General features: G+C 43.3%; 4 protein-coding genes across 6 annotated transcripts; 2 read left to right on the top strand and 2 right to left on the bottom strand.

The window, feature by feature from the left end:
• Positions 1-29,552: 29,552 nt before the first annotated feature.
• LOC130356828 (uncharacterized) lies at positions 29,553-31,553 on the bottom strand. Its single transcript, XM_056558858.1, has 3 exons — positions 31,446-31,553; positions 31,196-31,328; positions 29,553-29,978 (listed from the first exon to the last, which is right to left on the bottom strand). The coding sequence occupies exons 1-3, from the start codon at positions 31,490-31,492 to the stop codon at positions 29,553-29,555; spliced, it is 606 nt and encodes a 201-aa protein (XP_056414833.1). The 5' UTR covers positions 31,493-31,553.
• Positions 31,554-102,436: 70,883 nt separating this feature from the next.
• On the top strand, positions 102,437-194,628 carry LOC130365564 (inactive tyrosine-protein kinase PRAG1-like). Of its 3 annotated transcripts, XM_056568876.1 has the most exons (7): positions 149,569-149,700; positions 150,050-150,103; positions 169,622-170,030; positions 172,265-173,730; positions 181,629-181,804; positions 187,079-187,812; positions 192,032-194,628. In XM_056568876.1, exons 3-7 carry the CDS (start codon positions 169,695-169,697, stop codon positions 193,052-193,054), a joined length of 3,735 nt encoding a protein of 1,244 aa, XP_056424851.1. In that variant the 5' UTR covers positions 149,569-149,700; positions 150,050-150,103; positions 169,622-169,694; the 3' UTR covers positions 193,055-194,628. The 3 variants fall into 3 exon arrangements, with proteins under 3 accessions (XP_056424852.1, XP_056424851.1, XP_056424850.1); XM_056568877.1 differs by lacking the exons at positions 149,569-149,700; positions 150,050-150,103 and adding an exon at positions 102,437-102,474; XM_056568875.1 differs by lacking the exon at positions 150,050-150,103.
• A 28,793-nt stretch (positions 194,629-223,421) lies between these two features.
• MBOAT4 (membrane bound O-acyltransferase domain containing 4) lies at positions 223,422-250,259 on the bottom strand. Its single transcript, XM_056568873.1, has 3 exons — positions 249,748-250,259; positions 227,572-227,796; positions 223,422-224,611 (listed from the first exon to the last, which is right to left on the bottom strand). The coding sequence occupies exons 2-3, from the start codon at positions 227,748-227,750 to the stop codon at positions 223,660-223,662; spliced, it is 1,131 nt and encodes a 376-aa protein (XP_056424848.1). The 5' UTR covers positions 227,751-227,796; positions 249,748-250,259; the 3' UTR covers positions 223,422-223,659.
• Positions 246,677-260,056, top strand: DCTN6 (dynactin subunit 6). Its single transcript, XM_056568874.1, has 7 exons — positions 246,677-246,912; positions 251,392-251,456; positions 252,667-252,772; positions 256,685-256,773; positions 257,176-257,223; positions 258,632-258,774; positions 259,772-260,056. Exons 1-7 carry the CDS (start codon positions 246,692-246,694, stop codon positions 259,868-259,870), a joined length of 771 nt encoding a protein of 256 aa, XP_056424849.1. The 5' UTR covers positions 246,677-246,691; the 3' UTR covers positions 259,871-260,056.
• Positions 260,057-288,358: the final 28,302 nt, after the last annotated feature.

Here is a 288,358-nt window from a genome sequence, read left to right as displayed (position 1 = left end):
TTCTGCCGTAGCTCAAACTGCCAGCGAGAAACTACTGTGAACCCCCGCCCGTGCGACTGTACCCTAAAAACACTACACTACACTAACACAAAATAAAATAAAAAGTAAAAAACACTACATATACACATACCCCTATACAACCCCCCTCCCCAATAAAAATGAAAAACTTCTGGTACGCCACTGTTTCCAAAACGGAGCCTCCAGCTGTTGCAAAACAACTACTCCCAGTATTGCCAGATAGCCGTTGACTGTCCAGGCATGCTGGGAGTTTTACAACAGCTGGAGGCCCCCTGTTTGGGAATCACTGGCGTAGAATACCCCTATGTCCACCCCTATGCAAGTCCCTAATTTAGGCCTCAAATGCGCATGGCGCTCTCACTTTGGAGCCCTGTCGTATTTCAAGGCAACAGTTTAGGGCCACATATGGGGTATCGCCGTACTCGGGAGAAATTGGGCTTCAAATTTTGGGGGGTATTTTCTGCTATTACCCTTTTAAAAAATGTAAAATTTTTGGGAAAACAAGCATTTTAGGTAAAAAAAATATATATTTTTTTACATATGCAAAAGTCGTGAAACACCTGTAGGGTATTAAGGTTCAAATTACCCCTTGTTACGTTCCCCGAGGGGTCTAGTTTCCAAAATGGTATGCCATGTGTTTTTTTTTTGCTGTCCTGGCACCATAGGGGCTTCCTAAATGCGGCATGCCCCCAGAGCAAAATTCGCTTTCAAAAAGCCAAATGTGACTCCTTCTCTTCTGAGACCTGTAGTGCGCCAGCAGAGCACTTTTCACACCCATATGGGGTGTTTTCTGAATCGGGAGAAATTGGGCTTCAAATTTTGGGGGGTATTTTCTGCTATTACCCTTTTTAAAATTGTAAAAATTTTGGGAAACCAAGCATTTTAGGTAAAAAAAATATATATTTTTTTACATATGCAAAAGTCGTGAAACACCTGTAGGGTATTAAGGTTCACATTACCCCTTGTTACGTTCCCCGAGGGGTCTAGTTTCCAAAATGGTATGCCATGTGTTTTTTTTTTGCTGTTCTGGCACCATAGGGGCTTCCTAAATGCGGCATGCCCCCAGAGCAAAATTTGCTTTCAAAAAGCCAAATGTTACTCCTTCTCTTCTGAGACCTGTAGTACGCCAGCAGAGCACTTTTCACCCCCATATGGGGTGTTTTCTGAATCGGGAGAAATTGGGCTTCAAATTTTGGGGGGTATTTTCCGCTATTACCCTTTTTAAAAATGTAAACATTTTGGGAAAACAAGCATTTTAGGTAAAAAATAATTTTTTTTTTTTACATATGCAAAAGTCGTGAAACACCTGTAGGGCATTAAGGTTCACGTTACCCCTTGTTACGTTCCCTGAGGGGTCTAGTTTCCAAAATGGTATGCCATGTGTTTTTTTTTTGCTGTCCTGGCACCATAGGGGCTTCCTAAATGCGGCATGCCCCCCAAAAACCATTTGTCGCTCCTTCCCTTCTGAGCCCTCTACTGCGCCCGCCGAACAATTAACATAGACATATGAGGTATGTGCTTACTCGAGAGAAATTGGGTTTCAAATACAAGTAAAAATTTTTTCCTTTTTATCCCTTGCAAAAATTCAAAAATTGGGTCTACAAGAACATGCGAGTGTAAAAAATGAAGATTTTGAATTTTCTCCTTCACTTTGCTGCTATTCCTGTGAAACACCTAAAGGGTTAATACACTTACTGAATGTTTTTTTGAATACTTTAGGGGGTGTAGTTTTCATAATGGGGTGTTTTATGGGGTATTTCTAATATGAAGACCCTTCAAATCCACTTCAAAACTGAACTGGTCCCTGAAAAATAGTGAGTTTGAAAATTTTGTGAAAAATTTCAAAATTGCTACTGAACTTTGAAGCCCTATGGTGTCTTCCAAAAGTAAAAACTCATAAATTTTATGATGCAAACATAAAGTAGACTTATTGTATATGTGAACCCAAAAAAAATATATTTTGAATATCCATTTTCCTTACAAGCAGAGAGCTTCAAAGTTAGAAAAATGCAAAATTTTCATTTTTTTCATCAAATTTTGGGATTTTTCACCAAGAAAGGATGCAAGTTACCATAAAATTTTACCACTAAGTTAAAGTAGAATATGTCACGAAAAAACAATCTCGGAATCAGAATGATAACTAAAAGCATTCCAGAGTTATTAATGTTTAAAGTGACAGTGGTCAGAATTGCAAAAAATGCTCCGGTCCTTAAGGTATAAAATGGCCTGGTCCTTAAGGGGTTAAAGTTAAGCTTTTAATTTTCTTTTCCAAATGTTTTAGTATTATTTTTCTCTAAGTAACATTACATAATCTAATAAGGACATTGCTTCATCAAGGATAAACCCACAAGGAGATGTTAATCATGCTACACATGAAATGTCAAATTAAATTCTTGTAAGTAATTTTTTTCTACAGTCCAGATATGTAAAAATGTCAGATGAACTTAACCCCTTCCTGACCCATGACATACATGTACGTCATGACCGGGAAGGTTTTCCCGACCTATGACATACATGTATGTCATGCAGATACCAGCCACTACTTGCGGCATCCAATGATAGCCATCCATCTTGCCTCGGGACCTAGGGGGGTCTCGTCCCCCCCCCCCCACACACACACACACACAGCGATTGCACCTATCAGCTAGTCAAATCTGACTAGCTGATTGCAGCGTTTCGCACAGAAAAATCCTGAGCAGCGCAGTGTGTGTCCCGATCACAGGGATCGGGACACACACACTGCTCTGCTAGGAGACCCCAGTGTCCCTTACCTGTCCCCCTTCCCCCTGGTGTCCCTTATCCGTCCCGAGCTGCCGACGCTGTCTGGTCTCCATTTAAAGGAATAAGAGCAATGCAGAAGCACATTAGAGAAGTTATTGGACTTAAACCCTGCTATAGGTACTCAGTTTTTACATTTTTCCTTTAATAACGTTTTCAAATTTACAACACAAAATACATTTTTTCTTAATAATTTCTTTCGAAACGATATTCATGAAATCATGAGGGAACTTGACAATGACGGACTGAGGCGATGTAAACTAGGACAATGTAAAATTCCAAGAAAAGTATATTCCACCAAGGGACCAAATGATATTTGGCACATATATGGTAAGCATTACTGCTTTTGTAATTACTATTGATCCTCATTATTAATCACTTAATGCTAATTTTTTTAGAACATTTTCAATTAATCTAGGGTTTGTTTCTTTACGTTTTCCATATATTTATTCCTGTATTTATTTTAGTGGGGCCCTTGCATAGTTGTGTACTATTGGTTGTGGTTATTTTTCACCTGAATAATTTTTTATTAATAGAAATATTTAAACCTAAGTTATAAACGTGTCACAGCACAACTTAAACATAACCTATAAAATAATTAATGTTGGCTAAAGTTTTGACACATCACTAATCCATGTTAATTTAATTTGATAGGTAATGACAAACTACAGTTTTATGGTGTATGGATACATGCTTGTGTAGATGAGTAAGTTTATCATTTATGTCATCTTCAGTCTAGTGGTTAGGCCGCATCATGGAACTATTAGTGACAGTTGGATGTTTCCATAGGATTAAGATACTTAAATTTTTAGTATTTTTGTTTGTACATAGTGACCTACATTTAACAACTATGCTAATCTTTTTAGAATTTGTGTCAGTGCTATTGAAACTATAGGAGTTGGCTGTGTGTTTTTTTATTTATTTATGCAGATAATTAATATTTTCCGTTCACAAAGCCTGTTCTGTTCCATTTAAAAGTTCGTGAAGTGTGAATTTTAGATCATAACAACCATTCACTAGCTTGTACATGTTAGCATGCTTAATTTCTGCCAGCTGTTCCAAATTCGAGTTGCAAGCAGAAATTCTGTCATGTGAACCTAGTCTAAGGTATATTAAAGGAATTTTCCTCTGATTTAAAAAAAAAAAAAAACATCTGCTTACTTCTAAATTATAAAACATGATTTATTTTTTTTCATAACAGATTTTCAAGACTGGTTATGTGGCTTCATATGGCAACATCAAATCACAAACCAGACTTCATTGCCTATTATTTTATTGATGCAGTGTTCAGGGAAGATGGTAATGTAAAATCTCCGCCATCATACCATACTTTTCTAATTGACTAAATAGTATAGTGAAATTTTTAAGTTTCCTTATTCTCTTTTTTATTTTTATACTCATATTAGGTTGTCCACGAGTAGACAGAGCAGACAGAGGAAAAGAAAACAGGTCTGTTGCTGTAATACAAACTTCTTTCCGTCATCGTCAAAATGACTCTTTATCTGGACCTAACAGTTTTCATTATGACAAGTCTGTGTTACGTTATGTGCTCCGGCCACACACTGGCAGTGAGCGCATGGTCCCCTTACCTTCTGCTGCCAACGGGGCTGGGACTCGCATCGTGGGACGCGCCCGCATGCCAGCCCCAGTCTGTTATTTTCAGGCTGTTTCTCATGCCTCTGCCTCTCTGCTCCGGCGCACGTGTCCCCGTCCCTCAGGGCGCGCGTGCGCCGGAGCTTTAAGATTTAAAGGGCCAGTATGCTCATTAGTGTAATCCACCTGTAGCTCATTTATCAATTTCTCCACCCTCCTCAGTTTTCTGCCGTATCTTTGTTGCCTTGTGCCTTTGAGAAAGCGTTCCACTGTATTGCCTTGCCGTGTATCAGATCTCTTGTTACTTGACCTTACTCCTCTGCCGCCTGCCTATTGACCTCCTGCTATGTCCTGACTACACTACTATGCCACCTGCCCTGACCTTCTGCTATCCAGACTATGAGTTGCCTTATCCCTCCTCTGCCTCGCATCTCCTCAGCCGCCTGTGTGGTCGAGCCGTGACAGGGGTAGCGACCTGGGTGCCGCCTGCAGCAGCAAGTCCATCCCGCTCTGCGGCGGGCTCTGGTGAAAACCAATGGCACCTTAGACTCCGCTCCCTGGTACGGTCCGAGTCATCTGCCACACAGGTCCAGCGGATCCACATAGACCGGTGTTCCTGTCTTCAGAAACGTGAGTGTTACAGTAAGATCCGGCCCTGGATCCCGCTGAGGTACCCCTGCCTGAAGTCGCGGATCTTTCCTCCTTTGTGGTACGTCAGTCGCAGCAGTTGGCATGACAGGCGCAGCAATTTTCTCAACTTTCAGCCATGATGCAACAGCTTTTGGCCTTGCAATAGCAGCAGGTACCACAATCTGGCCCACTCCCACCTCCAGCTCCTGGTGTGTCCTGGCTCCCAGCTGCACCTGTCTTTGCCTTCCAAGTATGATGGGGATTCCAAGTCATGCAGAGGCTTTGTTACACAGTGCTCCATGCACTTGGAGCTCATGTCTGAACTGTTACCGGCAGAACGTAGTAAGGTGGCCTTTGTCATTAGTCTACTGTCCGGAAAAGCCCTGTCTTGGGCTACACCTCTTTGGGACCATGGTGATCCAGTATCCTCCAATTTGTCGGCATTCTTGGCAGAATTTCGCAGTGTCTTTGAGGAACCCACACGTGCCTCTTCAGCTGAGACGGCGTTGCTCAACCTCTGTCAAGGGAATTCTACCGTTGGTGACTACGCTGTTCAATTCCGCATTCTAGCCTCTGAACTTGCCTGGAATGATGAGGCCGTGTGTGCCACATTCAAAAAAGGACTGTCAAGCAGGATTAAAGATGCCCTTGCAGCATGTGATCCTCCATCTTCTTTGACAGAACTTATCCACTTGGCCACACACATTGATGTGCGTTTTGCAAAAAGACAGGAGGAATTGCACTTAAAGAGGGAACCTGCCCCCCTGACACCCGTGTTTCAACGCCCACCTCTTCTTTCTCTTGCGCCTCTTGCCAAAGAGGTTATACAAGGAGATTGTTCTTGTCTTACGCAACAGGAGAGGTCACGACGCAATGAGAATTTGTGTTTGTACTGTGCTAACCCGGAGCACTTTCTCAAGGACTGTACAGTTCGCCCGCACCTAGGGTACGTGGGAGAGGCATCCCTGGGTGTGAATACTACTTCTCCACGCTTAACTATTCCTGTACAAGTCTATGCTTCAGCCAAGTCTTCCTTCGGCGCTACAGCATTTTTGGATTCTGAATCAGCAGGTGACTTTATTGATGCGGCTTTAGTCCACAAGTATCATCTTCCCCTTACTCAGCTTGCCAAGCTCCTCTGTTAATGGACAAAATCTGGACTCTAAGGTTCACTTCCGTACTGAATCTCTCTTCATGCAAGGGGGAGTATCGCATAAAGAAAGGATTGAATTCTATGTTCTGCCACACTGTACTGAGATTCTTCTTGTCCTTCCTTGGCTGCATCGCCATTCCCCGCAACTGGACGGAGAACTGGAGAAATAATTCACTGGGGACAATCCTGTCAAAATTTTTGCCTTCATAAAACTGCCCCTGTGCTGGGCCTTCCTTCCACAATCTACAGTGCTATGGATAATATGTGTGTTTTTATTTCAGAGTCATCTTAAAGAATGCATTATCCATCGGGTCAGTTGTATTCTGATCTTCATTCTTCAGATGGGTAACGTACTAAATGAACAGCATGTGACATACAACTGATATTATCTACTAAATGGTATTGAAAATCATTTCTTTAAATGTGAAGGGGTTAAACTCACCATATAAAAGATCATTGTTGATGAAAGAGTTAATACTGAACAAACCTGATATCTGCTGCATACAAGAGGCGCACCTGAATGGGGAAGACTTACATAGACTAAAACCTAAAGCTTATTCACTAATTATTTCCTCGCAGGCGGTAGGGAAGAAAAGAGGGGTTTCTATTTTGTTCAATGACAAAGTGTCTGTCAAAATCCAAAGATACATTACGGATAAAGATGGCAGATATGTGATAGCTATTTGTGAGGTAAATAATATACAATATACATTAATGGCGGTATATAGCCCAAATAATAGACAACATAACTTTGTAAAAAGACTTTTAAAGCTAGTTACCCCTATACAAAAAGGGATCTTATTGATTTTGGGAGACTTTAACAAGGTCCAATGGCCCTCCATGGACTCTACTAGCGAACGTATAGAAATAGAACCCACTCCATATGTGAACACACTAAATGCATACTGTTTAATAGACCCATGGAGAGTGCAATACCCAAGGGAGCGGGATTTTACATACTATTCCCCCAGGCATATCGCGTGGAGCGACCATAGTCCCATAACAATTTGGTTGAAAGAGCAAATACCGAGGCCCCAAGAATCAATTTGGCGCCTTAATGAATTCATTTTACAGCACGAAGGATACTTGCCTGCAACAACAGAAGCATTAAACAATTTTTTCTCGATAAACGATAATGGTGAAGTTGCAGACTCCACCCTTTTGTGTGCACATAAAGCCACCATACGTGGACATTTTATTATGCAGTCATCACATTTTGAGAAAACTAATACCTAAGCGATGGCAGATGTGCAAGCTAAACTATCTAGTCTGCATAACTTAAATAAATCCACGATAGATGAACAAAGGTCCAAGGACATTGCAGAATTATCTAGACAACTTCATACTTTACAGAATTATAAATTTGAAGCAGCCCTACGTAAATCAAAGCTAACACACTACTGGGAGGGAGGCCGACCAGGAGCATTACTGGCAAAACAATTAAAAACCCAACAGGCAAAAACACATATCCCTTATATGTATAATACAAATAAAGACAAGATAACAGATCCTAAAGGAATAATTAACATTCTGGCAGAATACTACAAGAAACTGTACAATCTGAAGGAAGATATAGGAACTACCCAACCAAACACTATAAAAATAAGGGAATTTTAAAAAAAAGTAGATCTCCCCCTGATATAAAAAAGAACAACTGGATGGGCTTTCAAAACCTATCTCTATTCCGGAAGTTAAATTAATTATTAAATCACTTAAAAACAATAAGTCACCAGGCTCGGATGGTTTATCTAATGCCTATTACAAACAACATCAAGAAATCCTGGCTCCATACTTAGTTAGATGTTACCTTGAGGCTATGGAAAAAGCTTTCCTCCCATTAGAAATGCTCAAAGCAACAATAATAACTATTCCCAAAGCAGGTAAACCAATTAATGAACCATCAAACTTAAGACCAATAACCCTTTTGAATACAGATTTAAAAATATATGCAGCTATTTTGGCCCATAGATTAGAAAATATCCTACCTGATCTGGTGGCTAATGACCAGGTGGGCTTTGTAAAAGGAAGACAGACCTTGGATGGGACCAGAAGGTTCCTAGATATAATTCACGTTCTGGAAACTCGTCGAACGCCTGCTCTGCTTCTAACCCTCGACGCGGAGAAGGCGTTTGACCGAATACACTGGGGCTATCTGTCCCAGGTATTAACAAAGTTTGGGCTGATGGGAGATATTCAGAGAGCTATAATGGCACTATACTCGGCCCCGACAGCAAGGATATTTACTTCTGGTGCTCTATCAGAAGAATTTAGTATTTCTAATGGTACACGCCAAGGGTGCCCCTTGTCACCCCTGATTTTTACCCTATGCATGGAACCATTAGCACAATATATAAGGGACTCTGAGGATATTACTGGAGTGACAATAGGGGCAAAGGAACATCGAATCGGGCTATATGCCGACGATGTAATTCTTAGAATTACAAACCCAGAGAAATCTCTGGCAGGGATCACACTAATCTTGAGTGAATTTAGTAACATAAGCCTGTATAAAATAAACCCCTCCAAATCATTGATCTTAGACATAGGAATCCCTTCAGAACTTAAAAAAACTCTAAAAGATTTATACCCATATAAATGGAGTGAAGGTCAGGTGCCCTATTTAGGGATAACTCTAACAACGCCCCTGTGTAAACTTATGGAAGTTAATTTCTCGACATTATCCATATCTATTACGAAAGACATCTCTACCTACTCCGGATTTCCCACTTCCTGGGTGGGTAGAATATCGGCCACTAAAATGTTTATATTGCCCAAAATCTTATATATTTTTAGAAACCTACCAATTCTGATTCCGACCCACAAAATTAACAATTTACAATGCATAATAATGAATTTTATTTGGAAAAATCAAAAGGCCAGAGTAGCGCGTAGATATTTATACCGTCCGCTGGGAGAACTGGGTCTGGGGTGCCCTGACTTAAAGAGGTATTACTATGCCACACTTCTGTACCAGCTAAAGCTGTGGTGGACAGGAGACTCCTCTAAGAGCTGGGTTGAATTAGAAAACTCAATTATACCTTCGGGCTCCCTGTCTTTGGAAATGTGGGCTTCCCGTATATCAGGCAAAATACCATTAAATATTACTCCAACTATGAAGGCAGCCTTTGTTATTTGGCTGCTGCCATTAGTAAAAAAAACACATTCTACCTCTCGCCCTTAGAGATTTGCCTCTTGAGGCCGTGCAACTCCAGATTCCAGATATTAATTTTAATACATGGAAGAGACAAGGTATTAATCTATATGCTGACATTTCAGATGAAGCCGGTATACTCCCCTTTCACACAATAACTCAGAAATTCTCTATCTCTAATTTAGAATTCTACAAGTACTTACAATTGAGACATTTTATAAACTCAGTTCAAACCCCATACCTACAAATCAACACCCCTTACATCAATTTTTTTAAGAATACAAACATCAAAAATGGAGGCATAACCAAGGCCTATAAAGCACTCTTTACAGAACAGGATCTACCCCTATGCTGTAGGAAGTGGGAACAGGAAATAGGAAGAGTATTTGAGGAGTCGGAGTGGTTACATGCCTCTGGCATCCCCTCTAAGCTCTCCCATAATATCTTACATTTGGAGACAGCTAGAAAAATCATGTACAGATGGTATATAACCCCCTCTAAATTGCCCCAAATGGATCCTACTTTTGGAGATAACTGCTGGAGATGTAATGATGGTAAAGGAACTATGATGCATATGTGGTGGGACTGCCCACCTATTAAAATACTTTAGAACAAAATACACTCAGTTCTTAGGCAGATAACAGGCTGTCATCTCCCATGGGGCCCAGAGGTGGCACTCCTCCATGTGGGTCTTATTGAAATCCCTAGCACAGATATCACCATAGTTATACATTTATTGACAGCAGTTAAAACATCTATCGCAGCTAAGTGGAAATCCACAGAAGTGCCTGAAATCGGTAACATATTAAACATAGTAGACTCCAACTGTAATATGGAGCGCTATATAGCTTTCTCATTAAACAAGAAAGCAAGATTTTTAGACGCCTGGAATAAATGGTTTAGGTATAAACAGATATATACAACTTAAGCTCGGCGGTCCCTTATGGTCCGCTTTTTTTTTCTTCTCTTTTTCTCTATGGCTGCTTTTCTTTCCTTTCTCTTTCTGTTAACTCCCTCTCCTTTGATTGAGTGAATAAATGTTTATGTATCTTTAAAGGAGGAATGGTTAATTTCTTTTAAATGTGACTACAGACCAATGTATAAATGTATTGTAAGAAAAAAAAAAAAATTTTGCCTCCAACCTGTTCGGCGTAAAGTTGTTTCTCATCTTCCTCCTTTACCTGGCCTGCTGCCACCTTAACAAGATTTCTCTGACGTTTTCTGCAAGAAACAGGCTGAGTCTCTGACTCCACATCGTCCTTACGACTGCCCTATTAATTTCTGCCCAGTACCACTCCTCCTCGTGGGAGGATATACCCTCTATCAGTTCCTGAGACCAAAGCCATGGCTGAGTATATCCAGGAGAATCTCCAAAGGGGATTTATCCGTAAGTCCTCTTCTCATGCTGGAGCAGGTTTCTTCTTTGTAGGGAAGAAGGATGGCTCACTCCGTCCATGCATTGACTACAGGGGACTTAACAAAATCACGGTCAAGAACCTCCTTTTCTCTTATCTGAGAACTTTTTGACTTTTTGCCAAGGTCTGCGTGTAACCTAATTCGTATCCGCAAGGAAGATGAATGGAAAACGTCCTTCAATACTCGTGACTGACATTTTGAGTATCTTGTAATGCCTTTTGGTCTCTGCAATGCTCCAAACATTTTCTAAGAGTTCGTCAATGATATCTTCCGTGATCTTCTCTACACCTGTGTTGTCATATACCTAGATGACATACTGATCTTCTCTTCCAACCTAGAGGAGCATCGTACTCATGTTCGTCTGGTTCTTCAGCGACTTTGGAAGAATCATCTCTACGCCAAACTGGAGAAATGCCTGGTCGAGAAATCTAGTCTTCCATTTCTTGGCTACATTGTCTCTCATCACGGCCTGCAGATGGATCCAGATAATTTGTCTGCAGTATTGGATTGGCCTCGTCCCTCGGGCCTACATGCTATTCAACGCTTTCTGGAATTTGCTATTATCGTCAGTTTATCCCACATTTTTCATCCTTGGTTGCTCCTATTGTTGCTCTCACAAAAAAAGGCATCTAATCCTAAATCTTGGCCTCAAGAGGCTGAAGAGGCCTTCACCCATTTAAAATATGCATTTGCCTCTGCTCCCGTGCTTACAAGACCTGATCCGGAAAGGCCCTTTGCTTTGGAGGTTAATGCCTCATCTATTGGAGTGGGTGCCAAGGGCAAGAGTGTAACTTGTGGGTTCTTCTCCAAGATATTCTCTCCTGCTAAGAGGAATTACTCCATTGGAGATCGTGAACTCCTCGCTATCAAGCTAGCTTTGGAGGAATGGCGACATTTATTGGAAGGTTCTTCTCATTCGGTCAGCATGTTACGCCGAGCGCTCCGGGTCCCCGCTCCTCCCCGGAGCGCTCGCAGCGTTCTCTCATTCGCAGCGCCCCAGTCAGACCTGCTGACCGGGTGCGCTGCGATATTACTCCCAGCCGGGATGCGATTCGCGATGCGGGACGCGCCCGCTCGCGATGCGCATCTCGGCTCCCGTACCTGACCCGATCCCCGTCTGTGTTGTCCCGGCGCGCGCGGCCCCGCTCCTTAGGGCGCGCGCGCGCCGAGTCTCTGCCATTTAAAGGGCCGCTGCGCCACTGATTGGCGCAGCAGGCCTAATCAGTATTCTCACCTGTGCACTCCCTACTTATACCTCACTTCCCCTGCACTCCCTCGCCGGATCTTGTTGCCATTGTGCCAGTGAAAGCGTTCCCTTGTGTGTTCCTAGCCTGTGTTCCAGACCTCCTGCCGTTGCCCCTGACTACGATCCTTGCTGCCTGCCCTGACCTTCTGCTACGTCCGACCTTGCTCTTGTCTACTCCCTTGTACCGCGCCTATCTTCAGCAGTCAGAGAGGTTGAGCCGTTGCTGGTGGATACGACCTGGTTGCTACCGCCGCTGCAAGACCATCCCGCTTTGCGGCGGGCTCTGGTGAATACCAGTAGCAACTTAGAACCGGTCCACCAGCACGGTCCACGCCAATCCCTCTCTGGCACAGAGGATCCACCTCCAGCCAGCCGAATCGTGACAGTAGATCCGGCCATGGATCCCGCTGAAGTCCCACTGCCAGTTGTCGCCGACCTCACCACGGTGGTCGCCCAGCAGTCGCAACAGATAGCGCAACAAGGTCACCAGCTGTCTCAACTGACCGTGATGCCACAGCAGCTATTACCACAGCTCCAGCAACAATCTCCTCCGCCAGCTCCTGCACCTCCTCCGCAGCGAATGGCCGCTTCCGGCTTACGATTATCCTTGCCGGATAAATTTGATGGGGACTCTAAGTTTTGCCGTGGCTTTCTTTCGCAATGTTCCCTGCACTTGGAGATGATGTCGGACCAGTTTCCAACTGAAAGGTCTAAGGTGGCTTTCGTAGTCAGCCTTCTGTCTGGGAAAGCTCTGTCTTGGGCCACACCGCTCTGGGACCGCAATGACCCCGTCACTGCCTCTGTACACTCCTTCTTCACGGAGATCCGAAGTGTCTTTGAGGAACCTGCCCGAGCCTCTTCTGCTGAGACTGCCCTGCTGAACCTGGTCCAGGGTAATTCTTCTGTTGGCGAGTACGCCATCCAATTCCGTACTCTTGCCTCCGAATTATCCTGGAATAATGAGGCCCTCTGCGCGACCTTTAAAAAAGGCCTATCCAGCAACATTAAAGATGTGCTGGCCGCACAAGAAATTCCTGCTAACCTGCATGAACTTATTCATCTTGCCACCCGCATTGACATGCGTTTTTCCGAAAGGCGTCAGGAGCTCCGCCAGGATATGGACTTTGTTCGCACGAGGCGGTTTCTCTCCCCGGCTCCTCTCTCCTCTGGTCCTCTGCAATCCGTTCCTGTGCCTCCCGCCGTGGAGGCTATGCAAGTTGACCGGTCTCGCTTGACACCTCAAGAGAGGACACGACGCCGCATGGAGAACCTATGCCTGTACTGTGCCGGTACCGAACACTTCTCGAAAGATTGTCCTATCCGTTCTCCCCGCCTGGGAAGACGTATGCTGACTCCGCACAAAGATGAGACAGTTCTTGATGTCTACTCTGCTTCTCCACGCCTTACTGTGCCTGTGCGGATATCTTCCTCTACCTTCTCCTTCTCTGCTACGGCCTTCTTGGATTCCGGATCTGCAGGAAATTTTATTTTGGCCTCTCTCATCAACAGGTTCAACATCCCGGTGACCAGTCTCGCCAGACCCCTCTACATCAATTCTGTTAACAATGAAAGATTGGACTGTACCGTGCGTTACCGCACGGAACCTATCCTAATGTGCATCGGACCTCATCACGAAAAAATTGAATTTTTGGTCCTCTCCAACTGCACTTCTGAAATTCTTCTTGGATTACCGTGGCTTCAACGCCATTCCCCAACCCTTGATTGGTCCACAGGAGAAATCAAGAACTGGGGTACTTCCTGTCACAAGGACTGTCTTAAATCGGTGCCCAGTACTCCTTGCCGTGACCCTGTGGTTCCCCCTGTATCCGGTCTTCCTAAGGCTTATATGGACTATTCTGACGTTTTTTGCAAAAAGCAAGCTGAGACTTTGCCTCCTCACAGGCCTTATGACTGTCCTATTGACCTCCTCCCGGGTACTACCCCACCCCGGGGCAGAATCTATCCTCTGTCTGCTCCAGAGACTCTTGCCATGTCGGAGTACATCCAGAAGAATTTAAAAAAGGGGTTTATCCGCAAGTCCTCCTCTCCTGCCGGAGCTGGATTTTTTTTTGTGTCCAAAAAAGATGGCTCCCTACGTCCTTGTATTGATTACCGCAGACTTAATAAAATCACGGTAAAAAACCGCTACCCCTTACCTCTTATCTCGGAACTCTTTGATCGCTTACAAGGTGCCCACATCTTTACCAAACTGGACTTAAGAGGTGCTTATAATCTCATCCGCATCAGGGAGGGGGACGAATGGAAGACCGCATTTAACACCAGAGATGGACACTTTGAGTATCTGGTCATGCCCTTTGGCCTATGCAACGCCCCTGCCGTCTTCCAAGACTTTGTTAATGAAATTTTTCGTGATCTCCTATATTCCTGTGTTGTGGTTTATCTGGACGATATTCTGATTTTTTCTGCCAACTTAGAAGAACACCGCCAGCATGTCCACATGGTTCTTCAGAGACTTCGTGACAATCAACTTTATGCCAAAATGGAGAAATGTCTCTTTGAATGTCAATCTCTTCCTTTCCTAGGATACTTGGTCTCTGGCCAGGGACTACAAATGGACCCAGATAAACTCTCTGCCGTCTTAGATTGGCCACGCCCCTCCGGACTCCGTGCTATCCAACGTTTTTGGGGTTCGCCAATTATTACAGACAGTTTATTCCACACTTTTCCACTATTGTGGCTCCTATCGTGGCTTTAACCAAGAAAAATGCCAATCCCAAGTCCTGGTCTCCCCAAGCGGAAGACGCATTTAAACATCTCAAGTCTGCCTTTTCTTCCGCTCCCGTGCTCTCCAGACCTGACCCATCTAAACCCTTCCTATTGGAGGTAGATGCCTCCTCAGTGGGAGCTGGAGCTGTCCTTCTACAAAAAATTCTTCCGGGCATGCTGTGACTTGTGGTTTTTTTTCTAGGATCTTCTCCCCGGCGGAGAGAAACTATTCCATCGGGGATCGAGAACTACTGGCCATTAAATTGGCGCTTGAGGAATGGAGGCACCTGCTGGAGGGATCAAAATTTCCAGTTATCATATACACTGATCACAAGAATCTCTCCTACCTCCAGTCTGCCCAACGACTGAACCCTCGCCAGGCTAGGTGGTCGTTGTTCTTTGCCCGTTTTAACTTTGAAATCCATTTTCGCCCTGCTGACAAGAACATTAGGGCCGATGCCCTCTCTCGTTCTTCTGATGCCTCTGAAGTAGAGGTCTCTCCGCAACACATCATTCCTCCGGACTGTCTGATCTCCACTTCTCCAGCTTCCATCAGGCAAACTCCTCCAGGGAAGACCTTCATTTCTCCACGCCAGCGTCTCGGGATCCTCAAATGGGGACACTCCTCCCACCTCGCAGGCCATGTGGGCATCAAAAAATCCTTGCAACTCATCTCTCGATTTTATTGGTGGCCGACTCTGGAGACTGATGTTATTGATTTCGTGCGGGCCTGTACTGTCTGTGCCCGAGATAAGACTCCTCGCCAGAAGCCTGCTGGTCTCCTTCATCCTCTGCCTGTTCCTGAACAGCCTTGGTCACAGATTGGTATGGACTTTATTACGGACTTGCCCTCATCCCGTGGCAACACAGTTGTTTGGGTGGTCGTTGATCGATTTTCCAAGATGGCACATTTTATTCCTCTTCCTGGTCTTCCTTCAGCGCCTCAGTTGGCAAAGCAATTTTTTATACACATTTTTCGCCTTCACGGTTTGCCCACGCATATCGTCTCAGATAGAGGCGTCCAATTCGTGTCTAAATTCTGGAGGGCCCTCTGTAAACAGCTCAAGATCAAATGTAACTTCTCTTCTTCTTATCATCCCCAATCCAATGGGCAAGTAGAAAGAGTTAATCAGGTCCTGGGTGACTATTTACGGCATTTTGTTTCCTCCCGCCAGGATGACTGGGCAGATCTTCTACCATGGGCCGAATTCTCATACAACTTCAGAGTCTCCGAATCTTCTGCTAAATCCCCATTTTTCGTGGTGTACGGCCGTCACCCTCTTCCCCCCCTCCTTACCCCCTTGCCCTCTGGTTTGCCCGCTGTGGATGAAGTGACTCGTGATCTTTCCACCATATGGAAAGAGACCCAAAATTCTCTTTTACAGGCTTCATCCCGGATGAAAAGATTTGCTGATAAAAAAGAAGAACTCCCCCCATTTTTGCTCCCGGAGACAAGGTATGGCTCTCCGCTAAATATGTCCGCTTTCGTGTCCCCAGTTACAAACTGGGACCACGCTATCTTGGTCCTTTCAAAGTCATGTGCCAGATCAACCCTGTCTCTTACAAACTCCTTCTTCCTCCTTCTCTCCGTATTCCCAATGCCTTCCATGTCTCTCTCCTTAAACCACTCATCCTTAACCGCTTCTCTCCCAAAGTTGTTTCTCCCACTCCAGTTTCCGGATCTTCTGACGTCTTTTCTGTGAAGGAGATTCTAGCATCCAAAACGGTCAGAGGTAAAAGATTCTTCTTGGTCGACTGGAAGAATTGCGGCCCTGAGGAGAGATCCTGGGAACCTGAGGACAACATCCTGGACAAAAGTCTTATCCTAAGGTTCTCAGGCTCCAAAAAGAGGGGGAGACCCAAGGGGGGGGTACTGTTACGCCGAGCGCTCCGGGTCCCCGCTCCTCCCCGGAGCGCTCGCAGCGTTCTCTCATTCGCAGCGCCCCGGTCAGACCTGCTGACCGGGTGCGCTGCGATATTACTCCCAGCCGGGATGCGATTCGCGATGCGGGACGCGCCCGCTCGCGATGCGCATCTCGGCTCCCGTACCTGACCCATTCCCCGTCTGTGTTGTCCCGGCGCGCGCGGCCCCGCTCCTTAGGGCACGCGCGCGCCGGGTCTCTGCCATTTAAAGGGCTGCTGCGCCACTGATTGGCGCAGCAGGCCTAATCAGTATTCTCACCTGTGCACTCCCTACTTATACCTCACTTCCCCTGCACTCCCTCGCCGGATCTTGTTGCCATTGTGCCAGTGAAAGCGTTCCCTTGTGTGTTCCTAGCCTGTGTTCCAGACCTCCTGCCGTTGCCCCTGACTACGATCCTTGCTGCCTGCCCTGACCTTCTGCTACGTCCGACCTTGCTCTTGTCTACTCCCTTGTACCGCGCCTATCTTCAGCAGTCAGTGAGGTTGAGCCGTTGCTGGTGGATACGACCTGGTTGCTACCGCCGCTGCAAGACCATCCCGCTTTGCGGCGGGCTCTGGTGAATACCAGTAGCAACTTAGAACCGGTCCACCAGCACGGTCCACGCCAATCCCTCTCTGGCACAGAGGATCCACCTCCAGCCAGCCGAATCGTGACACAGCATCTACTCTGATCATAAGAATCTTTTATACCGTCAGTCTGCTCAGTGTTTGAACCCCCGACAGGCAAGATGGTCACTGTTCTTTTCTAGGTTGAACTTCTTCTTTCACTTCCATCCAGCAGACAAGAACATCAGGGCTGATGCTCTCTCCAGGTCCTCTGACGTCATTGGCTTGGACTCCATGCCTAGGCATATTATTCCTCATGATCGTTTGATTCCTGCCGCTTCTGCCGAGATCCAGCAAGTTCCTCCGTGAAAATCCTTTGTGCCCGCCAGATTGAGACGCAAGGTCCTGAAACGGGGTCATTCTTCCTTGACAGCAGGACATCCTAGAATATGCAGGACTCTACTTCTTACTTCCTGGCACTACTGGTGCCCCCATCTTGAACGTGATGTTTCTGATTTTGTTCGGTCCTGTGTAACATGTGCCTGTGACAAAACTTCTCAACAAAGACCTGCAGGACTCTTACAGCCTTTACCCATTCCAGAGACTCCCTGGTCCCATATCGCCATGGATTTCATCACCGATTTGCCACCTTCTCATAATAACACTGTCATCTGGGTCGTTGTAGATCGGTTTTCCAAGATGGCTCATTTCATTCCTCTACCAGGTCTTTCTTCTGCCCCGCAGCTGGCGAAGTACTTCTTGTTTTTCGTTTACATGGTCTTCCTCAGCATATCGTTTCGGAACAAGGTGTGCAGTTTGTCTCTTCTGGCGAGCCCTTTGTAACCGTCTGGACATCAATCTGAACTTCTCCTCGGCCTACCACCCTCAGTCTAACGGTCAGGTGGAGAGGGTTAATCAGATCCTTGAGACTTATCTTCGGCATTTTGTTTCAGCTCGCCAAGATGATTGGGTCAACCTTCTCCCCTGGGCTGAATTCTCATATAATCTTAAGGATTCCGAGTCCACGAGGTCGTCTCCCTTTTTTGTTGTCTACGGACTCCATCTCCGTTCTCCTCTTCCTCTCCAAGTCTCCTCAGATGTCCCTGCTGTTGATGAGCTGGTCTGTGATTTCTCCACCATCCGGCAACAGACCCGACAGTCGTTGTCCCAGGCTTCTTCATGCATGAAGGCGCAAGCGGATAAAGGTAGAAGACCTCTTCCGTCCTTCTCTCCTGGTGACATGGTGTGGCATTCATCCAAGTACATCCGCTTCAAGATCCCCTGTTACAAGCTCAGTCCCCGCTACCTTGGTCCCTTCCAGATTCTACAAAAGATCAATCCTGTCTCCTACAAACTCCGTCTACCTGCTACATTACGTATTCCCAATTCCTTCCACGTCTCTCTCCTCAAGCCTCTTGTCGTAAACCGATTCTCTCAGAAGAATCTTGTCCCCACACCTGTCTCCGGCTCATCTGACATCTACAAAGTTAAAAAGATTCTTGCGGCAAAAACTGTGAGAGGTAAAAAATGTTTTGGTCGACTTGGAGGGTTACGGTACTGAGAAGAGATATTTGGAGCCTGAGTAGAATATCCTGGCCCGTGACCTTCTCAGGAGTTTTCTCTCTCCTAAAAGGAGGGGGAAACCAAAGGTGGGTACTGTTACGTTATGCGCTCCAGCCACACACGCTGGGCGTGAGAGCATGGTCCCCTTACCTTCTGCTGCCAACAGGGCTGGGACTCGCATCGTGGAACGCGCCCGCATGCAAGCCCCAGTCCATCATTCTCTGGGTGTTTTTCCTTCCTCTACCTCTCTGCTCCGGCACGTGTGTCCACCTGTGGCTCATTTATAAATTCCTCCACCCTCCTCAGTTCTCTGCCAGATATTTTTTGCCTTGTGCCTTTGAGAAAGTGTTCCACTGTATTGCCTTGCCGTGTATCAGATCTCTTGCTCTTGTGACTTGACCTTGCTCCTCTGCCACCTGCCTATTGACCTCCTGCTACGTCCTGACTACGCTACTGTGCCGCCTGCCCTGACCTTCTGCTATCCAGACTACAAGTTGCCTTATACCTCCTGTGCCTTGCATCTCTTCAGCCGCCTGTGTGGTCGAGCCATGCCAGGGGTAGCGACCTGGTTGCCGCCTGCAGCAGCAAGTCCATCCCGCTTTGCAGACGGCTCTGGTGAAAACCAGTGGCACCTTAGACTCCACTCCCTGGTACGGTCAAAGTCATCTGCCACACATGTCCAGCGGATCCACATAGACCGGAGTTCCTGTCTTCAGAAACATGAGTGTTACAGTCTGTACTAGTGTTGCTCGGGAATATTTGCAATGCGAAATTTATTCGAGAATATCGCATATTCGCGAATTCGCGAATATTCGTGAATATAGCACTATATATTCGTAATTACGAATATTGTTTTTTTTTTTTTCACAGTACACATCACAGTGATCATCCCTCTCTGCTTCCAGCTTGTGTGGTCTAAAGAAGGCTCTAATACTACTGTGTGAGACTGGCGTACGAATTTTCGCATATGCGAATTTTGGCACAAGCGAATTTTAGTTTATGCTAATTTTTGCATATCTGAATTTTCTCTTATGCAAATTTTCGCATATGCTAATTTTCTCACATGCGAATTTTCGTTTATGCTAATTTTAGCATATGCGAAAATATAACGCAAATATTACAAATATGCAAATTTAGCGAATATATGACGAATATTTGTCCATATATTCGCAAAATATCTCACCTACAAAAAATGTTATTAGCTAAATTTTTGAGTTTAGCAGAGAATGACTGAGGGTTCAGGGGTTTCTTCATCAAATCAGGCTTTTCAATTATGTTTACTACAGCCAGGCTGGCATTGGGGGGAGGGCAACCTGGGGCCCCCATCCAAAAGGGGGCTCCTGAAAATCTTAAGGACAGACTACTGAATTTTGCTGCAATTTGCGCAAAATCGCTTAGTTTTGGGCTGCAATTTTGAGCAAGTCGCGGCAAAATACAGTAGTGTGATTATAGCCCTAAAGCTGTCCGGGCTGCAGAGAGCCAATAGACAGCATATCAGACTTACTATTGACCTTCTAGGATGTGCAACGACTCCTTTACACTAGGACTCCTGATGATGGAAGATCTATAGTAAGTCTGCTCTGTACAATGAATGAAGAAAAGAAAAGGTAATAGGGGAAAGTATGGAGAGGGGGGAGGGGATAAATATTTAATTACAGCAGTGCCTACCCAGTGTGGAACCACTAACAGATATTGTGGGGAGTAATTTAAGATTTTAACCACTTGAGGACTCAGCTAATTTAGATTTTTGCCATAACTCATATTTTTTCCATCCACAGACCCATATGGAGCATGTTTTTTTTGCACATCAATTGTAATTTGTAATGACACCTTTCATTCTACCATAAAATGTATGGCACAACCATTGAAAAGAAAGCTGCAATTTTGCAAATTTTGGAGGATTTTAAATTTCATGCTGTGCACTTTATGGTAAAACTGACAGGTTATCTTTATTCTGTGGGTCCATACAATTTAAATGATCCCCAAATTATATGTGTTTCTATTATTGTACTAGTTTAACCTCTTCAGGATGCATGGCGTATGGATACGCCCTGCATTCCGAGTCCTTAAGGATGCAGGGCGTATCCATACGCCCATGGGAATTTTGGTCCTCCACCGCTAGCCGGTTGGGGACCGGAGCCGGATGCCTGCTGAAATCGATCAGCAGGCATCGCGGCATATCGCCCAGGGGGGTCATTATGCCCCCCCATGTCGGCGATGGCCGCAGATCGCTGGACAATTCAGTCCAGCGATCTGCGGTGATTCCGGGTCAATTGGGTCTCCAGTGACCCGGTGACCCGGAACTACTGGCTGATCGGGGCCGTCTCTGACAGCCCCAAACAGCCATAGCCAGCAGGGGTGAGGTGGTGTGAGGTCGTTTTTTGCGCCCCCGTAGATCCATGCATCCGCTCCTCCCCCAGCTCTCCGAACATTTCCGAAGCTAGAGCAGGGGCAAGGGGAGGAAGGAGGTACACGCCCCCTCCCTGAGCTCGGCTGGACACAGATCTCCACGGCACGCCCCCTCCCTCATCTCCCCGAGCATAGGACGTAAATCTCCACGGGAGGTCCCTCCCTCATGTCCCCGAGCTGAGGACGTAGAGCAGTGCTCCCAATGAGCTCTATGTGTAAAGGGGGACATACTGTATGGGCCAAAGGGGGAAATACTGTACAGGCAGAAGGAGGACATACTGCATGGGCTAAAGAGCCCATGCAGTATGTCCCCCTTTACACATAGAGCTCATTGGGAGCACTGCTCTATGTCCTCAGCTCGGGGAGATGAGGGAGGGACCTGCCGTGGCGATCTATGTCCTCAGGGAGGGGGCGTGGCCGTAGAGATTTGCGTCCAGCCGAGCTCGGGGAGGGGAGATGAGGGAGGGGGCGTGAACCTTTTCTCTCCCCTTGCTCTGCCCTCCCCCAGTTCTAGCTTCGGAAATGTTCGGAGAGCTGGGGGAGGAGCGGACGCATGGATCTACGGGGACGCAAAAAACCACCTCACAGTGGCACTGGTGCCACCTCACGATCGCCTTGATTCGTCGGCCGGTTTACCGGCCGACCAATCAGGGCACCTGCTGCGGGTGTCACTCCAACAACCCGCTCCGCCCCTCTTCCGGAGGACGTGAGCGGGTGCGGGACGTGGACCCCGACAGCTGGGGACCCCGATCCCCGGCGTCCCTGTTGGGATCAGGGCCCCAGGAGCAACGGCGGCGAGGGACTTACCTGTGTCTCGGAGCAGCAGTAGTAGGTGAGTAGGTGAGCAACAGCTCCCAGCATGCAAAAAGGGCATGCTGGGAGCTGTAGTTATGCAACAGCAGGAGGCAGACCACCAATAACTCCCAGCATTCCCTTATGGGCATGGTGGGACTTATAGTTTTGCAACAGCTGGAGGCACATTTTTTCTATGGAAAAGTGTACCTTCAGCTGTTGTATAAATATTTAATTACAGCAGTGCCTACCCAGTGTGGAACCACTAACAGATATTGTGGGGAGTAATTTAAGATTTTCACCACTTGAGGACACAGCTAATTTCGATTTTTGCCATAACTCATATTTTTTCCATCCACAGACCCATATGGAGCATGTTTTTTTTTTGCACATCAATTGTAATTTGTAATGACACCTTTCATTCTACCATAAAATGTATGGCACAACCATTGAAAAGAAAGCTGCAATTTTGCAAATTTTGAAGGATTTTAAATTTCATGCTGTGCACTTTATGATAAAACTGACAGGTTCTCTTTATTCTGTGGGTCCATACAATTTAAATGATCCCCAAATTATATGTGTTTCTATTATTGTACTAGTTTAACCTCTTCAGGATGCATGGCGTATGGATACGCCCTGCATTCCGAGTCCTTAAGGATGCAGGGCGTATCCATACGCCCGTGGGAATTTTGGTCCCCCACCGCTAGCCGGTTGGGGACCGGAGCCGGATGCCTGCTGAAATCAATCAGCAGGCATCGCGGCATATCGCCCAGGAGGGTCATTATGCCCTCCCATGTCGGCGATGGCCGCAGATCGCTGGACAATTCAGTCCAGCGATCTGCGGTGATTCCGGGTCAATTGGGTCTCCAGTGACCCGGTGACACGGAATTACTGGCTGATCGGGGCCGTCTCTGACGGCCCCAAACAGCCATAGCCAGCAGGGGTGAGGTGGCACTGGTGCCACCTCACGATCGCCCTGATTCGTCGGCCGGTTTACCGGCCGACCAATCAGGTCACCTGCTGCGGGTGTCATTCCCACAACCCGCTCCGCCCCTCTTCCAGAGGACGTGAGCGGGTGCGGGACCTGGACCCCGGCAGCTGGGGACCCCGATTCCTGGCATCCCTGTTGGGATCGGGGCCCCAGGAGCGACGGCGGCGAGGGACTTACCTGTGTCCCGGAGCAGCAGTAGGAGGTGAGTGACAGCCTCCTGCTGTTGCTTAGCTCCCAGCATGCAAAAAGGCATGCTGGTAGCTGTAGTTATGCAACAGCAGGAGGCAGACCACCAAAAACTCCCAGCATTCCCTTATGGGCATGGTGGGACTTATAGTTTTGCAACAGCTGGAGGCACATTTTTTCTATGGAAAAGTGTACCTTCAGCTGTTGTATAACTACAGCTCCCCCCCCCCCCCCCCCAATGTGAATGTACAGGGTACACTCACATGGGCGGAGGTTTACAGTAAGTTTCCGGCTGCAAGTTTGAGCTGCGGCAAATTTTCTGCCGCAGCTCAAACTGCCCGCGAGAAACTACTGTGAACCCCCGCCTGTGTGACTGTACCCTAAAAACACTACACTACACTAACACAAAATAAAGTAAAAAGTAAAAAACACTACATATACACATACCCCTACACAGCCCCCCTCCCCTCCTCAATAAAAATTAAAAACGTCTGGTACGCCACTGTTTCCAAAACGGAGCCTCCAGCTGTTGCTAAGAAACTACTCCCAGTATTGCCAGATAGCCCCTGACTATCCAGGCATGCTGGGAGTTTTACAACAGCTGGAGACACCCTGTTTGGGAATCACTGGCGTAGAATACCCCTATGTCCACCCCTATGCAAGTCCCTAATTTAGGCCTCAAATGCGCATGGCGCTCTCACTTTGGAGCCCTGTCGTATTTCAAGGCAACAGTTTAGGGCCACATATGGGGTATTGCCGTACTCAGGAGAAATTGTGTTACAAATTTTGGGGGGTATTTTCTGCTATTACCCTTTTTAAAAATGTAAAAGTTTTGGGAAAACAAGCATTTTAGGTTAAAAAAAAAAAATTTCACATATGCAAAAGTCGTGAAACACCTGTAGGGTATTAAGGTTCACATTACCCCTTGTTACGTTCCGCGAGGGGTCTAGTTTCCAAAATGGTATGCCATGTGTTTTTTTTTTGCTGTTCTGGCACCATAGGGGCTTCCTAAATGCGGCATGCCCCCAGAGCAAAATTTGCTTTCAAAAAGCCAAACGTGACTCCTTCTCTTCTGAGACCTGTAGTGCGCCAGCAGAGCACTTTTCACCTCATATGGGGTGTTTTCTGAATCGGGAGAAATTGGGCTTCAAATTTTGGGGGGTATTTTCTGCTATTACCCTTTTTAAAAATGTAAAAATTTGGGGAAACCAAGCATTTTAGGTAAAAAAAACTTTTTTTTTTTACATATGCAAAAGTCGTGAAACACCTGTAGGGTATTAAGGTTCACATTACCCCTTGTTACGTTTCCTGAGGGGTCTAGTTTCCAAAATGGTATGCCATGTGTTTTTGTTTTTTTTGCTGACCTGGCACCATAGGGGCCTTCCTAAGGGTGACATGCCCCCCAAAAACCATTTGTCGCTCCTTCCCTTCTGAGCCCTCTACTGCGCCCGCTGAACAATTAACATAGACATATGAGGTATGTCCTTACTTGAGAGAAATTGGGTTTCAAATACAAGGAAAAATTTTCTCCTTTTTACCCCTTGCAAAAATTCAAAAATTGGGTCTACAAGAACATGCGAGTGTAAAAAATTTAGATTTTGAATTTTCTTCTTCACTTTGCTGCTATTCCTGTGAAACACCTAAAGGGTTAATACACTTACTGAATGTCATTTTGAATACTTTGGGGGTGTAGTTTTTATAATGAGGTCTTTTATGGGGTATTTCTAATATGAAGACCCTTCAAATCCACTTCAAAACTGAACTGGTCCCTGAAAAATAGTGAGTTTGAAAATTTTGTGAAAAATTTCAAAATTGCTGCTGAACTTTGAAGCCCTCTGGTGTCTTCCAAAAGTAAAAACCCATAAATTTTATGATTCAAACTTAAAGTAGACATAGTGTATATGTGAACCCAAAAAAAAGTTATTTTGAATATCCATTTTCCTTACAAGCAGAGAGCTTCAAAGTTAGAAAAATGCAACATTTTCATTTTTTTCATCAAATTTGGGGATTTTTCACCAAGAAAGGATGCAAGTTACCATAAAATTTTACCACTAAGTTAAAGTAGAATATGTCACAAAAAACAATCTCAGAATCAGAATGATAACTAAAAGTATTCCAGAGTTATTAATGTTTAAAGTGACAGTGGTCAGATTTGCAAAAAACGCTCTGGTCCTTAAGGTGTAAAATGGCCTGGTCCTTAAGAGGTTAAAAGCTGACCCCTTCTCATTTTTCCGTACACAGGGCTGCATGAGGGCTTATTTTTTGCGCCATGATCTGTAGTACAATAAGGAGCATAAAGGTGGGCATTATTACACAGTAAGGGGCACAGAAGGGGCATTATTACATTGCGGGGCATTAAGAGGAAAACTATTACTGTATAAAGAATAATATGAGCACTTTTACTAACAGGCAGCACTAACATCACTGTTATAGTATATGCGGGCGCTATTACTGAAAGGCAGCAAAAAAAATCATGGAGATTTATCAACACCTATCCAGAGGAAAAGTGTCTGAGTTGCCCATAGCAACCAGATATTTTTTATTTTATTTTTCAGAGGCCTATTGAAAAATCAAAGACGCAATCTGTTTGCTAGGGGCAAGTCAGCAACTTTTCCTTTGGATAGGTTTTGATTAATCTCCCCCCATGAGTATAAGCTCTTTTTCATGGCCTTGTTGAAGATCGGATTGAATTACAGTCAGATGCAGTGGGGTTCCAGTGATAACGTTTTTTCTTGAAAGGTAATCTAGCATCAGGTTTTACCATATACCAATCTTTTCAAAGCATTATTTAGGGTAACATCTTCATCTGCACTATGCCTCAGGGACATTTCTTCTCCCAGTGATGGTAAAGATAAATTTAGAATCTTCTCCACGCTGAGCCAGTAACTTGTGCCCTGTGCTGGTAGCCCCATTCACATAGTTCCGGCATGTCCGTCAGCGACAACCCCTTGGCCTTATTGACTGGCTGCGTCATCGAGAACATATGGAGCAGAGCAATGACCCGGACCGTCATTCAGGCCGACGTTTAGTTGTTGACAGACATGACAATTCTAACGCACCACATTTACTTCCTTATTAATCCCTTTCAGGTTTTTCAATCACTTGACTGTTCAATAAATGATATTGCTGGCAAAACAGCCAATTAGATTTTAACATAAGTTGTTATTGTTAAACATCAAGTTAAGTGATGACACAGTGTGGTAGATTAATTGAAACCTGGACAGAGGCAAAATGGACATAACACACAATCACATTGGGGGAGATTTATCTAAACCAGTCCAGAGTTAAAATTGCTGAGTTGGCCATAGCAACCAGATAGCTTACATTTTTTTACAAGGCCTATAAAAAAATATGTGATCTGATTGGTTGCTGTGGGCAAATCATCAAGTATTCTTGGGGACAGGTTTATGTCCAACAATGTGTCCCTACTTTATTCAATAAATATTCTTTGTAGATGTGTAGATACATACACACCCAGTTTTGTAACAGATGTGTAGGTCGGTTAGTGTTTTCCTATACTTAATGCTGAACTGTTTGATTTCCAGAAGTTACATATTTTTTAGTTTTTAAACACTAAGGGTACGTTCACACGTGCGGATTTACAGCGTATTTTACGCTGCAGATCCGCCACTGAAGGACCTTTGTATGGTGCCCTTAAATGTGCCTTCTTGGAGCGGCAATACGCCGCTCCCAGCAGACACACTGCGATGTGCGAGTCGCCACGCATGCACGGTCTACTCACACACATCGCGGCCGCTTCCCCTGCTCAATGAGCTAGGCCGAGAGCTGCCGCGATGTGCGAGTATACTGCGCATGCACGCAGCGACTCACATATTGCAGTGTGTCTGATTGTAGCAGCATTTATCAATACAGCATTTACAGCTGTCAAATGGATTATTGATAAATGCTGTAAAATAATACATGTATAAAAATGCAGACATAACATGTAAAAGGAACAGTATTTACATTTTAAGACAATGTCAGGAACAAGCCATAAAACACTATAAATATTATAAATATCTTTCTCATGTACGTAAAGGGGTACTCCACTGCTCAGCATTTGAAACAAACTGTTCTGAATGCTGGAGCCGATGCCGGGAGCTTGTGATGTCATAGCCCCGCCCCCTCATGATGTCCCCTCAATGCATGTCTATGGGCGGTGGCATGATGTCTGCCACTCCCCCTCCCATAGACTTGCATTGAGGGGGTGGGATGTGACATCACAAGGGGGTGGGGCTATGACATCACGAGCTCCCCAGTGCCAGCTCCAGCGTCCGAAACAGTTTGTTCCAAATGCTGAGCAGCAGAGTACCCCTTTAAGTCTACTTTTCACTTGTCTACTTATTTATGGTGAATAAAGTCAAACTGGTTCAATAGAATGTGTCTCCTTCAGTGCAACATATAACCTATTTGTGAAGGCTTGTACTGTGTGGGATAATAGTCAAACATAACCAAGATCTTTGCCTTTTCTGGCAAACAATCATTTTTTGTGGACCAGCCAGACCTGTTATGCACCATAGTCGTGAAGACAATAAAGCTGTAGACTGTAGTATGCAAGATGTTATAAAATTAACACGAAAGCACTACTATATATTACATATTATTAGACTATTTAGATGTTACAACGTAGTCTAACCTTTCCAAAAACATACACCTGATGACCAAGTATTTAAAGGGGTACTCCGCCCCTAGACATCTTATCCCCTATCCAAAGGATAGGGGAGAAGATGTCAGATCGCCGGGGTCCCGCTGCTGGGGACCCCGGGGATCGCTGCTGAAGCACCCCGCTATCATTTCTGCGCAGAGCGAGATCGCTCTGCACGTAATGACGGGCAATAGAGGGGCCGGAGCATCGTTACGTCAATACAAGTCTATGGGAGGGGGTGTGGCGGTCGTCAAGCCCCCTGCCATAGACTTGCATTAAGGGGACAGGCCGTGATGTCATGAGGGGCGGAGCCGTGACGTCACGCTGCTCCGGCCCCTGTATCGCCCGTCATTACGCACAGAGCGAACTCGCTCTGTGCTGTAATGATGGCGGGGTGCCGCAGCGGCGATCCCCGGGGTCCCCAGCAGCGGGACTGCGGCGATCTAACATCTTATCCCCTATCCTTTGGATAGGGGATAAGATGCCAGGGGCGGAGTACACCTTTAACTGTGTTGGGGTATTGCTCTAGAATCTTTATAGTTCTATCTCTGAGAATAAACAGTGGTGCAAAGCTTTGACAAAGTTATGATTCTTCTAGTTTTGAAAAATGCTAAAGTCAAAGTGGGGAATTTTTGGAAAACCCTGATTTTCAAAACAAAGTAGCTGCTTGCTAAATAGCTGACCTAACTGTGACTTAAAGGGGTACTCCGGTGGAAAACTTTTTTTTTTTTTTTTTAAATGAACTGGTGCCAGAAAGTTAAACAGATTTGTAAATTACTTCTATTTAAAAAAAATTCAATCCTTTCAGTACATATTAGCAGCTGTATTCTACAGAGGAAATTCTATTCATTTTGAATTTAATTTTTGTCTTGTCCACAGTGCTCTCTGCTGAAACCTCTGTCCGTGTCAGGAACTGTCCAGAGCAGCATAGGTTTGCTATGGGGATTTTCTCCTGCTCTGGACAGTTCTTGAAACGGGCATCAGGTGTCAGCAGAGAGCACTGTGGACAAGACGAAAAAGAAATGAAAAAAAAGGCAATTTTCTGTGTAGCATACAGCTGCCAATAAGTACTGGAAGGGTAAAGATTTTTTAATAGAAGTAATTTACAAATCTGTTTAACTGTCTGGCACCAGTTGATTAAAAAATTGCATTAATGGCATATCAACCTCATTTATTTATCCCAACAGGGAAGCTTTACAGAAGGCTAAATCTAGCAGAAATTAGAATTTTTTAAACTTTTCACTTACATTGAACCAATCAATAGTTATCAGCCATCCTATTTCATGGAAAAGCGTTATGCTGTATGTCCCAGGGTGATGTTCCTGCTTATGTGGATTTTGAGGCTTTATAGATGGACCCTACAATTGTTTGAGGGATAGCGTTCCTAAAGCAAAGATAAAAGAAGATGAATGCACGCCGTTTTCCAAGTGTAGGGTCCGTGACTACAGTATTACCTGCTAAGTATAGTTCCTTTGACACGGGACCAATTAAGACCAGGTTAAAAAGAAATTAATAAATTCATAGCCTCAACAGCCACACAAGCAGGAACATCTCCCTGGAATATACAGCATAACGCATTAGCCTGAAATAGGATGGCTAATAACAATTGTCAGGATCAATATAATAGACTAAAAAGTGGTAAAACTTATTAGGCAATTTAGCCGTCTGTAAAGCCAGCAATGGTGGGATAAACAAATGAGGTTGAAATGTCATTAATGCTGGCTGCCATCTTTCATGTTTGTACATTTTTGTATTGAACTAACTTCACCACAAGAATCCATAGTGTTATTTCAAATCTATGAAATTTGCAGTCTTTAAAAAAGTAACAAGCTTTCCTGCTGTAAGCCTAGAACTAGTTGAGTACGTAAAGCAGCTACCAATTATGTCCATATATTTAGACTCTAAATGTTCCATGGCATGAGGAAAACATTCCTCGTACATCAGACTATGTAACTCTTGACAATGTTTCACTTGCCATGGGATTTTATTAGTAAACAATTCAAGTAATGTAATTCCAAGGGACCACATGTCTGACTTTAATGTACAATTTCCATATTTTATCAAACATTCAGGAGCCATATAAATAGTAGTTCCTCCTAGAGGTCCACTGAACACTTCGGATATTCTACTTCCTCTGTTCAGGAGCACAGAATCCCAAATGTTTGCCAGACCCCAGTCAGTCAGATAAGCTTTCTTACTTGTTTCTTCAATCTGTCAAAGGAGAAAAATAAATGAGTTATTACGTTTGCTAAAGATCCTTAAATTACAATATTTCAGTTATTTAAGATGTAGACCCAAACTCTTCATGATTGTATCCTAAAATCACACAATGTTAACTCACAATAACAATAGCTAGAGGTATATTGTTGGAAAAAAAAAATGGGAATTACTGATGATAAATTAATAGGTCAGTTACGTAAAATATTATGGCTCATCCTTACAAATGACGAGCATTTCTTTGCTTATGCAGAGTAGAGGCTGTTAACACAGAGTTCCGAAGATTCAGTAATTAAGTAAACACATTTCCATGTCAAGAAATGTTCTGCCTTTTCAATATTGTCATTATGTAAATCAGAGACTTTGAGTACATATTTTAGAAAGGTTGAACAGAGTTTATGTTAAACAGTAGCCCACAGAAACAAGATTTGTTATGTACTTTTTAAAATGGTGTAAGAAAATTAAACAAGGTAGGTTGCTATGATCAACTTTTACTCTACCCTGTTTTTCATTAAAGGAAACCTGTCCTCAGTATCACCTGCACTAGCCTTTCAGTACTGACAGGTAGTGCAGGTGACACTGATGACAACGGTACTCCCCTTGTACCGGTCCGTGGTGTGGCTCTCCTGTAATCTTCTCCGGTATCTTCGCTCTGGGCACCAGCTTGGGGCATGGGCGGAGCTTAGTGACCTCACCGCTGCTGCTCTCTGTTGGAACAGCAGCGGTTACGTCAGTAAGCTCCGCCCATTCCCCAAGCCGGTGCACAGAGCAAGACACCGTTGTCATCAGTGTCACCTGCACTACCTGTCGGTTAGTGCTGGTGACACTAGTGACAGGTTTCCTTTAATGTCTCCATAATTTTTTTTCATCTTACTAAAAATTATTAACCCCACAATTAAAAATTGAAAATATTATTAAAACAACTAGACTCAAAACCCTGGAAAAGCATGATAAAAATAAATAAATATACCCAAAAAATGTTTTTAAACTCACAAGAATGTTGGAGGTGTTCTTAGAGTAAATGTATTCCACGGCCAAGGACATTTCAAAAGCCACATATATTTTACTTCAGGGTCAAGCTACACAAAATTTTTTATAATGACTTACTATTCGAAAACAAAAAAATGGTAAGTTACCCATAAATGTAATTAAATTGGATAAGTAAACAGTAGGTAAATTATTAATATGAAAAAAGAAAGAAAAAAAAATACCTTCAGGGTGGTTTCAGAAGAATGCAGAACTTTGTCAAGACTTGCCCCATGTATATATTCTTTGGCAATTAGTAGAAAAGATTCACTTTTATCAGCTGCCATAAAACGAATTATGTTTGGATGAGATAGTCTTCTGGAAATACATGGAATGTTAAAGCGTGTTAACTGTGGCCCTTTTTAAAAAGTAGCATGCAACTACAGTGTTTCTAAATTTAAAAAAAAAAGCAATTAAAAATGAACATATACTTACAAACAAACCAGGATTTCGTGCATGATATCACAATTGTGTTCAGTCATCTAAATTCTTTTTATAGGAGCAGGTGTTCCTTGATAGGATCCAATGGATACGGAACCAAATGAACCACTGCCAATCACCTTATTAGGGTGGTATTTAATTTGATCTGCATCCACATAGGGCACACAAGGCATATATTCTGCAATTTAAATTTTTTTCATAAATTCATTAAAACTTTAGAAAAAAATTAAGAAATAAAGAAATTTAAATAAATACTTACCAGGGGGGATCAAAGTTGCAGGTGGAGTAGCAGCACAAGCCTCATTCACAGACTTTTTTTGTACTCCTGGAGTTTCTTGACTACTTAAATCAATATTCTGAAATGGATATAATGAATTATATATTTAATTAAAATTGGCATTTACACAATGAATACATACAGTAAATAATACACAATTCATGAAATACATCATATAAAACATTAGGGCAATCATGATTTTAGCTTTTATTCCACAGTAAAACCAACGATAAATTGATGCTTTACAATTGTACTACTAGCCCTGCATGGAAGCAGGAAAAAACACGAATATTTATTAGCATTTTTATAGATTTATTTAAATCTCTATCTATGTGTATAGTACGTTGTGGATTTCATAACATATACAGTCATGTGCCACTACTATGTCCCGTCAATCAAACCTAAGTCACAACTCACTCGTCACTCACAACCATCTACATATTGGTTGAGCCTAAACTCCTTACTCTCTCCACCTTCCGGAAAAAAAGGCTCGCTCACACCTCAGATTATTCAGCGCCGGACCTCTGGATAATCTACCTGTTGTATAGCAGAGCCAACACAGCACAGCTTGTATAACCTAACCGGTATGGATGTTTATTACGATCGTGAAGAAAGGTATTTTTAAAAACAAAATATATGGGATGATACACACTGATGACAGTGAAACATTGAATTGAAAACCCCTGTATAGTGTCGGCTATGCTATACAGGCTCAGCTAGACATGCTGTTCAATATTGGCTATGCTATATAGGCTCTGTAACACATGTTGTTCACTTTCTATTTCGCATATGCAGGCTGAGAGTCAGTTTGGTATGAGGAAGAATTGTCTGAGGGAGTTTAGGATTAGGTAGGAGAGAGGAAGGTTTTTAGGCTGAATGAGTGTAGAGATTGCTGAGAGGGATGAGTGAATTGCAAATTTGTTTTCAGTAACGGGTACAGAGTCGTGGCTGATAACTGAGGCAAAATGGTACCCAAACAGACGAGTCTTCATGACTATCTTGTTATTTTCAAGAAATTTGACAAGCTTAATTCTGTACCACAAACATAAAACAAGTAATCAACAACATATTATCTATTAATGTTAAAATATCAACTTATCTTAAGTAAACTTTCTGTTTGAAAAAAAAAATGTTAAACCAACATTATTAGAAATACAAATTTAATTTTTGATAATTGTAAGGTGGGTTCACAGTACATTTACAACATACAGTAAATAAATTCAGCTGTGAGGAGGGATGACCGAGCCCTCCCGTATCCCCTCAAGACCCGGGGCATATCTCATTGATTTCAATTAGTCAAGTGAGATAGTTGCCTTTTGTGTATCCCCACTCACTGAGGAAATGACTATTCATAAGTGTGTCAGTGCCAACGTGAAATGATAGATGGTGTGACAGTTGGATATACAGGGTGGGCCATTTATATGGATACACCTTAATAAAATGGGAATGGTTGGGGATATTAACTTCCTGTTTGTGGCACATTAGTATATGTGAGGGGGGAAACTTTTCAGGATGTGTGGTGACCATGACTACCATTTTGAAGTCGGCCATTTTGAATCTAACTTTTGTTTTTTCAATAGGAAGAGGGTCACGTGACACATCAAATTTATTGGGAATTTCACAAGAAAAACATTGATGTGCTTGGTTTTAATGTAACTTTATTCTTTCATGAGTTATTTACAAGTTTCTGACCACTTATAAAATGTGTTCAATGTGCTGCCCATTGTGTTGGATTGTCAATGCAACCCTCTTCTCCCACTCTTCACAAACTGATAGCAACACCGCAGGAGAAATGCTAGCACAGGCTTCCAGTATCCGTAGTTTCAGGTGCTGCAGAATGGGCAAAACAAAAATTGGAACAGGACCCTCAGTTTACGCTGAAGATTTTGTTCAGTGATGAGGGAAACTTTTATGTGAATGGTGAAGTTAACAAACAAAACCACCGCTATTCGTCTGACACTAACTCCCATTGGATAGATCCCTCCAAGACTGTTGGAACACAAAAATTGATGGTATGGTGTGGTATATGGGGTACAAAGATAGTGGGACCATTCTTTATCAATGGAAACCTCAAGTCCACTGGATAGGTGAAATTGCTACATGATTATGTGTTTCCCTCCTTATGCACTGAAGCTGGCACGTTCCCTGAGTTTTTCCAGCAAGATGGTGCACCACCACATTATGGGTGTCAGGTCCGAGCATTCCTAGATGAACAGTTTCCTGGAAAGTGGATTGGTCGTCGTGGGCCAGTTGAATGGCTCCCAAGGTCTCCCGATCTGACCCCCTTAGACTTTTATCTTTGGGGTCATATGAAGGCAATTGTCTATGCTGTGAAGATACGAGATGTGCAGCACCTGAAACTACAGATACTGGAAGCCTGTGCTAGCATTTCTCCTGCGGTGTTGCTATCAGTGTGTGAAGAGTGGGAGAAGAGGGTTGCATTGACAATCCAACACAATGGGCAGCACATTGAACACATTTTATAAGTGAAAAGATAATAATGTGTAGCTCACTTATGATATAGAGAGAGTATAGTGCTTGAGGTTAAAGGTGGTACCCCCACCCAAGGGGCCTAATCTAATATAGGAAAAAAAATATATATATAAAATATATAAAAACCAGTCCTCTAAAGCACTAGGGGTATGAAAAAAGAAAGAAAGAAAATGAGTGAATAGGGGTATTCACTCATTTTCTTTTTTCATACCCCTAGTGCTTTAGAGGACTGGTTTTTATATATTTTATATATATTTTTTTTTCCCACATTTTATAAGTGGTCAGAAACTTGTAAATAACTCATGAAAGGAAAAAGTTACGTTAAAACCAAGCACATCATTGTTTTTCTTGTGAAATTCCCAATAAGTTTGATGTGTCACATGACCCTCTTCTTATTGAAAAAACTAAAGTTGGATTCAAAATGGCTGACTTCAAAATGACCACCATGGTCACCACCCATCTGGAAAAGTTTCCCCCCCCCCTCACATATACCAATGTGCCACAAACAGGAAGTTAATATCATCAACCATTCCCATTTTATTAAGGTGTATCCATACATGTAGTATTCAGAGATAAAACAAGCACAGTTAAATGTACATTGCAATAATCTAGGTTTGCGGTACGTTTCTTCAACATCTACACGGATCTGGGTAATCAATTTATAGGTAGACTGGAAAACACTATCACACTATTTTACCCTATTTTTTGACAAGAGGTTATTCTTTGTAATTTGGATAGTATACATACTAGTCGACTGTAAGCCTTTTTCTCTGTAAAAATGTAATTTGTATATACATGTGTTTATATGGGAACATTGGAACATAAGCATCTTCTATTTCAACATTCTCTAACATTTTTATCTTTATTTAAAAAAAATCAGATAAAATGGATAATCGAAAAAATAAATTAATTAAAAATAAAGAAAATGTATAAAGATTAATTACCTTTGAGGTACGTGACATAAAACCCAACATGGAACCATAAAGGGGTATTCCAAGATTAATTTTTATTTCACAATTGTAAAGGGTTTCACTCTGGGTTCGTCCTTTGCCGTAGCCAAAGGACACGTTTTTCCACAATAAACCGGCAAACAGCAAGTCCTTTCTGCAATTCTGGCTCCTCACCAGGTTTATTAAACGGGGTGCAGGATAAATAAAATAAACAAAACATAAAAATAACTCCTAGGCCGCCTAGCCACTCACTACACATGTAGCATGCCCTGACTAATAACTGATGGGCTTTTCCCTGTCAGTTTAAACACAATAAGTCCTGCAGCCTTATAAGACACAGTTCACATTTGAACATAAAGTCCCATTCGTACAGCCACCTGCTATATGTTACAGGAGCCGCGTCTCTCACTCCGGGAGTCCACGCTTGTGTCCTCAGCAGCCCTTGCTGTGCCCGCCTGGCACTGGACACTGTGTCTCCCCCCTCTAACAGCCACTTCTGTCTAGGGGAGAGCCCAGATTATTCTGTTTCTCTTGCTTTTAAGGACCCTTCCCCTTTCTGCTGCCTCATTGATTAGTCCACAGGTGGAGATTTCTGCAGGATCAGTGTGGGAAATGCACCCTTTCCTTGCCACACTGTCACATATCCCCCCCCCCCTCCCCCCTCTGCTCAGACCACCGGGGATGAGCACTTGTCTTCAAAAGACAGTGCACACACGGCCATGCATCTGTCCTTCTCTTTGGTCGAGTTAGCTGAAGTTGGTCCACTTTCTTCAACCTTTTGAGGTGGAAGTCCAGTAGAATGGTTGCTTTAGTAACACTGTCCTTTGTGCCCAGGAATACAAAGGGGACCATTCCCTCGTCTTGGGAGCTCTTCTTATTACTCTCAACTCTCACTCTAACAACCGCTGACTGGTCGACAATCTTCTGAATGTGCCTTCCTTTCTTCCCAATGACTTTTCCCACCAAGTTTCGGGGAACCCACATTACCACCTCCGCCAACTCCAGGTAACTTCTTGCCTTCTTCACAGCATTTTGGTTCTCACCATACACATGACACGTACATGTATCTTTATCAAGAATAACAGCAGTCACCCCAGGGATTCTCCTTGCTTGTTGTATATTTGTGCCACGAGTGCCGATTACTGAGCGCATCAAGTCTTTTCGTACATCAAACTGCACATGGAATCTAGACACTGACAGACATAAGCTTTCCAGATTCTTTCTGGCTTCTTTGATTCTCGATATCACAGACAATTTTGTACGAAGATTTTGGAAATGGATGTTACCCAACATGTTCACCCTCTTAATGGTAACTTCATTGTCAGACAAGATGACCAGCTGAGCATTCTCTGAGTCATAAGACACCGAAAAGGCTTCCACTGCCTTTGAAAAGTCTTTATGAGCCGATTCCTTTACGCACATCTGCTGTAAGTCTTTAGGAACTTTCAGCTTCACTTTATAGAAACTGTTCTTCACAACTGGTGTCCCAAAGGCTTCCTTGGAGCCTCCTACCTTCTTCATGTTGCTCAAGGCAACGCCCTGGACACTGGCTGCAAACAAGGTAGTCCTTTCAGGCCTCTGCCTTCTCTCACCAAAGGCTGGACTGTAGTGTGAGCTTTGCTGGCCCCGACCATCCAAGTCTGTACCGCCTTTATTTTTCTGATCACAGACTCTGCATCCAGACTCCGGAGCTTCTTGTGAGACTTGCTTCAGCTGCTTTGTTTCTTGAGCCCTTCGCTCAGACTCTGACACTTTTTGAGGAGGCATTTCCATCTCCAGCAGCTTCTTCTGCAGACTCTCGGTTTTCATTCTGAGTTCTTCATACAACTGAGCAATTTGCGCTTCAAGTCTCCCAACGGCAAGTTTCTCTTTGTGCAGTTCTGCTGCAGCCTGGTCACTGCCTTCTTTTAGGACCTTCATGTCCCCTTCCAGCTTTAAGTTTTTCTGCTGCTCACTCTTGAGTTTAGAGGAGTTCATCTTCTCTCTTTCTAGCAATTCTGTCAAGTTATTGACAGTATCTTCCAGGGACAGCAGTTGTTGTCTCATCTGCTCATTGTCTTTACTCAGTAGCTCCATCTCGGACACTTTCTGTTCATAGACTTTTAGCTGAGCCTCTTGTTTGGAGATCTGCCTTCCCAGCAAATCCAAGGTAGCTGCATGAGACTTAATGTGCATTTCGTTCTGCGCCTCCCGGCTCTGCACCTTATGAGCCATTACCACTAGGACTGTTTTCCAGCAATGTGTCCAGCAACCAATCATCAGATTATTCCCTACATAATGATTCAAAAAGCATTATAAAGGGTCGAATTTTGGGGGGACATTTATCAATGTTGTTGTAAGGTAGTTGATATATTTTACTCCTGTTTGATTGGTGTATTGTTTGCACAGTTTCCAATAATTTACAAAAAAGTGGAAAGGACTGGATAAATTATGGGCACTTCTAGAAAACAGTGAGCAACATAGTTTGTTTTAATTTTTGTGCTCTAGCATCTGACACTTTAGTACCTGTCCTACTAAGTGGTCTAGGTGTGCATCAAAAAGTAGACATGTGCAATTCGGTTCGGCACGAATGTCTAATTGACCGAATTTTACCGTTTTCGGGCATTTGGACCGATCCGAATGCACGAAAACATATTTAGAACATTCCCGAATAGCCACGATAATACGAATAGTAAAATAATGAATGCATTCGTTATCTGTAAACGAACGTACAGAATTAATTCTAATAACAAAAAAATAATAAAAAAGATACAGTAGTGATGGAAAAAATTGTATCTAAGGAAATGTTTCTTTTTTATTATGAAATGTTTATAAATTTTTAAACAGGGATCAATTTATGTGAGCGGGTAAAGCACTAAAAATGTAGCCGACAATAATAAAAATGTAGTATGTACGTGTTTTTCACTTTTTCTTTACATTTTTTAGGTAGTATAACTACTCCCAGCATTGAACACACTGTCCCATGATGGAAGTAGTAGTTACCTGTACTAATTGACAGATCGCCGGGGTCCCTTGCGATCCTCTTGTATAATGTATAGATGCAGCGGCAGCTCTTCTATGGTCCCCTGCACTCACGTATATATACACATATTCATATTTCCCGCAGAGCTGTGATTGGCCAGATGGTTCCAGCCAATCACAGCTCTCTGTGAGAAATAGGAATATGTGTATACATATGGCCATGCAGGGGACCATAGGAGAGCGGCCGCCGCATCCATACATTATACAAGAGCATCGCAGCGGGCGTCATGAGTGATACCCGCAGTGATCTTTCCTTTACTACAAGTACTACTACTCCCAACATGGAGTACACTCTGCTCCATGCTGGGAGCTGTAGTACCTGCATTAATAGACAGATCGCAGCGGGTGTCAGAAGTTACACTCGCTATATGTCTATTAATGCAGGTACTACAGCTCCGAAAAATCCGAAAATATTGCCGAACCGAAAAAATGAAACGAAGCGAAACGAAAAATTTTCTAGGGCACAAGTCTATCAAAAAGTAGGCTTTGAGCAAAATAAAGAACAGTTCTAAATTTATATTGCGCAATTCATACATCAAAACAGCAAAGAATTTAGTACAGTACACCAAACAGTAGACAACTTTGACAAGCTTTTTTTCTTTAAAGCAACTAACTACTACTATATTCAAAGGGCTGAAATATATCAGTCCGTGTGTTTTGCCACAGCTGGAGGCACCCTGGTTGGGGACCACTGCATAAAAGGGGAACTCCGCTGGCAAGCTTTTTTTTCTTTAAAGCAACAAACTACTACAGTATTGAAAGGGCTGAAATATATCAGTCCGTGTGTTTTGCAACAGCTGGAGGCACCCTGGTTGGGGACCACTGCTTAAAAAGGGAACTCCGCTGGCAAGCTTTTTGCTCATTGTCACATTAGTGCAAATCACATTTGGTGTGACAGTTGTGCAAATAAAAAAAATAAAAAACTTTTTTGGCTGTTAAATAAAACCAGTCGTCACTGTCAGTTCACGTCAAAGTTACCAGTTTTTTTGCCTGCAGGGCAAATTGTGTCACCCTAGTGCACATCACATTTGGTGTGACAGTTGTGCAAATTTAACCAAAAAAATGACAGGCAGAGGAAGGCTACCCCGCAGGGGCCGTCATGGTGCTGGAATTCCCTTTGGCCCTAGAATGGCCAATGTTCAGAGGCCACGTACCCTGAACCCCCAAAGTTCTGAGGACTTAGTTGACTGGCTATCACAAGACACCCAATCTACTACAGCTTCCGCTCGGAACCTTGATGCACCGTTCTTCTCCTCCTCTAGCTTAGCTTCGGGCACCTCTCATGCTACCACTTGCCCACCTGCCACCACCACCAACAATAGCACCACAGCAGCAGCTTTACTTGATCTGTCAGAGGAGTTATTTACACATCAGTTTGAAGACATGAGTGATGCACAACCATTATTGCCAGAGGATGTAGTTAACAGGGATATGTCTCAGTCAGGCAGCATTACACACATGGACGTACCGTGTGATGATGATGTTGTACCCGCTGCTGCTTCCTTTCTTGAGGTGTCAGATAGCGGTGAAGGTGTTGATGATGACAATGTGTCCGTGGATGCCACGTGGGTGCCCGCTAGAAGAGAAGAAGAGGGGGAAAGGTCAGACGGGGAGACAGAGAGGAGGAGGAGATGAGTTGGAAGCAGGGGGAGGTCGTCGCAAGGAGCTAGTGGCACAGTCAGACAGCATGCATCGGCACCCGGGGTCAGCCAGACGGGACGCCAATCAACGCATGCTGTTGGCACCACCAGAATGCCGTCATCGCAGAGCTCAGCAGTGTGGCATTTTTTTTTGTGTGTCTGCCTCTGACAACAGCGAGGCCATTTGCAACCTGTGCCAGAAGAAACTGAGTCGTGGGAAGTCCAACACCCACCTAGGCACAACTGCTTTGCGAAGGCACATGATGTCACATCACAAACGCCTATGGGATCAACATGTCAGTACAAGCAGCACACAAAGCCAAAGCCGCCATCCTCCTCCTGGTCCAGCATCTTCAGCAAGGTCAACCACTGCTGCCCTCCTTGCCCCCTCTCAACCATCCGCCTCTCTGTCTCTCGCCTTGAGCAGTTCCTGCTCATCTGCCCACAGTCAGGTGTCTGTCAAGGAGATGTTTGAGTGCAAGAAGACAATGTCTCAAAGTCACCCCCTAGCCCGGCGTCTGACAGCTGGCTTGTTGGAACTGCTAGCCCGCCAGCTTTTACCATACAAGCTGGTGGAGTCTGAGGCCTTTAAAAAATTTGTAGCCATTGGGACACCGCATTGGAAGGTACCCGGCCAAATTTTTTTTGCACAAAAGGCAATCCCCAACCTTTACTCCATCGTGCAAAAGGAAATTATGGCATGTCTGGCACACAGTGTAGGGGCAAGGGTCCATCTGACCACTGATACCTGGTCTGCAAAGCATGGTCAGGGCAGGTATATCACCTACACTGCACATTGGGTAAACCTGGTGACGGCTGCCAAGCATGGAATGCGTGGCTCTGCAGAGGAGTTGGTGACACCGCCACAAGTTGCAGGCAGGCCTGCTGCCACCTCCTCTACTTCTCCTACTCCATCCTCTTCCATAACCTCCTCGGCCGAGTCCTCTTCCACTGCTGCGCCTTGCTCCACATCACCGGCACCCCCCCCCCCAGCTCCCCAGGTGCCATTCCACATCCCGGATACGGCAGTGTCACGCCATCTTGGGGTTGACTTGCCTTGAACGCACAGGTGGACCAGTAGCTGACTCGGCACCAACTGGAGATCGGCAAGGTGGTTTTTGACAACGGAACAAATTTGTTGGCGGCATTGAGGTTGGGCAAGTTGACACATGTGCCGTGCATGGCACATGTGTGTAATCTGATTTTACAACGCTTTGTGCTCAAGTACACAGGCTTACAGGATGTCCTGGAGCAGTCCAGGAAGGTGTGTGGCCATTTCAGGTGTTCCTACACGGCCATGGTGCACTTTTGAAAAGGATTTCTTTGTGTTTTTCACTGTCCTGCATTATAGAGTCTTCTGGACTTTAAGATAATTTAAACTTGAATTTTTAAGAGTACTAACCATTACACAAAGGAACGCTTGTTGCGTGTGATTTTTTTCACTTAAATTTTCAAAAGTAAAATACAGAGAGGGAAGAACTCTGTTTCTTTATTTGATGAAAATTTTTATTTATAAAAGAATTTCTTTGTGTGTTTCTCTGTCCTGCATTATAGAGTCTTCTGGACTCTTGGATATGCACTTGTTCTTATATTTCAGCCATGTTTACATGCCTAATTTTTCTTGCGTCTGGTGCTGCACTTTTCTGCTGCTGCAATTTTTCTGGCCGCTGCTTTCATCTTGATTTGATGAAAATTTTTATTTTGAAAAGGATTTCTATGTGATTTTCACCGTCCTGCATCATAGAGTCTTCTGGACTTTGGGATATGCGCTTGTTCTTATATTTCAGCCATGTGTACATGCCTAATTTTTCTGGCCTCTGGTGCTGCACTTTTTCTGCTGCTGCAATTTTTCTGGCCGCTGCTTTTATCTTGATTTGATGAAAAATTTTATTTGGAAAAGGATTTCTCTGTGATTTTCACCATCCTGCATCATAGAGTCTTCTGGAATTTCTGATAATTTAAACTTGAATTTTCCAGAGTACTAACCATTAAACCAAGGAACGCTTGTTGCGTGTGATTTTTAAACTTACATTTTCAAAAATAAAATACAGAGAGGGATTAACTCTGTTTCTTTATTTGATAAAAAATTTTATTTAGAAAATAATTTCTTTGTCTGTTTCTCTGTCCTGCATTATAAAGTCTTCTGGACTCTTGGATATGCGCTTGTTCTTACTTTTCAGCCATGTGTACATGCCTAATTTTTCTGGCCTCTGGTGCTGCATTTTTTATGCATATTTTTCTGGGCGCTGCTACAGCTGCGGCTGCAAAAATACCCAATTTTTTAGCCATGTATACATGCCTAATTTTTCTGGAACTCTCTGCTGACATCTCTGTACCCCCTCATGATTATCAACTTCTTATCGAATTAAGTAAAAGTTATGTTTTAATCAAGCCTTATTTGTTTAATTAAGTGGTGTTCCACTCTACATCCCAGAAACCTGTGTGGACGGTCATGCCAGGGGTAGTGACCTGGGAGCTGCCTGCCACAGGAAGACCATCCCGCTTTGCGGCGGGCTATGGTGAAAACCAGTGGCACCTTAGTCTCCGCTCCCTGGCACGGCTCACGTCATCATCCACACAGGCCCAGGGGGACCACCTGCCGTGACCCTTACAACCGCTGTATCGCCATTTCAATTACTTCATCATATGCATCTGTTGGTTTCATTAAATATTGTTGCGGCTCTTCCTCTAACACCATTTTATCATATTTTCCATGTCATTGGAACAATCTTTTTCTGTGACAATAAAAACAACAACATATACATTAAAATTTTGCAGAGAAATACAGGATTTGCATGGTTAAATATAGTAACAAATAATTTTTGGGGGGACATTGGTGATACACTGAGGAGTAATATGATTAATTGCTATAGCTAAATGTAAAAATTTTCATCATTTCAAATATTTGCCTTACAAATGTTTTTGTGGGAGGATTTCATTTAATATGTTAATATCATACTTTAAATAATAACACAAGTGTTAGTTAAAAATAAATTAACTTTCAAAATCAAAAACGTCTCTTTGCCTTGCATGAAAGGGAATCGTTTATTTTTCACCTGTGGTGTGTGTTGCTGTGCCTTCTTCATTTCAGCAAATATTTCTGCAGCATCTAAGGGAAACATTTTTTTTAAATACTGTCAGAGATTCGAATTCATAGTGTATATAAAAGACAATAGCCTCTACATGGCCCACAACATAATATACACAATCTACAAAAAGGGAGCAGCCCTGACAGGTCACAAATACTGCATAACATGTTGTACAATCCCGTACTGACTTTTGGGAAGGGCATAAACTTCACATAACAATTTGTATTTTTCTGGTGTTTGAAATAGAGATGAGCGAACTTACAGTAAATTCGATTCGTCAGGAACTTCTCGGCTCGGCAGTTGATGACTTTATCCTGCATAAATTAGTTCAGCTTTCAGGTGCTCCGGTGGGCTGGAAAAGGTGGATGCAGTCCTAGGAGACTCTTTCCTAGGACTGTATCCACCTTTTCCAGCCCACCGGAGCACCTGAAAGCTGAACTCATTTATGCAGGAAAAGACATCAACTGCCGAGCCGAGAAGTTCGTGACAAATCAAATTTACTGTAAGTTCGCTCATCTCTAGTTTGAAATGATCCTTGTAGATTAAAATCATTTACTTATCCAGAGCTGGACTATCACAAGCTTTGCATGTTCTTTGGGGTTTAAAATTACAATGGGCCATAATAAAACATTGTATATTGAAGACAGATGAAGCTAATTCCATATACAATTTATGGAAAAGTTAACAGGAAAAGATTACTAGAAAATAAGTGTCTTAATTACATAAGGTATCCATTACATTAATGCTAACTTAATGACAACATTTTGGATATGTCTGGATGATAATTGAAATACCTTTGCATTTTGACATCGCAGATGTACTAGGTAAGTCAGATAAAAGATCTCAAACTTTTCTGTTAAAATTCCTACAGAAAAAGTTTAAAATTAAAATCGACATCTTTGTTTGTTTTTGGAAACAAAAGTGGTAACAGTAAGATAGCACCTTACTAGTTCTCTCCTCTTATATTTGGAGACCCTTTGCCCTTTGGAAAATCTACAGTATATCTGCCACGTGTGTTATGCCAATTAATCTGTCAAATTTTTAAATATAGTCAATAAAGAAAAACATAGGTGCACTCACCGCTCGGCGGAGACAACTGCATGTCGGAGTCCGGTTCACTGGGTATCAGCATAGGCGCAGGAAGTGTGGCGCTCGGAGGCTACGCCGGCAGTTTTGCACGTAAGTGCGTGCTTATTCCGCCCGAGAGGCCAGAAGAAGCACGCACTTACGTGCGAAATTGCGACGTAGCCTCCGAGTGCCACACTTCCTGTGCCTATGCTGATACCCAGCTCCCCGTGAACCGGACCCCGACATGCAGTTGTCTCCGCCAAGTGGTGAGTGCACCTACGTTTTTCTTTATTGCATATTTCCGATACTTGATGCTTGTATGTGTGCACCCCGCAGGAGATACGAAGATAGGTACCCGGGGTTTGGCCGCACTCCAGTCCAGGTGATATATGCCCTTAGAGTGCTCTCCCCTCTCTTGTCTTTATATATATATATATATATATATATATATGTATATATATATATATATATAATTTATTTGGAATACAAATACCATCTTGCAGTTCTTTGCGTAACTTCTGATACTCTTCCACAGCCTTAATTTTTTCTGCCATCTTTTCTAAAATAAAAAAATAATAATAATTAATTACACTTTTTAAATTACATTCATTAAATGCTATATACATCTAAAATCAAATGTGGTAGTTATGACCCAAAAAAATGTATCTGATATCCCATTATTATCTTAAATGAGAATATTTTAGATGAAAATAAACTAACAAAATGTGCATGCTGACAGCATCATGTTGTTATGAGCCTTACATGTTATACCATTGGACCCACATGCTATGTATTGTGAGAAAGTTAAGTCATGATAACTTTTTTAATATGGCTGCCATGTTCTAGCCCAGTGATGGCGAACCTATGGCACGCCGAGCCCCGTCTGTGGGCACGCGGCCATAGTTCGCCATCTGAACAAATCTGGCAATTACTTGGTTAACCGGTCACCGGCTCATGCAGCAGCTCGGCCTGGCTTCCCACGGTGGCTCTGCCCGGCATCACGCAGCGGCTCGGCACAGCATTTCACTTTCACAGCCCTGCGGTGGATGCCGGCTCCCGTACAGTCCTGTGGCTTTCTCCCAGCAGTGCTTAGAGCTGGCAGGAAGTCACTTCCTCCCAGCGCTCTATAGTAAAGCAGGAGCCGCGTGAGAGGAAGTAACAGAGTGCAGGCCAGGTACCTGAAATGGGGAGGGAGAATTAAGATTATTCCTCCCCACTTGATATATTGAAATATTTAATAATGAGAAGGAGAGGATTAGTTGTATGAAGGTAGTGGGCTGTATGAGGGGGGACAGGGAGTGTATGAGGGGGAACATGGGACTGTATGAGGGGGAGGACAGGGACTGTATGAGGGGGAACATGGGCTCTATGAGGGGGCACAGGGGCTGTATGAGGGGGATGGAGTGTATGAGGGGGAACATGGGCTGTATGAGGGGGGGGGCAGGGAGTGTATTAGGGGGGGCAGGGAGTGTATGAGGGGGGACAGGGAGTGTATTCGGGGGAACATGGGACTGTATGAGGGGGGACAGGGAGTGTATGAGGGGGGGACAGGGACTGTATGAAGGGGAACATGGGCTATATGAGGGGGGACATGGAGTGTATGAGGGGGAACATGGGCTGTATGGGGGGACAGGGACTGTATGAGGGGGACAGGGACTGTATGAGGGGGGACAGTGGCTGTATGAGTGGGACAGTGGCTGTATGAGGGGGGACAGTGGCTGTATGAGGGGGGAATGTGGCTGTATGAGAGGGGGACAGTGGCTGTATGAGGGGGGACATGGGCTACATGAATTTCATATAGCAGTACCCCTCATATTGCTGGTGCCTCTGAGTCTATATTCCCCATCATATGACTGTGTCCTCCCCCTCCTTCTCCAAAGGTAAGAAGAAGAGAGGAGGGGGGGGGATAACTGTTAAAAAAAAAATAAATGAGCATTTCTAAATGTATTAAAAATAACCTGCAGCGCCCCTAACCCCCCCCCCCCCCACACACACACACAGAGAACCCCTACCCCCCCCCCCCCCCCCACACACACACAGCACCTACCCCACACAGCACCCCATCCCCCCACACACCTACATAAACACAGCAGACCCCCACACAGCACCTCTCAAACACATAGCACAGTTGTTGTGTTCTTTTTTAAAACAAAAGATGTTAATTAGTTATGACAACTGTAGGAGTTGTTTTTTCTAAACTCAAACCTCAGTATTCTGATTTATATTGCTGCGCTGGCACTTTGAGGGAAAAAAAGTTGGCGTGCATTACGGTTTGGACACTCAGGCTCAAAAAGGTTCGCCATCATTGTTCTAGCCCCTTTAAGAGGCCGGGACCAACACTCTGAAACACGCTTCACAAATACAATTTTATAGCACAGAACAATATTACTAGTGTTCATTCATGTGATTGCACTAGCTTGCCTCTCCAATTGGCAGTGAGTTATAAAAACCTGTGCAGATGAAGATATGATCAGTTGCCATTAGCAACCAAACAGTTCTTATGTTATTGTTTACATGCATCAATAAACAAACCCATTACTATAAATTAAACAGTAAGAATGCTGAAGCCCAATTTCTGTTGTGAACACTCTGGAGTCAATTCATCAAAAACCTGTGCAGGGTGAATTGTTACCAATTGCCCATAGCAAACAATCAGAGGGCTTCTTTAGTTTATTTTTCATACATGTAAACAATGAAATAAGATCTGTTAGATTGCTATTATCTGCAAAAAGTTTTCAGAACTCACAGGCAATATGAGGTAAGTTAGTGCAATCACATGATAGGAAACCAGTAATATTGTTCTGTGACATAAACTTGTCTCCAAATTATATTCAGCCAGGTATCACCCCCACAGACGGTCAACACACTGTTACGCCGAGCGCTCCGGGTCCCCGCTCCTCCCCGGAGCGCTCGCTTCACTCCCTCCGCTGCAGCGCTCCGGTCACGTCCTCTGACCCGGGGCGCTGCGATCCTGCTGCCAGCCGGGATGCGATTCGCGATGCGAGTAGCGCCCGCTCGCGATGCGCACCCCGGCTCCCCTACCTGACTCGCTCCCCGTCTGTTCTGTCCCGGCGCGCGCGGCCCCGCTCCCTAGGGCGCGCGCGCGCCGGGTCTCTGCGATTTAAAGGGCCACTGCGCCGCTGATTGGCGCAGTGGTTCCAATTAGGGTTTTCACCTGTGCACTTCCCTATATTACCTCACTTCCCTTGCACTCCCTTGCCGGATCTTGTTGCCTTAGTGCCAGTGAAAGCGTTCCTTGTGTGTTCCTTGCCTGTGCTTCCAGACCTTCTGCCGTTGCCCCTGACTACGATCCTTGCTGCCTGCCCCGACCTTCTGCTACGTCCGACCTTGCTTCTGCCTACTCCCTTGTACCGCGCCTATCTTCAGCAGCCAGAGAGGTGAGCCGTTGCTAGTGGATACGACCTGGTCACTACCGCCGCAGCAAGACCATCCCGCTTTGCGGCGGGCTCTGGTGAAAACCAGTAGTGGCTTAGAACCGGTCCACTAGCACGGTCCACGCCAATCCCTCTCTGGCACAGAGGGTCCACTACCTGCCAGCCGGCATCGTGACAGTAGATCCGGCCATGGATCCCGCTGAAGTTCCTCTGCCAGTTGTCGCTGACCTCACCACGGTGGTCGCCCAGCAGTCACAACAGATAGCGCAACAAGGCCAACAGCTGTCTCAACTGACCGTTATGCTACAACAGTTGCTACCACAGCTTCAGCAGTCATCTCCTCCGCCAGCTCCTGCACCTCCTCCGCAGCGAGTGGCCGCTCCTGGGATACGCTTATCCTTGCCGGATAAATTTGATGGGGACTCTAAGTTTTGCCGTGGCTTTCTTTCCCAATGTTCCCTGCATCTGGAGATGATGTCGGACCTGTTTCCCACTGAAAGGTCTAAGGTGGCTTTCGTAGTCAGTCTTCTGTCCGGAAAAGCCCTGTCATGGGCCACACCGCTCTGGGACCGCAATGACCCCGTCACTGCCTCTGTACACTCCTTCTTCTCGGAAATCCGAAGTGTCTTTGAGGAACCTGCCCGAGCCTCTTCTGCTGAGACTGCCCTGTTGAACCTGGTCCAGGGTAATTCTTCCGTTGGCGAGTATGCCGTACAATTCCGTACACTTGCTTCAGAATTGTCCTGGAATAATGAGGCCCTCTGCGCGACCTTCAAAAAAGGCCTATCCAGCAACATTAAAGATGTTCTGGCCGCACGAGAAATTCCTGCTAATCTACATGAACTTATTCACCTAGCCACTCGCATTGACATGCGTTTTTCTGAAAGGCGTCAGGAACTCCGCCAAGATATGGACTCTGTTCGCACGAGGCGTTTCGGCTCCTCGGCTCCTCTCTCCTCTGGTCCCCTGCAATCTGTTCCTGTGCCTCCCGCCGTGGAGGCTATGCAGGTCGACCGGTCTCGCCTGACACCTCAAGAGAGGACACGACGCCGTATGGAGAACCTCTGCCTGTACTGTGCTAGTACCGAACACTTCCTGAGGGATTGTCCTATCCGTCCTCCCCGCCTGGAAAGACGTACGCTGACTCCGCACAAAGGTGAGACAGTCCTTGATGTCTACTCTGCTTCTCCACGTCTTACTGTGCCTGTGCGGATGTCTGCCTCTGCCTTCTCCTTCTCTACAGTGGCCTTCTTGGACTCTGGATCTGCAGGAAATTTTATTTTGGCCTCTCTCGTCAACAGGTTCAACATCCCAGTGACCAGTCTCGCCAGACCCCTCTACATCAATTGTGTAAATAATGAAAGACTGGACTGTACCATACGTTTCCGCACGGAGCCCCTTCTTATGAGCATCGGATCTCATCATGAGAGGATTGAACTTTTGGTCCTCCCCAATTGCACCTCGGAGATTCTTCTTGGACTTCCCTGGCTTCAACTTCATTCCCCAACCCTGGATTGGTCCACTGGGGAGATCAAGACTTGGGGGTCCTCTTGTTCCAAGAACTGTCTAAAACCGGTTCCCAGTAACCCTTGCCGTAACTCTGTGGTTCCTCCAGTAACCGGTCTCCCTAAGGCCTATATGGACTTCGCGGATGTTTTCTGCAAAAAACAAGCTGAGACTCTACCTCCTCACAGGCCTTATGATTGCCCTATCGACCTCCTCCCGGGTACTACTCCACCCCGGGGCAGAATTTATCCTCTCTCTGCCCCAGAGACTCTTGCCATGTCCGAATACGTCCAGGAGAATCTAAAAAAGGGCTTTATCCGTAAATCCTCCTCTCCTGCCGGAGCCGGATTTTTCTTTGTGTCCAAAAAAGATGGCTCCCTACGTCCTTGCATTGACTACCGCGGTCTTAATAAAATCACGGTTAAGAACCGCTACCCCTTACCCCTCATCTCTGAACTCTTTGATCGCCTCCAAGGTGCCCACATCTTCACTAAATTGGACTTAAGAGGCGCCTATAACCTCATCCGCATCAGAGAGGGGGACGAGTGGAAAACGGCATTTAACACCAGAGATGGACACTTTGAGTATCTGGTCATGCCCTTTGGACTGTGCAATGCCCCTGCCGTCTTCCAAGACTTTGTCAATGAAATTTTTCGTGATCTGTTATACTCCTGTGTTGTGGTATATCTGGACGATATCCTAATTTTTTCTGCCAATCTAGAAGAACACCGCCAGCATGTCCGTATGGTTCTTCAGAGACTTCGTGACAACCAACTCTATGCCAAAATTGAGAAATGTCTGTTTGAATGCCAATCTCTTCCTTTTCTAGGATATTTGGTCTCTGGCCAGGGACTACAGATGGATCCAGACAAACTCTCTGCCGTCTTAAATTGGCCACGCCCCTCCGGACTCCGTGCTATCCAACGCTTTTTGGGGTTCGCCAATTATTACAGGCAATTTATTCCACATTTTTCTACCATTGTGGCTCCTATCGTGGCTTTAACCAAGAAAAATGCTGATCCCAAGTCCTGGCCTCCTCAAGCAGAAGACTCCTTTAAACGACTCAAGTCTGCCTTTTCTTCGGCTCCCGTGCTCTCCAGACCTGACCCTTCCAAACCCTTCCTATTGGAGGTTGATGCCTCCTCAGTAGGAGCTGGAGCTGTTCTTCTACAAAAAAATCCTTCCGGGCATGCTGTCACTTGTGGTTTTTTCTCTAGGACCTTCTCTCCAGCGGAGAGGAACTACTCCATCGGGGATCGAGAGCTTCTAGCCATTAAATTAGCACTTGAGGAATGGAGGCATCTGCTGGAGGGATCAAGATTTCCTGTTATTATCTACACCGACCACAAGAACCTCTCCTACCTCCAGTCGGCCCAACGGCTGAATCCTCGCCAGGCCCGGTGGTCTCTGTTCTTTGCCCGATTTAATTTTGAGATTCACTTTCGTCCTGCCGATAAGAACATTAGGGCCGATGCTCTCTCTCGTTCCTCGGATGCCTCAGAAGTTGATCTCCCTCCGCAACACATCATTCCACCTGACTGCCTGATCTCCACTTCTCCTGCCTCCATCAGGCAGACTCCTCCAGGAAAGACCTTTGTTTCTCCACGCCAACGCCTCGGAATCCTCAAATGGGGTCACTCCTCCCATCTCGCAGGTCATGCGGGCATCAAGAAATCTGTGCAACTCATCTCCCGCTTCTATTGGTGGCCGACTCTGGAGACGGATGTTGGGGACTTTGTGCGAGCCTGCACTATCTGTGCCCGGGATAAGACTCCTCGCCAGAAGCCCGCTGGTTTTCTTCATCCTCTGCCTGTCCCCGAACAGCCTTGGTCTCTGATTGGTATGGATTTTATTACTGATTTACCCCCTTCCCGTGGCAACACCGTTATTTGGGTGGTCGTTGATCGATTCTCCAAAATGGCACATTTCATCCCTCTTCCTGGTCTTCCTTCTGCGCCTCAGTTGGCTAAACAATTTTTTGTACACATTTTTCGTCTTCACGGGTTGCCTACGCAGATTGTCTCGGATAGAGGGGTCCAATTCGTGTCTAAATTCTGGAGGGCTCTCTGTAAACAACTCAAGATTAAATTAAATTTTTCCTCTGCATATCATCCCCAGTCCAATGGACAAGTAGAAAGAATTAACCAGATCCTGGGTGATTATTTGCGACATTTTGTTTCCTCCCGCCAGGATGACTGGGCAGATCTCCTTCCATGGGCCGAATTTTCGTATAACTTCAGGGTCTCTGAATCTTCCTCCAAATCCCCATTTTTCGTGGTGTACGGCCGTCACCCTCTTCCCCCCCTCCCTACCCCCTTGCCCTCTGGTCTGCCCGCTGTGGATGAAATTTCTCGTGACCTTTCCATTATATGGAGAGAGACCCAAAATTCTCTCTTACAGGCTTCTTCACGCTTGAAGAGGTTCGCGGATAAGAAAAGAAGAGCTCCCCCCGTTTTTTCCCCTGGAGACAAGGTATGGCTCTCCGCTAAATATGTCCGCTTCCGTGTCCCTAGCTACAAGTTGGGACCACGCTATCTTGGTCCTTTCAAAATTTTGCGTCAAATTAATCCTGTCTCTTATAAACTTCTTCTTCCTCCTTCTCTTCGTATCCCTAATGCCTTTCACGTCTCTCTTCTCAAACCACTCATCCTCAACCGTTTTTCTCCCAAATCTGTTCCTCCCACTCCTGTTTCCGGCTCCTCGGACGTCTTCTCGGTCAAGGAAATTTTGGCTGCCAAAAAGGTCAGAGGGAAAAATTTTTTTTTAGTAGACTGGGAGGGTTGTGGTCCTGAAGAGAGATCCTGGGAACCTGAGGACAACATCCTTGACAAAAGTCTGCTCCTCAGGTTCTCAGGCTCCAAGAAGAGGGGGGGACCCAAGGGGGGGGGTACTGTTACGCCGAGCGCTCCGGGTCCCCGCTCCTCCCCGGAGCGCTCGCTTCACTCCCTCCGCTGCAGCGCTCCGGTCACGTCCTCTGACCCGGGGCGCTGCGATCCTGCTGCCAGCCGGGATGCGATTCGCGATGTGAGTAGCGCCCGCTCGCGATGCGCACCCCGGCTCCCCTACCTGACTCGCTCCCCGTCTGTTCTGTCCCGGCGCGCGCGGCCCCGCTCCCTAGGGCGCGCGCGCGCCGGGTCTCTGCGATTTAAAGGGCCACTGCGCCGCTGATTGGCGCAGTGGTTCCAATTAGGGTTTTCACCTGTGCACTTCCCTATATTACCTCACTTCCCTTGCACTCCCTTGCCGGATCTTGTTGCCTTAGTGCCAGTGAAAGCGTTCCTTGTGTGTTCCTTGCCTGTGCTTCCAGACCTTCTGCCGTTGCCCCTGACTACGATCCTTGCTGCCTGCCCCGACCTTCTGCTACGTCCGACCTTGCTTCTGCCTACTCCCTTGTACCGCGCCTATCTTCAGCAGCCAGAGAGGTGAGCCGTTGCTAGTGGATACGACCTGGTCACTACCGCCGCAGCAAGACCATCCCGCTTTGCGGCGGGCTCTGGTGAAAACCAGTAGTGGCTTAGAACCGGTCCACTAGCACGGTCCACGCCAATCCCTCTCTGGCACAGAGGGTCCACTACCTGCCAGCCGGCATCGTGACACACACATAAGGGAGGAGAAGTGTAAGTCCTTCCTTTTTATGTCCTGTTCCTTTTGAATACACTTCTGGCTTTGGCTCAAAATCTGCAGTGGCAATATTCCAAAAACTGCCAGAAAAAAAACCAAGTGGAAACTTAGCCTTAGGGAGGGGGGAGTTTTGTGTTATGACGGAAGGAGTTTCGGCTGAGGTAGGATGAAGTTTTGTGTGATGGAGGAGGAAAGAGGCAGTTTGGTCTGAGGTATATGGAGGCAGACTTAAGACAGAGGTGCCGGCTTTCAATGGCGCAGGTCACATAAGAAGCATGGATAGGTAAAAGCAAGGGTAGTTTATTCTCCCAGCATGCAACACGTTTCACTGCAACAGCAGCTTCATCAGGCCTGATGAAGCTGCTGTTGCAGTGAAACGCGTTGCATGCTGAGAGAATAAACTACCCTTGCTCTTACCTATCCATGCTTCTTCTGTGACCTGCGCCATTGAAAGCCGGCACCTCTGTCTGAAGTCTGCCTCCATATACCTCCTGCTCAGCCGGCTGGCTGCGGACACTACATGCGCTCACCATTGTTGTGCATGTGGGTACACAACACTTCCAGGTGAGCCTCCTCTTTCAGCGCATAAGTTGCCTGACAAGTTACTCTTTTAATACACCATGGAGCGCTTTATTTTTTGTCATTTTTAGCTGGTCTGAGGTATGACGGAGTGAGGAACGATACCGGAGGATGTCCTAATATGGACACCGTATATGCAACATTTTGGCTCCTTCTGAAATATTTCTCCAGCATTGCTTATGAATTTAGCCTTTGTCCCATTTCAGAGGGACATAAAATACTTCTCTGTCCTCAGTAGGACAAGACATGGAAACTTTCCTTTAACCAAAAGGATGAGGTCTAATCCCATTCCTAACAATAAATGAATGGCTCCTTGGCATTTAAAACAACCTTAGTTGGTTGGATAAAGATGCATTATAAACAGTAGGGTCATCTGATATGTTCCTAGCTTTGAACTTGAGTGTAAATGATGAAAAAATATCTTCATTTAAAATCCATATTTTGTTTTTCTATTTACTTCTCTATTTTCTATTATTAAATTGTCTGACTCTGCAGTTACAAAAATAAAGCTGAGGGATGTTTTTGGCAGGATGTTGTGACCTGTAGACTATCTTTTGGCCTGCATGTAGCGTACACTAGGCAATTAACATCACTTAACCACTATTACATAGAAGAATAGCACTTTGTTCTCCTTCCCAAAAATCTGCTGAATTGATAATTGTTTTGAATCCCACATCACGTGTTACCCCAATGGCCGGCAAGTGTAATGGTATATAAGTCATACATATAAGCTGTCATTAACTACAAAACCACTTGCATTTTTTCTTATTGTTCTTCTTTTGCATAGAAAGTGTACTTGTGTATCGTACTTGGCATACCTCTGCTTTCATACTGTTTTCTTTCTAGTTCTAAGAAATGCAAGAAATCTATTTTCCAAGAAATCAAAAGCTGCCCCATGGGTAAAACTTTATATTAATGCTTTAAAGAGTAGCTGCCATATCCCACAAATGGTATATGTTACTTAGTACCTAATCCTGATCATGTACATTTATTTTTATGTGTCTAACAACTATGTGTCTAACAACTATACTTCTCTAAAAAATACTTTATTTCTTTTGCTCACTTTGTTTGTCATTCTGTCGTATGGAAGGGGTATCCCTCACTCATCTTCCTCCCTGAGGGCTGGGTCTCTTCATCCAATCACTGCAGGTTGCTCTGTAACTTTCTCCTCTCAGTTTTCATGCTGCAGTCTGATAGAACAGGAGTGAGCACACTAGTCCTACCCACTTTTACTGGACTTTGTCCCTGCCTGTGCTTTAGCTTGGGCAAAGATGATGCTGCAGCTGGACAGGAATATGTTCTAGATGATATGGGGACCTCTAGTGGCGTTTTTTATTTAAAGCAATCATTTCTATAAAAAGGAAAGGCTTGACGCGCGTTGGGGTGACGCTGCCTTGGACCCTGTGAGCTGTCTGCTGTCCATATTTTGCACTTGCACACTGCACTTCCTTTGGGTTGGTATTCTTTTTATGTTTACCCCAGCACTTCTTGCATCTATTTTGCACACCACTTCCAGTCCACCTTACAGTGCGACTTATGTATATCCTGCCATCTAATTACAGTGGTTAGTGCAACATTAACTATAGCCTATTAACTATAGTCACAATTTTGTCTTTACTTTAATTCATGTGACAGCGCAGGTTCCAGGGCAGTGTTTTGCTTTTCCCATGTGTTGTTATGTTCTTCCTTTGCACATTATGTGCCTGCTTTTATGAATTTTTGCAATAAAGATTATAATTAATTTGATATGACTCCAATTTTCTTTTTGGGTGTATAATGTCACTTTAAGATGTAAAAAGTAATGCATTGTTTATGATGTGATGTGTGAAAGTGTGTGTACAGATGTAGGTGCTTTGGATGTTACTGTTGCCCCTTTCTCTGCTTACCATTGGTTGTTTTGACAGTGTGAGGATTTATAACTGATACAGCCAATGGTATAGAGAGTCCAGCACAGGCACTTACACAGTGCAAATGAAAAGCTTTCCTTTATTCAGAGCCACCATAATACAACAGGATAAAAGTAACGCGTTTATACCGGTCATGCCAGCCTTACTCATACTTGATCCAGCCAATGGTATCTATTGGTGAATGCGCATATATATATATATATATATATATATATATATATATGTATATATATATATATATGGGATACTTGTCTAGTTGTGTAGGTAGAGAACAGGTTGCAGAACAAAGAAACTGGACAGCATAGTCAATGAGTGCTTGTGCATCACATTTAGTCACACTGTCGGGGTTTAATCATGTTTTCCTGAGTTGGTGCACCCTATTAGTGATGAGCGGCAGGGGCCATATTAGAATTTGTGATATTTCACGAATATGTGGACAAATATTCGTCCTATATTCGCGAAATTTGCATATTCGCTATGTTAGTTCTCTTTTTTTTTCATGCAAAAAATTTGTTGTGAAATTCGCATAGTGCGCATGCGCAATTATGTATTTCACCTAAATGAAGGGAGAGATCAGTGTCCAGTCTGGAAGTGCCGATATTCGCATAAATATTCGCATGAATATTCGCATAAATATTTGTAAAAAAAAATATTCATCATTACAAATACATATCACTATATTCTAAATATTCACGAAATCGTGAAGTGCCAATATTCATGTTAAAAATTTGCATTTCAAATATTCGTGCTCAACACTACACCATATGTGCTGAAATAGTCCAAATGCTGAGTGGACAAGAACCATACCTAGCCAGGGGATTGGGTGCTCAAGAAGAATTTCCAGAGAAAACATCCTTTCAGTTGTTTACAGTTCTAAAAGAGTTATAGAGAGCTACTCAATTTGTAAGAGAGTGTGGTCTAAAGATGTTTAGCTTAACCCCTTAAGGACCAAGCCCATTTTAGCCTTAAGGACCAGAGCGTTTTTTGCACATCTGACCACTGTCACTTTAAACATTAATAACTCTGGAATGCTTTTAGTTATCATTCTGATTCCGAGATTGTTTTTTCGTGACATATTCTACTTTAACATAGTAGTAAATTTTTGTGGAAACGTGCATCCTTTCTTGGTGAAAAATCCCAAAATTTGATGAAAAATGTGAAAATTTTGCATTTTTCTAACCTTGAAGCTTTCTGCTTGTAAGGAAAATGTATATTACAAATAAAAAAAAAATTATTCACATATACAATATGTCTACTTTATGTTTGCATCATAAAATTGCTGAGTTTTTACCTTTGGAAGACACCAGAGAACTTCAAAGTTCAGCAGCAATTTTCCAATTTTAAAAAAAAAATTCAAACTCGATATTTTTCAGGGACCAGTTCAGGTTTGAAGTGGATTTGAAAGGTCTTCATATTAGAAATACCCCATAAATGACACCATTATAAAAACTACACCCCCAAAGTATTAAAAATGACATTCAGTCAGTGTTTTAACCCTTTAGGTGTTTCACAGGAATAGCAGCAAAGTGAAGGAGAAAATTTAAAATCTTCATTTTTTTACACTCACATGTTCTTGTAAACCCAATTTTAGAATTTTTGCAAGTGATAAAAGGAGAAAATTTTTACCTGTGTTTGTAGCCCAATTTCTCTCGAGTAAGCACATACCTCATATGTCTATGTAAATTGTTCGGCTGGGCACAGTAGAGGGCTCAGAAGCGAAGGAGCGACAAGGGGATTTTGGAAATGGTTTTTGGGGGGCATGTGACCTTTAGGAAGCCCCTATGGTGCCAAAACAGCCCAAAAAAAAAAAACACATGGCATACCATTTTGGAAACTAGACCCCTCGGGGAATGTAACATGGGATAAAGTGAGCCTTAATACCCCACAGGTGTTTCATGACTTTTGCAAATGTAAAAAAAAAAAAAAAAAATTTGACCTAAAATGCTTGTTTTCCCCAAAATTTTTCCTTTTTAAAAAGGGTAATAGCAGAAAATACCCCCCAAAATTTGAAGCCCAATTTCTCCTGATTCAGAAAACACCCCATATGGGGGTGGAAAGTGCTCTGCTGGTGCACTACAGGTCTCAGAAGAGGAGTAGTCACATTTGGCTTTTTGGAAGCAAATTTTGCTCTGGGGACATGCCACATTTAGGAAGCCCCTATGGTGCCAGGACAGCAAAAAAAATTAAAACACATGGCATACTATTTTGGAAACTAGACCCCTCGGGGAACGTAACAAGGGGTTAAGTGAACCTTTATGCGCCACAGGTGTTTCACGACTTTTGCATATGTAAAAGAATTTTTTTTTTTTACCTAAAATGCTTGTTTTCCCAAAAATTTTACATTTTTAAAAAGGGTAAAAGCAGAAAATACCCCCCAAAATTTGAAGCCCAATATCTCCCGAGTACGGCGATACCCCATATGTGACCCTAAACTGTTGCCTTGAAATACGACAGGGCTCCAAAGTGAGAGCACCATGCCCATTTGAGGCCTAAATTAGGGACTTGCATAGGGGTGGACATAGGGGTATTCTACGCCAGTGATTCCCAAACAGGGTGCCTCCAGCTGTTGTGAAACTCCCAGCATGCCTGGACAGTCAGTGGCTGTCTGGTAATACTGGGAGTAGTTGTTTTGCAACAGCTGGAGGCTCTGTTTTGGAATCAGTGGCGTACCAGATGTTTTTCATTTTTATTGGGGAGGGGGGCTTTGTAGGGGTATGTGTATATGTAGTGTTTTTTACTTTTTATTTTATTTAGTGTTAGTGTAGTGTTTTTAGGGTACAGTCACACGGGCGGGGGTTCACAGTAGTTTCTCGCTGGCAGTTTGAGCTGCGGCAGAAAATTTGCTGCAGCTCAAACTTGCAGCCGGATACTTACTGTAAACCTCTGCCCATGTGAGTGTACCCTGTGCATTCACATTGGGGGGGAACATCCAGCTGTTGCAAAACTACAGCTCCCAGCATGCGCTGACAGACTGTACATGCTGAGAGTTTTAGTTTTGCAACAGCTGTAGGCACACTGGTTATGTATCACTGAGTTTGTGACCTAACTCAGTGTTTCACAACCAGTGTGCCTCCAGCTGTTGCAAAACTACAACTCCCAGCAGTCACCGACAGCCAACGGGCATGCTGGGAGTTGTAGTTATGCAACCAGCAGATGCACCACTACAACTCCCAGCATGCACTTTAGCTGTTTGTTCAAGCTGGGAGTTGTAGTTTTACAACAGCTGAAGGTACACTTTTCCATAGAAAAAATGTTCCTCCAGCTGTTGCAAAACTATAAGTCCCAGCATGCCCATAAGGAAATGCTGGGATTTGTGGTGGTATGCCTCCTGCTGTTGCATAACTACAGCTCCCAGCATGCCCTTTTTGCATGCTGGGAGCTGTTGCTAAGCAACAGCAGGAGGCTGTCACTCAGCTCCAACTGCTACTCCCCAGGTCAGTCCCTCGCCGCCGCCGCTCCTGGGGCCCCGATCCCAACAGGGACGCCGGGGATCGGCGTCCCCAGCTGCCGGGGTCCTCTTCCCGCACCCGATCACGTCCTCCAGAGGAGGGGCGGAGCGGGTTGCGGGAGTGACACCCGCAGCAGGCGCCCTGATTGGTCGGCCCCGAACAGCCCCGAACAGCCTGTAATTCCGGGTCACTGGAGACCCGATTGACCCGGAATCCGCCGCAGATCGCTGGGCTGAATTGTCCAGCGATCTGCGGCCATCGCCGACATGGGGGGGACATGTTGACTTCCCTGGGCGATATGCTGCGATGCCTGCTGAACTATTTCAGCAGGCATCCGGCTCCGGTCCCCAACCGGCTAGCGGTGGGGACCGGATTTCCCACGGGCATATGGATACGCCCTGTGTCCTTAAGGACTCGGAATGCAGGGCGTATCTATACACCCTGTGTCCTGAAGAGGTTAAATATGTGTTGCAATCTGTACCTTTTAGGCCCCATTTACAGAAATGTTAGGACACAGTAGTGTGACGAACGTCGAGGCTGCTGGGGAGAATAGCGGGAGAAAAAATACTGCTTGCACCGTCTTCTTCTTCCGCTACTCCCGCTGAAAAACAGCGGTGCCCAACTGACCCCCATAGACTGTTGCCCATTGTGTCTCATTAAAATGACGACCATCTATCTTAAAAAATAAAAATAAAAGAGAGATTGACGTTCGTTCTCGAAGGGGTGCAATAGCAGTGTGAAAGAAGCCTTAAGCAGTGATCTATGCCTTCTTGGAAGCATTGTTTCACCATTTTATGTCCATATATTGAAAAGTTTCTGAGTAAAGCATCCAACTGTTTAAGTGACTGTATATGTGTCCCTCTGCCAGTCCTCTCAGTGTTACCAGGTCTATGCCCTGCCTATTTTCTTTCCCCTCTACAAACACAAATGGGCTTTGTCAGATTTAAAAAAAAAAATAAAAATTCAGTTCCAGCTGAAGCACAGGCTCTGCTAAGATCAAGGAAGTGATCTGTGATCTGTTCTCTGTGCCCACTCCTGTTCTGCCTATCAGACTACAGAAAGCACACACTGGGAGCGAGCTCAGTGCAACTCTGCGCTTCATTGAAGAAAGACCCGTATCGCTGGCAGTTCCTCACATAATGTATATATACATAACAGATGAACATTATGAATATAACTAAACTTATAAATAGAGTGTGAAGACTATTTTATATACTGTCCTCTAAAGCCTGCCCACTCACAATAAAATAGCAGCATGCTCCGATAATCTTCCTCTCTGTCTTACAGTATATGCAGCATGAAAACAGAGAGGAGGGGGTTACAGAGCAACCTGCAGTAATTTGATGAACAGACACAGCACAACAGACTCAGGGAGGAAGTGAATGCATGGTGAGTGAGGGCAGGCTCAGTGCTGGCGTCAGACACACTTTCAGAATGAGTGAGCAAAATACAGAAGCCAGACACAAAAACGGACATGTAAAGCGCCTTTATGACCTTGTGAGTTACATATCTAAGCATTTTGTTTTTGTGATGTGACAGGTACACTTTAAAGGGCCTGCCATGTGCTCAGAATAGGGTACTCACACACCCACACCTGTGTATCCCCCACAGGCTGATTCAACCGCATATTTTCCATAATGTTTTATCAGGGGAAAAAAATTATATTCAGGGCGACCCTATCCCAAGGTCCTCAGAAAAGGTTTGTGTCTATGGCCAGCTTTAACATATATATATATATATATATATATATATATATATATACATACATATACATACATATATATATATATATATATATATTTTTTTTTTTTTTTTTTTTTTTTTTTAAAGCAAGTAAATCTCAAGTGTTTAATAGACTACAGGTGGAATTGTGGGTGATTTGGAAAAATGGACACAAACTAATTGATCAAATTTGCTGTTGTTTAATAGGAACAAAATAGTTAATCTTTGTATGACAAAAATATTGTAGTGGGTCCATGTTTCTTAAAAACTATGGAAACATGTAACTACTAACATATGTTACTGTTTACTATGAATAGTTCACTCCATGCACGGATGACCGGGGTGCCATGCTGGTGATTGCGGGGGTCCCCAGTAGCAGGATCCCCGAGATCTAACATCTTATCCCCAATCTATTTGATAGGGCATAAGATGTTTTGCACCTGAGTACCATTTTAAAGGCCCGCTGCCCTGAGGAATATGGTGTAGCCTATCATACAAGTCTGTGTGGACCGAGTGTGTGGACTGGTGGGGCTATGAGAGATACTGACAAGCCAAGTGTGTAACTGGAGAACAGTGCAAGCATTACAGTTATTTCTCTGCCTGTGTAACAAGACAAAGTTTCAGAATAAAGAGCCTCCTACTGTGCAACAAAATGAGTGAAAAAGTAGGATTGAGTTCATTCTGCAGCCATCAAGCTTCGTGTAACTCCTTTTACACTGATTCTATAGTTGTCAACATTAGATTTCAGGTTTATCTGCTCGTGCCCAAGTGAAGAGAAGTTAGAATTGACTGTCCCGTAATTTCATGAACTGCTAAAACAATGTTTTGAGTAAAATCTATATAAATATATATATATATATATATATATATATATATATATATATAAAACTCAATGGGGGGAGAATTATAATTAGGCGTCTATTGTAGACCCAGATCTACCCCTTTACACTGTGTGTCTACTTCACACTCTTGCTCAAGATTTATAAAAGTTGCGCACATCCTTTGATAAATTTTGTGCAAATATAGAAATGCCCCCCCCTTGCTCTACCGTGCACTCCTTCTCTACCTCACACTTCGCAGAGCTGTGGCATTTTCCCGTGGTACACTGCTCACATAGCTAGAAGTGCCGAAGCAGCAGTGTGCGCTGAACAAAAATCTGCACAATAGAAAAATCATAAATCTTTATAAAGTACACAGAGGGGGATATTGTCAAATAATTTTTCGCCCCCAAAAATCCATTTCGTGCCAAAATATGTGTTACAAAACATGTGTCACTTCAATCCTTTTCTGTGAGAAATACTTCATTTTCTTGAAAAATGTCAGGGGCCAACATTTATGGCCATGACTGTATATATAAAACTCAGTGTGTGTGTGTGTGTGTGTGTGTATTCCAGTATCACATCCAAACAGCTAAAGATATTAACATGAAACCTGGCACACCTGTTACTTATATGTCAACAACAAACATAGGATAGGTAATTTAACCCTTTCCCCCCCCTATTTGCCAGGGTCAGGGTTTTTGTTTAAAGTCCCATACAAGTCTATGGGAAATATATGTTACTGCTTAACTTCCAAACGGCTGGAGATATTTCGAAAATACTTGGTCACATGTTACTTATATGTCCACTTAAAATATAGGATAGTTCATTTAACCCTTAACTACCCCCCATGTGTGAGGGTCAGGGTTTTTGTTTAAAGACCCATGCAAATCTATGGGAAATGTATGTTCCCACATAACTTCCGTATGGATGGAGATATTTCAATAATACCTGGTACACATATTACTTATATGTCAACTAAAAATATATGATTATAAATTAACCCTTACCTACACCCTTATATAAAAGATGGGTTTTTGTTCCAAGTCCCATGCAAGTATATGGGATTTCCAGTACCTTACTCCACAAGCTCGGCTCTGCATCTCCTGGTGAATGCTTCAGTCTGGCTTGCAAGCCACACCCCATCTCACAAAGAAGTGCCCACTGTTTAAGCCCCAACTCTTTTATTCTCTACCCTTTTAGTGCATCGGTCTGGCTTGCAAATCACGCCCAGTCCCACAAAGTCACGTCCCCTTCTATTTTCAGCTTACAATATCTTCATCACAAATCACCTGAGGATGGGATATGAGGACGGGATATGAGGATGGGATATGAGGTTGGGATATGGGGTCGAGATATGAGGATGGGATATGAGGAGGGCATATGAGGTTGGGATATGAGGACAGGATATGAGGACAGCATATGAGGACAGGATATGAGGTCGGGATATAAGGACAGGATATAGGGACAGCATATGAGGGCATGATATGAAGATGGGATATGAGGTCGGGATATGAGGACAGGATATGAGGACAGCATATGAGGACAGGATATGAGGTTGAGATATGCGGACGGGATATGAGGTCGGGACATGAGGACGGGATATGAGGACAGCATATGAGGATGGGATATGAGGTCGGGATATGAGGACAGGATATGAGGACAGCATATGAGGACAGGATATGAGGTTGAGATATGTGGACAGGATATGAGGTCGGGACATGAGGACGGGATATGAGGTCAGAACATTAGGACGGGACATGAGAACAGGACATGAGGTTGGGACATGAGGACGGAATATGAGGTCGATATATGAGGACGGGATACGGGGTCGGGATATGGGGTCGGGATATGAGGTCGGGATTTGAGGACGGGATATGAGGAAGGGATATGAGGTCAAGATAGGAGGATGGGATATGAGGTCGGGATATGAGGTTAAGATATGAGGACGGTGTCACGATTCCGGCTGGCAGGTAGTGGATCCTCTGTGCCAGAGAGGGATTGGCGTGGACCGTGCTAGTGGACCGGTTCTAAGTCACTACTGGTTTTCACCAGAGCCCGCCGCAAAGCGGGATGGTCTTGCTGCGGCGGTAGTGACCAGGTCGTATCCACTAGCAACGGCTCACCTCTCTGACTGCTGATGATAGGCGAGGTACAAGGGAGTAGACAGAAGCAAGGTCGGACGTAGCAGAAGGTCGGGGGCAGGCGGCAAGGTTCGTAGTCAGGGTGGATAGCAGAAGTTCTGGTACACAGGCTTTAGACACACAAAACGCTTTCACTAGGCACAAGGGCAACAAGATCCGGCAAGGGAGTGCATGGGAGGAGGTCAGATATAGTCAGAGACCAGGTGGAAGCCAATTAAGCTAATTGGGCCAGGCACCAATCATTGGTGCACTGGCCCTTTAAGTCTCAGGGAGCTGGCGCGCGCGCGCCCTAGAGAGCGGAGCCGCGCGCGCCAGCACATGACAGCAGGGGACGGGAACGGGTAAGTGACCTGGGATGCGATTCGCGAGCGGGCGCGTCCCGCTGTGCGAATCGCATCCCCAACGGCCATGACAGTGCAGCGCTCCCGGTCAGCGGGACTGACCGGGGAGCTGCAGGGAGAAAGACGCCGTGAGCGCTCCGGGGAGGAGCGGGGACCCGGAGCGCTAGGCGTAACAGTACCCCCCCCCTTAGGTCTCCCCTTTTTTTTGTCCGGTGACTGCCTCCCCTGGGATGAGGACACCCGGAAGGAATGGATGATTTCCTCAATGGCAGGCAGTACAGCAGGAGTAGGAATGGGGAGGGAGGGCAGAGGGTGAAGCTTGGCACGGGGCAGGGAGACACAAGGACGGGAGCCATGAGGGGACACAGAGGCTTGCCTGAAGGGACTGGGAGGGGGGGAGAGGCATTTTCTGTGGCAGGCAGAGTCCCTAACGACCTTAGGGGGACCGGATACAGGAGGAACCACAGGGTCACGGCAGGGAGTACTGGGAACTGGTTTAAGGCAGTCCTTGGAACAAGAGGGACCCCAACTCTTGATCTCCCCAGTGGACCAGTCCAGGGTTGGGGAATGGTGTAGAAGCCAGGGTAGTCCAAGGAGAATTTCGGAAGTGCAATTGGGAAGGACCAAAAATTCAATTTTCTCGTGATGAGGTCCGATGCACATTAGGAGGGGCTCCGTGCGGTAACGCACGGTGCAATCCAACCTGGCTCCGTTGACCGCGGAAATGTGGAGTGGCTTGACAAGACGGGTCACCGGAATGCGGAATTTATTCACCAAGGACTCCCGAATAAAATTCCCAGAAGCACCAGAGTCCAGGCAGGCCACGGCTGAGAGGGAAGAGCTGGCTGAAGTAGAAATCCGTACAGGCACCGTGAGACGTGGAGAAGCCGACTTAGCATCAAGAGACGCCACACCCACGAGAGCTGGGTGCGAGCGTGCGTTTCCCAGACGTGGAGGACGGATAGGGCAATCCACCAAAAAATGTTCGGTACTGGCACAGTACAGACAAAGATTCTCTTCCTTACGGCGATTCCTCTCTTCCAGGGTCAGGCGAGACCGATCCACTTGCATGGCTTCCTCGGCGGGAGGCCTAGGCGCAGATTGCAGTGGAGACTGTGGGAGAGGTGTCCAGAGATCTAAGTCCTTTTCCTGGCGGAGCTCTTGATGCCTCTCAGAAAAACGCATGTCAATGCGAGTGGCTAGATGAATGAGTTCATGCAGGTTAGCAGGAGTTTCTCGTGCGGCCAGAACATCTTTAATGTTGCTGGATAGGCCTTTTTTAAAGGTCGCGCAGAGGGCCTCATTATTCCAGGATAGTTCAGAAGCAAGAGTACGGAATTGTATGGCGTACTCGCCAACGGAAGAATTACCCTGGACCAGGTTCAGCAGGGCAGTCTCAGCAGAAGAGGCTCGGGCAGGTTCCTCAAAGACACTTCGAATTTCCGAGAAGAAGGAGTGTACAGAGGCAGTGACGGGGTCATTGCGGTCCCAGAGCGGTGTGGCCCATGACAGGGCTTTTCCAGACAGAAGGCTGACTACGAAAGCCACCTTAGACCTTTCAGTAGGAAACTGGTCCGACATCATCTCCATGTGCAGGGAACATTGCGAAAGAAAGCCACGGCAAAACTTAGAGTCCCCATTAAATTTGTCCGGCAAGGACAGGCGGAGGCTAGGAGTGGCCACTCGCTGCGGAAGGGGTGCAGGAGCTGGCGGAGGAGATGATTGCTGCTGAAGTTGCGACTGAAGTTGCTGCACAATGGTGAATACTTCCGACAGCTGGTGGGTTAGATGGGCGATCTGTCGGGATTGCTGGGCGACCACCGTGGTGATATCAGAGATATAAGGCAGAGGGACGTCAGCGGGATCCATGGCCGGATCTACTGTCACGATTCCGGCTGGCAGGTAGTGGATCCTCTGTGCCAGAGAGGGATTGGCGTGGACCGTGCTAGTGGACCGGTTCTAAGTCACTACTGGTTTTCACCAGAGCCCGCCGCAAAGCGGGATGGTCTTGCTGCGGCGGTAGTGACCAGGTCGTATCCACTAGCAACGGCTCACCTCTCTGACTGCTGATGATAGGCGAGGTACAAGGGAGTAGACAGAAGCAAGGTCGGACGTAGCAGAAGGTCGGGGGCAGGCGGCAAGGTTCGTAGTCAGGGTGGATAGCAGAAGTTCTGGTACACAGGCTTTAGACACACAAAACGCTTTCACTAGGCACAAGGGCAACAAGATCCGGCAAGGGAGTGCATGGGAGGAGGTCAGATATAGTCAGAGACCAGGTGGAAGCCAATTAAGCTAATTGGGCCAGGCACCAATCATTGGTGCACTGGCCCTTTAAGTCTCAGGGAGCTGGCGCGCGCGCGCCCTAGAGAGCGGAGCCGCGCGCGCCAGCACATGACAGCAGGGGACGGGAACGGGTAAGTGACCTGGGATGCGATTCGCGAGCGGGCGCGTCCCGCTGTGCGAATCGCATCCCCAACGGCCATGACAGTGCAGCGCTCCCGGTCAGCGGGACTGACCGGGGAGCTACAGGGAGAAAGACGTCGTGAGCGCTCCGGGGAGGAGCGGGGACCCGGAGCGCTAGGCGTAACAGACGGGATATAAGGACAGGATATGCGGTTGGGATATGAGGACGGGATATGAGGTTGAGATATGAAGACAGGATATGGGGACGGGATATGGGGTTGGGATATGACAACAATATATGAGGATGGGATATGAAGTCAGAAGCTTCCTCCTTTGTTGATTTTCCTCCCCAACAAGAATTAGGAAGGAAAAACCGTCCAACACCGGGTACTCAGCTAGTAGATATTTAAAATAAGAGGTAAAGAAATAAGAGAGCACTGTTCTTATCTTGTTTATCTTATTTTTCAATTAGTTTAAACAGAAATTAAATTACATCGAATAAATTAGAAACATATGAAAATGTAGAAGTTTCTTTGTTGTCTGATCTTTCTCTCATCTAATTCACTTCCTTCTCAGTACAAAAAACATTGACTAATAACACCAGCTGACTTAATAATACCACAGCTGAAAGCTACAACTACCTCATTGTGCATTAAAAATAATAACATAGAAACACTAGCACAAACTAGCTTTAAGGAAATTAATATTATGTAATATATAGTGTTAATTGTGTTGATATTGTAGCAGTGTCAGACTGTCCTTCCTTGGGCCCATTAGAGGATTTTGATTCTAAGGGTTTACCCTCCGTCAATACAGACCCTGTCCACTTATCATAAACTTCTTTCTTATGATTGCACACAAAGGATATGTTTAAAGCCCGCAGGGCTGTGTTTGTGCGAGGGACAGAAGTAATTATCGCTCCCTGCACTTCCAGGTGGGGCTTATTGGGAACAGGTGGGGGCGTGTGTATATAACTCTCCCCTCTCCTACAGGGGCGGAGCACGTGTCATTTGTGGAATCCTCTGCTTCCTGTGTCTGGTGTTTGAATCTCCCACAAAAATCTTCAGAGCTGTTGCTCAAGGTTCCGAGGCCTTGCTGATCGGGAGTCTGGCTTGGGGGGTGCAGGTGCGGCATCCCTGGCAGCTCGGCTGCCTGTCTTGTCTGGGGATGCTGTGTCTCACTCTGATTATAAAGTAATATAGGGCAGGTGTGGTTCTGGCTGGCTCTGCCCGCAGCGGTAGTGGGGGCCAGGAGCGGCAAGCAGGTGAGTTAAATCGGTGCTGGGGGTGGCGCGGCCTCAGCATTTCGCCTACATCAGGCACATACGCTTTTAGCATTGATACCGCAAGTATACTCATAGCATTATACTGCTCATAGTATCATACCACTATTTGCTCATAGCATTTATACCACATATACGCTCGTTGTATTCATACCACAGACATGCTCACGTCAGGTATATTGCACATATAATTCTAGCAATACACTACACGGACATTCATAGCATTCAGTCTGTACATACGATGGTAGTATTTATTATGGTGACACGTTGTAGTACTTATTCTGCGTACATGAATCATTCATTCTGTTATGTTCTCTGCACTAACATCCATAGCGTTTACTGCACATGGGTAATGGTATTTATTCTGCATGTTCATCCATAGCGTCTACGGGTCAATGACTCGTTCAGAGCAATCGCATTGTTGTTTATTGTCATGACCTGACAAGTTCTCAGGTCAGATATAACCTCCTCGGTTGTATTTCACGACTACGTTATCAGTTAGTTATAGTACACATATTCAACTTTCCGGCACAGGTACTCGTTCAAAGGGTGGTCATTCATTTTAGTGGCACTAATCAGCTGTTCAATACCCGGTCAACTGACTTGTTCCTTCACGATTAGGGGTTGAATCGCGGTTGTTACAGACTCACATTCAGAGAAACCAATTTCAGGAATACTCACAATGTTACCTTGTTGCCTGACTCACCGCTGCCAGACTCGCCCCCAGCGGCGGCGCCCCCCCCCCCCCCCCGCCTTTTGTTTCTTCTTACCCTTCAGGCTCAAAAGGCATACAGATGGCCCACAGACTCAGTAGAGGGTCGGTGTAGCCACTGTCATTCAGTGGCCAGGTGCAATCATTATGTTTTCGTTTATGCAGTTTTCTTCGTGTCAACATCAAAGTTCCTAAGTGCTGCTAAGGTGTGTGTAGTTACTATCAGGGAATTGGTAAACAAAAAAAAAAAAAACAAAAAAAAAAAATGGTTTATTTTTTATGCATGTGTATTTGATTGTGTATTAAAAATAAATAAATAAATACAAATTTTTTAAAAACCCTGGTTTCCGGCATATGTAAACTGACCGTTCCTGACATGTCCGCAGTACACTCATAGGGTCGGGGTTTTTTGTTTTGGTGGCTGGGTACTGACACGTCCTCAGAGCAGGTTGCCTTAGGTCACATGTTCCCTCACGTTTTACTTAAGTATTTCAAAGCCAGCACGCTACCCACTTTTCTGACTCGTCTTCAGATCAGTCACTGTCCCCATAAACAGCAGCACATGTTTGTTACTGACCCATCTTCAGAGCAATGCCACACAGTCGACTGGTTCTGACTCTTCTTCAGAGAAGTCTCAGGGTCTGGGTGGTGCACAGTACTACGGGTCACGCCCACGTCCACAGAGCAGACCACGCAAACAACTAATTTGATTCCTTTCTCAAATAGTCTGGGTAGGGGTATCAGTGCACATGCTTGTTGCTGACACATATTCAGAGCAGGCCACGTAGTCTACTGTTCCTGACTCGTCTTCAGAACAGTCTCAGTTCTTTTAGTACTGTATCACATGCTTGTTGCTGACACGTATTAAGAGCAGGCCACGTAGTCTACTGTTCCTGACTTGTCTTCAGAACAGTCTCAGTTCTTTAGTACTGTATCACATGCTTGTTACTGACACATCTTCAGTGCAGGCCACGTAATTCCACTGTTCCTGACTCATCTTCAGAACAGTCTCGGTTGTTAGGTACATCATCCACATGCTTGTTGCTGACACGTCTTCAGAGCAGGCCACGTAGTCTACTGTTCCTGACTCGTCTTCAGAACAGTCTCAGTTCTTTTAGTACGGTATCACATGCTTGTTGCTGACATGTCTTCAGAGCAGGCCACGTAGTCTACTGTTCCTGACTCCTCTTCAGAACAGTCTCAGTTCATTTAGTATTGCATCACACGTTTGTTACTGACACGTCTTCAGAGCAGGCCACGTAATTCCACTGTTCCTGACTCATCTTCAGAACAGTCTCGGTTGTTAAGTACGTCATCAACATACTTGTTACTGACGCGTCTTTAGAGCATGCCACATAGTCTACTGTTCCTGACTTGTCTTCAGAACAGTCTCAGTTCTTTAGTACTGTATCACATGCTTGTTACTGACACGTCTTCAGAGCAGGCCACGAAATTCCACTGTTCCTGACTCGTCTTCAGAACAGTTGGTTGTTAAGTACGTCATCCACATGCTTGTTGCTGACACGTCTTCAGAGCAGGCCACGTAGTCTACTGTTCCTGACTCGTCTTCAGAACAGTCTCAGTTCTTTTAGCACTGTATCACATGCTTGTTGCGGACACGTCTTCAGAGCAGGCCACGTAGTCTACTGTTCCTGACTCGTCTTCAGAACAGTCTGTTCTTTTAGTACTGTATCACATGCTTGTTGCTGACACGTCTTCAGAACAGGCCACGTAGTCTACTGTTCCTGATTCCTCTTCAGAACAGTCTCAGTTCATTTACTATTGCATCACACGCTTGTTACTGACACGTCTTGAGAGCACGCCACGTAATTCCCCTGTTCCTGACTCATCTTCAGAACAGTCTCAGTTGTTAAGTACATCATCCAAATACTTGTTACTGACACGTATTCAGAGCATGCCACGTAGTCTACTGTTCCTGACTTGTCTTCAGAACAGTCTCAGTTTTTTAGTACTGTATCACATGCTTGTTACTGACACGTCTTCAGAGCAGGCCACGTAATTACGCTGTTCCTGACTCTTCAGAACAGTCTCAGTACTTAAACTACAGCGTCGCGTACTTGTTATTTCATACGTTCCCGGAGCAGCCCACGAAAACCACTGTTCCTGACTCATTTCTCAGAATAGTCTTTAGGTAGGGGTAGCAACATTACACGCCTGTTGCTGACGCGTCCTCAGAGCAGACCATATGGTTGATTGTCCCTCACTTGTCCACAGCAGTCTCAGGGGCCGGAGGGAAAAAAATCAGGTTAAAGGGGTAATGTCAGTTGTTACTGACTCGTTTTCAGAGCAATTTTGTTGTCTGTTATATTTGTTATGACCTGACACATTTTCAGGTCAGATACAACCTCGTCTGTTGTATTTCTTGATTACATTATCATTTCGTTGTAGTAAACAGATTCAACTATCCGGCATAGTTGCACGTTCTCTTAAGGAGGGTCGGCATTTAGTTGCAGATATATTGTGTTTTTAATACAGTTACATGACTCATTTCTTTAGGATCAGGGATTGAATCGTGGTTACTGCTGTCTCATTTCAGAACAATTGATTTCGACATGGTTGTGTAGGTAATCTGACACATTGCAGATCGCATACAGTCTCACTATGGCATTTCACAGTTACGTATTTCGGGAAAAAAAGTGGTTTACAAAGACCTGTTACGTTTACAGGCACGGTGATTTCACACACCTGTCATGTCTACAGGCTCGATGGGTTCGCGGGGACCTGTGACGAGTTCAGGCACGACTGTGTCACAAAGACCTGTCAGGTCTACAGGCATGATGGTTCACCTAAACACTGGTCACGTCTACAGGTACGTTGCTCACGCAGGGAGCTGTCATCTGCAACGGGTCATCACTCCCAAGTCCAGTTGGGTCAGTACATTGGCTAGTTAGGTATGTCTGTTATTACAGTCTCAATCAGGTAAGGTGCCTTCGTGAACCTTGTCAGGCAACATGATCCGGTGATAATCAGGTAGATAGATATTTCTTATCATTTACCTGTCAGTTTAGTTTTGCCTCATAAATAGAAGGGGATTGGTGCTTGTCAGACCGGCCATGAAGTTAGCCTTTCTGTGTCCATTTGAAGTAATGTCACAAGTAGGGATGGTAATAGGTATAGTTCACTTAGTATTTGGCAGGGAATGTTATCATTCTCAGGTCGTTTCTTTACAGATGGACGTTACTGCCACAGTTTCCAAGGTATGATTACCACTTCTAGTAGTCACTAGTTGGTCGGGGCTACTCTCTCAGCACACTAGGTATAGTCTACTTCGGGTATGTGAAGATTGATGCTGGGTGTAGGATGTGTTATTTCAGGAATTGTATTTATCCTAGCATGGTTGCTTTTTACCCTCTATAGGCGTGCCCTCATTGCGCGGTTATGGCACAACTCAGACCGCTATGCTAGGGTAAGATCTTGTATAGGTATGTAGGCAAGCTTTCCTGTCACTAGTACATGTATGGAGCCCCGAACACAAATAGTAAAGCTAGAAGATCATCCCTTATCCAAACCAGATGTCATGTCACAGATTTCTTAAGTCTACCATCCATTATGCATAGTGGCAATTTTCTTTAAAAAGCACACCCCTTTAAAAGACCACTTTCCAGATATTTTTGATGCTCGTCTCAAATAGGCTTCTTTGTATCACCAAGAAAGTTTATCAACAAATAGGTAAATCTGATAGATGAATCATTTCAAAAAAATGTCATAATAGCCGCAAGTCAGCTCCAAATTGGACCTTAAAGGGGGTACACCGGTGGAAAACTTTTTTTTATTTAATCAACTGGTGCCAGAAAGTTAAACAGATTTGTAAATTACTTGTATTAAAAAATCTTAATCCTTCCAGTACTTATTAGCTGCTGAATACTACAGAGGAAATTATTTTCTTTTTGGAACACAGAGCTCTCTGCTGATATCACGAGCACAGTGCTCTCTGCTGACATATCTGTCGATTTTAAGAACTGTCCAGAGAGTAATAGAAAATCCCCATAGCAAACATATGCTGCTCTGGTCAGTTCCTAAAATAAACAGAGATGTCAGCAGAGAGCCCTGTGTTCCAAAAGGAAAAGAATTTCCTATGTAGTATTCATCAGCTAATAAGTACTGGAAGGATTAAGATTTTTTAATGGAAGTAATTTACAAATCTGTTTAACTTTCTGACACCAGTTGATTTAAAAAAAAAAAAAAAAAGAGTTTTCCACCGGAGTACCCCTTTAAGGGCTTTAATAGTGTCAGAGCCTGGCCAGAATTGGCATATTGTGTTTCATGCTGAGTGACCAGGGCATTTTAGGGTCGAGAGCCCTATAGTAACTGGGGAAATTCCAGTAGGGCAGATTATCAGTCCAGGCCTGTAGCTTATTTTCACCAGGCAAATGATAATAAAATAATGTATTTCCACTTTGACGGTTGCTTTAAAGGGGTTATATGGTTACTACACATTATCTACTATTGTGTTGGGGCCCCATAAAAGTAATTTTAAAAAACAAATGTATTTTTACCTCATTTACTACCTTAGGGATTCCTCTATGAAGTCATCCAGTCTCCCTCTGAATGCTCCATCCACTTATTCTGAGGCCTATGCAGCCAATCACTGACTCTCTCGCTGTGACTGCTGATTGGCTGAGCAGGCAAAATATGTACCAACCCCAATCACAAGAAGCAATGGGATTGGCTTTGTAAGAGTGGTGTTAGTGGGAGCTAGGAAGGTAAATATAAGGGTTTTTACGGTTTTAAGCAGTACCAGCACATTTCTTTTTACAATTTGGAGTACCCCTTTAACAAGGCAGGATGTATATTTACGTCCTGCACCGGCTCCCGCGATATGAAGCGGGGTCGCGCTGCGACCCCGCATCACATGGCGTAGGTCCCGGCGCTCATCAACGGCCGGGACCCGCGGCTAATACCACACATCGCCGATCGCGGCGATGTGCGGTATTAACCTTTTAGAAGCGGCGGTCAAAGCTGACCGCCGCTTCTAAAGCGAAAGTATCCCGGCTAGTCAGTCGGGCTGTTCGGGACCACCGCAGTGAAATTGCGGCGTCCCAAACAGCTTGCAGGACACCGGGAGGGCCCTTACCTGCCTCCTCGGTGTCCGATCGACGAATGACTGCTCCGTGCCTGAGATCCAGGCAGAAGCAGTCAAGCGCCGATAACGCTGAAATAAAGTATAAAATTCTTGCAAGTATATTGGTTTTTGAGCAACTTTCTGACAATTTTGTTTTCAGCTGCATACCAATAGACAGTAACACAAGGAGGCAGATAGAACTTATCTAGATTTAGGGAGTTCTTTGATGCTGTTCCAGGAGACTGATCATAAGCTGGACTGCCTTGGAAAGATTATTATTATTTTTTTTTTTTTTGTACATGGACAGAATGAACAACAGTTTTATTCCTATGTCTTCTTCATTGCAACTTGTAACAATTTTTTCGGAGAATCTGTTGCTGCATTTTTTTTGCTAAGAGCTACACACAACATTGTATAGCTATTGGGGTATAACAGTAAACTTTATCTTACCTGTTAGTTGCCAGACCTAAAAATTCCCTTTTCTTTTCTCAGTGTCAAGGAGTGTCAAGCAGTGCCACAGCCTGGCATGCCTCCACACTTACCCTCACCTCCCTGCACCTCCTAATTAACATACATCTGGACATGAGTCAAAGAGATCCTCAGAGGTGAGGGCAAATTAGTTGGCATGCCAAGCTATGTCACTTGAGCATGTTAGCTTTGCTTCTTTCACACTTAGTTGAGAAATAGAAAATATATTTTATAAGTTTGGCAACCATGGTCAGCTCCAGGAAAGGTACAGTTTGATTTTACACTTTAACAATTATCCAATGATATCTGCATCTCCTATTAGCAAATTCAGCTAACTGATTCCCTTTAACATTACTTAATCACTTTAAGGCACCAGGGCATACCGGTACTCTCTTACCTGTTAAATAGTAGTCCAGTCCTGAGAAACGTATCCCCTATCCCAAGGATAGGGGATAAGTTTCAGATAACCGGGGGTCCGACTGCTGGGACCCCCCGTAATTTCTTGTACGGGGCCCTGGCAGAGCCGGATATTGCCGAAGGCAGCGCTCCGGCTCTGACATAGAATTGTATTGAGGGGGCGTGTCAGCTACCGCTTTGTGCAGTGGTCAACACGCCCCCTTCCCGCAGGGCTGCCGGGGCCCCGTATGGGAGATTGCAGGGGGTACCTGCAGTCACCCCCCCCTGCCCCCATCTGAAACTTATTCACTATCCTTAGGATAGGCGGCTGGAAAAAGGTTGGAATTGATTGACAGCTGGGGAGTGAGGTGTGTGCTGCCACGCTCTTCACCAGTATATAACTTACAATTACAGGTGGGTTTCAGGAGTAAGATTCAGTGTGATCTAAATTTTTCACATGTCAAAAGTTATTTTGAAATGACAGTAACACTTTAAAATCTGAGGCACTGTTTAAGGTGTCCTCTAACTTGTCCTATCATGAGAACGCTTCCTCACAATGCAGAATAGTTTATTATCTAAGCATTTGTCCAGAAGGAGTATAATGGCTTCTCTGTGATGGGTTCCTGTGGGACCATAGACACTATACAGGCACTATTATATGCACTATTTATCTGCATAATGTAGAGCACATTTTGAAAATTATTTAGCTATATACAGAGATAACGGTCTTTATTTATCAATCACCCTGAAACACTAATTGTCTGCTTTTCCCCATAGCAACCAATCACAGCTCAACTTTCACTTTACAATAGCTTGTTAAGATATGAAAGCTGAGCTGTGATTGGTTACTATGGGAAAAACCAGACAGTTAAAATGAACTCTGGTGAAAACAAGTGGATAACAAATGTTTTCAAATCAACTGGTGACAAAGTTAAAAAGATTTGTAAATTACTTCTATTTTAAAATCCTAATCCTTCTAGTACTTATCAGCTGCTGTATGCTACAGAGAAAATTGTGAAGTTCTTTTCAGTCTGACCACAGTGCTCTCTGCTGACACCTCTGTCCGCGTCAGGAACTGTCCAGAGTAGAAGCAGATCCCCATAGTAAACCTTTCCTGCTCTAGACAGTTCCTGACACAGACAGAGGTGCCAGCAGAGAGCACTGTGGTCAGACTGGAAAGAACTTCACAAATTTCTCTATAGTGTATATATATATATATATATATATATATATATATATATATATATACAGTAGCTGATAAGTACTGGAAGGGTATCAAAAAATCAAAAAAAAAGGTAGTGTCTAAAACATAACTTTCATTAAAGTGTCTATTAAAAAACCCCCAAACTGAGAGCTCATCACCATATAAAAAGAGTAATAATTCTCAATAATAGCGCAGGCTTAATAAAATGCACCTTAGTGTATATAACCCAGTGTATTTATTAATATCAGTGTTGCATTTATTTTATGCCCAATGATGGACAAATATTCTCCTATTATCCACGCCCTTTACGTGTTTCTGTTAGTCTGTAGTGACCAGCGTCATCAGGATTAGTGTTGAGCGGCATAGGCCATATTCGAATTCGCGAATATTCGCGAATATATGGGCGAATATTCGTCATATTCGCGAATATTCGCATATTCATAATATTCTCGTTTTATTTTCGCATATGCGAATATTCGCGTGTGCGAAAATGAGTATATGCGAAAATTTGCATATACAAAATTAACATAAGCGAAAATTCGCACACCGGTCTCACACAGTAGTATTAGAGCCTTCTTACACCACATAAGCTGGAAGCAGAGAGGGATGATCACTGTGATGTGTACTGTGAAAAAAATAAAATAAAAAAAATAACGAATATTCGTAATTACGAATATATAGCGCTATATTCGAGAATATTCGCGAATTCGCGAATATGCGATATTCGCGAATAAAATTCGAATTGCGAATATTCGCGAGCAACACTAATCAGGATGTCGAGAAGCAAAATTGGAGAGTTGCTAAAAATTGCAGCACAATATCAGTATATCAAAATACACACAGGATATTATCCTCCTATATATCAGTACAATGATCCCTCAATATACGATGGTAATTCGTTCCAAATGAACCATCGTTAGTTGAAACCATCGTATGTTGAGGGATCCGTGCAATATTAAGTATAGGAAGTTATACTCACCTGTCCCCGCCACTCCAGACCTTCACCGCTGCCCTGGATGTCACCCTCCATCGCTGTTGCCGCATCCCGGTGTGTCCCCGCCGCTCTGTACCGTCACTGCTGCCCGGGATCCTGAAGAGGATGGTCCGGAACGCTGGGGACAGGTGAGAGATCATCACCGCAGCACAAGGGGCACCTTAAATGGCTATCTGGCGGCAGCTGAAGCAGTCTGCGCTGCCGACATACAAAAGCATCGTATGTTGATGCTGCCTTCAACATGCGATGGCCTCTGAGAGGCCATCGTATGTTGAAATTTTCGCATGTCGGGGCCATAGGTCATAGGTTGGGGGGGTCACTGTACTGTCTTGGTTTTGCACAAGTACTATTGGATACACAACAGGAAATGTTCCTGTGGAGAGAAAGGAGAAATGTATATCCCAGCCTGTGTATCCACGGGAACTGTTCCTTCTGTTCTGTATCCAATAGTGCTTGTGCAAAACTAAGACAGTACTTTTTTTTTTTTTTTTACTTGTTATTTTCAATTCATTTTACATAAAACTTTATACATTGTTGCAATTGGCTAAGTACAGACATTGCGATAGAGTGGAAAGAATGGGAAAAGAGAAAAGAAGGAAAAAAAATAAAAAAGGGGGAAAAGAAGAATAGAGAAACTAGAGCAAAGCAATAAAATTCCCTCCAATGTTAGGGCATATATGTCTGAGTGTAAATAAACCATTTATTCCACGAGTTGAAAAATCTTGAGTTCTGATTGGTTGTGAAAGCTATATGGCGTTCCATATTACAATTAAATTCTATCTTGTTTACTACATTTTGGATTTCAGGTATCTCTTTAGAATTCCATCTTGCTGCTATAGAGGTTTTGGCTGCTGTTAATAGGTGTATGGCTATGGTAGTGTCTGCGGGTGCGGATTCAGTAAAACCTAAGTGAAGAAGTGCAACCTCTGGTCCCCAGGGAAGGTAGAAGCCCAGTATTTGATTTAATAATGAATGCACTTTGTTCCAGAAATCTTTTATAGGGTTGCACTCCCACCATATATGGAGCATAGTACCTATACTGCTATTGCATCTCCAGCCTCTGTTAGAGCGTGCAGGGTCAATATGATTCATTTTTGAAGGGGTCAGATACCATCTGTACAGAATTTTCCTGGATGTTTCTAAATGTAAAATGTTATGGGACACTTTAGAGGTAATCCCAAATGCATATATCCACTCCGATTCCTCAAATACCTTTCCCAGCTCCTGTTCCCATTTCTTACACCAGGTTGGGGTATCCTGTTCTGGAGAAAATGACTTATATGCCCTAGATATGCCCCCCCTAGTTAAGGTTGTATTCGCAAAGAAGCAGACATAGGGTTTTTATAACCGGGTGTATGGAATATGTGCAGAATTTAAGAGGTGCCTAAGCTGTAAATATTTGTGAAAATCAAGGTTGGGGATTGGGAATTTATGACTTATGGTTTGAAAAGGTAATATACCATCATCATCTGAAATATCCGAATATAAATAGATACTTCTATTCTTCCATGATTTAAAGTTAGTATCTTTAATTACTGTTTGTACAGCCTCTAAAGGTAAATCTTTCAGGGCAAGTGGCAGAATGAAGACAGTACTGATATATAGGAAGATAATATCCAGTGTGTATTATAATATACTGATCTTATGCTGCAATTTTTAGCAACTCTTCATTTTTTGTTCCTCGCCATCCTGATGACGTTGGTCACTACAGACTAACAGAAACACGTAGAGGGCGTGGATTATAGGAGCATATGTGTCCATCATTGGGCATAAAATAAATGCAACACTGAAATTAATAAATCTCGGGTTATATACACTAAGGTACATTTTATTAAGCCTGCGCTATTACTGAGAATTGTTACTCTTTTTATATGGTGATGAGCTCTTAGTTTGGGTGTTTTTTAATAGACACTTTAATAAAAGTTATGTTTTAGGCACTGTCTTTTTTTTTTTTTTTTTTATATATGTTTTTGCCGGATAGTATCCACCAAGTCGGGCTGATGAGGCCAGAACAAAACTCAAAAGTACTGGAAGATTTTTAAATAGAAGTCATTTACAAATCTGTTTAACTTTCTGGCACCAGTTGATCTGAAAAGGTTTTTTTCCACCAAAGTACCCCTTTAAGGGGTTCAGGCTGATTGATAAATCTCCCCCAATATATCTGTTTAATCTATGCAGACAAAGCATTGTACTCTCATATCACTGTGTAACACTATGAAAGCACTTTAGAGTTTTAGTGGAGGTCAACTGATCTGACTAACCCATGTAGATCTTGTGGTCATTATATGAATAAAACTGTTTTATAGGTTTTTACAAGAATTTGGGATAAAAAGGTCATTTGCTAGTTTGTAAGACATAATATTTTGATGTTAATAAGTATAAAGCCTGATGGGCTGTGTTTGTGCGAGGGGCGGAAGTAATTATCGCTCCCTGCACTTCCAGGTGGGGCTCATTGGGAACAGGTGGGGGTGTGTGTATATAACTTCCCCCTCTCCTACAGGGGCGGAGCACTTGTCGTTTGCTCTGCCCGCAGCGGTAGTGGGGGCCAGGAGCGGCAAGCAGGTGAGTTAAATCGGTGCTGGGGGTGGTGCGGCCTCAGCATTTCGCGCAGCCCGCTAGCTGCCTCATGGCGACATGTGGACCGCCCGCCACCCGCACAGCTACAATTGTCTATGCCCTTGGGACAGTTTGCGGCAGCTGCCCAGTCCTCGTTAGGCGGTCCTGTCAGCTTGTCTGCTATCGTTAATCTAAAGTATAGTGTAATGCTCTGCGGAGGGTTGTTTCAATATAAAGTTTGCTGTATACAGTGTGGTGCAATGCTCTGCAAAGAGTCGTTTCAATATAACTTTTGCTGTGTGGTGCGGTGCTCTGCGGGGTATACGGTGCCCTTGCAGTATACGGTACAGTGTAATGCTCTGCAAAGGGTCTCGTTACAATATAACATGTACTGTATAACGGTATAGTGCAGTGCTCTGCAGATGGTCTCGTTACAATATAGTATACATGATATACAGTTATGGTGCAATAATCTGCAGATGGTCTCGTTACAATATAGTATACATGATATACAGTTAAGGTGCAATGCTCTGCAGATGGTCTCATTACAATATAGTATTCATGATATACAGCTATGGTGCTATGCTCTGCAGATGGTCTTGTTACAATATAATATATACTATATACAGTATAGTGCTATACTCTGCAGATGGTCTCATTATAAACAAACTTTATACAGTTAGTGCAATGCTCTGCAGATGGGATGGTTTCAATACAACATATTATATAGGGCATAGTGCAATGCTCTGCAGAGGGTCGTTACAGTTAGCATGTCCAGTGTGGTGCAGTGCTCTGCGAAGGGTCTCGTTGCAACACAGGGTGGCATTTACTGTTTGGTGTGGTGCAATACTCTGCAGAGGATCACGTTGCAGGGTAGCATATGCTGTGTGTGGTGATACAGTGCTCTGTAGACTGTCTTGTTTCAATATAGTATATAGTAGGGTGCAATGCTCTGTAGAGATATAACATAGGCTACATTCAAATAAATCATAGTATACACAGTGTTATTTGCACGATCATGGTATTCATACGGTTCATACGCTTGGTTTATTATGGGCATACACGCATTACTGGTACAAGGTGCACACGAGTAGAGCATCTTCACGGTTTGATAACTCCATGAGTTTCTTATTGTCCGTACTCTCATGGTTAATTCATACGCTTATGGCACACTGCTCTGACGCGCATAGTATGTATACAGTTTCATGTGCTAATATCATTATATACGGTACATATACTCACTGACGATACATTCACAGCATTTATACTGGGCAAACTCGTTTATGCTGTTCACCTCATGGTTATTCTCTCACTCACTGGTGTTTTACACGGTCCACAAACTTGGCATTAATGCTGTTCACATATTCTTGGCATGTTCACGGTCTTACGTTCTTTCTACCATGTTACGTTCATGGCAATCAAACACCTCGTAATTATCACTGGTTCATACGCTCAAAGTATCATTCGGTTCATATGTTAATGGTATTTCATACTGGTTACGGCAGTATACTGCCTATAGCAATTATACGGTTCATACACTCATGGCAGTTATAGTGGTCACACTCTCACGGTTCTTAAGTTGTTCACATGTTCACTGCAGGGTTTATACGGTTCATACGCTCATGGCGGTTGTATTGGTTGCACGGTCATGGTTTTGTTGTTCACGCGTTCACCGCATTCATACACGCAGGTTTTATACGCTCATGGCAGTTACATTGGTCACACGGTTATGGTTTTGTTGTTCACACGTTCATCGCATTCATACACGCAGGGTTCATACCCTCATGGCAGTTATATGGGTTACACGCTCATGGTTTTGTTGTTCACGCGTTCACCGCATTCATACACGCAGGTTTCATACGCTCATGGCAGTTACATCGGTCACACGGTTATGGTTAGTTGTTCACACGTTCATCGCATTCATACACGCAGGGTTCATACGCTCATGGCAGTTATATTGGTTACACGGTCATTGTTTTGTTGTTCACACGTTCATCGCATTCATACATGCCTAGTTCATACGCTCATGGCAGTTATATGGGTTACACGGTCATTGTTTTGTTGTTCACACGTTCATCGCATTCATACATGCCTAGTTCATACGCTCATGGCAGTTATATTGGTTACACGGTCATTGTTTTGTTGTTCACACGTTCACCGCATTCATACACGCACGGTTCATACACTCATGGCAGTTATATTGGTTACACGGTCATTGTTTTGTTGTTCACACGTTCACCGCATTCATACATGCAGGGTTCATACACTCATGGCAGTTATATTGGTTACACGGTCATGGTTTTGTTGTTCACACGTTCACCGCATTCATACATGCAGGGTTCATACACTCATGGCAGTTATATTGGTTACACGGTCATGGTTTTGTTGTTCACATGTTCACCGCATTCATACACGCAGGTTTCCTATGGTTCTCACACATAGTGACATGCTGTTTCGTGCAGTTGTGGCCACGCGCTCATAGCATGTTCACAGCATTATACTGCTCATAGTACTCATACCTCATAGCGTCATACCACATATTAATTCGTAGCACATATGCTCGACGCTTATACTGCACATGTACTTGTAGCGTTTATACTGCACATACACATGGCCTACATCAGGCACATACGCTCTTAGCATTGATATCGCAAGTATACTCATAGCATTATACTGCTCATAGTATCATATCACTATACGCTCATAGCATTTATACCACATACACGCTCGTTGTATTCATACCACAGACATGTTCACGTCATGTATATTGCACATAGAATTGTAGCAATACACTACACGGACATTCGTAGCATTCATTCTGTACATACGATGGTAGTAATTATTATGCTGACACGTTGTAGTACTTATTCTGCGTACATGTAGCATTCATTCTGTTATGTTATCTGCACTAACATCCATAGCGTTTACTGTACATGGGTAATGGTATTTATTCTGCATGTTCATCCATAGCGTCTACACTACACACATGCTCCCGTAGCTTTTACTGTACGTATGTTTATAGCATTCATTCTGTGTATTCGTGCATAGTCTTTTATACGGAAAGTTCACTCAGGTTTGTCAGGATGTAGCCCTATTGCCTGACTCCTCTTCAGGTTAAGGGGTCAATGTCGGTTGCTACTGACTTGTTCAGAGCAATCGCATTGTTGTTTATTGTCATGTCCTGCAAGTTCTCAGGTCAGATACAACCTCCTCTGTTGTATTTCACGACTACGTTATCAGTTAGTTATAGAACACATATTCAACTATCCGGCACAGGTACTCGTTCAAAGGGTGGTCATCATTTTAGTGGCACTAATCGGCTGTTCAATACCCGGTCACCTGACTCGTTCCTTCAGGGGTTGAATCGCGGTTGTTACTGACTCACATTCAGAGCAACCAATTTCAGGAATAGTCACAATGTTAACCTGTTGCCTGACTCCTCTTCAGGTTAAGGGGTAATGTCGGTTGCTACTGACTCGTATTCAGAGCAATTTTGTCGTTGGTGTATTTGTTATGACCTGACACGTTTTCAGATGAGATACAACCTCGTCTGTTGTATTTCTCGATTACGTCATTTCGTTATAGTACACAGATTCAACTCTCTGGCATAGTTGCACGTTACGCTCATAGTCTGGTTACGTTCATAGCTTTATTTTGTTGTACTGCACATGGGTAATAGTTTTTCTGCATTTCCATCCTTAGAGTCTACACTACACATATGCCCCCGTAGCTTTACTGTACTCATGCTCATAGCTTTCATACTGCATATTCGTGCATAATGTTTATACGGAAAGGTTATACAGCTTTGATAGGATGTTGCCCTATTTGCCTGACTCCTTCAGCTTAAGGAGTTAATGTCGGTTGCTACCGACAAATTTTCAGAGCAATTACATTGTGGTTCATTGTCACGACCTGAGACGTTCTCAGGACAGATACAGCCTCCTCCGTGGTATTTCATGACCACGTTATCAGTTACTTATAGTAGACATATTCAACTATCCGGCATAGTTGCACGTTGTCTATCTTTTTAGATATATGTTTACGCTTTATTTTCTAGGCATGTATGAGGTACTCATAATGATGTTAGAGCATAAATTCATAACGTTCCTTACATTTTCACGGTACTTATGCTCCCAGCTTGTGTATGATACATGCACCAGTACACAGCATTTGTTGCATACTACCATAGTTGTATGCGGGTAGGTTATGTGCATTCGTTCCTAGTGTTGAATAGCAGTTGCACCTCTGGCTGTACATATATTTACAAGACACGATTACAGTATTCATATGGTGCTTACATTCATTGCAGATATATCGAGCACATATTCTTAAACCTCCTACGTCTGCAGGGGGGGATGCACCACATAGGTTATTGTTAGACATGTCTCAGAGCAATAACATATTGAGTAGCGACTTGTAGTTGGGTATACTGTTAGCAGGTTATGCCGCACATACGGTTAACATGTTTCATGTGGTGCACACAGGGGAGGTAGATCCTTTGCTTAGGGTATTGGACACAATTGGTCATTTTTGTTACTGACACGCCTTCAGAACAACATGCCAGCTTCATACAGGTATCTTGTCATGAATACTCATGATGTTACCCTGTTGCCTGACTCCTCTTCAGGTTAAAAGGGGTAATGCCAGTTGCTACTGACTCGTTTTCAGAGCAATTTTGTCGTGTGTTATATTTGTTATGACCTGACACGTTTTCAGGTCAGATACAACCTCGTCTGTTGTATTTCTCGATGACGTTATAATTTCGTTATAGTACACAGATTCAACTATCTGGCATAATTGCACGTTCTCTTTTAAGGAGGGCCAGCATTTAGTTGCAGATATATTCTGCATTTAATACACAGTTTCATGACTCATTTCTTTAGGATCGGGGATTGAATCATGGTTGCTGCTGTCTCATTTCAGAGCAATTGATTTGACATGGTTATGTAGGTAATCTGACACGTTTCAGATAGTATACAATCTCAATATGGCATTTCACACTTACGTATTTGAGAAAAAAAAAAAAAAAAGTGGTTTACAAAGACCTGTCATGTCTACAGGCTCGATGGTTCCGCGGGGACCTGTGACGGGTTCAGGCACGACTGTGTCACAAAGACCTGTCAGGTCTACAGACATGATGGTTCATCTAAACACTGGTCACGTCTACAGATACGTTGCTCTCGCAGGGAGCTGTCATCTGCAATGGGTCATCACTTCCAAGTCCAGTTGGGTCAGTACAGTGGCTAGTTAGGTATGTCTGTTACAGTCTCAATCAGGTAAGGTGCCTTCGTGAACCTTGTCATGCGACATGACCCACACAATCTATCAGGTAGATAGGTATTTCTTGTCATTTACCTGTCAGTTTAGTTTTTGCCTCTTAAATAGCAGGGGATTGGTGCTTGTCAGACCTGCCATGAAGTTAGCCTTTCCGTGTCCATTTGAAGTAATGTCACAAGTAGGGATTGTGATAGGTATAGTTCAGTTAGTATTTGGCAGGGAAGGTTATTCTCAGGTTGATTCTTTACAGATGGACGTTACTACCACGGTTTCAAAGGTATGGTTACCACCTCTAGTAGTCACTAGTTGGTCAGGGCTACTCTTTCAGCACATTAGGTATAGTCTACTTCGGGTATGTGAAGATTGATGCTGGATGTAGGATGTTTTATTTCAGGAATTGTATTCATCCTAGCATGGTTGCTTTTTGCCCTCTATAGGCGTGCCCTCATTGCGCGGTTATGGCACAACTCAGACCGCTATGCTAGGGTAAGATCTTGTGTAGGTATGTAGGCAATCTTTCCTGTCACTAGTACACGTATGGAGCCCCGATCACAAGTATAAAGCCTGATGGGCTGTGTTTGTGCGAGGGGCGGAAGTAATTATCGCTCCCTGCACTTCCAGGTGGGGCTCATTGGGAACAGGTGGGGGCGTGTGTATATAACTTCCCCCTCTCCTACAGGGGCGGAGCACGTGTCGTTTGTGGAACCCTCCCAACCCTCCCTTATCTTATTCCTTCACTATAGTGCATGCCCTCTATAGGCGTGCCCTCATTGCGCGGTTATGGCACAACTCAGACCGCTATGCTAGGGTAAGATCTTGTATAGGTATGTAGGCAATCTTTCCTGTCACTAGTACACGTATGGAGCCCCGATCACAAATACTTTTTACATTCAAAAATGTATTATGAATGAATTAGGGCTTTTAGGAAGCAAATCTAATTTGTGTCTATAAATGAAGTCAACAGTATGTTCCACATGAGCCAACTTTACAGTTTAGCATTTACATTATAATGTGATTTGTCCTCACATGTTGTACGCACCTTTTAACATATGACTAATGTTATGTCTGTAGGCCATGTTGATGTAATTATATATATATAAATATATATATATATATATATATATATATATATATATGCTGAATGCCTTGTATTAAATTATTTAAGAGTGAGAAAAGACACTTGAGCTTGAAGTATACTTGCCTCTTATGTGATCATACTGTAGAAAAGGCCTATGTGTAATTGCCACATCAAAGCCTGTGGGTATTAAAAGAGAAATAGTAACAACACGGCTGTGTTCACATCCGCATCGGAGGTTCTCAGATTCTGTCAAAAATACAGAGGGAAAATAACACACATGCAGAGGTATTTTGGCTCTTATAATGCCGGACAATAATGGGGTTTGTAGGGTGCTGTTGGTGTTTAGCAACATTTTTGTTCTCTTATGCAGAAGAAGAACAATGGAAATAAGGACACAGATTTGAACGCAGCCTCACACATATAAAAAAAACCATAAGTGAAATACATTGGAGGGAATTTATCAAGTGATTTAGATGTTTGTTTGTTTTTTGTGATGAAAATGCACAAAAAAGTTGCAAATGCCACATTTTGGCACGGACCATAATTAGAAAAATGACTAGGCACAAACAAATGGTTTAACACCTAGAGGACCCAGTGCCCTAACGTGTTTCTCTATTTGCTCCAAAACCACAACTCCCAGAATACTCTGACTGCAGGGCTGGTGCAAGGATTTTTGCCACCCTAGGGGAAAACTAATTTTGCCTCCCCTTGAACCCACCCATTGGATTCGACCTTTGATACGCCCCACCTTACTACTGGAGTGACACACAACAAACCTTCTCCTCACATAACAAACCTCCTCCTCATGGGGCGGATGTATGGTGGTGTGTGCAATGTCAGGATGCTGGATGGACCTGACCTGCCTGTCTGGCCTCGGAGGTGGTACTGCACTCCTCTGGCAGGCTGAATAATGCAGATTATTATGGAATTGGTGGATGCGACGGTGGTGCTAGCTGGGGGGGGGGTGCATTGAATGAGCAGCAGGTGCTTTGGATGCTGACTGGCTATTATCTTTCTTGCAGCGGGCTGAGTGGCGCCCCCATCAAGAGGGCGCTCTAGACGGCTGCCTATTTTGCCTATAGGCAGAACCAGCAACATGCAGCACTTATGGCCATTTTTGCTTTCAATGTGACTGCGCTAGGTAATTTCCGCTAGCTGTATATTGCTCTGACAAATTTATCATATGTTCTCTGCCATTTCATAAATTTGACGTACGTCAGCACTTTAACAGCTGAAAATTTTTGAATGTAAAACATGTCCACCACAGACAATAATGATAAATTTCCCCCCAATATCTTGGCAAAACATTAACCTTTCTAGTATACTTTATTTCCTTTTTCATAGAAACCATGGTTTATAAAATCATGGGCGTCCAAGCTGAAGCACAGGCATGGACAAAGTCCATTAAGTTAGGGTAGGCTAGTAAGGAAATACAATTTTCTTATGAAGTTGTCACGATGCCGGCTGGCAGGTAGTGGACCCTCTGTGCCAGAGAGGGATTGGCGTGGACCGTGCTAGTGGACCGGTTCTAAGCCACTACTGGTTTTCACCAGAGCCCGCCGCAAAGCGGGATGGTCTTGCTGCGGCGGTAGTGACCAGGTCGTATCCACTAGCAACGGCTCACCTCTCTGGCTGCTGAAGATAGGCGCGGTACAAGGGAGTAGGCAGAAGCAAGGTCGGACGTAGCAGAAGGTCGGGGCAGGCAGCAAGGATCGTAGTCAGGGGCAACGGCAGAAGGTCTGGAAACACAGGCAAGGAACACACAAGGAACGCTTTCACTGGCACTAAGGCAACAAGATCCGGCAAGGGAGTGCAAGGGAAGTGAGGTAATATAGGGAAGTGCACAGGTGAAAACCCTAATTGGAACCACTGCGCCAATCAGCGGCGCAGTGGCCCTTTAAATCGCAGAGACCCGGCGCGAGCGCGCCCTAGGGAGCGGGGCCGCGCGCGCCGGGACAGAACAGACGGGGAGCGAGTCAGGTAGGGGAGCCGGGGTGCGCATCGCGAGCGGGCGCTACCCGCATCGCGAATCGCATCCCGGCTGGCAGCGGGATCGCAGCGCCCCGGGTCAGAGGACGTGACCGGAGCGCTGCAGCGGAGGGAGTGAAGCGAGCGCTCCGGGGAGGAGCGGGGACCCGGAGCGCTCGGCGTAACAGTACCCCCCCCCGTGGGTCTCCCCCTCTTCTTGGAGCCTGAGAACCTGAGGAGCAGACTTTTGTCAAGGATGTTGTCCTCAGGTTCCCAGGATCTCTCTTCAGGACCACAACCCTCCCAGTCTACTAAAAAAAAATTTTTCCCTCTGACCTTTTTGGCAGCCAAAATTTCCTTGACCGAGAAGACGTCCGAGGAGCCGGAAACAGGAGTGGGAGGAACAGATTTGGGAGAAAAACGGTTGAGGATGAGTGGTTTGAGAAGAGAGACGTGAAAGGCATTAGGGATACGAAGAGAAGGAGGAAGAAGAAGTTTATAAGAGACAGGATTAATTTGACACAAAATTTTGAAAGGACCAAGATAGCGTGGTCCCAACTTGTAGCTAGGGACACGGAAGCGGACATATTTAGCGGAGAGCCATACCTTGTCTCCAGGGGAAAAAACGGGGGGAGCTCTTCTTTTCTTATCCGCGAACCTCTTCATGCGTGAAGAAGCCTGTAAGAGAGAATTTTGGGTCTCTCTCCATATAATGGAAAGGTCACGAGAAATTTCATCCACAGCGGGCAGACCAGAGGGCAAGGGGGTAGGGAGGGGGGGAAGAGGGTGACGGCCGTACACCACGAAAAATGGGGATTTGGAGGAAGATTCAGAGACCCTGAAGTTATACGAGAATTCGGCCCATGGAAGGAGATCTGCCCAGTCATCCTGGCGGGAGGAAACAAAATGTCGCAAATAATCACCCAGGATCTGGTTAATTCTTTCTACTTGTCCATTGGACTGGGGATGATATGCAGAGGAAAAATTTAATTTAATCTTGAGTTGTTTACAGAGAGCCCTCCAGAATTTAGACACGAATTGGACCCCTCTATCCGAGACAATCTGCGTAGGCAACCCGTGAAGACGAAAAATGTGTACAAAAAATTGTTTAGCCAACTGAGGCGCAGAAGGAAGACCAGGAAGAGGGATGAAATGTGCCATTTTGGAGAATCGATCAACGACCACCCAAATAACGGTGTTGCCACGGGAAGGGGGTAAATCAGTAATAAAATCCATACCAATCAGAGACCAAGGCTGTTCGGGGACAGGCAGAGGATGAAGAAAACCAGCGGGCTTCTGGCGAGAAGTCTTATCCCGGGCACAGATAGTGCAGGCTCGCACAAAGTCCCCAACATCCGTCTCCAGAGTCGGCCACCAATAGAAGCGGGAGATGAGTTGCACAGATTTCTTGATGCCCGCATGACCTGCGAGATGGGAGGAGTGACCCCATTTGAGGATTCCGAGGCGTTGGCGTGGAGAAACAAAGGTCTTTCCTGGAGGAGTCTGCCTGATGGAGGCAGGAGAAGTGGAGATCAGGCAGTCAGGTGGAATGATGTGTTGCGGAGGGAGATCAACTTCTGAGGCATCCGAGGAACGAGAGAGAGCATCGGCCCTAATGTTCTTATCGGCAGGACGAAAGTGAATCTCAAAATTAAATCGGGCAAAGAACAGAGACCACCGGGCCTGGCGAGGATTCAGCCGTTGGGCAGACTGGAGGTAGGAGAGGTTCTTGTGGTCGGTGTAGATAATAACAGGAAATCTTGATCCCTCCAGCAGATGCCTCCATTCCTCAAGTGCTAATTTAATGGCTAGAAGCTCTCGATCCCCGATGGAGTAGTTCCTCTCCGCTGGAGAGAAGGTCCTAGAGAAAAAACCACAAGTGACAGCATGCCCGGAAGAATTTTTTTGTAGAAGAACAGCTCCAGCTCCCACTGAGGAGGCATCAACCTCCAATAGGAAGGGTTTGGAAGGGTCAGGTCTGGAGAGCACGGGAGCCGAAGAAAAGGCAGACTTGAGTCGTTTAAAGGAGTCTTCTGCTTGAGGAGGCCAGGACTTGGGATCAGCATTTTTTTTGGTTAAAGCCACGATAGGAGCCACAATGGTAGAAAAATGTGGAATAAATTGCCTGTAATAATTGGCGAACCCCAAAAAGCGTTGGATAGCACGGAGTCCGGAGGGGCGTGGCCAATCTAAGACGGCAGAGAGTTTGTCTGGATCCATCTGTAGTCCCTGGCCAGAGACCAAATATCCTAGAAAAGGAAGAGATTGGCATTCAAACAGACATTTCTCAATTTTGGCATAGAGTTGGTTGTCACGAAGTCTCTGAAGAACCATACGGACATGCTGGCGGTGTTCTTCTAGATTGGCAGAAAAAATTAGGATATCGTCCAGATATACAACAACACAGGAGTATAACAGATCACGAAAAATTTCATTGACAAAGTCTTGGAAGACGGCAGGGGCATTGCACAGTCCAAAGGGCATGACCAGATACTCAAAGTGTCCATCTCTGGTGTTAAATGCCGTTTTCCACTCGTCCCCCTCTCTGATGCGGATGAGGTTATAGGCGCCTCTTAAGTCCAATTTAGTGAAGATGTGGGCACCTTGGAGGCGATCAAAGAGTTCAGAGATGAGGGGTAAGGGGTAGCGGTTCTTAACCGTGATTTTATTAAGACCGCGGTAGTCAATGCAAGGACGTAGGGAGCCATCTTTTTTGGACACAAAGAAAAATCCGGCTCCGGCAGGAGAGGAGGATTTACGGATAAAGCCCTTTTTTAGATTCTCCTGGACGTATTCGGACATGGCAAGAGTCTCTGGGGCAGAGAGAGGATAAATTCTGCCCCGGGGTGGAGTAGTACCCGGGAGGAGGTCGATAGGGCAATCATAAGGCCTGTGAGGAGGTAGAGTCTCAGCTTGTTTTTTGCAGAAAACATCCGCGAAGTCCATATAGGCCTTAGGGAGACCGGTTACTGGAGGAACCACAGAGTTACGGCAAGGGTTACTGGGAACCGGTTTTAGACAGTTCTTGGAACAAGAGGACCCCCAACTCTTGATCTCCCCAGTGGACCAATCCAGGGTTGGGGAATGAAGTTGAAGCCAGGGAAGTCCAAGGAGAATCTCCGAGGTGCAATTGGGGAGGACCAAAAGTTCAATCCTCTCATGATGAGATCCGATGCTCATAAGAAGGGGCTCCGTGCGGAAACGTATGGTACAGTCCAATCTTTCATTATTTACACAATTGATGTAGAGGGGTCTGGCGAGACTGGTCACCGGGATGTTGAACCTGTTGACGAGAGAGGCCAAAATAAAATTTCCTGCAGATCCAGAGTCCAAGAAGGCCACTGTAGAGAAGGAGAAGGCAGAGGCAGACATCCGCACAGGCACAGTAAGACGTGGAGAAGCAGAGTAGACATCAAGGACTGTCTCACCTTTGTGCGGAGTCAGCGTACGTCTTTCCAGGCGGGGAGGACGGATAGGACAATCCCTCAGGAAGTGTTCGGTACTAGCACAGTACAGGCAGAGGTTCTCCATACGGCGTCGTGTCCTCTCTTGAGGTGTCAGGCGAGACCGGTCGACCTGCATAGCCTCCACGGCGGGAGGCACAGGAACAGATTGCAGGGGACCAGAGGAGAGAGGAGCCGAGGAGACGAAACGCCTCGTGCGAACAGAGTCCATATCTTGGCGGAGTTCCTGACGCCTTTCAGAAAAACGCATGTCAATGCGAGTGGCTAGGTGAATAAGTTCATGTAGATTAGCAGGAATTTCTCGTGCGGCCAGAACATCTTTAATGTTGCTGGATAGGCCTTTTTTGAAGGTCGCGCAGAGGGCCTCATTATTCCAGGACAATTCTGAAGCAAGTGTACGGAATTGTACGGCATACTCGCCAACGGAAGAATTACCCTGGACCAGGTTCAACAGGGCAGTCTCAGCAGAAGAGGCTGGGGCAGGTTCCTCAAAGACACTTCGGATTTCCGAGAAGAAGGAGTGTACAGAGGCAGTGACGGGGTCATTGCGGTCCCAGAGCGGTGTGGCCCATGACAGGGCTTTTCCGGACAGAAGACTGACTACGAAAGCCACCTTAGACCTTTCAGTGGGAAACAGGTCCGACATCATCTCCAGATGCAGGGAACATTGGGAAAGAAAGCCACGGCAAAACTTAGAGTCCCCATCAAATTTATCCGGCAAGGATAAGCGTATCCCAGGAGCGGCCACTCGCTGCGGAGGAGGTGCAGGAGCAGGCGGAGGAGATGACTGCTGAAGCTGTGGTAGCAACTGTTGTAGCATAACGGTCAGTTGAGACAGCTGTTGGCCTTGTTGCGCTATCTGTTGTGACTGCTGGGCGACCACCGTGGTGAGGTCAGCGACAACTGGCAGAGGAACTTCAGCGGGATCCATGGCCGGATCTACTGTCACGATGCCGGCTGGCAGGTAGTGGACCCTCTGTGCCAGAGAGGGATTGGCGTGGACCGTGCTAGTGGACCGGTTCTAAGCCACTACTGGTTTTCACCAGAGCCCGCCGCAAAGCGGGATGGTCTTGCTGCGGCGGTAGTGACCAGGTCGTATCCACTAGCAACGGCTCACCTCTCTGGCTGCTGAAGATAGGCGCGGTACAAGGGAGTAGGCAGAAGCAAGGTCGGACGTAGCAGAAGGTCGGGGCAGGCAGCAAGGATCGTAGTCAGGGGCAACGGCAGAAGGTCTGGAAACACAGGCAAGGAACACACAAGGAACGCTTTCACTGGCACTAAGGCAACAAGATCCGGCAAGGGAGTGCAAGGGAAGTGAGGTAATATAGGGAAGTGCACAGGTGAAAACCCTAATTGGAACCACTGCGCCAATCAGCGGCGCAGTGGCCCTTTAAATCGCAGAGACCCGGCGCGCGCGCGCCCTAGGGAGCGGGGCCGCGCGCGCCGGGACAGAACAGACGGGGAGCGAGTCAGGTAGGGGAGCCGGGGTGCGCATCGCGAGCGGGCGCTACCCGCATCGCGAATCGCATCCCGGCTGGCAGCGGGATCGCAGCGCCCCGGGTCAGAGGACGTGACCGGAGCGCTGCAGCGGAGGGAGTGAAGCGAGCGCTCCGGGGAGGAGCGGGGACCCGGAGCGCTCGGCGTAACAGAAGTATATTAGAAAAACTGTTGTTTTGCCAAGATGTACAACATATAAAAAGTTTTTGTATCTAACAGTGTTCATTTAAAGGGGTACTCTGGTGGAAAACTGTTTATTTATTTATTTTTTAAATCAACTGGTTCCAGAAAGTAAAAAACTGATTTGTAAATTACTTTTATTAAAAATCTCAATCCTTCCATTACTTATAAGCTGTTGTATGCTCTACAGGAAGTTCTTTTCTTTTTGAATTTCTTTTCTATCTGACCACAGTGCTCTCTGCTGACACCTCTGTCCATGTCAGGGACTGTCCAGAGCAGAAGTAAATCCCCATAGAAAACTCACATCTTTCCTTTACGGTCAGGTTTTCATTAGTATTGCAGGTCCGGTGTCGGTCGTTGTTTCAGTTTAAATACTTGTGCACCCTAGGTGGGTATGAAAAAAAAGGGAGAGAGGTTCATGGAAAGAAAAAAAACAGATCTGCAACAATTAAAATCTAGCCACTTGTAATTATAACCAGTGCAGACTATTACATGTGTGTTTCAAGTGTTTCCGTGCTCCTCCCCATTCACTGTGTTCAATAAAAGGTGGTTCTTCCTATCTGGGTGTTATCCAGATGAATGTATTGAAAGGGTATCCGGAGCCCCATCCTGATGCGGAATGGGTACATTGGCTGTTGGATGGTTTCATTAGTGGTTCCATACGGGGTTGGTGGCTTTGCCACAGACCACATGTGAATGTAGGGACTTGTTGTCGGCAGCCAATGACCCCATGACGGTATCAGAATTACTAAATAGGGAAGTGGAGAAGGGTTACATGATCAGTCCCTTTCCAGTACCTCCTTTCAGGCTTGGCAGGTAAGCCCTATTGGTATTGTTATGGGCAAGTTCAATAACAAAAAGCGTTTAATTTTTGATTGATCAGCACCACATGGGTCAGTCATACCTAGTTTCAATTTGTTGATTCCATCATGTGAATTTGCTATGAAATATTCCTCTATAGATCAAGCAATTCAGATGTTGGTAGTGATGGGTTCAGGTGCGTGGTTGTCTAAAGTAGAAATAATGGATGCATTCAAGATTAGGCCAGTTAAAAAAGAACTTTGGCAATGGTATGTAGTCAAGTGGCAACAACTAGATTATTTTGCGGTTAAGCCGACGTTCGGTTCAAAATCTAGTCCTTGGCTTTTCGATCACTTTTAACTAGTTTTTTCACAAGTTTGATCCATCCTTTGCTGACTATGCTAGGTCTAGATGCACATAATTTTCCAGCCACTCTTTCAGAATAAGGGCTGCACCGGCTGCTTCCAAGCATAAGGTGCCCGCTCATATTATCAAGAGGTTGGGTAGATGGAAATCATCTTGTTATGCACGTTAGATTCCAAACCCAGAGAAAGAAATGTCTGATGTGTTTAAATTGTTTGGCTGTAATTAAATAAAACAGCATTCTTACCTATTTTGGCTTGTCTTTTGCCCTCTATAGGCGTGCCCTCATTACATGTGTTTGTGGCACACCTCAGACCACTTATAGTATAGAAGTCAGATAAGTATGTGTTCCAGTGGAAAGCCATGACCACTAGTATAAAGCCCAGAGGGCTATATTTGTGGGAGTGGCTGTACATATATAAACCCTGGACTTTCATTCCCTCAGGGCGGGTGTGGTGTTTTTCTTCCCCCCCCCCAGCCCCCCCCCCCCCCTTTTTTCTTTCCATTTTAACCATGGGGTATGCCCTCTATAGGCGTGCCCTCTATATAGCACACTTCAGACCGCTTATAGTATGGAGGTCAGGTAAGTACGTGTTCCAGTGGGAAGCCATGACCACAAATATATATATACAATGAAAAGTAGAAGCGGCACTCCAAAATATCAATAAATCGTGGGTTTATTCACACATCTGTGCAAAAAGTGACATTTCGGCCCGACAATAGAGCCTTTCTCAAGCATAGCAAACAGTGTAAATCAGTGTCTATATATAGGCCCTCTAATTACACAGGTAAATGAGGGGGGTGTGCCCAACACAGAAAACAATACAATATACAAAAGTACTCAAAAAGACCGCAATTGGTCACATATACAAGTGTTATACATATGGTCATACAATGCCATGTACAGTGCAATCATGTTATACACACAATCCAGTGCAATAATAGTGTACCGTGCATCAAAATCTATAAAGTTCATCTTAGGTCCGGTTTCAGAGGCGGCGCTCACCTGCTGACAGCAGCGCAGGCATCCAATCAGAATCGTCTCTTGCTGAAGCATGCTGTGTTTGTACACAAACCGAGTGCGCAGGTGCCAATTCATTACATCCAGTCAAAGCCGGAAGTCGTTGTTACGCCGAGTGCTCCGGGTCCCTGCTCCTCCCCGGAGCGCTCGCGGTGTTCCTCTCTCTGCAGGAGCGCTGCACTGACTCTGCCGGCGGGGATGCGATTCGCATAGCGGGACGCGCCCGCTCCCGAATCGCATCCCAAGTCACTTACCAGACTCGTTCCCCGTTTGTGCTGTCCCGGCGCGCGCGGCCCCGCTCCCTAGGGCGCGCGCGCCGGCTCTTTAAGATTTAAAGGGCCAGTGCACCAATGATTGGTGCCTGGCCTAATCAGTCTGATTAGCTTCCACCTGCCCCCTGTCCATATAACCTCACTTCCCCTGCACTTCCTGGCCGGATCTTGTTGCCATTGTGCCAATGAAAGCCTTTCCTTGTGTGTTCCTAGCCTGTATTCCAGACCTCCTGCCGTTGCCCCTGACTACGATCCTTGCTGCCTGCCCTGACCTTCTGCTACGTCCGACCCTGCTCTTGTCTACTCCCTTGTACCGCGCCTATCTCAGCAGTCAGAGAGGTTGAGCCGTTGCCGGTGTATACGACCTTGTTGCTACCGCCATCCTGCAAGACCATCCCGCTTTGCAGCGGGCTCTGGTGAATACCAGTAGCAACTTAGAACCGGTCCGCCGGCACGGTCCACGCCAATCCCTCTCTGACACAGAGGATCCACCTCCTGCCTGCCGAATCCTAACAGTCGTCACCAGTCACGGGGTTAGTTTACGTAGTGTCAATAGGAAGTGTCCATATTCTAATGGCGCATGCGTGGATTCATATGCGCATGCGTAGACGCGCAACAAGATCGTGGTTCATCAAGCGCCATATCAAGTACTGGCATAACTGTGGGCAACGCCAACTATCCAAATTATAGCACAGAGGATGACCATACTAATGTACCCAAAACTCGGCAAGATATATAGATATATATTAATTTTTTTGTTATTATATGTGTGTGTGGATGTAAATGCTTTTTCTCCATAGGGCAAATCATTATCTACAATAGATAAGGTGCATGCATTTTGCCAGTGAGCCTTAAAAAACTATTAGAGCATGCAAGAGCAAAGAACAAGTTTGCAAAAATGATTGCAGTTTCCCATGAAATTGTTTTACTTAACAATAAAAGTACAAATATGTCATGTCTACTGTGTCTGTCTGTATTGAAGCAAAAGTATGGTTACTAATAAGTACTGAGTGCTCATTATAATATACTATGTCAAGGTCATATTGTACCACAGTCGCAGTCAAAAGTTTTGAGACTGACACAAATTTAGTTCTTCACATAGTTTACTGCTTCACTGTTTTTAGATCTTTTAGTCAGATGTTTCTTTGGTATACTGAAGTAACAATTATAAGCATTTCATAGGTTTTTAAACTTTTATCGAGAAATATATCAAGTTTATATGAAGACTGTGCCCGCTCCTGTTCTATGAAGCACATTCATGAGCTGAACGTATTTCATACCCGGTTGAACCCAGCTGCTATATGCTGCCAGGGCCAGTGGCTGATAACAGACATCACTGCTCAAACTGATGTCCTGCAATAACTCTTCAAAATTGATGGCGTCTAAAAAAGCCAACATTCAGTTGCTGTTAGCTCAGTGGGCTGACTGGGACCACCGTGTGAAATCCCGTTCAGCTTAGATGATGGACAGAGGGTCCCTACTTGCCTTTGGGACAGCGCTCTAAAGGTGATGCTCTTGGCACTCCTAGAGAAAGCCTTCTTTTTGGCAAAACGCGTCGGAGGTCTGTAGCAGGGCAAGGGCTAGTCCTATCCACGTGTGTTTGTACTGATGCTGCTATTTGTTGTTTCACTCATTTGTCCCCTTATGTCTTCTGTGTTTTAGCACCTTTTCAATGTACATTGTTATCATTGCAACACTATATTTATTGTCACTTTTCGTTTTGTACACCATTGTGTGTTACTGGTCACTGCCTTTGTTACTTTTTTGCTTTGAGCACTTGCACCTTGTTATCCTTAGCAGCCATTTATTCATGTCAGTTATATTCCCTCATCCTTTGGTCATTTATTGAGGTTCACACTTGGAATACACCAGGAGCTCTGTTCCCCCTGCATCCTGCTACATATTAATTATTATATATGTATACATCTGTATCTAGAGATAAATGTTTTATAGATTGATATATATTTATTTTATTCCATCTATTATGTACATTTTTAGAGACCTGTTTTTTTAATTACAATAAAAAGTATATATTTTTATACACCGATTTGTATTTTATTTGGTGGTGGTGTTACAATATGTCACGCCTTTGGCATCTGTAGGTCTAGGTACAGGCAACTCAGTAGCTTATACAAGTGGAGCGCCAGTTGCATGTAATAGTCTTCCATGGGGGCTAAAAAATTGTGGAAATTTTCTTTTTTTTAAAGTCCCTTCCCTCATTTAAATCACCTCCCCCTGTTCCCATTTTTTTAAATAAAATAATGTAAATAAAAATAAACATAAACATATGTGGTATCGCTGTGTGTGTAAATGTACGAACTATTACAATTTACATCAACGAAACCACACTGCCAATGGCGTAAATGTAATAAAATACATAATAAAGTCCAGAATTGCTGATTTTTGGTCACCTCATATACCAGAAAAGAATAAATAAAAAGTGTTCAAAAAGTCCCATCAAAACAACAATGGTACCAATTTTTTTTTGAAAACTAATGAAATGCTTACCATTGTACTTCAGCATACCACAGAAACATCCCAACAAGTGGGAACGGATTCCTATAGAAGAAACTAAAGAAAAATCTTCATGAGATGTAGAACGCAACAGCATAGTGAAGTCACAGCTCTCTCAACCGCCATGTATTACTAGGAGGGGATACCCACATGAGAAAGGTCTGAACTAGGAGCAAGTTGCAAACTATGTATTAGAGGGTCTGAAAATGAATGAAAGAATGGAGACTGCTGCTTACCCTTTTGGTATGTCATTGCAATTTTTAAGTATGTATTTGCTGTGGACATCACATCATACAGTGAGGCATGCACTTAAAGAAATATACAATGTTCTAGAACAGTAGGTAAGGGATGAAACTCGATATTATAACATATCCTGGTATAGTCTGGGGTCCCTGAGGAAGTTCAACATCTGTCAACTTCTTGTTTTTCATGTCACTTAGACCAACCAATTCACAAAGTCACATGCCTATTAAGGATACTGACACATTTATTATGATAAGATGTTCTTCCTTTCCTCTGCAATTAAAGACAAAAACAGCTGCTGCCGAATATGTCACAAGACTTCAACTACATACTAGTCTACATGTTAACCATCCTGACACATAACCATCTACATTGTCAGGGTCTTTCGTGAGGTTTACAGACTAGCTTGATAGTTTCAAAGAGGCAACATAGTATAAAATACAAAAGATCTGTGCCATAATTTCCACTATACTTGTGTTTCTGTTTTAATGTCTACTTGCAGTTGGTGAAGGATCAAATACAGTCCAACGTGTGGAATAAATAACAAATCTCTAAACATACACACAGTAACAGATTATCAGCCTCTGATTGTAAGCAGAATACTGTATGCTTGCATTCACTGACAGGTAGCAGAAATGTTGAGAAAATGTGAAGAAGTATCATATGTTATGTCTTCAACTGAAAACACAACTTTATTTTACTTTACTGAATAAATATACACTACGGTAGAAGTAAGTCATATTCAGCGGCTGCCAGCAGGTCAGAGTCTTGATCAGGATTCAAGTTAACATCTAATGGAAAAACGCAGTACACCATTATAGTGAAAAAAATCTAAATAAACATACTGAAATGGTAAAAACATTTCTGCTCCCTTTTTGAGCTTGTGTGGTCAGTCACTGTAGTGAATGGCGGGACCACGGGTGTTGTAGTGTGAGTGGTGGGACCTGATGTTATTAACCCCGTTGGTCGGATGGTATTAACCCCTACGCCAGTGTGGTTTTCAGGTTCTGGAACACCACACGCCCAGATTCTCTGCTATCCCACGGGCTAGTAGTGAATAAAGAGTCCACAATCAGTTATGGTCAAACGGAGGCTTTACTGAATAGAAGACAGGTGTAATTATCTTCACAGCTATGGCCAGAATTAATAGAGAGGTGACCAGTACCCAGAGCACCTCGCAGCTTGACTTGTAATTAGACTGGACTTGACTATGTGCAGGACTTGACTAACTTCAGTGACAGCAGACATAGACTTGTAGACTTACTGGAGAGTTGTAGCTTTTGGGGTACTCCAGATGATGATCACTTGACTCTAAGGCCTCTGGTGCTTGCTGCCTCATCAAAGACTTTGATGTCACTCTCAGAAAAGTCTGAGGAAAAGAGAGCTAATTAAAGATGGACACCCCTTTATATAGTGAGGGACTGGACTATAGCCCATTGGTCAAGCTGAGGGTCATAGGTTAAAGGCGTTGCTCTCTGGGAGTACATGTTCCAACAATTCATATAACTGCATAACATAAGATGTGACAGACTTACTCACAGGTCCTTGAGACCTCCACAGGTCCTTTATACTATTTAGACATAGGGATCCTGTCTAAGCATTAAAGGAACATATACCAGGAGAACAAGTAGAGATCCTGTAGGGGAGCACCCAGGTCACTAAGGGATTCAACCTGACAGGGCCTAAAGATAGTACAGGACTGTGTACCTGTACTGGGACATCACACTTGTTTTTGGCATCTGATGGAATAAATAAGCAGTTTTTTTTCTATGATCTATACAGTATATATGTATATGAGTGATAATTTATAATGACAATTGACAAGGACCAACAGCACCAACAATGGGCAAGCGAGCTTCAGAACTAGATCATTCAGCAATAGAAAAAGATACCCTGGTCTGAAAAATCATATATAGGTGCTTGTGTGTGGAGCAGATGACACCAGGAAGGCAACACAATGGGATGCTGTGGGCAATAATCCGGTATAAAAGCTTGGGTCCTGGCTTTTAGGGGAATGTTACTTTGGCATGTACCACCTACTTAAATGTTGTTGCAGACTGAATTACACCCATCATGGCAACAGTATTTTCTAGTGGCCTCTTTTAGTCAGTTAAAGGAGTACTGCAGCCATAGACAACTTATCCCCTATACTGTCTGATCGCAGTGGGTCCGACCGCTGGGACCCCCACGCGATCTCCCGTACGGGGACCCGACTCTGCACAATGCTTGTGTCGTTGACCTCACTAAGAGGTTGACAGACACGCCCCCCTTCATTCAGCAATATGGGAGAGGCAGGGATACAGGAACACTGCATCTCCGCCTCTCCCATAGAGATACATGATTGGGGCGTGTTGGCCATGGTGTCATGCTGCGGCTGACACGCCTCATGCACAGGGAGAGCTGCAGCAGAACCAAGGCCCCATAGAGGAGATTGCGTTCCAACCCCCCTGCGATCAGACACCTATCCCTTTTCCTGCGGATAAGAGATAAGTTGTATTAGACTACAGTACTCCTTTAATTCCCCTGTCATACTGAAAAATTGTTCTAGAATGGACGAGGAACATGACAAAAAAAATCATGGTTTTGCGTGGCCTCTGAATTTCCAGATTTAAGTCTGACCTAGCATTTGTGGGATGCCACAACTCCAAGCGTATAGTACTTGAAAGATCTGTTGCTAATATTTTGATGCCAAGTAGCAAAGGGGACCTTCAGAGATCAAGTGCGCCGTGCAGCAGAATCCCATTGAAAACAATTGGACTCTGCTGCTATGCAATTTTTTTCTGCCCGATTCTGCACAGAAATTCTGTTGTATGAACATGGCCTCAGGAAATGTCCAGTTATCAATTCATGCAAACATTTCCAGGAGGAATAACAGAGGAATGGCAATCCACACTGTTATGGTTTTGTTTCTGATTTCTTTTGCACAATCATCCCATCTTCCCATTAACACATGTTTAACACTTATGTAGTAGTAGTTGCAAAACGTTCATAGGTCATAATAAACTGGTCACTTATACAGTATGTGCTCTGCATGTCAGATATGGTAGCTAATATTTTTTATATTGTTGAAGTATATTGGTTCATAGTCATGTCAACACAAGAATTAATGTCGAAAAAAGCTGACTTTACAAAGGATGCCTAACATAATGAGTATAACTAACCTTGGGGTTCAAAAGCTGATAAACAGGAACCAGCTGGGGAAGGAAGTAGCCCATCATTGTGACAAGGAGGATTTTTTATTACACATTGACAATGTGAACGCAGGAGCCACTCAAACAGCATTGTTCTATTTAGTGTTTGTAAAATGAAAAATACAGAATTTTATAGACTAGATAGACTGAGACAAGGGAACCTGTTGTCATTTCCATGTTGCTTGAAACATAAGTCATAGGGGGAGCCCAATGGCTTCTGCCTGCCTTACCGGTCTTAATTGATAGATTTTACCCTATACCAAAACAGGGAGAGTTCTATCAACTAGGTCTGGTGGGGCAGGAGGACTGCCAGAATAACTCTTGGTTCAGGCAGCATGAAAGTGTTCCCTTTAAAGCACAGGACCTGGGAGTATTAAAGGGGTTGTGCGCTGCCCTGACTTTCGGAGCTCCGCTTACAGCATCCGGAAGTTCATTACTCCGAACGCTGTGTGCGGGCTTCCGTGTTCGCGGCCGCCGGGCGTGACGTCACGCCCGGCCCCTCGTGACGTCTCGCCCGGCCCCTCATGACGTTTCGCCCACCCCCTCAATGAAAGTCTATGGGAAGGGTACCAAGTGTCTCCTCGTGACGCCTCGACACTTGGGAAGGATACCAAGTGTCTCCTCGTGAAAGTCTATGGGAAGGGTACCAAGTGTCTCCTCGTGACCCCTCGTGACGTCTCGCCCGCCCCCTCAATGAAAGTTTATGGGAAGGGGGCGCAACCGCTGTCACGCCCCCTTCCCATAGACTTTGGTAGAGGGGGCGGGCGTGACGTCACGAGGGGACGGGCGAGACGTCATGAGGAGACACTTGGTACCCTTCCCATAGACTTTCACGAGGAGACACTTGGCACCCTTCCCAAGTGTCGAGACGTCACGAGGAGACACTTGGTACCCTTCCCATAGACTTTCATTGAGGGGGTGGGCGAGACGTCATGAGGGGCCAGGCGAGACGTCACGTGGGGCCGGGCGTGACGTCACGCCCGGTGGCCGCGAACACGGAAGCCCGCACACAGCGTTCGGAGTAATGAACTTCCGGAAGCTGTGAGCGGAGCTCCGAAAGTCAGGGCAGCGCACAACCCCTTTAAGAAAATCCCAGAAATCATTAGAGGGTACCTCTCACTAGAGGCTGGCTACATTGCAATGCAAATGTAGACAGCTTATCTTGCTACCAGATTTGGCTTTTACTATACATTTGGTGGCTGTAGGGTAAATGTAATTCTACAAAGAATGGCCGTCCAGCATGTAACACAATGATGCCTCGATGTCACTGCAGTGAGATCTGCTGTTATGTCTCTGCTCTCCGGCTCATAGAGACGGGTCCCTCTCCCCTATGAAAGCCCAATTAGAAGTTAGCTTTATGAGACTAAAAGTAAAAACTGTCTAAAAAACCTAAATGTAAAGCAAAAATGAAAATCTATACATTCCCATTTCCTAAAATGGTACATCTGACCACTGTGGTAAAAAATAAAATAATTAAAATAGCGTAAATGGACCATGAACAAGCTTTTAAAGGAAATCTTTTAGCTACAATTCACATCTATCTACCTACTCTGTTAAATAACAGTTAGGGCTAAATAACTGGGGAGATTTATCAAAACCTGTGCCGAGGAAAAGTTGATCAGTTGCCCATAGCAACCAATCAGGTTGCTTCTTTATTTTTTAGAGGCCTTGTTAAAAAATGAAAGAAGCAATCTCATTGGTTGCTATGGGCAACTGGTCAATATTTCCTCTGCACAGGTTTTGATCTCCCGAATTGTAACTTTCTTATATCTGTCTTTGCTTCCATAACATAGAAAAATGCTTTTATTCTCTGGTGCACAGTGTGATAAAGGCATTCACAAGCCACTGAAGTACTTAGGGCTGGAATACCTCCTTGCTCCTCCTCCCACCCCTGTCTGTGTGTGATTGACAGTCAGCTGGAAGCTAGGTCCTGTTTCTGAAGCTTGTACCTGCGCATAATTTGTATGCACTGTGCAGGAAGGAGCACCAGAGAATAAAAGCATTACATTATGGAAACACAGACAGATATGTGAAAGGTACCAAGTGTCTCCTTACCATAACATCTTTTTTTTTTTTTTTTTTTAAGTGTCAGCAGTTTATAACATCATTAGCAGCTGACATTGTATTTAAAGAGGTAGAATTTTCATATCAACTGGCTCCAGAAACTTAAACAGATTTGTAAATTACTTCTATTTAAAAATCTTAATCATTCCAGTACTTATCAGCTGCTGTATGCTACAGAGGAAGTTCTTTTCTTTTTGAATTTCTTATATGACTGACCACAGTGCTCTCTGCTGACACCTCTGTCTGTGTCAGGAACTGTCCAGAGTAGGAGTAAATCCCCATAGCAAACCTCTCTTGCTCGGCACAGTTCCTGAAACAGACAGAGGTGTCAGCAGAGAGCACTGTTGTCAGACTGAAAAGAACTATGCAATTTCCTGTGGAGCATACACCAGCTGATAAGTCTTGAAAGGATTAATATTTTTATATAGAAGTAATTTACAAATCTGTTTAACTTTCTGGCACCAGTTGACTTAAAAAAAAAAAAATTTCCACTGTAGTACTCCTTTAAACAATTGTCTTCAATAAAAGTGCCTCTCATGAATGTATTTGAAACAATAAATATATTTGTTTTTTTCTTAAAAAGAGGAAGAACTAAGTATTGAAGTTTCTATTTGAAGCTTTTTTAATGTCAATATGTCTTCATGTTTATAGGACAAATCATATTTACAATGTTTGCTTCTTCTTTCCACTTAAAATGAATTATCGATTTTTACTGCTTACAGAGGATGTTTCTATATAATGCCCCTAGGGACTGAAACCAATGGGGACAGTAGTCTAGCCTAATCCAGGGTTGTACCATCCATGAGTAGAGGGGAGAACAGATCTAAAGTGGTTCACTTTGCCTGACTGTTAGGGGAAGATCTAGGCTAGATGTACCCCTGCCTGAGCTATAGAGCTCTCAGTAAAGCTGATCGAAGAAAAGATACCTTTGTTTGCTGTACATTAATACAAATAAATAACAAAAATGTAACCAATATGATGCCTCAAAACTACTGACAGACTTTCTTTAAAAGAGAATTAAATCTTTATTCTTTCCTGCCTTAATTGTGGGAACATTTCTTTAATAGAATTGTATATTACTGCTGCCCATTATATGCATCTCTGCTTAATAAAAAAAAAAAAGATCCCAATACATTATTTTCTGTAAACACTATATTATCATAACAAATGCTGCAGGGGACCTGTGGGGAACTGGGGGTAGGTGAGTATAGCTTTTTTTCTATTTTTATACGGCCCCAGAAATACATGATTTTTCTTTAACACAGAATACCTCTTTAAAGGGGTACTCCGCTGCTCAGCGTTTGGAACAAACTGTTCCGAACGCTGGAGCTAGCGCCGGGAGCTTGTGACAATTAGACCACCACTCCTCATGATGTCACGACCCACCCCCTCAATGCAAGTCTATGGGAGGGGGTGTGACAGCTATCATGCCCCCTCCCATAGACTTGCATTGAGGGACGGGGCATTATGTCATAAGGGGGCGGGGCTATGATGTCACGAGCTCCCGGTTTGTTCCAAATGCTGAGCACCCCTTTAAGAATACAGGTGTTAAGGGGCCATTAAAAGTCCCATCAGTGTAAAAGTATTAACTAGTGGCCATCATTGGTTAGTGAATGAGATTTGACAGAGATATAAAATGTCTCTTCAGAATTGCCCCTGGGAAGATTTTATTTACTAAGCTTAACAATACAGGTTTCTAAAGACAGGTTTAGGAAACCCAATACCAGTCTGACAGTTCATACATCATAAGGAGACTGCAGGCTATACTTTCTTGTGTCATTTCCATGCTCTGTGGTTATAAGCATATCATGATTTAGGCTTTGTTCAGATGGTGTAGATGTCTGCTAAATGAAATTCCACCAGATATATGTAATGTTAATTTGAAGGTATTTTTTCATGCCGATATACAGTACAGGCAGATGATTCAGGTGCGGACTTCTGCAGTGTGAGTATTAAATATGAATGTTGTTGGGATTTTCCACTGCAGGATCATTTTGGACACAGAGGTGTCTTTCTTTATGCATGTTGTGTGCTTTCCCAGGGTAAGGTTTGTTTACTCACTGCTTATCTTTGCAGAAAGTAGATTCTGGGGGCTTTGTCGGCCCTTTTGTGTTCGTTACTTCAGCACTGATCCTTCTGACGTGCCTGCGCCCTCCCCCCGTCTTCAGTGTTTTCCACTTCGACAGTATAAATGTTGAAATTTGCATGTAGTGATCCTCCTTTCTGTGGCGTGGCTAACTTCAATGCTTGTTTCCTATTGGCTTATCCTGCATCAATGAGCGTCTGTGGCGGTCGCAAACGTACATTCAAGCCATTGTGTAATCTTTGCGACAGCACTACACGTGTGGCTAGGCTAGGTTGCATTGAGTCTGTGCTGGTGGAATGGCCTCACACTGCGCTGGCGCAGTAGTCTGGTAACTGTGCAGCACTGGGGGGAAACAAAAAAAAAAAAGGCTGGGAATCCAAAATAGCTTAAGAAAGGGGCAGCATAAAAAATGGAGGGGAGCGCTGGGCGGACAGAACCAAAAGAATAGAATGGACAAACCGTAAAAGCAGGCGGAAGCAAACACATGCTGGGAACATAATGGGAGCTGTAGTTTGTCGAGCGTGTGCAAACGGAAATGAAAGAAAGGAGAAAACACAATGCATGTCCAAACTAAGGAGCAGAAAAGAAGCAAAGATGGTACAATCCACACACCACACGGATGGAAAGAAGAAAACACAGCAAACATAAAAAAAAAATTATTAAAAAAAAGCAGTGGCAGCGGAGTACCCCTTTAACTCTTTTGCCTTAACCAGTTCTCTATTAATTCCAATTGTAGTAAAGTAATAAATGTTATAAAGATGTCCCTACATGTTAAATGTTTAATCAAATGTATTTAAGGAGTCATTAATGTAAGGGATATTACAACTAAAGACATAAAATATAATTACAGCATGCTATCAGCATCTGGTACGTAGAGTGAAGTTAATGTGGTGTGAGTAAAAGAACAGTCTTCTATCAGTCATCTATCAGTCACTATGCCCTATCAGTGCTGACCTTCAATTCAGATTGTATCTAGCAAAAGGCTTCAAAACAGTAACGCCACATAGACAACTCGTGTGGTTTCCAACACCAAACTCCATGCACAGAGAGATAGAAGCTTTTGCTATCAAACCAAGAAAGGTGTACTCTAGCATTTCCAGATGGGATAAAAACAACAGGTTATTTATTTAATAGTATTCATAACCAGAAGACTAAAGCATTTCGGTAATCAAGCCTTCTTCATAGCTATGAATAAGTCTTGATTGCCAAAAACTGTTCTTCTGATATTTGTAGTTCTTCCAAGCCTGTTAGATACTATTTAATAGAGAAGCTGTTGGTTAGCTACCCATAGTTTTTAATGCTTTGAAAGCAAGAAAATGGACATGATAATCATCTAAGCAGCTTCACTAAAGCCAGATTGTGTCAAAGCTACACAAAATATGGTCTACACAAAATATGGTGTACACAAAATATGGTCTTATAGGGTATGGTTAACACCTAGTAGAAGGAGTCCAAGGAAAGACAACTGATGAACCCAAAACAGGTTTGTGAACCCCAAACAGACCCAATGCTCCTTTTTGTATGGGAAGCAAAGCCTGTTTGGTCCAGTACCAGTGAAGAATTACAAAATGCTGAAAAAAATGTAAGTTATGATAGAAAAGTGTCTGGACACATAGCGCATCCCAGCTTGCTGCATATGGGCTGGATAGCCAGAGTCTGAATGCCCAGGCACATGTTAGTGTCATAACTGGTTTACACAGCAATGTAAGAAGAAGGCCTAGTCTTATTAATTATATTTTCATGTTGACAGCCTGGTATGTGTGTCACTTACCTGGAGAATACAATAATACCAGGATATACTATAAGAAGAAGGCAAGCTGGCAAGGGCAGTCTGATTCTCTAACCAATGTTTTGCTGAGAAACTCATTTATGTGGAACTTACCTAATCATTGATGCAGATCGAGTAAAACTTTATGACAACGGTATCCCCTAATAACAGTGGCCCTCTTCAGCAGGATCGTGCAAAATTGTTCATGGATGCATTGAGGGACATGTCAAAGAGTTGACATTGTCTCAAGAGGCAGCTCTAGACTTTGTGAGGCCTCAGGCAAAACTCGCCCAAGAGGTCTTCTTCAGCCAGTAAATGTATGGGAGTGGAAATGCATACAGAGTATGCATTTGTTACGCCGAGCGCTCCGGGTCCCCGCTCCTCCCCGGAGCGCTCGCAACATCCTCGCTACTGCAGCGCCCCGGTCAGATCCACTGACCGGGTGCGCTGCGATACCGCCTCCAGCCGGGATGCGATTCGCGATGCGGGTGGCGCCCGCTCGCGATGCGCACCCCGGCTCCCGTACCTGACTCGCTCTCCGTCGGTCCTGTCCCGGCGCGCGCGGCCCCGCTCCCTAGGGCGCGCGCGCCGGGTCTCTGCGATTTAAAGGGCCACTGCGCCCCTTGATAATTAGTGTGTTCACCTGTGCACTCCCTATGTATACCTCACTTCCCCTGCACTCCCTCGCCGGATCTTGTTGCCATCGTGCCAGTGAAAGCGTTTCCTTGTGTGTTCCTAGCCTGTGTTCCAGACCTCCTGCCGTTGCCCCTGACTACGATCCTTGCTGCCTACCCCGACCTTCTGCTACGTCCGACCTTGCTCTTGTCTACTCCCTTGTACCGCGCCTATCTTCAGCAGTCAGAGAGGTTGAGCCGTTGCTAGTGGATACGACCTGGTTACTACCGCCGCTGCAAGACCATCCCGCTTTGCGGCGGGCTCTGGTGAATACCAGTAGTAACTTAGAACCGGTCCACTAGCACGGTCCACGCCAATCCCTCTCTGGCACAGAGGATCCACCTCCTGCCAGCCGGCATTGTGACAGTAGATCCGGCCATGGATCCCGCTGAAGTTCCACTGCCAGTTGTCGCCGACCTCACCACGGTGGTCGCCCAGCAGTCACAACAGATAGCGCAACAAGGCCATCAGCTGTCTCAACTGACCGTGATGCTACAGCAGCTTCTACCACAGCTTCAGCAATCATCTCCTCCGCCAGCTCCTGCACCTCCTCCGCAGCGAGTGGCCGCTTCCGGTCTACGACTATCCTTGCCGGATAAATTTGATGGGGACTCTAAGTTTTGCCGTGGCTTTCTTTCACAATGTTCCCTGCACTTGGAGATGATGTCGGACCAGTTTCCTACTGAAAGGTCTAAGGTGGCTTTCGTAGTCAGCCTTCTGTCTGGGAAAGCTCTGTCATGGGCCACACCGCTCTGGGACCGCAATGACCCCGTCACTGCCTCTGTACACTCCTTCTTCTCGGAAATTCGAAGTGTCTTTGAGGAACCTGCCCGAGCCTCTTCTGCTGAGACTGCCCTGCTGAACCTGGTCCAGGGTAATTCTTCCGTTGGCGAGTACGCCATACAATTCCGTACTCTTGCTTCCGAACTATCCTGGAATAATGAGGCCCTCTGCGCGACCTTTAAAAAAGGCCTATCCAGCAACATTAAAGATGTTCTGGCCGCACGAGAAATTCCTGCTAACCTGCATGAACTCATTCATCTAGCCACTCGCATTGACATGCGTTTTTCCGAAAGGCGTCAGGAGCTCCGCCAGGATATGGACTTTGTTCGCACGAGGCGTTTTTTCTCCCCGGCTCCTCTCTCCTCTGGTCCTCTGCAATCCGTTCCTGTGCCTCCCGCCGTGGAGGCTATGCAAGTTGACCGGTCTCGCTTGACACCTCAAGAGAGGACACGACGCCGCATGGAGAATCTTTGCCTGTACTGTGCCGGTACCGAACACTTCCTGAAGGATTGTCCTATCCGTCCTCCCCGCCTGGAAAGACGTACGCTGTCTCCGCACAAAGGTGAGACAGTTCTTGATGTCAACTCTGCTTCTCCACGCCTTACTGTGCCTGTGCGGATATCTGCCTCTACCTTCTCCTTCTCTACTATGGCCTTCTTGGATTCCGGATCTGCAGGAAATTTTATTTTGGCCTCTCTCATCAACAGGTTCAACATCCCGGTGACCAGTCTCGCCAGACCCCTCTACATCAATTGTGTTAACAATGAAAGATTGGACTGTACCGTACGTTACCGCACGGAGCCCCTCCTAATGTGCATCGGACCTCATCACGAAAAAATTGAGTTTTTGGTCCTCTCCAATTGCACTTCTGAAATTCTCCTTGGACTACCATGGCTTCAACGCCATTCCCCAACCCTTGATTAGTCCACAGGAGAGATCAAGAGCTGGGGTACTTCTTGTTTCAAGGACTGTCTTAAACCGGTTCCCAGTACTCCCTGCCGTGACCCTGTGGTTCCCCCTGTAACCGGTCTCCCTAAGGCTTATATGGACTATGCTGACGTATTTTGCAAAAAACAAGCTGAGACTTTACCTCCTCACAGGCCTTATGACTGTCCTATTGACCTCCTCCCAGGTACTACTCCACCCCGGGGCAGAATTTATCCTCTGTCCGCCCCAGAGACTCTTGCTATGTCTGAATACATCCAGGAAAATTTAAAAAAGGGGTTTATCCGCAAATCCTCCTCTCCTGCCGGAGCTGGATTTTTCTTTGTGTCCAAAAAGGATGGCTCCCTACGTCCTTGCATTGACTACCACGGACTTAATAAAATCATGGTAAAGAACCGCTACCCCCTACCTCTTATCTCAGAACTCTTTGATCGCCTTCAAGGTGCCCACATCTTTACCAAACTGGACTTAAGAGGTGCTTATAATCTCATCCGCATCAGGGAGGGGGACGAATGGAAAACTGCATTTAACACTAGAGATGGACACTTTGAGTATCTGGTCATGCCCTTTGGCCTGTGCAACGCCCCTGCCGTCTTCCAAGACTTTGTTAATGAAATTTTTCGTGATCTCTTATATTCCTGTGTTGTTGTGTATCTGGACTATATTCTGATTTTTTCTGCCAACTTAGAAGAACACTGCCAGCATGTCCGCATGGTTCTTCAGAGACTTCGAGACAATCAACTTTATGCCAAAATGGAGAAATGTCTGTTTGAATCTCAATCTCTTCCTTTCCTAGGATACTTGGTCTCTGGCCAGGGACTACAAATGGACCCAGATAAACTCTCTGCCGTCTTAGATTGGCCACGCCCCTCCGGACTCCGTGCTATCCAACGTTTTTTGGGGTTCGCCAATTATTACAGACAATTTATTCCACATTTTTCCACTATTGTGGCTCCTATCGTGGCTTTAACCAAGAAGAATGCCAATCCTAAGTCCTGGCCTCCTCAAGCGGAAGACGCATTTAAACGGCTCAAGTCTGCCTTTTCTTCTGCTCCCGTGCTCTCCAGACCTGACCCATCTAAACCCTTCCTATTGGAGGTTGATGCCTCCTCAGTGGGAGCTGGAGCGGTCCTTCTACAAAAAAATTCTTCCAGGCATGCTGTTACTTGTGGGTTTTTTTCTAGGACCTTCTCTCCGGCGGAGAGGAACTACTCCATCGGGGATCGAGAGCTACTGGCCATTATATTAGCACTTGAGGAATGGAGGCATCTGCTGGAGGGATCAAAATTTCCAGTTATCATTTACACCGATCACAAGAATCTCTCCTATCTCCAGTCTGCCCAACGGCTGAATCCTCGCCAGGCCAGGTGGTCTCTGTTCTTTGCCCGTTTTAATTTTGAAATTCATTTTCGCCCTGCCGACAAGAACATTAGGGCCGATGCTCTCTCTCGTTCCTCGGATGCCTCGGAAGTAGAGCTCTCTCCGCAACACATCATTCCTCCTGACTGCCTGATCTCCACTTCTCCAGCCTCCATCAGGCAAACTCCTCCAGGGAAGACCTTCGTTTCTTCACGCCAACGCCTCGGAATCCTCAAATGGGGTCACTCCTCCCACCTCGCTGGCCATGCGGGCATCAAAAAGTCCTTGCAACTCATCTCTCGTTTCTATTGGTGGCCGACTCTGGAGACGGATGTTGTTGATTTTGTGCGGGCCTGCACTATCTGTGCCCGAGATAAGACTCCTCGCCAGAAGCCTGCTGGTCTCCTTCATCCTCTGCCTGTCCCCGAACAGCCTTGGTCTCTGATTGGTATGGACTTTATTGAAGACTTACCCCCATCCCGTGGCAACACTGTTGTTTGGGTGGTCGTTGATCGATTTTCCAAGATGGCACATTTTATTCCTCTTCCTGGTCTTCCTTCAGCGCCTCAGTTGGCAAAACAATTTTTTGTACACATTTTTCGTCTTCACGGTTTGGCCGGGCAGATCGTCTCGGATAGAGGCGTCCAATTCGTGTCAAAATTCTGGAGGGCTCTCTGTAAACAACTCAAGATTAAATTAAACTTCTCTTCTGCTTATCATCCTCAATCCAATGGGCAAGTAGAAAGAATTAACCAGGTCCTGGGTGACTATTTACGGCATTTTGTTTCCTCCCGCCAGGATGACTGGGCAGATCTTCTACCATGGGCCGAATTCTCGTACAACTTCAGAGTCTCTGAATCTTCTTCCAAATCCCCATTTTTCGTGGTGTACGGCCGTCACCCTCTTCCCCCCCTCCCTACTCCCTTGCCCTCTGGTTTGCCCGCTGTGGATGAAGTAACTCGTGATCTTTCCACCATATGGAAAGAGACCCAAAATTCTCTCTTACAGGCTTCATCTCGCATGAAAAAGTTTGCCGATAAGAAAAGAAGAGCTCCCCCCATTTTTTCTCCCGGAGACAAGGTATGGCTCTCCGCTAAATATGTCCGCTTCCGTGTCCCCAGCTACAAATTGGGACCACGCTATCTTGGTCCTTTCAAAGTCTTGTGCCAAATTAATCCTGTCTCTTACAAACTTCTTCTTCCTCCTTCTCTTCGTATTCCTAATGCCTTTCATGTCTCTCTTCTTAAACCACTCATCATCAACCGTTTCTCTCCCAAACTTGTTTCTCCCACTCCTGTTTCCGGTTCTTCTGACATCTTCTCCGTAAAGGAGATACTGGCCTCCAAGAAGGTCAGAGGGAAAACTTTTTTTTTGGTTGATTGGGAGGGCTGTGGTCCTGAAGAGAGATCCTGGGAACCTGAGGAAAATATCCTAGACAAAAGTCTGGTCCTCAGGTTCTCAGGCTCCAAGAAGAGGGGGAGACCCAAGGGGGGGGTACTGTTACGCCGAGCGCTCCGGGTCCCCGCTCCTCCCCGGAGCGCTCGCAACATCCTCGCTACTGCAGCGCCCCGGTCAGATCCACTGACCGGGTGCGCTGCGATACCGCCTCCAGCCGGGATGCGATTCGCGATGCGGGTGGCGCCCGCTCGCGATGCGCACCCCGGCTCCCGTACCTGACTCGCTCTCCGTCGGTCCTGTCCCGGCGCGCGCGGCCCGCTCCCTAGGGCGCGCGCGCGCCGGGTCTCTGCGATTTAAAGGGCCACTGCGCCCCTGATTGGCGCAGTTGTTCTAATTAGTGTGTTCACCTGTGCACTCCCTATGTATACCTCACTTCCCCTGCACTCCCTCGCCGGATCTTGTAGCCACCGTGCCAGTGAAAGCGTTTCCTTGTGTGTTCCTAGCCTGTGTTCCAGACCTCCTGCCGTTGCCCCTGACTACGATCCTTGCTGCCTGCCCCGACCTTCTGCTACGTCCGACCTTGCTCTTGTCTACTCCCTTGTACCGCGCCTATCTTCAGCAGTCAGAGAGGTTGAGCCGTTGCTAGTGGATACGACCTGGTTACTACCGCCGCTGCAAGACCATCCCGCTTTGCGGCGGGCTCTGGTGAATACCAGTAGTAACTTAGAACCGGTCCACTAGCACGGTCCACGCCAATCCCTCTCTGGCACAGAGGATCCACCTCCTGCCAGCCGGCATCGTGACAGCATTGCTGCTGACCAGGGGGGGCTTGCAGAATTTCCTTAGAATTGGGGTTTAAAACATAAAATAATAATGCCACATTATGACCACTACCACTACATAGTAACTGGATAATACCACCATACTGATACTAAACAAACACCAGAATACACAGACCAATATCCCCCATATAGTGGGAAATACCAGCTGTACACAGGCTCTGTAGACCGTATAAGAGGTTACAGTGCACTTAGATCCAGTGACTCACAAGTGATGTTTTTTTAGAGGTGTTCTCTTTCCTTTTCTTCTATATCCAACTCAGACCGCTATGAAGACTTCTTCCAACCATGCACCTATAGATCACCAGAGGCGATCCAAAAATACCCTGTTTCCCATATATCTAAAACTAATTCTTTATAAATTTTCCTCACACAAAGAAAAAACAAACAGATTAAAAATCTAGTGTTGTTCACTCCGTTATAGTTAATTGCAATTGTAACAGCGCTGTCCTCTTGACAAAGCTGCATCTTGCATCGAAACATGTCAAGGGGGGCTGAGAATTGATTTTAAGCACAGTGTTAACTCCTTATCCGCATAGCACACTGCAGGTGCTTGCGGAGATTACAGCTGACAGTGTAATATGCAATTACCTATAATGGAGTGAACAACACAGGATTTTTAATCTTTTTGTTTTTTCTTTGTGTGAGGAAAAATAATAAATAATTAGTTTTAGATATATGGGAAATAGGGTATTTTTGGATCTCCTCTAGTGATCTATAGGTTCATATTCTCATTATTACTCGCAATATATTGGTTGTTAGTATAATTGATCTGCAGAAACTACTAGACAATCATCTTAGGCTCTGTACTATTCCATCACATTCCTCAACTGCTCAATATCCATAGTGCTCCAAATAATGTCCCCTTGGTGCTTGCACAGTATGAGTGAGTAGGTAAGTGTGTTGACGATAAGGGTAGCCCCCAGCAGTTAGAAGGTAAGGATTTCCCCATATTAGGTACAAGCCCCCAGTAGGTAGGTAAGGAATCTTCCTTTTAAATAGATGCCACTAGGGGCAGATAACCCACCTATTGGGTAAATTCCCCAGTAAATAGGTAGGTGGGAAATCCCCCAATTAGGTAGAAGCTCCCAGTAAGTAGGTAGGTTGGTAGGTAGGTAAGTAAGGAATCCCTCCTATTAGGTAGCAGCCCCTATTAGATTAGATAGATGAATTGGATAACTAAATGGCTATAATTAAAATTCCACTTACTTTCCCTCCACTGCCACACTGAGGCCTCTGCACCCAGTACATCCTTCGCTTTGTGACCAGGAATAGTTCAAGTCCTCTCCCTGCAAGCTATGTGGCCTGCAGCAGAAGCCTGCACCACTATTCTACAGTACAGAAGCAGGAAATCCAGTTTACAACTGGACGCAATGCTCCAGCCCAATACAGAGTGTTAATGTGTACAGTGTTTATGCTTAGCCACTCACTTTATATTCTTAGGAGGGCGAACTAGGTGGCCACAAGGCCCCTCAAGCTCAAGACCTAAGGCCTTAGTCGCCTAATGGTAGAGCCGCCCCTGAATGTTTCCTAATTCCCCAAATCTTAAGCCAATTGAGCATCCTTGTGATGTGCTGAAAAAATGAATCCAATTACATTATGTGGCAGCCATACTTCACAACTCACAGGACTTAAAGGATCTACTGCTAATGTCTGTGTGGCAAATACCCCATAACTCCAAATCTTATTAAGTCCTTGCTGGTTCAGAGCTTTTAGGGTGGAACAATGGGGACCTATTCAATATTAGGAAGGAGGTTTTAATATTATGGCCAATCTGTGCATAATATGCTATATTTAACCTTATCTACATTCTGATCTAATATCATATTAGTTACTTCCTTTTAATGTGATTTATGGAAGTTTCCGATAGATTCCATTGCTCATCGTGTCTTTCTTATTATTTTCATGCTTGTTTTATTCACTATAAAAATCGCCCTACAAGGAATGAGACATAGACCTCGTATTCTACGATGTCTTGCTGGGAATAGTCTTCTGTACTGATTCTCAGCAATTTGTGGCAGTTAGACATTCTTCAAGTGTACTTTTATCAACACTGTCCTAACACGTCTATAACTGCTAGACAACCCGAGCGTTCACTGTCACAAGAAGGCCACTGTTACGCATCCTGTCCTGTAAACAAAAAGGAAAAAATGACAACTCATAACACAAAGAAGACATGCCGTGTGACTTTAAACAATGTATTTTGTCCTGAGAACATAGGCCCTACACAATAACATAGCAGGAGGAACATCAGGCAATGACTCCAGTTGGCATTTGTCTGTATGCATCATAAAGTTGAATGCTTAGCTATAACCTCTGGTTACCCTATGAGAACATTTTCAGGAATTATTTGACAGGTTATTTTTTGTGAAAAGTGAACAGTATAAAAACACAAAAAAAATTCCTTTCTAAATATTCAAGTAACAAAAAAAATGTACACAATATTTCATATTTACCCCCAAACTGCATCAAAATACAGTCAAATAAAAAAAAAAAAAAAAATATATATATATATATATATATATATATATATATATATAATTTTGGCAGTTAAAACACAGTGAGGTAAAGACAAAAAAAAAAAAGACTTTGTACTATGATACATTTATGAATGTCTGAGGATAGAATACATTTTATTACAAAAAGGGGCATATATACATCAGGCCAGACTGTGCTGTATACTAGTTGTTCCTATTTGAAAAATAATGTTCAGAATTATTATGAATGAAATGTCTCTGTAGAAACTATGTTATACTGCTCAATCATAAACAGAGATGGACGAACAACATCCGGGAGAGGCGTAGCAGGATGACCGGGTAAGTTTCCAGTTGTGGCAAACATTTTTGATACTGACATATATTTGTATTTTTGAAAGTTTTTTTGCTTCCGAAAGTTAGGATGTTTTAGTCAGATGTTTCAGTGGTATATTGAAGTACGGTTTTATGCATTTCATACGTTTTTTTTTAACGTTTACTGAGAAAAATATCAAGTTGATATAAATACTTAAAGGGGTATTCCGGGCAAAAACATTTTATCGGATAAGATGTCTGATCGCGGGGGCCCGCTGCTGAGACCCCCTGCGATCTACCTGCAGAATCCGCATTCTATGCAGGTGCTAAATCTCCAGTTTCGGAAACCTCCTGATGTCACGCCACGCCCCCTCCATTCATGTCTATGGGAGGGGGAGTGACGGCCATCACGCCCCCTCCCATAGACATGAATGGAGGGGGCGTGGAAGATCGCGGGGGGGTCTCAGCAGCGGGCCCCCGGCGATCAGACATCTCATCCCCTATCCTTTGGATAGGGGATAATATGTTTTTGCCCGGAATACCCCTTTAATATGTACAAGTTGCTCTTGGAGGAATTTTAGATACGAGCAATTGCCAGGACCATATCCTAAAGAGGATTAGTTATGGGATCAGTTTAGCACTAGTACAGCTCTTCCTTAGGAATGGCAGTATAATACAAAGAGAACAGGGTGCGCACCCCTGGATGGAACCTGATGGATGAGATGGTGAAGAGCCCAATCAAAACGCACTCACCTATGCAAGTTGTGCGAATGGAGGCACAACACTCAATGCGCTTGATCAGGAATCCTGTAATCGCGGCTGCTGCGGCTCCCAGCGTCCAGGTGCAAATGTAAATAAAAGGAGATCCAAGAAAAGGGAGATGAATCGCGCTGCCACAAGAAGTATATATGGGTAAATTTATTGCACACAAAGGATCCACGCAACGCGTTTCAAAGCCGTTCCGGCTTTTTTGTCAGGCGTATGGAATGGCAGTAGGAATGGCAGTAGGCAGGTATCAGAGGATCTGTATGCCGGGTGAGGCAAAGGCTTCTGGAGGCTAACCTAGGGTCAAGTAGGGAAGAAAAGAAGTCATCAAGGACAAACTAACATTCTGCCGGAAGTACAGGGATTGGACTGCAGAGGACTGGGATAAAGTTATTTTCTCTGATGAAGCCTTCTTCAGACTATTTGGGACATCTAAAAGAATGATGGTCTAGAGAAGGAAAAGTGAGAACTACCATAAATCCTGTGTGATGCCAACAATAAAGCATCCTGAGACCATACATGTGTGGGGTTGCTCTTCATCCAGTCATAATTTTGCATTAGAACACTTTCATGAATAAAGAACAGGATCTAAACATTCTCCAAGAGCACCTTCACCCAATGATCCAGAAACAATTTGGTGACGGACAATGCATTTTTTTCCCCACCATGATGGACCACCATGTCACAAGGCAAAAGTCATAACTAAAAGGCTCATAAGAAAAACATTGAAATTTGGGTCAATGGCCAGAAAAGTCCCCAGATCTAAATTCCATTGAGAACATGTGGTCAATCCTAAAAAAAATGAGTGGACAAACAAAAACACAGAAATTGTGAGAAATGCCAAGCACTGATTAGAATGCGTTGGGATCAGTTTGGCCCAGTAAGTGATACCCACCATGCCAGGGATAATTGAAAAAGAAGGGTGAACAATGTAAATATTGAGTATTTGCATAAATTTGATTTATTTGTCAATAAAAGATAAAAAATTTATGAAATGCTTATAATTGTCCTTCAGTATGCCATAGAAACATCTGATCTAAAAGACCTAGACAGCACACTTTGTGAAAACCAAAATTTGTGTCAGTCTCAAAGCTTTTGGCCAGGACTGTATTTACTATTCTACTTAATTTTTACTTTTTTTTTTTTTTTTTTTTTTTTACACCTATCATTATTAACAAGAAAACCACTTTAACAATAACTAACCTTCACATAGCAAACCAAGACTCTAAGGCCAAGGCTTAACTATATTTTTACTTTTATACATAAGTATACATGTAAAATACAAGAAATGTTGGGCTTGGGAGGACTCTTTTTGTGGCCAGGTTAACACAAACATATAATAAATAAATACCGTATATAATAATACATATATTCATGCACACATATTTAAATTCCTAACAAAGAGAAGTAGTACAGTCATGTCACACCCTGCTACTATACAGTGACTGTGTGTGAAGCTTCACTCAATACCGTATGCAAACATCCACCCGCTGAATACATAGATCTCCAGTACATCCTGTTGATACCAAAGCCCAGGAGAACAGGATATAGATCAGCGATTGTTCATGTAAACGAGTCAATTCTGCGGGGAAAAAAACTTGTTACAATAGGAAAATAGGAAATCCAATGTAAATCATGGCATCTAGTCACTAAAAATGAGCCATGTGCTTATTGTTTGAAATGGCTAATAGTCTTGCATATTCTATACTTAACCCTTCCAGGACACAGGGCGTACAGGTACGCCTTGGCTTCCAGGGGCTTAAGGACTCAGGGCGTACCTGTATGCTCTGGACATTTCCGTTCACCGCCATGTAAGCGGGCGGTGAATGGAACGGGATGCCTGCTGAAATCATTCAGCAGGCACCCCATGCAAACCCCTGGGGGACCTGAGACTCCCCCATGTCAGCGATCGCAGCAAATCACCCATCAATTCAGATCGGTGATTTGCGGCAATTCCGGGTCAATCGGGTCCCCGGTGACCCGTAAAACAAAAAGGGGTATAGGTGCCGTCCAAGACGGCATCTATCACCCTTTACCAGCAGGAGTGAGCAGGACTCCTGCTGGGGGTGTCATTAACGGCACCCACTCCTATTCCGGAGGGCGAGAGCTGGGGGTGTCATTAACGGCCCCCGATCCCCTGCATCTGTGGCAGGATCGGGGGCCCCAGGACCAGCGCCGATTAGGAGGATCCCAGTGCACCAGCAGCAGCACGAGGTAAGGCTGCCCCCTGTTGTTGCTTAGCAAAAGGGCATGCTAGGAGTTTTTGTTATGCAACAGCAGAAGGCATGACTACAACTCCCAGCATGCCCTTTGGTAGTTTGTGCATGCTGAGGGTTGTAGTTATGCAACAGCTGGAGGCACATTTTTTCTATGAAAAAGTGTGCCTCCAGCTGTTGTATAACTACAATAGCCAGCATGCCCAGACAGCCAAAGGGCATGCTGGAAGTTGTAGTAGTGTGCCCCAAGCTGTTGCATAACTACAAGTCCCAGCATTCCCTTCGGCTGTTAGTGCATGCTGAGAGTTGTAGTTTTGCAACAGCTGGAGGCACATTGGTTGCCAACTCAGTGTTTTGCAACCAATGTGCCTTCAGCTGTTGCAAACTACAACTCATAGCATGCACTGATAGACTATACATGCTGGGAGTTGTAGTCTTGCAACAGCTGGAGGCACACTGGTTGCGAAACACTGAGTTAGGTAACAAGATCTCAGCATTTTGTAACCAGCAGGCCTCCAGCTGTTGCATAACTACAGCTCCCAGCATGCACGGGCAGCCAAAGGGAATGATGGGAGTTGTAGTTTTGCAACAGCTGGTGGTTTGGGTACATTCACACAGGCAGGGGTTTACAGTGAGTTTCTCGCTGCAAGTTTGAGATGCAGCAAATTTTCTGCTGCAGCTCGAACTCCCAGCAGGAAACTTGCTGTGAACCCGGGCCATGTGAATGTACCCAAAAAACACTACACTACACAAAATTAAAATGAAAAACATCTGGTACGGCACTGTTACCAGAACGGAGCCTCCAGCTGTTGCAAAGATCAACTCAAAGTATTGCCAGATAGCCATTCACTGTCCAGGCATGCTGGGAGTTTTGCAGCGGCTGGAGGAAGCCTGTTTTGGGAACACTGCCTTAGGGTATTTTTGGTATTGGAGGCAAGTGTAATACTTGCATCCCGGTCCATCCCTATTCAAATCCCTAATGTAGGCCTCAAATGCGCATGGCGCTCTCTCACTTCGGAGCCCTGTCGTATTTCAAGGCAACAGTTTAGGGCCACATATGGGTATTTCCAAATTTTGGGGGGCTTTTTCTCCTTTCACCCTTTATGAAAAGGTAAAGTTGGGTCTACACCAGCCTGTTACTGTCACAAGAGATAAAAGGAAAAAAAAGACCCCCAAAATTTGTAACGCAATTTCTCCTTAGTACGGGAATACACATTATGTGGATGTAAAATGCACAATAAGGCTCAGGAGTGAGAGAGCACCATGTATATTTGAGGTGATTTGCACAGGGGTGGCAGCTGGCTACAGCAGTTCTGACATAAACACACCAAAAAAACAGCCACATGTGACCTCATTTTGGAAACTACACCCCTCACAGAACATAACAAGGAGTATAGTGAGCCTTAACACCCCACAGGTGTTTGACAAATTTTCATAACATTTGGATGTGAAAATGAAAAAAAAATTTCTGGCACCATGGGGGCTTTGTAAATGTACATGGCCTTCAATTCCAGCAAAATGCTCTCTCCAAAATCCCATTGTCGCTCCTTCTCTTCTGAGCCCTGTAGTGCACCCGCAGAGTACTTTACATCCACATATGGAGTATTTCCATACTCAGAAGAAATGGTGTTGCAAATTTTGGGGTGCTTTTTCTCCTATTATCCCTTGTGAAAATAAAAAATGTGGGGTAACACCAGCAATTTAGTGAAAAAAATCTTTTCACTTTCACGTCCAACTTTAGCGAAAATTTGTCAAACACCATGTGGGGGGGGGGGGGGGGGTTGCAGTTCTAGCACCATAGGGGCTTGCTAAATATGACATCCCCCCCCCCCCCCCCCAAAAGCATTACAGCAATATTTGCTTTCCAAAAGCCAAATGTGGCTCCTTCTCTTCTGAGACCTGTAGTGTGCCCGCAGAGCACTTTACGTCCACACATGGGGTATTTACATGGGGTTACACATTTTGGGGGGCATTTTTTCCTATTACCTCTTGTAAAAATTCAAAAAGTGGGTCTACAAGAACATGTGAGTGTAAAAAATGAAAAATCTGAATTTTCTCCTTCACTTTGCTGCTATTCCATGTTGGGAGCTGTAGTACCTGCAGTTAAGGAAAGATCCCAGCGAGTGTCCCTACTGACTCCCGCTGTGATCCTCCTGTATAATGTATAGATGCGACCGCTCTTCTATGATCTCCTGCACTGCCGTATAAATACCTATTCATATTTCCTGCAGAGAGCTGTGATTGGCCGGCCGTATCTATATATTATACAGGAGGATCGCAACGGACCCGGGGCAATCTGTCAATTAGTACAGGTACTACTATTCCCATCATGGAACAGTGTGTGTTCCATGTTGGGAGTAGTAGTACCACCTAAAAAATTAAGGGAAAAAGTGAAAAACACACACACTACATTTTTATTATTTTCAGCTACATTTTAAGTGCTTTACCTGCCCACATAAATTGATCCCTGTTTAAAAATGTATAAAAATGTTGTTATGAAAAAGAAAAATTTAAAAGTTTTTTCCATCACTACTGCATCTTTTTTATTATAATTTTTTTAATGGTACCCTACAAAATTTTATTAAAAAAGGTATCTCCATCACTTTTTTGGATCGCTAAAGTCCAAAAGAGAATAAAAAAATGCATGAAAAAACGCCAAAGTTAAAACCCACATATTGTTTTTCTTGGCGTTTTTTTACTCCCATAGACTTCTATGGGAGAAAAACACTACGATTTCAGGAAAAAAAACACCATAGGCTCAACATGCTGTGATTTTGCAAAACTGCGCTGAAAAACACCAAAAAAGAGTGAAAAAACGCCAAAAGGATAATAAAAAAAACGCCAAACTGAAAAAAACCAAGTGGATAAAGAATTTTGCGATTTCTCATTGATTTACAGCTAACATCTGGCCGCAGCGTTTTTTTCGGCCGAAAAAACGCCTTGCGGCAGAATTGGTGTTTTTTCTTGGCGTTTTTCCCTCCAAAAACAAGTGGAATTCCAGCCTAAATACAAGGGAATGTCCTCTCAGCCAATCACTGGACACCACTGCTGCCAGTGAATGGTGTTTAAAGTGACTCCAAAAAGTGCTTAGCAATGGGACCAAGAACCAACAGAATGACGGCACAGGTAAATCAGGGAAGGGGAGTACAGGCCTAAGTAGATTTGCACATAAAAAAATAGTCCCTACACAACCTTTATAATCATTGTTACATTTCGCTGAGCATGTTGATGTGGATCCCCACAGTCTTGGACACTAAGGTGCTACCCAAATGTTGATATGGACAGTCTTCGCCAGAGCTGGCTGTCATCTGAGCTTCTCCACAATCTGCTTCAAATCTCAGAGTAAGATTAGAAGGCTGACCAGACAAATGGCCGCCCCTCCAACATCTGCTCCTGTTTACAGAAGACCACCTTGTACCTGGATCCTGGTAAACTCAATTGAATCTGCTGCTAATTATTACATTGTATGGCTGTCATAGGCAACATCATCGCCAACATTTCCAAAGAGGAGCAAAAGCCCCTAAGTCTGACAAGCTACATTAATATTTTTCTTTTTAATTAAGTTTGGAGTAGCTATATTCTCTATCTGTTGTCCTACTTATGAGCTCAGAAATGCTTTTAACTTGATAAAGGGAAGACTCCCGAAAGCTTGTCTCTACAAAATACTGTTAGTCCAATAAAAAAGGTATTACAAGATACTACCACATTCTATGATTGAGATTTATATTGTGTATTGTCCTATGTTTCAGCCAAGCATATGTGAAGTTCATTATTCGGCTTGCTCACTAAATTTGTTTCCTGACCATCTCCGTTTCTTATGACCTCTGACTTGTTCTGACTTTGAACCATGATTTCTGAAGTCTGTTTAATTGGTCAGGCATGAGTCAGCTGCTGCCTAGAGGGTTAATGTAGGGTCATGACTTGTGGGAGATTAGAGGTGAAGGAAATCTTTTTAAACCAACCTATAATCTACACAGAGAGCTGTAGCAAAGAACATCCCTACCTTTAGAGGACCTGCAGTCAGCCCATTGATTTCCATTAGAAATGTGTATTATCTCATTTCTCATGTGATGCGGAATAAAACACTTGTGGTGTCCCAGCACCAAAGGCTGTGCTGTGGGCTGCGGATCTCCTCGGGCATGTCTGCTGCTCTTGTGTTGGGCCCACTGTTACAATGTTTATCATGTTCATGCACTTTATTATATTTACTGTAATTCTCCTGTATATAGTGTAGGGGGGAGGAGTTGCCCTGGTTCATTTGAGTTCTAGTTCTGTTGGAGTTTAAAGTGTGCTGAGTCCAGTGTGGAAAGGAGCTAGAAGATGTGTGTGGTGAACGCAGAGGGAAGCCTAAAGAAATTATCTTCTCAAATCAGCCCTGCCATTCTGCAAGTGTTCCTCGTACATTGATGAGTAAAGTCCTTGTCAGAACCCTAGTCAGCGTGGGATATCTTCAAGTCTCAAATCTCGTCTGTACAATTCAAGTGGGTGAAAAGCACCATACATCCCAGCAAGGCAACAGGGCTCCCAAGGGTTACACTGCATCCCTTCTACTTTACTCTGTACTGTGTGTTGTACATCTACACCTGCTCAGTAAAAGACAGTTATCCGTAACCCAACATCGGTGGGTTTCTTACTGCTATGTATGGCCCAGGAGAAGCTTTCTCCACCTCGGACCGTGTATAGGCTAACGGTGCCATGGCGTCAGGAATTGAAAACGATATCTTGCATCTCTGTGGCACCACACACTTTCTACCAGATTCCTTGACAAATAATACCTAGTTGTGGGGAACACCCTTTGAGCAACTTATCACTGGGAGATATTTCTAACAAATATAGGATTCCCCAAAAAGTGTGCCTGGAGCAGCTGACTTGCTGGATTACATGACTAATTTTATAGAACTTTACAAACGAAAGAGTTGCTCAATTTGCATAGCGGGTGCAATCTCTTGGGGTGTCCAGAATTAGAGTTGAGAAGAAGGGTGCTCAATAGGTGCAGAAACACCCTTTGGCTTTTTTCATAGAATACTGCATTACAGCAATAGCCTTCATTTTCCAAATATGCAAATGAGCATTGTGTCACCAACTTTTGCAAAACTACAAATCCCAACATGGCCAGACAGCTTATTAAGATACCGAGGCATTATGTAGGAAGAGGCACAGACTGAACCGCAGAGAAGACAGCTGCCGCTATCGCTGCTGTGAGTAGACCACGGGCGTTAAACACAAATTATGCCAAATTAGAACTAAGGGTCCTATTAGATGGCCCAATGTTATGGTCAGTCTTCTCCAGTGGACACAACAACTCTCTTATTCTTGCACGGCTCCCTAGGTAAACTAGCACCTACTGACCATGTTGCCAAATAGTCAGCATTTACCATGACCTGTAAATTCGTTATTAACGAACGCAAACTCTTCTGTCATAAAAAAAAAAAAACGGATAAGTCTTTTTTTTTTTTATTACTGATACCAGCCAAAAAATGCAATGTCAGACAGTTCAGACAGTTGGCAACCTTGACTGCTGAATAGGAATCAATTAAATCCACAGTTAGCTTGTTACTATATCAACAGAATAAACTATTTACCTTAGGTAACAACTGAGAAGATTCCAAACATTTCCAAACTGTTAATTGGATCCCGGCCTCATCACTTTAATCAGGTGTCACCCCTTGTGCTGATTGGATCATAAAGACTCTCATCATTTGTTTTACTTCGGTAATTCACTTTAGTAGTGCTGGCACCTCCCCTTGCCTTGGTAGGAACAGTCATTTTCATATGCTGTGCATATATTGTGACCAATTGTTTACTGATCAAGTTGCCTTCCAATACCTACATGCATAGGCTGGGAATGGATGTCATCTCACTGGTGAATAGTCTGATGGGACAGGCTGAAAAATCCTATTGGTCACAGATTAGAATCAGCAATGACACTATTTCAGAAATGATACCTACATGATCTGAAAATCTCATTGGCCTCTATGAGCTTCTACTGCTGAGATTTGTCAGTTTTAGGGTAGGGTGACACAGAACAGATCTGAAGCATATTTTGCGCTGCAGATCTGCTGATGATGGACCCTACAGTGTGCCTCCAGCTGTGCCTGCTCGTAGAGGCAGATTGCCATTATGAACATGCACAGCTGGAGGCACACTGTAGGCCGCAATGTTTGCAAGTACACTGCGCATGCGAGCAGCGACTCACAGATCGCTGTGTGTCTGATCCACCACTACTAGCAGGCACAGCTGGATGCACACTGTAGGGCGCCTCGTCGGCAGATGAACAGCATAAAATAAAAATTCAGATCCGTTCCATGTGACCCTACCCATAGTATTCATTTTCTAATCTAGAAAAAAAAAATATTTGCAATCCAAGCCCCGGGACAGTGTGGTTAAAAACAGAATCACATGCAGATATGCACATGAGCTACTGGAATTTTTTAAAGCCGAAAATTGAAAATATCCACAAGAATTATTGCTAATGATTGCAAACATTACAGCAGCTTGGTGCAGTTTTTAATGTGTGTGTTTTAGGGTTTAACACAATAGCTAAGGGCCCAACCAACTGTAAGGTGTAATGGTCAAATCAGGATTCAAGTACAAAGCTGTAGCTCTTTATTGGAGCTTTCTGGTAATGTGTGAGAACATAACACAGTAGATCTCCATCTTGTGCCAACGTGTATATAACAGAGAGAGTGTGCCAAGAGGCACGGACCCCAGGTAAGCTCAGGTGGCAGGCTTAGGCCGGGTTCACACAGTCAAAAATATGCGGAATGTCCGAAAAACATGGGTGGAATAATCCGGCAGATGATACAACATAGGATTCTGCTGCACTGTGCACATGGCGGAAATGTTTCTGCTGCTGAAATCCAGATTCAGGCGTCCGCAGAAAGAATAAACTTGTCTATTCTTTCTGCGGATTTAGCTTGGAAAAGTGACGTCTCATAAACGGCAATGCATTTCCGAGCTAAATCCGCAGAAAGAATAGACAAGCCTATTCTTTCTGCAGACGCCTGAATCCGGATTTCAGCAGCAGAAACATTTCCGCCGTGTGCATAGTGCAGCAGAATCCTATTGAAATCGATGCGAATCTGCTGCAGCGGAATGTCCTTGCAGGAATATACCGGCAGAATTCCACATGGACATTGTGCCGTGTGAACATACCCTGAGGACGAAAAGAAAGTTCCCTCTCAGGCCCTCCCAGACAGGGAACTAGGTCAATAAATACATTTTTACATGTTCACTATCATCAAAAGGCTCTGTGGTCATTCCCTTTATCTGTGGGAAAACTACAACTCCCAACTTTAGGGTCTGCTGGGAGTAGCTTTCCTTAGGCTAAATTCACTGATGGAAATATTCTGTGTTTATGCTCATTATTCCCATGAATGTTTTTTTCCGTGGCAAAGACAAAAATCTGCACTGATCTTTTGCTGTAACAGGAAAATGGAGTACAAAATCCTCATCAAATCTTTAACATGTGAATGTAGCCTTAAAGGGGAACTCCAGGGGAAACAAGTGGAAAACAAATGTTTTCAAATCAACTGGTGCCAGACAATTAAACAGATTTGTAAGTTATCTAGATTAAAAAAATCTTAACCCTTCCAGTACTTATCAGCTGCTGTATAATACAGAAAAAAAATGTGCAGTTCTTTCCAGACTGACAACAGTGCTCTCTGCTGACACCTCTGTCCATGTCAGGAACTGTCCAGATTAGAAGCATATCCCCATAGCGAACCTCTCCTGCTCTGGACAGTTCCTGAGACTGACAGAAGTCTCAGCAGAAAGCACTGTGGGTCGACTGGAAAGAACTTCACTAATTTATCTGTAGCATATCTGTAGTATACAGCAGCTGATAAGTACTGGAAGGGATAAGATTTTGAAATGGAAGTAATTTACTCATCTGTTTAACTTTCTGGTACCAGTTGATTTGAAAACACTTTTTTTTCCACTGGAGTACCCCTTTAAAGCTTGAGAGCTACCAGAATATTGAATACTATAAGAAAACCTCTTAACTGAGTATTCTCATCTTAGGAATTTATAGGCTACTCACTAGATATGTCATAAATATCTGAAAGGTGGCCCACTCACTTACAGAGATCAGAAGGTTCGCACCATCTGGTGACCCCTGTTTACACCTCAATCCATAGTTGACTGATTGGTTGTCATGGCCGCCAGGCCATGTAAGAGAAAAAAAGTGGGAAAAAAAGTACATTGCTATACATTAGGGTTGCAGTGAACTGCACAAGTGATCAGACTTTTAGAAGTCCCCTAAGGCAGTGTTTCTCAACCTGTGGTATGCATAACCCGGAGGGAGGCAATGCACCAAAAATACCTGCCTTGCACTTGAACATTGTTAGCATTCAGCAATGTCCTGAAGTGCCCATTGACATTGCTCGTGAAGCCGCCTGCCCACCATTTTCCCTCCCCCAGCAGCATTGTTATTGGCATTAGTCAGCATTCAGCAACATCCTGAGGCTCCAGTCACTGCTCTTGTAGATCAACAAACAAATATGCCCCAGCTGGAGGGAAGGGTACAACAATGGTACCAACAACAATGGTGCCCAGTAGACACTTACACCCCCATGTATCCCTCCATTATAAAACGTAACTTTTATTATTGTTATTATTTATAATTTTACTATGTACAAATGTAGAGGATTAAAAACACAACCACTAACTACTAGTAATGTATCCACAATCCTAGTATCCACAATCCAAACCCTATATATCTAGGTGCAGGTACTGGATTTGGTATCCTTTTATTTCAAGGATCCAGTACAATTGTATTTATTACAATTTAGTTCAGGGAGAGGATATTCAGTGCTATATTAATAGCACTGACTAATGACAATTGCCAGTGGGCAAGTGCACCTGCAGCGTGCACTATGCTCTGTATTTGAACCAATTGTAGATCTGTATGTACTGCTACATCCTACATGTTTCACCACTTGACGTGGCTTTCTCAAGGATGACAGTAGCTCATTCTCCTCCAGCACCTCCCACCCGATGCAGCCGCCATCCTTCACTCACAAAGTGCCCATCATCTGCTGTGCATGCTAGCCACTGCCCTGGTGCCTGTAAAGTTTGTATTAGACAGTAGTGTTTATATGAGGCATTCCTGGCTACAGGCAACATACCTGGCTACTAGAGGCATAACTGGCTACATGGTCATATCTGGCTACAGGGGACATACCTGGCAACTGGAAGCATTATTACTGACTAGAGGGGGCCTTCTTATTAGGGAAGGGGGCATTATTAATGGGGGCATTGTTACTAGGAAAGGGGTATTATTACTGGCTACAGGAGGGACTATTATTAACTACAGGGACATTATTACATACAGGCCAGTCAAATTAGTATAGGGGTATCTAATCTGGGAGGGAACTGCTGACATAAAGTTTACACAGAGCCTGTGGCACCAGAGTGAGCTTAGCTTTATTTAGTCAAGATTTACAACTGATAGTTTCCTAGGGGATACTTGAATGAAACATCTCATCACTTAGGGGTACTAGGCTAACGTATAAAAAAGAAAGAACATATCCTCTACCACAAAATGGTACTGTGGTTTCCCGGTATAGGACCTGGTCCTGTCCCTTGTCTAAGGTCCCCACAGCTAGAGTCCCTCCATATCCATAGGGCTCTCATGTAGGGCTTACCCCTAGTCACCTCATATAAATGTGTTATTTAACGTACATATAATTTAATGTATAGGAAATATATGTATAGGACCTTAGTGGTCACGTGATACACAGTTGCAATATATGATATGCTTAAGGACCTTTGGAGGTCTTGTGATGTACCCAGAGTTTGCTGACCAATGAGCTTAGTCCAGCCCCTTATTATATAAAGGGCTGTAGTCAATCAATTCTCTCTCTTATTGCCGGACTACAAAGCCAAGCACATCTCATCATCTCATCAGCATCAATTCAGTTCAAGCTAGGCCCAAAGTCTAAGAACCTGCAGCCACAAAACGTGAGTTACTCAAAGTTCAAACTACTGAATCCTGTGTGACTACTATCAGCTCAAATATTCTAAAATAGCAGCACAGTGGCTAGCATCAAAAGCTCATTGCTTCCAAGTCCCAGCAAACCTGTGAGGAACCTGTATCCCGGTTCACTCTTGAAAAGACTGTTATGTTCAATACCATTGCATAAAATCTGCAAGTAAAGTTTCTTCAGTTTACTTCATAAAATCTGCTGTGGCCATTCCGTTATTTCTCCCTGCCGTTCGTGGGACGGTTGGCGGTAGGAACATTACTATTGAGGAAACCTCACCCTGGCGTCACGATATTCAAGGGTTAATACCACCACACCCAACACTTTTACTGCAACACCCTAGACACCATTACTCTCCCGGCACCGCAGGTACCGATAAAAACTATAGCTCATTCTACTAAAATGCTCACTTAGCTGTGTAGGCATTAAAAATTGTTTTAGGGGAAATACTATGGCAATGCACAGCCATTAGGTTGGTGATGCAAAGGGAAAATAATACACAAAACTCCCATTAATATAGTGTTGTGTACAATACAGTACTGTTTTGCACACTGTTAAGTGATAACGGCACAATCATGTACATGACACCTAAAGATTAGCAGGTAATATTTGTATGTTGCTGTAAGGTGGGCCCCCAGGATGAATTCCAGTGGTGGGTTCAAGGCACCCTAATGTAAACACTATGTCATACTGTGTTGACAAAAAAGAATGGCATTAAGAACTAAATAAAAAAAATAGAACTCTAGGACACTGTGTGCAATTTTACTTTTGTTAAACATTTCAAGTAATCATTACATATATTAGATTTCATATACATTTTCAGGGGTTCTTTATGTCACGCATGTATAATAGCTATTTTGGTCAAATATCCATTTGGCTCACCTATACTTAGGCAATGTACACATCTGATAAAGGTTTGAGAAAAAATACTGGCTTACCAGAAGAATGTATGCTAACTCATACTGCGGCATACCCTGGCTTGGCCCATTAAGTTAAAAGGACCGAATGTAGTCTACTAGGGACTACATCTGGTCCATTTCCAAGTGTATACTAATATGTCACAAGTCTCATAAGAATGGCTGACTGATGAAAAAAAACAATCTGCAATCGATAATGACTAGACGCAGTCCCTAGTATACCAACATATACCTGAAAAGTAGGGTCCTTATTAGATGTGAAAGTAGTCTTAACCTAAATATGGAATTCCAAATTAACCATTTCTTGTTTACTACAACAGCAGATAAAAATTGAACTGGCCCATTGTACATTACTAATAGGTTGGCCTTTATCCAATGTACATGGGCAACTTGGCAGCTAAACAGTTTTCTATGTTTTTTTTACATGGCTTTATATTTGGCTACAGAAAACAAATAGAATGTGATAGTACTAGAAGACTCTTGCTGGGCTGTTTTCTTTTCTTCTCTTCTTCGTTTTCTTTACCCTACCCTTTTTTAATTACAGAGAGTTAAAGGGAAAAGACTTGAAACAAGGGGGGCATCTTAAAATATGGCCTGTCTCTGTAAGCAATCACCCCAGGTGTTTAGTAAACACAAGCTATTGCAATTCACAATATAGATCCCTGGCTAAGTAAACTTTTGTTTGGGAGGAGGAAGAACCCAGCGGGGAGTCGTTTTTTATGTTGGGACTTGTTCCAGTCAAAGATATAAAGTAGATGTTTGTATATCATTTGTGGCTGATGTTTTATACTGAACAAGACAAAACACTGCACAAGTGGAAACGTCACTGAGGTGCATCATAAATGTAAGGTTTATCCTAACAAACTGTGCTTTTTGTATTTGTTTAGTGTCTAAAGCAAAGCTGTTGTATAACACGCTACAGTAGCTTCATCCCCCACCCACTCCCCACAATTCACTTTGTTAATGAGATTTCACAAAAAAAAGGAAACATTTGGTCGCTAGGTAGGAAAACCTTTAATTGCGTAAAAGATTTCCCTTCTATTGGTGGCTGCGTTGTTGGGATTTTCGTCATACACCTGCTGTGCAGGTCTTATCCTGTCCAAAACTAAGAACACCGTCATGCTTTTTTGACATATTTGTACAATACTTCACTCTGGACGTAGGTGTAGAAATACATACATGGGAGAAAGCAGTGACATGTGATCTCTACTATCTGTTGTAAATGAGAATATTCACTTTATCAACAAAGGAAACAAAGGGATTATACAAATACACTGATAATACTAATAAAAAAGTGATGTTTACAATAACAACAATAAGATTTGATAATAAACTTAAAAATATCATGGAATCTTTTTGTTTCTCAGGGCTTGAAAAATGTTGTACGCCAATGGAACCTTGTTTTTCATGGCCGGCATTTATCATTGTAGGTGTAAGTAAAGCATTTATCATTGTAGGTGTAAGTGAAGCATTTATCACTGTAGGTGTAAGTAAAGCATTTTCCACACCTTTTTGTTGTGTGCTGGTAATGTGTAGGAGCACCAAATTTATTAAATGGTCGCAGAGCATTTCATACATTTTGTACAGGTCACATTTTCTGAAATTTTACTCTTCACATACACCAAAAAGCTAAGTCTGAGCTGGTGTAGTTTAAAGACTTTTCAGTGGCTTTGCACCTTTTTTACGCCTTTTCACACAAAGGCGCAGGTCATAAATCTCTTCCATATCATGTGTATTGCCAAAATCAGTCGATTGTAACTCAAAATAAGCAGACATGTGTAAACCAAAAGGCGCAAAAAAAGGGCAAATAAACCCTGCTTGCAGCTTTTTTCCGCCTTTTCTAGACACGAAAAACAGTCTAAATACAATGATAAATGTCGGCCATTGTACATCGCAGTAAAGTTCAATTAAACTGAATCCAAACTATCTTCTTGTGCTTTTAATTTTATACAGAATCATGCTATAATACGAAGGTATTCTACAATAGAAGCAATGCTGAGGCCCCATTCAGTGGCACCAGAATGTCTACTGGTCCGTAATAGTCTATAGGGATGTCATTTGAAGCCACAAAGGCTTTTGTTATGTAAATTAGCCCTATGTTACAATATAGACAAGAAAAGTGCACTTCGCAGAACATTCCATATGTTCAAGTGGATTACAAATGGAAAAAAAGGAAAAATACAATATTGAAAGACAGTGTAAACAAAATACATTTTTAGGACAGTCGTATATGTATTTAACTACAATACACTAAATGCTGCCCTGAAGTCCTTAAACCTCATTGCCTGTACCTATTGTTTTTGAAATGCATTTTTTCTATTGCAGCCATCACAAATAAAAGTCCTCATGACGTCTTCTAATGAGAAGTTTTCTTATACACGGTGACTATACACAAAACAATTAGGCTTAACTGTCTGAAAATCACAATGGGGGTCCTACATGAAAAGTGGATTACAAGCTAATAGGGTGTAATGAGCATTTCTTTTTAAGTGTTTGGAAAGTTTTTATCAATATTTGTCTATGGGTTTTATGTGATTACTGTGTAATACCGCAGCAGCTGAAGATGGCTGCCGGATTGTGTAAAAAGCTTAGTGGGCTATTTCACACAGTTTACAACTCCCAGAGACATACGGTAATTGGGAGCAGCAGGAACAGCACCTCGAGCTATGCATGTGGACATCATACCTGGACACGGAAGAAGGTGTGACTCATATTATTTTACAGTTTGCTTGGGGTGCACAGATGTGTGTACGTATAATACTTATCAGAGCATGGAATGTGTAGGAATGTGTAGAAATAAGTAGCATAAAAATTCCAGTCTACCGGAATGAACAGAAGAGACATACTTCACATGCCAGGCTAATTGTCCAGTAATCATGGGAAGATATGAACACCTGATACTTATTTATTATTAACCCTTTCCTTGGCATGCTTTTGGGGCCGTAAAGGGGAACTACGCTACTTAACGTGTTATCCCCTATCCACAGGATAGGGAATACGTGTCTGATCGCTGCAATCTCCTGTCTGGCGCCCCGGCTCTACTACTGCATGGAGCAATCACTGCAACAAGCATGGAGCTGTGTTGACCACCACACTGTGAATCTCTAAGGGAGAGTCACAGCGTTTGTGCATCCCCATAGAGATGTATAGAGGGGGCAGACAAACCCCAGCCCCCCGCCCCGTGATGAGACACTTTTCCCCTAGCGTGTAGGCATCAATAGTAATCAGTTTCAGTTATTGAATTGCATGGAGCCAAAACCATGCCTGCCACATCAGCTAAAACAGGTAAGCACTCGGCATACATAAACATTATTCTCTTATTATTGCCTATGTAGCACTGTCTAGGCAGAAATAAATAAATAAGAAAATGAATACATCCCGGAGTGCTTCTTTAATTTTTTAAAGTTATGTAAATATAAATACTGAGATTTTTTATCGAATGTATTAGGGTTCAGGTCGAGTTTCGTGTTGGGCACACATAAATTATTATCCATGGGAGATATATTGAAGTTCCTGGCAGCTGTCTGGGACATTTATGCAGCATTCATGTATAATAGACATGGTGGCAGATGGTCCATTGATTTGCAGTTTATAAAGTATGGGGGGAAATGTTTCAGTTATCCCTATTGTGAAATTCCTCACATTCCACATTCTATGGTATGTAAATGACATGCATCCCATAAAACAATATTTCACGCTCCTGCTTTAATAGAATGCCTATTTGGCCCTGGGAGCATTGAAAAGCGATCTTTGTTTAGGAGCGAGCGCCATGGAGTCAGGTATCCCTCTCGGTATATTCGTTAATTGTTTATCCGTGTAAAACTTGTAAACCAGGCAGCAGGTGCTGACTGGAATGTTCTGCCTGTTGCATCTGCTTTGTGTGTCTATTCACTTCAGATACTTGTGTCAGTTTCTCATAGGTTTATAAGAGCAGGTAAAAGTGCAATTGGCAAAGGATGTGAGAACTCTTTGTAATATAAAACACTGTTCAATCCGCTAAAGCATTGAAGGGGTACTATAGGATGGCATAGTAGTAGCATAGCGTATTGGCTTTAAAATAGAATGTGTCTGTTATTATATCCATAGTATCAAGGAATAATAAAAGATTAAAGGGGTATTTCAGGCAAAAAAAATGTATCCCCTATCCAAAGACTAGGGGATAAGATGTCTGATCGCGGGTGGCCCACTGCTGAGACCCCCCGCGATCTCCCTGCAGCACCCACATTCTATGCAGGTGCTTAATCTCCAGTTTCGGAAACTTCCGGGTTTCCGGGACTGGGGACGTGACGACACGCCACTCCCCCTCCATTCATGTCTATGGGAGGGGGCGTGACTGCCGTCACGCCCCCTCCCATAGACATGAATGGAGGGGGCGTGGTGTGACGTCACATTATAGAATGCGCGTGCTGCAGGGAGATCACGGGGGTCTCAGCAGTAGGCCCCCGACGATCAGACATTTTATCCCCTATCCTTTGGATAGGGGATAAAATGTTTTTGTTCGAAATACCCCTTTACAGAAACTTTTAAAATGTAACCAGTCATATTTCCCAAATACAAATCAAATCAAACCACAAAGTATACAGAGCTATAATAAGGCAACAACTAAAGTCTTCTCCTTAAAGAGATACTCCGGTGTAAAACTTTTTATTTATTTATTTTTTATTTTATTAGTCAACTGGTGCCAGAAAGTTAACCAGATTTGTACATTACTTCTATTTAAAAATCTTAATCCTTCCAGTACTTATCAGATTCTGTATGCTACAGAGGAAGTTCTTTTCTTTTTGAATGTCTTTTCTGTCTGACCACAGTGCTCTCTGCTGATACCTCCATTCCACCAGAGTACCCCTTTAAAGGGGTTGTCCCGAATTACAAAAACTTGGCTGCTTACTTTCCGAAAAAGCGCCACACCTGTCCACGGGTTGTGTCTGGTATTGCAGCTAAGCTCCATTGAAGTGAATAGTGCTGAGTTACGCCACTCAGCGTACAGACAAACTAATGTGTTATCTTGATACTTTAGGTCAGCGCAATTACAACAATATCCAATGTGTATAGTTTCTGTCATGTTTTACTAAATTTAAAAAATTCGAAACTTTTTAGAAAAATATTTTTTTTTTAAATTGCCATTTTCTGACCCCTCTAACTTTTTTATATTTTCGTATACAGCTGTACGGTGGCTCATTTTTTGTGCCGTAATTTGTAGATTTTATGGGTACCATTGTGGTATTGATCAGCCTTTTTTGATTGTTTTGTACATTTTTCTGGGATATGATGTGATAAAAAAAACACAATTCTATTAATCCAGAGCCACAGACAGGCAGGAAGGAGAGGTAAGCCCAATGGCTACCTCTGCAATGGATCGTCCCCCTTTACCCCTGCACTGCGGGTGGGGGGGGGCATTCACCCCACTAGACCACCAGGGGTCATTGAAATGTCCCTTTAGAAGCCGCTGTCACCGGTTATCTAAAGGGTTAGTAGCCGCCCCGGCTATTAACGGCATCCCTCAGCTACAGTAATCAGCTGAGGGCCGCCCGGTATGGTGCAAGCTCAAGGCAGGAGCCTGTGTCATACACCCTTAACAGCACAATGACATGTACACACGTTATAGGTCGTTAAGGGTTGAGGGCTCATCTACACTGCATTCTGTTGTTCTATTCTAACTACGGAATCGCCGCAGTGGAATTCTAGTGTCAGAATGAACATCCGCCCACAAAATGAACATGTTCCTTTTTAGGGGTGGTATTCCGCCAGATGGCATTTCCCGGCTATGGGCGCTTTCCTACAGACGATTGTTGCAGCTGCCTCTGCTTTAGGTCGAAATCCTGCCTGCTGAATATCTGCAGTATTAATAAGCCCTAATTCATACAGAATCTCTTTGCTGTAGAAGATTACAGCTTTGTAGAGGATCACAGAATGGCACAAGAAGTGCCTACAGCACCACAGTACAGAACAGTAGCACTGTGTGACATTGTACAGGCTTCCTGCCTTGTACAAAATGCTTTGGTCTGAGACCAACTGTACAGCTTCCATATGCCTTGAGAAAGGAGAGACAAAATGCATTGGTGCTTTTATTCACATTCTTCCAGGAAATAGAAGAAAAAGAATAGTATTCATGCTTATGTCAGCAAAAATGTGGAGGGACTTTATTTGGACATCCAAAGTGCAGTTATATCAAACAGGAGAAGAATATACAAGCAGCTCCAGGAACTGCAGGAGGAGCGGTGACGGCCCCGGTTCACAGTCAAAACGCTGCTTGGTCACGCTTACCTCCGCTGTTGCACATGGCACCGTGTTAAACAGACATGGTCTCCGTGGTAGGGCAACAGCGGAGGTAAGCGTGACCAAGCAGCGTTTTGACTGTGAACCGGGGCCATCACCGCTCCTCCTGCAGTTCCTGGAGCTGCTTGTATATTCTTCTCCTGTTTGATATAACTGCACTTTGGATGTCTAAATAAAGTCCCTCCACATTTTGCTGACATAAGGGTGAGTGCAATTGTCTTCTTTTTCTTCTATTTCCTGGATGTTTATGGACTTTTGTTTTGGAAGAATGCACCCCCTGGTTTAGCTACAGCACGGACATCTCCACAGAGCATCCTAAATACAAGATCCCATTTATCTACATTTCCGTGCTGAGTGTCTCTCTTTTCCTGCTACTATTTATTCACATTACGCCTTGATGTATTTTTATCTGTGGTGAGGGTGTAATGAGGGCAGATGGAATTACCCTAGAGGCAGATGGCATTCACTCCTTGTGTGCGTGACGCCAGGGCGTGGTTTAACCCCTTCACCATCTGAAGGTAGGCTGCTGGATCCTGGGCTAGGCACGGTGGCAAATAATTACTCCGACGCCAAGTTACGGAACAACGGCAGCTTTACTGACTCAGACAGATGTAACAGTCTATACAACTTGGCTAGGCCCAAGGAGGTGACAAGTGACTTTAGAGACCACAGGGCTTGCTGGGACTTATAGTGGACTTGGACAATTTGATGCATGGCCACGCTGACTTGATACAGATTGCTTGACTGACTTGACTGAGACTGACTTTACCCAGTTTGTGGCTTACCAGGTTTTGACTTGGACCTGGGGTGTAATGGACTTGTGGATCTGTGGCTGCGTGGTAGACTTTGGCCTCCTCTGGACTCCAGACACACACCTAGGACTTGACCTTACTGCAACTCAGTAGAGAAGAGCATAAGAGAGTGAGCTTGCTCCACCCAGCGCTTATATGGGGGAGACTAGGGGGGGTCCTATAGGTCACCCACAAGTCATCTGGTCACTGACACCTTCCCTGGTTACAATCACATGACAAAAGTTCTTAAAGGCATAACACATTTTATGTACAATACACTGGATAACATAGGCACTTGGGAATGTACATAGGACACAGGTGAAGGGGGGCCCAGGGGTCACAGAATGGAGACCCCGGATAGGGCAGCTAGGGTACAGGGGTGCAACTACTGTACTGGGCTACCACATATCTCTATGGATGTAAAATGAAGACTTTGTTTTATTTGATACTACTCCGGAGGGCTGGATCTCTTTCCTGTGTAGGACTCCTCCCTACAGACTTGGTGTTACACATGCAATGAATGCCTCTGTATGCACTACATCTAATGTAACAGGTGACTATTTTTATCAGATTTGCATGAGATTTTCTAAAAGAAAACTACATGTGAAATCATACATTAGACCAGTTATCGTATAGGTCAGTGGTCACCAAACTGTGGACCTCCAGCAGTTACAAAACGACAACTCCTAGTATTACGCCAAAGCTGTTGGCTTTCCGGGTAATTCTGGGAGTTGTAGTTTTGCAGCATCTGAAGGTCCATAGTTTAAACCACTGGTATAGGTGGTATAGATGCTATTCAGGCTGTCTTATAATTTCTCATACAGAGGTTGTATAAGTCATAATAAAGCCATGATCCTTTTTGGGTAATTTTTTACCAAAAGCAGAAAATTCTTTTAAAAAGTGAGAGTGAGAGAACATAGCCTCAGGACACTGTTATAAAAAAAAAAAAAAAATGCTGGAATTCTGTATATTAAGTTTCTGTGGCCTTGAAAAAGAAAGGAAACGGAAAAGGAGCAATGAGTAAGAGGAAGCATTAGTAAATATCCAGATATTACCTGGGGAAATGCCGACACCACTTCCCTTCCCGGATCAAAAGTACACAGCTTATTGTAAAAAAGAGTTCCTGTTTACAATAAAAGACACTAAAGCAGGTTACATCCAGGATGGGGAGAAATATATTGTATATTAGTATTTTCAATGTTGTTTAAACATAACAGACAAAAGGTTTTAAAGGGGTACTCCGGAGGAAAAATATATTTTCCCATCAACTGGTGCCAGCAAGTTATACAGATTTGTAAATTACTTCTATAAAAAAAAATCGTAATTCTTCCAGTACTTATCAACTGCTGTATGCCCCACAGGAAGTTGTTTAGTTCTTTCCAGTCTGACCACAGTTCTCTCTGCTGACACCTCTGTCTATGTCAGGAACAGCCTGGAGCAGGAACAAATCCCCATAGCAAACCTCTCCTGCTCCAGACAGTTCCCTACATGGACAGAGGTGTCAGCAGAGAACTCTGTGGTCAGACTGGAAAGAACTACACAACTTCTTCTGGAGCATACAGCAGCTGATAAGTACTGGATTAAGATTTTTAAATTCAAGTAATTTACAAATCTGTTTAACTTTCTGGCACCAGTTGATGTGAAAGCATTCTCCCTCCAGAGTACTCCTTTAAGAAGTTATTGTGCAACATACATAAACCAGGGATGAACAGCATCACCAGACAGAGGGCTCCTTTGCAGGAACCACAAGTACTTTTCTATATTTCCAAATTCAAATTTTTAGTCACCCAAATATGGCTGTGATGTCAGAGCGCTTTACTTGTGTGAAACCCATTTGTGATGTCAGAGCAGATAACCCTTATGGAAACTTTTGTTATATCACAGCGGCTTGTGAATTCAAATAGAGAAAACAGACATGGTCGCACATCCACCAAATGCACCCTGATCTAAGGCTTCTTACCAACATGTATTAAACTAACAGGTCGTTAGTGTACTTTATGATCATGAAGGGCAAGCCCTCTAGCCACGTCACGGCCACCTGTAAGTAGCAGGTCCCTAATGTCCCTAGCATAAAATGGCGCAACACTGAGAGGCAACCACCACCGCCGCAACACCAGTGCCCACAGGGGGAATGACCCACTGGCAGAGCAGCCCCAATGCCACTCAAACCAGCCTCCCCACAGACAAAGCGCCATGGCAGCAATGGACGCCGCACAGCACCACACCAGTGTGAACAGGTGTAAAAGCTTACTTACCATGTGCTCCCAGTCAGAGACTGGGAGGCTGCCAGAAAGAATAGGGCCCTATGCAGCTTCCTGCCAATTTATATAGGCCTGGGCTGAGGGGGAGGGGCAGAGTTCTGACCAAGTAAAAAAAAAAAAAAAAAAAAGAGGGGGATAGAAAACACAATGTGAATTAAACTAGAGAAAACAGACATGGTCGGACATCCACAACATGCACCTTGATCTAATGCTTCTGAGCCACATTTATTAAACTAACAGGTCATTAGTGTACTTTATGATCATGAAGTGCAAGCCCACTAGCCACGTCACGGCCACCTGTAATCAGCAGGTCCCTAACATCCCTAGCATAAAATGGCGCAGCACTGAGTGGCTTACTTGACTAAAACCCACTTATGAAGTTACAACTTATTCCCTGACTAGACCTACTTGTGATGTCACAATAAGTTATCTGACTGCAACTTATTTGACATAAACACAATTGTAAGGGTACAGCAACTTACTTTAGCGAGACAAATTTGTGATGTCATAGCATGTTCCCTGTTTTAAACTTATTTGTGATGTCACAACAACTTACCTGACAGAAACACATGTGATGTCACAGAGGTCCTGACTGTGTGTTTCGGATTGTTGTCATGCTGAAAGACTCAGCCATGACACATCTTCAATGCTCTTACTGAGGGAAGGAGTTTGTTGGCCAAGATCTTGCGATACATTGCCCCATCCATCCTTACCTCAATACGGTGCAGTCATCCTGTCCCCTTTATGTTCCACTATTGGGATGGTGTTCTTGGGGTTGTACTCATCCTTCTTCTTCCTCCAAACACGGCGAATGGAGTTTAGACCAAGAAGCTCTATATTTGTCTCATCAGACCACACGACGTTCTTCCATTCCTCCTCTGGATCATCCAGATGGTCATTAGCAAATTTCAGAGGGGCCTGGACATGCACTGGATTGAGCAGGGGGACCTTGCGTGCACTGCAGGATTTTAATCCATGACAGCGTAGTGTGTTACTAATGGTTTTCTTGGAGACGATGGTCCCAGCTCTCTTCAGGTCATTGACCAGGTCCTGCCATGTAGTTCTGGTCTGATCCCTCACCTTCCTCATGATCATTGATGCCCCACGAGGTAAGATCTTGCATGGAGCCCCCGACCGAGGGAGATTGATCGTCATCTTGAACTTCTTCCATTTTCTAATAATTCCGCTAACAGTTATTGCCTTCTCACCAAGCTGCTTCCCTATTGTAATGTAGCCCATCCCAGCCTTGTGCAAGTCTACAATTTTATCCCTGATGTCCTTGGAGTCTGTTTGAGTGTGTGGACAAGTGTCTTTTATACAGGTAAAGAGTTCAAACAGGTGCAGGTAATACAGGTAAGGAGTGGAGAACAGGAGGGCGTCTTAAAGAAAAAATAACAGGTCTGTGAGAGCCGGAATTCTTACTGGTTGGTAGGTGATCAAATACATATGTCATGAAATAAAATGCAAATACATTTTTTAAAAATCATACAATGTGATTTTCTGGATTTTTGTTTTACATTTCGTCTCTGACAGTACCTACAATAAAAATTACAGACCTCTACATGCTTTGTAAGTAGGAAAACCTGCAAAATCAGCAGTATATCAAATACTTGTTCTCTCCCACTGTATATGCAACAACCTACCTGATTATTGTTACTGGCCATGTTAATAACTTTATGATCACAGTGTAGGCAAAATAGGGAGTCCCACCCAGTAATAGCAAGGTGAACCTAATAAAGTGGGCACTGAGTGTATATTATTATATTATAGCAAAGTTGCCACTGTCAGCAGAGCTTTCACTCCTCTAGATTGAATAATGTGCAATTCTGTAATGTCTTATTTTTGTCTGTATGTGAACCCCCAACTGGAATATGTTGGTGCTATAAATAAATATTATAATCAATAGTGTTATTATTATTGTTATCTAACAACATTAAACCAAAACAGTTGATCACTGGGACCCCCACTCATCTTGAGTATAAAGGTTTCTTTATGGAGATTTCCAGATGGAGCAGAAGCTTGCATGATATTCGAATTTGCGATATTTTGCAAATATATGGATGAATATTCGTCCTATGTTTGCGAAATTTGCATATTCGTTATGTTAGTTTTTTTATTTCATTCGAAAATGTTTAATGAAATTTGCATAGTGCGCATGCGCAGTTATATCTTTCACCTAAAAGAAGGGAGGGATCAGTGTCCAGTCTGGAAGTGCCAATATTTGCGAAATCACAAAGTAAAAATTAGCATTTTGAATATTTGCGCTCAACACTAATGATCACCCGACGCTCCATTAATTCTCTGTGAGACTTATGAACATTGCTGAGCATGGAACACATCAAAAGACCCCATCAAGAATGAATGGAGTAGCAGGCGATCATGTGCACTGCCGCTCCTTTCACCCAGGGACAAGGAACCTCTATTTTTGTGATCTGTGGGATTCCTATTGATAAGACCTGTACTGATCAGTAGCAGCAGGATGCCAGTGTAAAGGACAGGGGTTGTGTTGCTATAGTTGAAGAAGGTGGCTCCAGATCTCTAAGTATAGTTTGTAGTCTGCAGAAGAAGTTGTCATATTGGGCTTGGCCAAATGGAGAAGAAAAGGGAAGAAAACATCTATAGTCACCTTACCTGTGAGTCAATGGGTATGTTACGTATTCTGTGACTGCATCAGATCAGGTCAGCATCGCTCTAACATGGCCACAATTCAGATGCATTTTAGGGTTTTATTTATCTCACATAGATAAATAGAAAAAATATTCTCTATAAAACTTTGATGTGGACCCTATGATTTGTTTGATGCATTTCTCATCATTGGGGCCTCAGGCTTATTCACCTGATGAATACTGAAGCAGAGCATGATCCTCTCTCTTCAGAGACTGGGCCTCAGGGAAGTATTCCAACATGATAACAACCTCAAACACACCTCCAAGACTAACACTGCCTTGCTAAAAAAGGGGAGCATAAGGTCTCTAGCATCCACCAGCTCTGTGATGTCATCATGGAGGAGTGATAGAGGAATCCTGTGGCAACCTGTGAAGCTCTGGTGAACTCCATGCCCAAGAGGCTTAAAGGAAATCTGTCAGCAGTATTACCCGCACTAAAGCTGTCACACAGACTTGTAAGTGTGGGTGATGCTGAACAAAACGATACTCACGGCATCCAGATTCGCCCAGCCGTTCCGCTGCAATTCGCCTTTTTTCTTTTCATGCAAATGATGGTGTTGGGGCATGACCGAGCTAGGGACACGCTGATGTCATCTTTGCCTGGCAGGCGCTCTGCCCCGCTCACCAATATTCATAACTCCCTACCTGCTCTTGCACCCGGTGTTAGTGTACGGCGCATGCGCTGCTTCCCTCCCTGCTCTTGCGCCCGCCTGGCAGAGATGACGTCAGCATGCCCCTAGCTTGGTCCGGAGCCTTGCTCATGCCCCAATGCCCTCATTTACATAAAAAGAAAAAGGCGACTTTGCGGTGGAATGGCTGTGCAAATCTGGACGCCGTGAGTATCGTTTTGATCAGCATCACCCGCACTACAAGCCTGTGTGACAGCTTTAGTGCGGGGGATACTGTTGACAGATTTCCTTTAAGGCATTGCTGGAAAATAATGGTGGCCACACAAGTTATTGAAACTTTGGGCCCAATTTGGACATTTTCACTTAGTAGTTTACTCAATTTTGTTGCCAAGGTTTAGACATTAATGGCTGTATGTTGTTATTTTAAGGGGACACAACATTATACACTGTTATACAGGCTGTGCACTCACTACTTTACACTGTAGCAAAGGGTCATTTCTTCAGTGTTGTCACATGAAAAGATATAATAAAATATTTACAAAAATGTGAGAGGTGGACTCACTTATATGAGATTGTGTCTGTCTGTCTGTCTCTCTCTCTCTCTCTCACACACACTCTCTCTTTTTCTCTCAAAAAAGACATTCACCTTCATGCTCTCATGTTAATCTCTTTCACTGCCAGAAAGTGACACATGAGACGCCAACAAGAGGTCACTTGTATGCCACTTCCTCTTCTAGTGCTGACCTCTGTCATTAGGCATTAGCACAAGAAGGTTATCTGTTGGGCAGATGCAATAAATGACTGACCAGTCCTGTTAAAAACCAGTCCTGTTAAGTCTAAAAAATCTCCCCTTTTACCATAAGCAGGTATGGTAGAGTATTATTGAGTCACTGGGTAAGCATTTGTAGCTGATAATCCCTTATCATGTTTCACTGCTGTTTTATGGGTCAGATATTGACTTACAAGTAGATATCTCCATTAGGTGTAACTAGAGAGCCAGCTCTCTTCTATCTGGAGGAGAATGTAGTTGTATATCTTGAAATGCGTGGCTTCAAGGTGGAACTTTAGTATCACTGCTCACTAGATGTATTCACCAGGAATGTTTTCTAAATTGGATGATTTAAAGGGGTATTCCAGGCAAAAACTTATTTTTATATATATATCAACTGGCTCCGGAAAGTTAAACAGATTTGTAAATTACTTCTATTAAAAAATCGTAATCCTTCCAATAGTTATTAGCTTCTGAAGTTTTCTGTCTAACTGCTCAATGATGATGTCATGTCCCGGGAGCTGTGCATGATGGGAGAATATCCCCATAGGAGCTGGACAGCTCCCGGGACGTTAGTCATCAGAAAGCAGTTAGACAGAAAACAGCAACTTAACTTCAGAAGCTAATAACTATTGGAAGGATTAAGATTTTTTAATAGAAGTAATTTACAAATCTGTTTAACTTTCCGGAGCCAATTGATATAAAAAAAAAAAAAAAAAGTTTGGGCCTGGAATACCCCTTTAATAGGAATTTATAAATGGTAGCATAGTACTGTAATGCAATAATATGAAGCTATTATAAGACTTGCTCTATTTACCAGCTTGTACTAAACGTAGTTACCTGTAGGGAATGTCACGTCAGTACAGTCTGCTGTCTGGATTCTATTAGAAAAAAGCCTGGGCACCATATAGTCATGTGGCATGAGTTAATGTGGCATAAGGATACATCACACAGGGCAAATGTATTTGAGGATTTCCATACATCTGAGGGAATTTTTCTCTTCAGCATGTGAATGAATTTCTTTAAATCGATTTGAGGGGGCAGTCATAGATATTTCTGCACTAAATATAGTAAGAACATGGTATAGTAAGAACATACTCTAAGAGGGTCCTGAAGACTGGGCAGTAAGTGAATCAGTTTACAATTTGTGGTAATTGACTATCTTAGTTTATCATTGGTATAATTCTTAATGCAGGCACATAAGACAGTGTGGGGAAGATTTACAAAATACTCTTGACACGTTGTCTAATAGATTATGCCTTAATATGATACAGGTCAGCAAACCAGTGCTCCCATATTCCCCTCCAAAAAAAGTAAATTGGCAGCCTATAATGAGGCCATAAAGTAGCACATGCACTTTTTAGATGTCTTTTTCTACCATAAACGGAATAAAAAATGTTGTGTGTGCAGCTGCATTCGACTTCCTTACCAGTAGATCCAACCTTTTCTATGCAGAGAAAAGGTCGTATTTGATTGACAGCCAGGCAATGAGCCTCATGCTTCTACAAACTTTCCTGGCATATAACTCACGAACGCAGTGGGTTTTTAGGAGAAATAGCTGGTAAGATCAAAACTTTTGACATGTCAGGGCAATATGTCAGGCCCCATAATAAATTTGTTGCATCTATGGCTGTCCATGACCACAGATAAAAGTTTACGCCAGCTATGGGCTTGAATACTCTATATTTATTTTATGCCCAATCTGTGCAAAATCAGTTGGCCTGTGGAAAGTCGCACCCTTCCTGCTAAGCCCCATCCACCTATGGAAGAGACATAAGTGGTGTAAAATCAAAATGGTGATTGTGCAAAAATGTAAGACTCTTTTACACCAAAAACCTGGCAAACACTGCTTAGTATATTCCCCCTTTTGTCATTTAAAGGGCTTTCCTAGTGCTTGAAAGGGAAAAAAAATTTTTTTAAATCAGCTGGTGCCAGAAAGTTAAACAGATTTGTAAATTACTTCTATTAAAAAATCTTAATCTTTCCAGTATTTATCAGCTGCTGTATGCGCCAGAGGAAGTTGTGTAGTTATTTCCAGTCTGACCACAGTGCTCTCTGCTGACACCTCTGTCCATGTCAGAAACTGTCCAGAACTATAAAAGAAGAGAGCACTCCATAGCGTAAAACCGCCCGGGTGAAAGTGGCATAAAAGAGCCGCTTACCCCAGGTGTGAGCTCACACACAACAATGGTCAGCGTGAGTGAGTGATAAGGCCCGGTCTGCAGCCTCCCAACCAAATGAGTAACAGTAGATATCGACTTCCAGAGGGCGGTGGGTTACCACAGTGTCACTGCCTCTGTCTGCAGCGCTCCGGTCGGCATTGCTGACCGCGAGTGCTGCTCTCTGGTCCCCGGAGGGGACCACTAATTGGTGCCTGGCCCAATCACTACCTATCACTCCCTAACCTATAAAAACCCACTTCCCCTTCCTCTCCTTGCCGGATCTTGTTGCCTTGTGCACTGAGAAAGCGTTATAGTGTGTCCCAAGCCTGTGTACCTTGACCTTCTGCTGTTGCCCCTGACTACGAACCTCGCTGCCTGCCCTGACCTTCTGCTACGTCTGACCTCGCATCTGTCTAGTCCTTGCGTACCTTGCCAGTCTCAGCTCCCAGAGAGGTAGAGTCGCTACTGGGGAACATGACCTGGTAGTTGCTGCCGCAGCAAGTCCATCCTGCTTTGCGGCGGGCTCTGGTGAACTGCTTAGAACCGATTCCCCAGTACGGCCCGCGTCATCGCCTCTCTGGTACAGAGGATCCACCTCCAGTGTCCTCACCAGCCGCTAGTCCGGACCCTGACACACAGCGTGCACCAGGGACAGGAACGTCAGGTAAGTAGAAAAGAGTTTTATTAAAACAATGCTCTATTTCTAAATCCAAAAATCCCAAATTTCTATTTTGTTTTACAGTTACCCTCTTACCTGAGGGATTCTATACAATTAATTTGCGAAATTAATAAAAAATCACTCCCACCCGTTTTTTTTTTTTTTTTTTAACTTTGGATGTGTGCTCCCTCTATTTGAACATTAGCACCCAACTTGGTTTGGATAGTGTGGAATACCGTATTACTTGAATAAGAATCTCGAATTAAGAGGGGAACAATCCTCTTTTCTGTTAAATTCTATTAAGTTTATTTTAGAACACAAAATTTTTACATTTATTAATATCATTTACAGACAGACCAAAGGCTGTGCCATGGGGACTCGTTTCGCCCCAGGTTACGCAAATGTATTCATGGGGCGAGTCGGGTCCCAGTACATGGCACAGTCTACACCTTTCTCACAGCACATATTGTTATTTGGAAGATTCATTGATGATTTGTTTTTATATGGACAGGGACGAGGACAGAGGCAGAGGAATTTTTGAATTGTTTGGGTCGGGACTCATGGGGCTTAGAATTCACATTGAATTTCTCTCACACTACAATAGAATTTTTGGATTTAAAAATCATGGAGCATTGTTTTAATAAAATCCTTTTCTACTTACCTGACATGCCTGTCCCTGGTCAGCGCCGTGGTAACCCACCACCCTCTGGAAGACAATATCTACAGAAACTGTCCAGAGCAGGAGAAAATTCCCAGAGCAAACCTCTCCTGCTCTGGAAAGTCCCTGACATAGACAGAGGTGTCAGCAGAGAGCACTGTGGTCAGACTGGGAAGAACTACTGTAACGGCTGGTGATGGAGAAGTGGATCCGCTGGACCTGTGTGGAACATGATGTGGGCCATACCACGGAGCAGAGTCTAAGTTGCCGTTGGTTTTCACCAGAGCCTGCTGCAATGCGGGATGGACTTGCTGCAGCAGGCGGCACCCAGGTCGCTACCCCTGATACAACTCATCCACACAGGCTCTAGGAGACACAAAGATCCGGCAGGGGTCAAGGGGAAGTCAGTCTCCGTTATAGGGTCAGCGCATGGCAATTACCAATTACCAGTGCGCTGGCCCTTTAAATATCAGAGAACTGGTGCGTGCGTACACTAGGGGCCGGGTGCGCACGTGTCGGCAAACAGAATGCACAGGAGCAAGGAGAGGTGAGTAGGGGCAGGGGCCACGGGAATGACCGCGGTCCGGGGAGCGGACCGCAGCACCAGAGGGGGGCAGAGGCAGGCACCTGCGGCCTGAACACCGGACCACAGGAGCGCCTGTAACAACTACACAACTTCCTCTGTAGTATACAGAAAGGCTTACATACTGGAAGGCTTACATGGGCACGGTAAGATACAAAACATTTTTTTATACATCTTGGCAAAACATTAACCTTTCTAATATACTTCATAAGAAAATGTTATTTCCTTTTTATTGAAACCATGGCTTGTAAAATCATGGCTTTATTCAAGCTGAAGCACAGGCATGGACAAAGTCCAGTAAGTGAGGGTGGGCTAGCACTTCTCTGTGCTCTCTCCTGTCTGATAGGACTCCTCTGTGCTCTCTCCTGTCTGATAGTACTCCTCTGTGCTCTCTTCTGTCTGATAGTACTCATCAGTGATCTCTCCTGTCTGATAGTTCTCCTCTGTGCTCTCTCCTGTCTGATAGTACTCATCTGTGCTCTCTCCTGTCTGATAGCACTCCTCTGTGCTCTCTCCTGTCTGATAGTACTCCTCTGTGCTCTCCCCTGTCTGATAGTACTCCTCTGTTCTCTCTCCTGTCTGATAGGACTCCTCTGAGCTCTCTCCTATCTGATAGCACTCCTCTGTGCTCTCTCCTGTCTGATAGCACTCCTCTGTGCTCTCCCCTGTCTGATAGTACTCCTCTGTGCTCTCTCCTGTCTGATAGTACTCCTCTGTGCTCTTTCCTGTCTGATAGTATTCCTCTGTGCTCTCTCCTGTCTGATAGCACTCCTCTGTGCTCTCTCCTGTCTGATAGTACTCCTCTGTGATCTCTCCTGTCTGATAGGACTTTTCGGTGCTCTCTCCTGTCTGATAGGACTCCTCTGTGCTCTCTCCTGTCTGATAGTACTCCTCTGTGCTCTCTCCTGTCTGATAGTACTCCTCTGTGCTCTCTCCTGTCTGATAGTACTCCTCTGTGCTCTCTCCTGTAAGATAGCACTTCCATGTGCTCTCTCCTGTCTGATAGGACTCCTCTGTGCTCCCTCCAGTCTGATAGTATTCCTCTGTGCTCTCTCCTGTCTGATAGTACTCCTATGTGCTCTCTCCTGTCTGATAGTATTCCTCGGTGCTCTCCCCTGTCTGGTAGTACTCTGTGCTCTCTCCTGTCTGATAGCACTCCTCTGTGCTTTCTCCTGTCTGAGAGTACTCCTCAGTGCTCTCTCCTGTCTGATAGCACTCCCCTGTGCTCTCTCCTGTCTGAGAGTACTCTTTTGTGCTCTATCCTGTCTGATAGTACTCCTCTGTGCTCTCTTCTGTCTGATCACACTCCTCTTTCCTCTCTCCTATCTGATAGTACTCCTCTGTGTTCTCTCCTGTCTGATAGCACTCCTCTGTGCTCTCTCCTGTCTGATAGCATTCCTCTGTGCTCTCTCCTGTCTGATAGTACTCCTCTGTGCTCTCTCCTGTCTGACAGTACTCCTCTGTGCTCTCTCCTGTCTGATCGGACTCCTCTGTGCTCTCTTCTGTCTGATAATACTCCACTGTGCTCACTCCTGTCCTATCAGACAGAGGAGTGCTAGCCCACCCTTACTTACTGGACTTTGTCCATTGCTTCAGCTTGGACAAAGCGATGATTTTATAAGCCATGATTTCTGTAAAAAGGCAATACAATTTTCTTATGAAGCATATTAGACAGGTTAATGTTTTGCCAATGTACAACATATAAAAGGTTTTTAAATCTGATAGTGCCCATTTAAGAATTGTATATAGAAGTAATTTGCAAATCAGTTTAACTTTCTGGCACCAGTTGATTTGAAGGGTACTCCGGTGGAAAACAATATATTTTTTTTTTAAATCAACTGGTGCCAGAAAATTAAACAGATGTGTAAATGACTTCTATTTAAAAATCTTAATCCTTCCAGTACTAATCAGCTGCTGCATACTACAGAGGAAGCTCTTTTCTTTTTAATTTATTTTCTATCTGACCACAGTGCTCTCTACTGACACCTCTGTCCATATCAGGAACTGTCCAGAGCAGGAGAGGTTTTCTATGGGGATTTACTCCTACTTTGGACAGTTCCTGATATGGACAGAGGTGTCAGCAGAGAGCAGTGTGGTCAGACAGAAAAGAAAATCAAAAAGAAAAGAACTTCTTCTGGAGCATACAGCAGCTAATAAGTAATGGAAGGATTAGGATTTTTAATGGAAGGTTTTTGCATGGTGCTGCATTAGTGATACCAGTGAGTCAGGAAAATCAGACTTATACATACCTCAAGTCTATGGGCAGCTCTAGAGTAGACTTTAGAAGAATATGTACAGTACAACAGGACATTATTAGAGATATTTATCATGACATTTTACGCTTTCCTAGACATGGTAAAAGTAATATGATTTTTTCGCTTCATCCCGCTCTCTTGTGTCTTTTGGCTGAACTGAAAAGAACCAAGCGAATTCTTCCCCTCCTTTCATGTTATCATTGGGTCACACACGCTATTTAGATAATAAGATTATACAAAAATAATATTTATTCAGAGATAACATATTCCGTAGAACTTAACAAGACAGGGGGTACTACATACTGTCCGCAGACAAAAATCAGACATTAAAGCATTAGTTTCATTTGTAAAAACTTTGGACATATCCTTCAGAGAGGACAAAAGTCTAAAACTTTGGACAAATCTGGAGGACAATGTCCAATGTTTACAAATGACATTAACGCTTTAAAGAAATACAAAGAAGAGGAGCGGGGGCCTGCTCACAAGAGCTTACAATCTTTGAGATTACATATTTATTTCTCTAATACAGTAGATGCTGGGATGGAGTCTTACTTCTAGTTGCAGATAGGTAACACAGTTTTACAAAGGCAATGTAATGGAATTCTATAGATCAGTATTGTGCCTTTTCCATCTGCTTGGCATTTTACGGTCAATCGCTGCAGCTGCCAGCACTGAAATGGTTAAGGCAAAGAAAAGTAACAATCCATGCCCTGTAGGTGGAGAGTATGGAGTAGAGAGGGTGCTGGAGGACTAATCTAACACACACAGCCCCTCCCCAGTGTCTCCACCTCTGTCCCAAGCTCCAGCCTTGTCTCTTGTGCAGTTGTAACAGTATTGCTGTGCTCACTGCCTGCTCAGTCCTGACTGGCACTACCAGCACCATTCATCCGCTAGCATCCTACTCATCTATTAATCCTGGAATTATTTTATAGCACCGCCACCCCATCAGGAGCAGCAAACTCAGGTAAAGAAATAACTCTATAGCAAGTAACTGAACACATGTCAGAACATATATATATATCCTGTATTTCCCACACTAGGAGTTCCCCTCTGGAAAAAAAAAAAAAAAAAAAGGTCCTCATTGTTTGCAGACTTTGTTGTTGGCGACTTGCCTGGGCAAATTTTCACTTTCTTACCTCTTAAATAGTAGTCTTACCCGCCCCTTACCTTACCCTCCCAGGCTTCTGACAGAGCAGCAGGGAAAGGGTTAATGGCTGACTATCCCATAGGAGCGACAAGTCCTGGTAGAGACTTCTGGTATTGCATTTCAGCCCAAAACAGTCTCTCTTTTTATTTATTTTTCTTTTGTTAAGGGATCTTGGAGTGGAGGATGCATTTTACGCTCAGGATCCTGTTTAACTGGACAGGTAAATTCTTAGACAGTAAGAAAACGTAGCTAGAGAAGGTTCTTACGCTTTACCATGAAAGGTGCACTTAGCCCAACGTGGGGTTGTGAAGGAGTTAACTCGCTCACCTGTTTATATAAACAAGGCAACATTTATAGGAAATGTTGCGAAAACCAATAAATATTTTCCAAACATTTCACATTTGTAAATGTAAATACAGTGATCCCTCGACTTACAATGGCCTCAACATACAATAGTTTCAACATACAATGGTCTTTTCTGGACCATTGTAAGTTGAAACCAGACTCAACATACAATGTACAGACAGTCCAAATCAGTGAAACGTGTCAATGGCTGGATGAACCGACCAATCAGAATGGGCATTCACTGGTAAAACCCCTGTATTACTGAAGTGCATGCACTGACTGGTGTCTGGTAGCGCCCCCTACAGTACAGGGAGGTATTAAATGTTCTGTACACTTTTCCTGTACCAGGGTTAGCTGCTCCTTTGGACATCAGGTGAGGGCGACTCCATTACTTTTTTAGGACACTGTGTACTGTACAGGACCCTGAAGAAGCTACTGTTCTCTATATAGAGCAGTGTTTCCCAAGCAGGGTAGCCCCAGCTGTTGCAAAACTACAACTCCCAGCATGCCCGGACAGCCTTTGGCTGTCCGGGCATGCTGGGAGTTGTAGTTTTGCAACAGCTGGAGGCTCCCTGCTTGGGAAACACTGACATAGACAATTATTTACAGCTCCCAGCAGATATTTCTTACTTTTATATGCAAGGATTTGCTTTATCTGTATTAGTTATCTACTTATTTTTCTTTAATTCTCACTTTTTCCTATTTTTGGATGACATTTTGGTGCCTTTAGAACCAATTACCAGGTTTCCATAGAGTTCTGGTCTCAACATACAATGGTTTCAACATACAATGGTTGTCCCAGAACCAATTAATATTGTAACTTGAGTGTCCACTGTAGTTCTTGGAGTTGCTTACAGCATGGGAAATTTTTCCATCTGTACTGGGAAGGACTTTTCTCACCAGAGGCCCTGACCTGTGAACTTGAACAGTCACCTATAAATAAAGTATTGGGTGGTCACCAGGAGACCCCTATGTTCGTTACCATGGGACTATAGATTTAAAGGGGTACTCCGGTGGAAAACTTTTTATTTTTATTTTTTAAATGAACTGGTGCCAGAAAGTCAAACAGATTTGTAAATTACTTCTATTAAAAAATCTTAATCCTTTTAGTACTTTTTAGCAGCTGCATGCTACAGAGGAAATTCTTTTCTTTTTGAATTTCTTTTTTGTGTTGTCAACAGTGCTCTCTGCTGACACCTCTGTCGGTATCAGGAACTGCCCAGAGCTGCATAGGTTTGCTATGGGGATTTTCTCCTGCTCTGGACAGTTCCTGACATGGGCATCAGGTGTCAGCAGAGAGCACTGTGGACAAGACAAAAAAAAGAAATTTGAAAAATAAAATTTTCCCTCTGTATCAAACAGCTGATAAAAAGTACTGAAAGGATAAAGATTTTTTTTTAATAGAAGACCTTTACAAATCTGTTTAACTTTCTGGCACCAGTTGATAAAAAAAAAAAAAAGTTTTGCATCGGAGTACCCCTTTAATGCAGTTCCATGGCTATAAGCGTTAAAGTGTAGTTTAGGCACTGCCTTTTGGAATGCATCAATATCCTATTTTGTGGACGAGTCAACAATTTTTATAGTTTTATTGTTGTAATAAATGTTCCTACTGCCACATCCAAGGAGATCATAGGAATCCCCCTTTATTGACAATGGCTTGCAAATGTCTTCCTGAACAATAGGTAGTGGTGTTCGCATGTACTTATATTGTTTCTCAGGTAATCCGAATCTGACTGTAAGGCAATAATACATCTGTTCCCATTGCTTAACATTACCATTTGTGTACAAGAGAGTACCTAGTACAACAGTGTTTCCCTACCAGGGTGCCTCCAGCTGTTGCAACAGCAGGAGGCACCCTTGTTGAGAAACACTGATCAAGTATGTGTAGTCCAGTTGGTTCATATTTCCCAAGATACCACACAGCAGCCTTATATTTTGGAGAGCTGGATATTGGCGCTGGATTCCAATATGTCTTGATTTTTGCGTCAGACATCAACCAATCACAGCTCAGCTTTCATATTTTACTTGATGTGAAATGGGGACAATGGGGGAGGATTTATCAAAACCGGTGGAGAGGAAAAGTTTCTTTCATTTTTGAAAAGGCCTGCGAAAAATGAAAGAAGGAATCTGGTTGCTATGGGCAACTGGACAACTTTTCCTCTGCACAGGTTTTGATAAATCTCCCCCAGAGAGAGCTATGATTGGTTGCTATCCGAGACAAAAAAATAGGGCACATTTTTGTCTCAGATTGATAAATCTGGGCCATAGAGGGAGATTTATCAAAACCTGTCCAAAGGAAAAGTTGCCCATAGCAACCAATCGGATCACTTCTTTCATATTTAACAAGGCCTGCAAAATGAAAGAAGCGATCTTAATTGTTGCTATGGGAAACTGGGCAACTTTTCCTTTGCACAGGTTTTGATAAATCTCTCTAGAAATTAGCGAACTTAAAGTAAATTCGATTCGTCACGAACTTCTCGGCTCGGCAGTTGATGGCTTTTCCTGCATAAATTAGTTCAGCTTTCAGGTGATCCCGTGGGCTGGAAAAGGTGGATACAGTTCTAGGAGACTCTTTCCTAGGACTGTATCCACCTTTTCCAGCCCACCGGAGCACCTGAAAGCTGAACTAATTTATGCAGGAAAAGCCATCAACTGCCGAGCCGAGAAGTTTGTGACAAATCGAATTTACTGTAAGTTCGCTCATCTCTAAATCTCTCCCATAGCGTTCTGTTTATTACGACAAGTACTGTTTTATTCAAAGCAAGGATTTCAATACCATGTAAAATAAGAACATAATGGCAGGTGTACCAATACACAAAGGGGGAGATTTATCAAAATCTGTGAAGGAAAAGTTTCCCAGTTGCCCATAGCAACCAATCAGATCACTTCTTTCATTTTGCAGGGGCCTTGATAAAAATGAAAGAAGCGGTCTGATTGGTTGATATGGGCAACTGGGCAACTTTTCCTCTGGACAGGTTTTGATAAATCTCCCCCAAATAGTTTGCGCGCATGTCTTATAGCCACATTTTAAGAATTTAGTCTCCTTTCTCTCGTCACTTTTTGGCGCACTAATTTCCATTCAGATCCCACATATGCTATTCACTGAAGACTTTTGAGGAAATGTATCAAAACTTGTGCTGAGGAGAAGTTGCCCATAGTAACCAATGAGATTGCTTCTTTTTATCTTTCAGAGGCCTTTTTAAATAGTAAAGAATCAATCTGGTTGCTATGGGCAACTGGTCAACATTTCCACTGCACAAGTTTTGATAAATGTTCCCCTTTGTGAGCAGTGATGAAATAAGCTAAAACTGGATCTTAGAACCAGGACTATTTAGGTGTTTTCTTTCTAAGGGTACGTTCACACGAGCAGATTTTTTAGTGGGTTTTCCGCTGCATATTTGAAAGTGGGCGGGCTCTTCTCGGCTGTCTGCAGCAGATTTTCTGCGGCGGAATGTACACTGCGGAAAATCCGTCGCAAGCCCCATTGAAGTCAGTAGGGACTGTGGCGGATTTTCCGCAGCGTAAATTCCACCGCGGAAAATCTGCTGCGGACAGCCGAGAAGAGCCCGCCCACTATCAAATAAGCAGTGGAAAACCCGCTAAAAAATCTGCGCGTGTGCTTTCACACTATAAAATGTATCCGTTTGAAAGATCCGTTCAATGTTCAAATAGCCGTTTTAACTGTTATAGCCCGTTATTAATAACGGCCGTTATTTTGTGACAGAAGATAATAACGGGAGAAATAGTTCATGCACTATTTCTTCAGTTAATTCTCCCATCACAAAATAACGTCCATTATTAATAACGGGCTATAACAGTTAAAACGGCTATTAGAAAAATCCCATAGACTATAATGGGATTTTCAGACGGCTGTATGGGATTTTGTAACGGGCGTTTAACGGACGATTTTCAGGGTTTTTATAACGGAACATTGAACGGATCTTTAAAACGGATACATTTTATAGTGTGAAAGCAGCCTAAGGAATGACACAAGGTGATTGATTGTAAGCCGAACCGGCCTATAATGCGGTGTGTAATAGAGCAAGCAATCAGCTGATAAATGAGCAAACACAACAAACCTGTCAAAAACCTGTATCTTCTTGGCCGCACATCTCCCCGTGTAATAGAAAATGTGCGACCGCTGAATGGCTGCACAAGTGATCCAGTGATTATTCACATGGCACTCCTTCCACAATAGTCAAGCCTAGTAATAGTTTTGCTAAGGCCGGTGTAGTGAAGAAAATTGTGACTTGTAGCAGAATGTGACCCCCACCCCCGTACCCTTTTTCAGGTGGACGGTGGCACAGTTTCCACACCACTTAGACAGACGGTGGAGTGCAGCTGGAGGAGAACTACACAGCCTTTCTCCCACTCACCCACGTTGCATATCTACCATTGCCCGCTACCTGTTGCAAGACGACTCCCACAGCATGCTCATACAGTGAGGAAATGCTGGGGGTTGTAGTCTTGGAACAGATAGCGGCAGATGGTCGATGTGTGCGGCGCGGGGGGGACACTTTGTCCATGTTCTCCTGAGAAAGGGTAGCGGGGATGGAGTGAGAGGTACTGGGCTGTAAAGCAGAAAATTCTGTCCCTGTACAGAGGGTCTCATTCCGCTACAGGGACAGAGTTTTCTTCATCCCACCGGCTTCACACTACGAAATCTGGCCAAAGATTCCGCGTGTGGGCAGCGCACTGAATCAGTTGTCGCTAGGACCTGGCAGATATTTCTGTCCCCATAGACGGCAATGTTTTTATAGGAGTGCCGTAGATACACGAGTACAGAGCTTGGGTATCTCCAGCGCTCCCATACAGAATGTATGGAGGGGATATTTGATATGGAATTTTGACTGAAATCTAATGCAATGATTTGATATTCATTTCACTGTAAGTTGGACTTGTCAAGAATTTTTAAAGATCTGGAGGCTTGATGCGGTGCAGGTACAATGTCATTTGGAAAATCACATTGTGATTGTTGTAAGTTTTTCATTTTTTTCAATAGGTGAGTAGGACCACAACTACGGTGCTCGCCATGCATTGGTACACATGATGGGATATGTCATCCTTGGGCTCGTTCATACTGGTAACGTCAGTCTGTTAAAAGGATGGCATTTGAGAGGACAAAAAATTGTGCATGTCCTATTTTTTTTGTCTCCACCCAACTCCTGTAAAATACTGGACACCTGACAGACCTTATTTAAAGGGGTACTCCCGTGGAAAACTTATTTTTTTTGTAAATCACTTCTATTAAAAAATCTTAATCCTTCCAGTACTTTTTAGGGGCTGTATACTAAAGAGAAATCCAAAAAAGAAATGCATTTCCTCTGATGTCATGACCACAGTGCTTTCTGCTGACCTCTGCTGTCCATTTTTGGAACTGTCCAGAGGAGGAGAAAATCCCCATAGCAAACATATGCTGTCCGGACAGTCCCTAAAATGGACAGCAGAGGTCATCAGAGAGCACTGTGGTCGTGACATCAGAGGAAATGCATTTCTTTTTTTGGATTTCTCTTTAGTATACAGCCCCTAAAAAGTACAGGAAGGATTAAGATTTTTTAATAGAAGTGATTTACAAATCTGTTTAACTTTCTGGCACCAGTTAATTTAAAAAAAAAAAAAAAAAGTTTTCCACGGGAGTACCCCTTTAAGTCAATGGGACCCAGCAGTGTTAGTTGTGCTCCGACCCATTCAGGGTCCGTTTTGCACAAAAACAAAAGTCCAAACAGACTTTGAATGGGTCGGAGCAGTGTGTTCACCTGTATGACCAGGTGACCAATGATATCTGTGCATTTCCCTCCACCACATATAGTTCCTTGTATCATGTAGTCAACTTAGAAAAACTATATGCACCATTCATTGAATTCTTATAGATATTTTTGATTTTTACTTGGCCATATTATTTTAATAGGAATTCAGTTAAACCATTTTAGGCTGGGTTCACATCACGCTTTTGCCATACGGTTTTCAATCCGTTTTTCTAAAGAAAACCGTATGGCAAAAAAACAAATGGAACAGTATGGAAAAAAGTAAACCGTATGTGTTTTTAAACAGTATACTGTTTTTAAAAGTGCATACAGTTCCATCAGTTTTTATAGAAAAAAAAACCATACGTTTTTTGAAAATTTTGTCCATTTTTAATGGGAGTGGTCTTGGGTGGGGACTTTAGGATTCAAATGCGCATGTGCAAAGTAAAAACTTATACCTTTTTCCCGTATGGAACCGTATACATGTGCGTTTCCCATTGACGTCCATGTTAAAAAAAAACTTATGCGGTTGCAGTACGGTTTTTAAACCGGAGACAAAATTGTGGTCAACCATGGTTTTGACTCCGGTTTAAAAACCGTACTGCATCCGCATACGTTTTTTTTTAACATGGACGTCAATGGGAAACGCACATGAATACGGTTCCATACGGGAATACGTATACGTTTTTACTTTGCACATGCGCATTTGAATCCTAAAGTCCCCACCCAAGACCCCTCCCATTAAAAATGGACAAAATTTTCAAAAACGTATGGGTTTTTTTTTTCTATAAAAACTGATGGAACTGTATGCACTTTTAAAAACAGTATACTGTTTAAAAACACATACGGTTTACTTTTTCCCATACTGTTCCATGTGTTTTATTGCCATACGGTTTTCTTTAGAAAAACGGATTGAAAACAGTATGGCAAAAGCGTGATGTGAACCCAGCCTTACTTTAGAGCTAGATTGCTTGTGCTTTGTGGGAATATTTTGTCTTGACCTATTTCTGGTTGTGGAATGCAGGATCACCCTAGAATGGGAATCTCCCCTCTGCTCCATAACAAAGGCATGGGTAGCTGTCCATAAAGAAGTCAGGAATGTGAACTGATCAGGCCATGCAGATAGAGCTTCACAGGAATTCCAGCCCTGTTTTCACAGCAAGCCAGTGTCTGAAATAAACCGCCTGTGTTTCCAATAAGCTTCATATTGGGACTAATCTGTTGGTATCCCGGGTCACTGCTGCGGGGCGTATTGTATAAAGGACTGCTTTAAAATGCCAAGAGCTGTATAATATTATCACATCTAGCCAGTGCGTAAGTAATACCAATTGTCTGTGCAGGTAGCAGGCTATAGTATATATCGAAATTCACCATCCTGACATTTTGTCCCTATATGCTTTATACAGTATCAAAGCCAAGTTTAGGCCACATTTGTCCAGTATGGGGGAGAGTAGAAGTAGCCATTGGATTCTGGTACCGATGTGGCAGAAGTTATGCCTCTGGCCTGTAGGATTTCTGTATATCGTATTCAAACATACTGTAATATTCTCATAGGTTTCTATGGAATGAAACAAATGCCAAAAGGCTTATTTTTATTTATTTTTTTGTCTGGGTTGCTTGTTTTAGGTCCTAAACTTGCAGCCGCCAAACTGTCGACTTCCAGCTATTGCAAAACTACAACTCCCAGCATGCCCGGACAGCCGTTGGCTGTCCGGGCATGCTGGGAGTTGTGGTTTTGCAACAGCTATTTGGAAACCATGAAAAGAAAAAATGAAATGGAAACCCAAGAAGGAAAGAAAAAAATGATTTGATCTTTAAAAAAATTGGATATAAACTTAAAATAGATATGTATGCCAAATATAAAAAAATATATATTTTTATTCCTGGAATCAGATTTTTCATTATTGCAAGTCACGTTCCATGTCTGGTTGTTTTTACCATAATGGTGACTCACTCAGACTTTACCCCCCTGGGGGCCGGTTCTTGAGGAATGTACAATGAATTGCTAATGATAAGGTCCCATCTGTCAGTTTCTTTAACCAGCGCTGGGAAAGGAAATACTCCAATTCTGATTCTTTTTTACTACTGGCTAATACAGCAATTTTTTTTTTTAAATTATAGGAGCTTAGAATATTGACTGGCAATCCTGCAGACACATACAAGCTTTAACTTTTCAATGCAGATCTTTGTCCATTTTGGGCCATAATAAGGGCACTACTCCCCGAGCTGCCCTGCCATATGATGTGATCCCACCCTGCTGACTATATTAGGGAATTGCGATTAATGCATTTGTAGGTTGACTTCTTTAAATGTCACCGCTATGCTGACGACTGATGGATTACGCCTCCTTCTATCCAGGATCCTAGAGTGTCTATCAGCTATATTTTTATTTTTCTCGATCTAACAATCACAGTCTATGGCTCAAATCTATCTCCAGTCCCACAAGCCTGCTGCCTTGAAGTCACCTTCAACTTTGCCCTGTCCTTCAAATCAACCTTCCTTCTCAAAAATATTTTTCAAATTCGCTCCTTCCTCAACTTTGCCTCCACTAAACTACTGATACACACCCTCATCACCTTCCGCCTGGACTACTGCAACATCCTCCCCTCTGGCCTTCCTAAAACACTCTTGCTCTCCTCCAATCCATTCTTGGTGCCCAACTAATCCACCTTTTCCTTTTTGTTTCTTTCCTGCCTCCCCCTTCTGTCAGTCCCTTCACTGGCTACCTATTATTACTACTATCATTATTACCTATACCTGTTCTTCATGTTGGCTAATTGCTGAATAAACTACTGAGAACTGCTTGAACTTCCACGCTGGACATTGCCTTTTGTCTTTGCTACTATTATTATTACTGTTTTTGTAACTTATGGCGGATCCACGGGAAAATAGCTGTATTCCTCCCCCCCCAAATCATGTGACCCGCGAGCGCTGTTCTGCTTCCCCCCCCCCCCCCAAATTAACAATCCAGGGCTGCGCTGTCCCCATCAGGGAACTACTTACATGTCACCCTGCATGCGCTGCCCTCCTTGTCCTCCTGTTTGTTCTGTCCCCTGAACTAATTATATGTGACCCGCGAGCGCTGTTCTGCTTCCCCCCCGATTATCAGCCTAGCGCTGCGCTGTCCCCATCGGGGAACTATTCGCATGTCACCCGCATGCGCTGCCCTCCTCGTCCTCCTGTTTGTTGTGGGCCGCCGGCGTTGGAACTCTATACTGTACGCTCTATCCCTATGCCCGGGCTGCAAAAGATAAACAAAATAAACTTTAACGCACCTTCCTACATCGGCCTCACGCTCTTCCTGGGGACAGGAACGTCGGAGAGCTGTCAACCTATCACCGACCTTAGCGATGTTCTGCCTCGGCCGGTCATAGGCTGAGCCCACTGTCATGTAAGAAGCTGGCCGGCTTCTTACATGACAGTGGGCTCAACCGATCACTGGCCGAGGTGGAACATCTCTGCGGCCAGTGATAGGCTGACGGCTCTCCGACGTTTCCGACCCCAGGAAGCCAGACCAACGGGGGTATGTAGGAAGGTGCGTTAAAGTTTATTTTGTTTATCTTTTGCAGCCCGGGCACAGGGATAGAGCGTACAGTATAGAGTTCCAGCGCCGGCGGCCCGCAACAAACAGGTGGACGAAGAGGGCATCGCTTGCGGGTGACATGTGAGTAGTTCCCTGATGGGGACAGCGTAGCGCTGGGCAGATAATTAATTGGGGGGGAAAGCAGAACAGCGCTAGCATTCCCGAGGAGGAAAGGCCCAACCGTTATTGCGGTATGGGAGAAATTTATATCGTACATCACAAAAATTTCAATATTTGGTATGAACCGGTATACCGCCCAGCGCTAGCTACATTCACACTTTGTTCTTGTATTTGTTTAGATTTTTTTTTTTTACAGTCTGATTAATTTTGCTGTATTTATTTATTTATGTATATAGCGCCTACAGATTCCGCAGCGCTGTATTCAAAACATGGTCAACCACACTGTATTGTATATGCCAATTATACATTACAGACCTTTTATTATTATTATTATTATTATTATTTTTTCTTTTTAAATGTTACTTAGGGGAAAATAAATCACATACAGCAGCATTCGTTTTTAGCATCCATTAATGTATTATTATTTTTCCCCCCCAAATGAACAGAAATGCTAAAGGGGAAAGAAAAATGCTGTGTGAACATAACCTAACATCTATTACACTCATCCTGCTTTCACCAACACATTTTATAACAAGCTTTTCAGGAAAGTAAAACAATAAGCACACTGCAGGACGGCTTAGTTTTGGTGAAACAGGATAGTGCAGTTACATGAATTTCAGGCTTTAGTTTGTGATGTAAAGTGGAATTCCCAGTTTTGCCGATTGTTTGGGTTTTACTAATTTCCTGAGTTTTTCACAACTGTTGTCCTGCCTTTTGTATGTTAAGGAGCTTGCCATGTGCACACAATGACAATTATGAATAATCCTGTATTCTGTCATTTTATAGTATGAACTAATATAATTCTCTGACCCAAGCTTCCTGCAAACATAATAGGACAGATTTACTAAACATAATGCACCAGATATCTGGCACAAATTTCAGCAAAACACTAGTATACATGACATGCACGTTTAGTATACGCCTTACTTATTGCACCTTTGTAGGCTGTTTTAAGTGTCTAGTTAAGGGGGTGTAGCTAAAAGTTTTATGAGTTTTACAATGTGCAAGAATTATTAATGGCATGTGCCACAGGTCAAATGTGTCTAAGGCTGCTTTCACACTGTGAAATAGTTGCGTTTAGGAACTTCCGCCAGAAGTTCCGTCACTATATCAGCGAAACCCGGCCGTTACAAAACCCCTGACGGCCGTGACTAAGTTGCATTGGAGCCTATTGGGTTTTGTAACTGCCCGTTTGAACCCGCATATGCCCATAATTCATTACGGGCGTTATATAGTGACGGGACATCGTGGCGGAAAAATTACTGCATGCAGTAATTTTTCGCCACGATGTCCCGTCACTATATAATGCCCTTAATGAATTACGGGCATATGCGGGTGCAAACGGGCAGTTACAAAACCCCATAGGCTGCAATGCAATTTAGTCACGCCCGTCAGGGGTTTTGTAACGGCCGGGTTTTGCAGCTGTAGTGACGGAACATGTGACGGAAGTTTAACGGAAAAATTCATAGTGTGAAAGGAGCCTAAGGCCCCTTTCACACTGTCGTTGTTCCCCGTCTGCAAACGTCAGTCAGGCACTTTTTTTTTTGTGCCTTAACGGACTTTATTTTTGACAGGAAACAACGGGTCCCGACAGATTCCATTTACTATTATGGGGTCCGTCGGGCGCCGTTGTTTTTTGACTGGAGTAACGTGAGGAAAAAATGTTCCATAATTTATTTTTCCTCCCGCTATTCTCCCCTGGTTCCCCACTGGGCGTCACACTGCCATGTCACAACAGCAGTGTGAAAGAAGCCTTATATGTCAAGATGTACAAAATCTATCATAGTGTGTGTGCCACTGTGGTGAATTTGGGGCATGACCCCCAGAATGTAGTAGAAATGAAAGGGGTCTCCAACAAGATTGCTGGGTGTACACTAGTCTTCATGACAGCTGGGGTCTTTCTGAAGGCCCCCAGGCTTGCCATGAATAAGCCTGTATACAGCCATGCTATATGGGTTGTCAGTCAGTATAGTGCTGACAGACCTAATACACTGTACTATAGTCAGAGCCACCATCAGGGGGGTACAGGTGATACCCCATGGGTCCCAGGACCCTAAGGCTGCCATTTGCCAGTAATTGCCATGATGGGACCAGCACGGTGCCTGCAGTGGCATAACTGGATCCTTTACCTGCAGGCCCCATCATACCCTCTGCGACTGAGCCCGCAGGTGAAGGGGGAGTGCCGCTTAGGGAAGCAGGACACCTGTCCCGAATCCCCCAGCGACCGCAACTTTCAACACTGTGTGCTCCTTTAAGATGCACACAGCGTTGAGCGTGCGCTCAGCTGCCATGGACGATGTGACAGGAAGGAGCCAGCAGCTCTATCCGTCACTCCAACCCGAACTTCCTGCATGGCAGCAGCTCTGCATGAGGCTGTCCGCGCCGGGAGAGAAAGAAAAGGAAACGACAAGAGGAGCGAGGGGAGCTGCTGGGGAATGAAGGAGAGGTGAGTGTTTTTTTTTTTTTTTTTTTCCCCCATGGTATGAGGAGTAATGTACAATGGGATGGGTGGGGAATATGAGGGGAATAATGACAATGGGGCCAATATGAGAGGAATAATGGACAATGGGGGCCAATATGAGAGGAATAATGGACAATGGGGGCCAATATGAGGGGAATAATGGACAATGGGGGCCAATATGAGGGGAATAACTGACAATGGGGGCCAATATGAGGGGAATAATGGATAATGGGGGCCAAAATGAGGGGAATAATGGACAATGGGGGCCAATATGAGGGAAATAATTTACAATGGGGAGAGGCATAACATACTATGGGGACAAAGTCAGGGGCATAATATACAATGGGGGAAATAATATACTATTGGGGCAATTTAAGGGGCATATTCTATGGGGGCAATGTTTGGGGCATAATATACTATGGGGCAATGTGACGGGCATAATATACTATGGTGGGCACTATGTGAGGGGGCAAAATATTCTATGGGGACACAATGAGAGACCTAATCTACTATGGGAGCAATGTTTCTGGCATAATACATTTTGGGGGCAATGTTGAGGCCTAACACTGTATGGAGCAGTGTAATACATATAAGGGGTTTGTATTGTGAAGTGAGAATTGTGCTGTAGTATCCTACGGCCGATTCGTCTGGCAGATTCGGTGGAGACAAGTTGTGGTCGGTAGACGTCTTCATGATTATCCAAGACAGATGGTGAAGAAAGAGAAAAGAGAACGACTCTGATCAGAGATGACGCCCCCGTGAGTATGTAACTGTAATCACTTATATGGAATCACTTATACAGTCTATAGCACCTGTGTACAGCTGGTATCTACTTTATGTGGTCCCTCTATAAGGGGATATTGGTCTTTGTATAGTGGGTTTTATTCAATAACAATAAAGCAGTATTAGTCAATGGTAAAGGTAGTGGTCACGGTGAGGCGTAATTATTTGTCCCTTGTATAGTGGTGTGGTGATACTGGTCTGTGTATAGTGGTATTTATTTCCTTACAGTATGATTGTATTATAAAGTCACTGCAGAAGTGATATGCTGTGTCGGAGTGGAGGTATTGTTTTATACCCGATACTCACTGTGTGCCACAGGGAGGTGGAGGGGGGGGCTGACTTCAAAGTGTGTAAAGGGCCCCAAAATTTCTGATGGCAGCCCTGACTATGGTAGTGTTCAGAAGTTTGCTAGTAAAAGTCCTCTGGTGGGACTAGTTAAGAAGTAAAAAAAAAATAAAGCTTAATAACTAGTAATAAGTTTAATAAAAATAATTCTGCAAAAAACAAGCCCTCAACCAGCTCCGTCAAGAAAAAATTAAATTCCCTTTTAGGGTGTAGTTACACGTATAGTATCCTACACAGATTAGATGCACAGGATTTTCTGCTGAAGATTTCCATGTAAACAAAATGACTGAACGCAGCTTCAAATCCTGCACATCAAATATGCGTAGGATACTGTATGTATGAATAGACCCTTAAAGGGGTACTCCGCTGCTCTTTTGATAGGGAATAAGATTTCTGCGGTCGGCGTACCCCTTTAAGCAAGAGAGAGATGATCTTTAAAGGGGTGCTCCACTTCTCAGCGTTTGGAACAAAATGTTCGGAACGCTTAGAGCCGGCGCTGGAAGCTCGTGACGTCAATGCCCCACCCCCTCAATGCAAATCATTAGGGGGGGGCGTGTCTGCTGTCACGCCCCCTCCCATAGACTTGCATTGAGGGCGGTGAAGCATGACATTGTGAGGGGTGGGGTTATGATGTCACAAGCTCCCAGCGCCAGCTCTAAGCGTTCGGAACATTTTGTTCCAAACGCTGAGAAGCGGAGTACCCCTTTTAAAGATCATATCCGACCCTAGACATCTTATTCCCTATCAAAAGGATGGGGGATAAGATTTCTGATTGTGGAGGGTACGGCCACTGGGTCTCCCTGAGATCTCCAGGCCGGCACATTTATGTTCAGAATGCTGGCTTCGGGCAGCCATGGCTGTGACGTCATGTCACGCCTCCTCCATTCATGTCTATGGGAGGGGGCATGACTGATGTGATCGCTCTTCACGCCCCCTCCCATAGACATGAATTTGAGGGGGCATGGCGTGACTTCACAATCATAGTCTACTGAAGCCAGCGTTCTGAAGATAAATGTTCAGAACACCGGGGTGCCAGCCAGGAGATTGTGGTGGGTCCCACAGGATCTCCTATCCTTTTGGATAGGGAATAAGATGTATTGGGGCGGAATACCCCTTTAAAGGGGTACTCCAGTGGAAAACAATTTTTTTTTCAGATCAGAAAGTTAAACAGATTTGTAAATTACTTCTATTTCAAAAATCTTAATCCTTCCAGTACTTAGCTGCTGCATGCTACACAGGAAGTTGTATTTCTTTCTGTAGTTTTTTCCAGCCTGACCACAGTGCTCTCTGACACCTCTGTCCATGTCAGGAACTGTCCATGTAAGGAGAAAATCCCCATAGCAAACCTCTCCTGCTCTGGACAGTTCCTGACATGGACAGGGGTGTCAGCAGAGAGCACTGTGGTCAGACAGAAAAGAAATTCAAAAAGAAAAGAACTTCCTGTGGAGCATACAACAGCTGATAAGTACTGGAAAGATTAAGATTTTTAAATAGAAGTAATTTACAAATCTGTTTAACTTTCTGGCACCAGTTGATCTGAAAAAATTAATTTTCCACCGGAGTACCCCTTTAAGGCCCCCTTCCACATTAGTGAATGGATCAGGCGTGTTGGATTCCCACAGTTGGAGCAGCATAGAATACTGTTCCAGAGCACTAGTGTCAGGTTCCTAAGCACTTGCAGACATTAAGATCTGTTCCTGTTATCTGATTTATTTGTTTTTAACCCGTCACAGAAGGATGGATCATGCAATTCGTCAGCAGATGTCTTAAGGTGCAATAGTTTACGTGACACGACCCCAATGAATGGTGATCCTAGCAGTATGTTTGTGATGCAGCCATGATAACTTATCTCCTTTGTTGAAAATGCCATTAGGACTTTTTTGTTGGCAAAAAAAAGTTTTTTTAATTCTGAATATAAAACAATAATGGGCCTAAGAAGACATTAGATGTCTGCATGCTATGATTCCTTATCTATATTTATGTTTTCAGCCGGCAGGACATTTGGGGGAAATTTTTCAAAATGCAGTAATATTTTGAAACAATTTTACTGTAAATAAATGATACTGGAAAAAAAAATACTGTTCTCCCGCTTTGTAATATATTTCAAAAATATCAAGGACTTACAAAGCAAGAACTTGCTTACATTACATAATGGGGATCCATAGATTAGGACCAAGGTCTACACAAAGTGTATGAAAACTTATCAAAACTGAGGTCAAGAAAAAGTGGAAGAATTTTTCAGGGAAACCAATCAGGTTGCTTCTATCATGTTCAAGGCCTTCAGAAGAACTGGATCTGGAAAATGATTGGCTGCTGTGATATGCTTCTCCCCTGGGCCTTTGCACAGGTTTTATTTACTCTTCTCCATTGGGTCCTTGTATTAAAGGGGTTATCCAGGAAAATACCTTTTTATATATCAACTGGCTCCAGAGAGTTAAACAGATTTGTAAATTATTTCTATAAAAAAATATTAATCCTTTCAGTACTTATGATCTGCTGAAGTTGAGTTGTTCTTTTGTCTGTCTAAGTGCTCTCTGATGACAGGTGTCTCGGGAACTGTCCAGAGTAGAAGCAAATCCCCATAGCAAACCTCTTCTACTCTGTGCAGTTCCCGAGACAAGCAGAGATGTCAGCAGAGAGCACTGTTGCCAGACAGAAAAGAACAACTCAACTTCCGCAGATGATAATTATTGGAAGGAGTAAGATTTTTTTTAATAGAACTAATTTACAAATCTGTTTAACTTTCTGGAGCCAGTTGATATATCATTTTTTTTTTCTGGAATACCCCTTTAAAACTAGTCCACATGAAAATGGAGTCCCTACTCATAAGAGCCAGTTCAATGATCTTCTTTGTTCTTTAACCACCGTACATTTGCTTTCCTACTTTTGCACCTAGTAACTTTAATGCCTCGTTCACACTTATGTATTAGTACTCGATAAGCCAAATAGTGGAAAAGAGTACAAACGTATAATAGATGATTGCACCAATTCCTATCTGTAGAGTCTACTGAGCTGCATGGTTATAAATCTTAAGGCATCAGACAGACGGTGCCTTCTTTGGGGGAAGGGAAGGGCAGTACAAAGTAAAAAGACTATAAATTGCCTTACTGCTATATTCCCCCAGTAGGCTAGGGGTTGTCTCATGGTACCTGTAGACTTGAAGTCTGTCACAAGTTCTTGACAGGAGATAACAAGGAAGATATGGTGTACGGTATGAATTTCTAGATATGCGTTACAGAATTGTTTTTGTTTTGGATTTGTAAGTACTGATTAGGGTGAATTCAAGTAGAAGAAACCGACATGGTCGCACATCTACACATTGTATTTTGATCTAATTGCTTCTCAGCATAAATTCAAAAACTAACAGGTTGTTAGTATACATTTTGATCAAAAGGTACAAGCCCACTCGCCACGTCAAAACCACCTAATTAGAGTGGGTCCCTAATGTCCCTAGCATAAAATGGCGTAGCACTTGCAGGCGACCACCACTGCCGCAACACCAGTGCCCTTTTTTTTTGGTTTTAACTTGTGTCTGCACTCTGCCCCACCCCCTCAGCCCAACCTTATATAAGTAGCAGGTAGCTATACAAGGGCCTTTTCTTTCCTAGCAGCCTCCCAGTCTGACTGGGAGCACTTGGTAAGGGAGCTTTTACACCCTGTTCACACTGGTATTGTGCTGTGCGGCGTCTGTTGCTGTCGTGGCACCGTGTCTGTGGGGAGGTGCGACGCATGGACTGGTTTAAGTGGCATTGGGGCCGCTTTGCCAGTGCGTCGTTCCCCCTGTGGGCACTGGTGTTGCGACAGTGTTGGTCGCCACTCTAACGAGGTGGCCTTGACGTGGCGAGTGCACTTGTACCTTTTGATCAAAATGTATACTAACAACCTGTTAGTTTTTGAATTTACGCTGAGAAGCAATTAGATCAAATTACAATATGTAGATGTGCGACCATGTCTGTTTTCTCTACCTGAATTCACATAGTACTTATAAGGGTGAATTCACATGCAGCAGATTTAGTGCAGCAATTTCTGCAACTGAAAATCCATTCCATTTCTTTGTATAGGAATGTTTCAGCAGCTAGTATGTGGACTTCAGCAAGGCACGTTCAGATGGATGTGACGGACACAAGTTCCTGCAACAAATCTGCCGCAAATGAATATCCCCTAACAGTAGACACAAGGCGACACCAATTGGTGCAGTTTAAAGCATGTCATTTCCAAATCAGTCAGTCTGGGGCAGCTGTGAAATGGCAATGAACACTTTTGATATGGTAAATGTTCTTGGTGTCACTTTTGTCATTGAGCTGAGAGAGGAAATGCATATTGCAAGACAAGGATGAATAAGGGTTTTCTTTCAGAACTTTCAGTGCACATGGGCAGGGATTCTTCAGATGGTATGGTCATTGCAGTATCGGAGGCCCTGTTTCGTGACAGTTGCAGATGTGATCACAGGGAGGATTCCTGATATTGAGACTTGCCAAATACTGAGTAACAGATCTGTCAAAAGCCACGTAGATTATATTAGTGATTCATTCCAGTGAATTTAATTTAGTACATAGTTACTGGCTGTGACCTAAGTGGAGTCAATGCTTGGTGATTCACTTCCATAAAGTAAAGGAGTTGTCAAGAAAAAGACAAACTTTCTCAGCATTTCTGCTAGATATTACTTTAAAGGGGTACTCCCGTGGAAAACTTTTTATTTTTTTTTTTTTAATCAACTGGTGCCAGAAAATTAAACAGATTTGCAAATCACTTCTATTAAAAAATCTTAATCCTTCCAGTACTTTTTAGCGGCTGTATACTAAAGAGAAATCCAAAAAAGAAATGCATTTCCTCTGATGTCATGACCACAGTGCTCTCTGCTGACCTCTCCTGTCCATTTTAGGAACTGTCCAGAGCAGAATATGTTTGCTATGGGGATTTTCTCCTGCTCTGGACAGTTCCTAAAATGGACAGCAGAGGTCAGCAGAGAGCACTGTGGTCATGACATCAGAGGAAATGCATTTCTTTTTTGGATTTCTCTTTAGTATACAACCCCTAAAAAGTACTGGAAGGATTAAGATTTTTTAATAGAGGTGATTTACGAATCTGTTTAACTTTCTGGCAACAGTTGATTTAAAAATTAAAAAAATTACACGGGAGTACCCCTTTAATGTCGGTGGGTAGTTTTTAGGAATAGTCCAGCAACAAAACTATAATGCTCATATATGAAAACCAATGTGGGTAAACTGTGGAGTAGTTGCCCATAGCAATCAACCAGATTATTTTATTACATTTTTTCCAACTTGGAAAAAAAAAAACTTGACACTTTTTAGTCTTTATAAGTTTTTATGTGACATGAAGCCCAATGTTTCTCTGCTGTCCCTCTTCACCTCAACAAGGCAGCATAAGAAATATAAAATGGAAAAAAAAATGGTTGCCCAAAAATGTTTTTTTTTTTTTGACAGTGATGGCATTATGCTAGCTTATGGCTGTGTTATTGTTAACCTAGAATAAGCCAAAGGGCTCTTTGAGGGATCATCAAGGGACCAGAGGTTGGATCAACATGGATGATAATGTTATGACATGTCCTTGTGATATGCCATAGCATTGTAACATGGGAATACTGACTACACGCCACGCTCCTGGTGTGAAAATACACTTGTTCCTTGCCAGCATTGGGTGTTAGCTACCCATTACCTATCACAGTACTTTTCTACATTCATCGTTTATGTGTCTAAAGGAGTACTATAGTAAACATACATTTTATGGAGATTCTATTTAAAGGGTGTAATTGAGGTACAGAGCTGCACACCTCAGAAATTAGGGAAAGGAGATGGGGCAGATGGTACTTACTGTGGCCACAGTTTGTAAACTTATATTGTGGCTGTTTTGTAATCTAGACAAACAGTTGGAGAGGCTGGCCAAGGCGCAGCGACATGCCGCTTCCCTACCTCCTCCTCCCCGTGACCTGCTTCCAGTATGGAGCCCTGTTGGTTAATCTTGCAGGTCAGGGCAGGGAAGAGGTATTCCACTGCAACTCGACAGGCCTCCCCAACTGTTTGGCTGGATTACAATATAGCCACTATATAAGTTGGCAAACTAAGGCCACGATAAGTACAGTACCTTCTGTCCCATCTCCTTATGCCTTTACTGAGGTGAACAGCTATGTACCTCGTATGGAGATGACAAATGCACTGTAAGGTCTTTTGTTTGCAGAGCATGGTTGGTGGTCTGTGTATATTGCATCAAAAGCTGCACTGGTGAGCATCACCCAAAGAAGCAAGTAGGCATATACTGCAATGCAGTTCTAGTAATGCATTCTCCTGTATTATCCCTTTGCTTAAGTGACACATATCAATGTAATGCTTTCTTTTCCAGTTGCATAAAGAAGCCTCCATATTTGTCCTGCACTTTGTGTGCACAAGATGAGAGTGGATATCCCAAACCTAACATGCAAAAAGCCATCGCAGTGACCAAAGGCTTGAGGATGCCTGCCTGCAACGATTTTGTTGAACATATTTGGAAACCTGGATTCTGTAAAAATTGCTTTCACCCAAAGAGTGATCACCGAAAACATCAAGCACCCTCCGATGGAAAAGTCGGAAACTTGCCAGTCCTGCCAAGTCTTAATGGGATTAGGATCAAGCAGGAGAACACAAACCAAGATGATGACATTGTAATTGCTGCTTTGTACTCAAAGCCCACCATAGCAGTGAAGCCGACTATGATTACATCAGAGACTGCTGAGGAGTGGGCAGAACTGAACCACACTGAGACCCTCACTCAGGTAAGTTCTACATAAAGCCGAGACCATTAATAAATAAGCAGATGTTTCCTCTGTTAATAACATTTGAGCAAGAACAGGCCACACGTTTACTTTTGTGCACACACGCACTGAGGCATACTTAGTAGCCGCTGCGCCCATGTTGAGGTGCTGTATCAATGCCCCAAAACCCTACATATGCCCCCCTTGGTGTCACGCACAGTTAGTGTAAGGTTACTAGGTCTTCCATTTAGTAAGTATATCCACCACAGTAGGCAGGTAGTTCCCCATAGGTAGGTATGTCCCACAAAAGTTAGTTCCCTATTTAGGTATCCCCCCATAGGCAGGTATGTTCTCAGGTAGGTAGTCCCCCAATAGGTAAATACATCCTTAGATAGGTAGATCGATTCCCCCACCGCAAGTAGGTAAATATGTCAGTAGGAGTAGGTGGCAAGCTAGATATGTAGATGAGTAGCTATGTAAGAGCTATGTAGATAGGTAGGTTGCTAGATCAGTCAGTACCCCCTCCCTCCCCTCTGTCTCACACTTACTCAAGACGCCAGGATGTAAAAACAAACTATGCATGCATTTATGGACCATTGTGCCTGCACACATTCAACTAGTAATGTCACTAATCTATATTTATAAAACTCAACGTGTGTGTGTGTGTGTGTGTGTGTATGTTCCAGCATCACGTCCAAACGGCTAAAGATATTAACAAGAAACTTGGCACACATGTTACTTTTATGTAAACAACAAACATAGAATAGGTAATTTAACCCTTACTCACCCCCATTTGCCAGGGTCAGGGTTTTTGCTTAAAGTCCCTTACAAGTCTATGGGAAATATATGTTACTGCTTAACTTCCAAACAGCTGGAGATATTTCGATAATACTTGGTCACATGTTACTTATATGTCCACTTAAAATATAGGATAGTTAATTTAACCCTTAACTACCTCCATTTGTGAGGGTCGAGGTTTTTGTTTAAAGTCCCATGCGAATCTACTGGAAAGGAATGTTCCGGCATAATTTCTGTACGGCTGGAGATATTTCAATATTACCTGGTACACATATTACTTATATGTTGAATAAAAATATATGACAGTTAAATTAACCCTTACCTACACCCTTATATAAAAGATGGTATATGGGACTTCAGGTACCTTACTCCACAAGCACCGCTCTGCATCTACTGGTGAATGTGCCGTCCGGCTTGCAAGACACGCCCACTGTTTAAGCAGTACCCCTTTTATTCTCTACCCTTTTTGTGCATTGGTCTGGCTTGCAAATCACGTCCAGTCCCTCAAAGCCACACCCCCTTCTATTTTCAGCTTACAATATCTTCATCACAAATCAGTCCCACCTGAGGACAGGATAGGAGGACGGGACAGGAGGACGGGATATGATGAGATATGAGGATGGGATATGAGGATGGGACATAATGACTGGATATGAGTACAGCATAGGAGGTTGTGATATGAGGACGGGATATGAGGTTGGGATAAGAGGTCAAGATATGAGGAAGGGATGGAATATGGGGTTGGGATATGACAACAATATATGAGGATGGTTTAGGAAGTCAAAAGCTTCCTCCGTTTGTTGATTTTCCTCCCCAACAAGGTTTAGGAAGGAAAACCCGGGCAGCGCCGGGTACTCAGCTAGTACATCACAACAGTAATAGATTCACCTGGTATTTGTAATATGCAAAGAAACAATGTTGTAAGTTGTTGCTCAATATAAACATCATAAGAATAATGCATTAAAGCCCTGACATGCAAACAGATATATTAAAGGAAACCTGTCATCATGATGTCTTAACCATCCGGGTCTTAACCAGACAGTCCCCTGTGGCTTCCTCCTGCCCCACCAGACTTGATTGATGTCTCACTATACCCAAACAGGAAGAGATCAAGGAGGGTGGAGCATGAAGTAGCAACCAAGGACTGCCCCGTTGACTTGTGGTATGACTATATATAAGTGGTGATAAGTTTCTTTTTAACCATTTTTGTTATATGGCTTGGTAATATGGGCCAGTACTTTTCCTCTGTGCGCCTTTAATGTTCTATGAATCTATGATTACATGTATCATGCTTTAATGGGCAAAAGACTGTCTCGTTGAGGCATCATATAGGGGCACACAAGTGCTTATTGCCTGTAATATGTATTTATAGTACCCCAGAAAAAGCTTATCGCCATATTACTTTAAGTGACCTTCTAGTTGTGTTTACTATTGTATTTGTGTTTCTTTTTTCTCAGGTTAGTTGGAAATCTGGGGACATTTCGGGAAATATTCTGGATAAGATTACAAAGCCTTTCACCCCTAATTTCACCTCTTCCAATGAAATACCCACATATATCTTCAATGGATTGTCAACTCACGATAAGAAGACTGAGATTAATGCAGTGCAAAATTTGACTTACGTGAGTCATTTTGGTGGTCAGGTTGACAAAGCTGTGTTTCTTAAGGAAAAGGTGTCTGAACCTGCAGAACAATGTAGTCTCTTTTCAAAGCAAAATAAAGATGGAGACATTAAGAAGCCAAACTACTTCCAAGCAGAACCTGCAGTATTATCATCGAAGATCAGAAGTGTTTATAACTCAGGAACCCAATCTGTAGCGGACAGGCTATCTCCAAATGGAAGTCTTCATTCTAAAGACAAAACTGATCCAAGATTGTGCAACCAAACAAGGTCTGCAAATGATAGCAAGCCATGCCATAACTCAGAACAAGCTTCTAGTAAGAGCATGTTTTTTAGCCGAATGAAAGTTTCACTTCATTCTGAGTCACATAACCTCTCATGTGTTGGTATAAAGGACAGCCCTCTTGCATCTCCAACTATTGCAGATTCCCAGACTGAGTTTCAGTCCTCTGTATCGCCAGTTGACGGAAGGGACAATGAACCAATTTATGCTGAAAGTACTAAAAGAAAAGGTTTTGCGAGCAAGGGGACTAAAACAGTAATGCAAACAGAGAAAGTTCATTCTAAGCAGGAGGAGAATGGCACCATAGAGAACCAGTGTTCTGTGGGCATTGAGAGGGTATTACAGGAGTCTACAACACACGTGGCAGCTAGGATAACCGTCATGGCTGCCCACACAGAAGAAGACAACAGAACGATTTACTTGAGCAGCCCTGATTCTGCAGTTGGAGTTGAATGGTCATGCAGTAGCCCCTCATCTGTAGAGAATTTGAGTCTCTCACCTACTTTTCTTTGGGGAGAAAGGAACCATGGAAAAGGTATTGATGGCAATAAAAAGTACCAGGCCTCATTATCACAGAAATTCCAAAGCAGCTCCAGTCTGGTAGTGCCAGCTAAAACTACCAAATTTGAGGATTTTTCTACTTCCAAGTTATCATCCCCAATGCACACCATTGGGATGTTATCTTCAATACCCCATAAAAAGGAACCCTTGGTGCTGAATGACAGATGTCTAACTGGAGACCGCAGGCAGAGAATCACACAGGCAGCATGGAATCGACAGTGTAGGATTGATGAAGAAGAAGAGGAGGAGACGTCACCTGTTTCCTCACAGCCACGACCAAGTGGACAGCCCCATGCTTCCAGCTATATTGCTGAAGAAAGAGACACTATGGATGTACCCAGAGGTCAAAAAGGCATGAGTAAGTCTGTCTCCTGTCCTGTTGAACTCTCTAAAGCAAGTAATGGTGTTGAAGACTCCTCTGCACCACCACCACCTCCTCCACCAAAAAAACAGCCCAGGTATGAGCCATTTGTTACTTATACTTTGTATTTCTACAACTCCTGAACCATTTAGCATTTATTGGATAGGATTCACATCGGAATCAGGATAGGATAGACTTCATCAGATAGGGCACAACAATCATTAAGATGAAATAACCTTAGTTACGTGTGGTGGAAACGTGATCATAAATGAAAAGAAATACAAATCGTATGCCACTATGCCAAGCCACATCACTTTAGCCCACTATAGTACATAGCATTGTGTTGACCTGTTTATTTAATTTTATTAATTAATTCATCAATGTATTTATTCATTTATTTATTTTAATAAAAAAAAATTTTTATAATTTTTATTTAAAAAAATTTGAATTCTGGGTCATTTGCACAGTTCGGACCACTTACTCTTCATGTACATTTGTGTTAAAGTCACAGGACCCAGTTACCTGATCTCAGGTGGGCACATGGGCCTTATGGATGTAAAATAAAGAAAAAGAGATGACAAGCTATGCACAGTGCTGCGGACTATATGGGTGCTATAAATATAAAGGGATTTATTATTATTATTATTATTAATAATAATAATAATAATAATAATAATAATAATAATTAAAAAAAACTTAGTGTTCATAGCAACCAATCACAGCACAGCTTTAATTTCATATTCTGCTTATAAAAAATGAAATCTGTGCTGTGATTGGTTAATGTGGGCAACAAAGCCAGGGTGTCTTTTACACAGTTTTCGTAAATTTGCCCCTAAGTGTCTACACCTCAGTGTCAGCCACTGGACAAATCTCAGTTCACTATAAGATTAGATCTTGCACCAGAGCAATAGATGAGAAGTTCTGAAGAATATTTACAGATCCCTGCATTGTTTTCTGAATTGTGAAGAAGAAAATTGCACTTTTTGTTTTGTATAGTTGATAGAAAAAGTTGTTTTTTCCTTTTCTGGTCTTTCCTAGTATATAGTGGGTAATCACAAGGCAGATGATAGATCAGCGCAAAAGAATGTGTTCTGTACTATTTTGCATTGGCTTTAGCCTGGGGTTATAAAATGCTTGGGTTTTTTCTAATTACAAGAACATACTAGTCCAACGAATACTGCGGCACTAACAATAGTCAGAGAACTGCACAGTGGAATACATATAGGGGGAGATTTGTTAAAACCTGTGCAGAGGAAGAATTGCCCAGTTGCCCATAGCAACCAATCAGATTTCTTTTTTCATATTTAACAAGGCCTCTACAAAATGAAAGAAGCAATCTGCTATGGGCAACTGGGCAACTTTACCTCTGCACAGGTATTGATAAATCCCCCCCCCCCCCCCCCCCCAATAGGCTTTGCTAACAGTGCATACACTGGGAAAGCTCTAGTTGTGTATGTCAAAGGGATTACCTGAAAAAAATCTCTAACATTTGAAACTGCTCAGCATGGCAAGAGTAAATAATAAAACATGTACTCAACTGATGTCGATCCCCAACAGTGCAGTTCCAGCAGCTCAGAGCTTCCTGTTCTCCATCAGCCATTCCATACCTGAAGGTGGCCCCCGCTGCGGCCAGTGATCGGCTATTTGACAAAATGGAGGAAGCTCTGAGCAGGGGAAATGGTACCAACAGCAGGTGATTACATGTTTTTTCATATACTCCTGTCACCCTGATCTCTGACAGAAAATTCTGATCAAACATTGAACCTGCTCGATATTGTGGCAGAATCCGCATCACAGACATTGCCATCTATCAGGACGACAATGTCCGTTCGGTCCTATCGCTGACTGATTAAATAGTCGCTGTCCACACTTACAATCTCTAGGCAGAAATTTTATGGCCGCAGATTCTGTAGTGTGAATCCGGCCTTAAAATTGAAGCCAAAAAGTTCAAGCTTGGTTTCATCACACCAGAGAATCCATCTCACGATCCTTTAATTGTTTTTTATTTATTTTTTTGCAACCTTCTTGTAGGCTTTCATTTGTCATTTACTAAGAAGAGGCTTCTTTCTGGCCAATCTGCTATAAATAACCCATTACTATTGGTGGATGATAACAATGGGGCCTGTAGGGATTTTTTTCACTTTTACACAGTTCTTTCCAAGGATATCATAACATTTTTTCCAATTATTATTCTTCATTCAAGCACAAATTCCTGTCAGTCTTTCTTTCCTCTTAATCTATGAACCAGTGAAGTAGGCCTTTGGCCTTACATCCTCTCTAGCTTGGGATTTACATGTTACGTATGCGGATGCAGAGAGAGAATGTAATGGCAGTTATATAATTCGTTTATTCATAATTCTACTCCACTTTTCCTTTCAACACGAAGATCATTATGCCGGTTAAGTATATAATGCTGTGTAATAGGAAAAGGTCACTTCACCTCAATGATGTGTGTGCCTTTTGTCTGATAGTGATTCTCATCACCCTCCTCCCAGCAGTCATTACAACATTCCTTACAGGCATTGTGTAGCAAGATGACTTTCTAACTACTCACCATATACAAGTGTGTGACTTGATAGCTCCTGTCACTGACCTGTGTCAGAAGATGAATGGGATCATTGACTGGACACACAAAAGGTTGTCTGTTGGGTTAGATCAACATGTGACTGTGAATATTATCTCTGTTTCTCACATCCCTTGCAGTCAAGATGGTGACAAGTCCTTAAAATACCACCTTGGTCTGTTAAAAATCACATATGACCAGGAGTAAACTTATAAGGAGAATCTCTGACAGCTGTATCCCAGAATATCATGTATAACATAAATGATAATTTCCTGGCACTACTAGACAGAGAATATATACTGTTAGGTTGGTCACTTTTAGGCTACGTGGTATTTCATTAAAGTTTTTTTTATTTTTTTTTCCTGTCCATTCTATTTCTGATTTTGGCTTAAAATGTGGTCAAAATACTGTGTGAATATAAAGCTTTAGGTTACGTTCACACGTACAGGATCCTGCGCAGATTTGATGCACAGGATTTGTAACTACAGATTAGAAGTTGTGCTCAATCATTTGGTTTACATTGAAATCTGCTGCAAAAAATCCTGTGCATCAAATCTGTGCATCAAATCTACTACGTGTGAACGTACCCTTAGAAAGAATTTACATGCATTTTTAATGCATTTCCAGCCATAGTTGAAAGCTGAGGTTCTAAGATTTATATTGCTGGATTTTATATCTGTGCTATTTTCTGAATATGTTTGTCTTGTCAAGTATCATTCACCTGTTTGAGAACTTTCAGGGCTTTATTTCATTGGAGGGGTTCTGGATTTAATTCTGTCTTAATAGAAGGGTTGTTGGGCATCCCCTTTCTAAACTGCCAAATGGACTTCCTTCCATAGGAACCAGCTTGTATATGCCCATTTTATAGACAGACTTCTAATTTCAGTGTTCTTCTGGAGCACTGGTGCAAGCAAACCAGTTGCACTACTGAAACATCCAATATTGGCATACAAGATTTCAGTAAAGCAGTACATGTGCAGACTCAAATGAACCTTCAAAATGTTTTTGCCCCAGCCAGAGCTGGTGAGATTTAAGGGGCCCCTATGATCAGTCTAGTGTTTCATCATGGCATCATCATAGTACAGTTATCTAGAAGACAGAGGGTACGTTCACACGCATGGATTTTTGCAGCGTATTTAGCGGCGGATCTGATGGTGAAGGACCCGCTCTATGCTGGCTTTACATGTGCCTGCTGGTAGAGGCAATACGCCGCTACCAACAGACACAGTGCAGCGATGTGCGCGTCCTACTCGCACATCGCGGCCGCTCTCCCTGCTCTGAGCTAGGCAGAGAACTCCCGCGATGTGCGAGTATACTACGACTCGCACATCGCAGTGTGCCTGCTGGTAGCGGCGTATTGCCACTACGAGCAGGCACATGTAAAGACAGCATAGAGCGGGCCTTCACCAGCAGATTTGCAGCGTAAAATACGCTGTAAATCCGCGCGTGTGAATGTACCCAGAAGCCACTATTTGCCCTCAATCATCTGCAAAAACATCACATATAGAGAGAAAAGCAGCAAGAAAAGGAACAGGTGAGAGTGACACATGGAATTCTTTAATGGAACACATGGAAACATTTTACTTTTGGTTTGAGTTGCCCTTTAAATAACATACATCCCCAGGACAATTCTTCTCATATGCTATATTAGAAAAGTAACAAAATGATGGATCCTCTCCTTATCCTACACCTAGCAGAGAGTGTCAAAAGCGTTATCCTGTATATGTATTGTAATACGTATATATACAAGTCACGCCTCGTATCGAAAGTAGTGACTTTGCAATCCAACGTTCTTTCAGAGAAGTAATGGCGGAAGTTGAATAACCAATCGTACTTTTATAATGGAGTGTCAAGAAAAGAGTTGTTCTTCTCGGCTACATTATCAGTGAAGCTGCCCGGAAGCATCGTATAGCTCTGTGTAGCTGGGGCACTGTGGGTAATAAAATTCACACATATCTCAGCTTGAAGTCAAGATTTAAAACACAACCTTTATTTGAAGGGGCTTTCCTTAACCATCCCCTTGCAGGGTCCTTTAATTGTCTGGTAGACTGTGTCTGCTGTATGGATGATGCACTTTGTAGAAGAATATTCAAGAGCTGATAAAACCTGTATGCTTTGTGTAAGGATCAAATCAGTCATGTGACTCATATTTAGACATAATGGGCTGCTATGGAAATGGTATGTGTCTTTATACAAACTCTTCCTGGCATCGACAGAGTAAGGCAGAACCTGTTCCAGTTATACGGTTCAGGCTGTGTTTTTGTTTGAGAAGACTTCAAAGCCTTACATGGCATTTGTTTTCTAATTCCCAGTAGCGGAGCTGCTTGAAGGGGCTGGAAGTTATGCAAAGAATTCCTTGTGTCCTTGAATCCAGTCTCACAATGACCTACTACCCTCTATGTGGACCGTGTCTGCCCCTTCTTCCCACAGCTTCCATGGTGAAGACCTGGACTGTGGCCTGGTCCCATTCTATTCTGGAGCCCAGAGCCTTCCAGTATGGAAATTGTTATTCGGATATGGCATTTAAAAAAAAATCCAATAGTTAAGGAAATGACAAGTTAACATTTGTGCAAATAAAGCAAAGCAATGACCGGGTTTCCTACAAATTTGGTGCATTCCAGTGCAGCACGTGTAAATTTAGAAGAATAGAGTTAATGATTGTTAATGTTCCAAGGAGAACAAACATTCCCCATCACAATGTCTTCTTTCAGAAACATTCCTGTTAATGATGCCAGGACCAAGTTGTCTTTCCACATACTTCTCCAGAGATCCCAGCTTTTATCTTTTTATTTTGTACCTGTTCCAAGTCTAATCACCCAGAAATATGTGGAGCATTAGCCAAGCACTGCTTCAGTTTAGTGAGGATCGGAAGGATATGAGAGGTGTCGAGTTGGGGTTTTTAGTATACACTGCCATGGGTTTTGGCATTGGGTGCAAAATGGGATTGCATTAAATGAATCTGTAATAAAATGGACAGGAATACTTGCTGACACAGCATACATATGTATGTATTGTATCGGTTTGTAAAGACTATTTCCCCTGTTCTTTAATGTATATTTGGTTGCAGTCACCATGCATGAGGGTAATATAAAACATACCACCACATACTAATTTCATGTTCTAAGACCAGGTTGTAAAAGATTTATATGGCATTCTCTTTGTTGGTCATAGCAACCAATGACAGCTCAGCTTTCATTTTACCAGAGCAATAAGAAAAATAAAAGCTGAGCTGTTATAGGTTGCTATAGGAAACAAACAGAATGTCGTTATAGGTCAGCTCAATAAATCTCCTCCTCGATTTAAAGGGGTTCTACCATGATCCACTTTCCACAGCAAACTTAATATTTCGTTAGGTTGAATTGAATGAAATGTCTGCCTCTGAAAAATAATGTAGATGTGACCTTATTTTCTTGTCCCTGCCTTCTTTTTATCCTCTCCCCTTTTCATATGAAAATTTGTGTGGTGGGCGGAGCTTCTTACTGTCACATGATTTGCTTTGAACTTCAAATCCCAGCAGTCATTAGTGCTGATGCTCTTCCTGGGCTGTATAGTTAGTTATCCATCAGGAGAATGGTATCACACAAGGCACACAACATACAGTGTTTTTATAGGGAATCCTAATCCCCCCCCCTCCCTCCTGCCTAGTGAATTTAGTGTTACATGTGTAATAAAGAAGCTCCATCACAGACACATCAGTATGTAAGTGAACATTATGCAGTGTAGCAGCAGTATATACTGCAGTCTCTTGGCTGTATATTCACTGTGTGAGAGGATGCGTGACCAGAAGAGAAAAAAATACGAGGGCATCCAGCCTATATTGGTTGGGCTGCCTTAAAAAAAAATACAAGAAATTAATAGTTTTTTTTAATCACTTGTATTTTTAAATATGTTTAATTTCACGTAATACATATGTTGAGATCTATTTCTCTTCATAATAAAACCCCTATAAACAATAGGTCATTTTCTAAAGTTGCATTGCCTTTAAATGGGTTTCCAAGATTTTTTTTCTTCTTTTTGTTCAATTCTTCATTAAACCATGGCATACGTGTTCATTGGCTGTATCTTGTATTGTATCTCTGCCAATTCAGGTAAATGAGACTGAGCCCATGGACAAGTATAGCACTGTTTCTTGAGAACATTTTTTAGATGAATTTTACTAGAAAACATATGTTGGTGGGTGGGAGGAAAACATAAATAAAGACATACTTACTTAGCCCTGCTCTCCAGCAGCTCCGCTTCCCTGATCTTCTGTCTTTTTTTTTTTCCTGCTTCCAAGACGCAGGACCTTCCAGCTCTGCCAATCACTGACCACAGCAGTGTTCCCATCTCAGCCAGTGATTGGCTAAGTAGGCAGGTTCTGCTCCAAGTGCAAGGAAGAAGACAAAAAAATCGGGTAACCAGACAGAAGCAAAAAGAAGCTGTGGGAGAGAGAAGTTTGGTTAGGTTTTTAGGTAGTTTTTTTTTCTATTTCCCCCCTCTTTAGCAGCATATTGTTGTTTTTTAGGAAACACTGGAATTACCCTTTAAATTGCTTCCCATGTATTGCAATCCTAGTGACCAGGACTGGGTGTCTTTTTCAGAATGTCTGCTTATTGTAACATAGGTGCAGTCTACACTATTGTGTAATATCAGCAGTTCCAATGTTTGCTTGTATTTAGGGAGGTACAATATAGATCTTTCTGCTTCATTTCCAAAGTGCATTTTTGTGGAAGGAAAAACCAGTTTTACCTCTCCCTAATTCATCTGCTTAAGATAGAGAACAGGACGTGTCAATTTGTGCATCCTGTTCAGGTAGCTTTAGGAATTTGCCTTTTTCCTACGATCACAGTATTTAAAATGGGGGAAAAATTCCTCCCACAAAGAGTATCACCATTTGACCTAGCAATGTTTGTAATGTATGCTTTATGTGTCTCTAACTTTGCTAATTTCTACAGCATTTAAAGGACAACTGCAGCCAAAACAACTTATCCCCTATCCACAGGATATGGGATAAGTGTTTGATATCGGGGGAGAGGTCTGACCGCTGGGACCCCCGAAACCTCCCAAATCGGCATTGCCGCTGTGTGCAAGCGTCTAATGCACGTAGCGTCGACCTCACTGAGTTTGACGGTACGCTCCCTCCCCATAGAGCTCTCTAGGAGAGGCGGGGAGGCACGAACGCTGCCTACCTGCCTCTCCCATAGCACTAAATGGAGGAGGCCTGGCAGAACCAGTGCCCCGTGCAGGAGATCGCGGGGGGTCCCAGCGGTCAGACCCCCTACGATCAGACACTTATCCCCTATCCTGAAGATAGGGGATACGTTTTTAGGGATGCATATTTCCTTTAAAGCATTCTTGTAGTTTTCCAAAAGGAAAAATGAAGTACTAGGGGGGGAAAAACATATAAAAAGGTTACTCATGACATTTTTATTTTATTTTATTGTTGTCTCAAGGCAATTTAAAATGAACAAGAGTAGCTGTGAACTGGAGAATATAAGTCTTGGATCTGTGGAGAGTCTTGGAGAATCATTTAAGGCAACAAACGTCAGTAACTCAAATGTGAACATCAATGTCAGCTTCAGTACTGGTTCTATGGACAGCTTGGACTCCAGGACATGCAGTGAAGGAGGTAATGAAACATGACTGTAGTATTTTATGTTATTTTTAAGTTTATTGTACTTTATATTTGGTGCCGTTCATTTTATTTAGATTAAGAATGCCGATTTGAGCTAGCAATATAAAGGTCTTAGAAATGCTCAAAAAAGACAAAAGCTAAAGCCAGACAGGCAGCTCAGACAGAGAGTTTCCTAAGTGATGGTCATTTTTGTGTAAGATATTAAAGGGGTACTCCGCTGCTCAGCGTTTGGAACAAACTGTTCCAAACGCTGAAGTCGGTGTCGGGAGCTTGTGACGTCATAGCCCCGCCCCCTCATGATGCCACACATGCCCCCTCAATGCAAGTCTATGGGAGAGGGCGTGACAGCCATCATGCCCCATCCCATAGACTTGCATTGAGGGGGTGGGACGTGATGTCATGAGGGGGCGGGGCTATGATGTCACAAGCTCCCGGCTCCAGCGTTCGGAACAGTTTGTTCCAAACACTGAGCAGCGGAGTACCCCTTTTAAGCAACTTTTCCAATGTTCCTGTTCTACCTCTCTAGCCACAGAAGAAAAAAACATTTCAAGTTACTTTCTTACATTTTTGTATGACTCTGCAGGAATTGTGTATAGCAGCCAATAGTCATTCTTTTGGCCTGTTCAATAACTTTAGCAAGAAGTTGTCTTCAAAGCCTTGTTATCAACTTATGTCCGCATGGAGAGCTCATCACCAGGTGTCTGGCTGGGTTCACATGGCAGAATGTCTACATGGAAACTCTGGAAATGTGCCGTCTCATAGACAGCAATGCATTCCGTGTGGGGTCTGCAGAAAGAATGGACATGTTCATTCTTTCTGCCAACAGCGGAATCTGAATACCCATGGCAGAAACATCGGGGCACAGAAATTCCACGGTGTGCGCAGCGCAACAGAATCCCATTGCATTCAGTGGGACTATGCTGCTGTGGAATCTCCGTGCGGAATTTTGCGCGGAAATTCTGCCATCTTTACATAGCCTCTTGGTTCTCTAACCCCAGAGATAATATATTATACTTTTCTTTAGTAAATGTGTATATCCAGAGCAACAAATATTTATAAAATAATTAAGTTCAAGAAAGCCATAGATGACTATATGTATATATGGATATACATATTATGTGGTATACACATTTAAAAGGGGTACTCCGGGGGAAATAATTTTTTTTAAATCAACTGGTGCCATAAAGTTAAACAGTTTTGTAAATTACTTCTATTAAAAAATCTTAATCCTTTGAGTACTTATTAGCTGCTGAATACTACGGAGGAAATTATTTTCTTTTTGGAACACAGAGCTCTCTGCTGACATCCCACGCACAGTGCTCTCTGCTGACATCTCTGTCCATTTTAGGAACTTTCCAGAGCAGCATATGTTTGCTATGGGGATTTTCTCCTACTATGGACAGTTCCTAAAATGGACAGAGATGTCAGCAGAGAGCACTGTGCTCATGATGTCAGCAGAGAGCACTGTGTTCCAAAAAGAAAAGAATTTCCTCTGTAGTATCCAGCAGCTAATAAGTACTGGAAGGATTAAGATGTTTTAATAGAAGTAATTTACAAATCTTTTCAACTTTCTGGCACCTGTTGATTTAAAAAATAACATTTCTTTTCTAATGAGAACATGAGTCAGTGAGCTGATAAATGGCTTCATTAGGAAATACCAGTATTTGATGGAGCATGCAAATTATAAGCCATCTTATTGGCAGAAGAGCTAGGTCACGATACAGAAGAGGGACCCATGCTGGGAAATTCCTAGAAATCTTTCAAGTGTTTTTTTTTTGTTTATCTACTTCATTGTAAAGGCGTCATTTAGGTGACAGCGTAACAGCGATCACAAGGATTAAATGAAGAAACTCAATGCAATATAAAGGGTGTATCAGTAAGCCTCATACCATAGCAGTTAGTTGTTTTAATATTGTATACAATTAATTGTAAATAGCCTTTTGCGATGTATTTGGCTCCTTGATTTAATACTTGAGAGGCTTCTCTACACAGTTTTTAGAGTCATACAGTGACCCCTCAACCTACGATGGCCCTGACATATGATCATTTCAACATGCGATGGCCACTCAGAGGCCGTCGCATGTTGAAGGCAGCATCGACATACGATGCTTTTGTATGTCGGGGCCATCGCATAAACTGCTATCCGGCAGCGCAGACTACTTCAGCTGCCACCAGATAGCCGTTTACGGTGCCCTGTGTTGGTCCGCTGACGATCACTTACCTGTCCTCGGCGCTCCGGCGCGTCCTCTTCGGGATCCCCTGCATCGTCGGCGCTCTTCATCGACGGCATCACGTCGGAGAACGGAGAACGAGGATGCCGGGGAAGTAGAGGCCTTGCCGGAGCATCGGGGACACCCCGGGGACACGGCGACAGTGATGGAGGGCGACATCCAGGGCAGTGGTGATGAGCGGTGACGGTCCGGAGCGGCGGGGCCAGGTGAGTACAACTTCCTATACCAGTGGTCTTCAACCCATGGACCTCCAGATATTGCAAAACTACAACTCCCAGCATGTCCGGACAGCCGTTGGCTGTCCGGGCATGCTGGGTGTTGTAGTTTTGCAACATCTGGAGGTCTGCAGGTTGTAGACCACTGTCCTTTACTTTACATTGCACAGATCCCTCAACATACAATGGTTTCAACAAACGATGGTCCATTTGGAACGGATTACCATCGTATGTTGAGGGACCACTGTACTTTACTCTGTGGAAACAATTACACTCAAACCACTTTTCATGTACATTTACTTTTGTAGGACATATCTGTACTATTTCTCATAAGGGACCTCAGGATAGAGTTTGTGGCCTTTCTTTTAAATGGTTCACCTATTTTGATGTTTACAGGACTGACAAGTTCATCGAATATTGACAGGAGCCAAATCGGCCCAGTGTTCTGTAAATTGCTGCAGCCCTTCATAGGGGTCACAGTCATGTCAGACATTATGATCAGGGGGTCGGAGTGCTGACTGTCTTTGATCATCTTAATTCGGTTCATCCTGGTAGAAGAAAGGTTAGCAGTTTACGAAATGTAGGAGTCCTATGAGGTTGTACACTGTTTTTGTTCAATGCTCCCCGATGAGCCAAAGAAAGCAGATCAAATCTATTCTGATGATCAGCAGGGGACACGTACCTGGATCCCACCATATTGTTCCTTGGCCATGTTGTTTTCTTTGGCCAATCTTTCCTTTGTTGTAAATTTCTCCCCAAAAAAAATCCAATAAAAATCATTTAAACCAAAAATAAATAAATAAATAACATAAGATAATAATAATCTCCACACAGTCATTTTTACTGACCATCATATATTTCTACACATAGTATATCTCCTCCTATTTCACATGTAGCTTATATAGTTTTTCTAGGGTGTCTATAAACATTCTACCTTTCAGATATCTGCATAACTCTTACGAAAGGAGCAAAGTCCACCCGATCTCCTGTTACTAGAGTCTGTGCAAATGTCTGGAGGACTTGTGAATGCAAATATCCCTTGGACTTACTTTGACTTTTTTCTTTTTTACTTTTGTGGATCAAGCATTACAATATGGACTTAGTAACATTATTGCTCTTCGACCACTATTACATTTACATGACATCAGTGGTTACCGCAGCTCCACCAAGAAAGATCACACGGTTTTAGAGAGCAGCCGAGTGGCTAGTATTTTAGTGATTTTATGAACTTGTTGGCTACTTGAATGTAGTTTGTTTATCTTTTTGCCACGTAAGTATTCATTACAGACTTTTAATATGTGTATTTCTACTGCCATTTGTCCAGTTGGGCCATCACCACATTAAGGGTACGTTCCCACACGGCGTATTTGCTGCTGCGTATTTTATTTTCCCTGTTGAAATCAATGGGTAGGAAAATCCGCAGCACCAAATCCGCAGCAAAATACGCCATGTGGGAATGCACCCTAAAGGGGTATTCCAGGCCAAAACTTTTTTTATATATATATCAACTGGCTCCGGAAAGTTGAACAGATTTGTAAATTACTTCTATTAAAAAATCTTAATCCTTCCAATAGTTATTAGCTTCTGAAGTTGAGTTGCTGTTTTCTGTCTAACTGCTCTCTGATGACTCGCGTCCCGGGAGCTGTGCAGTTCCTATGGGGATATTCTCCCATCATGCACAGCTTCCGGGACGTGACATCATCATTGAGCAGTTAGACAGAAAACTTCAGAAGCTAATAACTATTGGAAGGATTAAGATTTTTTAATACAATTAATTTACAAATCTGTAAGTTTAACGAAGAAAAAAAGAAGTCGCACTCACCACCAGAAGCAGTATACAAAGTCTTGTCCTTTATTCACACCGGCGGAGTGGAATAATAAAATACGGTCACACACGCGGGGAGTGAGAGCAGCCGCTGGTGGTGTGCCCCCGCATCTCGAGAGCGGCTGCTCTCACTCCCCATGTGTGTGACTGTATTTTATTATTCCACTCCGCCAGTGTGAATAAAGGACAAGACTTTGTATACTGCTTCTGGTGGTGAGTGCGACTTATTTTTTTCTTCGTCAAACTTACTGATCTGAATTACCTGCTTGTTTGGTCTGCACCTCCACGTAGCTAGGAAGGTCCACTTTAAGGTCACAGCAGCATTATCCATCCCATACATTGAGGCTGATATATTGGATTAGCAGTGCCTGGTGCTGTATCTGTTCTTGCAAACATCACAGCTAATTTACAAATCTGTTTAACTTTCCAGAGCCAGTTGATATATATAAAAAAAAGTTTTTGCCTGGAATACCCCTTTAAGATGTTTCTTAGAAGCGTGCATTTCAGAAAGCTGACTTGGTTAAGGTTATGCTAGGGGTTAGCATTGCTTTTTAAGATCCTCTAAGCCTACTTTAAGGCTGTTGCCACATCTGCCCTCTACTCTGAATATGTACTTAAAATAAAACAAGCTTGCCAGATCAGTGTTCAGTAGGTTGCCACTCCTTGTCTCTATTTATAATCCGATTGCAATGAGCCTCTTGTCACAAAGCAGCCTTGGAATGTACTTTATTCTGACTACCTAAGCAACACAAACAAACTTTGAATGCTCCGCTGGCACAAAAATCAGTTTGCAGCAGTATTACCTGTTATCACACAGATAAGGCTTACAGAAACTGAGCTATTGTCCTGAAATACAAATTCGTATTGTTGACCAGTAAATATAGGAAAGAAATGTTTCAATGTTCCTTATATAAAGAGGTTCGAGTCCTAGTTTATATAAATGTATGTTAACCATGAATGTCTCAAGTAGTAGTTTAATTAGTCCATGTTCTTGTAGGTCAGTCATGTGAAGCCGTCACGTCTCCAAGTCTTTCATCTGGCACAGAGAAAAAGCATTTTGCCCAAGTTTCATTTTCTGTGGACTCTGGAATGGAGGCTCAGAATGGACTGCCGCCTCCATTGCCTGTAAAGAAGTCAATGAACAGGGCTGTGTCAGCACCAGATAACTCTGCATGGGGTCGGGCTTTCCCACCAAGAACTGGATCCAATCCAAATAGTCCAAGGCTTAATCTTAGTCAGTCAGAAAACAATGTCTGTGGAGAAGAACCCACACTACTCAGCCATCCTTTAAGTCCAGTCGACAGACATGCCATGTTTTCTTCATCAGAGTCCTTGGAGATCTGCTGTAGAGGCAATGGTCACAGAAATGAGGTTAGGAGCAGAAATTGTCTACAAAGCCGGGGAACACCAGCCATGTCCGTGTCACAGCTTAGCGTTTCAAGTCATATTTCCTCTGCTTCAAGTCTTCAGCTCCACCACCTTCTTAGCAACATAGACAGTAAAGAGGGGATGTATGCCAAACTCAGTGGGCTTTATGCGCAATCCACAAGACGTTTAATGAACAAATGTGAGGATTACTTTATGCGGGACCAAAAGAAGGAACTGCATTTCAATGAAAATAACTGGTCGCTCTTTAAGCTGACAAGCAACAAGCCTTGCTGCAATGCTGGAGATGCCATCTATTACTGTGCGACATGTGCTAAGGACCCTGTGAATAACTATGCTGTGAAGGTAAACTTGATTTTTTTTAAATAAGTTAACATATAGATGTGGAGCTACCATAAGTACTGTTAATGTTCACCAAACACACATGCATTTAAGGGTGGAACAATAGTTGTTCTGTCCATATATACTTATGAGCAACTGATATTGCTTAAAGGGTACCTCTCATCAAATAAACTTTTGATATATTTTAGATTAATGAATGTTGAATAACTTTCCAATAGCATGTTAATGAAAAATATGCTTCTTTCTTTGGATTTTTCCCGATCAGTCCTGTCAGCAAGCATTTCTGACTCATGCTGGAGTCCTAAACACTCAGAGCTGCCAGCCTGCTTTGTTCACAGCCAAACAGGCTGTGAACAAAGCAAGCTGGCAGCTCTGAGTGTTCTCCTTTGTGAACAAAGCAGACTGGCAGCTCGTAGTGTTTAGGACTCCAGCATGAGTCTGAAATGCTTGCTGCCAGGACTGGTAGGGAGACCCCTAGTGGTCATTTCTTCAAAGTGGAAAATTAAATAGAAAGAAGCATATTTTTTTAATAACATGCAATTGTGAAGTTATTCTGCATACATTGATCTATAATATATCAAAAGTTTTTTTGTCTCTTGGTTTAAACATACATAAGGATTATTTTGCATCCATAGCAGTTGTGATAATGGGTCAGTTGTTATATTGAAGTACGTATGGCCATGATAGAGGGGTGGTCTAGGTTTGAGGTTCCAGATTCAAGTGCAGTAGTTTTTGGGTCACACAGTTTCCCTTTCACAGCTCAAGTAACTAAAGCCGCCACAACATCTACCAGTGTTTTAAGTTCTCTGGCAACATAAGTCTAGCCATTTTATATGTCAGCAGTTTCCTCCCTTTAGTACAATGGCGCAATGTAGCATCCTCCATACCTAACATCACATGATGCTGTGCAAGAATGGCCTTGAACTACCTACCCCAACAGTATGGTGCATCAGCCTGGGATTCTGCTGCCGCCGTGCAGCACAAAACAACCACATGTTAGCTGTATGTACGTACATTATTAAAAAAATATATACAATTCATCAGAATCCTACAAACTACCACTTAGTAACAGTATTTGTGAATAAGTATCTTAAGAATTTTAAATATGTTGTAGCATATCTCAGGAGAAACCTTCATGTTCTCTACAAGTAAAGCCTATATGCTAGGCAGCCCACGTGATCAAATAAATCGAAACGTATGGCCTTTTTTCTGTGAGATATATATATATATATATATATATATATATATATATATATATATATATATATATATATATATATATACACACACACGGTCCACGAGAGTTTATATAGTACTTCTAGTTTGTATGGTGCCTAGCTTTTCTCTTTATAGGTACTAAATTGGCTCCTGCTGTTGCTTGCTAGTTATATTTCTGAGAGCAGTATTGAAAAGCTTTAAAAAAAAAATTAAAAAATAAAGCTTTTAAAAAAGTAAACAAAAAAATAGGTGTAGGCCTCATGCACATAGCAAAAAAAAAGAGGTGTAAGGGTTAAAAATTGGCATACGTTCCACAAACATATACTTTGAAAGGAAAAACATCCCTGTATGCCTCTATATAACACTTCAGGAATATGAAGGTACAACAGGGCACCATGCACCACTTCCAGTGCCATACTGTATAATAGGGCCACAACAAATTTGAAACAATGGATAGTTTGAACTTCAAACGGATGTAAAGTTTTTATGTTCACAAATATCTGCACTTTGAGGGAGTTTTAGGGCAGCTGACATTTAAATAAAATAAAATAAACTTTTACTCTCCCTGAACTTGCCACCATTCCAGCACCTCTTTTTGCTGGTCCCAGTTTATAGGCAATTTTTAAGTATATTTAAGATACTTGTCAGGACGTGCACTAAAAACATTGGCCGTGTAATTGAAATGTTGTGATGAATATGTACCAGGTTGTGTAATTACTGCCAACAATTGACCTAACCACAGATGATCACAACTAGGGATGTCCCGATACTAGTATGGTACTAGTATGCATGATATCGGGGACTCGTTAATGTCCCCGATACCATGTCTGATACCTGCAGCAGTGCGGCCTGGCTCCGCTACCCCATTTTCCCATCCACATCATGGCATTCCATGGAGGAGCATGTGACACACACGTAACTCCACCTCCTCCCCTGCGCCCAGCGTAACACTATGGAGGAAGCAGAGTGACATGTATGTCACATGCTCCTACATAGGACGCCATGATGTGGACGGGAGACCGGGAAAACTGGGCAGCGGAGCGGCAACACCTGAGGACAGCCGCGGGCGCACGCTGTCTTCAAGGGGGGGCTGCTGTCTTCAAGGGGGGGCTGCTGTCTACAAGGGGGGGGGGCTGCTGTCTGCAAGGGGGGGCTGCTGTCTGCAAGGGGGGGGCTGCTGTCTGCAAGGGGGGGGCTGCTGTCTGCAAGGGGGGGCTGCTGTCTGCAAGGGGGGGCTGCTGTCTGCAAGGGGGGGGCTGCTGTCTACAAGGGGGGGCTGCTGTCTACAAGGGGGGGCTGCTGTCTACAAGGGGGGGAGGGCTGCTGTCTACAAGGGTGGCCTGCTGTCTACAAGGGTTGCCTGCTGTCTACAAGGGGGGGGCCTGCTGTCTACAAGGGGGGGGGGGCCTGCTGTCTACAAGGAGGGGGCTGCTGTCTACATGGGGGGGCTGCTGTCTACATGGGGGGGCTGCTGTCTACATGGGGGGGCTGCTGTCTCTACATGGGGGGGCTGCTGTCTCTACATGGGGGGGCTGCTGTCTACATGGGGGGGCTGCTGTCTAAATGGGGGGGCCTGCTGTCTACAAGGGGGTAGGGCTGCTGTCTACAAGGGGAGCCTACAGTCTACAAGGGGGGGGAGGGCTGCTGTCTACAAGGGGGGCTGCTGTCTACAAGGGGGGGCCTGCTGTCTACAAGGGGGGGGGCTGCTGTCTACAAGGGGGGGGGGCCTGCTGTCTACAAGGAGGGGGCCTGCTGTCTACAAGGGGGGGCCTGCTGTCTACAAGGGGGGGGGGGCTGCTGTCTACAAGGGGACAAGGGGGGCTTCGGTCTACAGGGGTGGGGCTGTGGTCTACAGGGGGGCTGCTACTAATGTCTGTAGGGGAGGCTGCTGTCTACAGGTGGCTGCCGCTAATGTCTGCAACTATCTATACTACCTACCAGGGGATAATACCTACTATTAAAGGCAATCTTACAGCAGAGTCACCTGCACTAACTTGAATTTATAGGTAGATAGTGCAGGTGACCCGGTTTCTACCCCTGCTCACCATGTGAACATCAACGCAATCGCTCTGGAGACATCGGTCTCACCGCCAAAGCAAATTCCCTGTTCTGTCCAATGGAGAAGAGAGAAATCTTGGCTCAAACTACAGCAGCCGCCTCCATTGCACACAACAAAGAACTCACATATCAGCACGGTAAGCAGCGACAGAAACCAGGTCACCCTGGTGTCAGATTCCTTTTAAAATAAAAGTATTCGTAATTGGTATCGGCAAGTACTAGAATTAAAGTATCGGTAATCGTACTCGGTCTTATAAAAATGGTATTGGGACATCCCTAATCACAACCAAGGCTGCAGCACAGTTTATATGAAGAAAACAACCTTCTTAAGGTTGCCATCAAATGTGCCAGAACAATGAAGGACCCCTTTAAAGCCAATAGAATTCATCAGAATTTGTCAGTATTCACTTGTTGAACACATGTCCACTGAGGCCTATAATCTTTTCCCCATTCCGGCCATCAGGGAAAAATTTCAAACCAAAGGCTCTTCATATGAGCTAACTAAAAGGGAGAAACTGCTAAGCCTTCGCAAGGCTCAATTGTGCGGGCAATTAAATTCATCATTATCGGCTGCATGTCCTTTGCTTACACAGCAAGCTGTTCATCAGCTGATAGAGAATTAGAGAATGAGGGTTACTAGGAACGCTCATTTGTTCAATAAGCAGCCCATGTAAAGGGGCCTTACCTCAATTGCTCTTCCCTTTTTTTAAATCCGTTGGGCAGGATTGACTGATGTTGTCCATGGAGACTACCCCCAGTTTCGGTAACCTTAAGCAGGCTTCACCTACAAATTGCAATACTTTATGCTTTTACTCAAATATGAATTGCCGGTATAGCTCAGTCTTACACTGCATATCATAATATAAAATTAACTGGTAAGAAAGATTGAAAGATAACCAACCGATTTATGCATTTATTTATTGTGATTTTTTTTCTCTATTTGCAGTTATGTAGAACAGTCGACACAAAAACCCCTATTTACTCCAACCTTTCTTTACCGGTCCACTTCAACATACAGCAAGATTGTGGGCACTTTTTGGCTTCTGTACCTTCAAGCTTGTTACATCCCTTGGAAACATCAACAAATGAGATATCACAGACAGTTGGCCCATCCTCTGAGGAAGATTGTGTGGTGGTTATAACTCGAGAGGTGCCTTACCGTACAGCTGCAGACTTTGTCAAGGAGTCCTCATCGTTTCATAATACTCAGCCAGAAATTTATGAGCGGCAAGTCTGCCTACTTCTATTACAGCTTTGCAATGGCTTGGAGCACTTAAAGGAGCATGCCATCATCCACCGAGACCTTTGTTTGGAAAATCTGCTTCTTGTTCACTTCCAGACCACACCTGATAAGATTAAAGATGGAAAGTATGTTCCAAGACTTATTGTGAGCAACTTCTCAAAAGCCAAACAGAGACCTGGGTCTGAAGACTGCAAAGTAAAAAGGGATAAGACCAGACTGGCACCAGAAATCATGGTTGCCTCCCAGTATAAAAAATTTGATGAGTTCCAGACAGGGATCCTTATTTATGAATTACTCCACCAACAAAACCCATTTGAGGCCCGTTCAAGTCTTCATGAGCATGAGTACAGTCATAAAGACTTGCCCCCACTCCAGAACTTATCGGTTTATTCTCGTGGCCTCCAACATCTTGCCCACTTACTTTTGGAGGCTGATCCCATTAAACGCATTCGTATTTCTGAAGCAAAGCGCATTCTTCAGTGTCTTTTATGGGGTCCAAGAAAAGACTTAACAGATCAACCTTTTAGCCATGAAGAGGCATTACACTGTGCCCTTCAGAACTGGATTGACATGAAGCGAGCCCTTCTCATGATGAAGTTTGCAGAGCGTGCTTTAGAGCCGGAACATAACGTTTCTCTAGAGGACTGGCTATGCTGCCAGTATTTGGCATCTGCAGATCCTTGCTACCTTTATAAAACACTGAAACTTATCAAACTCATTACATGAGTAGTTATGGCTTTTGGGTCTTGAAGATCATTGTAGAGCAATTCACTACAAGACCTTAAATCAGCCACGAGGTTGATGGTTTCAACTGGTCTTAAACATTCAATGGACCTGTCCATTCTCAAGTAAAGACATGTTGTGGGTTGCATTGAATGGAAAAGGTCTATCACATTACTCACACTGGGAACACTATTATACCACATTACAACAATGCTGTGAATTTTTTTATGCAAATATATTTTTATAAGGCTTGGCAACAAACCCATTACCATAGAGGCACATGGTGGTGACTTGAATCCACCTAGATGTCATTTTCTTCACAACATTTACCCAATAGTCTGTTAACCTTGGATCTGTGCATACAGTATTGAATCCCAAATCTTTGCATTAAAACATAGGTTCTTTGTAAGATTTCCTGTAAGTTATTTAGTTAAAAATGCCCCTTTCCAGAGAATTTTTGCCCAAACTTTTGTACTTTTTGTAAAATGTTTATTATTTAAACTTTCCATGACATGGTTCCTGGTATACACTAGGCATTGTTATTATCATTCTAAAGGAAATCCCTCCCAAAGCACTCTGAACTGTGCTTGAATATAGCATTAGTATGTATAGGAATGTGCACTAAAACAAGGCTGTGGTCTCCAGAATGGTTCAGTCTGCACTTTTTACTTCGCACAGTACATGAATCTGTGGAGATTTATAGATGACATGAATATAGTTGCCACAATCAGAATAGAAAGGTTAATTTTATAAGGCAGGTTGGTAAATGTAAATCTCCCACATTTATATGTGAAGGGTTATGTCTCTGTGCTAAAAATCATTTAAAGCTGACTATACACTTGAGATAGAAAAAATTGGTAAATTTGATGACTTCCCTCCAGATCAATCTACGGTTTCATGGGTATTGGGGCCTGTTGACTTTTGTGGGAAAAAGAGGTTTTTGGCATTAAGGATTACAAAATGCCTGAACTTTGGTTCCTAGAGGAGATATACCACTGGTAGTTGCCACTCTGCATTGAAATAAACAACTTCATAGAGAAATAGCTGTTGACCAGTCAACCTCCAGGGAACATCCACATGTAGCAAATACAATGCAAATTTTCTGCTTGGAATACCTGCAGTTTTTTCAGTGGAAGTGAAGTAGATGATATTTTAAGAAATCTCGGCCACATCCTGCTGAAAAAGATCTGCACAGATTTCTTGAGGAAGTTGGCCCATGGCATGGATTTTCTTCATTGATATCAATAGGGAAGTAGAAAGCGGCTAGAAAATGTTATGTTGAAGATTATGCTGTGGAAAGTGCAAATTTGAGACAAATTCCCAATTGCGGATTCTGATGCAAAGCGCTTTTCTCCGTTTTTTCCCCTATTAACATAATCTGCACCAAAATCCACACCAAAATCTGCACTATTTTGTACGGATTTGCCACTGCAAAGTTTCTGCTGTGGAAAATATGCAGCACTTCCATCCCATGTGGACAAGCCCCCAAGTATATGGCCGGCTTAAAGGGGTACTCCGGTGAAATACAATTATTTTTTTTTTTAAATCAACTGGTGCCAGAAAGTTAAACAGACTTGTAAATTACTTCTATTAAAAAATCTTAATCCTTTCTGTACTTATTAGCTGCCGAATACTACAGCGGAAATTATTTTCTTTTTGAAAAACAGAGCTGTCTGCTGACATCATGAGCACAGTGCTGTCCAGGAACTGTCCAGAACAGCATATGTTTGCTATGGGGATTTCCTTTTACCCTGGACAGTTCCTAAAATGGACAGAGATGTCAGCAGATAGCACTGTGCTCATGATGTCAGCAGCCAGCTCTGTGTTTCAAACGGAAAATAATTTCCACTGTAGTATTCAGCAGCTAATAAGTACAGGAAGGATTAAGATTTTTAATAGAAGTAATTTACAAATCTGTTTAACTTTCTGGCACCAGTTGATTTAAATAAAAAATAAAAAAAAAGCTTTTCACCGGAGTACCCCTTTAAATGCTTTTCCGCTTCTATCAGTAAAGGAGAATTAACAGTCACAAAATCATCAAACTTCAGATTATTTTGGGAGCTTTGGGTTTGAGCTGCTGTAAATCCTCACTACTGCTTTAAATACTTGACACGTGTTTTACTGGCTGTATACATCGACTACATAAGCTAAAAATGGCTGCTGTATGTCACAAGTGCCACACTGAACTTCGTAAATATGTATATAAACAAAGGCGAAAGTAGCCCGGATTGCTACTTCTAGCTTTTATTTGGATAACAAGACAGTAGTATAGGTTACTCAACTGTAATCCAGCATTTCTGTAATATAGATGTACATTTGTTTAATAAAATTATCAATAAAGTGTTGTTTTTTGCGGGAGTCTAATCACGTTGCAGTGCAATGGTTTGTTAGCTTCAACTGCTTTAGTCTATTATTGTTTATTTTGTGTTTTCAATGCTGTTTACAAATCACATTTATCACATTGTTATACTGAAGATGAAACATTTCATGTATTGTATGTTCATGAGTTCATTTTTAGAATAATACTGGAAAATAAACTTTAAAAAAATTCACATTTTTTTACTTTTTTATTTATTTATTTATGTTAAGAAGTGAAGCATACCTGAATAGTTTACAACATTCAGCATTAAAGTAAAACCTTAAGCAAAGCATACATGCATACATTTGTCTTTTACTGTGGAGGGGCTTCTTCTTTCTGGCCTATCTCTCATAAAGCTCAGATTGGTAGAATGCTACAGTAAAGGTTGGTGGAGTGCTACAGGATCTTTGGAGGTCAACTAGAATGACCAATTGGTTCTTGGTCCTCTCTCCTACCAAGGGTCTTCTCTCCAATTACTTAGTTTGGTAGGGCCATAAGGTCTTGGAAAAGTCCTGGTTGCTCCAAACTTCTTACATTTAAGAATTCTGAAGGTCACTTTTGCTCTTGGAAACTTTCTGTGCAGTAGATATTTATTTATTAACATTTTTTTTTGTACCCTTATCCAGATCTATGCCTCCACACAATCCTGTCTCTGAGCTCTATAGACAGTTCTTACCACCTCATGGATTTTGCTCTGATGTGCATTGTCAGCTGTGAGACCTTATATAGACAGGATTGTGTCTTTCCAAATCCTGTCCAATCAACTGAATTTACCACAGGAGATTTCAATCAAACATCTCAAAGATTATGAAGAGAAGTGGGAAGCCCCCCAAGCTAAATTTCAGGTGTCATAGCAAAAGGTTTGAAATCTTAGCTTTTCTATTTTTTAATTAATTTGCAAAAAAGTGTAAAATTCTGTTTCCACATTTTCATGATGGGGTATTAACCTGTTAAGGACCAATGATGTAACGTTACGTCATGAGCCCGCTCCCTATCTATAACGCGGGGCCACGGCGTGGCCCTGCATCATAGCGGGTCGGGCCCGGCCGTTGTCTAACAACGGCCGGGACCCGTGGCTAATAGCGCATGGCACTGATCGCAGTGCGGCTGGCTATTAAACCGTTAGATGCGGCGTTCAAAGTTGAACGCTGCGTCTAAAGTGAAAGTAAAACCATGCCGGTTAGCTCAGGGAGCTGTTTGGGATCGCTGCGGCGTAATTGCGGCATCCCGAACAGCTGCAGGACACGAGGAGGGTCTCCTACCTTGCCTCCTGGTGTCCGATCGCCAAATGACTGCTCAGTGCCTGAGATCCAGGCATGAGCAGTCAAGCACAATCATTGATCACTGGTTTCTTATGAGAAACCATTGATCAATGTGAAAGATCAGTGTGTGCAGTGTTATAGCTCCCATAGGGGGCTAACACTGCAAAAAAAAAAAAAAGTGAATAAAGATAATTTAACCCCTTCCCTAATAAAAGTTTGAATCACCCCCCTTTTTCCATTTAAAAACACAAAAAACTTCAGATCACTGCACAAAAAATGAGACCTCATACTGCCCCATATGCAGAAAAATTAAAAGTTATAGGGGTCAGAAGATGACAATTTAAAATGTATAAATTTTCCTGTATGTAGTTATGATTTTTTTCAGAAGTACGACAAAATCAAACCTATATAAGGGTGGGTTCACACTACGTTTTCTCCCATACGGGAGCGCATACGGCAGGGGGGAGCTAAAACCTTGCGCTCCCGTATGCCTTCGTATGCGCTCCCGTATGTCATTCATTTCAATGAGCGGGCCGGAGTGAAACGTTCGGTCCGGTCGGCTCATTTTTGCGCCGTATGCGCTTTTACAACCGGACCTCAAACCGTGGTTGACCACAGTTTTAGGTCTGGTTGTAAAAGCGCATACGGCGCAAAAATGAGCCGACCGGACCGAACGTTTCACTCCGGCCGGCTCATTGAAATGAATGACATACGGGAGCGCATACGAAGGCATACGGGAGCGCGAGGTTTTAGCTCTCCCCTGCCGTATGCGCTCCCGTATGGGAGAAAACGTAGTGTGAACCCAGCCTAAGTAGGGTATCATTTTAACTGTATGGACCTACAGAATAAAGAGAAGGTGTCATTTTTACCAAATAATGTACTGTGTAGAAACGGAAGCACCCAAAATTTACAAAATGGCGCTTTTTTCAATTTTGTCCCACAATGATTTTTTTTTTCCCATTTCGCTGTAGATTTTTGGGTAAAATGACTGATGTCATTACAAAATAGAATTGGTGGCGCAAAAAATAAGCCATCATATGGATTTTTAGGTGCAAAATTTAAAGAGTTATGATTTTTTAAAGGTAAGGAGCAAAAAACGAAAATGCAAAAACGGAAAAACCCCTGGTCCTTAAGTGGTTAAAGGGGTACCATCCCTGGCTGCTGTATACTACAGAGGAAGTTCTTTTTGAATTTATTTTCTGTCTGACCACAGTGCTCTCTGCTGACACATCTGTCCATGTTAGGAATTGTCCAGAGCAGGAGCAAATCCCCATAGCAAACCTATCCTGCTCTGGACAGTTCCTCAGAATGAAATTAACAACTTCCTGTGGAGCATAAAGCAGTTGATAAGTACTGGAAGGATTAAGATTTTTGAAAAGAAGTAATCTGCAAATCTGTTTACATTCTGGCACCAGGTGATTTTTAAAATTAAATAGTTTTCCACTTGAGTACCCCTTTAACCCCTTAAGGACACAGCCCATTTTGACCTTAAGGACACAGCCAATTTTATGTTTGCGTTTTTGTTTTTTTCCTCATCGCCTTCTAATATCCATAACTCTTTTTTATATTTCGATTCACAGACCCCTATGAGGGCTTGTTTTTTGCGTGACCAGTTGTATTTTGTAATGACACCTCTCATTTTACCCTGAAATGTATGGTATACCCCAAAAATATAAATTAGCCAATTTGGGGGGGGGGGGGGGGGGGGGATTTGTTTTCACGCTGTACACTTTACAGTAAAAATTACATGTTTTCTTTATTCTATGGGTCAAAACGATAAAAATGATATCCATGGTTACATACATTTCTATTATTGTACTGCTTTTAAAAAATCTCAAACATTTTTTACAAAATCAGCCCTATTTTGGCCACCTCTAACTTTTATTTTTCCATATTCAGGGATGTGTGAGGGCTCATTTTTTTGCTCCATGATTTGTAGTTTGTTTTAGTACTGTACCAAGTTTGCGTATGGGACTTTTTCATAGTTTTTTTATAAAAAAAAAAAAAAAAAAAAAAAATTGCAGTTTGATGTGACAAATGATTTCGTCGTTCACCGTAGGGGATCATTAACATTATATTTTTATAGTTCAGATATTTACGCAAGTGATGATACCAAATATGTTTGTTAGTTTTTTTATGCTTTTTTTTTATGTATTAATATGCGTAAAAGGGGTGATTTAAAACTTTACTGGGGAGGGTCTTTTTCTCATTTTTTTTCACTTTATTTTACATTTTATTTTACACTTTTTAAATCTCCGTAGGGGACTATTTATAGCAATCATTAGATTGCTAATACTGTCCAGTGCTAAGAATAGGGTATAACACTGATCAGTATTATGGTCTGCCAGAAGGCAGATCAGTGCAGAAGACCCAGGGAGACTTTGGGAGACGGACGGCAATGCCGTGGGCGATCAGATCAACCATTTTAGGTGCCGCACTGCGGCAGATGCCCTGATCTGTATTGATCACGGCATCTGAGGGGTTAATGGCAGACATCAGCACGATGTCTGCTATTACCTGCGGGTCTGCGGCTACTGAAAACTGCCGGGACCTGCCATGAATGAAGTGAGCACAGCTCCTCCGCTCGTGTCACAGCCGTACCCTAAATGTACGGCGCTGTGCACAAAATGACTCTATGCAGTGCCACACATTTACAGTGCATGTCCTTAAGGGGTTAAGTGCAGAACGATGGGACTTTTTTTTTTCTTTTTTTCTTTTTTTAACACAAGGCTACAACATAACAAAATGTGAAAAAAAGTGAAAGGGTCTAGAAACTTTCCAAATGCATTGTACAGGAGTAGTGATGTCATTGGGTTGAATAGCTTTCTATCGAAGTCTCTAAGTTTCATCTTATTAGTGTTAATAAGCTAATGAGGAATTCTGTCTTGTGACAAATTATTCATCCACGTCCTGTGGGAAATATGGCCTGTGAATAACACAGCAGGATGCAGAGATAGAAAGTTCTGGAAATGAGCTTCCCGTGGGTGTAATAGCCCTATAGTTACAGCTGAATACATTTCCTTCCAGTTCATTGTAATGTGCAAAGTCATTGACATGTAGAAAGATGAGATCTAACTACTTATGCATTTTCTGAAGTGTTCGATCATTGTGCTGTATACTGTCTTTATGTTTCCACAGGACACATATTTTAACCTTTCGACGTCTCCCTTCCCTAAGACACTCCTACACAAATTCCTAGGTGAATCACAGCAAAAAGCAAATAGTGTGTACTAGGTGGTTCTGTGCTGAGCTATAGGGAAGTTCTGACATGTTAAATCAATTATTAACAGTAAAAGCAATAAGCAAAATGCAAGTGATACAGGGAACAAAAAAGGGGAGTCTACTTTATATAGGTATATATGTACTGTATATGGTTTACATCTAATGTTCAGCACATTGGAATGTCTATGAAAAACCTTTTTTGATTAACTATGATTTGATCATACCTAAGCTTAGCTCAAGAGAACGCAGCAGTGGCTGAAGACTGAAACTTTAGATGAGGTCTCTTAGTATTTCACTATGAACCAGCTTCGTAACATAGTAACATCATTTTTGAGGCAGAAAAAAGACATCCAGTTCAGTCTGTTTCTCTATAAAGCTTATCAAGTTTTGTAAATGAGCGCTTATATCTAGCATGGCTCGAGCCTTGTAGTAGGGCCCTAAATCTCTGGATCAATGATACTCCTCCCGAATCTAGTGACTATACCCTTCAATGTTGTTATTCTCCAGAAATACATCCAGGCATGAGTTCACCATGACTATTTCTTCTGGCAGAGAGTTCCATAGTCTCACTGCTCTTACAGTAAAGAACCCCTGTCTGTACTAGTGCAGAAACCTTCTTTCCTCTAGATGCAGAGGATGCCCCCTTGTTATAGATACAGTCCTGGGTATGAATAGATCATGGGAGAGATCTCTGTACTGTCCCCTGATATATTTATACATAGTTATTAGGTCTCCCCTAAGCCTTCTTTTTCCTAAACTAAATAACCCCAATTCTGATAATCTTTCTGGGTACTGTAGTCCTCCTATTACCCTGGTTGCCCATCTTTGAACCCTCTCCAGCTCCACTATATCTTTCTTGTACACTTGTGCCCAGTACTGTACACAGTATTCTGTGTGGTCTGACTAGTGATTTGTACAGTGGTAGAATTATTTCCTTGTCGTGGGCATCTATGCCCCTATTGATGCACCCCATGATTTTATTTGCCTTGGCAGCAGCTGCCTGACACTGGTCACTACAGCTAAATTTACTATTAACTAAGACTCCCAAGTCCTTTTCCACGTCAGTCGTCCCAAGTCTTCTCCCATTTAACACATAATCCCAGCCCGGATTTTTCTTCCCCATGTGCATAACCTTACATTTATCAGTGTTTACCTCATCTGCCACTTCCCAGCCCAAACCTCCAACCTATCCAGATCCATTTGTAACAGTGCACTGTCCTCTATTGTGTTTACCGCTTTACAGAGTTTAGTATCATCTGCAAAGATTGCTACTTTACTATTCTACCCCTCTACAAGGTCATTAATGAATAAATTAAATATTACAGGACCCAAGACAGAGCCCTGTGGTACTCCACTAGTAAAAGTCACCAAATCAGAATAAGTACCATTAAAGGGTACCTCTCATCAAATAAACTTTTGATATATTTTAGATGAATGAATGTTGAATAACTTTCCAATAGCATGTTAATGAAAAACATGCTTCTTTCTATTGTATTTTTCCAGATCAGTCCCGTCAGCAAGCATTTCTGACTCATGCTGGAGTCCTAAACACTGGCTGTGAACAAAGCAGGCTGGCAGCTCTGAGTGTTCTCCTTTGTGAACAAAGCAGACTGGCAGCTCGTAGTGTTTAGGACTCCAGCATGAGTCTGAAATGCTTGCTTCCAGGACTGGTAGGGAGACCCCTAGTGGTCATTTCTTCAAAGTGGAAAATTAAATAGAAAGAAGCATATTTTTTAATAACATGCAATTGTAAAGTTATTCTGCATACATTAATCTATAATATATCAAAAGTTTTTTTGATGAGAGGTACCCTTTAATAACCACCCTCTGTTTCCTATCCCTGAGCCAGTTACTTACCCACTTACACTCATTCTCCCCCAGCCCAATCCTTCTCATTTTATGCACCAACCTTTTATGTGGCACTGTATCAAATGCTTTGGAAAAATCCAGATAAACAACATCCAGCGATTGCCCCTGGTCCAGTCTGGAGCTCACCTCCTCATAAAAGCTGATCAAGTTAGTTTTACAGGACTGATCCATCATAAAGCCATGCTGATATGGGGTCATACATTTATTTTTATCAAGATACTCCAAAATAGCATCCCTTAGAAAACCCTCGGAAAATTTACATACAACGGAGATTAAACTAACAGGTCTATAATTACCGAGGTCACCTTTTGGCCCCTTTTAAATATTGGCACCACATTTGCCATGCACCAGTCTTCTCTGTCACTATAGAGTCCCTGAATATTAAACATCGAGGTGTGTCTATTACATTACTTAATTCCTTTAGAACACGGGGGTGAATGCAATCTGGACCTGGTGATTTGTCTATTTTGATTTTTGTAGGCGGCACTGTACTTCTTCCTGGGTTAGACAGGTGACCTGTACAGGGGAGTTTACCTTATCTCGCTGTATTTCACCTGGCATTTCATTTTCCTGGGTGAATACAGTGGAGAAGAATTTGTTTAATATATTTGCTTTTTCCTAATCCCCGTTTATAATTTCTTTTCATCATTTTTTAAAGGGCCTATACTTTCAATTTTGACCTTTTTGCTATTTATATAGTTAAAGAACATTTTGGGGTTAATTTTACTCTCTTTGGCAATGAGTCTTTCTGTCTCTATTTTTGCGGCTTTTATCTGTTTTTTACATATTTAAATTTTTTCTCTATAGCTTTTTAATGCTTCTTCACTGCCGTCCTGTTTTAGTAGTTTAAATGATTTTTGTCATTTATTACCCCCTTAACATTTTTATTCATCCATATTGGTTTTCTTTTATTTCTGACCCTTTTATTCCCATATCTTACAGTGAGAATTTAAGATATTTTTTAAAGTCTCCCATTTAGTGTCAGTATTCATGTTTTTGAGGACATTATCCCATTTTTTATTGTTAAGGGCTTCTCTGAGTTGATCAAACTTTGTCTTCCTAAAGCTCATTGATTTCGTACCACCTCGAGAGATTCCCTTATTGAAGAACAAGTTATAATGTACTATATCATGATCACTATTTCCTAGGTGTCCTTCTACTTGTACATTAGTTACTCTGTCAGGTCTGTTGGTTAATATTAAGTCTAGTAGGGCGCCCCCTCTGGTCGGGCCCTGAACCATTTGGGACAGATAATTGTCTTTAGCTATAGTCAGAAACCGGTCTCCTTTATGAGATTCACAGGACTCAGTCTCCCATTTTATATCAGGATAGTAAAAGTCCCCCATTATTATCACATCATTCTGATTTGCTGCCTTGTTTATTTGGCTCAGTAATTGATCTTCTGCCTCTTCCATTATGTTTGGTGGCTTATAGCAAACCACTATCAGATTTTTTTTATTCTTCTCTCCATAGATTTCTACCCCTAATGACTCCACATTATCGTTTCCCTCCCAAATATCCTCCCGCAGTGCGGCCTTCAGACTTTACATAAAGACAAACTCCTCCCTCTTTCCATTTTGTCCGATCCTTCCTGAATAGACTATAACCCTGTATGTGGACCGCCCAGTCACAGCTATCATCCAACCAAGTCTCTGTTATACCCACTATGTCATAATCCTCCTCAGAAATTTTCAACTCCAGTTTGTCAGTTTTATTGGCCAGACTTCTAGCATTAGTCAACATGCAATTCGATTGTGTATGTTTTTTTTTCCTATGACGCCTATCCCTATTAACTATTCTAACCCCTCCCTCTGCTCCACCCCCAGGTACATTATTAAGTCCCCATCTCTATCTACACGATCTTCCCCCTCTATGTTGTAGGTTCCCTCCCCCCCAGTCCCTAGTTTAAACACTCCTCCACCCTTCTAGCCATCTCCTCCCCAAGCACAGCTGCACCCTCCCCATTGAGGTGCAGCCCGTCTCTACGGTAGAGCCGGTATCCGACAGCGAAGTCGGCCCAGGTCTCCATGAACTCAAACCCCTCCTTCCTACACCAGCTTCTGAGCCACTTGTTTACCTCCCTAATCTTCTGGTGCCTCTCTGGTGTGGCTCGTGGTACAGGTATTATTTCAGAAAATATTACCTTGGAGGTCCTTGCCTTAAGCTTGCGGCCTACCTTACATTTATCAGTGTTGAACCTTATCTGCCACTTCCCAGCCCAAACCACCAACCTATCCAAATCCATTTGTAACCGTGCACTGTCCTTTATTGTGTTTATACAGTTTAGTATCCTCTGCAAAGATTAACACTTTACTATATAATCCCTCGACAAGGTCATTAACATGTTAAAAAGAATAGGATCCAAAACTGACCCCTGGGGTACCCCTTATGTAACAGTCACCCAATCAGAATAAGTACCATTAATAACCACCTTCTGTTTCCTATCACTGAGCCAGTTACTTACCCACTTACACACATTCTCTCCCAGTCCAAGCCTTCTCATTTTATGCACCAACCTTTTATGTGGCACCGTATCAAATGCTTTAGAAATTCCAGATATACGACATCCAGCGATTCCCCTGTGTCCAGTCTTGAGCTCACCTCCTCATAAAAGCTGATCAGGTTTGTCTGACATGTACTGGGGAGCTTACCTTATCTGGCTATATTTTACCTGGCATTTCATTTTCCTGTAACCACACTGTAGAAAAATGTGTTTAATTTTGCTTCTTCCTCATCAGTCTATGTATTATTTATATAATTCAAGAACATTTTGGGGTTAATATTGCTTTCTTTGGTAATGGGTCTCCCAGTCTCCAGCTTTGGTGCTTTTATCTGTTTTTTTTTTTTTTACATATTATTTTCCATATAGCTGTTAAATGCTTCTTCACTGCCTTTTTGTTTGTGTAGCTTAACCCTTAAGGACCAAGCCCATTTTCGTCTTAAGGACCAGAGCATTTTTTGCACAAAATGTTTAAAATTAGAATTTTTCAGGGATTAGTTCAGATTTGAGGGGCCTTCATATTAGAAATTCCTGAAATTCCTAGAAATTAATGTATTGTGGCCCATTTTTGTCTTAGTCCCTCATCCAGACGCCTTAGTAGTCTGTCCGCTGTCGTTCCTTTTAAAATTCTGTTTTTAAATACAGTCACCAATAATAAAGACTACATATACTTTTGCACTATTTTATGTCTCTGTATAATTCTTTTGGATATTATTTGTATTTCTCTGTGTACCAGAGACATGGTTAATCAATAGGTCAGTATATTGTGCCCCTCTTTTTTGGTTATTACTTACATGCTGGTGTAGACCCCAACTTTACCTTTTCATAAGGGATAAAAGGAGAAAAAGCGATGTAACAAACTCAGTGTTTCGCAACCAGTATACCTTCAGCTGTTGAAAAACTACAACTCTCAGCATGCACTTACAGCCAAAGGGCATGCTGGGACTTCTAGTTATGCAACAGCTGGAGGCACACTACTGCAACTCCCAGCATGCCCTTTGGTAGTTTGTGCATGCTGGGGGTTGTAGTTATGCAATTGCTGGGGGCACACTTTTTCATAGAAAAAATGTGCCTCCAGCTGTTGCATAACTACAACCCCCAGCATGCACAAACTACCAAAGGGTATGCTGGGAGTTTTAGTAGTGTCTTCTGCTGTTGTATAACAACAACTCCCAGCATGCCCTTTTGTGCATGCTGGGAGTTGTTGCTGAGCAACAGCAGGAGGCCATCCTTACCTCCTGCTGCTGCTCTGTCGGATCCTCCTGCCACTGCCGCGGTCTCTGCTCCGGGGGCCCCTACTCAAGGTACACACTCCGGCACCTGCTCTCTCCCTCCGGAATAGGGACAGAGCGAGTGCCGTTAGGGACACCCCCAAAGCAGGAGTCTAGGAGGACAATCATGAGGTGACACCAGTGCCACCTCACTCCTTCTGCATGTCGGATGGCACCTATCACCCTTTTTTTCCGGGTCACCGGGGACCCGATTGGCCAGGAATCGCTGCAAGTCGCCAATCTAAATTGATCAGCGATTTGCGGCTGACATGGGTCTCAATACCCCCCCAGGGGTTTGCACGGGGTGCCTGCTGAATGATTTCAGTCCCCGCCTGGCGAGTGGGTACCGGAATTCCCACTGGCGTACAGGTACGACCTTGGTCCTTAGGTAATAGGACGTCATGGCGTACCCGTACGCCCGTGGTCCTTAAGGGGTTAAATGTTTTTTCTTGTTGTTTTTATCCCCTTTTTGAATCAACAACATTGGCTTGCTCCTGTTCCTAACCCTTTTATTCCCTTCAATACATTCATAGAAAAGGCCCTCAAATGTTTTACAGCCTATAAATATTACATTGCAAAATAATAGGAATTATTAAAAGTTAAAGGAGTTATCCAATTATATATATATATTTTTTTCCATTCTGCCCCGGCTGAAAAAAGAAAATAACAAACCTTTACTCGATGCACAGATATTGGTCTCCCGTCCTTTTTTTTTTTGCATTCTGGGGCCTGACACGTCACACTGTGCTATGCTTATCGCTATCCACAGCCATGTCCCACCTCGGCCAGTAATACATTAAGCAATGGTATTATGTAAGCTCTATTGAGATTTATTGAGCTATATGTAGCTCATTACATTGCAGTAAAAATGCTAAAATAACTATGGAGAGAGTAAGGGAAGCTATATCCAGCTATGACCACCTTTTATAGCAGAAAAGCAACTATGGAGCACAGCTTTGCAGCACTAAAAAGTGAAATTCTGTACAGACTAACATCCCTGAGCATACATACAGTGGGGCAAAAAAGTATTGTCAGCCACCAATTGTGCAAGTTCTCCCACTTAAAAAGATAAGAGAGGCCTGTAATTTTCATCATAGGTATACCTCAACTATGAGAGACATAATGAGAAAAAAAATCCATAAAATCACATTGTCTGGTTTTTTAAGAATTTACCGTATTTGCGATTTATGGTGGAAAATAAGTATTTGGTCAATAACAAAAGTTCATCTCAATACTTTGTTATACACCCTTTGTTGGCAATGACAGTGGTCAAACATTTTCTGTAAGCCTTCACAAGGTTTTCACACACTGTTGCTGGTATTTTGGCCCATTCCTTCATGCAGATCTCCTCTAGAGCAGTGATGTTTTGGGGCTGTTGCTGGGCAACACGGACTTTCAACTCCCTCCATAGGTTTTCTATGGGGTTGGGATCTGGAGACTGGCTAGGCCACTCCAGGATCTTGAAATGCTTCTTACAAAGCCACTCCTTTGTTGCCTGAGCAGTGTGTTTGGGATCATTATCATGCTGAAAGATGCAGCAACGTTTCATCTTCAATGCCCTTGCCCAATGCCCTCACGATACAAGGCCCCATTCATTCTTTCCTTTACACAGATCAGTCGTCCTGGTACCTTGGCAGGAAAACAGCCCCAAAGCATGATGCATCCCACCCCCGCCCCCCATGCTTCACAATAGGTATGGTGTTCTTTGGATGCAACTCAGCATTCTTTCTCCTCCAAACACGACAAGTTGAGTTTTTACCAAGAAGTTCTACTTTGGTTTCATCTGACCATATGACATTTTCCCAATTTTCTTCTTAATCATCCAAATGTTCTCTAGCAAACTTCAGACGGGCCCAGACATGTACTTGCTTAAGCAGGGAAACACGTCTTTCATTGCATGATTTGAGTCCCTGGCAGCGTAGTGTGTTACTAATGGTAGCCTTTGTTACTTTGGTCCCAGCTCTCTGCAGATCATTCACTAGGTCCCCCCGTGTGTGTGGTGGCGGAATTGGGATAAAGCCTTGTGGGGAGTAGGGTAGTTAGGGTGTTGCTGTTCAGGATAGTTAAGGGCGCTGTTAACCCTTGTCACTCGTGATGCCAGGGTGAGGGTTAAATTCTGTATTCTTGATAGGCCTATTACCACCCTTCCTAAGAGCAATAGGTGATGCAGAAATAAAGGATTGTCCAGAACCACTGTTAACTGAAAACTTGCAGGAACTTTTACTGAAGAATTTCTGTACATGCAGCAATAGTAACAGTCCAGATAACAGAGTCTCTATGCATAGAGCTGAGCAGCGATTGACAGTTGGTTGGGATCAGATAAGCTCAATTTGGCTTCTTAAGGATTGTAAAGCAGAGATCTGCTGGATTTAAGGGTGCATTTTAGGTCCAGTGATCTTGCAGTGAGTAGCTTGGAATTGCTTAGTCTATCCGCTAGGTTAGAGGCCTAGGCCGCAAGGCTTTGGCCTAGTAAATTGTCTTGTAAGCTGCGGAGGTCCTACCTCTTCCAGAGTCAGCAACCCAAGAGAGGGATCAAGATGGCGCAGGTCCCTTATATGGGCAGGGGCTGGCCGTTTTGGATTGGTCCATAACAACTGTCACTCGCCGTTACAGTGCATTGTGGGTGAACATGTCACGGGAACCTCCAAAGGTCCTGTAGCAAAACCATAGAGTTCTAACCTACTCACGTGACACGCAGGTCCTGCTACGCTTGAACAGGTAGGCAATTACATATATACATATTTATATACTTATATTGATAAGAACTTCCATACAGTCATTGACTAACTGAGGAGTGACAAGGGGCTAACTATAGAAGAGGGACCCCGACGTCCTGGGGACTCTGACTATGGGGACCTCTATAAAGGTAACGTATACAATATGGTACCGGGACACCACATGTGGTTCTGGGATTTTTGCTCACCTTTCTTGCGATCATTTTGACACCACAGGATGAGATCTTGCATGGAGTCCCAGATCGAGGGAGATTATCAGTGGTCTTGTATGTCTTTCGTTTTCTAATAATTGCTCCCACAGTTGATTTCCTCACACCAAGCTACATGCCTATTGCAGATTCAGTCTTCCCAGCCTGGTGCAGGTCTACAATTTTGTTTCTGGTGTCCTGTGACAGCTCTTTGGTCTTGGCCATAGTGGAGTTTAGAGTGTGACTGTTTGAGGTTGTGGACAGGTGTCTTTTATACTGATAACAAGTTGAAACGTGCCATTAATACAGGTAACGAGTGGAGGACAGAGAAGACTCTTAAAGGGGTACTCCGGTGAAAACCTTTTTCTTTTAAATCAACTGGTGCCAGAACGTTAAACATATTTGTAAATTACTTCTATTAAAAAATCTTAATCCTTCCAGTACTTATTAGCTGCTGAATGCTACAGAGGAAATTCCTTTCTTTTTGGAACACTGATGACATCACGAGCACAGTGCTCTCTGCTGACATCTCTGTCCATTTTAACAACCATGCATAGCAGATGTATGCTAAGGGCAGCATGGTGGCTTAGTGGTTAGCACTGCTGCCTTGCAGCGCTGGGGCCTTGGGTTCAAATCCCACTAAGGACAACAATAAATAAATAAAGACTTATTATTATTATTATTATAACGTCAGCAGAGAGCATTGTGCAGGAAGGATTAAGATTTTTTTATAGCAGTAATTTACAAATCTGGAGCCAGTTGATTTAAAAGAAAAAAGATTTTCACTGGAGTACCCCTTTAAAGAAGAAGTTACAGGTCTGTGAGAGCCAGAAATCTTGCTTGTTTGTAGGTTACCAAATACTTATTTTCCACCATAATTTGCAAATACATTCTTTAAAAACCAGACAATATGATTTTATGGACTTTTTTTTCTCATTATGTCTCTCATAGTTAACAACTTAGATTAGAAAAAGCTGGCCGGCACTGCCAAGCTTCCCGTGACTCCTATGTGAACCAGGTCAGTCCCATAACAGTTAGTGGTGCTCAATTCCTTATGAAAACGAAGAATATCCAGAATCCAAATATACAAAGAAAGGAGGAATGGCACTCACCGCTTACTGTAATTTCTTATCTTTTATTCTTCATAAAGTGCAGGTGCTTTAAAAAGGCATTTCACCCAGCCGGGTGTGGACGCCAGTGCGCGTGCTACAGGTAACAATTGTTTCGCTCTGGCTTGAGCTTCAACAGACCTTCCTTCCTTGGAAGGTCTGTTGAAGCTCAAGCCAGAGCGAAACAATTGTTACCTGTAGCACGCGCACTGGCGTCCACACCCGGCTGGGTGAAATGCCTTTTTAAAGCACCTGCACTTTATGAAGAATAAAAGATAAGAAATTACAGTAAGCGGTGAGTGCCATTCCTCCTTTCTTTGTATATTTGGTCTCTCATAGTTAAGGTATACCTATGATGAAAATTACAGGCCTAGTGAAATGTGCCTAAAGCCATAAATAAGTCTGCAAATGAAAAAAAAAAACTAGACGTTTTCTATATTGGAAATGATGCACTTCCAAAATGTAAGGGACATTCTGTATAATAAGCTGGGTTCAGTGCACAGGTGACAAATGTCTGCATATGATTCATAAGCTAAGCAATGCTGGACAGGATATCTGACATATGAGTCATAGATTGAAGTATGAAGACTGTTTACTAAAAAGGTACTTTTTAAGGGTATACTGTCACAATTAGATCTTCATGCTGTGAGTTTTTTTTCTTCACAAAAGTAAACTTACATAAGCAATTATTTTACATATTTTATTTTGCTAAATTAATACCAATTGTAAAAAAATTATCATCAATTTTAACCCATTAAGGACGCAGCTCATTTTCACCTTAAATGGGCACTGTCAGATACAAAACTTTTGATATATTGTAAAGCATGCATAACCAATGAGTTTTGCAATTGCTTTCTTTCGAAAATTTTCAGTATTTCATACTAAAAAGCCAGTCAAACAACTACCCCCCTGCCTGCTTGGACACATACTAGTCCTGTTGTGTCCATGCGTCATCACCTATGTCGTGGACACACTTCCTTGATTGACAGCTGTGAGTGCAGGGCTCACAGCTGGAGGAAAAATCCTCCCACTGTCAGCTTGTGTCCCACTACTGTCAGTGAGGACAAGCTGGGAGTTGTAGTTTTGCTACTGCTAGGGGAGATGTGAGCAGACAGCATACTGAGGGAGAGGGCGGAGACCTGCACAGTGAGCCACGCCCCCTCCCTTTGAGAGGAATTCAGACTAATGAAGAAAATTAAAAGTGTTATAAAAAAAAATAATGGTGCTAGACACATAAAAATTAGATGTACATGGTCAGGATTAGGTACTGAGTGATATATTTAAAAAAAAAATTTGGTTGGATCTGACAGGTATGCTTTAAGGGTCTATTCACACATACAGTATTCTTCACAGATTTGATGCGCAGGATTTTCTGCTGCAGATTTCAATGTATACTGAATTACTTGAAATCCTGCCCATTAAATCTGCGCAGAATACTGTATGTGTGAATAGACCCTTAGGACGCAGCCCTTTTTTGCAAATCTGACCACTGTCACTTTATATATTAATAACTTTGGGATGCTTTTACCTTTCATTCTGATTATGGGATTGTTTTTTCGTGACATATTTTACTTTAACATTGTGGTAAACTTCCGTTGTTACTTGCATCCTTTCTTGGTGGAAAATCCTAAAATTTCATGAAAATTTAGCATTTTTCTAACTTTGAAACTCTCTGATTGTAAGGAAAATGTATATTCCAAATAAATTAAATATTGATTCACAAATACCATAGCTGACATTTATCATTGTCTTTAGACAGTTTTTTTTGTCTACAAAAGGCGCAAAAAAGGCGTAAGCAGAGTTTATTTGCGCCTTTTTGCGCCTTTTGGTTTACACATTTCACTTTTTGTGAAAAGGCGCAGTTCATAAAACCCTTCCATATCATGTGTATTGCCAAAATCAGTGGATTAAAATGTGCAAAGCCATTGAAAAGTCTCTAAAACTACACCAGCCCAGACATAGCTTAGCTTTTTGGTGTTAATGAAGAGTGAAATTTTGGAAAATGTGACCTGCAAAAAATGTATCAAATGCTCTGTGACCATTTAACAAATTTGGTGCTCCTATACCAGCACACAAAAAAAAGGTGTAGAAAAATGCTTCACTTACACCTACAATGATAAATGCCGGCCATTATGTCTATTTTATGTTGACATAATAAAGTTGACATCTTTTTACTTTTTGAAGACATTAAAGGGCTTCAAAGTATAGCAGCAATTTTCTAAATTTTCACGCAAATTTTAAAATCTGAATTTTTCAGGGAACAGTTATGTTTGAAGTAGATTTGAGGGACTTTTCTGTTTGAAATATCCCATAAATGACCCCATTATAAAAACTACACCCCTCAAAGTATTCAAAATGACATTCAGAAAGTTTGTTAACCCTTTAGGTGTTTCACAAGAATAGCAGCAAAGTAGAGGAGAAAAATCAAAATCTGCACTTTTTACACTAACGTTCTTTTAGCCCAATTTGTTTTCATTTTTAAAACTGATATAAGGAGAAAAAGCCCCCCAAAATTTGTAGCCCAATTTCTCTCTTGTATGGAAATACCTTATATGTTTACATAAAGTGCTCTTTGTGCTCACAAAATGGCTCAAGAGGAAAAGAGCAACTGTGGGATTTTTGAAGACAAATTTTGCTGTTAGGGTTTTTTGGGGGCCATGTTGAATTAAGGAAGTTCCCATGGTGCCAGAACAGCAAAAAAAAAAAACACATGGCATAGTATTTTGGAAACTGCACCCCGCAAGGAACGTAACAAGGGGTATAGTGAGCCTAAACACCCCACAGGTGTTTGACGACTTTGCGTTGAAGTTGGTATTGAAAATGGAAAATTTGATTTTTAACACTAAAATGATGGTTTTGCTCCAAATTTTTCATTTTCACAAGGGGTAATAGTAGAAAATGGACCTCAAAATTTTAATCCCAATTTCTTCCGATTAAGAAAACGCCCCATATGTGGACGTTAAGTGCTCTGCTAGCGCACTACAATGCTCAGAAGAGAAGGAGCAAAATTTGGCTTTTTGAAAGAGAATTTTTCAGAAATGGTTTTTGGGGGGCATGTTGCATTTAGTAAGTCCCCAGGGTGCCATAACAGAAAAAAAATCCCACATGGCATAATATTTGGGAAACTACACTCCTCAAGGAACGTAACAAGGGGTATAGTGAGCCTTAACACCTCACAGGTGTTTGACAACTTTGCGTTGAAGTTGGACGTGAAAATTTTAAATTAGATTTATAACACTAAAATGATGGTGTTACCCCAATTTTTTCTTTTTCACAAGGGGTAATAGAAGATGGACCCCAAAATTTGAAGACCAATTTCTCCAAATTAATAAAACGCCCCATATGTGGACATTAAGTGCTCTGCTGGCGCACTACAGGTCTCAGAACAGAAGGAGCGCCATTGAACATTTGGAGAGAGAATTTTGCTGAAATTGTAGTTGGAGGCCATGTGCATTTACAAACCTCCCATGGTGCCACAACAGCAGAAACCCCCCACATGTGACACCATTTTGGAAATTACACCCCTCCAGCTTTTTCCCCTGATTATGGAAATACCCCAAACCCCATGCTCTGAATAATCATTCTGGGAATGTGATGTGTGTGGCCGTCCCTATTCTGTTACCTCAAATGCGCACCCCGCACTGCGCATTTGAGGCAACTGCAAACCCCCAATGCTGTTGACTCTGTGTCCCATGACCCATTTTTTTTTTTGGGGGGGGGGGGAAAGATATCAGGGGTATTGGGAAAGAGGTTTTTTTTTTTTGTTTATGGGGGGTGTTTTGGTTTTAAATTTGGAAGACAATGTACTCTGACTGGTACATTGGAGTCGAATTCTGGGGAATTTAAATCAGGTGAAAGGATTACAAATTTAGAACTCCATGGAAGTGTGATACTCCCTGAAGCAATCCTTAATACTGAGGTCTGGATGATTGGGGCAAGTGTTGCACTGAGTGGTGGTGTTCTTCCGAATGCCCCTCTTGCAACACACTCTGCATTTTTTCTGAGATCGTCCCTTTTTCCAGTGTGGGGGACCTCACCTGGAAAGTGTTCGCTGGGGACGATCCGGGGGCCCACAGTTCCAGAGGTGCTCTGACCTGCTCTTTGGCGGTCACCTTTAGAACTTCCTCTTGCAACTGCAGATATGTCCCTGTGTTGCCGGTGTACTGGGACAGTACAAAAGAGTTGTACATGGAAACCTGTACCATGTAAACAGCAACTTTTTTGTACCATACCCGTGTTTTCCGCATGGCATTATATGGCTTGAGGACTTGATCAGAAAGATCAACTTCCCCCCCCCCCCCCCCCATATACCGAATTGTAGTCTAGAATACAATTGGGCTTGAGGACCGGACCCCGGTACCTCGCACAGGGACAGGGGTGCTGCAGTTCCCATGAATTGTGGTGAGCATAAGGACATTCCTCTTGTCCTTATACCTGACCAGCAACAGGTTTTCATGGGTAAGGGTACGGGACTCACCCCGGGGGATAGGAATTTGGAGGGGATAGGAAGGAAGGCCTCTTTGATTCTTCCGGACTGTCCCACAAGTGAGCGTGGATCTGGCTAGTGTAAAAGTTATCCATGTAAAGGTGGTAACCTTTATCTAGCAATGGGTGCAAAAGGCCTCAAATGATTTTCCCGCTAACACCCAGAGTGGGGGGACATTCTGGGGGTGCAATACAGGAATCTTGTCCCTCATACACTATAAACTTGCAAGTGTACCCTGAGGTACTCTCACATAGTTTATACATCTTCAAGCCATACCGCGCTCTCTTGGTTGGGTTGTATTGCCGGAAGCTGAGTCTCTCCTTAAAGCTTATGAGAGACTCATCAATAGCGACCTCCCTATCAGGGACAAAGGCCTCCCAGAATTTGGCCCCAAAGTGATTTATGACCGGCCTAATTTTATACAGGCAGTCATTCGCGGGATCAGTTTTGGGGGACATGCCACATTATCAGCATAATGCAAACATTTCCAAATGGCCTCGAACCGAGGACATGCCATGGCCATATTATGGAGCAAGGTCTGGTAAAGGACGTCCCCACTCCAATATTGCCTGACACTGGGTTTTTTGACTAGGCTCATATGCAGCACGAGGCCCCAAAATGTCCTCATTTCGGCTGCATCGACTGGGAACAAGCCACCAGGCCTAGCCAAAAGTGAGCCCGGGTTTGCAGTGACAAACTGTTGGGCGTACAGGTTCATCTGCTCAACCATCAGATTGACAAAGTCGTCACTGAAATAATAACAAAAAAGTCTATTTCAGTGAACCCAACAATGTCAATCTTGATTCCTGAGTCGCCAACAAACTCGGGAATCACGGGCTCATGGTCCGCTGGCTCAGTCCAGACAAGTTCTTCAGTGCAGGGCACAAGTGAACTTGGCAGGGGGGCTTGACTAGTAATAGCACCAGGGAGACTCATACTAGCATGGGGCACAGGGTCAGGAGAAGATGAGGTTCGCGGTCCCACATGGCGGCGTCTCCGCCACCTTGGTGGCTCATCATCAGAACCAGATGAAGAGGAGGACGAGGGAATAAGGAAGGTGGGGTCTTCCTCTGTGGCACTTTCAGTGTCGGAGGCAAGTATGGCATATGCCTCCTCCGCTGAAAATGCTCTGCGGGCCATTTCTCTACTCTAATGGGGATGGGGGGGTGTATGTGTGTGGGGAAAACGATATTTGTGTATGTGCTGTGTGGTGTGGTGCGAGACTACCTCCCTAACCCGTCCTAACCTAACTAACTAAACCTGCCCTAACAGAAAAAATATAAACTAAAAAGGGAAAAAAAACTTTAAAAAAATAAAGCGTTTACCTAATCAGTGGTGTGTGCTGGTGGGGGGGTCCGGCCACTCAGCCCAGAACAGTGGCTGGTGGCACATACACAGACCCCCGCACAAAATACCTGAAAAATAAAATAATAAAACGCTTAACCCTGAAAAAATGCACCCGCCTGAACGCCCAAAAAAATGATAAATCACTGACAGTGGTGGGCCAGGCCGCACACAGAGGTATGGTCCGTCCACACAGTACATGCCTGCTACTGGTGGCACGGACCGCCTATAGGTGAAAAAAAAAAAGCCGCTATAACCTGAAAAAGCTAAGAGAGCCTGGCCACACGTTTAGCAAAAAAAAAGGTCTGCTCCAAAAAAAAAAAAACGCTGGCGGCAGACCGCAGCGACCCATTAGGGCCGGGTTACGCAGCAAAATGTGCTGCGGACCCGTGGACACCTACAGTATGGTATCCTTAAAAAAAAATATATATATATTTTTTTTTTACTCCTAACCTGTCCCTACCTAATCTATACTGTCCCTGATTTCTGTCTGTGCCAAAGGGCCACAGAAAGGGTCAAAGGAGGCACTTTTTTCACTTATCCGGGTCCTGGGGTCACACATGACCCCCCATGACCCGGAATCGCCGTAGATTGCTGGTTTGTATTTACCGGCGATCTGTGCTGATCGCCGATATGAGGGGTCTCAGAGCCCCCTCTGGCAATGAACCGGGATGCCTGCTGAATGATTTCAAACCGGCTTGCGGCGGGGACCAAAATTCCCACGGGCATACCAGTACGCCATGCATCCTTAAGGACTCAGGATGCATACGCCCTGCGTAGTGAATAGGTTAAATTTTCTTCTCTCTAACACCTTTAACCCAAATAATGTATCAGAATGTTTTTGGGATGTGGGTGGAAACCAGAGTACCCATGGGGAACCCACACAGGCTTTATGCAGATTTGAATCCAGGACCACAGTTCCAGGTGATTTTTAGGTGCATAACAAGTCTGTGTTCCTATAAGGCTGGGTTCACATGAATCTCAACCCATTGCTCCATTTAGATTTACCTCAACCCAAAAAAAAACACAGCACAAACCTGCCACAACTGTTCTTCACTTTTGGAATGGTATTAGGAATGTGAAAAGTCTGGATTCCTGTAGAGATGGCACTTAGGCCATGTTAACATGTCAGAATTTCCTTGGCGGATTCTGCATTGGAATTGTCAGGGCCCGACCAGTGGACAGGGTGAGTGAGCCCTAAACTGACCCTAAATTCGCTCTCCCTGCCTTCTTGCCCATCCACCCTAACCTGTGGATTGACAACTGGGTGCCGGTCCCTCCCTGAACTAAAGTGCAGGGGCCTAATAAAAACACATACTTATAAATAGTCGCTCACAAACCAGAAACATAACAGGAACATACAACTCTATAGTATAAAGGTCAGAGGACACAGATCAGAGAGTTAGTACAGAGGACATTATATCAGCGGACATGAACAGAGGACTCAGTGGTCGTGAAAAGAGGACACTATAGATAAGCGGTGATGAACAGAACTCCAAAGATCTGAATAAAGAACTAATAAACATATAGGGGGAGATTTATCAAAACTTGTGCAGAGGAAGAGTGGTGCAGTTGCCCATAGCAGCCAATCAGATCGCTTCTTTCATTTTGCAGATGCCTTGTTAAAAATGAAAGTAGCGATCTGATTGGTTGCTATGGGCAACTCAGAAACTTTTCCTCTGGACAGGTTTTCATAAATCTCCCCCAGAGTACAAAACACCAGACAGGAAAACAGATAAGTCTGAACATACTCCAGAACAAAACAGGAATAAGTTTAATCCCCTAGAAAAACTTCCAGTAGACACAGGAATAACAATACCCTCTGAGTTCCCACAGACAGGTAAACGGGATCTAACGCTAACCAGGAATAACACAATCCCTCCGAACACCTTCAGTAGACAAGGAATCTCCATGGACAGGTAACAGAGATGCCAAGTTACAACTCAGAAAAACGGATACAACAGGATATAATTATAGAACTATTCACACTGAACACAAGACAGGAATAATCGCAATCCCTTCAGAACACCTTCAGAGTCCCCATGGACAAATAACAGGGATGCCTAAATACACAGGATATAGATATAGAACAATGTTCACACTGAACACAAGACAGGAATAGCAATCCCTACGAACACCTACAGTAGACATAGAGTCCCCATGGAGCGGTAACAGGGATGCAACATAGGACACTGTTCACACTGGACACACAATCTGGACACTCCACTAACAAAGTAGCCATTAATAATAAATCAAAATAGACTACTGGCCAGCGGCATGCTCCACAGTGGTCAGAAGCTGACCCAGTAGGAAAACCGAAATATAAAACACAGAATTTCATATAAACGGATACAAGAGAAAACACAGTGTGAACAGACACAAAGCAGAAAGGATAAACTAATCCTATATACATAGCAAAAAGGACATACAAATCCTAAAATCGACGAAACAAACACAGCTTAAAATCTACTAAGAGCAAGTCACATAACATTGGCTAAAACCAGAAAATACAAAGTGCATGCTAAAACAGAGATAGTAGATTAAAAGCTCAAACAGTGTTTCACCAAGAGATCCATGCAGCATGCCCAGCATCTTAGCAAGTAAGGATATAATGAAGTCAATCACCAGCCCAGAGGCTAGACTGGGCTGACTTTAAACAGGCACACCCTAGGAGCTATTGGCTAGCAAGCAAAAGGCTATTAACTATTCCCTGACCAGGGAACATAGAACTGTTCACACACAACCAAACAAATAGCTGTGTGTGAACACAGGCCAATACAGACATGACAGGAATCTGGTATGGAGATTCTGCTGCAATAGAGTCCCGTTGATTTAAACAGGATGTTGCTGCTCTGTGCACACAACAGAATTTCTGTGTTGTAAAAACAATGAACACGTTCATTCTTTGTGTGGAGTCAGCACGGAATGCATAGCCGTCTATAAGATGGCATTCCTGTGTAATCTTATTGTCGGCATATTATGTCAGCGCCCCACAGTTTGCATGATGTCCGCACGGAGATTCTCAGTGTGGACATTCCGTTGTCTGAATATAGTCTTAGAATTAAGGCCAAAAGCTCCAATTTTGGTTTAATTAGACAGAGTCCTATATGTGCTTTTTTGAAAACTTAAAGTGGGCTCTCATTTGTTTTTTACGGAGGAGAGGCTCCTTTCTGGACACTATACCATAAAGCTTTGTGGAGTGATAGACCTTTCTCCCATCTGCACACAGGATCTTTGAAGCTCAGCCAGAGTGACTATTTGGTTCTTGTTCACCTCTCTTACCAAGACTCTCCTCCCTCAATTACTTAGTTTAGTGGGGCAACCAACTCTAGAGAGAGTCTTGGTAGTTCCAAACGTCTTCCATTTAGGATTTATGGAGGCCACTGTACTCTTGGGAGGTTTCAGTATAGCAGAAGTTTTTTGTACCCTTTTCAAGATTTGTGTCTCCACACAATCCTGCCCCTGAACTCTACAAATAGTTCTTTACTCCTCATGGCTTGGCCTCATTTTGCTCTGATATGCATTGTCAGCTGTCAGACCTTATATAGACAGGGGTGTGTCTTTCCAAATCATGTCCGATCCACTGAATTTACAACAGGTGACTCCACAGAGATGATCAAGAGAAATTGGAGGAGCCAGAGCTAAATTACAAGTGTCATAGCAAAGGGTATACGTGGCAAAATTTTGGCTTTTCCTTTTGAATAGATTTGAAAAAAATTCTACAATTCTATTTTTATATTTTACTTTATTGGGTATTGAGTGCAGAATGATGTAGAAAAATAGAATTTGTTTTATTAAGACCTTAACATACTGTAATAAAATGTTAAAGAGTGAAAGGGTCTGAAAACTTTCCAAATGCATTATTGGTGAACAATCAACCATTTTATGTTTTGGTAAGCCAATCTTTGGCATGTATCCAGTCATTAAATTCACTTTATACTGGTATTTCCTTATCCCACCCTCCACTCTATTTTAAGGAAATGGAGACCATTAAGTCATTTCTGTGTCAGTGTTAAGACAGTCTTGGCATATCGCTATCAATGAGCATCTGCTATCACTCAAAACAATGAAAAATGAGAAAATATCAATCTTGTATGTTCATTTACCATATCCGTTAAGTTAAAATAATCCTTTGTGAAGGCAAGATTTGCGGAAATACTGTCAGACTCATACATGCTGACCTGTCTAGGAGGAAGATGAGTAACAATGGCATTCTGACAGCCAACATATTGTTGTAGTTTGAATAACAAAAAGTGTCTGGTTTACTAATCACGAACGGAAACTTTCTCCTCCATGCTTTGTAAATGGTGAAATATTAGTGTGACAGAACTAATGAGCTACTCAGTATTTCCCTACTGCTGTCATGATAGGTAGGAAGCAGTTCAGGCCTTTACCCCAAACCACTGTCCCTATCTACTTGGATGATCTATCCTAAACAGCCCCCCCAACGGGATGATGGTCCCAGCATTCACTAAATGCACAGGCCAGATTGGCAACACATGGACAAAGCAAGAACCAAATTAGAATACAGTGGGATAACCAGGGACAAGCCAGAGGGTCAAAACCAGGAGGATAGCGCAATACAGAATCGGTACTGGATTTAGAACACAGAAGTCAGGGTCACTTCCACATCAGCAGGCAGCAGAATAGTCAGGCATAGTCAAGTCAGGAATGCAGGCAACAGACACAGGGGTCAGAAACGCTGGTGATGGGTAGGACCACAATCAGGGGTGTATGAATATAGCAGATATCCATTTCAATATCCTGCCACTGGGAGGTGTGAACTTCGGTGCCGCAGATTATTTCTCCGACACTTCTAACTCCTGATTTGCAGGACCTGTCGTGTTCCACAGTGACTGGTGGATGACGTGGAGCACTGCTGGTGCCACCTGAAGGAGATCTAAGGTGGCCCTGGAATCAGGCCAGGTAGGCTTATGACAACTGCTATTTAATTTCCTATGTATCTATTAATATTCTTAGAAATAATCTTTCAAACTATACTTGAATTTCCTTTTTTTATGTACATAGACTGATATCCATGCCTGACATTTATTATATCCACTGACTGTGATTTTCAATCCAATATTTTTTTTTTTGCTATGATCAAACTGATGTGTGTAAATAGACACAATGATAGGTTTCTGAAAAAATATTTGACCAATGTTAGGGTAGGTTCACATGTGCGTATTTTGCTGCAGATTTTTTTTCTACTGATTTTTCTACCCATTAGGTTCAATGGGTAGTAAAATTTACAGAAGAAAATCTAACAAAATATGCACGTGAACATGCCCTAAGGGTGTATTTAAGAGCATTCTCACATACTGCCTTTTGTCTTGTCACATAAGTAATATATATTTTCATGCATCAATTCTGTAGCCCGAGAATACAGCGATTAGAATACAGATTTGCTGGATGTCCCAAAGACTTGCTTTACATTATAGGCAAATCCATATCCTTGCTGTAGTCTAGGGCAAGTCACAGGCTGAAAAGTTTCTGGAAGATATAAACAGCTATCCTGCTGCTGGAGCGTGAATGGAGTTGAGCTTTAAAGGGTTACTCCGCCCCTAGACATCTTATCCCATATTCAAAGGATAGGGGATAAGATGTCTGATTGCGGGGTCCTGCCGCTGGGAACCCCGCGATCTCTCCTGCAGCATCCCCTGTTATCTGCTGCACGGAGCGAACTTCCGCTCCGTGCCTGATGACGGGCTATGCAGGGGCCGGAGTATCGTAACATCACGGCCCTGCCCCCTTGTGATGTCCCGCCCCTCAATGCAAGTCTATGGGAGAGGGCATCACGGCCGCTCCGCCCCCTCCCATAGACTTGCATTGAGGGGGCGGGGTGTGATGTTGTGATACTCCGGCTCCTGTATTGCCCGTCATCAGGCACAGAGTGAAGTTCACTCCATGCAGCAGATGACAGGGGATGCTGCAGGAGAGATTGCAGGGGTCCCCAGTGGCAGATAGGGGGATAAGATGTCTAGGGGCAGAGTACCCCTTTAAGGATATATGGGCATGCCTTTAACAATAAATATGTGAAGCAGGAGTGAAGTCTACATTTTGTTGTGCCTTTCCTTCTCTCCAATGATCATTGTTAAACTTCCTCATTGGAAATCTGAGGGTTAATTCCAGAGTTCTATGAGCTCTCCCTAACTTACTGTACTTTTTTTTTTTTTACTACATTTTTGAGCATGTTCTGCTGCAAAAACTACCCTAGACAACAAACATTATAATAAAACACTTTTAATTGTTGCTTCTTTCATTATGCGGTTTTGATATGGTTAGATATGTAGATTCTAGCCATGATATGTTGTAACTTGTTAAAAAGTTCTCTGAAAGCATTCCTCTTTATACTAACTATGAGCTTATGCTTGATGATACTACTATATACTGTATGCTTATGGAGCATATATAAAAAGTATACTGGTAAACAAAAGATTAGAGTAAGGAAGCATGCCCCACAACCTGTGGGTTATTTTGCCATACTGGATCTATAAATCACAGCTTTCTTGATAGGTTGTCTGGTTGTCATTTGTGTTGGGTTTTTATATACAGAACTACTGTGTAGTCAGGCATAGACAAGATGTAAAAACCCTGCCGTAGTACCTTTTTGTATTACAAACTGCTCTTGTAGTTGGTGGACATATTACTGTATGGACATTAAGGAGTTTGCAGGACAATAAAAACAGTACAGTCATTCCCTCCACATTTAAGGAAATTAAATTGGTTGTCACAATGTACAAAGTTATTCCCTATTCACTGGACCCAACAGTCGGACCCTCCTCATGATTTCGAGAACGGGAACCTAGGACTCCCATTAGAATGGAGCACCCCATTCATTCCTTATGGGAGATGCCAGAGATAGTCAAACACTGTACTCTGATATCTTTGGTAGGTCCCATAGAGAATGACTGAAGATGTGCATGTATGTCCTGATGCTCCATTCTGACTGGAGACTCAGGTACCTAAAGGGAACCTGTCATTACTTTCATGTTGCCTGAACTATATAGCAAAGACCAAAAAAAGAAAAATAGCCAGCACAACTACCTAATCCACGGGTGCATGCTGCTGGGACAAAAACAAAGTATACAAAAATGGTTGCAGCAGCACTCTTTGCAGCAGCACTCTTGGTCAAAAAATGGGCACTTTGCGCACTTTTTGATCAAAGCGTGTCCCCCATCCACCACGCGGAGGTGGCCTCACTTCGGATGGGACCCTAACACGCTCATTCCACTTACCTCTGCAGGGCATTGGCCTCTGACTGGGTGACATGCAGGATCCACTATCAATAAAAAAAAAAAAAACTCCTGTGAACAGGGAGGGGTGCATAGCAAAGACAAAAAAATAAATAAAAAAATATAAAAAATTTAAAAAATGTAAGAAAAAGAGACCAAGAGTGCTGCTGCAACCTTCTTTTTTGTATACTTTGTATTTGCCACAGCAGCGTGCACCCATGTATTACTTAGTTGTTCTGGCTATTTTTCTTTTTTTGTGTGTTTTTGCTATGCAAGGTAGGGGGGGTGGCACCCTCTCTAGCCGTGCACCCCTCCCTGTTCACCGGAGGTTTTTGAATTGATAGTGGATCCTGCATGTCACCCAGTCAGAGGCCATATGCCCAGCAGAGGTGAGTGGATTAAGCGTGTTAGGGTCCCATCCGACAAGAGGACACCTCTGCGTGGTGGATGGGGGACATGTTTTGATCAAAAAGTGCGCTAAGAGCCTCCACTTTTTGACCAAGAGTGATGCTGCAACCTTCTTTTTTGGATGCCTGAACTATATGTCTGAGGTTTTCTCTGTCTGGCTATAGGTAGCGATCTATCAATTAAGGAATTAAGGCCGGTTGGGAAGTCAGAAGCCTCTTGGACTGCCCCAATGACTCTTGGTTCAAGCTACATGAAAGTAAGGGCAGGTTCTCTGTTACATTTCCAGGGCTCGGGGTGAAGCACCAGGCACACCAAATGTAGTGAATGTGCAGAGATGCCTACAAGCATCTCCACTTACCTCAGCAATGCATTGTTTCCCACATACACATTGTACCATCGTGACATTGACCACATTTCTAACACTAAACGGTTTGTCCCACAAAGACAATCCCTTCTAAATAGAAGAAGGCCCAGCAAGTTACCATGGGTCCTGCTTCTCTATCTTCAGACAAGCAGCTGCTAATAGGAAGCTTAACATTTCCATGGCAGAGGAATGGCCAACCATGTAATATATGCACAGGCTTTAAAGCTAATATGGTGTATTGGCAGGGTGTATAATGTTATGGTTTTAATTTCATCAAGAATATCAGAGACACACCATACAAAAGAGGAAAAAAGCTGTTATAAGATAAGAGGAGTGCTTTTAGCATTGTTATGTTCCTCATCTCTACGGCCAACATAATAAAAGCAATGATCATTTGTGTCTGGAACCAAGTTACGAGATTACAGAGAAATACGATATATGGCGATTTAGAGATAATGCTTAACTTGGCATGTATCCTGTAATCGGCTTCTACCATCACAGCCCAACACAGGAAGCCAAAAATCTGTCCAGGGTACAGCCCATGCCACCAAGCAGAATAAGCAAATGTGCTCAGTAATGGTTGCTTCGAGCAGTTTTGGAATATGAGTCTTCTAAGCCACTTGGCTGTGCTTTTATTCCAGTTTCTGGCAAACAATGAAATTCTGTTGGTTGTTTCTAAGGTATAGATGTTGCTGTCAGTAAAATCTGCATAGAAGCATGATCCTACATAAAAGCCTGCACTGTAAAATAGGGCTTCATCCAGCAGCCAGTGAGAGTAGTAGGTCAGCTTAAACACCAATGCTGTGCTCCACATTACATATACGCATTCCCACTGTCTACAGCCTGTAAGGTTGTACTGAAAGGCTATGTAGTCAGTTATTATACTTTGTAGTATATGAAAGAAGAAGAAGAATATGAAGGTTTTAACTATAGTCCATATGTGCCCAGGGTAATCACACACTTTACAGTTATTGATCTGCTGCTGGAATTCCACAATTGAGCACAATGGACCGCCCAGAAGTGCTGGGAAAAACAGCAAGTAGGAGAGGACAACTAGTATGGAGCATGGCGGAGGACGATGACGCTCTTTCTCCTTCGACTCCATGACATCCTTTACGCTTACAATGACTTTTTTTTCATGGATATCCATCGCAAGAGATGTGATTTTTTGAGTCAGCAGCATAAGAGAGGAAATCATGATGGACACCCTATAAAAAGCATACCATGAAAAGTGCTGTGGAATACATTATTTTAGGGCTATATAAGCAGGAAACACACTAGTCAATTGGAAGTTACAGGGATAATCTGTGGTTGAACCTAACCACAAGTGCTAAATTTCCCTGCAGCAGCGCTACTACTGGGGAAATGCAACATTGCACAGATTTTATTGTAATCAATGAGCTGCTCTCCTTCTCGGTTAATAAATATATTAACATCTGTTTGGAAATGAGAAAATTCTCTTAAATAGGCACTGTCACTTCAAAAAATATGTTGTAGATACATATCAAAAATTTTGATGAGTCAGGGTCTCAGTGCTGAGCTCCAACCAATCTCTAAATATTGTGTGCTAAGTTTGTCCTTTCCCAGCTCTGTCCATGCAATTGTGACAAAGTCCATGGGAGTTTTATGCAAAGTCCATGGGACTATCTCCTGTCACATGCACAGAGGCCACATGCTTCTCCCTCCTCTCCCCCCCTCATTCTAGTGATCAGTGATGGTCACCCAGACCCCCCAACAAACAACATTTTTGCCAGGGACATTTCAAATGTTTTTATCAGTCGGGGATGAGAACGGTCAGGTCCGGGTCTGAGCTCATATGGCTCACAACACGGGGAAGCTAACTCAGGACGGCATACATAATTTTGGTAGCCTGGGAATTCTTATGTGGACTTGGCAGCAGTGCTCAGTTTAGACTCCTCCTTTGTCTTTTTCCTGATCTCCTGCATTGCCACATCCGCACCTTCGGGTACACGGACAAGGGTCCTTGAGCTGTATACTGCACATATGTAACGTCTACATGCCCTTCATAGAGTTGTGCCTATAACTTTTCACAACTCATCAAGATTAATACAGCACCATAGGTGTGGGGAGGGGTCCTAACCTCATTTAGAATTTACTACACGAGGGAGCGCCACTGCATTTTTTTGTCTATTTTCTCCTTCTCTTAGGTTATAAAGTATGTGCATGCCTGTATATGGCTTTTGACCGTGGATCTGTACATTCCTTTAATTAGTTGATTGACCCCTCAAGAGAGTTTAACCTGCTAACAAGTCTGCTTTAAAGCGTTACCACCATTAGTACGATTAGTAACATTTAAAGAAATGTGTTTAGTAAAGTTTTTATATATAAAATAACTTTTGATCTATGTATTACTATGCTCAGTCTTTCTGCACTTCTCTGGGAGGCTGGGGGTGTTTCTCCAGGAGCATGATGAGCTCCTTTCCTCCCTCTCCCTTTCCCTTGTCATGAAGTCTGCACAAACATTGTTACATTTGCAAAGCTTTGTACCTAACGTGCATGCTATATATAACTCTAATGCAGCCATGTGGAACCTATATGGTGCAGGTACACAAAAAATACTTCTGTTTTATGCCAGAAAATATAAATTTTTACATCTGCACAGCTTTGTGCTCCAAGAACATGCATTATATAGCCATAAAGCAGTCATGTAGACCCTATGTGGTGCAAATATACAAAAAATAAGTTCATAAAATGACCAAAGAGAAACAATTTTGCATATAAATAATTATTGAACACCTCGTATTGCTTGTCAGTGTGCATGTAAATGCTTCTCTTCTGAAAAGGCAGCAAGCGGTCTCACACTGGTGATAGCTGGCTAATACACTGCACTGAGGTACAGCAGGGAGAGAACCACACACCCCTCTCCTCAGCAAAATGGTCCAAAATACCTAGTTGCTGGATCTAAAGGACTTGGTTACCAGGGTTCATTTGCAAAATTAAAGAGACAGATACCCCCTAGTGGCCATGTTTTTAAGCCATTTTTTTCACATCTTTAGCAATCAAATTTTTATTGAAGTATACAGTAGAATCTTCCAATAGGGGACACTCACAGGGAATAAAAAAAAGTGTCAGCTATTGAGAGATTCCTAAATGACGAATGACGGAATACTGTCCTGTACTCACTCCAGAGTGTAATTATCTATAAAACACAAGAACCCCCCCCCCTTATCATTTCATCCCCCCTCTTATACCCTGTGCCATCTTATTCCCCCGTGCATTGTGCCAAATTATCCCCCCTTTCCCCCTGTGCCACATAATTTCCCCTTTATCCCCCATGCCATTTAATTCCCCCTTCATTACCCTCTGTGTAAATTCATCACCCCCCCCCCCCCCCCCTTTATGAAGTGGCACAGGGGGATAAAGGGGGAATAAAATGGCACAGGGGGGGAGATCAAGAGTAAATGATGTGGCACAGGGGGTAATAAAGGGGGGATGATTTGCCAAAGGTGATTAGGTACGGGGGGGGGGGGGGGGGGGATTAGGGAAGGATGGGGTGAATAATGTGGCCGGTGGATGTACAGAAGCAGGAGACCACTGTTTAAACATTTTGTCTTCTGCTTCCTGGGACCCTTACTGAGGTATTGGCTGTACCCCCTGATGGCGGCCCTGTTTACAAGGTAGGGCCGGCACATAAGCCTGTTTGTCCCCTATTGGGAGTGTTTTGTCCCCTAATGGGAGTGTTTTGTCCCCTATTATCTCCTATTGGGAGTGTTTTGTCCCCTAATGGGAGTGTTTTGTCCCATATTGTCCCCTATTGGGAGTGTTTTGTCCCCTAATGGGAGCATTTTATCCCCTGTTGGGTGAGTCTGCATCCGCTATTGGAAATTTCCCCTATTCGGAGGGTGCAAATACATTAAGTCTTATGGGACTCTGCCGGGGAATTAAAAACTGCCCGCTTTTGGGAGGTGTCCCCTATTGGTAGGTGCTAAACCCAAGTTACGGTTTAACATGGAATGGGGTATGCTAAGGATATGTAATCATGTTATGTCTGGGGAATAACCATTTGAATACAGTTAGGCCTACTTTTAGAAATCTTACAATGTTTCAGCCTTGTTTCATCATGCTTAATACTAGGAGCCTTAACCTTTTGTTGCATTTTTCTAATGTGTGCACACTGAACCTTTTTTAGTCTGTTTACTATACTTACTTTATAGTCATTATTTCCTTTACGTGGTACTGTCTGTACATTACCCATAGATGACAAACGGTTTGCCATGTCATCTGCAGCAAAAAGGCCCATCTGTGAATGGAGTGGGAGCGAACTGTGTGAAACAATACTGTAGCACCCAAGGCTGGAAGGAATAACAATATGGCATAATGGCCCATAGATGTACTAGCTAAAATGACTCCACCAACTAGTAAATATAAGTATCTGGAATAAAAAATAACATAGTTTGTGTTACAAAAGTGAAGTCAAGAGTAACATGTTTATACCTCATGGTTTTACTGTATCTGGACATGTGTTTGAATATGACTTAGTTGCAGAATTGCTGTGGATTTGCATTGTTCTACAGCAGCACTTTAATAGCTTATTTATTGCAGATTTGGCTTACCCTTTGAAGTCAAAGGGAAAGATCTACAATAGATTCACAGTTTCCGTAACATAAATAGACATGCTGTGGATTTAAAATCTTTATCACAGGTCGATTTCATGTGTACGTTTTATGCAGAATAAAAGAGATTTGTTAAAATGGTGCTGTAATATGTTGCAGTGCAAAAATTTGCTGTGTAACCGCACTGCATGAATAAATTAGGATATGTTTATACTGCAGAATTTCCGCAATTAAATTTAGTTTAGAAAAGTTTGCTGAAAAGAATGGCGGATTCTACCATAAGTGCAGCAGAATTTCGAATTGTGCAGAAATTTAAGCCCCACTGACTTCAATAGGATTCATCCTCGGAACGCCACAAATTATAACACTGGTCTTATGTTTTTGCGGAATGCCTACAGCTGAAATTTTGCTGTCTGAATGGGAATGTGGAATCCCATTGAAATCAATGGGCAGTAAATTTTGGCAGAATTTCCTCCAATTTTTCCACAGAATTCTGCATGAAAATCCCGCCGTGTGAACATACCCTTAGGGGAGATTCTAATACAGTGTTTAAAAACAGAAGTAAATTAAAAAGGAATAGGAAATGTAAAGAAATGACTTTTACTTTTTTACTTTTCCTGCTTGATCCACTTGCACTACATGTATAAGTGGGATATGATGGTTTAGCAGGATGCAACATTATGCCGATCCTGCAGCATTCTCTGCATTGTACAAAAAACACCCCTTAGGATCTCGTTTTTTTTTTTTTCAGGGCATAAAAACAAATCCTAAAGTAAACTTGTCAAGAACACATATACAAATTGTTTTAACCATGATGAAATACCCCATCCAAAGCCATTGTATCTGTTGTTTTAACATGAACGCCATACGTAATGTAAACAGACCCTTAGCAAGCTGTGCATCTATTAGGGCATTACCTCTTCAGGACTGGTTAGCGGTAATGCTCTATATTGATTTGCTAATAAGAGGCGCAGGTCTGGCACTACCTGCTTTGTCTCCGTTTATACTTGGTGCAGGAAGGAATGAAAATCTACACGTCAGAAACACACACAACTCTCTACTTTCATGATGGTGCTCTGTATCTGTACAGCTTATCCGAAACAGCTGTCCCGAGAACACCCCTGCCCCTTTATTCCTACTCCCCGGTGCTCGCTTTAATCCCCTGTGTAAAAGTAGTACTCTCTGCTGCTCATTTTTGTATTTACGCATTGGAATAAAGCAATAAGAAATCTTCACATTTCAATAGCGTTCTAATTTTTTATTCAGTTGGACTGCATCAATAAAAAATAAGAACGGCATCGAAATATGAAGATTTCTTATTGCTTTATTCCAATGCGTGAATACTAAAACGAGCAGCAGGGAGTACTACTTTTACACAGGGGATTAAAGCGAGCTACGGGGAGAAGGGGTAGAGGGGCAGGAGTGTTCTCGGGACAGCTGTTTCGCGCTTACGCACTTCTTCAAGCCGATAGGCTTGAGGAAGTGCATAAGCACGAAACAGCTGTCCTCAGAACATCCCTGCCCCTCTATTCCTACTCCCCGTTGCTCGTTTTTGTATGCACACATTGGATTATATTTATTTCCATTGCTTATATAGCACCAACATTTTCTGCAGGGTTGTACAGTAGAATTCAGAATCTAATTTCCCTTCTCAGATAGAAATTCCATGAAGATGTTGGAATTGACCTCAATGCTGCGCTGCTAACCACTGAGCCATTGGGCTGCCCATTGTGCAAACAGTAAAAAGTTGCAGTGCCAAGTATATTAGTAGGTTGCATACAATTTATTCACATAAAACTGAACAGTCTCAGTAGAAAAAATACCTGGGAGGAGAAAGTTTTGGCTTCTCTAATGGCCTCGTAATTACAGATAATGAACATTTTAGTAATCTACCAATAATAAGGGCGGCATTAGCACATCAAAGCATACCTGAGGATAGAAGGCAAAAGACCATAGGAGCAGAGATAACAGTACAGCACAAGGAAAGGCAGCCAGCTGGTACAGAGCAATTGGGTGAAATGTAATCTGAATAGAATCCATTAAAAGGCCTGTATTATGACAAGTTGAGTCGTCTTCATCCCCAGTGTGAAGTAGCTGTCACTCCTCATCCTTATATAAGGGCTAAAGACATGAGGAGCACTAGTGAATACAAACAAAACACGCAGGGACTGTGCCCGATAGCCAAGGTGACCAAGTTATCCTGAAGAGGATTTATTTGCCTACGCCAATGCACAGTGACAAGTATTTGTTTTCCTAAGAGCTGTGTCCAGCACTTTGCTTTGTCTTTGAGAACAAAGCGGATGCAGGAGAAATCTGTGAAATGTTAAGCGTGCTAGGTTTACCAAAAATCCCCCATACTGAAGATCAAGTGGGCAGATAATGGCAAAGGGGAAATTAGATATACCTTAATCTCTTTATCAGATGGATGCAGTCTGCTGAAAGACTAATGGAAACGTGGTCAATCTCCATAATGATGGAGAAAAAGAGAGTTCTGTTGTGAGGACAAAGGGCAATGGAACTGGAAGGCTTTTCTAAATTTGCACACAAATATTGGAATCCACTTTATATGCTTTCGAGTCTAAGCAATACTAGAATGTAATAGATCTGTAAGAACAGAAGGGTTGTAATGTCATATACAACATATAGGCCCGGATTTACCAAGAGTGTTGTGTAGGTTTCTTTGTGGATTTTAATTTCCTACAATTTTTTTCCATGGTATTTACTAAGATTTCCCTACATTTTGCACTTTTCCCTACATTTTGCTTTTTCTACACATGATCTTATCTGTCTGGTTTTCCTCAGCTCAAATCCACCACATTTTCTGTGGAAACCTTAGTAAATATGTTGGGTTTTCGTAAAAATATCGTGGACAAGCCCCTTTTCCCGATGGCCACGTCCCTTTTTTCGGGTTTTCTCAGTAAAATGGAGAGTTAGTCGTTTTTTTTTTTTCAATTGTGGCGCAATGCGTCAGAATCTGGTGCACAACCTGACAAAACGTGTGTTACGCCGAGCGCTCCGGGTCCCTGCTCCTCCCCGGAGCGCTCGCGGCGTTCTCCTCTCTGCAGCGCCCCGGTCAGACCCGCTGACTGGGAGCGCTGCACTAACACTGCCGACGGGGATGCGATTCACATAGCGGGATGCGCCTGCTCGCGGATCGCATCCCAGTCCACTTACCTGTTCCGGTCCCCGGCTGTCACGTCCTGGTGCGCGCGGCTCCGCTCCCTAGGGTGCGCGCGTACTAATTCTCTAAGATTTAAAGGGCCAGTGCACCACTAATTTTTTTTATATCAACTGGCTCCAGATTTGTAAATTACTTCTATTAAAAAATCTTAATCCTTTCAATAATTATCAGCTGCTGAAGTTGAGTTGTTGTTTTCTGTGTGGCAACAGTACTCTCTGCTGACATCTCTGCTTTTTTCGGGAACTGCACAGAGTAGAAGAGGTTTGCTATGGGGATTTGATCTAAACTGGGCGGATCCCGAGACATGTGTCATCAGAGAGCACTTAGACAGAAAAGAACAACTCAACTTCAGAAGCTCATAAGTACTGAAAGGATTAAGATTTTTTAATAGAAGTATTTTACAAAATTTGTTTAACGTTCTGGAGCCAGTTGATATATAAAAAAATGTTTTTTCCTGGATAACCCCTTTAAAGCATTACTGTTGTTACTGTCAATCAGACAAGTCAAAAGTTACTGATTGCACTGGGTCCTCTTTCAGCACGTAACCTGTAATACACCATATCCCAACGTCCCAGGATTCCTTTGGGCAGAGGGCCCTACTGTTCCTGTACCCTTTATTGTCCAAATCTTTAGTCACAGATAGCGGTGTGTTGGACCGCCACAGTAGATTGCAGAGAGGAAACATTAGCGCATGACATCATGGTCATCCTCCAGCATTTACACTCATTGGCCCTCATTTACTTAGAAAATCGGGTTGTAAGTCTATGTTGCTTTCTTACCCGATTGCTTTTTTTCCCCTGGTATTTATTATTATGTCGCATCTTGTTTGTCGCACGTGCGTCTTTTTGGCTTGGTTTCCAACTCCTCTGAGTTGTCGGGAAAAAATCCACAACAATTGAACAATTTCGGGTTGGAAAGCTTTATAAATACATGGGAAAGCTCAGAAATGTCGGGTTACGCCCCTTTTTCGGATTTGGGAGAATCCATATCGGGGTCTGTCGGGAAAAAATTTTGCATCGTGTCGCAGACAAAGATGCGACAAAAAAACCCGACAAAACAAGTCGGGTTTAGAATAGTAAATGAGGGCCATTGTGTGAAAATCCTGCATCGATTTCAAGGTGAAAAGCACTTTTCACCTCAGTTATGGGGCTTCTAAAGCCCTTTTTGGCAAGCAGGTTACAAAGATAATGGTGTCCACTGTTGTCTGCAGGGAGTCGGCAAGTCTAAATCTAATGAATGCAAGGACCAGGCTGAGTGATCTTGTTTTTTGCAAAGGGGTGAGGCAGGGGTAAGATGTCAAGACTTTCCCTCTACCCACATGTTCTATGGAGTTAACGAGTACCCTCTGAATATAATACTTCCACACTTTGTACCCCCTAAATATAATACTGTCACACCTGTACCACCTGAATATAACACTACAACACACTGTACTCCTAAATATAATATTGCTATCCACTGAGCCCTCCATATATGATACTGATACAAACTGTACCTCTGAAAAATACTGCCAAGTGTTGTCCCTGAATAGAATACTGCCACACACTGTACTTCTGAATATAATACCGTCACACACTGTACCCCCTGAATATAATACTGCTACACACTGTACTTCTGAATATAATACTGTCACACACTGTACCCCCTGAATATAATACTGCCACACACTGTACTTCTGAATATAATACTGTCACACACTGTACCCCCTGAATATAATACTGCCACACACTGTACTTCTGAATATAATACCGTCACACACTGTACCCCCTGAATATAATACTGCTACACACCTTACCCCTGAATATCATACTGCCACACACTGTGCCCCTAAATATTATACTGCCGCACACTGTGCCTCCAAATATAACATTGCCATATGCTTAGGCCACTTTGCCAGGCCTAGCTACAGCAGAATGACACAGGAACCACTCTCACACTCTTCTTACTGCCTTGTATCAGACAATCAGATTCCAGCTTTCATTTTTAAAAATGCCTCAGAAGAATAAAAGCTGGAAGTTGATTGGTTGCTTGAAGAATGAAAGCTGGAATCTGATTGGTTGTTAAGAGCTCCACTCTTCCTCTGCACAAGGTTTGATAAATCTTTCCCTAAACATTATATCTGCCTGTGTTTGCATCTTCATTTAAAGGGGAACACTAGGCCCATGATCATACACACCAGTTTGCGCGCCAGTGCAGTGTCAGAATTCTCAACAGGGTACATGTATCAAAGCGTCTTCTTTACCCATAGCAACCAATCACAGCTCAGCTTCCATTTTACCAGAGCAATTTGAAAGCTGAGCTGTGGTTTCTCTGGACAGAGATTCAAACGCCTTTATTGATGCCATTTTTGTATATTCAGTAGGGCAAATTTGTGTTCTGCATGTACACCGCATTTTCCAAAAGGGACATAAGTCACATGTACTAATTCCACCGTATCTGAAATATGCATTGGGGGAAAAAAAAATCTTGTTCCAAATGTTACAACTTTTAGAGGCTAACCAATGTGCACAATAGTACTAAAGCCTATGTGTGAGTATTAGTGTTGCTCGCGAATATTCGCAATTCGAATATTATTCGCGAATATCGCATATTCGCGAATTCGCGAATTTCGCGAATATAGCGCTATATATTCGTAATTACGAATATTCGTTTTTTTTTTTTGTTTTTTTTCTTCACAGTACACATCACAGTGATCACCCCTCTCTACTTCCAGCTTGTGTGGTGTAAAGAAGGCTCTAATACTACTGTGTGAGACTGGCGTGCGACAATTCGCATATGCGAAAATTAGCATATGCACAGTTTCGCATATGCGAATTTTAGCTTATGCTAATTTTGTATATGCTAATTTTCACATCTGTAAATTTACGCATACGCGAATATTCGCATATGCGAAAATAAAACGAGGATATAACGGATATGCGAATATTCGCGAATATATGCCGAATATTCGTCCATATATTCGCGAATATTCACGAATTCGAATATGGCCTATGCCGCTCAACACTAGTGAGTATAGAGATGATGTAGTGTGAGCCTTCCCCCACTAGGTGGTGCTATTATACCACTTTATTACATTGTACATTCTAATATGTATTTGATAGATTTGGAGTATATAATATAAATTATAAGTATTTAATACTTGGATCGATCTTTGTCCTCTTATTATATGTGTCAGTACTGTTATTTGTATGTTTGTATATAGTTTTACTAATTCACTTATTGTAACCAGTAAACAAAAGTGCTGTAACCAATGAACAAAAATGCTGCAATTTTGTTGGACGTAATTTCCAAGCTGAATATGCCAGAAACTTCAGATTTTGCTGAAACATAGACACAGCAGTATATCAGCGGTGGAGATATTTGCTGCGGAAATTCCGATTGCGCACGGAAATGCATTGCTGTCTATGGAGACGATGCATTTCCTAACAGTCCTAGCGTCAGCATGTTCTGCTGGTGCTCGTTTTCCAGGCAGACATTCCACAAAAGATCTGCCATGTACACATAGCCTATTGGTCAACCTGTTCATAAGGGTAACTATACACAGTGCGCACAGGATGTGGTTTCACTGTGGTACAGGGGGCCACAGGATTGTTTACAGAAAACTGTGTGCAGATCAGCCTTGCTGTATATAGGCACCCTTAAAGTACGTTTAGACGAGCGGATCCACAGCGTATTTTATGCTGTGGATCCGCCGCCGAAGGAGCATTACAGGGTGCCTTTAGATGTGCCTGCTCGGAGCGGCAATACCCCGCTACGAGCAGACACACTGTGTTGTGATAGTCGCCGCTTGCATGCGCAGTATACTTGAACATTGCGGTTGCTCTCTGCCTAGGTCAGGGAGCAGGGGGAGCGGCCACAATGTGTCTGCTCATAGTGTAGTGCTGGTCCGAGCAGGCACATCTAAAGGCACCCTGTAGCGGGCCTTCGGCGGCCGATTAGGGTTGCCACCTTTCCCTCAGAAAAATACCGGTCATGGGTGTGGCTATGTGGGGGTGGAGCTACAAAAGGGGAGGGGCCAGATTGCACAGGGGCTGAGGGATCTGGGGTTTAAGAAATGGCACGGGGGATGGGAGGGGGGTTTAAGAAATGGCATGGGGGATGGGAGGGGGGTTTAAGAAATGGCACAGAGGATTGGAGGGATACAATATATATGTGGGGGGAATTTTCCTATATCGCACAAAAAAAATTACATTTAGAAAATACCAACCAAAACCCTATTTATGCCAGCGGCGGCGGTAGTGGTGGTGCGCGACAGCAACGCTGGCTCCCTGTGATGACGAGTGACGTCCCCCTGCGCAACGTCAGATAAACAGGCTAATCAGACAGTATCACACATGACAGATTTAGATGCACAGGCTCAGCAGACAGTATCACACATAACAGGATTAGATACACAGGCTCAGCAGACAGTATCACACATGACAGATTTAGATGCACAGGCTCAGCAGATAGTATCCCACATGACAGATTTGGATATACAGGCTCAGCTCACAGTATCACACATGACAGGATTAGATACACAGGCTCAGCAGACAGTATCGCACATGACAGGATTAGATACAGAGCGCAGCAGATAGTTTCACTCATTAAAACATTAAATCAGTGTTTCCCAACCAGGGTGCCTCCAGCTATTGCAAAACTACAACTCCCAGCATGCCCGGACAGCCAAAGGCTGTCTGGGCATGCTGGGAGTAATAGTTTTGCAACAGCTGGAGGCACCCTGGTTGGGAAACACTGCATTAAATACACAATTTTGCAGAGAGGTCTCACCAGTCTTTTGTCTTCACTTTCTCCTTTCCCCGGGCGGCTCCAGGTTAAGGAATGTCCGGGGTTGAGGAGTAATGGAGTGGGCAATTATTTATCCCATGGGGCCACATGAGAAACTAAAAATATTGTGGAGGGCCGGGTAGTTGTCCCCCAGATCAGGCAGCATAGTTGTCCCCCAGATTAGGAGCATAGTTGTCCCCCAGATTAGGAGCCTAGTTGTCCCCCAGATTAGGCAGCATAGTTGTCCCCCAGATTAGGCAGCATAGTTGTCCCCCAGATTAGGAGCATAGTTGTCCCCCAGATTAGGCAGCATAGTTGTCCCCCAGATTAAGCAGCATAGTTGTCCCCCAGATTAGGAGCATAGTTGTCCCCCAGATTAGGCAGCATAGTTGTCCCCCAGATTAGGAGCATAGTTGTCCCCCAGATTAGGCAGCATAGTTGTCCCCCAGATTAGGAGCATAGTTGTCCCCCAGATTAGGCAGCATAGTTGTCCCCCAGATTAGGCAGCATAGTTGTCCCCCAGATTAGGCAGCATAGTTGTCCCCCAGATTAGGCAGCATAGTTGTCCCCCAGATTAGGCAGCATAGTTGTCCCCCAGATTAGGCAGCATAGTTGTCCCCCAGATTAGGCAGCATAGTTGTCCCCCAGATTAGGCAGCATAGTTGTCCCCCAGATTAGGCAGCATAGTTGTCCCCCAGATTAGGCAGCATAGTTGTCCCCCAGATTAGGAGCATAGTTGTCCCCCAAATTAGGAGCATAGTTGTCCCCCAGATTAGGCAGCATAGTTGTCCCCCAGATTAGGCAGCATAGTTGTCCCCCAGATCAGGCAGCATAGTTGTCCCCCAGATTAGGCAGAATAGTTGTCCCCCAGATTAGGCAGCATAGTTGTCCCCCAGATTAGGCAGAATAGTTGTCCCCCAGATTAGGAGCATAGTTGTCCCCCAGATTAGGCAGCATAGTTGTCCCCCAGATTAGGCAGCATAGTTGTCCCCCAGATCAGGCAGCATAGTTGTCCCCCAGATTAGGCAGAATAGTTGTCCCCCAGATTAGGCAGAATAGTTGTCCCCCAGATTAGGCAGCATAGATGTCACCCAGATTAGGCAGTTTACCCCCCCCCCCCCCCCCCCTCCCCCCTACACACACACACACATATATATATACACAGACACATAGAGACACATACACAGACACATATATACACAGACACATACACATATATACACAGACACTCACCCGCCCTGCGCTGCAGATGGAGACAGAATACACGGCCTCTCCCCTCCCTGCTCTGCCTATGGAGGGTTGTAAGACTGCACGGGGCAGAGGGAAGGAGGGGGAGGGGGAGAGAGGAGACAGGAGGTCACGCCCCCTCCCCAGCACTGTGCAATCTCTTCCTGTCATCGCACGGAGCTCTCCCTGTCACAGGCTGCTGGTGTTAGACCTGGGCATTGTACGGTCGGTCATGAAAGCAGTGTTCTTCTGGGGATGCTGCTCCGTCCGCCCCTGTCAGTGAATGAAAAATACCGGCCATTGCATGGCCGGTATTTTTCATCCAAACTTACCGGCACAGCCCGGAATGTAGATGAAAATACCGGCTGTGCCGGTAAAATACCGGCAGGGTGGCAACCCTACGGCCGATCCGCAGCGTAAAATACGCTGTGGATCCGCTTGTCTGAACGTACCATTAGGCTATGTTTCCAATAGTGTGCTGGGTTGTTTCCTGTAGGCTAAAAACTAAAATTTTTTGCTTTTTGGCCATTATTTTTTTCAGTGGTTTACAGCTATAAAAAAGCTTAAAATACAACGTGGGAACATAGTCTGTGGTTGGATACATACATATGCATAAATGTGCATTAACATTAACTTCTATTTGACTTTTCTGAGACTTTTTTTTTTACAGTTTTTACTTATTTTTAGCAGTTTTTTCATTTGTTTTATTTATTTATTTTTGCTATATCAAATGATCAATTGCAATTAGCAAAGCTGCCATAACCAGCTCAAGAGAAGAACCAGCCTACCATGTTATTTTATAACAGCACATGTTATTTTATAACAGCAATATTTACTAACACAGGCTTGTCTGAGGATCACAAGGAACTATACTCATCTACCCTGATCCCCCACAGCTGCCACACTGACACTCCCAGATATTGATACTCTTGGCTACTTCCTGGTAATGCCCCATCCCTGCAGTAACTGACCCCCCTCTGTGAATACAGATTGGCAGAGCAGGCAGGTCCTGTGGTGACATGTTAATATAAAGTAGATGAAAAGACAGGACAAGGAGCAATAGCAACAAGGCTCTGGGGGATCAGGGCAGGTGAGTATAGATTTTTTTTTACCCACTGAACAGCCCCACACTACTTGTGAACTGACAGATGGTTTTCATATTGACTTCAATGCAATTCATTGGTAAAAATAGCTGTTTCTATTATGTGAAATGGATGTTTTACATCTGATAATGAGTCCCAAAAACACAGCCCAAGGATAAGGCCACATCTCTGTGTCATATTGGCTGTCAGCCATCATTAACATTTACATAGAATTTTCAAAGGATGGACCAAAAGGCCAAAATTGCCTAAATCGTGTATGTGTATAAGGCTAGATTCACATCAGCATTTGTGATCCATTTAGGCACGGTCAGTTTATGTAGTTGAATGGATCATATATTGAATGGATGATAAACTAATTTAAACTGATTTTTACAAAAACTAAAAATTGCATGTTCAGTAAAAAAAAACATTGCTTCAGTTTTTTGTCTGATCAGTTTACATCAGTTTTTGTCTGTTGTAATTCTTGTCAGTATGCTTAATTTGAAAACCGGACATAACCGAAAGGTCAAAAAACAGATGGAAACAGAACCCGTTCTGGTCACACCAGGCACTATAGATTGTAATGTTAAGTTTTATTGTTAGTTAGATTGCATTCACATTACATTTAGGTCATATGGCATACTGTCTCCTGCCGTATCCCTGCCAGACCCGTGCCATACCCCATTCATTTCAATGAGGTGACCGGAGTCAGCCATTGACTTCGGTCGGCTCAATTTCCCACTGTATCCAGTTTTTGAACCGGACTGAAAACCATGGTCTGCTGCGCCTTTCAGTCCAGTTACAAAACTGGATACTCTTGGGAAAATAAGCCAATCATAGTCACTAGCTGACTCCGGCCACCTCATCAAAATGAATGGGGTATGGCACAGGTCCTGCAGGGACATAGCAAGAGGCAGTTTTAAAATTCTCTTGCCATGTGCCCAAAACATGTTCTGAACGCAGCCTTAGACTTCCGCTTGTGGTCCATTTTTTGGGCCAGACCAGAAAATTGTGTATTCCACAGTTTTTGATCAGGCATAAATAATAAATATAGTCTAAAAAGCACAGAAGCAGCTGCTCCAAGTGTGAGATTGCGGGGGTCTGACCGCTAGGCCTACCTGCAATCCCCAAAACAGCAGCTGACTCCTTTGTTTTTAATGTAATGGTGGGTCGGCTTGTGCACTGGCGCTCATTGTGTATGAAGACACCAAACATACTGGAGTATGGCGCTGCACGGGAGGCTGTTCGGCTCTGTTCACACTAATGTTTTTATTCCATTCGATCATTTTTTATTCCACTGACGATAATACACACAGGACTTAGGCTAAGTTCACACTGCCGCTGTGCTCTGACACGATCTGGGTCTTTTCTGCTCTTTTTTTTTTTTTTTTTGCACTAAATGTAGCACAACTGACACGGCTGGGTCCCAATGGATCTCACTGACTTAAAGGGGTACTCCGGTGAAAACCTTTTTTCTTTTAAATCAACTGGTGGCAGAAAGTTAAACATATTTGTAAATTACTTCTATTAACCCCTTCACGACGAGCGACGTACATGTATGGCGTCGCGAAGTGTCACTTGGCGCGCGGCGACGTACATGTACGTCGCGGGGTTCCGGGAGCGCCGCGTCACCGGTAGCGGTGATCGGGCCGGGATGACTGCTGTTATCTAACAGCAGGCATCCCGGCACATCGCCGAGGGGGGTCCTGAGACCCCCCCCATGACCGCGATGCGCGCAAATCGCAGGTCAATTCAGACCTGCGATCTGCACGATTCCGGGTCATACGGGTCACTGGTGACCCGGTGACCCGGAAAATAAGAGGGATCGTAGGTGTCCGAGACACCCTAGATCCCCCTAAAGGGATAGGAGTTTGGTGGCAGGGTTGCCACCCCTCCTATCCCTGCTATTGGTCGGCCGAGCGACCGACCGATAGCAGACCGGGGGAGGGGGGGTTAAAGTTCGGTTCCCCCGCTTTGCCCACCTATCGGTGTCCTGGCAAAACGGGGGAACCGTCCAGGGAGGGTCGGCGCCGAAGGTCCCTACCTGGATCCCGGATCGCGATCCTCCATGCGGGGATCCCCCACGTGCGGTGGCGGCGGCGGCGGCGGCAGCTTCCGGGTCCTGCTAGGTGAGTTGTTCCCTAGCAACATCCGGAGGGCCACAGTTTACAGTGGTCTCTAAACCGTGGCCCTCCAGATGTTGCAAAACTACAACTCCCAGCATGCCCAGACAGCTGTTTGCTGTGTGGGCATGCTGGGACTTGTAGTTTTGCAATATTTAGAGGGGTTCAGGTTGTAGATCACTAAGTGGTCTCAAACTGTAGCAGTTTGCTGGCTGGGCATGCTGAGAGTTGTAGTTTTGCAACATCTGGAGGGCCATAGTTTTGAGACCACTGGACAGTGATTTACAACTTGAACCCCTCTAAATCTTGCAAAACTACAACTCCCAGCATTCTGGAACAGCATAAGGCTGTCTTGGCATGCTGGGAGTTGTACTTGCGTGCCTCCAGCCATTGCATAACTACATCTCCCAGCATGCCCTTCCGCAATCAGTACATGCTGGGAGTTGCAGTTTTGCAACAGCTGGAGGCACACTGGTTGGAAAATACTGAGTTAGGTCATAGAACCTAACTCAAGGTTTTCCAGCCAGTGTGCCTCCAGCTGTTGCAAAACTACAACTCCCAGCATGCATGGTCTGTCAGTGCATGCTGGGAGTTGTAGTTTTGACCCCCCTCCCGTGTGAATGTACAGGCTACATTCACACTGGCGGCAGATTACAGTGAGTTCCCCGCTGCAAATTTGAGATGCGGCAAATTTTCCGCCGCAGCTCAAACTCCTAGCGGGAGACTCAGTGTAATCTGCCGCCAGTGTGAATGTAACCTAAAAACACTACACTAACATAAAATGAAGAGTAAAACGCTACATATACACACACGTACACTGCCCCCCCCCACCCCCCACCCCCCTTCTCCAATAAAAATGAAAAACGTATTGTACGGCAGTGTTTCTAAGATGGAGCCTCCAGCTGTTGCAAAACAAAAACTCCCAGCATTTCTGGACAGCAATTGACTGTCCAAGCATGCTGGGAGTTTAGCAACAGCTGGAGGCGCCCTGTTTGGGAATCACTGGCGTAGAATACCCCTATGTCCACCCCTATGCAAGTCCCTAATTCAGGCCTCAAATGCACATGGCGCTCTCACTTTGGAGCCCTGTCGTATTTCAAGGCAACAGAATAGGGTCACATATGGGGTATCGCCGTACTCGGGAGAAATTGCCTAACAAATTTTGGGGGGCTTTTTCTCCTTTTACCCCTTATGAAAAGGAACAGTTGGGGTCTACACCAGCATGTTAGTGTAAAAAAATTTAAATTTTTACACTAACATGCTGGTGTTGCCCTATACTTCATTTTCACAAGAGGTAAAAGGGAAAAACGCCCCCCAAAATTTGTAACACAATTTCTCCCGAGTACGGAGATACCCCATATGTGGGCGCAAAGTGCTCTGGGGGCGCACAATAAGGCCCAGAAGGGAGAGTGCGCCATGTACATTTGAGGTGATTTGCACAGAGGTGGCTGATTGTTACAGCGGTTCTGACAAACGCAAAAAAAAAAAAACACACCCACATGTGACCCCATTTTGAAAACTACACCCCTCACGGAATGTAATAAGGGGTGCAGTGAGAATTTACACCCCACAGGTGTCTGACGGATCTTTGGAACAGTGGTCCGTGAAAATGAAAAATTTTGCACAGCCCACTGTTCCAAAGATCTATCAGACACCAGTGGGGGGTAAATGCTCACTGTACCCCTCATTACATTCTGTGAGGGGTCTAGTTTCCAAAATGGTATTCCATGTGGGGGTTATTTTGCTGTTCTGGCACCATAGGGGCTTCCTAAATGCGACATGCCCCCCGAGCAAAATTTGCTCTCAAAAAGTCAAATATGACGCCTTCCCTTCTGAGCATTGTAGTTCGCCAGTAGTGCACTTCAGGTCCACTTATGGGGTACCTCCATACTCAGAAGAGATGGGGTTACAAATTTTGGGGGGTCTTTTCTGCTATTAACCCTTGCAAAAATTAGAAATTTGGGGGGAAACCCACATTTTAGTGAATTTTTTTTTTTTTTTTTATCCCTTGTTACGTTCCTCAAGGGGTCTAGTTTCCAAAATGGTATGCCATGTGTTTTTTTTTTTGCTGTTCTGGCACCATAGGGGCTTCCTAAAGGTGACATGCCCCCCAAAAACCATTTCAGAAAAACGTACTCTCTAAAATCCCCTTGTCGCTCCTTCGCTTCTGAGCCCTCTACTGCGCCCGCCGAACACTTTACATAGACATATGAGGTATGTGCTTACTCGAGAGAAATTGGGCTACAAATATAAGCATACATTTTCTCCTTTTACCCCTTGTAAAAATTCAAAAATTGGGTCTACAAGAACATGCGAGTGTAAAAAATGAAGATTTTGAATTTTCTCCTTCACTTTGCTGCTTTTCCTGTGAAACACCTAAAGGGTTAAAACATTTACTGAATGTCATTTTGAATACTTTGGGGGGTGCAGTTTTTATAATGGGGTCATTTATGGGGTATTTCTAATATGAAGACCCTTCAAATCCACTTCAAACCTGAACTGGTCCCTGAAAAATTGCGAGTTTGAAAATTTTGTGAAAAATTGGAAAATTGCTGCTGAACTTTGAAGCCCTCTGGTGTCTTCCAAAAGTAAAAACTCGTCAATTTTATGATGTAAACATAAAGTAGACATATTGTATATGTGAATCCAAAAAAAAATTATTTGGAATATCCATTTTCCTTACAAGCAGAGAGCTTCAAAGTTAGAAAAATGAAAATTTTTTAATTTTTTCATCAAATTTTGGAATTTTTCACCAAGAAAGGATGCAAGTTACCACAAAATTTTACCACTATGTTAAAGTAGAATATGTCACGAAAAAACAATCTCGGAATCAGAATGATAACTAAAAGCATTCCAGAGTTATTAATGTTTAAAGTGACAGTGGTCAGATTTGCAAAAAAGGGCTTCGTCCTAGAGGTGAAAATGGGCTCCGTCCTTAAGGGGTTAAAAAATCTTAATCCTTCCAGTACTTATTAGCTGCTGAATGCTACAGAGGAAAGTCCTTTCTTTTTAGAAAACTCATGACATCACGAGCACAGTGCTCTCTGCTGACATCTCTGTCCATTTTACCAACCATGCATAGCAGATGTATGCTAAGGGCAGCATGGTGGCTCAGTGGTTAGCACTGCTGCCTTGGGTTCAAATCCCACTAAGGACAACAATAAATAAAGCGTTATTATCATTATAATAACGTCAGCAGAGAGAACTGTGCTCGTGATCTCATCAGAGAGCATTCCAAAAAGAAAAGAATTTCCTCTGTAGTATTCAGCAGCTAATAAGTACAGGAAGGATTAAGATTTTTTAATAGAAGTAATTTACAAATATGTTTAACTTTCTGCCACCAGTTGATTTAAAAGAAAAAAGGTTTTCACCAGAGTACCCCTTTAGATGGGGTCCATTAACCCCTTAACGACGCAGGACGTATATTTACGTCCTGCGCCGGCTCCCGCGATATGAAGCGGGATCGCGCCGCGATCCCGCATCATATCGCATCGGTCCCGGCGCTAATCAACGTCCGGGACCCGCGGCTAATACCACACATCGCCGATCGCGGCGATGTGCGGTATTAACCCTTTAGAAGCGGCGGTCAAAGCTGACCGCCGCTTCTAAAGTGAAACTGAAAGTATCCCGGCTGCTCAGTCGGGCTGTTCGGGACCGCCGCGGTGAAATCACGGCGTCCCGAACAGCTGATCGGACACCGGGAGGGCTCTTACCTGCCTCCTCGGTGTCCGATCGACGAATGACTGCTCCGTGCCTGAGATCCAGGCAGGAGCAGTCAAGCGCCGATAACACTGATCACAGGCATGTTAATACACGCCTGTGATCTGTGTAGAAGATCAGTGTGTGCAGTGTTATAGGTCCCTATGGGACCTATAACACTGCAAAAAAAATGTAAATAAAAAGTGTTAATAAAGGTCATTTAACCCCTTCCCTAATAAAAGTTTGAATCACCCCCCTTTTCCCATAAAAAAATAAAACAGTGTAAAAAAAATAAAATAAATAAACATATGTGGTATCGCCGCGTGCGTAAATGTCCGACTATAAAAATATATCATTAATTAAGCCGTACGGTCAATGACGTACGCGCAAAAAAATTCCAAAGTCCAAAAAAGCGTATTTTGGTCATTTTTTATAACATTAAAAAATGAATAAAAAGTGATCAAAAAGTCCGATCAAAACAAAAATCATACCGATAAAAACTTCAGATCACGGCGCAAAAAATGAGTCCTCATACCGCCCCGTACAAGGAAAAATAAAAAAGTTATAGGGGTCAGAAGATGACATTTTTAAACGTATACATTTTCCTGCATGTAGTTATGATTTTTTCCAGAAGTGCGACAAAATCAAACCTATATAAGTAGGGTATCATTTTAACCGTATGGACCTACAGAATAATGATAAGGTGTAATTTTTACCAAAATATGCACTGCGTAGAAACGGAAGCCCCCAAAAGTTACAAAATGGCCTTTTGTTTTCGATTTTGTCGCACAATGATTTTTTTTTCCGTTTTGCCATGCATTTTTGGGTAAAATGACTAATGTCACTGCAAAGTAGAATTGGCGACGCAAAAAATAAGCCATAATATGGATTTTTAGGTGGAAAATTGAAAGGGTTATGATTTTTAAAAGGTAAGGAGGAAAAAACGAAAGTGCAAAAACGGAAAAACCCTGAGTCCTTAAGGGGTTAAGGATCAGTATTTTACAGTCTTTTAATGGACTGATCGACAGAGCTCCATTTACTAGAGTACAACGGCTGTGTGAACAAGTATACAAAGTGATGCAGCTCTGCCGTCTTCCCAGGACATACAAACAAACACAGCTCTACTGTGCACTCATTACAAGCAACTCAGCTGAACTGTATACACATAAGGCTAGGTTCACACCAGAAATTCCGCTTACTAAAATGTATAGTGTAGTGAATGGGTTTCCGTTCACAAATTCACACTTCGGAATTTATGAAGCGAAATATGTGAAAGAAAAATCCGCTTGAAAATTTCTGCCTGAAGAATGGCGTTGCTCACTGTTCAGGCGGAACACATTGCGGTCTATTGGAGACTGCAGTGTCTGCGCGGCCGCACTCGGAAGCTCCGGGCGGAAATGTTCTGCCCGGAGATTCCACAGTGTGAACCTAGCCTAAGGCCCCTTTCACACTACAGGTATCATCCTGTAAAAAACCTCCCGGCAAAAAGTTGTGAAAATGGCCGGCAAAAAATCTCATTCATGTCAATGGGATTTTTGAACATCCTTTTGCATCAGACATGTCCGTTTTTATCAATGTCAGTTATTTTTGCCGGCACAAAAGACGGTGCATGCACAAATTTTTGGTCCGGCAAAAAAAAAAAAAGATGGTGAAAAACTGGGCGTTAAAATTTAACATTGAAGTCTATGGGAACCGGATGTTTCTTAAGAAACCGGGCATGCTGGGAGTTGTAGTTTTGCAACACCTGGATAGGAAACACTGGGGTATAGTGTGCCAGCTATTGTCTCTAGTGGGGTTATGTGTCTCTTCTGTCCTGCAGACTGACTATACCGGTGTTTCCCAACCAGCGTGCCTCCTGGTGTTGCAAAACTACAACTCCCAGCATGCCCGGACAGCCTTTGGCTGTCCGGGCATGCTGGGAGTTGTAGTTTTGTAGCACCTGGAGGCACCCTGGTTGGGAAACACTGGCCTATACAGTGAGGCCCAGGTCCCAATCCAGTACATACAGGTAGTCACTGACCGATGCCCCTCAAGTTAGGGCAAAAAAAATGGTGAAAAACCGGACGTTAAAATTTAACATTGAAGTCTATGGGAACCGGATGTTCAAAAAAAACATCCGTTATCATCAGTTATTGTCAGGTTTTTTAACATCTGTTTTTTGTACTGAGCATGCTCAGTACAGCTTTACAAAAAAGGTTAGAAACCTGATATGAAAAAAAACAGATGTAACTGGTAATAACGGATGATAAAGGATGATAACGGATGAAGAACATCAGGTTTCTTAAGAAAAAATATACATTATAAATAATGGATGATGGTCATCAGTTATCATCCATTATTACCAGTTATTGCATCAGTTTTTTTCCCATCCGTTATTGTAAAATAACGGCAGTAAAAAAGAAGGATGATCCCTGTCCTGTGAAAGGGGCCTTAAAGGGAGAATAATGAAACCTTGTGCAGAAAAATATTGCAGCGGTTGTCCATAGCAACCAATCAGATTCCAGCTTTCATTTTGCAGAGGCCGTTTTAAAAATGAAAGAAGCGATCTGATTGGTTGCTATGGGCAACCGATCCACTGTCCCTAGGCAAAATGTTTGCTCAGTCTCCACTTTATACATAAGTACTGCGCTACCGAATGCCACATTCTCTACTATATGCACAGTACAAACACCCGGCGAACAAAATATCCCTGGATCGTAAACGGGGGGGGGGGGAAGTTACATCGTGTCACGTGACATCCTCTCAAGCCCGATGCCTTTCTTACACACGTGACCGATCACATGATCGTGTGCTCACCACAGGTCCCCCTCCCATAAAGATGGCGGAGCTCCTGAAGCAGGCCCAGCTGCAGAAAAGGTGACAGCTTCTCTGGGATCACAGGGGGGAAGCGGGGGCCGGGCTCTGGGTGTTACTCCCGGATTACAGTATTGTATATAGTGTATAGCAGGGTTCTCAACCAGGGCTCCACAGCTGTTGCAAAACTACAACTCCCGGCATGCCCCGACAGCCGAAGGCTGTCGGGGCATGCTGGGAGTTGTAGTTTTGCAACAGCTGGAGGCACTCTGGATAGGAAACACTGGAGTATAGTGTGCCGGCTATTGTCTCTAGTGGGGTGAGGTGTCTCTTCTGTCCTGCAGACTGACTATACCAGTGTTTCCCAACCAGGGGGCCTCCTGGTGTTGCAAAACTACAACTCCCAGCATGCCCGGACAGCCTTGTAGTTTTGTAGCACCTGGAGGCACCCTGGTTGGGAAACACTGGACTATGCAGTGAGGCCCAGGTCCCAATCCAGTGCATACAGGTAGTCACTGACCGATGCTCCTCAAGTTAGGGCAGACTGAGCTATACAGTGGTCCCTCAACATATGATGGTAATTGGTTCCGGGAGCACCATTGTATGTTGAAACCATCATATGTTGAGTACAAATGTCTATGGAAAACTGGTAATTGGTTCCAAAGCCCCGAGACCATCATATGTTGAGTACATATATCTATGGAAAACTGGTAATTGGTTCCTGAGACGTGATCTGAAGTTTGTATCGGTACCATTTTGTTTTGATCTGACTTTTTTATCACTTTTTATAAAAAAATTTTATTGTATAAAAAGTGACCAAAAATATGCAATTTTGGACTTTTGAAATTTTTTAACATGTAAGCCATTGACCATGCGGTTTAATTTACCGATATATTTTTATAGTTCGGACATTTATGCACGCGACGATGCCACATATGTTTATTTTTATTATGTTTATATATTTTTATATGGAATTTGGGAAAGGGGGGGGGGCGGTGATTTAAACTTATGATAAGGAAGGGGTTAATGTGTGTGTTTTTAAACTTTTTTTTTTTTTATTTTTTTTTACACTTTTAGGGTACATTCCCACACGGCGTATTTGCTGCGTATTTGCTGCTGCGTATTTTATTTTCTCTGTTGAAGTCAATGGGTAGGAAAATACGCAGCACCAAATACGCAGCAAATACGCAGCAAAATACGCCGTGTGGGAACGTACCCTTAGGAGGAATCATTGGGTTCCTCATACAGATCAATATGGTTGCATAGAACCATATTGATCTGTGTGCTCTGTGCTCGATTGATAAAGCCTGGTCCTGCCCGGCTTTATCATTCAGAGCACAGCAGCCAGCATAGGACATGAGGTAAGCCCTCCGGCTACCTCCACAGTGGATCTCCCACCTGCCATCGCGCTGCGGGGGGGGAGCAATCTACCCCACTGGACCACCAGGGAGCGTTCAAAGCTTCCTTTAGACGCTGCTGTCAGCTTTGACAGCGGCGATCTAAAGCGTTAATAGCCAGCCGCGGCTATCGCCGCATGCCCCCAGCTACAGGAATCAGCTGGGGGCCCCCGGTATGGCGCAGGCTCCAGTCGGGAGCCCGCGCCATACCCCGTTAACAGCACATGGACGTGTATACACGTCCATGGTCATTAACAGGTTAAGGGATTCTGGGGTTAATGTGCATGGGGGTTAATGCGCCGGCGAGAGGACTCACCACTTGGCCCACAGCAGACAGTCACTATGTGGCAATGTCATGTGACGATGTAACTTCACATGACATACCCGCGAGATTTGAAGCTCCGCTCCTCCGCGGTTGAAACAGCCCGGAACGGCGGCAGGTGTAGCAACCAGCGCCGCCGGAGAACCGTTTTATTTTCATGATGGCCCGACAAAAAGTATTGTATGTCGATACTGCTTTCAAGATATGATGGCCTCTGAGAGGCCATCGTAAGTTGAAAATAACGTATGTCGAGGCCATCGTATCTCGAGGGGTTAATGTATTGGTCACCAAAAATCCTTACCGAATCAACAGTGAGAACCTGGTGTGAATAGAGTCCTGGATTATAACTAAAGCTGTCATTCACTTCTTAAGAAGGGGGCGATTTGATCTAGAAACGCACACACTGATCACATGACCCTGTTTACTTAGCTTATGGCTTGTGACGACAAACCGCGCTGACTGGAGGTGGTAGTGATGTCACAGGTCATGTGATGTGCTGATGTTTTATGTATCAGTGAAGAGGATGCTAAAAAAAAAAATGTTAAAAAAGATGTTATAAAAATAATAATAAAATTAATTTGGAGTTTTTACACTTATAGGAATTTTTTAATTATTAGAGGGGGATCCTGTCTTCCGGAGACCCCTATACTTGCCAGTAGAAGAATGATACTAAGGAGAGAGCACTGGTGCAGGACACTGCGGGACATCGACTTACACACCTAATATTTAGAAGACGTATGCTCAGTGTTATTACTTTACGTGTAGTGCACCACGCTGACAGTTTGTTGGTCTTGTCTGTGCAGTCTGATCATGCACCAGGCTGTGTAGTACTACTTAGAGCAGTGTCTCCCAACCAGGGTGCCTCCAGCTGTTGCAAAACTGACTCTTAGCGTGCCCGGACAGCCTTCGACTGTCCGGGCATGCTGAGAGTTGTAGTTTTGCAACAGCAGTAGGCACCCTGGTTGGGAGACACTGGCTTAGAATGTGCTGGGTAGTAGACCTGATGTGGACAAGACCAGTAGGCTTCTAGTGTGACTGGTACTTTACAGAAGCCTTATCATCTTTTCCTCTTAATAAGTTGTATTAATGTGAAAAGATGTGTATCAGTATGGGGTGAATGAATAGTCATCTGTATGTTACATTTGCTCCCCTGCATAAGGCCTGACGCACACAGCATACCTGTCTAATGGCCGTAGATTAGTTAGCTGTAGGTGCTCTGGGTGCTGCCGTCGTAAAGCGCTATAAAAAGAAAAAAAAACTTATATAAAGGAGTGCACACATGCAAACTAAGTTTAAACAAAATATACCTTTATTAAACAATAGAGGTAACGTGAACACAGAAACTCAGGATGTATATACAGAATACAGGCAGAAATTAGAACCAAAAATGTACCCAAAGTATATGAAATAACAAATAAATAGGCTGCAGTGGTAAACAGGTTACTAAGGTAATGCTAGAAAATCCTAAGGTACAGGCAAGGCAAAAATCTTACAACTATGTGTGGTGCCAAGTCCATGCGTACCTACCCCAACAGACGTTTTGCTACTGTGAGCTTTGTCAGGGGCACCCTGATCACCGTACAGGACTATAGTCTGATCTACAAGGAGTACTACTATTATTATTATCACTACAATATCCCTGTAGGCTACTACATTCTTTTGTTCCTGTTTAACATTGAGGCTAAGTTTCCACGTGGTTTTTTTTCTGGCAGTTTTTGGAATACTGCCACTGCAGTTTATGAGCCAAAGCCAGAAGTGTATTCAAAAGGAATAGGACATATAAAGGAAGGATTTATACTTCTCCTCCCTCATGGATCCACTTCTGACTTTGGCTTAAAAACTGCCAGAAAAAAACCAAGTGGAATCCTAGCCTAACGGGTGCTAAAAAAAATGAATGCTGCTGTATCCCATTCTGTACTAATATAAAATAAAAAACAATAGTAAAGGATCTGTTTTCACCATAGCGTGGTTGACGGCGTTTTTGAACACAGCAAAATGAAATGGAGTGCAACAGAAACAGCAAAACAGGTACAAAAACACAATGTGAATGTAGCATGAAGTCAGCACGTGATGGGACAGTTACGAGATTCAGAGCAGATAGAGCTAAATAGATTTGTGTAGGTATCTGCGTCACACAGATCTGTAATCTGGCCCTCTGCCTGAACCCCTTAGGGGCGCATTCACACACACGATCCGCTCCAGATTCAAAGTTGTAAAATGCGCAATTTTGCAAGGCAGTTCTTATGTATTTTTGACTGCTTTGCAAAGTCCACCACTAAGGATTTATTGGATCCGGTGTGTGTGAATACATCCTTATTGTGGCTAACTTAGGCTGCATTCACACCTCATTTTCAGCCTACGGTTGCTGGTTGGGGGGAGGGCAAAACAAGGTGCCCCCGTACCCCAGCCAGACCAGCGCTGAAATCCATTTACTTTAATGAGCCGACCGTGGTCATATGGTGACTCTGGTTGGCTCATTTGTGACCCGTATCCGGTTTCCTGACTGTACCCAAAACCATAGTTCTACGGTTTTAGGTCCGGTCACAAAATCGGATAAGGGTAAAAAAAAAATGAGCCGACCAGAGTCACTGTTTGTCTCCGGTCGGCTCATTAAAGTAAATGGATTTCAGGGCCGGTCCGGTTGGGGTACGGGAACGCCGATTTTTTTTCCCCTCCCCCAGCTGGATCCAGCACCCGTACAGTGAAAACGAGGTGTGAATGCAGCCTTAGTTGTTACCACACAGATCACCAGGAAATGACAGCTGGAATTTGTTGTTGCTATATTTTCGTTGTCCTGATTTTTGAAAACTCTTTTAATTTCAGTGTTAAAATTGCCCCTGGAGCGGTGGTCTGTGTGGAAAGTGAAATTAAAGGAGATGTCACGATAGGTAAGTGTATGCACAGCCATGGGTAGTTACTTGGGGAACTATAGAGCTGTCTCACATATTTGCAGGCTTGGCTGATCATTGTATTATTGGTAGAAGACATTCGTTCTTCAGGCTGGATACATCTTTTCCACCATTTTTTGCCAAGCTAAATTAAAAGGGGTTGTTTGAATATTTTTTCTATATGTAATGTTGCTCAAGGTGGGGAAAAACATAAAAAAAATACTACTTGCCACCGATCCTCCCTGGTGCAGAGCACTTCTCCCTCCTGACACACAGAAAGTGCCTGCACAACCGGTCACTGGCTGAAGGGGTTACTTTTTCGGCTACTGATTGGCTCAGTGAACACTGGGGTGGAAAACAAGAATCACTCGGCAGATCATTGCTGAGTTGTTTTTGTTCTTTTATGTTTTTTTATGTTCTTACACTACTTTGAGAACAATTAAAGGAGTAGTCCTGGGAACTGAACATATCAGACACTTATCCCCTATCCACAGCATAGAGGATAAGTGTCTGATCTCTTGGGGATCTGACTGCTGTCCCAACCCACCCCCCCCCCCCCCCTCTCCTGTACAGGTCCCCATCTACTTACCCATTCTCGGAGCACTCTGGCCCCCACCTTCCTGAACAAGTGCAAGTGACAGCCCACTCAGTCAATCATGTCCTGCCTCAGCCGGTGATTGGCTGAATGGGCCATCACTTTCACTTGTTCAGGAAGGTGGGGGCTGAAGCATGCCGAGGATAGATAAGTAGACAGGGCCCTGTGCAGGAGATCTTGCGGGGTCCCAGCAGTCAGACACCTTCTATCCTGTGCATAGCATAGGGGCTACGTGCCTGATACGTTCAATTTCCCAGACCACCCCTTAAAGTATAGAAATATTATGTGGACAGCCTAGCTAAATAACCTGGATATACTGTACCTTTTATTTTTACCTACCATTTTGCAGAACTTTGTGTTTCCATGGTTACAGACAAAGCCCTGTGTAGTCATATTCTGTATTTATACCTCCTTTTTTATGTTTCCTGCTGACATATTCTGTTTATTCACATTATTTGACTTTAGTTTAATGTAGAGAAAGATGTATATAGGGTGTTTGTCGGTATACGCGTGATAAGGATACCATACAATCTTTTATAGGACATAGATACTTAATCTTTGCTTAGTTTTTTTTCCCTCTGTTTCCTATGCATTTGCTCATTCAATTTTTTTCAGGACCCAGGACAGTAGTTCACCCTAAAGCTCGTATATATGCTGAAGCAGGGCCCATCATTATTGGGGAAGGCAACTTGATCGAGGAGCAGGCATTTATAAGAAACAGGTATGCACTGGAAGCAATAGAGGGCATAGGTTGTCCTTTGTACAATATGGTGCCAGTGAAGAAAGTATTGCAAAGCCCCATTTATTGGGAAGATCTGTGCAGGCTTTAGGCAGTTGTGTTCCATTATGTAGTACTTTACCTTCTTTATATAAAAACAGATTTATAAATTACTTCTATGTAAAAATCTTAATCCTTTCATTACTTATCAGCTGCTGTATGCTTCAGAGGAATTTCTTTTCTTTTTGAATTTCTTTTCTGTCTGACCACAGTGCTCTCTGCTGACACCTCTGTCCATGTCAGGAACTGTCCAGAGTAGGGTAAATTCCCGATAGCAAACCTATCCTGCAACCTCTCCTGCTCTGAACAGTTCCTGACACGGACAGAGGTGTCAGACAGGAAATAAATTAAAAAAGAAAAGAACTTCCTGTGGAGCATACAGCAGCTAAGTACTGGAAGGATTAAGATTTTTTAATAGAAGTAATTTACAAATCTAACTGCAGTAAAGGTAGGAAGAAAACGGAGCACAGACCTTTAGTTGTTGAAGTTCAGGAGCTTCTTTATTGAAGTCTAGGGGACATCATGTGCTGGGGGAGCAGGACGCCGGACAGTTCGTGGGCTACGACCGTATCGCGCTTCAGAGCTTCATCTGGCCCTCCAGATGAAGTGCTGAAGCGCGATACGGTCGTAGCCCACGAACTGTCCGGCATCCTGCTCCCCCAGCACATGGTGTCCCCTAGACTTCAATAAAGAAGCTCCTGAACTTCAACAACTAAAGGTCTGTGCTCCGTTTTCTTCCTACCTTTACTGCAGTTAGATTGTGATTGGATTGGTTGTTTGTATGGGGATAGCCCGACCCAGCACACCTTGATCTGTTGCCACAGGTCAGGAGATTTCCGTTTAGCTTGCACCGCACCATGGGAGGGTGCCCGGCCTCGCTACTTCTTGTGTGAACTAATTTACAAATCTGTTTAACTTTCTGGCACCAGTTGATTTAAAATAAAATTGTTTTCCATCGGCGTACCCCTTTAGGGCACTTTCCCACATAGCATATAGGCAGCGTATTTCACGCTGCGCGAAATCTGCAGCAGCAGTGGGAAATATGCTACGAATCTCTCGCTCACCATACACACAAGGCTTTCCGGCAGCAGCCCTATGTGTGCAGTGAGTTTTGGAGGCAGAGCCGTGTGACTGTGACGGGCGACTCCTCCTCCAAAACACTGACTACACACATAGGACTGCCGCCGGAAAGCCTTGTGTGTATGGTGAGCGAGGGATACGTAGCATGTTTCCCGTTGCTGCTGCAGATTATGCGCAGTGTGAAATATGCTGCCTATTCGCCAGGTGTGAACGTACCCTTAAACGCCCCCTTCATTAATATTTATTTCCCTGTCCTGGGAGATCTCTTTTGTGCATAGCTTGCCGCTTCTCGCTTGTAACTCTGAGCTGGCAGTACTTCAGATATCACTGTGCATGAGAGAGATCTCCCAGGGTCAGGGACATATTCATATGAATATGGCATTCACCGTATAGAAGCGGGCCAGCAATATCACTGCATCTCAGGGCTAGGGGACACCTTAAGTGCATTAAGCCACCTAATGTCAATTTTCAATCATATCTCATGAACGGAGTCATAAAATGAAAAAAGGTAACGACAGGTGTCATCCGCATCGCCCACATTAGCCTTTACCAACAAGTTAGTACAGGGGACGCTGATTCTCTTAAATAATTAACACAATATTGTGCACCCATTCAATTGGCAGGGAATGCAATAAAAAGCCATAAGAATAGAAGTAATGTAGGGCAGAATAGGAGATGCCTCATCCATGTATGGCTTTTTGAGCAGGGTAAAGAGGACTGTGGGGGTGCCCAATTCTCTACCTATTCAGGGTATTTTTATCATTAGACAACCCCTTATGGACTCAAGGTTTTTTCATTTTCGCACTTTCGTTTTTTCCTCCTCACCTTCTAAAAATCATATCGCTTTCCGTTTTCCACCTTCAGACTTATGATGGCTTGTTCTTTGCTCTACCAATTGTACTTTGTAATGACTTGAGCATTTCACCACAGAATCTACGGAAAAAACTGAAAAAAAATTTGTAGGACAAAATAAAAATAAAACAAAAAACGCCATTTTGTAATTTTTGGCGGCTTCCATTTCTCTGCAGTGCACTTTTCGATAAAAATGTGACACTTTTTTTCTTTATTCTGTAGGTCCATACGGTTACAAGGATACACAATTTATATAAGTTTTATTTTACTACTTTAAAAAAATTATAACTACATGCACCAAAATTTGTATGTTTAAAATTGTCTTCTTCTGACCCCTATACCTTTTTTTTTTTCTGCATACAGGGCTGTATGAGGGCTCATTTTTTGCGCTGTGATCTGTATCGATACCATTTTTGTTTTGATGAGACTTTTTGATCGTCTTTTATACATTTTTTTTACGGTATTCAAAGTGACCAAAAATATGCAATTTTGGACTTTGGTAATTTTTTACATGTACACTTGCTTACATTTTTTATTTACGTTTTTATAATGGGAAAAGGGGGTGATTGAAACTTTTTTTTAGGGAAGGCGTCAATTCACATTTATTAACTTTTTTTAATACTTTTTTTCACTGTTTTTTTTATTCCCCATTATTACATGCAATCCTTGGATTGCATACCCTGTTCAGTGCTATGCCATAGCATAGCATTGATCATTGTTATAGGTGCTCCATTGTTCCTGCCTGCCTGCCATGCTCCAGCCTAGCTGGAGCATCAGATCATTGATCAGACGGCAAGGAGGCAGGTAAGTGCCCTCTCGCCGACCTCCCAGCTGATCGGGACACCGCGGTTTTACCAAGGGGGTCCTGATCAGCTCCGCTGAGCCGCAAGGACTGTTTTACTTTCATTATAGATGTCGCGATCAATGTTGGTAAGGAGGAAATGCTGGGAATCACTGCATTCGGTGATGTCTGGCATTAGACTCAGGACCACCCCACTATGAGTCCAATTCATAGAAGGGGAGCTGGTGCAGGGCATACAGGTACGCCCTGTGTCCTTAAGGAATGAAGGGGAATCTGTCAAGTGTCATAGAGTCTATGCTGAAAGACAAGCCCTGTATATGAATCAGTCAAGATTAAGGCAAGGAGGGGTGGGGAGGAAGTCATGGATCCTCCACTGCAAAAAAATATATATTTTTTATTAACTGGTGCCAGAAAGTTAAACAGATTTGTAAATTCTCTATTTAAAAATCTTAATCATTCCTGTACTTATCAACTGCTGTATGTTCCAGAGGAAGTTCTTTTCTTTTTGAATTTCCTTTCTGTCTGACCACAGTGTTCTCTGCTGACACCTCTGTTCATTTTAGGAACTGTCCAGAGTAGGAGCAAATCCCCATAACAAACCTATCCTGCTCTGGACAGTTACAAAAATGGACAGCGGTGTCAGCAGAGAGCACTGTGGTCAGACAGAAAGGAAATTAAAAAAAAAAAAGGAACTTCCTATGGAACATACAGCGGCTGATAAGTACTAGAAGAATTAAGATTTTTAAATAGAAGTCATTTACAAATCTGTTTAACTAGTACCCATTTAAAGGGATTTTTTTTTCGTGCTCACAAATAAAACAATACCACCTCCATCAACCAGCTTCATTTGGTTACATAAAAAAATGGAGATTTCTTACAGTAGCAGACAGCCCACTATTTCTTACAGTACCAGACAGGTGCACTATTCTGCTACTGTAGTGTATTTGGAGAGTTGCCCTTTTGCTGTGTTTGAGCACCCCCTCACACAGGCTGGACATTTTACTAACACCAGGTTGTAGCACCTTATTATGACAGGAGAGGAAATTGTGCTCATATACAGAAGACTATGGTACTTGGTATTGAGATTTAATGTAAAATATTCCTCTGATTCACCTTTACAGTTTTCCAGAAAACATTGCACCTGACTCCGAAGATGTAGAGCCAAAAGCCATGATCATTGGCACCAACAATGTCTTTGAAGTTGGATGCTGTATCCTTTTCTTATATGCACTTGAAGAATATAGATCTAGGAGGATTAAGTGTGTGTATATACTGTGTATAGATTCTAGTGGGTAAGATAAGGGGAGGCATTCCAATGGTAGCTGACGCTCCCTTCCTACTAGGAACCCAATACACAAGGTGGATTATCTTCTTTAAATCCAGGAATTACAACTCAGTCTGACTTGGTTTACATTCCTTAGCTTCACATTATTTATGCTTCTGCTGGATGTGAGTTTCGGAGCGTGAACGTACCAACATACAGTAACCTCATATAATAATGTCATGTAATTATGTAGTCTGCAGTACTGTCCCTGGTAATAGTTCTGTACCTAGCATACTCTTTTTTTTTTTTGCTTATTTTATTATATAAATACCTTTAACGTCTATGTAGATTCTCAAGCAATGAAGATGGGAGATAACAATGTAATTGAATCCAAAGGTAAGCTGTCCACATTTTCAATCTTAGGACATTTTAGACAGGCTAAGGCTGCATTCACACCACATTTTTGCAATACAGTTCTCGTATACGTTTTTAATTTGAAAACTGTATGGAACCGTTTTGAAAACCGTATGCATTGACTCTCCATTGAAAACTGTATGCCAAAAGATGCATCAGGTTGTGTGCGTTTTGCACGGTTTTGTCTGTTTTTTCCCGTACCCAAAACCATAGCCTACTACGGTTTTTGGTCCGGGTAAAAAACCGTATTGAAACTGTATATGTTGTGTTTTTTTTTTTTTTTTTTACATGGGAGTCTATGGGAACCATACAGAACCGTGTGTGCGTACGGTTCCATCCGGTTTGCACCATACTTTTTGCACAGTTTTTTTTCTTGGAATTGCAATCAAACTAGGGAAACTTTATTCATAATGGAGTGAAAAGTTAAAAACATTTAAGTTTTTTTAATTAAAAAGCGGATGCAACCAGACATCATTTTTTCAAACCGTATATGGGTTCAAATTTGTACACACGTTTTGAGGAATCCGTTTTTCATCAAAAACCTGATACGGGAACTGTATTGCAAAAATGTGGTGTGAATGCACCCTAACTACAGCACCAATACAATCACCAATCTCATAGATCAGCATTCCTTTAAAGAATTTTTAGGGTATGGACCCACTTACCCCTTACGCAGCATATTTCACGCTGTGCAAAATCATCTGCAGCAGCGGGAAATATGCTGCATATTTTCAGATGATTATGCACACAGAGCTAGCTGGTGGCAACCCTGCGTTTTCAGTGAAGATTGAAGGCGAGGCCGCACGTCACAGTCATGTCAGCACGCGGCTTCCTCTCCAATCTTCACTAAAAATGCAGGGCTGCCACCAGCTAGCTCTGTGTGCATAATCATCTGAAAATATGCAGCATATTTCCCGCTGCTGCAGATGATTTTGCACAGTGTGAAATACGCTGCATAAGCGATAAGTGGGACCATAACTTAGGGTACGGTCACGCGTACAGGATCCTGCGCAGATTTGATGCGCAGGATTTGTAACTGCATATTAGAAGCTGTGCTCAGTCATTTAGTTTACATTGAAATCTGCAGCAGAAAATCCTGCGCAGCAAATCTGCGTACGTGTTAACACACAGCTTTTTGTGGCAGTTTTTCATTCAGTTTTTTTGCCAAAGCCAGAAATGGATCCAGCAGGAAGGAGAAGTATAAGTATTCCTTTTTTTTTTCTCTATCCTTTTGAAGCCACTTCTGTCTTTGGCTCCAAAAACTGCCACAAAAAGCTGTGTGTGAAACCCAGCAAACAAATGTGTATTAACTCATGATGTTAGTATGGTAAAAGTGATAATATATTTAGTGACATGTTTAATCTTATTAAGCTGTCTGCTTCTTTCTTAGCTTATGTAGGTAGAAACGTCATATTAACCAGTGGCTGTATAATTGGTGCTTGCTGCCAGGTGGACTCGTGTGAGCTTATCCCAGAGAATACGGTCATATACGGATCTGACTGTCTACGTAGAGTACAGACAGAGCGCCCCCAGGTGGGTACCGTGATAGATGGGTACAAGTTATCTGCTGCAGAGTCACACCATTACTATTGTGAACACAGTCTTTACAATAAAGGGTTGTATCTACAGAATATGTCATACACTTCTGATTGATGAAGGTCCCATCTACTGAAACCTCAGGTATGGGTATCCTGACCTCCTTTCTTCTTAGTAAAGAGGTTAATGCATTCTGGTGGAGATTGAATCATGGGGTTCACATGGCCACCTCTCAATCTATTCTTTGCCTGAATATGATGGCCATCAGCCACTTTACCGGGAGAGATGGTTAGAAGGCACATATTCCCAACATAGGTGCAGGTCATAAGTGCAGATCCGCGTCTATCAGACATTTACAGCATATCCTGTGAATATGCTAGAAGTGTCTAAGGTGGGACTACCCCTTTAAATTTTAAAGGGGTTTTCTAGGGCATTAAGTTTGATAGGCCTTCAATATAAGATCAGCAACTGGGTCCAACTTACAGCAACCCCATGATCACTGAGTACTGTATCTCCGTCAACACCACAGATTTGGTATCCAGTACTGCTAGACACAGTGTATGATGTACACCACTTTGCCTGGTAAACAATAAGGGATACACTATGGGAAATCCCTTTAGTGAGCTGCTCAGTGGTGGGAGTCAAACTCCACCAATCTAATATTGATGGCTTACATAAAACTAGGCCATCAGTATCAAAATCCTATAAAACCTATGTAACTCTGAGACCTTCTCTTTTGGAGGCACAGTAGGCAAAACTACAATAAACCAATAGGCTATGCTATAGTTTTTAACAACATTTTGTAAAATCCCATTTACTACTATACATCTGAATGCTGCAGTAAACTACTATACTGGCACAAAAATGCTGCACACTGCAGGTTATACTGTGATTTTACAGCAGTTTACTGACAGTGCTGTTAACCAGAACATAGATTTGTATTAATCTTTATAGCGAGAAGTTGAGACTTGTGTTTTTCTTCTTGGTCATACAGCCACAGACATTGCAGCTAGACTTCTTGATGAAGATTCTTCCAAATTATCACCACCTCAAGAAGACGACAAAACTCAGCAACGCTTCAATTAAAAACTGATGCATCCCTATCCTGCATCATTACATTGTGCTCCCCATGTGTTTACTTTATATACTATTGTTTGCCATGCTATTTATTTATAGTATCTTATCATATGTGCCACAAATATAGATAAAAGCACAGAGATGTATTATGGACCTTGCTTTTTTCATTCCTAATAAAATAACTGCATCAGCTGGTAAATTATTGGTTCTTGTGAATGCGCACTTTATCGGACTATGATGAGCTTAAACAATACAGAGCTATATTTGGCCCATATTCCTTTTGACAAAGCCACAGATGTGGTGGAATGTTAAAGGGGGCTGTGGCTTGGTTTTCTATTGTAAACCCAACCTGTTTGTCAGGTTGTGTGCCAAAATGTGCCACAAATTGTGTCCGCACCAGAATTTGTGACCAGAAAGTTAAAAAACCCCAACCAACTCTCCATTTTACTTTTAAAACCCGAAGAGGTGACGTGGCTGCGAGAAAAAGGGGGTGTGGTTGTGGGAAAGGGGCGTGTCCCCTACAATTTTGAAAAATCCCAACATATTTACCAATGTTTCAACAGAATATGTGGTGGATTTGAGCACTGGGCATGTGTAAAGAAAAAAAAAAGAAAAACATAGGGAAAAGTGCATTATTCAATTCTTACTGTGGAAAAAACCCACACAGAAAACCACACCCCATTCTTAGTAAATTAGGGCCAGTGTGTATGTTCTCCTAGTAAAGCAAAGAAAAAGCGGGGAAAAAAAAAAAGGCGCTCTCTGGAGTGCGATTTAGGAAAAATCGAATGAAACCCACCGTGCTGGGTGTCACACCTGATCTGCTGGAATGATCCCACGGAACAAACGAGACCTCGTGACGGTAGCGCGGTGGGTAGGATATGTGCAGTATGCGGCTCACTTTCCCTATTTCCGTATCCACAGGGGTACGGAAAAATAGAAGTGGAGTGAATGGGAAAAAGGATGGAATTGGGTGGAGCGCTGCTGCTGGAAATTACGGAACTCGGAACGCCACGATAGCACAGGACGATGTTTATTAAAAGATTTCGGACAACTCGTTTCGGCGCAGGCACGCGCCTTCCTCAGGTCCACAAAACAATCAAGTTTGTGCATCCTGGAGTGTGTGGCTGTGCTATTGGCGGCATAATAGCACAGCCACACACCCCAGGATGCACCAACTTGATAGTTTTGTGGACCTGAGGAAGGCGCGTGCCTGTGCCGAAACGCGTTGTCCGAAATCTTTTAATAAACATCGTCCTGTGCTATCGTGGCGTTCTGAGTCCCGTCATTTCCAGCAGAAGCGCTCCACCCAATTCCCTCCTTGTTCTCCTAGTATGCAGTGCAGGACAAAATTTCACATATGCCAGGCATTTTATACCTTTATGTACAGATTGCAGCTATATATTGATATGTTGAGGTCTTGTGCTAAAATAATAAAAATAAAAATTAAGTGCCATGTCTGGAGAAAACCAGGTGCTGCTCATCACCTGCCCAATACCATCCATACCGTGAAGCATGAGGATGGGGGTGTTTTTCAGTAGTTGGGAGAAGACTGGTCAGGGTTGAGAGAAAGCAGAAAGTACTCTGGTACAGAGATATTTTTCATGAAAACCTGATCCAGAGTGCTCTGGACCTCAGACAACAAAACTGTAAGGAAGCCGGTGCATAGAGAACCCAAATACAGCAGTTACGTATGGTTATATATGGCAGTTCAAACATAACAGAGATAGAAGTGAGGGACAGTACCTGCTAACCCGGGGGAGGGGTTCGCTGACAATGGAAGAGAGCAACTAAAGGGGAATTATTTGCAGCTATAAACCCTACACAACTGCGGAAATTCTGTGTACTGTGCAGCAGAAATTCTGTAGTGTGACCCCCGGTCATGGATAATTACTACATTGCACACTGTGGTTGCAATCCTTATTAGGTTTCATGATTGCAATTGCATTATAATACTTATGCCCCTCTCAGCCACTGGATGGCGATAGAGAACTTTTTCTTGATACTATAGTCACTTAGTTTTTCGTTTTCAATGAATTAGCAAAGATTTCTAAAATTCCGTTTTTGTTTTTATCACTCTTGGTTATTGAGTGCAGGATAAATGGGGAAGCGTCATTATTTATTTTATTTGTATTTTAGCTCAAGTCTACAACATAACAAAATGTAAAAATAAATAAATAAAAGGGTCTGAAGCCTTCCGAATGCACTATACAAATATATATATATATATATATATATATATATATATATATATATATATATATATATATATATATATACATATACACTATTTACCCCCCTTGGACTTTTCTACATTTTGTCATGGTATATAGTCCATCATTTGGAAGTGGCCGGAAATATTACATGGATTTCAAAATTATTTACAAATATAAATCTGAAAAGTGTTAAGTGCATATGTATTCACCCCCTTTAATGTGAAACCCCTAATAAAGTTCTGGTGCGATCAATTGCCTTGACAAGTCACAATTGCAGGTCACATAATTGATAAATAGGGTCCACCTGTCTGCAATTTAATCTCATTACAAATACACCTGTTCTATGAAGGTTTCAGGGTTTGTTAGAGAGCGTAACTGAACAAATAGCAGCATGAAGACCAAGAAGCTCACCAAACAGGACAAGGATTAAGTTGTATAAAGAACAAATCATGGATAGGTTTAAAAAATATCCCACTTTTTGAATAATGAACAAAGCACAAAAAAATCCATCACTAGAAAATGGAAAAGTGAAAACTGGCATATGGTGAAACCACAAACCTACCAAGGCCACCCGCATAAATTTAGCACTAGGGTCTGTTTCCTCCATTCCGTATGCCCATGAGATTGATTATCTTATGGACTAACGCTCAGATAATTCCCCTTTATGTCTAAATCTGTCTTTAGTGGATGTGGGGAGAGGGGTCACCGTATGGAATCTTAATCCATTTTGGTTATCTTTAATGGGAGCTGATGCTTATATGCAAAAAACAGTTTACTGATTATTTCTCTTTTATGCTGGTTCCTCCTCCCCTCACACTTTATAGGGAGGTAATTAAAGCATATTTGCATGAAATTCCCATAACTCAGGTCAAGGCTGTAACTAAATTGATTGATACCTCTACCCATTAAGATATGCGAACGGCGGAGTAGAATCCAGATGCACAAGCCCAGGCATGGTTGCATAGTGTACATATTGCCCTCAATGAGCATCTTTTGAGAGTTAGACAATGCTGTAGATCAAGGAATAGTAGGGCACAGTTATATAGCAACGAAATAGATACTTATCTGCATCGGTTTGTGAACTCCATGATTCGGTGGGACACTGGATACATCCACTCCTGAGGGTGCGCAGCACAGGTAAAAAAAAATTCTTGTAAATAATACAATCAGAAAAAGGAACAGCGGCACACCTCTCTTCTGTGGGAAACACTCTGGACTTACTTAAAGGGGTACTCCACTGGAAAAAAAAATGTTTAAATCAAATGGTGCCAGAAAGTTAAACATTTGTAAATTACTTCTATTAAAAAATCTTAATCCTTCCAGTACTTATCAGCTGTGGTATGCTCCACAGGAAGTTCTTTTATTTTTCAATTTCCTTTCTGTCCGACCACAGTGCTCTCTGCTGACACCTCTGTCCATGTCAGGAGAAAAACCCCATAGAAAACCTCTCCTACTCTGGACAGTGTTTCCGAGCCTGGAGATGCATGAGGGGGGCGTGGTGTTACGTCACATCTCCCGTCCCGAAAACTTCCGGTTTCCGAGCCTGAAGATGCTGTTCCGCACATAATACGGGGACCCCCCGCGATCAATCCTCTTATCCCCTATCCTTTGGAAGGGGGTCCGCTCCCGGACCCGTGGCTAATAGTAAAAAAAATTTCCAAGTCCAAAATAATATATTTTTGTTCGCTTTTTATATCATGAAAAAATGTATAAAAAGCAATCAAAAAGTCTGATCAATATAAAAATGTTACTGGTAAAAACTTCAGATCATGGCGCAAAAAATTAGCCCTCATACCACCCCTTACACGGAAAAATAAAAAAGTTATAGGGGTCTGAAGATGACAATTTTAAACATATAAATTTTCATGCATGTAGTTATGATTTTTTTTCCAGAAGTACAACAAAATCAAACCTATATAAGTAGGGTATCATTTTAATCGTTTCGACCTACAGAATAAAGAGAAGGTATCACTTTTACCGAAAAATGTACTGTGTAGAATTGAAAGCCCCCAAAAATTACAAAATGGTGTTTTTTCTTCAATTTTGTCGCACAATTATTATTTTTTCCGTTTCGTCGTAGATTATTGGGGAAAATGATTGATGTCATTACAAAGTAGAATTGGTGGCACAAAAAAAAAAAAGCCATCATATGGAATTTTAGGTGCAAAATTGAAAGAGTTATGATTTTTTAAAGGTAAGGTGGAAAAAATGAAAGTGCAAAAACGGAAAAACCCCTGGTCCTTAAGGGGTTAAATGGGCACTGTCGTTAAACTTTTTATATGTTGTTCCTAATAGGTTTATAAGTAATTGCCTAATGTACTTGCCACTAAAAAATATGTTTATTTCCCTATGTCATTTGGCCGTAAAGTTTCGGCCACTAGGGGTCTCACTTGGGTCTAAGCCGGACTGGCATGAGACTAAACTCAGGAAACTGACAGCCCTTGCTCTCTGCCTGTGAATCAGGCAGGCGGGAGTGAGTGCTGTGAACAGGACATAGTTATACATTAGAGGGGCAAAGGTTTAAAAGTAATATCAGGAAGTATTACTTTACTTAGAGAGTAGTGGAAGCATGGAATAGCCTTCCTGCAGAAGTGGTAGCTGCAAATACAGTGAAGGAGTTTGAAGGGGTTATCCAGGAATCGAAAAAACAGACCTCATTTCTTTCAAAGGCCGCTCCCTGTCTGTCTCCAGGTTGGGTGTGGTATTACAACTTGGCTCCATTCACTTCAATGGAACTGAGCTGCAGAACCACCCCCAACCTGAAGACAGATTGGGAGGGTTTTTTAAAAGAAATTATCTCTGTTTTTCGATTCCTTGATAACCCCTTAAGGACCAGGCCATTTTACACCTTAGGACCAGAGCGTTTTTTGAACATCTGGCCACTGTCACTTTAAACATTAATAACTCTGGAATGCTTTTAGTTATCATTCTGATTCCGAGATTGTTTTTTCGTGACATATTCTACTTTAACATGGTGGTCAATTTTTGTGGCAACTTGTATCCTTTCTTGGTGAAAAATCCCCAAATTTTATGAAAAAATTTAAAATTTAGCATTTTTCTAACTTTGAAGCTCTCTGCTTGTAAGGAAAATGGATATTCCAAATAATTTTTTTTTTTTTATTCACATATACAATATGTCTACTTTATGTCTGCATCATAAAGTTGATGAGTTTTTACTTTTGGAAGACACCAGAGGGCTTTAAAGTTCAGCAGCAATTTTCCATTTTTTCACAACATTTTCAAACTCACAATTTTTTCAGGGACCAGTTCAGGTTTGAAGTGGATTTGAAGGGTCTTCATATTAGAAATACCCCACAAATGACCCCATTATAAAAACTGCACCCCTCAAAGTATTCAAAATGACATTCAGTCAGCGTTTTAACCCTTTAGGTGTTTCACAGGAATAGCAGCAAAGTGAAGGAGAAAATTCACAATCTTCATTTTTTACACTTGCATGTGCTTGTAGACACAATTTTTGAATTTTTAAAAGGGGTAAAAGGAGAAAATTTATACTTATATTTGTAGCCCAATTTCTCTCGAGTAAGCAGATACCTCATATGTCTATGTAAAGTGTTCGGTGGGCGCAGTAGAGGGCTCAGAAGCGAAGGAGCGACAAGGGGAATTTGGAGAGTACGTTTTTCTAAAATGGTTTTTGCGGGGCATGTTGCATTTAGGAAGCTCCTATGGTGCCAGAACAGCAAAAAAAAAAAACACATGGCATACCATTTTGGAAACTAGACCCCTTGAGGAACGTAACAAGGAATTAAGTGAGCCTTAATACACCACAGGTGTTTCACGACTTTTGCATATGTAAAAAAAAATTAAAAAAATTCACTAAAATGTGTGTTTCCCCCAAAATTTAACATTTTTGCAAGGGTTAATAGCAGAAAATACACCCCAAAATTTGTAATCCCATCTCTTCTGAGTAGGGAGGTACCCCATAGGTTGACCTGAAGTGCACTACGGGTGAACTACAATGCTCAGAAGAGAAGGAGTCATATTTGGCTTTTTGAGAGCAAATTTTGGTCGGGGGGCATGTCTCATTTAGGAAGCCCCTATGGTGCCAGAACAGCAAAAAAAAACACATGGCATACCATTTTGGAAACTAGACCCCTTGAGGAACGTAACAAGGAATAAAGTGAGCCTTAATACCCCACAGGGGTTTCACGACTTTTGCATATGTAAAATACCCCCCAAATTTCACATTTTTGCAAGGGTTAATAGCAGAAAATACCCCCCAAAATTTGTAACCCCATTTCTTCTGAGTATGGAAATAACCCATGTGTGGTCGTCAAGTGCCCTGCGGTCGAACTACAATGCTCAGAAGAGGAGGAGTGCCATTGAGCTTTTGAAGAGTGAATTTGTTTGGAATGGTAGTCAGGGGCCATGTGCGTTTACAAAGCCCCCCGTGGTGCCAGAACAGTGGACCTCCCCATATGTGACCCCATTTTGGAAACTACACCCCTCACAGAATTTAATAAGGGTGCAGTGAGTATTTACACCCCACTGGCATTTGACAGATCTTTGGAATAGTGGGCTGAGCAAATGAAAAATGAAATTTTTCCTTTTCACAGACCACTGTTCCAAAAATCTGTCAGACACCTGTGGGGTGTAAATGCTCACTGTACCCCTTATTACATTACGTGAGGGGTGTAGTTTCAAAATGGGGTCACATGTTGGGGGGTCCATTGTTCTGGCACTATGAGGGCTTTGTAAACACACGTGGCCTTCAATTCAGGACACATTTTCTCTTCAAAATCCCAATGGCGCTCCTTCTCTTCTGAGCATTGTAGTTCGCCCGCTGAGCACTTTACATCCACATTTGGGGTATTTTCTTACTCAGAAGAAATGGGGTTACAAATTTTGGGGGGCTTTTTTTTCCTATTTTCCCTTGTGAAAATGAAAAATTTAGGGTGACACCAGCATTTTTGTGAAAAAAAACTATTTTTTTCCTTTTCCCATCCAACTTTAATGAAAATTTGTCAAACACCTGTGGGGTGTTAAGGCTCACTATACCCATTGTTACATTACGTGAGGGGTGTAGTTTCCAAAATGGGGTCACATGTTGGTATATTTTTTTTTTCTGTTTATGTCAGAACCGCTGTAAAATTAGCCACCCCTGTGCAAATCACCAATTTAGGCCTCAAATGTACATGGTGCGCTCTCACTCTTGAGCCTTGTTATGCGCCCGCAGATCATTTTACGCCCACATCTGGAGTATTTCCGTACTCAGGGGAAATTGTGTTACAAATTTTGGGGGTCTTTTTTTCCTTTTACCTCTTGTGAAAATAAAAAGTAAAGGGCAACACCAGGATGTTAGTGTAAAATTCTTTATATTTTTACACTAACAGGCTGGTGTAGACCCCAACTTTTCCTTTTCATAAGGGGTAAAAGGAGAAAAAGCCCCCCAAAATTTGTAGTGTAATTTCTCCCGAGAACGGAGATACCCCATATGTGGCCCTAAACTGTTCCTTGAAATACGACAGGGCTCTGAAGTGAGAGAGCGCCATGTGCATTTGAGGACTTAATTAGGTATTGCATAGGGGTGCACATAGGGGTATTCTACGCCAGTGATTCCCAAACAGGGTGCCACCAGCTGTTGCTAAACTCCCAGCATGCCTGGACAGTCAGTGGCTGTCCAGAAATGCTGGGAGTTGTTTTGCAACAGCTGGAGGCTCCGTTTTGGAAACACTGCCGTACAATAGGTTTTAAATTTTTATTGGGGGGGGGGGGCAGTGTTAGGGGGTGTATATGTAGTGTTTTACCCTTTATTATGTGTTAGTGTAGTGTTTTTAGGGTACATTCACACTGGTGGAGGTTTATAGTGAGTTCCCTGCTAGGAGTTTGCGCTGCGGCGAAAAATTTGCCGCAGCTCATACTTGAAGCAGAAAACTTACTGTAAGCCTGCCCGTGTGAATGTACCTCCAGCTGTTTCAACACTACAACTCCCAGCATGTACTGACAGACCGTGCATGCTGGGAGTTGTACTTTTGCAACAGCTGGAGGCACACTGGTTGGAAAACCTTCAGTTAGGTTCTGTTATCTAACTCAATATTTTCCAACCAGTGTGCCTCCAGCTGTTGCAAAACTACAACTCCCAGCATGTACTGATCACTGAAGGGCATGCTGGGAGATGTAGTTATGCAACAGCTGGAGGGATCGCAACTACAACTCCCAGCATGCTGGGATTTGCAGTTTTGCAACATCTGGAGAGCTACAGTATAGAGACTACTGGCCCTCCAGATGCTGCAAAACTACAAATCTCAGCATGCCCAGACAGCAAACAGTTGTGTGGGCATGCTAGGAGTTGTAGTTTTGCAAGATCTGCAGGGCTATAGTTCAGAGACTACCATATAGTGGTCTGAAACTGTAGCCCTCCAGCTGTTGCAAAACTACAACTCCCAGCATGCCCAAACAGCTGTCTGGGCATGCTGGGAGTTGTAGTTTTGCAACATCTGGAGTGGTACAGTATAGAGACCACTATATAGTGGTCTCGGACTGCAGCCCTCCAGATGTTGCTAGGCAACTTACCGGCTTCCGTCGGATCCAGGGAGCCTGCTGCACGACATCACCGCCCGCCAATCTCCGACACCGTTCGTCGCCCGCAGCCTCCGCAGATCGGTAACTGGACTCCGGCGCCGGTCCTCTGTCGTTTCCCCGTTCTGCCCCCCCTATTGTGGGTGGTCGGAACGGGGAAAACGAAAGTTAACCCCCCTGCCCCCGATCTGCTATTGGTGGTCACGTCTAGACCACCAATAGCAGGGATAGGAGGGTGGCACCCCTGCCACCTCACTCCTATCTCTTCAGGGGGATTGTGGGTGTCTTAGACACCTGCGATCCCCCTTATATTCCGGGTCACCATAGACCCGTAATGACCCGGAATCGTGCAAATCGCAAGTGTGAATTCACTTGCGATTTGCGCCCATCGCCAACATGGAGGGGTCTGATGACCTCCCTGGGCATTTGCGCGGGGTGCCTGCTGATAGATATCAGCAGTCACCTTGGTCCGGTCCCCGCCCGGCGTGTGCGGCGGGTACCGAAATTCACGCGGACGTATGAGTACGTGCCTGGTCCTTAAGACCCAGGGTGCAGGGACGTACTCATACGTGCCTGGTCCTTAAGAGGTTAAGCATGCATTGGATAGGTATAAGGCTATCCTTCATATAGGATAGGGCCAGGGACTATTGATAGGATTCAGAATATTGGACAAACTACATGGGCAGAATGGTTCTAATCTGCCGACACATTTTATGTTTCTTTGCTTTGTAAGCATGTTCTGTGACCTGTGCAGAGGTCATTTTACAGGAATGAGGAGGCTGAACTATTGTGAATGGTGTCTTATCTGTTGTCACCTTTCACTGTAATCCTGTATGGGATGATGAGATGGAGACTGCTGAAAAGTTGTCTCTACAGAACAGGAAGTGTCCGCGTATTATTAGGCTAAGTGCTTAGATTGAAAACTGCAAGATTTCGGAATTATTTTATAATACAGATATTGAAATGAGAAAAATTTCACCGAAATTCTTTAAAAAGATGCTTAACATATAAAAACTTGATTAAAATGATAGGTCGTTTTCTCGTGACACATTCCCTGTAAACTGTATTAAAGTCATCCTATAAGCAGCCCCCGACTGCTTGGACAATGGAAACATAACTAAAACTATAGCCAGTCATTGTTTCCCTTGGGAGATCTACTCAAGCAGAAAGTAGTTGAAAAGTAGTTGTGTGTATTGTAAAAGAGATAAAGCATCCATACGTTAAAAGGGTATTTTAATCATATAAAGTGATGGCATACTGTTACCAGATACTAACACTTCATTATTGTGAGGGTCTGAACTCTGGGACCCCCACCGATCCTGAGAATAAACAGGCTGCAGTAGAGCAGCATCCCCTTCACTGCTTTCCTTGCTTAGCCGGTTGGCCAGGAGTGGCATGGCTATTTGCTATGGAGAGTAAACAGAGAAAAAGGCGCAGTGCTAGTGACGTGCCATCACTTATAATTAACAATAATCCTTTAATAATCTATAAATTTCAGTATAAACTGCATGTTACTATGTACTTTAATAATGACCTGTATACCGTCACCACATTATACAGATACATATGAATAGCTGCTGTTCTTTTTTAGTTTGCTTTGCAGCTTGAAACATTCCCACTACTTAATACGAATTGAAAGCTGTTTACTTTGGCCCTGATCAGACAGTCCTCTAATGTACACTAAATTATAAGTGGAGATTCACATTTCCTGTTTTACCAGCTGCCTTTTATCAGTGATAAGATTATGGATTGTTCATGCCTCTTAGACTTTCAAATAAAGCAAATATTACTTATATTCTAGTGTTCATGATATACAAAACAGCGGGCTGCACCACTGATAATAGGAGGTAGTATTATCATAAAATACAAGCAATACGGTAAAATAATTGCTGACGTGCAGTAATCCATTGCAGTAAATAATCTATAATACTAGACATTTCATCTACAATGTACAATAAGGATTATGTTACAGAATTACTAGAAGAACATACAGTAAATTGGATGTAAAAACTGGTCTTCCTTTAAAGAGGCTGGCTCTGCTACAATCTATCATGGCCCACTAGATTAAGCTTGCTTGATAACCATGCTCTACCAGTGGCTATGTAAGGGGGTGCACCTTGGTCACTGTCCAAATGTTTTTTATTGTTCTACTGTGTTAAAGAGTACCTCTCATGATCGTGTTAAATTTTAAAATCCTCCTCGTTCCCTGCCCCCCATCATGATAAACCACCCGCTACCTTTATTTTTAGTTTTTAGTTTTCTACCTTGATATTGCTCTGTATTTTCTGCTCAGTCAGATCTACAGACTGGGAGTGGGCGTTCCCCAGCAGGTGTGACATCATCTGAAGCCATACAGGGGAGAACTTCCTCCCTCACTCTGCTACACACAACCCAGAGCAGTTCAGTGTGAGATGAGCTATGATTGGATAAGGCTGCACACACCCCCCTTAGCACTCCAGACTGCATTACCTGATTCTGGACTTCTTCCAGGCCAGCAGGAGTCCAAAGTCTGTGCAAGAGATAGGGAGAAATGTGCTCGGGACAGATAGGGAGACATCTAGTGGCAGCTTTTTTAAAGACAAATAAAACATAGAAAACTCAATCTTTTTAAACAAAGTACATTAGAAAGATTTGTATTTACCATAAGGAGTGCAATAGCAAAAATTAGTTTTAATGACAGTGCCCATTTAAATTAAGTTGATTCCTGTTTAAAAGTTTTAGGGGGAGATTTATCAAAACCTGTCCATAGGAAAAGTTGAGTTGCCCATAGCAACCAATCAGATCTTTTCTTTTATTTTTGAAAAGGCCTCTGAAATCCTAAAGAAACTATCTGATTGGTTGCTAAGGGCAACCCAGGAATGTTTCCTCTGGACAGGTTTTGATAAATCTCCCCCCTTAAAGGAATACTCTGAAGCAAACTTATCTTATCCCATTGTAAAGCCAGCAATAAATTATATAACAACCTCAATTACCTCCATTGTCTTACTTTCACGCATCCCCAACTTTTCCGAAATCCGAAAGTACAGGCTGCCTGTCACAATTATGAATTTTGTTACCCATCCATGCTGAGGGCCATCTTGGTAACGAAACGTCACCTTGTTCAGGATCCTCCCTGTCCTATGCCGCCCCCCCCCCAGCCACAACAAGATCACTCCCACCATTTACATATTTATACAATCTTCGTTTGCACAGCCGTCATTCGCTGGGCTATGCGAACGCCTCACAATGCCTCTTGCCTATCAATACGAGCCGGACGCGACTGCGCACTAATCCTTTCCTGGGACCGGACATGTGACCTCTTTAGGCCAATGATATCCCTGATAGTTATGCTGCTGTAACTACCAGGGATATTCTCAAAACTACTTAGTAAGTTTTACATAGCGGGCAAGCTCCTGCGCCAGACGCGCCTGTGCACATACACATTCCCCAGGATCGGTCATTTGATAACTGTAGTCCAATGATATCCCTGATAGTTATGCTGGTGTAACTACCAGGGATATTCTAGTAACAAGTTAGTAATCTTCATATCGTAGCCGAGGAATGGAGGGGGTGGGAGACACAAATGATTGGGGTGGGTTTAGGGGCATGGGCGGCGTTACTATTGAAATTATTAGGTGAGAAAGGTAGAGAAAGAACGGCACTGGCGTCTATGGTTTTAAACTGTCTCTAGCAGGCTCTGGCTATCTGCCCAACACTCAGCGCTGCAGCAAAGCAACCAACTGGCTGGAACCAAACGAGGTGCTCAATCCTCCAGAGCATACAGTGCAACATCCGTAAATAAGAAATAGAGAATGAGGAGGCACTCATGGTTTCACGGTGCAGCAGTTTTCTTTATTTTCAGTGCAGTGTTGGAGCAGTACAGCATCCGCAGGACACCATTGCAGGAGCACAGGTGCAGTGACAATTGTTTCCCCTGTGCTCCTGCAATGATGTCCTGCGGATGCTGTACTGCTCCACCACTGCACTGAAAATAAAGAAAACTGCTGCACCGTGAAACCATGAGTGCCTCCTCATTCTCTATTTCTTATTTATTGAAATTATTAGGGAGGGAGAGCAGGAGGGAGGAGAGGGGTTGAGGAGAAGGGAGGCACAGAGGGACAGGAACTTGCAGCAAAGCAGCATGGGGGATGATGGTTTTTACATCATCTTCCACACCACCATAACCAGGAAGTGCCATGAAATATGAAACGCCACACCGGGAGAAAGGCTGGACCGATTGGAGCAAAAAGGACATGACCAGAGAGGTACAGCCATGGGGGACATTTGGGGGGTATACACTTTTATATCAGAATACTCCTTTAATGTTTTCAAATATGTTTTTACTTGTTCTATTTACGCCAATTTTTGAGCCATATTAGAGACCAGTGTGAGAAGTGCAGCAGGAATAATATGTGAGAGCAGTCCACTGTGTGGGGCATAAATCCTTGAGCCCAGAGATAAAAAGACATACACTGAGACATTTCCCCTCCCTAGAAACACTAGGCACAGACGCCATTGCTGGGTAAGAACCACAACTTGTTCTGTGTTACCAGACTGTGTAGTGAACTTTTCTAAAGGCAATGTTTAATTTCAGAAAGGACTGCATATTGTGGATTATATCTAAGGAAAACTTATTATAGTGCAATAATGTACACAATAATAATTTTTCTAAACTCGCTGCTTTTAAATACGGTATCTGCATGGATTGTTTGTGACCCACGCTTAGAGCTGCCCAGAATTATACTTTAAGAGTTAAGCACCCCTCTCCATCTCCTTCATAAATCCAATACAGGATGTAGTTTGCACATCCAGTCCATGCAGATGTTTGAAAGCAGAATCCGCAAAGTAATTTTGAAAAATGATTATGGTGTACATCCCTGCACTATAATAGTCTGTATAACTGGAGGTACACTTTACACAGTACCTATAAGAGAACTGGGGCAGAAAACACAGCCCTAATCCCTGAACCTGATGCAGAGAAGAAATCTAATTTTCTATTTTAAAGTGGTATTCCGGCTTTATATACCTTATCCCCTATCCAAAGGATAGGGGATAAGATGTATGATCGCAGGGGTCCTGCTGCTGGGGACCCCCTCGATCTTGGTGCAGCCCCTGGCATTCTGTTCCGGGCGCTGCCTCCGTGACGGGGATGTGACATCACAGCCACACCCCCTAGTGATGTCACGCCCCTCCATTCATGTCTATGGGAGGGGGCGTGATGGCTGTCCTTAGGGGGTGTGGCCGTGACATCACGTCCCCCTCTCTGAGGCAGCGATAGGGGATTTGGATAGGGGATAAGATGTATAAAGCTGGAATACCCCTTTAAGACTGTTATATGAAGTGTTATGTGCTTACTCCATTACCAAGCATCTTCACCTTTCTTCAAGAGATGCAATAAAAAGTTGTTGGTGCTCAAAAGTCAAGTTTGTGACATGTACTTGAGCAGGAAAAGTCCCCATTACTGCTCTCAATAATGCTTGGACCATGAGCTGAATGAGTACCTTACCCTTATGGCCCTCACAGCTTCATGGCCCATAGTGATGGGGTACTTATCCAAGCCATAATGGGGGCAGTAATGGGGAACTTGTTCCTTCAAATACATGTTGCGGACCTGTGGTCTACTGTGCTTTTAATTCCAACAAAATAAAAGTATATGTCATTAGTAGATTAGTAGGAGTGTGTCTACTAAAGTAAGTGGGTATGCAGTATGTATGGGTATTATGTTTACCACACATATACATCACTTTTGTAATATGAATATAGTTCTACTACTGTATATATTAACTTAATATATCTGCAACAGTAACCTCAGTTGTACACTGTGAATCGTGTAGGATGTTTTGCACATAAGACCTTTCTCCAAAGGGCAATATGAAAAGGCATATGTGCCATCTGTATTTTAATCTGTTCTATTATTGTTGCGCAGTTGATTTGAGCTCTTTTATTATTCTTTTGTATGGAATGCTACAATTAAAATACTTCCTGTACAAGATGTCAACGAACTCGTGGCTCTGTCTGCAGAGAACATTGTCAGCTGTGCTAGATCTTTCTAACTTTTGCCCTAAGGGCTCTGAAATATAGATGCAACTATGAGCACATGTATTAGTACTGTCCACGACTAGGCAGGATTGGAGCAAGGGTGGGCAAAAAGAGGTAAGGGCCCCTTACCACAGATCCTAGTGTAATGTCCCAGTACAACTGTCCCAGCTACTTTCCACAAGAAGTTGTCATGTCATAAAGTTATTTTATAATGCATAAATGGGTATGCGTTACTAGAGAGTTATACAAAAGTGTGTATGTGTATTGCACCACTTTAATTGAGGTCTTTCAGAGTTTAAAGGATTGAATGATGCATGATGTTTTGGTCACATGATCATCCCATACAGCGGTTGCAGAAGTACCTGTTCCAACCTCCCACCCCCCTAGGTGAAGAAGTGGACCCAAACCTGTTAGAACTAGTTTAGGCCTGGCCCTTGCCATTGCCATATGTCTCTCTACTCTACTCCTGCTGGGCAGACGAGTCAAGGTAAAGTCTAGGCCTGTGTTTTGCCAGAGCAACATCTCCTAACCTTGCTATTGCTGGGCAAACGTATACCTAGGCACATTCTTCCATCTAGGTAAAACACATAGGGGGAGATTTATCAAAACCTGACCAGAGATAAAGTTGCTGAGCTGCCCATAGCAACCAATCAGATCCCTTCTTTCATTTTTGAAAAGGCCTCTGAAAAATGAAAGAAGCAATCTGATTGGTTGCTATGGGCAACTCAGCTAATTTTCCTCTGGACAGGTTTTGATAAATCTCCACCATACTGTGTACACTCAAGCGAATGTTCCTGTTTCTGTTCCTCCCCATGCTGTGAGGATAATGTGCTCAAGATCTTCATCTCCAAGAAGGAGTACTATTTTTCATCAAAGATTTCCCTGCTATACACTAATCTCTTTGTTGACTCTAGATGCAGTTAGGGCTGCTTAGCTACCATGTCATGAAGATTTTCCCTGCCACGTCCTTTTGGGTAAAGGAGACAGAGTTGTCTAAGTACATATTGTACCACAGTAAGCCAATCCATGAAGATCCTCATCAGTAGCTTCAGTTATTTTGGACTGAGAACATATTAATTTTGCAATTTGCACTTTGATATTCATTTGCATTAGTAAAAGGGGTTGTCAGGTAAAAACACAACTTATCCACTATCACCGGTAGTCAGACCCTCTGGCGATCTCCAGAATGGGGTCCTGGCTCCAGACGGGCCCTGTTCTGGAGACAGGGGATAAGTTGTGTTTCAAGTTGTGTCAAACCCTTAAAGAATAGCTCCCACCATCCTATTTTTTTTCTGTCCCTGCCTATTGCCAATCTATCCCTAACCCCCTCCCCGCTTTTAATTTTTATTTTTACTATATTAAAAATGCTTTTTGTCTGCCTGGCAGTATGCTCACTACCAGGCAGACTTCCCCAGCAGGCACCACATCACTGATGCCTGCTGGGGGGGACTTCCGCCCTTAGTTCATCTACACAGGGTGCCTCCAGCTGTTTCATCACTACAACTCCCAGCTTGCCCACATCTATTGGCTGTCAGGGCATGCTGGGAGTTGTAGTATTGAAACAGCTGGAGGCACACTGTCTAGATAAACTATTAGTTACATGCGGCGCTAGCCCTTTCCCTCCATCTCCCTCTTCCCCACCCCCCCACCCCCCCCCCCCCCGCGCCATACCCCGTTCCCTCCATCACAACACCCCCCATTACACTTACTGCAGAGTCCAGCAGCGGGCGTGCAGGGACAGCGGCGGTGACGAGGCGAAGGCGGCGATGAGGCGGAGGTGGCGGCGGTGATGTGCGGGAGGAGTGGCCTCCAAGCCAGTGGCCGGGGAGGCAATGCGCTCGCTCCCTGCCTGTCTGATTGACAGGCAGGGAGCGAGCGCAGGCTGAATGAAAAAGGACCGATGCCCGGCCGCATTGGTCCTTTTTCAGGCGTGACATCACGCCAGGCTGCAGCCGGCCTCTAGGAGGGAGACCCCTAGTGGCCGGTTTTCAAATGTAAATTTAACTATTTTAATTAATTATTTTAATCAAAAAATAAAGTTAGTGACAGTGCCCATTTAAAGATACAGCCTATTTTGGCCTTAAAGGACATGTCCGGTGCTCACTTTTCTTATTGTATCCGTTACGGGCTGCAAATTAAAGGAAAACAAACTTTCTCTTACCTGCCTACACTCCCCCGGTGCTCCGGTACAGGTGTTCGGTCCCTGGGCTGTATTCTTCTTACTTCCTGTTAGCCCGACACGTCACACGGAGCTTCAGCCTATCACCGGCTGCAGCAATGTCCCACCTTGGCCAGTGATAGGCTGAAGCTCCGTGTGACGTGCCGGGCTAACAGGAAGTAAGAAGAATACAGCCCGGGGACCGAACACCTGTACCGGAGCACCGGGGAAGCGTAGGCAGGTAAGAGAAAGTTTGTTTTCTTTTATTTTGCAGCCCGGAACGGATACAATAAGAAAAGTGCGAGCCGGACATGTCCTTTAAGGACAATTTTATTTTTGCGTTTTCTCTTTTTCCTCCTTGCCTTCTAAAAATCATAACTCTTTTATATTTCCATATACCAGATCCATGTGGGGGCTTGCTTTTTGCGAGACTAATTGTACTATGTAGTAGGGATGTAAGAAAAAATCGATTCCCGCGATTATCGCGATTTTTCACTTGCCGATACTGAATCGATTCAAAAATATTTTGAATCGATTCAGTATCGGCAAGTGAAAAATCGCTTTAGTGATGTGGAATTTGTATCTCCTGATGCACAGAAAGCATGTCCCGGGCATCAGGAGATACAAGTTGCACATTTTGTCAGCCGGATCTGACACGGCAGCGGCGCTCTGGATGTATGGAGCGGGCTCCGACTCGTGCCCGCTCCATACTCTGCGGCCCCCGGCTGATTTCAGTATCCGGGGGCCGCTGATGCATCACCGCCGCTAATATCCAGCATGCGGTGCTCTGCAGCATGTATGGAGCGGGCTCCGGACTCGTGCCCGCTCCATACTCTGCAGCCCCCGGCTGTTCTTAGTAGCCGGGGGCCGCCGCTAATAGCCAGCATGCGGCGATCGCCGCGGCTGGCTATTAACCCTTTAGATCGCCGCTGTCAAAGCTGACAGCGGCGTCTAAAGGGAGATGTGTAGGCTCTCCGTGGCTCTGTCATTGATAGAGCCTGGCTGGACCAGGCTCTATCAATGGATCTCAGATAAATGGAGTTCAATAGAACTCTATTCATCTGTCTGAGGAATCTAATGATTCCTAAAAGACTAATAAAGTGTACAAAAAATAAATAAAATAAAAATAAAGTTTTAATAAAAGCGTAAAAGACATTGTTTTTTAAACAGAATCGGGATATATCGCGATGTATCGTCACCTAGACGGTATCGCGATATATCGGGATATATCGAATCGCCACACTGGTATCGCGATTCGAATCGAATCGCCAAATTCTTGGCGATTCACACCCCTACTATGTAGTGACATCACTCATTTTACCACAAAATGTACGGCAAACCCAAAAAACTATTATTTGTGTGAGGAAATTGTACATCATTTTAGGTGCACCACTGTGGTAGATGTAAACAGTAACATATGGCTAACCCTAAAAATGATTTTAAAATGGAGACATTAGCCATTATTTCCTTAAATGAAGGACATACCTGAGCCCCCACACCAACGCCAAGGTTTCTCAAGTGGCACGGGACCTATTATTCTATATGTTACACATCCACACTTTTCATCGGGTGTAGGATTCTATTGTGGCACTTGTGGTCTGCTGCAGGCATCCCCATTGTATCTATTTTATGCTGGGGATTGCCCTTAACAATGGACCACAAGGGCACAACTGCATTTGGGTTTGAGCACCTCCTGCCATTTGAAACCATGTTTTTTTTTCTTGTTGTTCAAATCGTGTGAGGAAATTGAAAAGAAAACTGAAATTTTGCACATTTTGGAGGGTTTCGGTTTTACGTTGTACACTTTACAGAAAAAATCATATGTTTTCTTTATCTTGTGGTATTCAATAAGAATAAAGTGATACCCATGATTACATACTTTTCAATTTTTGTACTGCTTTTAAAAAAGTACGTTTAAAATTGCCCTATTCTGCCCACTTTTAACTTTCCCATACAGGGTATATAAGGGCTCTTTTTTTGCACCGTGATCTGTATATTTTTTTTTTTCTGTATATCTGAGTATTTGATCGCATTTTATTTTTTTATTTTATTTTATTTTATTTTTTTTTTTTTTGGAATGTGATGTGACCAAAACAGCAATCTAGGACTTAATAATAATCATGCACATTATATTTTGATAGTTCTGACAATTACGCATGCGTCAATACAAACATGTTTATTAATTTTTATATTTTTTTACACTTTTTGGGGGAAAAAGGGCGATTTACATTTTTATTGTGGGAGGAGCCTTTTCACATTTTATTAACCTTTCTTTTACACTTTTTATATTTATAGTAATTATTTGATTGCTAATACTGTTCAGTGCTATGCATAGGCATAGTACTGTACAGTATTATTGGCGATCTTATTCTCTGGTTTGCTCAATGGCCGTACCGCGGGCGATCAGATCAGCCCTTTAAAGCGCTGTATTGCCGCAGATGCCGTGATCTGTATTGATCACAGCATCTGAGGGTTTAATGGCGGACATCAGCACCGCCTCATAGACGGCTATGCATTCCATGTGGACTCTGCACAAAGAATGAACGTGTTCATTCTTTGTGCGGACATGGAAAATGGAATTTCTGTGCCGGAAATATCTGTCATGGAAATTCCGCCATGTGCTCATAGCAGCAGAATCCCGTTCAATTCAACGGGACTCTGCAGCAGCGGAATCGCCGCATCGGATTGCTAGCATTAGGGTCCACACTCTTGCTACGCGGTGTGGCCTACATGAGGCTTTGAGAACCAACAAATGCTGCATATATTGGCACACATTGGTAACATAAAGAGCACTTATAATAAACTTAGACAAGACAAGCTCTTCATTTATCAAACCGCATGAGCCACTTTAATAAATCTGGTGCATTTTGTCTTAGACTGTCTTAGTAAGTGATCTGGGCTTATATTTTTTATGGTTTCTGAAATGCAATTCTCTTCCAGTTCTAATTTATAACAAGTTGTTGTATGGATTATATATAAGTAACCTTTTCAAGGTCTGACATTCAACTAAATTAATTTCCAGGTCATACAAAACAGAGCTGAAATTTGGCAGTATACATGTAAAGTATGAAAAAGCCTGGAAAGATTATCACAATCAGATTTTATATTGAAATATGTGTTAGCAGAACAGCTGAGAAATCAGAACCACATGGAATCTCAAAAGACTTATGGGTAAATCACTAACACTGGAAACTTACATTTCCTTGGGCATGATTCTGAAGTCAAAATAGATGGTTGCTTCCACCTGTCTGTATACCTTTAAAGGGCATTTCAAGAACTCAATGTACACTTACCCTATTGTGAGGGTGTAAACATCATATTCCAGACCTTACAAAAAATACTGTAGGTATATCACTGCCCCACTACACTGGTGTTTGACACCAGATGGGAGTGTGTGGTAAGACTGTATTAGGTGCCCAGGCATGCTGTTGTTGGCCTGAGACAGTAGATTGCCTATATCTATAAAGAGTGCTGGTGGGCTGGAGGCAGAGTGGGTCTTCTAAGGTTGGGGTCCAGAAGTGCTAACATGTTACCATGCAGCGAGACCAAAATGTTTTCACTGATAAACTGTGATCTGGCCTAAAGGAATGTTTTGTAAACTGGGTGGGCTGTATGCGACCCCAAAATGAGTATGTCTATCCTCTTGCATAGAGTGAAGGGGGCATTTGTACAATAGTATTATAAGTTGAGATGTTAAGAAGTTTAGTTAAAGTCATTAATGTAAAGATAGAGTTGAACAGAATATGCAACTATATTACTGCAATTGAAAGTTGAATTAGCTGATAACTGTACACAGAGGCGTAGCTTGTTGCTTCTAGGCCCTGATGCAAAATCTACAACAGGGCCCCATATGCCTGTTATAATACTGGTTTCCTATGGGGCAGATGTGCTTTGGGGCCCCTTTAGGCACTAGGGCCCAGATGCAACTGCTACCTTTGCTACCTCTATAGCTATGCCCCTGACTGTACAGTGTAAATAAAATGTGTTTTTTATTCATTTATACATGTGTTTTTTATGTACTGCTTTATGCAATTTTAGAACGTCAATGCATGAGGGCACCCTCACTAATTCCAGCTTTACACAACCATGTGATTCTTGCATTGATTGGTTAACAGATTACATTTTATTTGCTGCCCTTTATTAACCTACGTCTTTGCATTTTTTTCTGCCTATTTTGGCTTGTCAGGGGTCCATCTTTACTGAGCACCCCTGAACCTGGGTCTATATTTTGCATCATGTGAATGTCCTGAGCTACAAACCTCTTTGCTGTTCATGTACAACTGTTCCTCCATTGTGACAAACTGAGCACAGTGTATTTTTTGTCCATCTATTGTTTTTTCCTGGTGCTTCTGGGTTATCTTATCAATTCTGAAGTCTATCTTGCTGTGGTCTAGCTGCATGTTCCAAGTATTTTTATTTTATTGTAGGTATTAGTGGGTGACTACCTAGTAAATTGTATCCACAAGTGCTGAAGATTGGTAGCCACTGTAAAGTAGTGTGTAATTCTTTTCATGAAGCTATGTGTCCAATCTCTAGTATGATTAATGATGTCCACAAATGTGGCCTCTAAATTTCTTCATTCATCATATAAATAAACAGGACCGTTGTCAATCCCAACACGACCAGCTGCTCCATCTGGTGACAGAGTTACGATATTCATTTCAACAGCAGAAAGTAAACTCTTGGCTTACTAAATATAAGAAAGGCCAAAACATTACTAAATCTGTCAACCATAACGCCAACACAAAGAACATCTAGACCATAATAGCTTGTTAAAGCCCCAGAGAGTTAATAAGCCTATCTCCCAACAGTTCCCATAGTCAATCAGTTTCTATCTAACCTGCCAGATCTTCTAGCTGCTCCATAAATATGCTTGTAATAACGTGAGGCTTGCAATAAAATCTTGACATTTCTTAAAACCAAGTGCACAACTGGTGCGCCATTTGATGCAGGTTCCTTCATTCGGTTGATTCTACCCTTATCTCCTGATCTTCCATTATGCTCTTACAGCCAAAATGCTGCCAAAGCATCATGGGAGTTGTAGTACAAAATATCTTCAGTGCCGAAGGTTACCTATGCCTGCCATAGAAGATTTCCTGGGAAGAATTCTCCTTTTTGCTTTTCACATGTATTGTTACTTGTATTGTTAAACTGTTTGTCAGTACACAACTAGCGCATATCATTTAAAGGGCTTTATCCACCATAAGGTGATTTTAGTACGTACCTGGCAGGCAGTAATGGACATGCTTAGGAAGGATGGGCGGTTGTCTTGGGGCTAAATGGCTATGCTGTGAGATTACCATAACACTGTGGCTAGCTTTTTGTGAACTGGTATTTCCTGTTTGACTTTTCTTTTTTTGACTACAAATCCCACAATTCCATGTTCCTCCCTCCCACACATCAGCCACTTCACCCATTGAAACATAAATGAGCTGCATCCATTCAAAAGACCTGTGATTTTCAATCAGGGTGCCTACAGCTGTTGCATTAGTTGCAGATTGATCTCTCTCCCACCAAGCGATCCCTCCACCCATTGAAGCACACAGGCTCCCTGTCATCAGCTGACAAGTGAGTCCGGTCTCGGACGCATTGCAATCTGGGAAAAATCTGAAACAACAGTCATTTTGTATGCTGTTTAAAATAAATATTGGGGTGAAAATCACAGAAGAATTGTGTGAAAACCGTCACACACAGGTACAGACACTATATTATGAACTACACTAACTTTACAGCCCCTGTAACATAGTCAAATAAAAAAAATTCCCAGAATATCCCTTTAATAAGTTACCATACAACATCATGTGATGTGCTGCAATATACACGTGCAATATGTAAAACTTCTGGAACAATTTTCTTTTAAAAACCAAAATCTCGATGCCAAAATACCATGCAAGTAGGGTCTTAGAAAAATATTTGTGTTCTATGCTTTTGCTGATCAATGAGTGACATGATCTTACCTGTTGACGATATCTCCTCCCAAAGTTCATACAGGGGTGTACATTATGTAGTGCCCCACTGAAATCCCCACAGAGCCTGTAGTTGGGTGGTGTGTGACTTTCTGGCGTCATCCAGTTTCTCCATCTTCAAGCTATCTGGACAGCATCATCTTTTCCTTCATGCTAATAGTTATCACTCGATACATCTCTACTATTGTCCCCTGATGAGGCTCATTTAGCTGAAAAGTGTGGGGACGTTATGTATCACTATTATCTATTTCTTATTACTTTATCTGGCATGTAGCATTATTGCATGTAACTTGATTACTTGTATTGGAGCCGTCTTTGTGGTGCAGCACAAGTGTTGGATTGTATACTGTTGCATATTGTCAGAATGGTTCTAGGCTGACAATTTTCATATTTGTACAATGCCATCACTGAATGAGCACGTCTGGATTTTGGGTACAATTTTCCTTTGCCTTGTGGATCTGACAACCGTTGAGTGGTACTGTTCCCCTATTAAAGGGGTACTCCAGTGTTCCAGCGTTCTGAACATTTTGTTCAGAATGCTCGGAGCCAGAGGTCATGATCGTGATGTAATGACCACGCCCCTCATGACGTCATGCCATACCCCCTCCATTCATGTCTATGGGATGTGTGTGTCAGCCATAGAAATGAATGGAGGGATGTGGTGTGACGTCACGAGGGGGCACCACTATTAGTAAGCATGGTTTAGGTATATAGAGGGGAATTCATCAAGCTATTTGGAACTTTTTTTTTTTTTTTCTGAAATTGTCACACAAAAAGTCTGTCACTTCCCATGCGACTTTTGTGAGACTTTTGCTTTTGATCATATTTGAGAGTGAACCACCATTTGCAGTGCTTTAGACTAGTTTTACGCAGTGGGCACTGATTCATTATGTGCTACTTTTCTCAGAAAGTGAAAAAGAAAAAAGTCACAGCGGCTGTCTTTTAGACACAAACCTACACTCATTTACTTCAGCCCTGTAGAGCATTCTAAACAGGTACCATGGGCGTAGGAGCCGGTAAATTCATCAAGTGGCGTGCGACTTTTGAGGAATTTGGTGCAGGAAGGTAACATCAGACACGACCTTTCTGCTCTAAAATAGTACACATACTAGACAACAATTGATGAATTCTCCTCATAGTCATTTGTCACAGGACACAGCTGCAGCCAGTGATTGGTTAAGCGGGCAGGTTCTGTTGAGTTGACTTTTCTTGGAAGCAGGAGCAAGCTATAAGGGGTGGGGACCAGGAGGGGTGAGTAGCACCAAGAACAGATTCAGAAAGGCTCTAGGATGAAAAACATAGTAAAAACAGATGAATTAATGTTACATACTGTATGCAAGTTTAAAAAAATGTACTTGGATATTTTTGGGGACAAAAAGTAAAGACAAAAAAGAAAAATAAACAGCTGGAACATTACAGTGACCCCTGACCTACGATGGCCTCGACATACGATAATTTACACATGCGATGGCCTCTCAGAGGCCATCGCATGTTGAAGGCTGCATCAACATACGATGCTTTTGTATGTCGGGGCCATCGCATAAACGGCTATCCGGCAGCGCTGACTGCTTCAGCTGCCGCCGGTTAGCCATTTACGGTGCCCCGTGTGGTCCGGTGATGGTCACTTACCTGTCCTAGGGGCTCTGGCGCGTCCTCTTCGGGATCCCCTGCATCGTCGGCGCTCTCCATCGTCGTCATCATGTCGCTGTATCCAATAGGAGCGGCGTGCGTAGCGACGTGATGGCGGCGACGGAGAGCGCGGTTGCCGGGGAAGCAGAGGCCTTGCCGGAGAGTCGGGGACACCCCGGGGACGCGGCGACAGCGATGGACGGGGACATCCCTGACAGCGGTGATGAGCGGTGACGGTCCGGAGCGGCGGGGACAGGTGAGTACAACTTTCTCTAACAGTGTTCTACAACCATCGGACCTCCAGATGTTGCAAAACTACAACACCCAGCATGCCCGGACAGCCGTTGGCTGTCCGGGCATGCTGGGTGTTGTAGTTTTGCAACATCTGGAGGTCCGCAGGTTGTAGACCACTGTCCTATACTTTACATTGAACGGATCCCTCAAAATACGATGGTTTCAACAAACGATGGTCCATTTGGAACGGATTACCATCGTATGTTGAGGGACCACTGTATTACCAAGTGAATATTGGATTGCCTTATATACATGAGTAGGGGTGTGTGTGGGTATGAGCTATTTCCCCAATTATACAAGCAGGAAGTCATGTGGGAACAAGAGTAAATGTTACGCTGGAAACTGCCAAAGGTCATGTCATTTTTATGTAGTAAATTATCTTATAGAAACACAGAATCTAATGATACTGTTTATATGCTAACATACTAATAGGTGTGTGCCAGGTACCATATCATTAATATGCGTAAGGTTAAGTAAGGATACATGGAGATGTTATACAGTGGTTTCCTCATAATTATACATCTTGTACAGTGTGTGCTCATTGTATTTACACAAAACTCCCGACATGGAGGCTTTTAGTCTTCTCCAATTAATATTTACTGTGCAAGCTGTAGGCTTAACATATAGTAAAAATAAATTCATAGTAGTAAGGATTATGCATAACCAAGCAAGGGGTTATCTAGGTTCAATTTTATTTCTTTTTTTATGCATTTTTTCAGGCCCTTTAAAAAAAAAAAAAAAAAAAAAGGAGCGGCTCACCTCTCCCATCCCATGCTGATTTCCCCATTCAGGCTCCAGTTTAACCCCCTTGGTCCTCCATTAAGTGTAGATGGCACATGACCACCTCAGCCAGTCAGCAGCCTCATTGGTCATATGCCATACTCATTGGTCATATGCCATATGCCATCATCGTTCCCATCTCCGGAATGCTAACTGGAGCTTGAATGTTGAATTAGGGAAGGACCAGAGAGGTGAGTAACTGTTGCCTTGTTATTTTAATGCATTTAGGGCCCCTTAAAGGGGTTGCGCACTGCCCTGCCTTTCGGAGCTCCGCTCGCAGCGTCCGGAAGTTCATTACTCCGGACGCTGTGTGCGGGCTTCCGTGTTCGCGGCCGCCCCCTCGTGATGTCGCCCCTCAACCAAAATCTATGGGAAGGGGGCGTGACAGCGGTCCCGCCCCCTTCCCATAGACTTTGGTTGAGGGGGTGGGCGTGACGTCACGAGGGGGCGGCCACGAACAAGGAAGCCCGCACACAGCGTCCGGAGTAATGAACTTCCGGACGCTGCGAGCAGAGCTCCGAAAGGCAGGGCAGTAGAGTACCCCTTTAAAAAAAAAAAAGTTTAAAAAAAACATGATAGCCTCTTAAATGCCATGCAACAAGAAATTTCCCAATGTGGCTTTTAGTTTGTAAACTTCAAGAGGAATTTTAAAAACTGTAGTCACATCCTTCCATGCAAAAAATAAAAAACATTAAACCATATTGAAGGTTCAAATGGGAGTCACTTTTTGCTACTCTCAACACTGTTTGGGCAACTGTTCCTGCTCTGTTCTGCCTCTTTAAGTGTATTACAATACAAATGTGTTTTGTGTCTTAAAGGAATGGTGCAGTGAAATATAACTTATACCCTATCCCAAGGCTAGAGGATAAATTATAGATCAGTGGCCGGACCCCCGTGATCTCCTGAACAGGGCCGCCGTTCCGACCCCCGCAGGAAGCCGGCCAGCACGCCCCCTTCCAGCAGACTGCCGGGGCCCCATTCAGGAGATGGTCAGACCCCCTGCGATCTATAATTTATCCTCTATCCTTGGGATAGGGTATAAGTTATATTTCACTGCACCACTCCTTTAAGACACAGAACACATTTGTATTGTAATACACTTGAAGAGGTAGAACAGAGCAGGAAACCATTTAGGCTACAGTCACCCAAACAGTGTTGGGAGTAGCAAAAAGTGACTCCCATTTGAACTTTCAATATGGTTTAATGTTTTTTAGTTTTTTTGTTTTTTTTTTGCATGTGATCTATAACTTAGATATATAATTTATCCCCTATCCTTAGTTCACTACAGAACTCCTTTAATATATTGTCTGCATGCACTGAGGCTGATATAAGTGTAAGAGAGGGGTTAACCTTCTCTACCTAGAATCCTTATGTTTACTGTAAAAGTTCTGGTAATTTGTCACATATTCTCCCCTTAAACAACAACAACAAAGATATGGTCTCAAATGGCTGGAGGTGCTCAACCCCAAATGCAGTTGTGCATATATACTGGGGGAGCAAATCCTGCGCTTGTGGTCCATTGCTAGGGGCGATCCCCAGCATAAAAATGCATATAATGGAGGATGCCTGCAGCGGACTACAAGTGCCACAATAGAATCCTACACCAGATAAACGGTGTGGATGTGTAACAATTAGAATTATACAATACAGGAATTTAGGTGCACTACTGTGGTAGATGTATACAATGACATTGGCTAACCCTCAAAACTGATGTTAAAATTGAGACATTAGCCAGTATATCCTTAGATTAAGGACACACCAGAGCCCGCACACCAACGCCAAGGTTTCTCACGTGGCACGGGACCTAACACTAACCTACCTGTGCATGATAATCAAAACCAGGGGCCAGTGGGCAATTACAGCAGCATTAGGTCCAACTCACAGCCTGCTCCCAGTTACCTCCAGTGTGACTGAGCACACATACAATGGGAGGAGGGAGGCAGACTATAAGCCCCACCCAAGATGGCTGATATGTTGCCGGCTTCACGGGTGAACCTTAATGTTGCCTTAATAGTGATCAAGGCGCATTAAATGTGGAGTTTATACACTTCCATGAATAAGATTTAAACAACAACAACAAAGACGTGGTCTCAAATGGTTACACATCCACACCGTTTATCTGGTGTAGGATGCCAATTTGGCACTTGTAGTCTGCTGCAGGCATCTTGATCACTATTAAGGCAGCATTAAGGTCCACCTGTGAGACCAACAACATATCAGCCAACTTGGGTGGGACTTATAGTCTGCCTCCCTCCTCCCATTGTATGTGTGCTCAGCCACACTGGAAGTAACTGGGAGCAGGCTGTGAGTAGGACCTAATGCTGCTGTAATTGCCCACAGGTAGGTTAGTGTTAGGTCCCGTGCCAATTGAGAAACCTTATAGAAGAAAAACACACAGAGACGGTGCTCCAATAGTGAAGATCGTAGGTGATAGGTGATATTTAGGAAAGGTAGAATAAAGCTCACCTTTAGGTGTTGTGCTGGCAGGCACAACACTGGTACACGCTTTTAGCAGGTATGTTGGGATGCGGCCAGCCGGCGGTCCCGCTTTGCAAGCGGTCAGGGACAGGTAGACAGATATGGAATCCGGGTTGCCTGGCAGGGTTAACCAGATGTCCGAAGAAAGTCCGACTTGTGGCTGGATCGGCGCAAGCCCGCGGATGGACACAGAGCCAAAATGGAGTTTTGAAGGCTTTATTTTATCACACAGTACAAGCTAACCCGACAGCGGACCCCGGAGCCACGTGACATCGCCACTGTGACCCGCTCCCGTCAGAATTTGAAATCCTATATGTATATATAAACAAATGTAAAACACTGTATTGCCACGAACCTGAAGAAGAGGGGTGACCCCTCGAAACGCGTTGTTCTGCACAAAATAAAGCCTTCAAAACTCAATTTTGTCTCTG

The sequence above is a fragment of the Hyla sarda genome, chromosome 1 (assembly GCF_029499605.1).
Source record: "Hyla sarda isolate aHylSar1 chromosome 1, aHylSar1.hap1, whole genome shotgun sequence".
In the NCBI taxonomy this organism is placed as follows: Eukaryota; Metazoa; Chordata; class Amphibia; order Anura; family Hylidae; genus Hyla; species Hyla sarda.
Note: the sequence above shows the minus strand (reverse complement) of the source record. Positions and strands in the feature narration are given on the sequence as shown.

Bases quoted from the DNA above. Each gene is read 5' to 3' on its own strand.
- LOC130356828 (XM_056558858.1), bottom strand. From the start codon at position 31,492: ATGACTGAACACAATTGTGATATCATGCACGAAATCCTGGTTTGTTT. The intron at 31,329-31,445 runs GTAAGTATATGT...ATGTATTTCCAG, and splicing joins CACGAAATCCTGGTTTGTTT to AAGACTATCTCATCCAAACA. The intron at 29,979-31,195 runs GTATTTTTTTTT...CTCCTTTGACAG, and splicing joins CTTCTGAAACCACCCTGAAG to ATTGAAGAAACAAGTAAGAA.
- LOC130365564 (XM_056568877.1), top strand. From the start codon at position 169,695: ATGCAAAAAGCCATCGCAGTGACCAAAGGCTTGAGGATGCCTGCCTGC. The intron at 173,731-181,628 runs GTATGAGCCATT...TGTTGTCTCAAG, and splicing joins CCACCAAAAAAACAGCCCAG to GCAATTTAAAATGAACAAGA. The intron at 181,805-187,078 runs GTAATGAAACAT...ATGTTCTTGTAG, and splicing joins CAGGACATGCAGTGAAGGAG to GTCAGTCATGTGAAGCCGTC.
- DCTN6 (XM_056568874.1), top strand. From the start codon at position 246,692: ATGCCACATTCTCTACTATATGCACAGTACAAACACCCGGCGAACAAA. The intron at 246,913-251,391 runs GTGACAGCTTCT...TTTTAATTTCAG, and splicing joins CAGGCCCAGCTGCAGAAAAG to TGTTAAAATTGCCCCTGGAG. The intron at 258,775-259,771 runs GTGGGTACCGTG...TTGGTCATACAG, and splicing joins TACAGACAGAGCGCCCCCAG to CCACAGACATTGCAGCTAGA.
- MBOAT4 (XM_056568873.1), bottom strand. From the start codon at position 227,750: ATGGGCCATTATGCCATATTGTTATTCCTTCCAGCCTTGGGTGCTACA. The intron at 224,612-227,571 runs GTAAGTATAGTA...TGCTTTTTATAG, and splicing joins AAGGAAATAATGACTATAAA to GGTGTCCATCATGATTTCCT.